This window comes from Paramormyrops kingsleyae, chromosome 25, assembly GCF_048594095.1.
Source record: "Paramormyrops kingsleyae isolate MSU_618 chromosome 25, PKINGS_0.4, whole genome shotgun sequence".
Taxonomy (NCBI): domain Eukaryota; kingdom Metazoa; phylum Chordata; class Actinopteri; order Osteoglossiformes; family Mormyridae; genus Paramormyrops; species Paramormyrops kingsleyae.
The window spans coordinates 20,873,922-21,147,826 of NC_132821.1; the positions used below are offsets into that span (position 1 = coordinate 20,873,922).

The following is a 273,905-nucleotide window of genomic DNA, read 5'->3' on the forward strand; positions in this document are numbered from 1 at the left end:
TTTGGTTTCCTTGAACTGTACAGCACGTAGTCTGTTATTGCATTGTTTTTTATCTCTTATTAATGAAGTTCCAAAAACTGAGGCATGGTCTTCGATTTGGATAATATAGTATCCTCATTAGTATACCTACATTACCCAGAAGGCATTGTATGTGCCGGGAAGTGACGAACACGTTCAGCATTAGCTTCGAGTAAATATCGTTATGCCGGGTGTATTAATGTGTCAGTCCAAAAAAAAAAAACCTAAAGCAGTACAGATAAAAACCCATCTTCGCTTTAACATTTCGTTTCAAAATCAGACGTGTCCCACAATAACAGGAAGTGACATGGTAGAAACGCGCCAGTCATCTGTGCACACTGTTATCGTGGAAAATTGACGTCATGATAACAACTAATTACTAATCTCACAGATATACCCTGCAGATGTAGCCAATGAATAAACTACAGTCGACTGTTCGGGGAGAAGACTTAGTTTAATCCGGTGTTCATCGTAGCACGATGCTTTACCATACTGGTTTCCACGAGCAGTTAGGCTCTATAATGGACAAGTTAGCCAAGGCGGCTATGACCGAAATTTGCAGGCTTGTCGATGACGGTTATGCAGTGTTACGGCTGGAGATATCTCAAAAGCAGAAAGAAAATGAAGACTTGAAGGGCAAATTAAAGATGTTAGAGCTGGTACTTGCACAAGAATATAGGGAGACAAGTGGGACAAGCCGGGTCGATGCAATAAACAGCTGTTCTAACTCTGATGTCCAGGATCGCGACAAATTACAGGGTACGGGGTCGATTGAGATGTTTTCGTTTTGCATTTTATTGTTTTCGCTGATTGATATGTTTCCTTGCCTTCTCTCTATCTGTAAAACTGTCTGATACTGAAGTTCCCCAATTTCCCTGCGCTGTCCCAGGGGCTAATTTTCCCAACAAAGCCAGAGACCTTGACATGCAGTTGGGTGTGGGTGTGTGGAGAGATGGAGTGTGCACCGCTACCGACCGCTCCTTACAACCTGCACTAAGCGTGTCCCAGGTATGAGGTCACCGAGGCCCGGACCTTGGTAATTTTTTATGAGTTAAAAATAAAATTTGAAGCTAAATATTCACCTGAATAAAAATCATGCTGACCAGGATTAATTTTTTAGCTAATTACTTTTTAAAAATAAACCGCTTATCAGGGGACGGTAACAATAATGTGATTGACGAGACCCACCCTCGGGTCCCGAACCTCACTATTTTTCAAAACTTGATTGTACGCCGTAGTTTGTGACGATGATTGTTATGCTTGATCCCGTGTGTAAGTTTGATGTTTTATGTAAAGATTATTTTTGGTTTGTTTGTAAATATTTAAAAAATGCTTGACACTGTGTACATGCCGTACACTAACACACATTGTTATGGTTTCATGTGTAGGGTTTTACTCTATCTAGGGCTGTATCCTAAGTTTGTCATATTCCAGGTGTTATTTAATTATTAGACGGTATACATTTGGACTTGTATAGTTCCATCTTAATTGTTTACCACAAAACTCTCTTCCAGTGTGTAGCTGTAAATGAGAGAAAGCCAGAATCTCTGTTTATCAAGGAGGAAGATGCTGAAGAGGAATTTGGAAGCAGAGTTCAAGATGTGGATATCAACGTCAGTGACCAAAGTATGTGAAGCGTGCAAAAAACACTTGTAACTTGAATAAATATTTGGGTATTGCTGAAATGGTCGTTGTTGGTCGGTTTTAATGTGTTCAGATTAGTGTCAGTCCAGGGGTCTGTTTCACAAAACAGGATTTCTTCCTCAGCCAGATACATTTAACCCAGACTACCCATAAATCTGATAATGTAAGTGAGCACATTTTAACTGAGGTACCTTAAATCTGGCAAGTTATCCGGCTAAGCAAGAAATACTGCTTTGTGAAACAGGCCCCAGGTTTAGATTTTGACAGCCCAATTTGTTTGCTCAAGTTCCCGGTCACATCCTTGCCAAATATGATTTATATTTTGCTGTTGCATTGCCAATCTTATATCAGACATTTGCAGATGCAGTATATTTGTTGTAATGTGTGTTGTATTTTTTAATCCCCCTCTTCAGGAACAGAGCAGGTGCTTCTGGATTGTGAGAAAGCTGCTCTTATTTTGGACAAGGAAAGTCTTTCTCTGCCCCAGGGGATCACTTATGATTTTTGGGAGAGCAGTGCATTGGAAACTGATCTAAAAACAGAGAAAGAGAGTAGAAACCAACGATCCCAGCATGCAATATCTGAACACAATCTACAAACAGTGAACAATATGAACTCTGAATACATTATGTATGAGACTCCCAATCAGTCAAGGTCTTTTTGTCAAAATAAAGGAGAAATGGACACTGAACACACTACCTATAGCTGTAAAATAAAGAACTTGTCTGTTCAGCCAGAGCTACAGTGTACTCTGCCTACAGAGAAAAGTTCTGATAATTGTTTCCCTCGTTTTGGATCTCTAGATGAAAAACACAAAGTTATTCAAACCAACTCATTGTCTTTCAGTAGGGAGTATGAAGTGTGTTCAGCATGGAAGAAAGACACAGAGGTGGGAGTGGTTCACGTGCAACACAAGCATGATGGTGAAAATGGGCAAAGAAAGGGCACTGAGGCAGGCAGTGTCACCAAGAGCTGTTTGATGGATGCACAAATGACAGCTGTAGCATTTTCAACAGCTCCTAGATCGTATGCCGCAGATGTTGACATGTTTATACCTGGTTATAAATGTTTTACTGCATCAGAAAGTGTGAAGACGAATGCCAGATTTGGAACACGAAAGAAAAGGTTTGTATGCAAATATTGTGGGAAGAGTTGTACTCGTTCAACTGGTCTAAAAATACATCAGAGAGTTCATACTGGAGAAAAACCATTTAGCTGTACATACTGTGACAAAAGGTTTTCAGATGCAAGTAATCTTAGGAAACATCAAAGATTTCACAGTGGAGAAAGGCCGTTTATTTGCGTCCATTGTGGAAAGAAATTCAATCAATCCTCCAATCTTAAAACACATTTGAAAGTTTATCATGATTCTTGAGGACCCATTTTGAAATCATATATTGTTACATATAAATATTAGAATTTACTAGCAAATGTGTATTGTACTAATATCTGTGAACATGCCCCAATGTTTTGTACTGTATAACCTTGATTTAATAAAATATTGTTACAAATATTATACTACATGTGTCGTATAATATACTATATGTGAGACCTTCATTTTTTGTTTCTATAAATCTGAAAGTGACATCTTTCTATTTAACAAAATGTGTAAAAAAAAACTTCTGAGATGATGATTCCAGGAACTGAATTGGAATTTATTATGCATTCTCAATTCACATCATGAATGGACCCTGACACTGGTGTCCACATACTTTTGGCCATATGGTGCACATACCAATTTGGATAAATAGATACTTACATTCTAATTCTTGTTATTTTAACTATATTGGGTGCATTAATTTAACCCAAGATTTCTGGATAAAACAGAAAACAAGATTTTGATGTATAGCACTAGATAAGAGTTTGAATACATTTGCAGGAAACTAGGTTTTTTTTCATAATTGACAATGTTTTGCTACATATATGTTTTGTGACTACTTGCAAATACATTATAATATAAAGCAAAACACAAGTTATAATCCAGATGAATCGACGTGCCTTTGAAGTATACCATTATAGCCATACAATTTTGAATAGGATAAGAGATGACAGCTTTATTATCATTACACTGCAGTACAATGAAATTCTGCTGACATCTCTTCTTGTGCAGCAATTTTTAAACATTGATTTATGACAAAACAGTAAATTGGGTATTTCCAAAATAAAGTCCAGACAATCATATTTCCATTACGACAGCTACCCCTCAAACTTCTAGCATTTATTTATAATTATGAAAAACAATACAGATAACACTTTAAATGAACCCATTGAATAAGTAACATTTTTAGCACTGTTTGATAGCAGTGTGTGGCTCAGCTTGCTAGGATATAGTGTCTGTGATGGAAGGTTGATAGTTCAAATCCCAGGGTTAGCAGAGTGATTCATGATTGGGCCCCTGAGCGAGGCCTTTAACCCCTAATTGCTCCTGAAACTGGCTGGGCCTGTTTCTCAGAAATGCATGTTGCTTTGGCAACATGCATTTCTGGTAAATTGAAGAGAGAGAGAGAAAAAAACAATTTTTAAATGTCCATGCTCCGGAATACACAGTCAGGTATAAGCCTTTTATAACAGCATAGCTAGTAAACAGCAGAGGTCAGACTACGTCGCTTTGTCGGACCGGAAGTTGATGTGTTGTTATTGTAGTTCCCCAGGAAGTGACGAGCGGGCTCGCAGTTTTTTTGTTCCCCTCATGTCTGTAGGATATCGGTATCGGCATTACTAATTTCCGTCACTACTTTGTCCTAGTTTGTAGGATATCGTTATCATGTATTACTCTTAGCTTTAACGATTTCCGTTATTAATTCATCCTAGCTAATAAACAAAGCGTAACCTTCAAAAGACACTAAATTAGTCTTTTGTGCAGCCAATTATGACGTCCAATCGTACAGCTTTTCAGGAAAAGCTTGCCCTCATCATGGAAGAATTAGCAAACTCGGCTGTAGCAGAAATATGCAAACTTGTAGATGATGGCTATTCGGTTTTGTGCTTGGAAATCTCACAAAGGCAAAAAGAGAACGATGATCTGAAAATGAAAATAATGATGATGGAGCAGATGGGTGCGAAGAATCGTGCGGAAAGGGCATCTGTGAGGCTAGGGGACGCTCTTAATAACAGTACTAGTGAAGTCAAGGTTTTTGGTAAAGTTCGGGGGTTAACAGGTACGATTCTCTCCGTAGTACATATTGTTCATAAGTGATATTTGGTTAGCTGGAGGCTGTTGTCATGGCGTATGGCTTCACGCATCGCATCACGTATTTCTTGCTTATTTATTGTTCATGATTCTTAGCTTGCGCTGTTCTGTCTCATTGTGCAGCATATGTTCCAACCATACACCTGTGCACTCATCTGCAGCTGTGGTATAAGATTTTCACTCTGCTTCTCCGTGACAATAACACATGGCAATAAAACTTGAAACCGCATCTTCTGATAATATAAAATAGTACTGTTGTATTTTTTGTAGATATTCACCGCCTAATAATCGCTTTCATGTTTGCAGCATATGCTAATGATGGACGACTATCTCTGTGATTCTCTTTTTTTTCCCAGAACGTGGTTCTCCCAGTATAGCGATGCACTACGTGCCTCATCTGACATTAGCTGCGCGTGGAGATGAAGGGACACCTGCGCCGCCTCCACTGGCCGCATCGACACGAGCTGCTGTAAGGGGGGACAAGGTTAGCCAGCGCCTGCAATAGTCGCACACAAGCTGTTGTATAAAATATTTGCAACAATTATTTAGCTTAAGCTATGTAAGATGTTTCTGTATATAGAATAGAATAAGATGTGTTATTGCAGTGCAAATGCGTCGGGAACTTGTCTTTGCCTTAATTACATAGAATTTTATAGACACGTGGACTTGTGTAGTAAGTGATGCCAGTCTTCGTTGTACTGTTGCAGCATGCTGATGTGAAGCAAACAAAGTCTGAATGCCTGCCTATCAAAGAGGAGAAACTTGAGGAAGTCTTAGATAGCAGTGGGCAGGATGACCTGCAGAATACTAGCCAGCAGAGTAAGTAAAAGTGCAATTACAGCATAGCATGTAGAGTCTGTGTCCACAGTGTCTTTGAGGAATTTGCCATAGGAAAACATGATAAACACAGCATCCTTTCTGATCCTTTCTTTCTGCAGGAATCTATCAGTTTTAAAAGATTTACACTGTCTACTTCCTTGAAAGTAATATTCATTATTGATGAACAAACATAAGATCAGTTTTGTTATTCATGACTAGTTCCTACAGTAGTTCCTTTAGGATTCCCTTCAGTAGTTCACAAAAGTTTACAGAATTAACAGATATAGTAACAAATATAGAATCTGCTTGGGATAAAAGATGTCATGATTTATTAATGATGAACAAACATGAGATCAGCAGTATTTCATGTGTCATTCATTACTTATTCATTGAGTAGTTCTTCCAGTAGTACTGCTTGAGAAGGCCGAATGGTTAGGGAAGCGCACTTGTAATTGAAAGATTGCTGGTTTGAATCCCTGACCAGCAAGGTACCACTGAGGTATACTGAGCAAGTTACTGCTCCCAAGCACTGCTCCCCGGGTGCTGAATTAGTTGCCCCCTGCTATGTCACGATGTCACATATGGGTTAAATGCAGAGGACACATTTCGTTGTTGTGCACTGTGTACTGTGGTGTGTCAACAATGATCACTGATCATCTAATTCAAAATTCTAATAAAATGCATTACAACTCATTAATGATGAATGGACAAGAGTTCAGTATGTAACTAAGACTTAGTTTGTGGTTAATTGATACATAATAGTACTACATTAGTTGTGCCACCTCAAGTAAAGCGTTAGCAAGTAAGACCAGTGAATTGCAGTGTATAGCATGTTTTCCCTGTATCTCTAGTGGTCGGAGAGGTACTTGGGAGCCAGTTGATGGAAAACTTCAGAGGGGAGAATACGCCCACACAGGGGACAGAGAGCATCACTGAGTGGCAGCAGGGTGGGCAAATCATTCCAGAGACCACTGCCTCGGAGATGGAGGTGGTCCTCAAGTCAGAACCGGAGAAGGAGCTCCGATGCCAAGGATTTGAGCATAGGGAAGACGCACTGGGTCCTCATTGCTTGGCTCATTTGATGCACAAGATGCCCAGTCCAGTGACTGACGAAATGGAAGCAGAGGGCCGGCTATGCTTGGATGCTACAGCTGCACAGATCTCCTCAGTCCCGTCGGAATTTCAGCCCGTTCTGTCCTCCATAGGGTCACTGAGCACAAAACCTGATGCCGTTCCAATGAACTCTGTATCTCTTGAGTATGTGATGCACTCGACATGGAACAAAGAGACGGTTCACATGCAGCACAAGCAGTACAGCGAAAACAGGGAAGCAGACCTTCAGACAGGTAGTGTACCCAGCACAGGTCCTCAGGTGACACCTGCCTTATCATCCTATGTCCCAGAGATGAATGGAATTTTAACCAGTTATAAACATTTCACTGTACCAGAGACTGTGAAGTCTTGTGCAAAAGTTGGAGCAAAGAATAAGCTGTTCATGTGTAAATATTGTGGGAAGTGTTGCACTCGATCAGGCAATCTTAAAAGACACCAGAGGGTCCACACTGGGGAAAAGCCTTTTGGTTGCCCTCAGTGTGGGAAGAAATTCACACAGTCATGTAGCCTTAAGAGGCATCAAAGTATTCACACAGCAGAAAAGCAGAAAAGCTTTTTAAATGCACACAGTGTGGACAGAGGTTTTCTGATTTAAAGTCTTCAAAGTCCACCTGACAAGAAGTCCCCTTTGCAGTCTCCCTGTGTTTTTGAGATGTTATTGAACATGTTATCACATACAGCTTTATTTGCAGCTAATTAGTTTTAATCAATTCAATCAATGTAATAATGGCACTATTTGGTAACTAAATTTAAAATGTGTTGTTAAGATATGTTTCTTCATTTTTCACGTGGATTTGTAATGAGAATTTGGAATGTATTTTACAAAGGGCGCATATTTTTCGTGAGCAGCGGTCAAGGTAATGTACGAAGGATTTTGGAGTAAGCAGTGCAGAATAAACTACTCTGGAAAATGGGGATAATATGCGGACAATATAATATCGCTATTGTACGTCATTCAAGTTGAACAGAACCTTGTGATAAACGGTAGAAGACTAAATGAATTCACATGCCATGTTAAGGAATATTTCTTTCAATCAGTTTAAGTGTTTCAAAATTACGTACTATTTTTATAAAATGTGTGCTATCATGTTGATTTATTGGAGATTTTTCAGCGAACGTGAAAATTCCTGATTAAGCTATGGAGCACAGCCACTGATACGTCGCGCCGCTGAACACGAGCACCGCAACGTGCGCGTGCACGTGCAACCGCGCGGCCCCGCGCCACTTTTCTGGTGATTGCTACATTTGGGCCGAATGTAACTATCGGCGCTCATCTTATTAGAAAACCAATGTATGGGCGGACATGGTGAAAACAGCATCATTTAAAATACACTGATAAACCGAGACAAAAAGAAGGTGAAAAATGTCGGATATAGTGGGTTTTCACTCGCAGCTGGCCTCCATCATGGAGGTGTTGGCTAACGCGGCCGTGGCGGAGATCTGCAAGCTGGTGGACGATGGATACGCGCTGCTGCGCTGGGAAATGTCGCAAAGCCAAAAGGAGAACGAGCAGCTGAGGAGGAAATTACGGGTGATGGAGATGAAGATGTCGAAGGGATGCTCGGAGAGAGGGAGAGTCCCGTCCAGCCCAGGCGACAATGTTAGAGCCCTTCCATCTCCGCTAAAGCGTCTGCTTTCATACGGGCTAGAAAACCGAATCTTACTCTTAGACATGGACGTTCGTCCTAAAATAGGATTTATTTTTTGGCACACGTCAGTTTTTTCCCCCCGTTATTATTATCTGTGTAAAGTTAGTACGCCTGTCCGTGCTACTGCTGGTGGAAATTAGACTTCGACTTAATACTTGTTTGATCCGCAGCATTTGATTTCCGTAAATCTGGACATGGTTTCGTTAGACATTTTGTACGATCACAGTATTCATGAAAGCGAAAGCAGTTAATCTTCAGCGGCAGCAGCCATTTTACTCACTGCATGTTTCAGCGCTGCCAGCGATAACTGATGTGGTTTTGCTGTTCAGATTTATACAAATGTCAACTAAAGAAATGCATGTCAATGCATCGTTGTGCAGTGCTGAGACTAACTACTAATTTCTCAGCAGAAAGCAGAAAGCAATGAGACAGTTCTGGAAGCATCTCTTATTAGGAAGGAGCCGCGTAAAGAGGGGAGACAGCGGCCTCCACAGGAAAGTGAGTGAATAGAGTTTTCAGGTACTCTTCTGATTACCGTCTGTCACATGGTGACAGGTTCAGTTCTTTCCAATTCTGCTGGTGGGTTGTTTCTTATTGACTGAATTCTCAGTAGAGTCTAAGTAAAATGTCTAACTATGCAGTATCATTGCTCACAAACTAATTTGATATACCCTTCATACAGAAGCTGTGCAGTCCATTGCTGATGGTAATGAGAAGGCAGCCGCTTTGGACGAAGAGACTTCGCCCGGTAAAAGCACAGAGGAGCTTGCCGATGAGCACAGGAGCAGTCACGGTGCTTGGGAGGTCAGTGGATTGGAGACTGTCCTGAAGGCAGAGCCTGAGAAGGAGAGTGTAAAGCAGAGGCCCCTGCTTACAGGAACTGAGTGCAGGGCGGAGGGTGTGAGCGGCCTGGCCTGCGAGTTCACGGTGTGTCAGAGAGCCGGGCATCTGGGGAGCTGCTTCACCCCCGGGAGCTCTGGCCCGGAGCCCGGCGACAGCTCTTATGCTGCAGACATGGACTCGGAGGGCCTGTCGACACAGACTCTTCCTCCTGCAGAGACCAGTGGTGCCAGCAGCCTGTCCTCTCTAGGTGCTACTGATGTGAAGCCAGACATAATTGTTGATTCTTTAACAATTAAACTTGAGGGCGATATGCAGTCAGCATGGAACAAGGAGGCTACACTTGGGAAAGCTCACACACAACCTCAATTTTATAGAGAAGATGGGGAGCAAGAAGGAATTCAGCCAGAAATTGTGGCCAGTATGTACCCAGCACATAATCAGACGGTAGAGAACACAATTTCTGAATGTGACGAGCCAGACAGGAGTGAATATGCAGCATTCTTGATGTCAGACACCCCTGAGAGCCAGCACAGTCTCGGTACAGCTGAGAGAGGGTTTATTTGCAGATTTTGTGGGATGAGTTTCTCTCGTCTAAAGAAGTTTGAAGAACACCAAAGAGGCCACACCGGTGAGAAGCCATTTAGCTGCGTACACTGTGGCAAGCAGTTCTCCCAGTCATGTAACCTTAAAATGCACCAAAGCATTCACACGGGCAAGAGACAGTTTCCATGTGTGCAGTGTGGGAAGAGTTTCATGTCTTCAAGGGACCTTAAAGTTCACCAGAACGTTCATACTGGGGAGCGGCCTTTCTGCTGTGTGATGTGTGGCAGGAGTTTCTCTCACCCAAGTAATCTCAAAAGGCATCAGAGGCGATGTAGCCCCAGGAAGTGCTCACCATATCCACTGAGTAACAGGACTGCCTTAAAGCGCGATCTGGAAATCCCTCTGAAATAGCGACAAAGCACCGGGGACCATTTGCCTCATACTGCCTTATTCCCTTTCTGTCTTTCCTTTAAAATTCAGTATGTATTGTTGTAAAACAATTGTTGATTTTATTTTACATTTGATTTTTAGTGTAGTGTGTATATATAGTAGATATTTGGTGCAGCTGGCTGAATTGCCTGTAAGGGACAAGTTGTAATTATTTATTAAAAATTAGGTTTTAATCCTCAGTTCTACATGGTAGAAGAATGGTGGCAGTTGAAAGTGTGTCGAGCTGTAAAGCTGTAAAATACTTCAGGTTGCATTGTTGTGCTGAAGTCTGCACCGAATGAACTTTGTGGGGATGTATTTCTTCCAGCTGAGCGTGACTTGTGTGTTTTTCTTGAGAAGCGCTAAAAGGATAAGATGACAGGTGGTGTTTATCATGAGCATGTCGGGTGTAACTCGACATTCAGGTACAGTGTTTATCTGACTGCAGTAGTTCACAGGCGCCGATTCCCCAAATCTGCTGTATGAAAAACATGTGTCACCCCTGTATTAAGTTTTATTTTTCTTCAGGAAGGAAATACCCATCAGGTAAATTTTAAATAATAATTTACATTTTCTTCTGTATTTCTCTTACAGATATACAAAACACACACTTGGCCTATGTTCATGCTTTTGAATCATGTTTACTGTATGTAAATAATTTGTTGCATCCTTAAATTAGATAATATACTCTTGAAGAGACTTCAGCAAAATCATATCTGTAAAATATGTAAGCACATTGGGTTTCTTTCAATGTGGGCAGCTGCAAAACAAATGGCTCAATGTATCTACATAAAAAAATAAAATGTTTCTTTAATCTGTCCTGTTGAAATGTTCGTGGTTATTTCTAAAACGGATTCATAATTTTATGTAATTAAACATATTTTGTTTTGGGTTGAAAGAGTTTAACTGAAATGAAATGTCTAATTTTACAAATACATATTGTAGTTAGCGATGATTATTAGATCATTTGAGTTACTTGGAACTGTTTGAGTTCTACCTATTAAAGCCGACTCGGCTTGATTAGCATTGTAGTGTTAGTGTGATATTTCCAGAACATGACTTTCAAACATCAGATGGCAGTTTTTCCCTGATGATCCTGTGCCCTTGACTGTTGAAAATATGGGCCATATGCAAATCTGTTCACCCCATTCTTCTGTTACAGTCGGGAGACAAGGAGAAAACGGAACCCGAATCAACACATGTCAAAAAGGAAAGGCTTGAGAAGGAAGTGTGGAACAGATCACCAAGAAGAATGAAGATGACTGAGGAGGGTGAGTGGAGAGGATGAAAGCTCCAGGGAAGATGTTATCAATTGGCTTTGTGTTTTCTAAGGAATATTGTTTGATATTAGACATTAAGTCTGAAATGGTATACTTGTTGCAAGGAAGACATTTCAATCCACTTGCCCAAATATTCCAGCATGTTGGGGAGTTCCTCCAGACCAGACCAGTGTTCCTTGAAGATGTTAATTATTTTTTACTGGATTTCTCTGGATGACTGTCCTAATATTGAAATACACTGTGCGCAGAATTATAAGGCAATTACTAACACTATTTCTTGCATTATTAGGCAATTGCTAGACTATTACTAGCACTTCACTGTTTTGTTGTTTTCCCCAACTGTCTGTAAGGTACTTTTTTGACCCATTTTAAGAGTAATAATAATTTTCTTAATAATTATACACAGGGAAGTATCTACAGTTTCCCGTTTTACTCCAAACAGAAGGTTCAGATGAAATTTTGTACATGCTGTATTTTTTAAGCAGTGCATTCTTAACTGGAGATTAATCTGGACTGAAATTATTGGTCAGACGAGAAGATACAAAAAAAAATACACACTAGCCTAATAATTCTGCAGAGGATGCATGGTGATGTCTTATTCCCAATGATGTTGGTGATCTTCTCTGAAGGAGCTGATTATGCAGCTGTCCTTGCTGTGGGTGACTCCGCAGTGCTGGATGTGGATCCCAGGATTAAACGCAGTGTTTGGGAGCCCAGCGGACTTCAGGCAGCCCTTAACAACCAAACAGAGAAAGGAAATAAAAACCCAAACTTTCAACGCAGCGAATCTGTGCAGAAGGCACATATTCTGAACACTTTTGGCTCCCAGTATGAAATGTATGAAAGAGATGGCCGGCGGAGAACTTACTTTACACAGGTGATTGATGACATGGAGACAGATAATCCATCTTACTTATATGCACCGGAGGTAAACTCTGACAGCCTCTCGCAGGACATTGGAAATCTTCAGCAAACTGCTATAAGCTCTTTGCCCACTTTAGAACCTGATGCATGGAAGCCAGAGGTTGTACTGATTCACTCAACAGCAGTAAAGACGGAGGTAGGCATATGTTCTGCTTGGGACGAGGAAGACGCGCCAGGAACAGTGCACACAGGTTGCAGACAAGTAGAAGACAAAAACACTGCGCTTCAGTCCCAAAGTATCATGTCCAGAGCAGATGCCCTACAAGAAAGAGAGAGTGAAGCAGGAGCAAAATGTGCCACAGACACACCTGAATTTGTGTCGAATCAGAGAGGTTTTACCATCTCTGAAAGCACTGAATCTCACTCCAGAGAGGACACAAGAGATGAACCATTTTTTACTACCTTTTTTCGAAACAGCTTCTGTGTTTCGAAAGAGACTGAAGTTCGGAGAAGTCGCACAGGAGAGAAGCCTTTTGTTTGTGCACAGTGTGGGAAACGATTCACTCATTCTGCCCATCTGAAAAGACACCAGCGAGTGCACACCGGGGAAAAACCCTACAGCTGTACGCAGTGTGATAAGCGCTTCTCTCACCAGCATCAGCTGAAAATGCACCAGCGGGTCCACACTGGAGAGAGACCCTTTAACTGTGTACATTGTGGAAAGCGCTTTACGCAGTCGAGTCATATTAAGAAACACATGAGTGTTCATATGGGGCAGAAACTTTAAAGCTTCATTACATGTGGAGAGCACTTGTAATTGGCAGTCTCATTACCATTGGTATGTTCACACAGAAAGGTAACTTGTGTCAAAAATCCAAATGCAGTTTTTAGACGAGGCTTAGTTCAATATCAGCCATAAAAACATTAGCAGGAAGCCTGCGTCCTGAGTTCCGGGGGGGGGGGGGGGGGCAATGTTTTTATTAAAAATCATTTTGATTTAACAGGTAGAGGCAGTTGGCGAGGTCACACCCTCACAAAAGTGATGTCATCTTAAACCCCTACATATCCTCTTTAAGGAACAACAGGATTTCATAGAGTGGCCAGGAGAATATGATAGATGAGCAAAAACAGTCTTCTCTGCAGAGGACATAAATTAATGGCTGGGTCTCAGGAAGATATGTATTATAATCTTATTTTCTATATGATCAGTCTGGCCAGTTGTCACCATGCCTGTTTCTTTGTATCCTATTTTTTTCAATTGTTGGTAAAACCTTAGCCTTGAAATCAAAGTTCTGAGATATTTGTGTGGTTTTGCAATCTATAATTTGAGAAATAAAATCCAATTGTGTCATACATGGCTGCTTCTGTATTTCTTGTGTCTGGGAATGTTTGTGAACGCACAGCAGAGATAGGTGTGATTTCTTATTTAAGAAGATGCTCATGTTAGCTGGTCCATACAGTTGACCTCTATGTGATTTCTGCAACGTAAGTAAACCTCACATTTGAATTACCAGCTGATTTAGAATTTCTGAATCTTTGAATCAAAATGTAAATGCATTTGTCTTTGACATGCAGCCTACTTGTATAAATGATGTGCAGCTGGGATCCTTGTTTCCCGATTGTCTGTCCATCTTTCAGCCAATTATCCTGGCCACAGACACGGTCTGATTGACTAATTTATTAGGGCTGAACTTGTTTTAAATTGGGTGCCATTAAATGTAAAACAAACCAACAAGAATATTGTGTGACCTGTTATGTGGCCTGAGTTGAATGAATGGAGAGAGGTCAGGAGCATGCAATGAATACCTCTGGATGGATGGATGGTTAAGACTGAATTTTCATAACTTAAGGTACTGATGAATACCATAGGTCTGATACTGCAGATTGCTGTAGTGAGCACACAGTACAGACCAGCACTGACAGATTGCATGCTGCTGCCCTGAGTCACGGACCACCTTGTCAACAGTGTCCAGAACCAATGTAGCAGAACACCACACTTTCCAGTGGAATCTTCTTGTCTTTTATCATTTGTAGAGTATGTCTTCCTGTATTTGGATTTTATTCCGTGGATGCAAAGTGTGTGTTTGGTTTAAATCTTCTCAAACTTATGCTTACAGAAAAGAATAAGGACTTTTAACCTGACTTAATGTATTTTTTAAAAAGAATTTCACTACACAGTATACCCTGCACCATTTTATTTTAAATTATTGTTAATGTAAACGTATTAAATGGAAAAAGCATAACTTCTATTTCCCTTGTTTGAAAAAACAAGATATTTCGGAAGACAGTTTGGGTTCGCTTTAATAACATCTTCACCCATAGATCCTCCCGTCTATCTTGCGGTACCCGGTAGAAAAAGCTCTTCATGCGGAAGATGGCTTCTGACCTCCGCGGAGACAGGTGGCGCCAGCACTCCGGTTTCGCTGTTTTAAGAGCAGGAAGAAGCGAAAGCGAGTATGTGCGATGACGGCTAAGTGAATCGTGTTTGTTTTTGTCCATAATTTAATATCATATAACCATTTCCTCGCAGCGTTTGGAAGCGACGTTGAGCTGCCTGTAACGATGTCGAGCCGCAGCGCCTTTCACACGCAGCTTGCTTCCATCATGGAGGTGCTGGCCAACGCGGCCGTGGCGGAGATCTGCCGGCTAGTGGACGATGGTTACGCGGAGTTACGCCTGGAGATGTGCCGGTGTAAGACGGAGAACCGGGAGCTGAGGAGGCGGCTGCAAATGGCTGGCTGCGGGGCGGCAAGCGGAGTGGACCCGACCCCGGCAGGTCGGCGGCGGCTAAGATGCGCCAGTGATCGGCTCACAATAATGATAATATTAATAATAAATAATACTATTCGCACTAGGAGTATTTAAATAAATTCGTTATGTATTTGAACCCAGCGCTATGGTGGCTGACAGCTGATAATGAAATGACACTAATTGTCACTTCGGTTTTCTTCATTTGGACGTAGACGAAGAGGCGGTATTAAGGGAACAACTGGATTTTAGCTTCACGGAAGATCCGCAGGCTGCCGACGGGGCCGGGACGAGCCCTGTCCGGCCCATCCTCATCGTAGACCAGGTCAGTGCAGTCGCATTGACTGTGTATCACCATTCATAACTAGGGTTGCAAAATTCCGGGAAATTGTAAAGTTTCCATGGGAATATATGGGAATTAATTGGAAATGAGCAACATTAGACATTAGCCTATAACAGGGAACTTCAATGTAACTGAAAAAAACATGTTGACTAATAGGGATATTATTGTGTAGCCAAGTGCTTGTGAGAAATTTTGTGTGCAAAACGCCAGTGTCTGCATCAAAACACACTGCTTATAAGTCATATTCTATGTTGTATTATTCATATAGTTTGCTTTCTTTGCCTTATCTGACAGCTCGCATGGAGATCCACAGAGTTCAGTCTTTCCAAAATTCCCCAGCTTAACTTCCTGTGGAAAGTTTCTGGAAGGTTTCCAAAAATTTTCCGCCCTTTTGTAACCCTACTTCCCATGGAAATTTACTGGAAATTTTCCGCCCTTTTGCGACCCTATTCATAAGTAGTATTGCTACTCAGATATCTGTACATACTTTTTAAGAAAGTGTATTAAATGCAGAGCTAAAACTAACCAGTTGCTCTTTCTTGTCGTACAGGAAGACACATCAGACTTGTCCAAAATCAAAAAGGAGATGCTGGAAGAGGACTTGCCAAAATCCATAAATATTTGTGGCCAAAGTAATTTCTGTTAGTATTGTTTAGCTTACTGTGTATCATCCTGCCTTCCACCACTTTCATTCAGGACCCAGCTAAGAATATGTGCTACCCTGCACATTCCCCAATGCTGCTTGTATCCCTGGTTGTCTGCCTGTTATATGTCTACATGTTATTCCTGTTTCTGCCTCTGTTTTACTGATGCACAAAAAACTTTTGCAGCTGACGAAAGGCAAAAACATCCTGTTTCTTCTGAATATGTCTTTATTTAATTGCCCCACCCCCACCGCCAGATTTCCTTGTCCCACCCTGGCACCAGGGCTGATTTTTGGTCTTGGTTGCATGAATAATTCTATGTTTAACTGTATATGGCTTCAGTTTGGATTTTATATATAATTGCTAATATATAATCTTATCACTTTACTTTCCTTACTTGATAGTGTGTTGGTGAGACTCGTGTTACAGTCCATGTTTTATTTGTGTCTGTCCCCTAGGCATGGAGGGACCAGAAACGGATGTTGGTGAATCACTCACCGATTTAGACAGCTGTGCCTCCACCACGCGGGGCACAGAAGTGTTCGGAGACCTGGATGGGACCGGAGCCATGGAGGTCAGTGGACTGGAGGCTGGCCTCATGGACCAGACACTCCAGCATTTGAGCTGGGGTGAGGGTGTGAGCGGCCTGGCCTGCGAGTTCACGGTGTGTCAGAGAGCCGGGCACCTGGGGAGCTGCTTCACCCCCGGGAGCTCTGGCCCTGAGCCTGGCGACGGCTCTAATGCTGCAGACATGGACTCGGAGAGCCTGTCGACACAGACTGTTCCTCCTATAGAGACCAGTGGTACCAGTAGCCTGTCCCCTCTAAGTGCTCCAGAGTTCACTCCAGAAGCTGTAAAGACTGACTTGGCACTTATTAAAAAGGAAGATGAGAGTTTGGGCGATTCCCAATATGCCCCACAAAGGAGAGACGATGAAAGCAAGGATAGGGAGGGAGTCCTGCTGGGGGACCCCGGCCCAGACCAGAGACACCTTCCCGTATTGCAACGATTTAATGGCCACCACAAATTTAGCACAGGAAAGAAAAGACTCGGTAGCAAATTTTGTTGGAAAGATTTCAAATGTCAAGGACATCTTGAAAGAGGTGACAGAGCTCATAAAGGAGAAAAGTCTTTTTCCAGCAGGAATTATGGGAAATTGTTCACTCATTGCTCTGCTTTAAACGTGCAGGCGGGTTCGCACGCAAGAGAGGGACCATCCAGCTGTACCCAGTGTGGCAAGAGTTTCATGTCTTCGATGAAGCTTAAGAAACATCAGAGTACTCACAAGAGAGAGAGACCCTTTGCGTGCTTGTTGTGTGGGAAGTGTTTTGTTTGTCCGAGTCAGCTTAAGGTTCATCAGTATGTCCATACAGGAGAGAAGCCATTTGGCTGCTTGCTCTGTGGGCGGAGCTTCTCTCACCCAAGCAACCTTAAAAGACACCAGAAACATTACCACAGAGATTACACGCTTTAAAGTCATACTACGTGTTAATGCTTCAGTTAAAATCTCAACTGTACTGTGTGAGTTTTTGTCTCTCTAAATGTTTTGATTGTAAATCACATAATGTTAAAGTGTGTTTTTCTATGCATAGTCTGCATGCATTTATTATGTGAATAGTTAAATAAATCTGTTTAAATGTGTCACCTGCCAGGATATTTGGTTTCATAAGAGTGCAGTTCCCACAGCTCTCTGTATGGGCGCTTAATGGAAGCAAAGTAGTGATAAGTCGGTCATACATAACCAACCCAGCGTTTTTGCTTTCTTTTTATAATATATACAGTCGTCTTCTGCCATGTTCTGTGCATTTGATTAACAGTAAATTTATTGGGGATTTTCATGATTTTCTACAGAACTGCTACCTAATTCTGAATGATCACTTTTAGTTTTGGTCCAGTGAAGGAAGATGTTTTCATACAGCAGTCCATGGATTCCACACTAAAGCCATTGTGATTAACATTATGCATTCTGTTAATGAGACATAATGTAGTAATTTTATCTTAGCGTTAATTTTAAGCTTCTTCTGATAAAGGTGATTGATTTTTTTCCAGTCGTGGTGCTTGTGGCTGCCTGGATGACGCTGCGTCCGTGATGGTTAGTATTTTTGTCCCTCTTTTTAGCTCGCACACATGGAGCTGAGTGGCCCTGGGTTGCCGGTGATTAAGAAGGAGGCAGCTGCTGAAGCCATGGGGGACGCAGGACTTGGTGAAGCAGGGCGGCTCGCTCAGGACAGTAAGTACAGTCGGACGCTTGCCGGCCTTCTGAGCCCTGACAGGCACCCGTACGTAACGGCGCATTACGCGACGACAAATGGGGAAAGCCTGTGTGAGCTAATGCTAACTAGCCACGTGGTGTAAGTGTGTCACCGCGCGGCTTGTATTGTCACCACGATACTTACATAGTGTTTAACGCCCAGGAGACGTGCAGCTTGACGCTGAAAAGACGACAGCTACACTCAAACAGACTCATCTTGCATGTGTGGAAAACGCAGAAGATCGAGCTCAGCGCCAAAGAGCCATGTGCACCTTTAAGGACGATCTCAAAGCTGAGGCTGTGCTCAGTGTTGCCCCCGTGAGGCAAGGAGAAGGTCATGCACCCTGGGGAGGAAGCACCCACAGGGACCAGGAGGACTATCTGGACTGTACAAGAAACTGTGAAACAGCATCTGGCATCACCCAAGGTGGGACAGAGGAATCCAGCTCTGAGTTGCATGTGATTTCTGTTATCACAGAGCACACAAGCAGCCATTTGGAGGGGATTAAGGCGGACATGTCGTTCCCATCACATGCCGACCTTGCGATGAGGCCGAACACTGCTGATTCTTCAGATATATCCGATGGAAGCTTTAGTCTGCCCAGAAATGTTATGATTCTCCCCAGGTCTTGCACACAGAGGCCGTGCCTTCACACAAACTGTGAGCATGCTATCGGCTCTCCCGAAATCTCTGAAGTACCCCGGAGTAGCACGGGAAGGAGACCGTTTTGCTGCGCCCAGTGTGGGAAGCGCTTCATGCAGTCATGCCACCTCAAGGCGCACGAGAGGGTGCACACAGGGGAGCGACCCTTCAGCTGCACACAGTGCGGGAAACAGTTCTCACAGCTGGGTCATATTAAACGGCATCAGAGAATTCACACAGGGGAGAAACCATTTCGGTGCTCACTGTGTGGGAAGCAGTTTACAAGAATGGCCAATCTTAAACTACATCAGAATGTTCACAGCAGAGAAGGACCAGATCCAAACATCATTTAGCTGAACATTATATAATTGGAATTCCATTGTAATAAATCCCACCCCCAGTTTGAATGAACAACTAGAAGATGGACAAGTGTGCATGTAAAATACAAACATTTATGAAATTCACCATGTATGCGAAGACCCTATTATCCTAAACAAATTTTGATATTACTGGAATTTCCACCCAGAATATTAATAAAAGGCCATTTTAATGGCAATAACTCCTCTCTCACTACATATGTGTGTTATATATATATATATATTTGGTGATATAATGTAAGCAGTGTCTTCCAGCATATTATATGGGGAACTTATTGGGAGAAGTACAGTAAAAAAAACATGCTGCTCTTATTAATGTAAAAATTGTGGACAGAAGTCCAAGTAACACTTGAATCTGATGACATTTTATTAGACATTTTTTTAAACATTTCTTGATAGATTTGCTCTTGGTGTCATAAGCAGTGATTGTTGATGATGAATGCCTTTTAAATGGATGTGCTTGAAATTTGCAATTCCAAATATTTATACAGCTACTTACATTCACCAGGTTTCAAACTGTTGGAAATGGAAGGCGACGAAAGGGATTGCAGTGCGAACAGTCACTTTGGGAACAGGCTCAGTGACCGTGACGCTGTTGGGCTCAAAGCAGAGCCTGCGAGACAGGCTGCAAGTCACAATCTCCTATACAGAGCATCCCGGCAAAGAGCAGAGGTTTTGAACAGAGGGGGCTCTGGCCGTCCACTGATTGGCAGGAACCTTCATTGTGGACCTTTTGCTACGCAACAGGCCAGCAATGCCATGACTGAGAGGGCAGGGCATGCAGCTGGAGATCTGGCCTCTGGAAGCCCCCAGTTCATCAAGTGCTCACAAATGAAGGGATCCCACACTGCCAGCGAAAGTTTCACCCCATCAAGCATTGCTGGAAAGTCCAGCAGAGGCAGTTTGAAAAAGAGGCACTTTCTGTGTATGTTTTGTGGAAAGGATTTTGCCTATAGAAATGTCCTTAAGACACACCTGAGAATTCACACAGGTGAAAAACCATTTAGCTGTTTGCATTGCGGGAAGAAATTTGCTGGTTCGAGCAATCTGAAAAAACACCAAAATGTTCATACTGGAGAAAAACCATTCAGCTGCCTGCAGTGTGGGAAGAGCTTTTCTGATTCAAGCACCTGTAAGAGGCACCAGAGTGTCCACACTGGAAACAAACCATTCAGCTGCCTGCAGTGTGGAAAGTGCTTTACTCGTTTATGCTACCTTAAAAAGCACCTCAAGCAAATTCATCTGATGCATGTGCCATTCGTAGTGGAGACAGGTTGAGACGAAGTGAAGCTCTGAAGGATGCAGATTCAGTTTTACTGCAGTATTTGTCAGCAAAATTCTGAAGTTAAATTGTTCTAATAAAATAGATACGCAGAGTAGAATTTATTTATACTTTTGTTCCAATTGATATACAAGTGAGGATCAGAGAGTGGGCTCAGCCGGCGTCCCTGAAATGACTGGGGATGAGGGTCTTGCTCAGGTACCAACAGTGACATCACTCTGAAGACCATGAGATTTGAACCAGCAACCTTTTGAGTCCTAATCTACAGAGCCACACACCAACATTTGTAGAAGTCTTGAATTACATTATTATTATTATCACACACTTATTAACCTGCCATTTATAGTGTTGGTTATAGATCTCATAATTTCGAAAATGATTAAAATAGTAAACTCAAATTTTAATTCGACTCAGTTCATTTTTTCTAAAACACACTTGACATAGCTGTACTGTTGTACTTTACGTATAAGTATTAGGTAGTCCTTCCACAAATCTATCACGGGGGGAGGGGTTACGTATAATGTAAAACCATGTATAATGTCAAAATATAAAGCATACAACGAAAAATACCTCCAAATTCTAAGAATAAGGGATAAGTATCTTAACTTGACTATGAGCCCTATACACCAAGTCCGATGGCAGGGATGCGCTTGGTTTTCGGATATTTACGGTAGTTCGTGTAGGTCGATCCGTCCCAGGCTTCACGCCGGTATTGGGTGCATGTATCTGTACACAGACTTAATAAGAAGACGGCGCAACTCGGGCAGGAACGCGCCGCTTTAAAGTGGTTTTATTCAAATTCCTGAGCCGAAGAAACAGTGTCGCGGGTGTACACGGTGAGACGCGCTGCTCGGGTTCCCGCAGCCACCATGTCGGGCTGCGACCGTTTTTACGCGCAGCTCGGCTCCATCATGGAGGAGCTAGCCAACGCGGCCGTGGCGGAGATCTGCAAGCTGGTGGACGATGGATACACGGTGCTGCGCTTCGAAATATCACGCAGCCAGAAGGAGAATGAGGAGCTGAGGACGAAGCTGCGGCTGATGGAGATACAGGCGTCACTGGAGCGCAGCAAGACGCCGGGAGCTCTGGAGGAAGCAGTTGAGGCAGCTCCGAGGGGCAGAGAGCCTGCAAATGGTCATAGAGGTAAGATCGGCGCTGTCGGATGTCAGCGAATCGGTAATGCATTGCGCTACCCTAAATCATTCGCTGACCTGCTTTCAGAACAACAGCCATCTACAGAAGATGTCCCAGGTCTGGAGGTCAATGGAGATCCCGTAATGACAGCGGGGGAGGATGTTCGAGTGCAGCCACTTATATTGACGGAGGTCAGCTTAGCAAACTTTGTCGGGACGCTACTATTTACACATGGTTGTTTTATGTTTTATGCTGCTAAATTATTTCATTTTTCATACGTACACACTGTGGTATGTATATAAACCATTGTAATAGTATTACATCTATTTTAATAAGTATATCCTCCACTTTTGTTCGATTTATACAGGACATGTGTGTGTAGTAATCATGGATAAATTTCTCCAAAATACTTTTTTTACTCCCCTATAATAAATGTGTATTTATTGGCTTCAGTCATGAATAGTTTGCCATCGCCCCCACAGTAAAGACTCCACCCCCCTATCCATTCATCTCTAACTATGTCTGGTGTGATGAGTGACTAGTCAGTATACCAGTAGAGACTTTTTTGATGAGTTAACCAGAATGTGAACTACTTATTTGCCTTTCCCTGTAAAGACTGGCTATTGGTAGATAATAAGTTCTCTTTGGCTATAACTATGTTAGATACTCTTTTTTTTTTTTTGCAATATACAGTCTTGTGTCAATTTCCGTTCGTGTTTGGGACCGGGCCAACCGGACGCAAGTCAATTTGAGTGCATCTCTGTATTTTACCTGTTCATTGCATATACATTACTGTATCCATACTGTATTACAAGTTAGATATGGATAGTTGGTCATTACACGACTGGCAGCGCTGCCCATTCTCCTGCACATGTTACACTAAGCGATACACCCGCTACTATGTCCTACTATGTCCACTTTCAGGTATCTCTCCATCAGTGTGTATTATTTACTGTGGGACAATCGTTTTGCATTAAAGACATCGCTACTCACCGTAACTGTCCAAATCACATGCTATTAAATGCTGTTGTATGCTACTGAACTTTAGCTATCTCTTTAATTTAATTTCAGTTTCAATTTAATTCTACCTGCTTTTTCATTTTATGTTAACCGTTTTGCAGCACCATTTAATATCTTGTTTTGCATGGAAAAAATTATAATTTTTTGATCCTTACTTTGTACGTGTTTCTCTGTCATGGGAGCAGGGTTAATCAAATATTATTCAATGACTGGCAAAAAAAATTATTTAACAATTCTGCCTGAAATGTCCGACCTTAATTCCTTTTATTATTTTCTTGAATCAGATCAGCACTAGCTTCATTAAAAACCAGTTGCTCTTTCTGCTAGTTTGAGAATGAATCAAGGCTTTCAGGCAGGTTGTCCACCTCATTCTCTTTCACAGTCAGTAAACCTGGAAGTCGGGGAGCATAAGATACTTCAGATCAAGGAAGAGGGAGCTGAGGGGGACGCGGCCGACGCTCAGACAGGGCTGAAGAGCAGGAAGGAGGGTATGCAGAGTGCATGTATGCAGAGCGCATTTACGCAGAATGCATGATGGCAGAGCACGTGTGTGTAGCATGTGTGTAGAGTGCATGTGTGTTGCATGCGTGTTTTCACAGTTTGTGTTTTTAGAGTGCATGTGTGTAGCATGCATATGTGCACAGTATGTGTGTAGTGTGTGTGTGTGAACAGTGTGTGTGTGTGTGTGTGTAGCATGCGTATGTGTAGAGTGTGTGTATGTAGAGTGCGTGTGTGCACAGTGTATCTGTAGAGTGCGTGTGTCTAGCATGCATGTGTGTAGCATGCATGTATGTAGCATGTGTGGAGTACATGTATATGTAGTGTGTGTATGTAATGTATGTATATGTAGCATGAATGTGTAGAGTACATGTGTGTAGCATGCATGTGTATCACGCATGTATGTACTGTGTATAGTCATTCTGCCTGTGTGTCATGCAGCTACTTTCAATATTATCAAAGGTTCATAAATGGAAGTACACTCACCTAAAGGATTATTAGGAACACCTGTTCAATTTCTCATTAATGCAATTATCTAATCAACCAATCACATGGCAGTTGCTTCAATGCATTTAGGGGTGTGGTCCTTGTCAAGATAATCTCCTGAACTCCAAACTGAATGTCAGAATGGGAAAGAAAGGTGATTTAAGCAATTTTGAGCGTGGCATGGTTGTTGGTGCCAGACAGGCCGGTCTGAGTATTTCACAATCTGCTCAGTTACTGGGATTTTCACGCACAACCATTTCTAGGGTTTACAAAGAATGGTGTGCAAAGGGAAAAACATCCAGTATGCGGCAGTCCTGTGGGCGAAAATGCCTTGTTGATGCTAGAGGTCAGAGGGGAATGGGCCGACTGATTCAAGCTGATAGAAAAGCAACTTTGACTGAAATAACCACTCGTTACAACCGAGGTATGCAGCAAAGCATTTGTGAAGCCACAACACGCACAACCTTGAGGCGGATGGGCTACAACAGCAGAAGACCCCACCGGGTACCACTCATCTCCACTACAAATAGGAAAAAGAGGCTACAATTTGCACGAGCTCACCAAAATTGGACAGTTGAAGACTGGAAAAATGTTGCCTGGTCTGATGAGTCTCGATTTCTGTTGAGACATTCAAATGGTAGAGTCAGAATTTGGCATAAACAGAATGAGAACATGGATCCATCATGCCTTGTTACCACTGTGCAGGCTGGTGGTGGTGGTGTAATGGTGTGGGGGATGTTTTCTTGGCACACTTTAGGCCCCTTAGTGCCAATTGGGCATCGTTTAAATGCCACGGCCTACCTGGGCATTGTTTCTGACCATGTCCATCCCATTATGACCACCATGTACCCATACTCTGATGGCTACTTCCAGCAGGATAATGCACCATGTCACAAAGCTCGAATCATTTCAAATTGGTTTCTTGAACATGACAATGAGTTCACTGTACTAAAATGGCCCCCGCAGTCACCAGATCTCAACCCAATAGAGCATCTTTGGGATGTGGTGGAACGGGAGCTTCGTGCCCTGGATGTGCATCCCACAAATCTCCATCAACTGCAAGATGCTATCCTATCAATATGGGCCAACATTTCTAAAGAATGCTTTCAGCACCTTGTTGAATCAATGCCACGTAGAATTAAGGCAGTTCTGAAGGCGAAAGGGGGTCAAACACCGTATTAGTATGGTGTTCCTAATAATCCTTTAGGTGAGTGTATGTTCTGCAGGCTGGGCAGCTGATGATATTTGTTGATTTTTTTCTTCCCTCCAGGTCATATAAAGTCAGGGACAGATTCTGTAGATGGATTTACACTTTCAAAAAATAAACAGAACAGGAGCCAGCACACATTTCACGACTGCGCTGGATCAGAGGTTATCCTTAAGGAAGATCCGGAAATGGAGGCTTTGAACCAGGGGTTTGAACATCATGGATGTGAACAAAGTGTAGGAGGCATAGACAGCTTTGACCCTGATTATTTGATGCATGAGAAATTACATCAGCGGAAGTTTGTGTTGCAAGAAAAAACTGATCTAGATGTTGCTGATCCATTTTGCTCATTTGTTACTGATGCTGGATCAGAGAAGCTGTCATTCCACTCAAAGCTGCTGCCAGTTTCCATCACTCTGCAAGACGTAGGAGACGATGTCTCTTCTTTCAAGTCATCCCAGGGGAAGCCAACTGTACTGAGTGACTCGGTACCAGTGAGGGACTGTGAGATGAGCTCTGAGGTGAACAGAAGGACCACCAGAGGAAAAGTTACGAAACATAATGGACTTCAGACTGATGACAATGGCAGTGATGTTAATCCTTTCGATACACTGTCAGAAAACATGAAGCCCCATTATGGAGTTAACTTGAGGGAGAAAAGGTTCTTCTGTAAATACTGTGGTATGGGATTCAGTTTTCACAATAAGTTGGAAATGCATGAGAGGCGTCACACCGGTGAGAAGCCCTTCAGCTGCCTGCTCTGTGATAAGCGCTTCCGGCAGCCGAGTTATCTGAAAGTGCACCAGAGGGTTCACACCGGCGAGAAGCCCTTCCGGTGCCAGCACTGTGGGAAGTGTTTCGGGCAGTCAGGTTACCTTAATGTACACCAGCGAATCCACACTGGCGAGAAGCCGTTCAGCTGCACACAGTGTGGCAAAAGCTTTACTCGCTCCAATCATCTTAAAAGACACCAGAGTGTTCATACTGGAGAAAAATCACTTAAATTTGCATCATAGGGATGCCTTGTTAGTTTCATACAACATATAGTGAATGTACTGCATAGATTTCAGTTGGCTATGTTTCTCCCATTAAACTCTCTGAGATAGAAGAGAGCATGGGATATGTTCTGGTTTAATTTGCTCTTTTTAATCGCACTTGCTGAGTGTGGTGCGTAATTCTTAAAATGTGTATGAAAAATTCTCTCTTTAGCATAACTATAAAAAGGGATTGCTCAGCAAAGATGGCCTCAGAAATTGTGCCAGTGTAGTTGTAGGGCAACATCACTTAAGACAGAGCTCCGCCTTCTAGCCTGACACGCCGCCATGTATGCCAACCTTCTGTCCATCCATCCATCCATCTGTCTGTCTGTCTTCCAGTCGCAAGGAAGGTGGTAACCTTGGTTCCAAATGAAAATTGAATTAATTACCCTGGATTAAACTGTTAGTGAAAAAACAACAGCACAGTATTTTAGACACTGCATTTTAGTTGTCATGCCGATAAAAAAAATTGTGAAATTCAACCACATTCTGTTTTGTTTGTTTTATAATTCATTGAATAAGTACCATTATTACAAGTGTAAGTTCATGTTTTATACATGTTTAAACAGGTAGTGATTAAGTAAGCAGTCAGTGAGAGCAACATTTTAACCCTGTTAGTGTAAGCCAAGTTATGAGTCATAATCACCCGCCTATTTGTTAAAAGTTATTAAAAATATTTTTTTATACCTGAGGGCATCTTTAATAAGAAATTAACGGATTTACAGGTTCCAGTCTAGAGTGACATATTTATTGTAAAATATTGCTTTGTTGGCAAATGCTTTGTTATTACATATATCCATGTAAAGTATGTCACAATTAGTTCACATCAGTCTTTATGAAAAGGTCATTTATTTGATTGATTGAATATAAGAAATCCTACTCAAGCATTTGGAAGATGGATTGGTGTGTGTGTGTGTGTGTGTGTGTGTGTGTGTTTCTCACTGTTTTTGTGGTTACGTATGTGTTTTATTGACTACTCGTACACTTATATTTGTTTAAAAAATGTGTATACATACTAATGAGAATATTGTGTGTTATTTAATAATTAAAAGCATTTAAACCTGCAACATATATATGTGGTATAATTTAGCGAGCAAATTGGTAGTGAATGTGGTAACGGACCCATTTTATTTGCGCTTAATTTCCTGTATTTACGGTAGCATGTTAACCTCCCTGTCAGATGTCTGGCTGTAAGCCATAGTCGTATTCTAGTAGCTTGCTGGTCTGTTACGTTGTAGGGGCTAATGTAAAGTCTTTTAGCTTATTCCGGATAAATCATTTGCCCTGTAATTATAAATATTCTTCTTGGCGATTGGGCAGTCGTTGCGAACGGTCAGGTATGCTGTACGCCACGCCGAGCCCCGCCGCAATCCGCGCACAGCTGGCCTCCGTCATGGAGGCGTTGGCCAGCGCCGCCGTGGCTGACATCTACAAAGTAGTCGAGGAGAGCTGCGTTACCCTGCGCCTGGAAATAACACGCAGCCAGAAGGAGAACGCCGTCCTCAGGAGCAAAATGCAAACGCTGGAGCTGCACATCGCCCAGCTGACGGCGCAAAGGGCCGTTGAGGCGGACGGCGGTGCGGGAGCCCCCCGTATGCACGGCAGCAACAAAGGCAAGATGCACCGCTGCAATACATACATCCCTGCAGGATGCAGTACCTTCACAGGCAGGTGTCCGTGCATTTACAGACGAGACCGAGTTATTTGCTAACAAACAGATGTTCCGTTTTTGTGTTTCGCATATAGACTGTTTTTCAAATGAAGCGCAAGTTACACACAGCAGTCTGCAAACGGACGGAAGGCTGGACGGGGAAGACGCTTCAGTGCCGCCGGACACCATACAGGACGAGGTCTGTTTGTCCGTCCATCCTTCATAAGAATCAGTTCATCAAACGTAGGATCGCCCTTCCCTTTCCCAGGCAGCACAATGGGACACCCGGAGGATGAAAACGAGCTGATAGTGTGGGCACCATGAGCTGCTGCTATGTATCTATAGTTTACATATACTACTTAAAATATTGACATCACTGATATGAAAGTACCATTCGATTTCCGTCAGGTGCCTAGGATTATGGGATTTTATTAGATGTTTTGGTGTTTACAAACTTAAACCATAAAATGAGTTATCTTTTTTACACTACTATAGTGGTTAGTACTGTTGCCTCACATTCCTGGGCCTAGATTCAAGTCTCCTCCATAGCTCTGTGTGTGTGTGTGTGTTCTCCCCATGTCCTCGTGGGGTTTCACCCCACAGTCCAAAAATATAATCTGAGTTATCATATTGCCTGTAGGTGTGAATGGTGGTAGGGTTGCAAAGGGCTGGAAAATTTTCAGAATTTTGGAAAATTTGGGGATTTTGGAAATATTCGAATTTGGAATCTTTCCATGGGAATTATATCTGTGTGGAAGATATGAGTAGATACAGTCATGGAAAAAATTGAGACCACAGCAAAATTTTAGTTTCACTCTTTTCTCAATGTATGGATGTGCAACTGTGAATTTTATACACACTGCTGAAATACATTAAAGGAACACTTTTTAATCAGAATATAGCATCAAGTCAGTTAAACTTCTTGGATATTCATCTGATCAGTTAAGTAGCAGATGGGGGTTGTTAATCAGTTTCAGCTACTTTGGTGTTAATAAAATTAACAACAGGTGCACCAGAGGGACAACAATGAGATGACCCCTAAAACAGGAATGGTTTAACAGGTGCAGACCACTGACATTTTTCCCTCCTCATCTTTTCTGACTGTTTTTTCACTAGTTCTGGATTTGGCTATGATCAGTGTCACTGGTAGCATGAGGTGATACCTGCACCCTACAGAGGTTGCACAGGTAGTCCAACTCCTCCAGGATGGTGCATCAATACGTGCCATTGCCAGAAGGTTTGCTGTGTTTCCCAGCACAGTCTCAAGGTCATGGAGGAGATTCCATGAGACAGGCAGTAACTCTCGGAGAGCTGGACAGGGCCATAGAAGGTCCTTAACCCATCAGCAGGACTGGTATCTGCTCCTTTGTGCAAGAAGGAACAGGATGAGCACTGCCAGAGCCCTACAACATGACCTCGGGCGGGCCACTGGTGTGAATGTCTCTGACCAAACAATCAGAAACAGACTTCATGAGGGTGGCCTGATGGTCTGGGGAGGCATGTCCATGGAGGGACGCACAGATCTCTACAGGCTAGACAACGGCACCTTGACTGCCATTAGGTATTGGGATGAAATCCTTGGACCCATTGTCAGACCCTACACTGGTGCAGTGGGTCCTGGGTTCCTCCTGGTGCACGACAATGCCCGGCCTTGTGGCGAGAGTATGCAGGCAGTTCCTGGAAGAAGAAGGAATTGATACCACACTTGCCTGATCTAAATCCAATAGAACACCTCTGGATCATTATGTTTCGGTCCATCCGACACCACCAAGTTGCATCTCAGACTGTCCAGGAACTCAGTGATGCCCTGGTCCAGATTTGGGAGGAGATCCCCCAGGACACCTCCACTCCAATATGGAGTGGTCTCTTAATTTTTTACGAGGATGTATGTTAGACATTGCTTATCAGTGGACTTTTGTTATGAAACCAATAAATTTGCAACATTTTTACAGAATTAAGCAAGCGTCCCAAGACTTTGTAATTGTAAGTGTAATTATTTCCTATTTTCTGGGGGGTGAATCTTTTAAATGTGTTTTATTAATGTTCCCTTTTGAAGTGTCCAAAAGAGGTTAGAGAAAGTCCCACACAAATAAATATCAAAGAGGAGAGAACTGAAGAGGATTTTGGAAGCATTCATTCCCAAGGGCTGGTGATCTCTGGTCAAAGTAAGTAGCAGTAATACAAGCATTTGGTCTTTTGTAGTGAATTGTTCTCACTGTATCTTTCTGCTTCCTTTTCATAGGACATGAGGAATTGATTAGTAACTGTGAACAAGGATCTGTTGGGAAAAGAGATGTAATTTCTGAGGGAGACATGGAGGATCCTCGTGAACAGCAGCCCATGCACAGCGACTGGGAGCTCGGAGCATTGGAAGGTGGCAGCAAAAAAAATAACGATGGTATTAAGCACAGATTCCAACAACCAAGAGCTAATGATGAGGTGGAAAGGTGCAGCACACTGGACTGCATACAAGACCGTGTGTATATGCTAGATAACACACACAGTCAGCCTGGGCATTTACACTCCCCAGAGGACAATGGGGCACAGGCTGAATCATCTTGCTCTTTCACTTCAGAAGGAGATTCCAAAACATTCTCAGGTGCCACTGAGCCGCAGGCTGCTTATGGTTCGGCTGGTTTTTCAGATCCCACTTTGTCCTTCTTGGGTCCAATTGACTGGAACTCTGCAATTACATCAATTGACCCCGGACATGTTAAAATAGATTTTCAGATACATTCTCTGTGGAACGAAGAAACTGTCATAGGAAGAGTTCATCCTCAACAGTGTAATGCGGAGAGACAGGACGCTTCAGTAGAAAATGTAACCGGCATGTGTACTCCGCAAGCCCAAATCGCAGTCAGCGAAAAAACGGCAGAGTTACAATCCAAACCCTCATGTATGAAAAAAAATGTCACTCCTAAAACTGGAAAGACAGACTTTAGGGTTGGCAGAAAAGAAAAGCGGTTTTCATGCACATATTATGAGAATAATTTCAGCCAATCAAAAGATTTAGAAACATACCAGTCACCTCACACAACAGAAAAACCATTTAGTTGTGTACAGTGTGGAAAGCGCTTTCTTCATATACGAGATCTGAAAGGACATCAGCGAGTTCACACTGGTGAGAAGCCATTTAGCTGTAGCCAGTGCGAGAAGCGATTTTCCTACCTTCACCAACTTAAAACACATCAGCGAGTCCATACAGGTGAAAAGCCGTTCAGTTGTGCTCAGTGCGGGAAACGCTTTTCTCAGTCAAGTCATATAAAACGGCATCAGAGTGTCCACACGGGGGAGAAGCGCTTCAGTTGTACACTTTGTGGAAAAAGGTTTTCTCAGTCTTGCAGCCTTAAAGTACATCAAATTGTTCACACAGGTGAAAGGCCATTTAGTTGTACACGTTGTGGGAAAACATTTTCCATCTTGGGTAATCTTATAAGACACCAGAACGTCCATATTGGAAAGTAACAGATTTTCAAATTGGAACAATCATTTTATATATATATATATACACACACACATGCACATTTGCCAAGGATATAAGGCATATGGTATGCTATTGGCAGAAGGTTTGGAGAATGCCCAATCCAAATGCTTAGTCTCCATTATTTTAATATGGTTTACACTTAACGGCTACTGAATATTAAAACTACCTCGATTATTTTTTACTTTTTTTTTATCAATTACATATTATATGTGTATATAAATTGAGTAATGTTACACAGTTAAAGTATTTTTCATTATTGCTAGTAGACAGTATTTACTTCATGGATAACTTGCTTAAGAAAGTACAATTTCATGCACAGTATAAGTGTTATTTAAGGACCTGATTAATGGATATTTAGACTTCTCTAATGTGTAACCGCGAATAGGAGTTGGGGGTATTGTATAATACCGTCGTCAAACAGGTGACCATATAACGTTAATTAGCATTACTGTGTAATGTTTATGACTGTGTATGATCCTTATTATGAGTATTTACTATTACAGGATATGTTCTCTGACAATAAAGGTTATGACTGAGAATACGAATACATTTTTCATGTTTTTGCTATAAAAAGAAGTTGGCTCAGGAAACTTCTCGTTATTGAAAACTCACGGTATTCTCCGTTTGACAAAAGGTTTCATTTCTATTCGTTTTCTGGTTTCTAGTAATTACGTCTCATAGTTAGACGTTTCCTTTTCTCCAAAGGGGGAAAAAACAATGAAATGTGTAATTAGTGCGACCTTTATACAAAAACACAAGTAGATATTTATGACCACGAGACCGGAACCCCGTGCGGCACCGGCTACGCACTTCCGCCTGGCTTCGCGAACCCGGAAGTACAGGCCGGAAAGACACCGCTGCGTTTTACGATAGCTTGCAAATGTAGTAGGTAACGGCATTCACAAATTATTTATTTATTTTATTTGATTAAATAAGCCGCTTGTAATTATAGGGTAACACAATTATAACGCACCTCTAATAGATCGTTATAAAGAGATTCGTTGTCCGAGTAGTTAAAATGTCAAGTTGTGTTGCTTTCCACACACAAGTAGCCTCCATCATGGAGGTGTTAGCTAACGCAGCCGTGGCAGAGATCTGCAAGCTGATGGACGACGGATACGCGCTATTACGCATGGAAATGTCCCAAAGCCAGAAGGAGAACGAGCAGCTGAGGAGGAAGTTGGAGAATCTGGAGTTGCAGGTCGCGCGAGGTTGTGGTGCGCGGCGACAAGCCCCGCGAGGTGAGCCGGGGTCCCGCGCCGTGTCCACGCGCAGCTGGAGCGTGCAGGTCACTCTGCACGATTGCACCTGCAAAGGGAAACGTGCTGAGTAAAGCTTAATTTCTGTGTCAAATTAAGTGCTGGGAAGCATCGTGTTCTGCCTTTGAATGTCAAAGAGAAAGTTTTAAAGATGAGAAACTTTTCTTCTGGTGTGTGTGAAAGAGGGATATCACACACTAACTTTTTTTTTTTTTCCAGAGAAGGGCAACTTTTTACCTGAAGAAAGTGTTTTCAGCAGTCACATGGACCTCAGTCAAGATTCTTCAATGCAGTCAGCTGTAGGAAGGGATGTGGTCAGTTTGTGTCTATCTGCTTTTTGTTTTCACTGGTGAATTTTAAAATGGTTTAAGTCTGTCTGCCATTTTAATAAATACCGTAACTGAATAAGGCATTTTATTGACATTATAGTATGAAGGAAGCACACAAGCAAGAATTTTATTGCATTATATATACATTACTAAAATTGAGAAACTTCTTTAAACGTTTAAAGGCAACTGGAGCTCATTACAATAACTTTATCAGCCAGCAGACTCTGTTGAGGTTATTCCTGAGCCTGGCCTGATTAAAGAGGAGACCTCTGAAGAAGAAGACTTTGGAAGCCACAGTCCAAAGGAGGGCATGGTGATCACTGCGGAGCGTAAGTCGATTTGATCAAAGTATTTGTGGTATGTTACCTCATGTATGCACCCTAAGAATAATGAACTCTGTTATATCAGTGTGCATGTTTAAATTGATTACTATTGAATTACTGTAAATCAGCTGCAAGCTTCCTCTCTTAAATGTTTTTTTTTTGTCTTAAGAATGCTTGGATTTGGGAGCTGATGCTGGAGAAAGGAGAGCCACTTTGGATGAAGAGACTTCGCCCGGTAAAAGCACAGAGGAGCTTGCCGATGAGCACAGGAGCAGTCACGGTGCTTGGGAGGTCAGTGGATTGGAGACTGTCCTGAAGGCAGAGCCTGAGAAGGAGAGTGTAAAGCAGAGGCCCCTGCTTACAGGAACCGAGTGCAGGGCGGAGGGTGTGAGCGGCCTGGCCTGCGAGTTCACGGTGTGTCAGAGAGCCGGGCACTTAAAGGCTTGTTATGTCCACAGAGAAATCGAGGCAGGTCATCCAGCTGATTTGTTTGTCACAGAAACTGATTTGAAAAGCCCGTCTGAGTCCGAGCTGCAGCCTGCTGCTGTTACAGAGGCCAGTGTCAGTGAGCATCGACCATGTTTAAAATCTCCTGGATGGAAATCGGGCAGTGAAGTTGAGTCTCTGCAGATTAAAGAAGAACTTCACTTGCATTTATGGGACAGAGAAACAGTGGTACATCGCAGGCAGCATAGAGATGACAGGGAGAGAATGGAGGTATGGAAGGAAAGTTGTAATATCTCACCACCAAATCCTCAAATGATATGTAAAGAGAGCCTAGTGGTCTCAAAACACGCAGTGTCAGATCGATGTATTCCTGTGAGTTCTGCTACTTCAAGAAGTGAAAACCAGTGCAAAGCTAGTTCCAGAGAGAGGCGCTTCTTATGTGCCTTTTGTGGGAAGGGTTTCAGCTGCCCCAAGAAGGTTGAGATTCACCAAAGGGTTCACACTGGCGAGAAACCGTTCAGCTGCACACAGTGCCGAAAGCGATTTGCGCAGTCAGGGAACCTGAAAAGACACCAGAGAGTTCATACAGGAGAGAAGCCATTCAGTTGCTTGCAGTGTGACAAGCGCTTCTCTCATCTGCACCAGCTGAAAATGCACCAGCGGGTCCACACTGGAGAGAGACCCTTTATTTGCATGCAGTGTGGTAAAAGATTTGGAGAGAAAAGTTACCTTAAAGTACACCAACAGAAAAACCACATGATGGTTTACAGTGTTAAATAAGAGGGGAGATTTGTTTTTCACTTATTTTGGAGAAACGAGCAACGTATTGAATTAGGAATTACATTTACTAATTTACAAGAATGTAACATTAGACTCATTTTCCTATCCTGATGCATAGAAGTGTTTCCCCTACACCAACACTTCGGACTTGCAGTGATGCATATGCTCAGTTTGCAAAGGAAAGTTTTTGGGAGCTGTGATATGATTGCAAGCTGATCCAGGTGGCTCTTACAAAAAGAGGTATTTTTCATATTTCCATTTTAATCGCATTGACTGTTGACTTGTGTTGCAGCATTAATTAACTTGCACTTCAAGTTTCATCTGATGTATCGTATCGATGCTTTTGTAATATTATCAAGTCTCTAGTAACCTTAGGTATTTTTCTGTTTTAGGAAATCTTGCTGGTATGCTTAAATGTCATAAAAGCACTAAGTCTTCACATTTTCCATGGTGGTCACTTGGTTCTTCTACAACCAAGTGATACTGATTTACAGATTTAATCTAGTTGAAAAACTCTCAGTTGAGCCAGTGTTTGAAGTAATCCCATGTAAATATGTAATCAAAGCCCATTGGTGCATGTCCTGGAAAAATAAATCCTATTAGTCTGATGTCCTTGTATTGCTAAAATAATTGTAATGTTTCAAAAATGCTGTATTTACATTTGTTGATATGTAATAAAAATGATTTTCTTGTGCCTAACTGTTGTTTGATTTTAAATGTCTCACTGGTTAGTGTTACTGCTGGTGATCATCTGCTCGCTTGATACCTGCAATCTTTTATAGTAAAACTAGGACTCCACCAGTTTCCAGAATCCTTATCATGATTCTCTAACTTTGCTGGTGTAGTTAATAATGTGCAATACAAATGCTTATCTGTTGAAAAATGTTGCAATATTTATACAATTTCTCACCAAGAAATCAGGTAATTTTCTTTTTTTTTTCTTCTGTGATGTTGCATAAATGTGTGGTTGATCCAACTTCCATACACATACTGTCACCCAAAATCAAACTAAATGGGTTTGCACACAGTGTAGCTGTGCGTTTCAGTCAATATTTTAAAAAAATAAATAAATAAAGTGTCGTCGTTCATTAAAACCCAAGTGATTCCATGGCTGTTGAATTATGTTTGATTGGGTTAATGTCATACTTATTAAGTTTTTTTCTTATTGATACTGAAGCAGTGTGCTTCCCTGATCATAACTTCCAAGTTTTTCTGTTCCAGCTGCCTCACATGGAGGAGAGAAGAGCATCATCCGCTCTTATCAAAGAGGAGAGGCTTGATGGGGCTCCTGGAGGGAGTTCTCCCCCGGAAATGCTGAGGATGGATGAAGGAAGTAGGTACAAAACTGCCAAAGACATGCCTGCACATGCATGCTTACAGCAATACCAGCAATTTGCTCATGGCAAATGCAGGAAAAACTGGCCTAAGATGTCAGAGCTGCTCTGTATAAGTGCATCACCTGTGTTTGTTTAAATTGGCAATTCCATTCCCAACCTCTTCCTCCAGGAGAACTGGATTTCACCATCAGCTGTGCTGAGAGATCGGCAGGGAAGCCATCTATAGTGCCTGGGAAGGGCCCGGCGGAGGGCAATGAGCCAGAGGGGCCAGAATGCGATGCGTGGGACCCGCGCACATGGGATGGGGCCCCACAGGCTCAGACAGAGCGGGGGAGGCTGACACAGGCGCGAGCCGTGATGCAGGGTCAACTGCTCCCTGATCACCACCTGTTCAATGTGTCTGGACATCAAAGATGCGATGATGCGGCACAGCCGACGCAAGCAGGAAGCTCGGATCAGCAGCTTGTTCCTGCCACTGAGGAGCGTGCCAGCCTGGGCCCATCCTCAAGGCCCCGCAGCTGGAGAGTCGACATGCTACTGCTGCACGCTGATCAGAGACCCCCCCACATGCAGCATGCAGCTAAAGGCGTTGCAGACGAGGCAGAGTCCAAAACCCCAAACGCCGACGAGTGTATCACTTCGGCGACAGACTGTCTCCCTCCCCACAGGGATAAGACTCATTGCAGGGTGACTACAAAAGAGAAACGCTTCTTTTGTGCATTTTGTGGGAAGGGATTCAATTTCCCAAAACAAGTTGAAATACACCAGAGAGTCCATACAGGTGAGAAACCGTTCAGCTGCACTCAGTGTCGAAAGCAATTTTCTCATTCTGGTAACCTTAAGCGCCATCAGCGAGTCCACACGGGGGAGAAGCCCTTCAGCTGCACGCAATGTGACAAGCGCTTCTCGCACCTGCACCAGCTGAAGATGCACCAGCGGGTTCACAGCGGAGAGAGACCCTTTAGCTGTACGTACTGTGGCAAACGATACGCAGAGAGAAGTTACCTAAGAATCCACCAGCAGAGGAACCATATGGCCATATTTGGTACAAGGTGAACTCCATTCACCTGCAAGCGTTAACTTAGATTGAATCTGTACCAGCAGATTAGGTCATTTTTAATGTCACCTAGTGTATTTATGTGGAAAAAAAATATATAAGGGTAAAGAACAGTTGTTGTGTTGCAATATTATAAGTATAGTAGGTGGTATACTATTATACAACTATTAACTCCACTGGGAAATGTGCTTTAGTGTACCTGTCCTTGCATTACTGTATTCCCTGGAGAGTAGATGTTACATGATAAAGAGCGGACAGGCTAATGCAAAGAGCTCTTAATGTAACAAGGAAAATACCTGGCTCAGAAAAGGTACTTACATGAAATGGTACCTTGGGAATACATTCTTCAGTTTTTACATTATTAATAAAATATAGATCATACAAAACATTTTGCTGTTGGTGGACCTGAAATACTTCAAATACAAACAAAAATCAAACCTATACCAAATATTTTTTCTAATCACAAGCTATTGATTTTACCCTCTACGTCAGGGTTATTCAACTCAAGGTCCGAGCACTGCTGGTTTTCCAGCCTTCCTTTACCTGTCAGTCAGGTGTGAAGCCTCTGACCAATCAGAATCAGTGATTATTAAACAACTACCTGGGAGAACTGAAAACACGGCCTGGATTTGGAATCGAGGTCCAGAGTTGAAGAACCCTGCTCTATGTTTTTTCTAGTGTTTCTGGAACATTTGAAAATTTAGGTAAGTACACTACACATTTGATCTGACATTTTACAAGGGTGTCAATGAAAAATAACTGATCGTTCAGTATCACCTGCAGTGGTAATATACGGGACAAACAAATTAGAGATTTTGGATTCCCAACCCAGACTAATTGAAATATGCCACCCCCTGGGGAGACCATGTAATCCATGTCTTCCCAGACACAATGAGCTAGAAGCTAGAACAGGGTTTGTAAACTAACATTTCAACTAAAAAGAGCTGGATTTCATTTAAGCACTGAGTTCTTGCTGTGTGCTGATGGTCAGTCTCCTATGACTGTGTCATTAATGTTAATGTAAAACAGTTGGATGAGTTTCAATTAAGGAAATAAACCAGTCAACGCACAAGAAGAACTGAACTATTTAGCCAAGCACAGGAACATTTCTGTTTTAAAGCGGTTTATAAAACCTGAAGAAGCTCATCGTGTCCCCCCCCCCCCCCAACATGGATTAGATGGTCATCCTACCTGCCCCCCCCTCACGACAGCCCCTGGGACAAGACTTGCATATGTGTCCTAGAAAACCCACAGAACTTGGTTCACTACTGATTAAAGACTTGCTTTTAGAAAATTGTAAATAGTTAATATGATACACAACATCAGGAAGACGGGACCAGCCACACACATTTCGGTGTGCCACTGAGGGATTATCATGTACTTAATCTCAACTGCAATGGAAAATTTCCAGGTAAAGGCAATTTTAAGTGTTTTAACGCAGGACAAGACATACAATGGCTGCAACTCTGCATCGGGAATCACGGCATGTGACCATAAAGCTTCCTTGGTTTCAGTTTTTTTCACTATTTTTGGTAGGCTAATAGTTAACTGTGGTTTAAACTGAATTCCACCCATTTTCGGGAGGGGGCCGACTCCAAAATCTACTTAGAGGGAGCTCACCGCCCACCCCCAGGCCGGCAAAGTTTACTGACATAAGGTGCCCCTTTTCGTAACAATTTACTATCACATCCCCTCCTCAGGTCGGCAAATTCTTCCGAACTCCGCACCTGCCGCTATGCAGTACAGGATCTCCGCGAACCTGGAATCTCTTCCTGGAAATATGGGCACATGGTTTAAAATTGTCATGTCCATGGGCGTAACCACACTTTTTTTTAGGGGGGGGGGTCATGTCCCCCCAAGACTGAGACAACCTCAATATAGTATACAGTAGAAAATTATACATTTTCTTCTTTTTATGAACCCTCTCAACCCTCTCGCTTGTTAAAGAAAATAGAAGTGTCACCCCTCTCAATTCTACGCTTGGTTGCGCCCAGCACGACTGTCTATGCCGTTCCATTTGCCTCGGAGGTCGGAACTCGGAACTAGGACTGTCATCTCACACGAGTTAAACGATTTCCATATAAGTCGGAAAGCCATTTAGCAAAACCAGGGAACCAACGCAAAATTTCCTGGGTGTTGTGTCCCTATCAGACGTCATACTATCGCTTAGAGCGCATGCGTAGAACAGAATTACGTAATGTTTGTAGCTAGCCCATAAAATCAGCATACCGCTACAAAAAATTTCGACGGAAGGTCAGGAATTGCACAGAATATTGGACAGAAAGTAAACAATTATGCTTTCCTGTTGTGTTACGTGTAGCTATAGTTATGACTACGTGCAAGTAGCATAATTCATACTGCTTCTCGATCCGTTAATTATTAACTGTAGTTGTAGATCTAACTAGGCCTGTGTACAAGTAGCATAATTTACAGTGTTTCTCCAACGTGAGCTGGTACATAAATTAAACCCACCGTTGAAAAAATATTCTAGCATTCTGTCAAACACATTCTTTTAGTTTTAGTTTATTGCGTTGTCTGTTTCTGTTCATTTGCTGTCAGTTCGTAATATTACGGATGACACTTGACGGGATACAAATATACAGGGTTTCCGCGGGTCATTAATAAGTCTAAATTTCAATAATCTGAATTTTAGGCCTTAAAATAACTTAAATACGACTTTCACAGGTATTAAAATTTGATCGGATTATTAAGTCAGCGTTCCAGTGGGATCCGTGGTTTCAATTATCTGTAGTTTATCGCACTCTGGAAAAAAGTTTTTAAATTACAGAACGGTCCATAAATTCATTAATAAATCGGGACGCAATTTTTATCTGAAGTAGCGTCTGTATTTGTTCATAATTTGCATTTAAGTAGTAATTGAGTTATTATTAAGTATATGTGCCCCCTCAAGTAAAATGTTACCATATTCCGAATAAATAAAAGACAACTGCTGGAACAGTGAGTACTGGAAGGAAGCAAGCTCCGTTACAAATGTGCTACAGCAGGGGTGCCCAGTCCTGCTCCTGGAGAGCTACCACCCTACAGAGCTTAGGTGCAGCCCTAATTTAACACACCTGATACAGATAATCAGGCCCTCAGTATGAGAACCATCTTAACTTCAACACAGCTGACTCTAATACTAAGGTACTACTGAAGTGCCTGATTATCTGTTACCCTCATTTAACACACCTGATTCAACTCCTTGTGCTAATTACCACACAGCTCTTGAGCTGAATCATCTTTGGTGGAAGGGGGAAAGAACTAAGCTACACAGGGCTCCGGCCCTCCAGGACTGGAGTTTGAGACCCCTTAGTTGTAATTGAATGTTTAACTTAAAATGCTACTTTTAATCAGTTATTTTGTTTCAATTTGTTGTATATCTCTCATTTTTGCAGCCATGGAAAAAAAGTGGGAGGAAATTTTCAATTACCTTTCTAAGGGGTTATACTCAGTGGGACTAGATAAAGGACAGAGGCAAACCCTCAGAAAATACTCGTCAAAATTCAGCATTCATGGTCAGTATTTAACAAAAGATAGAGATAGTAGCTTAATTATGGTAATAATGATCACATTAATATGTTAATATTTGAATTAATTTAATAGATGGGAAACTCTTTTTTGGTGGTACAAATCAACGAAGAGTAATAAAAACGAAAGAGGAGGCAATGAATCTTTTTAAAGAATTTCATGCCTCACCAATTGGGGGCCACGCTGGTGTAATAAAAACACGAACTGCCATGTGCTCAAGATTCTACTGGTATGGCATGACTACAGACGTTGCGAAATGGGTACGTAGTTGTTGAAGTATAATATTGAGCAGAGATGTACACGACTGTATATGAAACTTAACACTCATTTTTTTAAGGTGTCTGAATGTGACCAATGTCAAAGAGTTGGACCTCCGTTGACTGCAGTGAAATCAATGGACTGCATCAAGGTCATCATTGCCATTGACATGTTGTAATGCACAGTATTATATTAATCCACTGCAGTACTTGATCAGTTCAGTCCAATATCACTGTATTTTATCGATAGGTATCTGCAGTTTGGGAGCTGATTGGAATTGACCTTTCTGGTCCACTCCCAAAAACGTCCACTGGCTTTCAGTATATTTTAATGGCAACTGACTATTTTTCGAAGTGGGTGGAGGCCTTCCCTCAAAAAACAAAGTCTGCAGTGGAAGTAGCAAAGAACCTATGCGCACTTATTTACAGACTTGGATGTCCTCAGCGCATATTATCAGACCAAGGACAGGAGTTTGTAAATCAGGTGAGTTGTACTGTAAGCATTTTGTGGTGGTTCTGTGGCTCAACTTGATGCAAAATGTAATAACTGTAATGTCCTGGATTTCTTGCATTGAGATTAATGACAAACTCTGCAAACTACTGTCCATTGAGAGGAGTATAATTGCTGCCTACCATCCACAAACAAATGTGCTCGATGAGACGACTAATGATGACCTCAAACGGTAAGCCTGTAGTATGTTTAAATGTTCTTCCCAGATTTGCTATTGGGGATGGAACTGTCTGTTTGAGTTGTTTACTTGGTAACTAATCTTTTTATTGAATGATTTTTAGCCATATCTTGTGCTATTTATGTTGTTTGATATAGTTGCCCACCATCCGAGTTTATGTTGAATTTCTGTAATCAGGTTTGAGTCTTAACAAATCTCTGTAGTTGAAAGTGGAACTTTGTGACAGTGTTTTTTTTAGACATGTATATAATGTTGCTCAGGTTTTCTGTATTATTAATGCAAACATAATAAATATTATTTTTCTTAGAGCACTTAAAGAGCTGGTGAATCAGCAACAGAATCACTGGGACCTATGCCTCGATGCAACTTTGTTTTCACTGCGATCTAAAATACACACCACGACAAAATTCTCCCCATTTAAGTTAATGTATGGAAGACAGGCTAGATTTCCCTCAAAAGTGCCTGTTAAAATGCTGGTAAGTCTTTTGTTTGGCTGGCTGTTTCCATTTCTCTCATGATTTCATAAATGATATCCCATTCATTAAATCCTGGGGATTGTATTTCAGTACCTTTTATAAGCATGTATGTAACATTGTGTAATGTTGGATGCTGTATATTGCACAAATATCTTTAACAAATATTTCTAATGTAGCTGTCTATAATAAAAGTCCCTGAATATTATAGTTCCTTTTGTATAGGACAAACAAAAAGCTCAAGGCAGTACAAGAATAATGGTTAAGGAAAATTTTACTCGGTCACAACAAAGAATGATGAAGCATTTGCAAAGACTCCAAAAAAGAACAGAAATCTCGAGTTCAAAGAGGGAGGCAGATTACACTTAACAATATGTTTTCAGGTACCTTCTTGGAAGACAGCAATGTTAAAAACATTACAGGGTGACTGCTTAAAAATAAAGCACAACATCAGCAACTTGTTCTGATAATGAAATGTAAGCTATCAGAACATGAAACTGCGATTAAAAACTATAGGTATTTTATTCTGATTGTGCAAATTTCATTATTAGGACACGGTACGTGCATTTGCAGACTCCAGACCCGTTTATATAGGTTAATGCTCGGATTGGGATTGGGAAATCTGATTGTGGATCAGCATAGGAGCTTGCTGGTCCTAATATGCTTTCATTTGCAACTCTGCCTTGCGACCCTTTCAGAACTTGCTACAACCCAAATTTGTGTCGCTACCCAGGGGTTAAGAAGTCGAATAAATATAACTAACAATACAAGCATAATATCAAAATTAAAATGATTATCAAGGCCAGTCATTGATCTTCTGGTTATGAATTTCTATGATGTGTAACAGTTCATTGGAAAAATATCTTTATTATTTATAATATATGTAGTTTTCGTAAAGGCTATTTTCATTGGATGGTGAGGCTCTGCTTCCTCTGACTGCACGTCCATTTGTGCGCCTTAGCGCGTCTTTATTTGTGCATTTACGTTAACATGCAGTCAGCGTTTTCGGGTACTTATGGTAGGGTGCCGTCCGCCAGTGCAGACCTGTAGACTGGAAACTAGCACTGATGTGATGTGAGTGCGCGGCAAAAGGCGCCGGCATTTTACTTCGCTGTAGCGCCTCCGTGGGATTCTGAGGGGGTGACGCTTAGGGAAGGAGCGGCATCTCAGCAGCACCGTATCGGTGGGTACAACCAGATTCGGGCAGCCGGGCACCATGGACCGTGCGGCGCTTCACTCGCAGCTGGCCTCCATCATGGAGGTGTTGGCTAACGCGGCCGTGGCGGAGATCTGCAAGCTGGTGGACGATGGATACGCACTGCTGCGCCTCCAGGTGACCCAGGCGCAGAGGGAGAACCGGGCCCTCAAGCGGAGGATCCAGCTGCTGGAACCCGGGCCGACGAGGGAGCCGGGCTGCGCTGGCTGCTGCTCAGGAAACGCGGCAGTCAGTAAGTTTACTTCGTTAAAGGGGCCGCTTCTGTGGCGTTTAATTAATTAGTCTAAAAATCGCGCGCGTATGCTCTCGCGAGCAGGAAACCCATCCCCTTCCCGCGCTCGCGTCTGCACTGCACTCGACAGGTTGAATTTTGAGACTTTGGAGGCGGGAAAAGTGGCTGATTTCTCCAGTTCGCTGATTGGTCACTTTGAATACTGTAATTGGCTGTTTTGTTTGGAAGAAGATGATGATGATGATGATGATCACTGATCAGTAGATGAGTTTAATGCTCTGTCATTTTTCCGGTTATCAAGTTGAGTGTGTGCCCCGCAGCCGGCAGAAGCGGGGAAGAGGAGACGTAGAGGATGTTGCGCCGCTGCCATGCAGCATGAAGCAGGTTGGATGGCATTCTTTTTTTCCTCCAAAGCAGTTCAGCACAGACCACGCCCCCCAGCTGGCTGAACAGTGGCTGATCCAGACTAGCTCTAATGTATCTGGCGGAAAACTGGGATTCGGCCCTAATCTTAAGCTGTACAGCTATCCTCATCACACCCAGCGTCTCTTTCTGAAGGATGTTGTTTTTCCCATATATAAAGAGATCAAGACTAGAATTACTAATGAAACCTGAATATATTTATTTAACAAACCTTATATAATTCTGACATTGTAATGTCACTGAAGGCTAATGTCAATTTGCCTTTATTGTCTATGGTGAAGGGGGTGAGTATGATTCGGGGGGGGGGGACAATTTAAATACAAAGGTCTGTTTATTGAGGAGATGAATGAATCCAAATTAAACACTGGGGGGTTACACACACCCCTGCTTTCTATGCCCCTGCTGATCATTTCTTGTTCTTCACACTGTGAAAAGCCACATCTGTCTAAAACCCTGCTGCTAGTTCTATTTCCCACATAAACGCTACAGTTCACATCAGCACGTGCAGCGTGTCAGAGATGCATGGTGTAGTTCGTCAGGGTTGCCAGATGTGGTTTACGCTTAAGTTGGGTGCGGTGAACTGGTTTGGGGGGGAAAACAAATATGCAATCGGATGGGGCCTCGGCTGGGGCTGTTTATTCCGTATTCGTGAAAGTAACGCTGAGACTCCGTGTGAAAAAGATTCAGTCACTGCTAAGAGAGCAAGTAGGGTGAGGCTTAGTCTGTCTGATGCTCCTTATTCCTAGATTTATTTGTGTTTCTCAAACAAGTCCTCGGGGACCTCATGTGGTCCATGTTTTTGCTCCATCCCAACTATCAGGGAATTGGGAGAGAACAAAAACGTGGACCGTCCGGGGGTTCCCGAGGACTGGTTTGAAAAACACTGCTCTAGAAAAACTGTTTGAAGTGTTTGTCTGCATCCTGATTTGTAATACAATCAGCTCTCCCTGTGTTCCTCTGGTTGTCTCCCACAGTCCAACGTGTGTGTGTGTGTGTGTGTGTGTGTTTGCAGGTGAAACCCAATTCTGTATGTTCGCCAATGATCTACGTACTTACTGTTGTATGCACAAGAATTTCCCTTGATAATGTTGATCTTCATCTTAATGTCTGGCACCTGTTCCGTGCCTAGCATAGGTCCATGCCCTGTCCTGAACAAGCACTTGGAGTTTGGATCGAAGGTTATATGTAACTTTAAACATGGGGAGAGTTATGGGGTCGATTTGGTCAGAGGTCTGACGAGTATTCCTTATTTCAGTCAGCCGACATGGAGGAGGACGCAGGACCTGAATCGCTGCTCATCAAGGAGGAGAGACTTGAGGAGGATCTGGAGCGAGCCAGTCTGCATGGAGATCTGGACTTGAAGACAGAAAGTAACGATGGATACGCGCTGGGAATTAACCCTCTGGGGACAAGGGGTATGGAACACGCTTTCACTGACTGGGGTATAATCACACATTTCTTTAAGTATCATACACTTAATTAATGGCAAATTATTTCTAATATATTTGTTTTGTCATTACACTCAATTTTAATGTATATTGTAAATATGTCAGATTTATGTTAAGTTTGTAACTCATGTCACTATTTCTGGTCTCCTTCCATTGAGCATGAGCCATTGACACCTGGTCATGTCCCCCCCCCCCCTTTTATGGCGCTGATGGGGATGTATCTGGATCACGTTTCACCGTTGCGTTGTTCATCAAATTACCATGCGAATGTGATTTGAATACGCGTGAATGCGGCTATTTAGAATGTGAATAGCGATCTTCAAGGTGAGGGCGATACTACACAACCCCGATGAGGGTAAAACAAACAAAGGTGACATTCTTTACTTTTTTGCTGATTTTAACCTAATTTTAAAAACTTTAATACTTCCGGCAATGGACGTTTTGAAAAGACAGATTACGGATTTAGTCAGCATTTTTTTTCATGATTCTACAAAAAGATTTCAGCGAAATATAAACTGAAATAGACCTGAAAAATACACTGCATGGCCGACGATGCACTCCACTCCTGAGAGTTAATGGAAAGTTTGATTTGGTTAAGTAGGCATGAAACAATATAATGTTGAATATATCTGTAAGAGGCAGTAATGTGGCTATTCTACTTCATTAATGGTGCACAAAAGCATTGCTGTGTTGTCTCTAACTGCCCTAATGTTGTGGTTTCTTAACTGTTAACAATTTGCCACCAGTGTGAAGGTTGGACCTGCAGGGATTATATGCAGTGCTATAATAATTTGGCTCTTGCATCATCTGCAGAGGTCACAGTGGGGGCAGCTGTTCGCAACCTGGACCCGGTCATAAACACGGCTTCTCCAAAGGCTTCGAAAGGCCACGAGGAGTTTACTGAGCACCATGGGAGCCACCGCTGTCTTTCGGAGGTCAGTGGATTGGAAACGGTCCTTAAGGCAGAGCCAGAGAGAGCCAGTGGGAGAAAAGTGCTCCAGCATTCAGCCTCTGAACAGAGCACAGGAAGACTGGCCAGTCTCTACTGTGATTACACTGCATACAGCAGACGTGGCCACCTGAGGACGTTCTTTGCACATGGGGTCGATGAGACAGATGCAGATGATCCTTCGTGCTCTTATGCCACAGAAATGGACTCTGAGGGCTTGTCGTTTCACTCAGAGCTGCAGCATATTTCAGCAGCAGAAGACGCAGGTGACAGTGTCTCTGTCGGCTCTGCGGACATGAAGCCAGAGCTTGTGATGGTAGACTCACTGCCCGAGGACACGAAGGCCGACGTGTGCTCAGCATGGGACGGTGACGCGCTCCCTGTGGCAGCGGCATTCGCAGCGCGTAGTCATGACAAAGGAGAGGGACATGGGGACAGGAAGGAGAGAGAGAGGGTGTTCAACGTTTGTCTCCCACAGGTCCCAATGACTTCTGTTGCTCCTGTCCCCCTGCCACCTAACCAGTCACGTCCCACTGCCCCTCTTCCATATTCCGGCCCCCTGCATCAGTACCACTGGCCTGCAAGCACTGCAGGACAGGCAATGGATAAAGGGAGATCTGTAGCTCCATACACAGACGCTCCACATGCAGCATGCTCAAGGATATCTGTACCAAGGCAAATTATACATCAGCCTGCAGTTTCTGCCCCTCATCCAGTTTCTCTTACAACTCCCACTCCTGTCCAAAGCTCCATCTTCATGGTGGTAACACCTCAAATCCCTGCTGCTGTCCCTATTGCTCCTGTAGGCCCTACTGCACCTGCCAAGAGAGCCTACAGACGAACAGTTGGGAGTAATCGGTGTAGTAAGTGCAATGAGCCTCGGCACAAAGACAATGGTCACAGTCAATATTACGGATACATATACTGTCCTCATAATGCCGACATGTCACTTCAGCAGTGGAAGGAGGACATGCGTAGGAAGAGGGCTGAGAGAAAAAAGTTTGTCATTTAGTCATTAATTTTTCATGTAAAAAGTGTTCAATTTATTACGTGTTTGTGTGTTTGAGTCTGTGTGTAAATGTTTTTGTAGTGGATGTGTGAAGCTTGCGGTGGTTTAAACTGAGTGGGTGAGAATTATTAATATTGTATGTGTTTATAATTTTTCAAAAATAAAGTTTAATATCATGTCCGTCATCTCACTTGGCTTATTTTAATCAAGCTATAAATGTATAACATGCAAAATATTGCTCAATATTGTTATTTTTGCAACCAGTTATACAACATTATATCCATGTAAAGTGCTTTGGGATGACTTGTGAAAGTCGCTATATTTAAAAATAAATTAAATTATAAATTACTCTTTTGGAAATGCAAAAGTTATCAGAGTAAACAGCATTATATTCAAGAGAATTATGGTATTTCAACTGTATTTAAATAAGTGGTCGTTTTAAAATCTGATTGGATCATTGCTTTAATTCAGTAATTTCATAATATGCTATACATATTATATCAATATTTTACTCTGATTTTAGTTGTCCATGTGATAATATAATTTTCGTAAAATCAAAAAAAAAAAACAGTCCCAGTGACACTATTAAAATGTCTAATTCATTACACTATAAAAGGTACAGGTATCTCTTTTAGCAAAATTTGAGGTTTAGTTCAAAATGTTCCAAGCGGGACCTTCGGATCCCTGCTTCCCCCGTCAAAAACAAGCAAAGCGTAATTTTTCTGTTTCACGAAAAATGGCACCATGTTGTAAGCAATGAACCAACAACGCTTTCTCATTTCTTTTTCTCATTCCCCAATCTTTCCTTCATTGTTTTCTTCCCATTATTTCCGCCTTCTTCCCTCCTTTAAACAGACTATTGTTATCCCACCTGTTATGGAAAAACTGAACTGTTCGGATATCATCTGGCCGGAATACGCCTGCAAAAGCTTTCCGGCAGTGTAGACCACAAAGCGTGGGGTCTTTATTCGGGTATTTACGTTACAGTCAGAGTTTTCGGGTATTTATGGTAGGGTGCCGTCCACCAGCGCCGCCCTGCAGACCGGAAACTAGCGCTGATGTGATGAGAGCGCGCGACAAAAGGCGCCGGCATTTTAATCCGCTGTAGCGCCTCCGTGGGACTCTGAGGGGGTGACGCTTAGGGAAGGAGCGGCATCTCAGCAGCACCGTATCGGTGGGTACAACCAGATTCGGGCAGCCGGGCACCATGGACCGTGCGGCGCTTCACTCGCAGCTGGCCTCCGTCATGGAGGTGTTGGCTAACGCGGCCGTGGCGGAGATCTGCAAGCTGGTGGACGATGGATACGCGCTACTGCGCCTCCAGGTGACCCAGGCGCAGAGGGAGAACCGGGCCCTCAAGCGGAGGATCCAGCTGCTGGAACCCGGGCCGGCGAGGGAGCCGGGCTCCGCTGGCAGCTGTTCAGGAGACGCGGCAGTCGGTAAGTTTGCTTCGCTAAAGGGGGCGCTTCCTGGGTGAGCTCCGGTCCGCAGCGGCCCGGTTGACAAACCGTTTTTCCGGTTATCAAGTTCAGCTTGTGCCTTTCCACCCAGAGAGCCGCGAAGGGCGGCCCTTCGGCCGGCAGAAGCGGGGAAGAGGAGACTCCGAGGACGGGGGCCTGCCGCCGTGCAACATGGAGCAGGTCGGATGGGGCCTCGGCTGGGGCTGTTTATTCCGTCTTAGTGAAAGTAACGGTGTGACTCCGTGTGAAAAAGATTCAGTCACTGCTAAGAGAGCAAGTAGGGTGAGGCTTAGTCTGTCTGATGCTCCTTATTCCTAGATTTATTTGTGTTTCTCAACCAAGTCCTTGGGGACCTCAAGTGGTCCATGTTTTTGCTCCATCCCAACTCTCAGGGAATTGGGAGAGAACAAAAACGTGGACCGTCCAGGAGTCCCCAAGGACTGGTTTGAAAAACGCTGCTCTAGAGGAACTGTTGGAAATGTTTGTATTACAAAGCAGGATGCAGACAAAGAGCTTTGTCTCCTCCCACCGCAGGACTTAGAATCCCACCTCTGCCCTGTGGGGCCCTGTGGCTGTGTGCAGTTTGCACACTCTCTCTGTGTTCCTCTGGTTTTGTCCCACAGTCCAAATACATGCAGCTGGCTGAACGTGTGTGTGTGTGTAATTGTTTGCGGGTGAAACTCAATTCTGTATGTTCGCCAATGATCTATGTACTTACTGTTGTATGCACAAGAATTTCCCTTGATAATGTTGATCTTCATCTTAATGTCTGGCACCTGTTCCGTGCCTAGCATAGGTCCATGCCCTGTCCTGAACAAGCACTTGGAGTTTGGATCGAAGGTTATATGTAACTTTAAACATGGGGAGAGTTATGGGGTCGATTTGGTCAGAGGTCTGACGAGTACTCCTTATTTCAGTCAGCCGACATGGAGGAGGATGCAGGACCTGAATCGCTGCTCATCAAGGAGGAGAGACTTGAGGAGGATCTGGAGCGAGCCAGTCTGCATGGAGATCTGGACCTGAGAGCAGAAAGTAAGGGTGCGCTGGGAATTAATGGAGAGATTGATTTGGTTAAGGAGGCATGAAACAATATAATGTTGAATACATCTGTAAGATGTGCACAGAAGCATTGGGGCTTTGTCTCTAACTGCCCTAATGTTTTGGTTTCTTAACTAACAATTTGCCGCCAGTGTGAAGGTTGGACCTGCAGGGATTATCTGCAGTGCTATAATAATTTGGCTCTTGCATCATCTGCAGAGGTCACAGTGGGGGCGGCTGTTCGCAACCTGGACCCGGTCATAAACACGGCTTCTCCAAAGGCTTCGAAAGGCCACGAGGAGTTTACTGAGCACCATGGGAGCCACCGCTGTCTTTCGGAGGTCAGTGGATTGGAAACTGTCCTTAAAGCAGAGCCAGAGAGAGCCAGTGGGAGAAAAGTGCTCCAGCATTCAGCCTCTGAACAGAGCACAGGAAGACTGGCCAGTCTCTACTGTGATTACACTGCATACAGCAGACGTGGCCACCTGAGGACGTTCTTTGCACATGGGGTCGATGAGACAGATGCAGATGATCCTTCGTGCTCTTATGCCACAGAAATGGACTCTGAGGGCTTGTCGTTTCACTCAGAGCTGCAGCATATTTCAGCAGCAGAAGACGCGGGTGACAGTGTCTCTGTCGGCTCTGCGGACATGAAGCCAGAGCTTGTGATGGTAGACTCAGTGCCCGAGGACGCGGAGGCCGACGTGTGCTCAGCATGGGATGGTGACGCGCTCCCTGCAGCAGCGGTGTACGCAGCACGTAGTCATGACAAAGGAGAGGGACGCGGGGACAGGAAGCAGAGAGAGAGTGTGTTCGACACGTGTCCACCACGGGTCCCAATGACTGTGAGCGAGAGCGTGGGAGAGTCCAGATCAGATGCCATAGATATGAATGGATTCCTTCCCTGTGAGGCCAGTCTAATCACACCCAAAGACATTAAAACCCAAAGCAGGATGGGTGCAAGAGAGAAGCTGTTTGTTTGCACAATTTGTGGAAAAGCTTTTAATCGGCCAAAAAAGGTGGAGATCCACCTGAGAGTTCACACTGGGGAGAAGCCATTTAGATGCACACTTTGTGGGAAATGGTTTGCCGAGTCGGGTAACCTGAAAAAACATCAGAGGGTTCACACAGGAGAGAAGCCGTTTAGCTGTGCACACTGTGGGAGAAGGTTTGCATGGATACGTAATCTCAAAACACACCAGCAAAGGAACCACATGTAGTCAAAGTCTGCTTTATTAGATAAATATACAGTACCGGTCAAAAGTTTGGACACATCAGGCTGCCTACAAAGGAGAGTGATAAGGTTGCATCACATGACCTGGCTCCCTGACCTGTACCTAGTATAGATGGTTGTTGAGGAGTTTGACCAGATAGTGGAGGAAATGCAGCCAATGAGTGCTCAGCAAATATGTGAGACCTCCTTCAGGACAGCTGGAAAAGCATCCCAGGAGGCCGCCTCATGGAACTGGCGTAGAGGAGGCTGGAGGGTCAGGCAGTCCCTGGGGCAATTGAGCTTAAGGGCTTTTCTTAGGGCGCAATGGTGGCATCACTCTGTGGACCAAGGGATTTGAACCAGCAACCTGGTTCAATTGTGATTCAATTGTTTTTTTTTTTTTTGTTTTTTTTTTTTTGGTCACTGCATAATTCCATATATTATAGTTTTGATGTCTATACTTGCTGTATAGTGTAGGGAATAGTCTGAAAACACCTTTCTATGGGTTGGGTGTCCAAACTTTTGCACCAAATCTGTATCATGATTTAATATCAGAAGGAGTCATGCCAAATCACCTTTGGCTTAAATGGATATGGATGTCTATGGTCATATACATTTTGTCACATTCATTTTTTTGTGACCTTAACTATTACAGGCCATTTTATAATTAAATGCAGTTTTATTGTACATAAGTTGATGGCAAGGATCTCTGCCATGGACCTGTTCTCAAAACATCTTAATCTTCAGCCTTTATGTACATGTTGCTGTTTGTGCACTGTAATTGAAGTTTGTTGAATTTTAATAAAAAAAGAATGCCTTGTGACAGATTGAATTGTTTAATTGTGACAAGCTTCTTTGGTCCATCTTCACAGATTGTACTCTTTCTTGTACCAGCTCAGGAATAGTAAAGGAAGGTCATACATTTCTATGTCAAATTCTCCTTAAGGCCTATGGTTGTATTCTGAGAATATTGGTTTGGTAATTTAAAAATTTATAAAAATTCTCTTGAATGAAGATGGTTTCCCATGATCATGGAAATTTAAGATTTAAATATGCTCTACTTCTTAAATCATTTGTCTGAAGTGTTAAAAATGTCGATTTTTGACTCAACTTTTAGCAGGAATTGCTAGCAGAATCTTCAAAACTATTTCATTTTCAGTGTTTTTAATCTTTTATTTGTGTGTTTTATATTTAATTTTTTATTGCACTGATCTACTTAATAGCATTCTTTATAAAGCCTGTATTGGAAAAACAAGCAATGATTGCAATCAAAGGTGTAAGCAGTTGTTTTTTTTAAATGTCCCACAATACTTATAGAAAGGGTTATGGAAATGTTGATGGTTTCAAGTTTTCAAGCTCTTCAGTGTTTTGGGTCATGTAAACTGTCAGTTCCGCAAGTAACAGAAGATCTCCACATCCTAAAACGCAAGTGTCCATGTAATGACTCTGAGATCCATCAAACATTTTAATGCCATCGTCATGATTCATTGATCATTCATTTGCAGTCAGATTATCATCTACCACATTTTGGTAACAAGGCTGTTTATGGTGCTTGTAATGTATTGAGACATGTGAAAGACTGGGAAATTAACATGTTTCCTTTTTCCATCAACAGTCAGAAGACATGAAAATGACAGGCTCTGAAGCACTACTCGTCAAAGAAGAGAGACTTCATCGTTATATGAGAGGTACTTGTCCATTTTGGAGGGCAAATGGTCAAAAATGAAAGTAAGCCTCAGATTAGAATCATTAAATCCCAGATTAGGATCAGTAAATCTCATGTTAGGTCATATTGGGTATTTGTAGGAAAAACTCCAGTACCAGTGTATTGATGCATGCACAAATTTGCCTTTATTTCAGAGACTTTCTGTTAAAATCTCTAGATGCAAGAGCAGCCTCACATCTACAGGGTTGTTGGTTTAGTTACCAATCTCGTTTATATAGGTTTCTTCCATTGTCCTGCTCAGGCAAAAAAATGCACCATAAACTTACAACTGTGTGTACATTGCCCATAGTATGTAAGTGTGTCCCCTACAATAATCTGACATCAAGTGTAAATATGATCGGCAATGAAAGATGTCAGTTGATCAGAGGGCACACACACAGCTTGGGGCAGGATTCAAACCCACAACCTCTGTGAGTTGTGCCCACTATGTTGGCATACTATTTAATAGCAGAGGATGTGTGATGTTCTATACACAAGGTATTGAGTGATGTGCAGCTAATGGTTACCTGATTAGTTTATTACAAAGTGTTTACTTCTAACCCTTCCCCTAGGACTTGAGGCAGAAGGTGTGAATTGTGGCAAGAGAACATCCGGTGAAGATGCATGTGTGCTAGCAGAGGGTGCTGAACCGCCTGAGGATGAACAAAGAACAATATATGACTGTCTAGAAATGAGACTGAAACAAGAAGAGAAGTCACTGTCGTTCACTGGAAGAGGGGGCACTGAAACTTTACAAATGGCCATACCAGGCCCACTCCATGAATACATCATCAGAAAAAAGCAAATATGTACTTTGTGTGGAAAAGGTTTCCAAAGTCCAAAAAATCTTGAAAGGCACTTCAGAATTCACACGGGAGAGAAGCCATTTAGTTGCACAATATGTGGGAAGCGGTTCTCCCAGTGTAGTAATATGAAGAGACACATGAATACGCACACAGGCGCGAGACCATTTGGTTGTACGATTTGTGGAGCGAGATTTTCCTATGGAAGTAACCTTAATTATCACCGGAGACAAGTGCACAATCTGAAATGAGGACTTTCTTCTGAGAACCGTGTGCATTGCAGTTTATATGGAGGTGTCTGTGTCCTCGTGTTATATCCTGCAGACTAAGTGCTGGGTTTGTGTTGCTTTGTTTTCCGTAATTGTACGTTACCCTAGTGGACTGAGGGTTGTCTCCAGCTGCGTCTGACATTTGCATGTTCCCTCCTGTTTGTCCTGCTTTCACACTCGGTGTTGCCGTCATAAATGACTGTGAAAATGCCGCCCAATTGTGGTGTTTATTTGACCTTTGCTCAGAGGTTCTTGTTTCAGTGAGAACTTGGTATGTTCACCAGCAGTTTACAATCTGCACTTTAATTTACACATGGTGATTTTTGTGTTACATGTTTACATGTATTGCAAAATTCCCTTGCTACTGTGTACATGACTGACTAAAACTCAGTAGATCTGTTTTACAATGATGAAATTAGTTCAAGATATCATTGTTATGCAGTCATGGTACAGGAAAACCTTTAAATGAAAAGTTTTTGGCCTACAGTGTGTTTTCAGTGTGTGTCTCACACAAATACTAAGAAAAGTTGTTTTAATATACTGCCGTGAAATGTTTTGCAGATGTTCTCGCTAATTTTTTACGACAGATAAAAATGTATTTCGTTCATAAACAACATTGAGTAAGGAGGGAAAAGCAAACTCTTTCCCTGACCGGGAATCGAACCCGGGCCGCGGCGGTGAGAGCGCCGAATCCTAACCACTAGACCACCAGGGAATTGGTCTAAGGGGGTTGTCATTACGTAATTAACCATGCATTCGTGGACTAAAAGTTTTTAGCTAATTATTATTTGGTTGTATACGGTTTTGATGTTACATGAAAAGTAATTCAATCTTCGTTCGTGAAGCGGGGATGTCGACGATAACGTTTGCCAAGTCTGCGGGGAGGTTTTCTATTATCGCGTTATGTGGAAGAACAGAAAAACAGAAAGAAGAACAATTGTTTTCGAGTACATAGTATGTATTTCCAGTTTTACTGAAAAGCGCATTGTGCATACAGTGTGTTTTTTTTGGCAGAAAATGAACCGGGCAAATATTTAGTGACTAAAACTGAATCGCCCAACGTGGGGCTCGAACCCACGACCCTGAGATTAAGAGTCTCATGCTCTACCGACTGAGCTAGCCGGGCTAGTTATTTTAACGGTTGTATATCTGGTTGTATTATAATAATAAACATCAATATTTTGCAAATGATAAGTTTATAGTTTGATTAAAATAAGCCAAACAAGATAACGGACATAGAATTAACATTTATATTTGAAAAATTATGAAAGCACGCACAATATTAATAAACAGTTAATTTCACCCTCTCCACTAAAACCAATTCAGTCTTCACACATACACTACAAAAACATTTACAGACACACACAACCACATGAAATAAATTAAAAATTATTTACATGGAAAAATTTATGACTACATAACATAATGACTACATTAATAACTTTTTTCTCTCCTCGCAAGCTTGTCCTCCATCCACTGCTGAAGTGCCATGCCGGCATTATTTTTTTGCAAATAAATTAAGCTATCTTGCCTTGAATTTGGTAGTAAATTCACACGGAACCATGTGACCCCAGGGGAGCTGTAAACCGATCGTCCGCTCCTTCCGTGTCCCCAACAAAAAAGTTATGTTGTATGTTTGCCCTAGATCTGACAAAGTGTCTTGCCAGCCTCCTCTGACTCTTGTGCTCCTTCATGAGCTTCCATGCACTGGTGTGACCTCCTCATCCTCTGGCCCCTTGGCCCCCTTCACTCCTTCATCAGCTTTCATGCCCCGGTGTGACCTCCTCATCCTCCGGCCCCTTCACTCCATCAGCTTCCATGCCCCGGTGTGACCTCCTCATCCTCCGGCCCTTCACTCCTTCATCAGCTTCCATGCCCCGGTGTGACCTCCTCATCCTCCGGCCCCTTCACTCCATCAGCTTCCATGCCCCGGTGTGACCTCCTCATCCTCCGGCCCCTTCACTCCATCAGCTTCCATGCCCCGGTGTGACCTCCTCATCCTCCGGCCCCTTCACTCCATCAGCTTCCATGCCCCGGTGTGACCTCCTCATCCTCCGGCCCCTTCACTCCATCAGCTTCCATGCCCCGGTGTGACCTCCTCATCCTTTGCCTCAATGTGCAAGGCAGGCAGTTCACCAGAAAAAGAAAAGCTGACAGAACAAACAGCAAGAGGACCACAGCAACTCCCATCTCAGACTCACTCTCTCCCATTCCTGCCCCAGAGGAAGAGTAAACGCCACTCTGCTCATGGTTTGCAGGTAAAACTTCTTGCTCCCTCTCAATTTTCAAGCTACCATTATAGCCATTATAATGCTGTGAAGAGTTGTCTCCCAAAGCATTAGAAAAGTCCTTGTCAAATTCCAAAAGCACTTCAGATATTCCCACCATGGTTGAATCCGGGTCCTCACTCTCCATTGGTCGGAATCTGGAGTCCAAAGTCACCCTAAGCCAAGCGGAGCCCCCAGCCAAGCTTCTCATTGCAGTACCTTCCCTTAGGTCCAGCATCTGCCTCTCAGTTGCAGTGGATGTTGGCTGACAAGTCGAAACTAGGAGCTCTGCCTTTAAGAGTGGGCCTTCGCCGTTGCCCCGAGCTACAACCCGATGGGATTGAGCCGCTATCAATGTGACCACAGATTCAGAGAGAGCGGACAGGCGCAGGGAGGAGGGCGCGTCGGCAAAGGCGGCGAGCGGTGCAGCAGTGCGGTCGCTGAAGTGAAGCCAAACACTGAGCGAAGCTTCCTGAGGGAGCAAAGAAGGGCAGTTTGCGGAATGAGAGGAAATGAGGTGAAAACCAATTCAGCTTTAGTCCAAAATTATTCATTTATAGCTTTGTGACGCTGGGATGAAATTGGTGATGTATACTATGCGGCGCACCTGGCCATGGCGGTACAGTGTACTGTGTGCTCTCACCACTGCGCTGACTATGGAGGCATGGCCAGGGTTCTCATACACAGACAGGCCAAGCCCCCCCACCACCTGCACAGAAAGGTCCCCAGGGATCACGCTGTCGTCCGTCACAGTGACATCACAGCTCGCCAGCACACCATCCCACTGGCGTGAAATGACCTTCAGTCAGGAAACCATTTGAAGGTCAAGCAGTGAATGATACCAGCATTATCAAAGCCTTAATGCAGGAAAACGAAGGTCTGGGTCGTGACTGTCCTGCCTCTGACTACAGCACCATCATGGCAGAGAAAGAGAGAGGCCATTATGTGAGTAATGAAGCAATGGTCACTATTTGGGACTTTCAGATCATGTGACAAGGCAGATGTCATGCTGTGCAACTGGATGCATCCACACTATATTGCCAAAAGTATTGGGACACCTGGCTTTACACGCACATGAACTTTAATGACATCCCATTCTTAATTCATAGGCTTTAATATGGAGTTGGTCCACCCTTTGCAGCAATAACAGCTTCAACTCTTCTGGGAAGACTGTCCACAAGGTTTAGGAGCGTGTTTATTTGAATTTTTCACCATTTTTCCAGGTGAGCATTTGTGAGTTCAGGCGCTGATGTTTAATATTTAATATTTGGTATATTTCATTAAATGGATGAGTATGACAAGCTTTTACAATGTATTTATAATATTAAAATATAATCTACTTTTATGCTCTTTATAATAATTTGATATTTTACAACACTTAACCTGCAGTGATGTGACTCCAGGCTGTAGACCAATCAGATTATGCTGTAGATCAAGGCAAGCCACCTGTGGATCTCGCACTTTCAGCCAGTCACCAACCAGTTCAGTCACGTCCATAAACCAGTCTGGCGACCCCAGCATGTAGGTCAGATGACCTGTGTTAACCACAGCCTTGGCAGCAAACTGAGCCAAAACCTGGACTGTAGACCTCTGGTAGATGGGAGCGCACCTATGCAGAAAAACAATGTGGATTTATTACAGCATATTACAGACAGTGTGCATGCACTGCATGTTACATTACTGTATAAAATAGACAGTCTGGGTGCACTGCATGTTACATTACAGCACATAGCAGACAGTGTGCATGCACTGCATGTTACATTACTGTATAAAATAGACAGTCTGGGTGCACTGCATGTTACATTACAGCACATAGCAGACAGTGTGGATGCACTGCGTGTTACATTACTGTATACACCAGACTGTGGATGCACTGCATTGCATTACAGCATATTACAAACAGTGTTGAGGCACTGCATGTTACTGCATGTAGCAGACAGTTTGGATGCACTGTGTGTTACATTACAGCATATAACAGACAGTATAAATGCACTGCATGTCACATTACTTCATACAGCAGACAGTGTGGACTCACTACATGTTACATTACTACATACAGCAGACCATGGACAGCAGGAGGACAATCACCCCATGGCAGTATAGGAACTCCACCCCTCGATGGCACTGAGTACTGGGTCCGACAGTGAAATGAGGAGTGGAATAACAGGAGCCCACACTGTCAGACAGAGGGCCCCAGTCAAAGTGCCCAGGAAGAACTTGACCTCCACACAAACGTTTCCCACTCCTGATTCACTTCCATCAACAAAGATGGCTGAACAGTTAGCTGACACCTACCGAGTGGAGAGTGCATGTTTAGGGTTAATGGAACAAGTTTTGTAAAAACAAGGCGAGCAAGACCTGAAAAATTATATTGTAGTTGAATCAGAATAATTACTGCTTTAGGGTCTACTGAGCTACAACCTACCAATCCAGTGGTTTTTCTGTTTTCTTTCAAGCTTCCTAAATATATATTTTGCACAACTGCACACTTGCCTTAACAATGTTGTCATTAGTGGAATGACATGTTACAGCAGCGGTGATATCAGACGCATCTCCATCTCTTGACACGGCCAGGACAGTGATAGGAAGTGAGACGGGTTGGCTGCTCAGAATTGCAGTGTTAATGATTGTGCGGCTCTGCAAAACAGGTGCAAACAAAACTACTAAGAATTAAGACGAGTTTTCATTTTTGACAGATTACCAGACAAAATGCCTAAATTACATTAACTTAGTAGATACTTTTATTCAAAGCAATATACGTTTTGAAAAAACAGGGTCAGCCACTCCCTGGAGCAAATAGGGCCTTTATTAAGGACCCACAATGACATCTCAATCTACCAACCCCAGGATTTGTACCAGCGACCTTCTGATCACAAGCACAGCATCCCAATCTGCTAAGCTACCCACTGCATCAGAGATAACTGTCAAGGTATACCTGGTGCAATTAAGACACACCAGAACATGATGCCAAGTAACATCAACATGCCCAAAAATCTTGTTCTGATGCGTATTAATACAAGAAAAAAAAATTAAGCCTATTACCTTAGATATTGGAGCAATACCTACAATTTCCCAGTCACTGAAGAAGAATGTGCTCACCACTGCCCTATGTGGTGACAAGGGGTAACTGCGGCCAGAGTACTCCACCCACCAGTGAGCAGTGACTGACATGACAACACCAAAGTGCTTGCGCAAGCCCTCCACAGAAAGACAGGCCACTTGTTGATGAACTGTAGGACTGCAAAAGCCAGATTTGACAGAATGACTTATTACACTATAAACCATATAACTCATACACTATTTATTAGCAACCGTGTAAGTCAAATGCCTTTTGTGGCAACACAAACTCTGTTGTTTGAGTCACATGTTTTTTGACACACCTGTAACTGCCTCTGCGTCTGTTCAGTTTATGACAAATTATTGAGACAGTGTCATGTGAGGGAGCTGCATTCATCTCCAGAGTAATAGCCCAAAGGTCAGAAGTCAGAGCCTGTTGTGCCCTCAGAGATAAAAGCCCTTTCTTCACTTTCATCCTGACAAAAGGTCAAAGTGCAGTATGAAGCAGATTCGAAGGCATATCTAAGCATATTTAAGAAATGTTACATAGTACACTTACTGTACCTTATAATCACTAAATCTCCAGTGAAATTTGACATCAGGCTAATGGAAACTTGGACTTGCTGACTGCCATGTACCGGGCCTTTCTGGTAGCCAATCAGAACATTGGGATCCAGCCTTAGCTCCTCCTCTGCTCCATTTGAGCATCTTAAGTGCTCTCTTGTCAGGTTCCTCACCCAGGCCTTGCCTCCCACGGCCAGTGCGCCAAGGTAATACAGCCTTTTCTGAGACGGCTCCCATTTCTCCTTCAAGCATGCAGGGCTCTGCTTAAAGTCTGAAACTGACCCAGGGGAGGAGCAGTACAGCTGAATGTGAGGTACAGTGCGGCTGGCGTGCTCCCGGAGCCGTTTACCGCGGTATCTTTGTCTGTGCAGTTGCTTTGATTTGTGGGACTGTCTCGGGTATGATGAAGCACTCTGACCCATTTCAATCCAGCCCTGTGGCAGCTTCAGGGTCACCATGCAAAATCCCCCCAGAGGCTGTTGAATAAAGAGAAGTTTATTCAAACAACACTGAGCTTTTTTAGCAGGCCAAGCAAAGCCTCATCTACAGAGGCCCAGGCCCTACCTGAGTTAAACATGTGGCTCTTTGTTCCTCTGTCTCTTTAAAAGCATGAAGTGTGACACAGTGCCCCCTACTGGCCTGTCCTTGCCAGTGAAAAAGTGCCCGCACCTTGAAGGTCACTCCCTTTTCACCATCCCAGTCTCTCTCCACAGTGTTAGAAAGAAGCGAGGCAGAGAAAGGTGGCATATCAGGAGAAGGTGAGGGACTGGAAATGAGCTGAGGGACAGAGAGCAAGACATGAGGCCAAAGGACCATGATCGACTGAATGCTACTAGACATTAACACTGTACTGATAAAGGGTTAATACAGTACAACACTGGTACAGTGACTGAACACTACTGAACATTAACATTGTACTGAGACTGTTATAGTCATGATCGAGCAATCCCGCTAGCAGTCAAAGCTAGGCTAGCAATATTAGCTGAAGGTGGATAATAACCTTCTGTAGTGTTCAAAATTGCTGTTGATTAATAGCACCCCCCCCCCCCCCCGCAAAAAAAAAAAAAGTGAACTGAACCATGGCTCAAAAATTGAAGTCTGAAACAGACCATGGATTTAAACAGCCGCATTTAAAGAATGGACAAAATTAGATGCTGTAACAGGGGTGCTTTTCCATTAGCAACTACCAAGGTCCACTGCTCCCAGTAAAATTTGCTGGGGGTTGGTTCCTTGAGCCGGATCGAGTGCGTGGTCCGGATTAAATTGTGTTTCAGTTCGAATGCAGACCAGAGTCTACCACGTGAACTCCCCCCCCCCACCCTGTGTTATACTTTTACATCAAAAATAAAATTTCTGCATGGAGCAAATTCTTCACATTATTTTGACAATACATACAACTCTGCATATTACTTCAGCACCGGTGAGTGACTAAGATGTACATTTACCTTTGTGACAGAGTAAGAACCATATGAAGCCTGGACCTTAACTTGGGCAGGGGCTTCCGCAGGCGGAGCCAGGAGAAATGACTGGCTGAAGGTGAAGGGACTCGAGTTGGAGAAGATCACTCCCAGGTTAGCCTGTGAGAGAGGGAGAGCTCGCCAAGGAGGGAGGATGCGTATCTGGGCGGGCAGGAAAGGGGGCGGCAGAGCTTGGGCAAAGGCTGTGTTTGGGTTGGGGGGGGGGGGCAGGCGTACAACCCCAGGGGCCAGAAAAATTAGGGAAATCATTTGTGACAATGACACAGGTATTGCTGAACAACTAAGTTATCATCTACATTTAAGTGCTACTTGAAAATAAGATGAAATATTATGTTTAAATGTCATCATGTTTGATGTGCAAGTGCTAAATATATAAACCAATGTAGAAAAGCACCTTCTGGATGCTTGATGCTCTTCTGAACTGCACACTCACCGGCTGAGAGGAAAGACAGGACTGTCATTATCTTCACCGCTTTTCCAGTCCGGCTCATCGCGCCTTTAATGTGCTTTGATGCTGTCATGTGGTCAAAGAACAGGACGTTTGAACTGGTCCTCAAATGGTATTGCAGCGTTTAGCTTCAGATTGGTGTTAAGGGCGAAAGCATACTGGTGACAAGCTGATGTACTTTTGACCAAAAGGTGTCCTACGGAGAACAGGTTCCCAACTCTCAATCCTTGAACTGGTACTGGTCTGTGGCCAGTATCCACCAAGCTGTGGGATGCTGTGGATTTTGCAGAGGGGCGAGTTAATTTACAAAAAAATAAACTGTACTTATTTTTTTTACAATCCCTCACATTTGCATAATAATAATAATAATAATAAATGACAGGCACTTTGAAGGCAAAAGACATCATTATATCTTTGATCACGTTCACTTAAATTGCATTAATCTTGATACCCCAACGGGAGAATAATATGATTTTAAAAGAATTTAATTTCTATATTGAACACACAGCTATGAAATCGTTTTGATGGTATTGTGGCATGACTGTACAGGCCATTAATCGCAATTTAGAAATGTAATCGTTTGACCGCCCTATTAACAATCTTTGCTCAACAGCAGGGCACGATTGCATTTCTAAATGGAATTGGCAGACAGAGATTTATGAAATGAGGAGCTATGCCTTTACTTGAAGGGTCTGATTTTAAAGAAAATGACTGAGAACACATGATTTAAACTAATTAGCGTGAAAGTATTTGGGGGGGCACCTATATCACTTATAGGATTTACCAATGTCCATAACATTTTTTTTTTATTAATAATGATGTGGCTTCTTTTCTACTCTGCTCCTGCATTTAACAATAGACAGAAAACAGTGCCTCAGGATTCAAATACGTCAAATTGTCTTGGCCTAATGAAATTCAAATTATTTGCGGTAACTAACCCACCCTCTCTGTTCATATAAGAACATTAAATGAAACCGAAGGGGAAAAAATGGAATCAATTAAAAAAAAATTTAAAAACTGAAACGTACTGTGAAGACAAAACAAAAAGATGATTCAAAACAATTTAATACCACTAAATAGTTAATGTAATATTAAATTATTACATTTAATGTTAACTTATGGTTCAAAGCTATGTACAAGTGATGCAAATGTCACATTACAAACATACGTGATGTCGAGGAATCGTATAGGTGTAAGTGCAGCTAGGCTGAGCTTCCGATGAATGTCCAGGTACGAGTGTATGCAGTACTGGAGCTGGAGCTACACAAACATAAATGATTAATATTACATACCAATAATAGCTGGTATTAAAAAAAATGAATACTTTTTCACGTACTAAAAGAATACACTCACCTAGTGCTGAACCAACTTTTTAAAAAAATACTCAGTGGTTATTTATATGTGATTGTCCCTATCATCTTCCCTTCACCTGGACATCCCCCTCTGCTTTCTCCGCTTTGAACACAGGGATTTCCTCATTCCGCACGGAGAGTGATCCCGCCTCCAGCCCTCCTGCTCCATCCGAAATCTCTGTGTTCCTACAGCATGTCCGTTAGTGAGCAGCTGCTTTGTCAGGTAATCAATATATTCTGTTTCCTCAATGTTTCTTCCTCCTCCACCCGCTGTTCATATTTCGTGAGCTTGACACAGAGATCTGGCAGTCACCCCGATAGCACTTCATCCCCCTCCTTCACATGTTGTGTGAAAAGTACAAATCGGGCACATTTTCCTAGTGAAGTATTCATCGATGCCGGCTGTGACTTGGGAAGATACTGTAGGGGGTTCAGAGAGTTGTCACAATGTGAACTGAAATCTCTGATTTATCCCTGCCTCCACAACACAGTTCTGATACCCATAACAGGCCACCACAAGGAGCTTAGGAACACTGTCCTCGAAACGGCAGCTTACTGTCAATCTGGGGCATTACATTTCATAGCTGTGTGCCACCTTGCTCTTGTCTCATCTTCCTCTCCCTCCTCTCATCACAGCTAGCTGCCCTGGCACTACCATGTGTGCTGCTAACACACACTCTCCATACACGCTGTTTTGTGTTTTCCTGTTTACAGAGCCCCTGGTATGTGGAGCCAGCTTCAGCTTCTCTGCTCAGCCTCTCAGTCTCTGAATTCCCTGCAATTGCTCTCGCACTGTTAGTTAATCCGCACTAGCAATGGCCTGTCCCTGATGGTACATATTTCGTTGTGGGGACTTAATTCCTAAGCTTGACCTCATAAACAGCACGGGAACAAATACACACAGATGTCCACCTTAATGTCGATGTTTTGTATATCAGATACAGGCTCTCTATCAAAAAGTTTGGCTGCTCTTAAACTGCAAAACAATCAGACTTAGTGTATCAGCACAGTAGAGCACTAACAGATTCACTCCTGTTTTGTCATTTATCATGATCTGTGCGCCTGTGTTTGTCACTGAATTGTGCAGGCAGGCTTGTTTCATTTGTACTGTTGTTATGTATTATCACCTCTCCCCCCAAAAAAATGAAAGATGAGAAAAAAAAGACTGTAATGGAATTGTGCATAAATATAGGTAAAGCGATCGAAATAACAGGAAGTCAGCAGGATACAGTACAGGAATACAGTACAGGAAGCCACATGTAAGCACTACTCCTTCACACCTCACTACTCCTTCATGCACTGCTCCTTCATGCCACACTACTCCTTCATGCCTCACTACTCCTTCATGCAGTACTCCTTCATGCCTCACTACTCTTTTATACTGCACTACTCCTTCATGTCTCACTACTCATTCATGCTTTACTACTCCTTCATGCCTCGCTACTCCTTCATGCACCTCCCTCAGAGACTCTGTGATGTTCTGATGTTCTTAAGGGTTCATTTCACTGCTGTTTTTTATGAGGGAAATATCTTAGAAAATCATCTTATTTATTTTCTGACAAATTCTATTCCAATCAAAGATTTATTGAAGAAGAAACAACATTACAGAACACAATCACAGAACGCAATACAAAGAATAATACACAATATACCCTGAAGCATTATACAACCATTAAGAATGACATGGATGTTGCACCAAGGAAGAAAGTGATAAGGACCGGAATTTAGCTGCATGAGACACAGAGTGCTATTTTGCTTTGAGGAAGCACTATTATTCACCCTCAAATGTTCAAATCCTGAAAAATCTAAAGAAAATCCAGACCCAACACAGAACAGGGATTTCATCAGGGGATTGAAACAAGTGGTATCATACACAAATCTTAACTTCCGTAAAAGCCAGGTTCAGAGGGTTGCACCATGGATGCCTGTAGCCACATTATGTGTTTTTGTGAGTGTAAGTCTCATCAAGGCATGACTGCCGCTGCTGTGCATTGTCACTGGGATGCACTGCAGCCTGCGCTCTGTGAAAAGACACTGAGAGGGACAAAGAACGAGAGAGTGAGAGGTGTGGAAAGAATGACAAGAGATAGCATGAAAGACAGATGGAGAGACATGGGGTAACTATTCCATGGTGTCTGGAAAAAAAAACTCCAAAATTAGTAGATAAACAATGAGTCACTGGTTCCCCTCCAGCTCAGTGACACTATGACTCACCGCTTTGACTCTGCATGGGTCCAATCCATCTGTCCTTCCTGCGGTCGGACACTGTTGAGGAGGGGAGCACTTAGGTATGCCAAACAAAACAATGCCACACATTTATAGTCAGGCACATTTTAGGTACCTACTTCTCTTCACGATGGCCTTGTAGGCCCTCGGTCCAAAGGCCAGGAGCAGCAGGACGCAGAGCAGCACTGTGGATATCTTGAATGCTGCCAGCTCAGGGCCAGCTGAAGACAGAGAGAACACAGGGCACCATCATATTGATTTTAATAGAGGAACCTTATAAGGTTGCTCAACACAGTGCTTTCAACTTCACAAGCAAACTTATATTGAACAACTAACTAAACTGGTCCGTTCCACAGACTTGCCTTGGCACTGTCGAACAGGGCAGGTAGTGTTGATCACAGGATGAGATGGAGGTGAGGAAGTGGAGGATGACGCTGCCTCTGTGGTCAGGTTTGCAGTTATATTCGTCACTGGAGAAGCGTCTGTCCTTGTCACTGAAACATAGTGAGGGATGATGCAAGAATAATGACATATTATAACATTAACAGTGAGCTTTAGTTGCTGTTCTACATCATTTTCAATAAAATGTATAGTAACGTTTTACATTAAGTGCACCTTCGTAATGCATTCATAATGCATTCATAGAACATTCATAAGCAGCATGCAAGTACACCATAACATCCTAACATCCCTTACCAGCTTTAATATACATTAAAAACAAACATTACATGATTATACAATTATAATGTTTGTTATTAATGTATATTACAGCTGTTAAGGGATGTTAAGGTATACATACATGATGTTTATGAATGTTTTATGAATACTTAATGAACACATTATGAAGGTGTACTGAACGTTTTATGAATGCAATATAAATAAATGCATTATTAAGGTGCAGTTCATGTAAAGCGTTACCAAATGTATTTTATAACAGCAGATTTTCACAGCAGAGAAACTTCAGTCAAGAAAAACATAGATAAAGAGTATGGCTACTCATATCAAATCATCAGTAACAAAAGTTTGTTCCCTATATCTAAAAGGATCACAAAAGTAGCCTTCAACATTCAGGTTGCATCCTCCAATATGCTAAACTGCTAACTGAGCCGACTAACATCATTACCTTCACTAATCATAAATTGTCAGTGAAAAACAAGTTAGCTTGCAGTGGTGAAGGTTCCACTTATTGTTAGCTCAACCAGATATATTCCTGGACTAACAATGTCCTCTGACATGAATAAAATAGGTTTTTATTTTTCAAGAGATTTTGACTCACCGACAGCCAGCAGGAACACAGTCAGAAGAGAGACAGCCATTTTGTCCATTACAGAAAAAGCTGAAAGATTTATTATTAATATTTAGTTTAAAATCTATGTACACATGAGTGTATGTGTGTGAGTGTGTGAATATATGTGGACTATCAAGGTCGCAGTACTTTGTCTATCTGTGTTTCTTTTCGATAATTTTGACGGTCAACGGGGAGAGACTTGCAAGTTTCTGGTTAATTAATTTTTAAATTTGGCAAAGGAGAATAGTAAAAATTCTCTAATGAGATGATAATTAAAATGAAAATTAAAACGCATTATTTGGTCTCATAATGATCATTACAAAAATGAGAATGTCATGCTAAGCAAATAAGAGGATTTGAGTGGGAAACACTCCTTGTTACTGTCACTGCCATTATACTTTGGTCAGTATTACATGGAGAGTAAGTCATTATGTAGAATACTACATGCTCAACATACAAAAAGAAAGTCCGATCTTTTCTTACCCTCCAAACAGAATCTCAGAAAGGGAAAAGGAGACGGTTTGGGAAACCATGTGAACAGAACTGAAGCTGCAGGAAACACAGAGACGTGTAAAACTTTCTCTTCCTCTCCCTCCCCCTGTCTGTGCCTACAGCAAAGCTTCCGTACATCAAAGCGTGTTACAGAAACATTTTAAAATAGTAAGTAGAGAAATGAGTAAGTTGGTAGGAGTAAGTAGAAAACAAGAGAGCCAATCAGAAGCTGGGATCCACTAATTCGTCAGATTGATGTTTCTTAAACCTGTCAAAGTCATAATACTGTACTGTAATAATACTATACCACTAACCTGCCTGTGTCAGTGCGCTCAGCCCCTGTATCTACACTATACTGTAATAATACTGTAACCTGAACCCACCTGTGTCAGTGCACTCTACCCCTGTATCTACACTGTACTGTAATAATACTGTACCACTAACCTGCCTGTGTCAGTGCGCTCAGCCCCTGTATCTACACTATACTGTAATAATACTGTAACCTGAACCCACCTGTGTCAGTGCACTCTGCCCCTGTATCTACACTGTACTGTAATAATACTGCATCCCTAATCCGCCTGTATCACAGTGCGCTCAGCCTCTCTATCTACACTGTACTGTGATAATACTGTAACCCTAACCCAACTGTATGAGTGCGCTCAGCCCCTGTATCTACACTATACTGTAATAATACTGTAACCCTAACCCGCCTGTATCACAGTGCACTCAGCCCCTGTATCTATACTGTACTGTGATAATACTGTAACCCTAACCCGCCTGTGTCAGTGCGCTCAGCTGCTGTACCTACACTGTACTAATACTATACCACTAACCTGCCTGTGTCAGTGCGCCCAGCCCCTGTATCTACACTATACTGTAATAATACTGTAACACTAACCCACCTGTGTCAGTGCGCCCAGCCCCTGTATCTACACTATACTGTAATAATACTGTAACACTAACCCACCTGTGTCAGTGCGCTCAGCCCCTGTATCTACACTATACTGTAATAATACTGTAACACTAACCCACCTGTGTCAGTGCGCTCAGCCCCTGTATCTACACTATACTGTAATAATACTGTAACACTAACCCACCTGTGTCAGTGCGCTCAGCCCCTGTATCTACACTATACTGTAATAATACTGTAACACTAACCCACCTGTGTCAGTGCGCTCAGCCCCTGTATCTACACTATACTGTAATAATACTGTAACACTAACCCACCTGTGTCAGTGCGCTCAGCCCCTGTATCTACACTATACTGTAATAATATTTCCTACCTCTTATGATCACTGTCATTGTTCCCTCACATCTTACTCCTTGTTCTCCACACAGATACTAATATCTTTCATTCCTGAACGTCTCCACACTTTTTCTTATTGTCTTTGTTCTATTAAACAGCAAACCACAGGTGATTTTTTTAATTCTTCGGAATCGCCTCTCATCCCCTTTCCATGTTTTGCTGCCGCCAGTTCTACGTCTGACCCTAAATGTTCATCTGCAAACATCAATTAATGTGCTTGCACAGTATTTCATTTATGACAAAACTACTCCGCATCTGCAATCACTTTTTAAACCAGCCACTCTCTAACAGTGAAGTACCTGTATGTTACAAAATAACCTTGTGATGGACTGGCATCCAGTCTAGGGTGTTCCCAGCCTTGTGATCTGTGCTACCTGGGATAGAACCCAGGTTCACCTAGACCCTATACTGCATTGGAAGAAGGATGGACATACTGCAAGCTGGAATTTGTGCAGGTTTTGTCAGAGTAATGCCAGTGTTTTATTTTAGTCATGCTTTGGTTATTTGTTTTATTATCAATACCACCTACTATTTAAAGGAATTGGTCTGTTGAATAATGTGCTGTCGCATTAAGACACAAACATATGATATGATGGGAAAGTGAATAGGAAAAGAGATACTTTGAGTATCTTTATATGAGTCTGGTCACTCCACAACAAAGCAGTAAAAATAAGCAAATAAATAACAAGCACCTGGGCAAAATAAATTGCCCATCCTGTTTTAAGAGTGCAACAGGTGGCTAAAACAGTCAGGCTGGCTGCATGTCATTTGCTGGGCTCACCATACGCTTCCACAGGCACGGACCGCCCACTCCCGAATGGGGTCAGGAACAGGTTTGTGATGTTCAGATGGTGAAAAGAACGTGAAGATGATGTAAAAATACAGCCCACATAGGCCTATGTCTTAAAATACAACAGAGGCATCTAGGATCCTATTACCAAGCATCATCCAAAGCATATGCGGAGAGAATGTCATGGATCCGCAGTGTCGCCTGCATGCTGACTTTGCACTACAAGGACGTATTACAACCAGTGTGACAAGAAACGGGATTTTATGTTAATACAGACTGAGAGGATGGGTTTAAAAAACCTCAAGTAGCGGCTGCATGATATTGAAAAAAATAATGCAATATTTGAGATTTTGCTATTAATATTGTGATATTTATAAAACAAAAAAGGTGATGAAATTTATCCAAAATAAATTAGGAATGCATGCAGAGCTCACGCAAAAGGAGCGGCAGTAAAGTTTAAACTATTTCTTAAAGTTTAAAAAGTTTAAACTATTTTTTTTTTTTTTTTAAACATATACTCCATTACCTTAAAGAAATCATTAAAATTGCAAGGCTTTGCTAAGTTTTGTTCCCTGTGAGAGTGGAAATGATTTACCATAACTTATTGTCTTAACCCAGCTAACTATCATAATCTTTGCGATTTGAAAATTGCATGTGTATAACATGCAATATCAATATTAATATTGCGCAACTCTTACAAGAATGATTGTGATTGATGTGCTGTGCATGCAGAGCCTGCATGTCACTCACTAGCAACAAACTCCATGCAACTAAAAACCCTTAAATTGGAGTAAAATATATCATGTAAGTTATGGAAACTGTGAGTTTTCAGTTTGTACTAAGCGGCAAAATAGTTATAGCATGACATGTTTAATTCGCCTTACTTCACTTTGAACATCCTGCGATTATTGTGCATGCTCACATTACGATGACGATAGTGAAACAATATATATCGTGCAGCCCAAGTCACAAGTGTACAGAATACATGCACAGGATCAAATTCAATTGAACCATTCAACTTTCAGATCTTTCTTGACATAAAAGCACAGGTGTCCTAACTATGACCACTGATTTCTATCGGGGATGTGTGTGCTCTTGCATACCAGCTTTGCACATCCCCAACTTTATAAGAATATTCACTTTCTCTGTGTATGTGAGGCATGATCACCAAGTACAGCAAGGCTGGTGGCTGGCAGGTTGTGCACAAATAAAAGATTAACCTCAGCAAATAAGTGAGAGAAAGCAGTGAGAACATGCAGGCTGACAGGTGACTGCTTCAGTGTTTAATATCCACACAAACTGAACAGGTTACAGTCACTAGCAGATCAAGATTCAACTTATTTCTCATTAGGAAGTGGTAATGCCATCTAAACGTCAAACACCATCTTAGCACCCTGACACATCAAAAATCAAATCAAATTCCTTCCACATGGATTCAAGATTAAACAACATCTTTAACATTTCCCTTCATTTAGATCATTTTCATACAAATTACTGATAGTCTCATATTTTATACAAAGTTCAATGGTGCTTTAATGAGGTTGTAATGTGAGGAGATGAAGAAAAAAATCCCAAGAAACCCAGCGAGATCAGGAGGAGAAACAGAGGAGAGAAAGGCAGGGTAACAGACGGGACAGGGGATGGGAAAAGGGGCCAGGGTGGGCAGCTGGATGGTGGGGCGGACGGCAGGGAATAGGGCTGGGGCGGACAGCGAGGGCAACAGGCGTGACGGGGGGCAGACAGCGAGGGCAACAGGCGTACAGTGAGCTTAGGAAGGATTATCTTGGGAAACGTTCATTGGTAAAGTGCAGAGAGAGCTGACATGCTCCGACACGCCCCAATACAGCCTGATACGCCCCGACACGCTCCGGCACACCGTGGCACATCCTCACTGTGCACCGGCCACTTCTATCACTGTCGAGCTGCAGTGTTTGAAAACGGGTGTTGGGGCACATAACGCCGGGCTGTTAGCGGGGGGAGGGGGTGCAGAAGATACGCTAACAAACCTACAGCGGACCTCAAAGGCAGCGGCACTCGGCAGCGTCCCCTGGGTCACGCTCAACAACCACGACGACTAACAGAACCTCCCCTACTGCCAAAAACCCGGATCCGGACTGCGAGCCGAGCCGCGGAAAAAAAAACCCAGAGAGACGCATACGGGAGCAGGACCTTGTGCAGAGCAGCGGACTTATGAGTAGGGCTGGGGGACAAAGCCGGACCTGCCCATGGGGGGCTGGGGGGGAGCTAAACTCGGCCCGGCCGGGTAATCATACCTAGGAAACTGGTAGGGAGCAGGGTACTGGGGCTGGGGAGCACCGTACTGGCCAAACTGGGGAGCTGGCGAGGCAGGGAATGCAGGATGCGTTGGGTAAGGGCAGGACGAGAGCCCGAAAGGGGGAAGAGCTGGGCCCTGGCCGGGGTAGGAGGGGAATTGTGCTACTGGATTCGTTGGGCCTGTAGGTGCAACTGCAACCTGTGAGTTTGGAGGAGCGCCGGGGTAAGGAGTGTAAAGCAGGGCAGGGCCCGCCTGCGCCGGGGGCCCGCTGGGAAAGCTGCTGCCACTCCCATTTGAGGCAGCAACATCACTGTGCTGCTGAGGCGGGGGCTGCCATGGTGACGGGACCCCAGGTGCCCCCTCCGGCTTGGCGCACGGCTGTGATGTCATCAGCCCGGGACCAGGGCCTGTCAGCTCACTGCTTCCCTCCCGCTTCGGGCGTAGGAGCTCCTGCAGCTTCTCGATTCGCACCCGACGCCTGTGGGCCAGTGAACGGAGCGAGAGGAAGCGATCCAGGAAGGACTCCAGGGAGAGAGAGCCACTGAGGAAGTCATCAGCCAGAGCCTAGGGGAGGGGCCAGCACACTCAATTAGCATATTAAAGGTGCTCTTAAAGAGACAGGCCTCCATTACCTAGAGACGGATGCACACCACTAGAATGTGATGCACTTCAGATAACACAGAGATATGTGTGAATGGTCGGAGCTTCCTCTTGCTTTCTTGCTGCTACATACCACCCTTTGTTTATTATGCACAGTACAGGTTGACACTTGTCTGACTCACCTCTGATTCAGTCTCAGTGCTGGCGCCCTCTGTCTGCAGCTGGAGGAAGAGTCCCTCGGGAGACACCTGTCCTGCTATTTGATCTGTGGGTGGGGGGCAGGGATTGTTTTAAAAATAATACCACCACCTCCCTATAGGATCCCAATAACAGGCTAATTTTGCTGCAATTTTCTAAGATGTTTTCAACCAGACACCTACAATTCTAATATCTTTAAGTGGCTTGCCGAGTGTCCTAGTCGCCCCCCCCCTCCCCCCAGCCACCCATGGCAGCCACACCTCTGTGAGCGCAGTGCTGCTGGTATGTGGCCCTCACGCGCTCCAGCTCTGCATAGCGCTCCACCAGCCGCAGCCTGCCCTGCTGCAGCTGGGGCTTCAGCTCCAAGTTCTGCTCGGCCAGGCTGCGGTTTGAGGCCAGTGCCATCTCCCTCTCCAGCTGGGCATTTTGCACCTGGGCAGGACAACAGCATGTTCACACACACACAGATTTGCAATTATATCTTGGGGACTCTCCATTCATCTCTATGTTGAAAACTCATAAGTAACCAAACAAAACATGAGACTTTTGGCATTTTTAGTTTTTTGATTGCATTCAAAGATCTTTGTGGGGACCTGAGAAATGGTCCCCACAACGTCAAAATAAGAGGTTTTTATTAAATGTTCCCCACAATGTAAACATAATCTGCATGCATGGACCTGACCGTCCAGCGTCACACAGCTCCTAAGCCTGACTAGTAAAATGTGTCATAATTATAGACAAACACTAACTGAAATCTCAAACAGATGCAATTTTTATGTCTTTTGAGCACACTGAGCACACATCAACAGTGCAGGGTATAAAACGCAACTGAAACTTTGACTTTAATCACCTGCAGATCGCCCCTTTATCAGTAATCACCTGCACCAAATGTTTCCTGTAGTTATATATCTACACAAAAATGAGAATTAACTTGCACAGCCCTCTTCAGGTCATGCCAAAGCATCTCGATAGGGTTAAAGAAAGTGCCCGTATTTATAAAGCTTCTCAGAATCACTCCCAGGAATTGCACTAAACATCTCACTATGATAACAATTTATCCTACTTCAGAGTAGGACCTGAGAAGCTGCTATGAAGTGTCCCTTAGCCTCAAACTGATAATAAAAATGACGTGTTGTAGGTTTCTGATATTGCTGCTAAACTACTGGCATACAGAGAAAGTACAAGAAAAAACTGTGATGCACAAAATCTACTGTTATTTCTAATAAGGAAAATAATAATAATAAAATAAAAACAATAATAATTATAATGTCAATGTAGAGCAGTGTTTCTCAACCCAGTCCTCAGGGATCCCAGACAGTCCATATTTTTGTTTTCTCCCGGCTCCCAACACACCCATATCAGGTATTCTGAGTTCTTGATTGGTTGGAAGCTGGGAAGGAGAAAAAATGTGGACTGTTTGGGGTCCCTGAGGACTGGTTTAGGAAACACTGATGTAGAGTATAAAGAAATACGGAAAAACAAGGGTCATTGCTTGCTTTTGCTGAACGATATTACAGCTGGAAAACTAAATTTAAAACTGTGTAACAGATCTTGAAACGTAGCTAGAATGTAAATTAGCCTGCCATCCAGGACATTCCATCGTCTTTGTTAATTTTGTCTGCTCATCATTGAAGACAATATGACAAACATACCATCCATTGAAAAGAGAACCAGGACTCCAATAAACTGAAACAAGTCTGGTACATTATCATCACTCAAAGAATATCACTTCCTGTTTTTACTGATGTCACTTCCTGTTTCCCTGCTTTCAGGAATACCTCCCTGGTGTTCTCACTTGAAGATGTATTTAGAGATTATTAATTATAACTGATTATTAATAATTCCATTGTGCCCATTCACTACCAGTGATGGTAAGTGAGCGACAGACGATTTCCCAGATTTCTGTATGGGCACATTTTAATTAATATTTCAATGCTTGCAAGTGCACTTCACATTCAATAGCTGTCTCACAGTCACTGGTGGTGAATGTACGAAGTGTGATTATTAATAAATATTTAGAAAAATATATAACCTGAAAGTTAAATGGTTTATATTGTCCCCCACAGTCTAATGCTTAAAGCACACTTTACTGGAAATATCTGTGTCATCTGTGTTTTATACTTATTAATCCATTAAATCTATCCTTTGTACTTTGAACTGAAATAGTGCAGTTATTAATAACACAAAGGTACTGCGAGATCTCACAAAAAGACTTTTTTCTTCCAGTAATTTTTTTTTTCTTTGCGATGGTAACAAATACTCTTCAATTCCTGTCAAACGACACCTTTTCTCCATTCCCAGAATGTGTGATCCTTTGACTTTAATCACCTGCAGATCCCCCCTTTATCAGTAATCACCTGCACCAAATGTTTCCTGTAGTTATACATCTACACAAAAATGAGGATTAACTCAAGCTCTCCTAAATCCTGGCAGAGTTAAAAATGCTTTTCGAGGATAAGAGCATTAATAAAATGCTTGACCCTAAAAACAAGAGCAAAATTGTGTCACTCTGAGACTTTTGGGCCACTTATAACAATCTTCCTACTCTGAGACGCTTTATAAATATGGACACAGGACTCTGAACCTTATTTTTTTTAACCATTCTTCAGTTGATTTAGCTGTGTGCTTTGGGTCACTGTCTCGGTGGATCACTCAACGTCTCTTAGGCTTGAGGTCATGGACTGCTGCCCCTACATTCTGCTGTAAAATATTTTGATACACCTTTGAAGTCCTTGTTCCCTCAATGATCGCATGGTGTCCAGGCCCTGAGGCAGCAAAGCAGCCCCAAACCACGCTGTTCCCCCTCCACCATGTGTCACACTCTCAATGAGGTTTTGATGTTGGTGTGCAGTGCCAAACATGCTTTTATCCTCCAAACATAGTGTTGCACATTTGGGCTAAGAAGTTCCACTTTTGTCTCATCGGTCTATAAAACATTTTCCCGGAAGTGTTGTGGAACATCCAAGCATTCTTGGTCACTTGAGACAGGCCGCAATGCCATTTTTCCACAGCAGGGGTTTCTTTTATGATATCCTTCCATGAATACCATTCTTGTGCAGTGTTGTTCTAATAGTGTACACTGGAACAAAGGTTTTTGCAGTTTGTAGAGTCTTCTGTATGTCTTCTGCAGTTACCCTTGGGTCCTTTCTCATCTCTTGCAGTATTGCCCATTGTAGTCTTGAAGTGATCTTAACAGGCATAGCCCACTCCTAGGGAGACTAGCAACAGTCCTGATTTTTCTCCATTTGCAGTGTATGCAGGTCTCTGACACTCCCTAATTAGATTACTAATTACAGGACGTATTGGCTGAAGAGTCCTCACACCTGGGTTTGAAAAAGCTGACCTAAAGGTTAGCCCAGAAACCTGCAAACACACCGACCCTTTGCAGATAAGATTGCCCACCCCTGACTTAGAGGTTCACTTATGTTTTCTAGCCTGCACTGCACTGTGTGTATTTCCTCAATATGCTCAATAAAGTATAAAAAGACATTAAAAGTGCACTGTTTGTGTGTTATTAGATTAGTTAGATTGTGTTAGTCTATATTTATGACTTAGATGAAGAGACCGCATTATATTAGCAATCAATGCACAAATCCGGGTAATTGCAAAGGATTCACATACTTTTTCTTGCAACTGTGTACTGAAATTTGTACTGAATTAAGATAAACAAAGACGACCATAAAAAATCAGCCTCATCTTACACTCAAAATGAGATAAATCTAACTGTAAATTCAGGTATAATTTTTCAAGAGATGAACTGACTAAAAATTACTGTGAAAGCAGCTCCCTCCCTGAAGATTGCTGCTATTAGGGCAATAATTAAGGATTTTAAAATGGCTGCAGCTGGGATGTTCCTACCCAGAAGCAAATGCCTCTCATGCACAGTGAACTGGACAATTCTAGACAGCTATGGATTTGTAGAAACTGACTACATCCTTGTTCACAAATCTCTAAATCTACCATTACCAACAGAATGCATCTGCCGACATCCACCATACGCATCAGTACCTACAGATTAATAAAACTCGCAACAAATCTTGACTGAGTCTGGGTTCTGTTGTCAGAAAAGAATGAAACAGCTTTCTGGCAGCAAATGGCAGAAGTGCTTTGGAGTAAAACGTGCCACAATCGAGCAGAAAGGCAGCTGACGTCACTGTGTTGCAGACCGGTAATGCTGTGGGGCTGTTTTTCCGCACTGGAAGCAAACACACCTGGCAAATAGCTGGAGATCTCAGTTCAGCATCTGGCTGACATAATGCTGACTATGAAAAACACTTCGCAAAAACTAAAGTGAACTTGGTCCAGTATTTTTCATTAATTTAACTGTAAATCTAAATCCGAGTTAAATTGTGAGGACAGGTATTATGTAAATTAGTGTAAGGTGACCCAAACAAATCAGGACCTCAGTCTTTCCCGGGTTTTACAAAACCTGACGCTCCAAACAACTGACAGGTGACCATGGTTCTATAAAATATTTGGAGTAAAGTTCTTAATTTTAACAGGGCCTTTGTGTTAAATGCCATTTTTTTCTTTCAATAATTAGCACTCATTTGTGATATTATCCGTAACTTTCTTAAATGTGTCTTGGGAATAAAGTTTTTTTTAAAAACTGAATAGAAATTCTGTCCATTTTACTGTCACTGGTTATATATGCAACTAAAGCCATTTGAACGACTGAATCACATTAAAAGATTTCAGAATGTCTGCAGATAAGAGTGCCCAATAACAGTGCCCATTACACACAACAAAGCCCCCTATAATGTTTTTTTACAGTGGGTACCTCATCGGACTCCAAAGCCAGTGACTGGACCCGGTCTGCATCATCCAGTAAATCCTGCAGCTCTGCCTGGCTAAGGTGCTGAAGCTTTTCCATCAACCTGAATCAGGGACACACATGAGCTGCGATGAGTATATTTACACAGACAACTGATCACTGACCTATAAAGTAAAAATTCAAGCTCAGAATAAAACTCTCACACTAACAACAAATCGCTGATTAAACTACTATATTATTTATAATTATGGCCGTAATAGTGATGTAACAGAAAAATAAAATACAGGAGGCAGAGTGCATTCAACACAAATTATACATTTACAACCAGGATCCATTATTAGGAGCCGAGGAAGCTACTTACCGGCGCTGGGAAAGACACAGCAGGCTGCGGCGGCCCCGCTTTCACAGGGCGGACTTTCTGAACTGCCTATGCCGGGACAGAAATGGTCATCGTGGGGATATGGTTAGGGCTCTGATGATAGATTTGATGTTATCATGATATGTTTAGGGTTAAGGTTATGGTGAAAGATCTGGGATTATAAAGACACATTTAGGATTATGATGATATATTTAGGGTTATGGTTGTGATGAAGATTTAGAGTTATGACAATTGACTTAGGATAGTGCTTATAGATTCAGGGTTACGATGATAGATTTTTAATTACGATGAGAACGGTAGTTTTATACAGCCGACCGGAAAGGTTGGTACCGGAGCGAAACAATACTCACGTTGGGCTATCAAATCAGACACGCTGAATGTGGGTCCACATTGACTGACATTCACGGGAATGACCGAGCGGTCCTGCTAAGAGATAGAACCGAGCCGAAAACGGTCCAAACAAAGAGAAAGTGTCTGTCCGAAATGCGGCGTTAGCCGAACAGCTAGCGCTCCGACGGGATACACAAAGCAGGCGCCGGCTAACTTTACAGGGCTCACCGAGCGGATCAACACCGGCTCTCCACGCTGCTACCCGTCGACGACTAAGTCATAACCAACCCAGGAAAACACAGCTTGCAACCTCAGTTGCGCTTCGGTTCCGTCAAGCTGTTCCTCGTTTTCCGAAAAGTTTCACTTGAGACTGACAGAAACCAGCGGCCATTTTGGGTGAACCAATTACCTAGAGGTGCGGGGGTGTGCTTGCTCTCTATGAAACCCCGCCGATATTGATATTAAAACACAATTAAACTACATAAGTGCCATGGAATTCTTTGCTGTACATATAATATAATAAGCCCTAAAATGTTGGTTACACTGTAGTATAATCGGTTTCGAGTTAAAGCAATGGTACGGTCTGCAGTGCCACCGGTTTAAGGGGAAACCCCATGCACGTGATTGGTACGTTACGCAAACACGGGTGTGATAGGGATTTGTCACATAAAGGTAAATAATAACCCGACAAAAACGTGAAATATATACAAAAAGATTCAACGAAAGTTGAAGGGATTGCCAAGATACGGTCACTTCCATGTATAATTCCACGCAAAAGGAATATCATGATGTTGTACATTAATTTTGAATTACAAGAAAACTTCTCGACAGTTTTTAGTAACAGTTAACAAACATTTTCAATAATGACTACCAGTTTTAGGAACAATATATTTATGTTTTAATCTTACACATGATATAACAAACATACAACCTAATAAATGAAAATATAGGTCAGAAGACATGATAAATTGTATAAAAAGTTTGATACAAGAAAAAAAAACACTAAACGGGATACAGTTCACAGTTGAGATCCTATAAACAGGATTATGGCAAACATAAATCATATTATAGGGTACTAAATAAAACCATAGCAAAATCATACAAGAGAAAATGTCTACAGGTTCTCACTCATTTTGGAACAGAAGATTATTTGGATCTAGATCAAATACTAAGTAGACTTACAACATCTGTCAACTTTTTAAATAAACTGACAATGTTGATCTTTGATATTTGATAATAATGTTGCTGCTCTACATTTTTATGTACAAGTTCTGATTATACAGTTCTGGAAAAATTGAGACCATTCTAAATGGAAAAAAAAAAATCTGCATTTTTAAACTCTGGTTTAATCCCGGTTCTGCTGGCAAAGGGTTACACTGTGCCTGACACTGAAAATTTTACTGCGGCCTCTTAATTTTTTCCAGAGCTGCATATACACGTTTGTCAGACAGTGTTGTGCTAATCCATGAATCCATAATTTAATGGGACTGATTATTTTTCAGGCCTTTCAGTGCAGAAAATGAAAGGAGAGTGTGAAGCACAAGAGCCACCAGATCATAAAAAAAGAGCAGGGTTGCGATACCTGTAAAGAAATCCTGGAATGAGAGGGAGACAGCAGTTACAGACTGGAATGGTGTAGTGCAGATGCTGATAGACACATTACAGACTGGAATGGTGTAGTGCAGATGCTGATAGACACATTACAGACTGGAATGGTGTAGTGCAGATGTTGACAAACACGTTACATACTGGAATGGTGTAGTGCAGATGCTGACAGACACATTACATACTGGAATGGTGTAGTGCAGATGCTGATAGACACATTACAGACTGGAATGGTGTAGTAGTGCAGATGCTGATAGACACATTACATACTGGAATGGTGTAGTGCAGATGCTGACAGACACATTACAGACTGGAATGGTGTAGTGCAGATGCTGATAGACACATTACAGACTGGAATGGTGTAGTGCAGATGCTGACAGACACATTACAGACTGGAATGGTGTAGTGCAGATGCTGACAAACACGTTACATACTGGAATGGTGTAGTGCAGATGCTGACAGACACGTTACATACTGGAATGGTGTAGTGCAGATGCTGACAGACACATTACATACTGGAATGGTGTAGTAGTGCAGATGCTGATAGACACATTACATACTGGAATGGTGTAGTGCAGATGCTGACAGACACATTACAGACTGGAATGGTGTAGTAGTGCAGATGCTGATAGACACATTACATACTGGAATGGTGTAGTGCAGATGCTGACAGACACATTACATACTGGAATGGTGTAGTGCAGATGCTGACAGACACATTACATACTGGAATGGTGTAGTGCAGATGCTGACAGACACATTACATACTGGAATGGTGTAGTGCAGATGCTGACAGACATATTACAGACTGGAATGGTGTAGTGCAGATGCTGACAGACACATTACATACTGGAATGGTGTAGTGCAGATGTTGACAGACACATTACATACTGGAATGGTGTAGTGCAGATGTTGACAAACACGTTACATACTGGAATGGTGTAGTGCAGATGCTGACAGACACATTACAGACTGGAATGGTGTAGTGCAGATGCTGACAGACACATTACATACTGGAATGGTGTAGTGCAGATGCTGACAAACATATTACAGACTGCAATGGTGTAGTGCAGATGCTGACAGACACATTACAGACTGGAATGGTGTAGTAGTGCAGATGCTGACAAACACGTTACAGACTGGAATGGTGTAGTAGTGCAGATGCTGATAGACACATTACATACTGGAATGGTGTAGTGCAGATGCTGACAGACACATTACATACTGGAATGGTGTAGTGCAGATGCTGACAGACACATTACATACTGGAATGGTGTAGTGCAGATGCTGACAAACATATTACAGACTGGAATGGTGTAGTGCAGATGCTGACAGACACATTACATACTGGAATGGTGTAGTGCAGATGCTGACAGACACATTACAGACTGGAATGGTGTAGTGCAGATGCTGACAGACACATTACATACTGGAATGGTGTAGTGAAGATGCTGACAAACATATTACAGACTGCAATGGTGTAGTGCAGATGCTGACAGACACATTACAGACTGGAATGGTGTAGTAGTGCAGATGCTGACAAACACGTTACAGACTGGAATGGTGTAGTAGTGCAGATGCTGATAGACACATTACATACTGGAATGGTGTAGTGCAGATGCTGACAGACACATTACATACTGGAATGGTGTAGTGCAGATGCTGACAGACACATTACATACTGGAATGGTGTAGTGCAGATGCTGATAGACACATTACAGACTGGAATGGTGTAGTGCAGATGCTGACAGACACATTACATACTGGAATGGTGTAGTGCAGATCCTGACAGACACATTACATACTGGAATGGTGTACTGCAGATGCTGATAGACACATTACATACTGGAATGGTGTAGTAGTGCAGATGCTGATAGACACATTACATACTGGAATGGTGTAGTAGTGCAGATGCTGACAAACACGTTACATACTGGAATGGTGTAGTGCAGATGCTGACAGACACGTTACATACTGGAATGGTGTAGTAGTGCAGATGCTGATAGACACATTACATACTGGAATGGTGTAGTAGTGCAGATGCTGACAGACACATTACAGACTGGAATGGTGTAGTAGTGCAGATGCTGATAGACACATTACATACTGGAATGGTGTAGTAGTGCAGATGCTGATAGACACATTACAGACTGGAATGGTGTAGTAGTGCAGATGCTGAGAGACACATTACAGACTGGAATGGTGTAGTGCAGATGCTGAGAGACACATTACAGACTGGAATGGTGTAGTAGTGCAGATGCTGACAGACACATTACAGACTGGAATGGTGTAGTGCAGATGCTGACAGACACATTACAGACTGGAATGGTGTAGTGCAGATGCTGACAGACACATTACAGACTGGAATGTTGTAGTGCAGATGCTGACAGACACATTACATACTGGAATGGTGTAGTGCAGATGCTGACAGACACATTACATACTGGAATGGTGTAGTGCAGATGCTGACAGACACATTACAGACTGGAATGGTGTAGTGCAGATGCTGACAGACACATTACATACTGGAATGGTGTAGTGCAGATGCTGACAAACATATTACAGACTGCAATGGTGTAGTGCAGATGCTGACAGACACATTACAGACTGGAATGGTGTAGTAGTGCAGATGCTGACAAACACGTTACAGACTGGAATGGTGTAGTAGTGCAGATGCTGATAGACACATTACATACTGGAATGGTGTAGTGCAGATGCTGATAGACACATTACATACTGGAATGGTGTAGTAGTGCAGATGCTGATAGACACATTACATACTGGAATGGTGTAGTAGTGCAGATGCTGACAGACACATTACAGACTGGAATGGTGTAGTAGTGCAGATGTTGATAGACACATTACAGACTGGAATGGTGTAGTAGTGCAGATGCTGATAGACACATTACAGACTGGAATGGTGTAGTAGTGCAGATGCTGATAGACACATTACAGACTGGAATGGTGTAGTAGTGCAGATGCTGATAGACACATTACAGACTGGAATGGTGTAGTAGTGCAGATGCTGATAGACACATTACAGACCAAAAGTGCTCAGACTTTCAGGTGTTAGTCAGTAGGCCATTAGACTGCAGGACTCCGCCTGGGTTTGCTGTGAAAACCCCTGGTTTGGAGTCCTACAGCCACATGGCACTGCAGGAGCACGAAGTACTGCGGATCTGCAACGGTGTAAAGAGCGATTGGGCAGCATGCAGTGAAACGGCGAGCACTCACATGCAGTATCTCGTGCGGACACTGTTTGGCTCCATAATATTCATCAAGATCTGTGAAATGGCAGTTCTTCTTGGGGGGCAGATATGCCAGGGATGGGCCGTAGACACAGATGGCGCTCAATGCCCCGATTACACCAGCCACGTTAGTATATGCACAGCTCTTCAACTGAGAGGAACAATTACATTGGGGGGGGGGGGGGGGGTGGTTAGTGATGCAAACTGCTTCCTTTAAAAAGGCCTTTCAACAATGAGCCTATATTTTACAATGCGCTTAAATTCAAGAGTTAGGAAATTATTGTAAGTATTGTCATTATGTTTATTTTTACTGTATAAAACTGACAGCTGAATAATTCAACATAGAATGTACTTACTAGTGATTTATTGGGGGATTTTTCACAGGCAACCGTACAAGATCCAGCTGTCACAAACTGAAAAGAAATACATGGTCTTTCTCTTAGGGAACTATATACATGCATCTACAAATCAAGTTAAGCATCTGGTTAAGCCTCAGCAGGAGTGTGAAACCTTGAAACGTATACCCTGACTACGAATATGAAGCAATACTGTCAGTCACTGATAGTATCGATTACTCATCAGACATTATTTAATAAATAATGATAACATAAATAAAATATTTTTTTGGTTACAGTACCATACAGCCAACACACAGGGGAAGGAGATAGAACATGGGCAGGCTGACGTCTAAGTAATAGAGCGGCACAGCCAGAAGTACATGGAACAGCCCCAGCAACACCGCCCCCACCTGGAGAAATGGTGAAAACGCCTCGTCAAGGGCGCGAAGACGATGAAGAAAATAACGCACAATATTCAGCAGTAGTTTTTTCACTATACCTTTTGTTCACCGTTATCAGCACCCATTCTAAATGTATATTCGTAAATTAAAGCTTTTCGTTAATCTTTATTACTATTATAATTATATGTGAATGTCTTGTCATTCCCCTGTCAAATGAAGCTTGATTACTTATAAAACAGACTCAAATATGGTAGTGGTAACAAAAACTTAATTCTCCTACAAAAACTTTCTTCATTATTTTATATAGCCTAAGGGTTTTTTTCCAGTGTGCGAAATACCCGGGGGGGGGGGGGGGGGAGTTCCATCTCCCTATTGTTCCGCAATACTGATCTTTTGCTTTTTTATTTTATTTATTTATCCTTTATTTTACCAGGATGGTTCCTTTGAGATACAATATCTCTTCTTCCAGTAAGTCCTGGTCAAGATGGCAGACAAAAGTTTCATATACATACCTACAGAGATGATTAATATGAACACAGACTAAAACACATACAAATACTCAAACTAATACATACTGTAGAATAAAATTAATTTATACGAAACAATGACACTGTTCTTTAAGTTAAGAGTTTAAGAGATTTTTAAACACATTCAGAGAAGGCAAGGAGTTTAAATTCAAAATATTTTGTAATGTGTTCCACTCATGTGGTACATAACAACAAAAGGCGGGTTTCCTGAGTTCTGTGCGAGTGGTGGGAAGCTGAAGGAGAAGTTTAACTGATGAACGGGTACTGTATGTATTTTTGAGGCTTTCAGGGGGTCTCATGGGTTAATCGGGGGTGTCGGACCCCCCCGTATTTCGCACACTTTTTTTCCACCCAAAAGAAGTATTTTATATTGGATAAACATGAAAATGGATTGGTTATGTATGAAAACATGACGTAACACGGGAGCACGCGGGTACAGTTCAGATGGCCGTGGCCATGACCGCTTACCGCTATGGCCTCCGTGTCCCAGAACAGAAACGGCTGGTACAGCTTCGGAGACGCCGTCCCTATGTTCTCTAAGTGGGGAGACACCATCCTGCAAGAAAAAGGCTTTCTTGACCTAATAGACGGTTCTGTCTTGGATGATGTTCACCCAAATAAACCAAACACCCTGTAAGATTAATAAACGTTCTACCAATGACAGTGAGAGCAATAAAATGGCGTTTACTTTGTTGGATAACTGAAATAAAATCGATAATTTGTTATAAGTAACCACTATTATTTTGTAAGCAAGGAGGCTCCCCTCACCATTTTCTAATCTGATTAAAAGATTATTTGGAGAATAAAATGTACAATTCATGGTCTGTTTTGTATAATATTTCCCACGACCACAATGTTGCTTTTTTGTATTTTTCGCCATGTAACAGCATTTAGCAGAAGTGTGAAATATATAGTCTGATGTTATATTTTTATGCACCTCATATGAACTCCTAACATAAGTATATAATACAAACCGCATAATCTGAAATGAATAACAACATGACCAGCAATCTGGACTAAGCGGGATATTAACTTGCCTCAAGATGAGCTCGGGCGCTCAGCCGGGGGGAGGAGAGCTTTATCCGGAGCGGGATTGGAGGTTTGCGGGACTTAGGGGAACGATCTAGTGGGCAATTTGCGGCCAAAGAGGGTTGTGGGGAGGCTTTACTGCTGTCAGTACAACCAAGATTGGGGGGAAATCGTGGAAAAGTGATTACTATCCAAACACAGCGCTAGTAAGTGTGTCCCACCTCTGGACCTAACTGAAGGCATGTTACACAAAAATAATTTTCGTTCACATTACATAACTGATAAATGGCAATTCTGTCTCCTGTTCAAAGTTTACCGTAGAGCATAAAAAACTCTTTAACTTTCGTACCATTGTGAATTCGTAGCAGTATTGGCGAAATAGTTTTACCTTCTCTAAAACTGACACGATAACTAAATGATGTTTGTCGGAAATTAACAAATGAATTATGTTGCATCGCATTCTAACACAGTCCGGTTTTAACATATTTGATCATTTAATGCAAATGCATTCGAGGTGCATATTAAACACAACGGCTGACCAACCTGTATGAGCAGAAAGAGTCGGTCCCTTCGGCTGCGGCGGATCATGAAAAAGGCAGACAGAGGCGAGCTGCTCGGTACAGTACGTGCCCCTTTTGTTGTGTTACCCCAGAGAAAGGGGAGGGGATGGATGGGGATGGGGATGGGCCGCAAAACACTGGCCAGAGCAGAGTTGCGAAACTGATCACATTTCATGCGAGCCGACATCAACCCACTGGGTCTTTTTTTGCGGGATCCGTAAGAAGAAGCTGAGGTTTTTTTGCGTTGTTGGGCCAGAAAGCTCAGGTACGCCTTTTTCTTTATTTCGCGTCTCTCGGCTTTATGTACGTCATTTAGACCTAATTTAATTGTTGTTTGACTTTTTTCTTAACATCATCTCGCTACCATAGTTTCTTTTAGATCTCGCCAGTCGCAACTTCTTTATGAAACGACTGTGATAAATAGATTATTTGTTAGTAAGTCTTGTAAGAAACATTTGTTTTTTTTTAATGATTTATGGCTGCGTAAACATCCACACTAAACCGCACTCGTACCGTAAACAGTTACATGTTTACATTATGTAAGGAAATATTAATGCATAAATGAACCTCTAAATATAACTTTAAAAATCAGTAATAAGCTCAACCCCTTAACAGTTAGTGAGTGTCCCTGCTTCCTCCTCTCTCCGACGTAAGAAGCAATGGATGTTACGGTGTCCAGGAACCTGTCGGTGACGGTGACGGACCACAGCGCGGACAAGCTGCGGGAGAGGCAGCAGAAGCTCAGGGACCGGCTCCAGAAAGTGGAATCCAAAGTCCTTGGGGTAAGCCATCACTCCAGTCACCGTCTCTGGCCGATTTGTTACTTATTTGTATCCTGCTAGTCAGGGTTGTGGTTAGAGATGAACGGATTGGGTGCTGAATCTTTACTGGAGGGCGATGGCAAACATATATAATATAAAAAGCTATTCATATCTTAAGCCAATAAATACACATTTATTTGGGGAGGCTAAAAAACATTTGTATAAAGCCCCTTTAAAATAGGCCTAAGGGCACCCTTGTTTGACTGAACGAGTAAGCATTCAGATGCACTTGTTTCAGAAGGCTAGTAAAACCTCTTGGATCTGAAGTGATTACAGAAAATGCTGTTACTTTTCTATATAACGGAAAACCAAAGGTGCAGACTGATAATGTGAGTTGGGTAATGAGTGATGTGATTGCATAGGCCTGCTTCTTGCTGCTCTGCTGTAGGCCTCCCAGGTGATGCTGGGCTTTGGGTAATGAGTGATGTGATTGCATAGGCCTGCTTCTTGCTGCTCTGCTGTAGGCCTCCCATGTGATGCTGGGCTTTGGGTAATGAGTGATGTGATTGCATAGGCCCGCCTCTTGCTGCTCTGCTGTAGGCCTCCCATGTGATGCTGGGCTTTGGGTAATGAGTGATGTTATTGCATAGGCCCGCTTCTTGCTGCTCTGCTGTAGGCCTCCCATGTGATGCTGGGCTTTGGGTAATGAGTGATGTGATTGCATAGGCCTGCCTCTTGCTGCTCTGCTGTAGGCCTGCCATGTGATGCTGGGCTTTGGGTAATGAGTGATGTGATTGCATAGGCCTGCCTCTTGCTGCTCTGCTGTAGGCCTCCCAGGTGATGCTGGGCTTTGGGTAATGAGTGATGTGATTGCATAGGCCTGCTTCTTGCTGCTCTGCTGTAGGCCTCCCATGTGATGCTGGGCTTTGGGTAATGAGTGATGTGATTGCATAGGCCTGCCTCTTGCTGCTCTGCTGTAGGCCTCCCAGGTGATGCTGGGCTTTGGGTAATGAGTGATGTGATTGTATAGGCCTGCCTCTTGCTGCTCTGCTGTAGGCCTCCTAGGTGATGCTGGGCTTTGGGTAATGAGCGATGTGATTGCATAGGCCTGCCTCTTGCTGCTCTGCTGTAGGCCTCCCAGGTGATGCTGGGCTTTGGGTAATGAGTGATGTGATTGCATAGGCCTGCCTCATGCTGCTCTGCTGTAGGTCTCCCAGGTGATGCTGGGCGTCATGGTCATCAGCTACTCCCTCCCTCTGCACCTCACTGAATACACAGAGGTCATGACCTTCGGTGTGCCTTGGTGGAGCGCCATTGTGGTAACAACTGACACGTCACTTCTGGCTAACACCATCTTCTGGTCGTTGGTTGATTTCAGATAGGTGCGAATGTCTAATGCATCAAGATTTCAAGCAATTGGAGGTTTTTACTACTAATACCACTATGATATCTATCTCAAGGTCTTTCTGGCTACTTTACAAAGCAAATTATTCAGCCAATAATAATCCAGTGTGACCCCACCAGGAAAACAGAAGGATGGGTTCATTATCCAGCAACACTCTTGCATGTTAGTGTCCATGCACTTCTCAGACATTACTGAACAAAAACACACCCATACTGCACAACAGATCCATCGTCTCAGGGTTCTAATATAATGTAGCCGCAATGATTAATTAACTCATACTAATACAATTACAACATAAGTAAGTTGTCATGTGATGTTTGCCTAAACTAAACTTTAAACTGTTAACAAACATTTGTGAGTCATTCAATATCAATACATATGGAGACATTTATTTTGCTTATTCCTGTGCTGCAGTTCATTGTGGCTGGAGCAGTTGCCATAGAAACCGGAAAGCTGGCCAGTATGAACTCGGTGAGTTCAGTGATGTTTTTGCTGAGGAAGCCATGTGTTCTGCCTCCACAAAGCACTGTTCTGATGTCTCTGGCTTCCCTTTTCATTTCCCTAGCTCCGAGTCTGCTTGCTAGTGACCCTGGTGGCCGTACTGACATCCACCCTTGCCCTCATTTTCTACTCCATCGACCTCCATAACAACCAAGACACAGACTGTGCCATCAACAGCTCAGCAGCCCCGTGTGGGCCGCAGCATTATGCCAAAGTGGGTTCATTTCCTGTGTCTGTGCCGTCTCTGCATCATGTCTGCAACGCGTCTGCACTGTGTCTGCGCCATGTCTGTACTGCATCTGCACTATATGTCTGCACTTCATCTGCTCTGTGTTGTGCCATTTCCACCTCCTCCTGCTCTTCTCTCTCTTTGCATAATATGTCTGCACTACATTGTGCTGTATCTGTGCTGGCTGCACTGTCTGCACTGTGTCTGCACATGTCCTTGTCCTGCTTTGCTGTTTCTTTGGATAATGCATCTGCGCTGCACTATGTTGTATCTGTGCTGTCTGCGCTGTCTGCATGGTGTCTGGGCATGTCCTCCTCCACCTCCTACTCTTCCCTTTCTTTGGATAATATGTCTGTGCTGCTCTGTGCTGTGTCTGTGCTGTCTGCACTGTCTGCATTGTGTCTGTGTATGTCCTTCTCCTGCTTTGTTGTTTCTTTGGATAATGCATCTGTGCTGCACTGTGTTGTGTCTGTCCTTCTCCTCCTGCTCCTCCTCTTGCTCTTCTCTCTCTCTGGAAAATGTCAGCTCCTCTTCCCGGCAGGACCACACACTGTGTTGCTTTCAGCTTGATGAACCTCTGTGTATCTTTTCTCCCCAGGCCTTCAGCAGAGGCGTGAAGTCCTGCCTTCTTGTTTTCACCATCATTCAGGCTGTTATTTCATCCACTCTTTCATTCTTTCTGTACAAGGAGAGACACACTTCCACTGAGTATGCGGTGAGAGAATGTGACAGACAGGAATGTGGTCTGCTGCTTATTTCCCTGGATAACCCAATAATTTATGAAACCCTTAGACTAAAACAGCTTGTATTTTTTTTAAAAGCCGAGCCTGTTTGCTCAACATTTTCCACAACCATTTAGTAGGCAAATGCCCACTATTTACTATAAATTTGAGAATGCAGATAATCTGACATGCTCCTTTCCCTAAAATAGCCTGTGGTTACCCATGTCTTCCTCTCTTGCAGTCTCTCATGGAGAATACTCCGTCCACCCTTATCCACAGCGCACCTTCCGACTTCAACTGAGGAAAGCTGTATGCGTGGACTGTATCCATCAAAATATCCAAACATCTTCAAATTCAGTATAGTTAATGTAATAAAACTTTACAATGTTTTCATTTATACTTATTTTTTGTAAAAACATACGTATTTTTAACGTAATACAAGTCGTAAAGATTACACCATATCTGTTCCGTCTCTTTCCATGACACTCTTGTTTGATTTTGTCAAAGCACAGATAAGTAGTGTTCAGTTCTTTTGTCTATCCCCCCATTTTGCCCCGTCTGTGTGACAGCCGCTCCTCTGCAGAGTTACTGTAATGGTACATTCCGGCCTCTGCAGCTGCCTTTGAACCCTCGCCCCTCCCCCGATTCCTCCACTGAGTTTTGCCTGTTTCCTGTTTCCTTACAATCATCTCATTCACAGGCAGAGATGATGAATTTTTCGCATGGATTCCAGAATTCCGCAGCTGACTCTCTTTCAGCTTCACCTCATCCTTTATCATTTCCTGCCCCACAACACATTCATAGTCCAACTCCTTTGTCCCTCAGTCTTTTAAAACTGCTTGTATGGGTGTGTGTGTGTGGGGGGTTGCACCCTTTGCCAGGCAGCATAATTCTGGCATAAAAATTCATTTAGCAGTTTTATGGCCTGTATACAGAACAGAACATGTTATCTCTCTGTTGCAGTCTAAACCAACATTATGGTCACAGTTCTGGAGTTTTGCTGGCTGAAGAAAGTGGGAAGGAATCAGAGAGGTATACATGCCATATAGCTATGCTGTGTGTTCAACAAAATAGAATTAAATAGAATATACAATATATACACTATATATATGATGTTCAGTGGTAATGGAATTACTATCACATACCGTTAGAAACACAGAAAAAAACACATGTGACATGCATAGAGTTTGTCAGAAAGTGCTGACTAAGCTTAGGTGGGAGCAGACCAGCCTCCAATACAGGTGCACTAGCGTCCGCCTGCATTTATAGTTGTGCGTTATACCGAAAGCGGATTACAGGAAGAGCATTTAAGAAAAGCCATCTGAAAAACAAATACCTCTAAAAAGGTATTTACAAAAATGTTGGTTAAATAATTAAGAAGTATAATGACAGTTGAGAATAATGATAACTATGTGTACCTATGTAATTTTTATTTACCAATCCCGATGGGTTTTGCTGAGAGAGAGCTATTCTAGACAGCTAAGTTGTTTTTGATTGGCTGTGAGCTCGACATATCAGAAGTACTGTTTCAGTCCCAATGACATCATTAGTGCCTCTCACATTAAAAGGGCACTCGATGAATAAGGAAATGCTTATTCTTTTCTTGTGTTTGACTCCCTGCTCTGCTCTGGCTAATGTTCACCCAGTTAAACCAATTAAAGAAATAACAAAATAAAGAGCAGGAATAACTGCATACTTATGTATGAGGTTAATAAATAACCTTACATGGAAGTTTGGGGGTAGATGTGGCTTCTTCTTCCACTATGATTCTCAGGTCAACAATGATCCTGTGGCAATGTGATGCTGTCTTTCAACATGGCCCAAGCAAGCTTTTGTGTACGTTACACACATGTAGAACAGGTTTCTACAGTGTAAGTGCCTGAAAAACGCAATGAGACGCCCACAGGAGGTGAATCATGCTGAATCTATGGAGTCAATGACAATAACATGGGCTCGGAACTGTGTTAGTACCATGGAGAGCTGAACTGAGGGAAGGGAATTACGGCCCACAGATCTTCCACATTTCATTATCCCCAAGTTGCACAATTGCTGCACAGATGTTGCGTAACAACAAGTCCCTGAATTTTATGCGTACAAACAAACCAGGTCCAGAGTTCAAGCGTTCAAATGCAGAAAGCTGCACTCTCTCATTCAGATACTGGTGGTTTGTAGGTGGACTTTATTTTAGTAGATTTTTATAAATGTTGGCTGAGGAAAGAATGCTAAAGGAAAAAGCCATTTATTAAGGGGATCACTGAGACAATCCTGGGCAACAACAGCACAGTTTTAGCTGGACTCAGGGAGAGAGTCCAGAGCTCAGAGCAGATGACCAACCCACACATTCATGTATCCGTGGTAACGCTGAAACCAGACAGGTGCCCCAAGCGGACGTGGCCTGGAAGGGGGCCTATTACAGAATTATGTTGGTCAGCATGATGCATGAGTTCATTAAAATTATATCTTTTTTATTCAAAGATCTACCAGTATTCTAAGTCAGCTAGCTTTAGTATAAACACGCACAAATCATAGCAAATGGTTTTCAGATGGCGCAGCAGGATAACGCGTTTTTGATGACAAAAACTAAATAACGTGGAAAATGTAATACCACGCATTGCCAGGAGAGGGCAGCAGAGCGGCTGTATCGTGAAAACAGTTCTGGAGTCTTTTTTACTCTTTCCACTGTCTATGGGTGGAAATTGTGCAAGCAATTTTTTCTTCTGCACACTTTCTCGTACTATATGTGTTATTTTTTAAATAGCATTTTTCATTTATATTCATGGAACAATTCTGTGCTTGTGACCGGCATAGGCTTAGGTCAGGTGACCACGGTCTATTAAGAATATGCTCTGTTCCTGTCAGCTGCTGGGAAGCAGGAGGAAGATGATTGTAAGTCTCGTCTGTCATTATGTTACAGATAGAATATATTCAGTTAGCAATTCAGACTAATGAAGTTTTTGGAAAACTCATGTTATATACCTTGTTCAAGGGGTAATATTTGTTTCCTGGAAATCAAATCTGAACATTTAAATCTTTCGTTATCACAAGCTCTGGTGAATACGCTGAGCTGTAGCCTTTGCCATTGCAATTATGGCAAGAAATCAATTCCTTCTGGAGCTACGGACACAGGTCCTCAGCACATCAATGCTCGTTCATGGTGAGCTGTGCCTATTGTGATGACGTGGCTTCAGAACCCAGGTGGACATCTCATGGCCCCATCTACCTGCAGGTTATTTCTGAGCTGAGTCATGTGGCTCCCTGTCCTTTGTGTGCTGTTTGTACGTCTCCGTGCAGGTTGCCATGGAAGCATTGCTTCACACTGTAGAGGTTGGCGCATTCAGGTTCTCAGATGTTAGCTTTCAGAATATAGAATTTAAATATATTGTTTTTGTTGAATATATGTGTCATTCATGTTCTTCATCTCTACCTTAGTGCCATTGTCGTTCAAAGTAAGTTTGCTGTTCACCAGCTTGTTGGTTTCTTAAGGTCACAGCTGAGGATATGGATGAGCGGGATGTTCAAGAAAGGACAGAAGAAGAGGTGTGCCAGGGAAAGAGTGACTGCAGACTATTCCAATTTCCTCAGTAAAACCAAAACAAAACAAAAATACTAGAGACATTTTTTGATTTTGAACAGAAAAGAGGACCATGTAGGTTCAGCTTTCACTGAACTTCTGGTTTTAGAACTTCAGTTAGGTCCAGTAGCTAATGCTAGCTGTCCTGTTCCTGCCTAGAATAAGAGTCAAGGCGTAACACCTGAGGAGCAAACATAACTATCTCAGTTAGTTTATGTAGCTATTCCTCAAATGCAGGCAGGTCAAAACAATGAACCTCAGATTCTGCTGCATTAACTGGCAGCTGGTGTTAAAGGACAACTGAGCTCTCTAATGTGGATCACATGCTGGTTTCCTGGGAATAAGGAAAAAGTCTTGGATCCTGCAGGGGGAGCTGGTCATGCAGAAATACCATAACAATTTTTAAACCAGAGGAATGTACACTATGTTCTCCTATAATGTGTTTTGAAAAAGTGAATTCGCGTTTATGCATGATTTCGTCTCAGCACGTGATGCCAGAAAATACCCAGGTAAACCGATCAATGTCTGCTTTTAAGAAATAGATAAATGCATACATTTCTTAATGATCACTTTATATTAACTTTGACTATTTCATATTTTTCTATAAAATGTATCCACACTTTAAATTCAAACTATAATGTTAGCGTGGGAAAAATCGTTATAAATCCCAGTGCCGGTAAGACAGACGTGAGCTGAAACATTCTCTAGCACAAAATCTCCTACTTAGATTCAGACCCATGGGTCCACTGTCAAAGCTGTGGATCCAAAACAATCTCCAACCATGAAATGACAAGCAATCCAGTAAAAGTGTATGTCATAATAGATATTTCTTAAGATGGGGCTTTATCCCAAGAAACCCACTGCAAATTGGAAATATGTGAATATGAACAGGATATGAATCATTTGAGTATTTAGTAGACGTAATGAGCTTGGAAAAAATGGTTTAACACAGACACTGTTCAATACATTGTACGTTTACGTATGTTTACGCTGGCAATCGCCACAGAGACTGGAAGCGTGGCAGTGTGGATGCAGCTATTGCCCAGTGCCAGTAGAAAGTGTCGCACAGCATATCGCTAGCCCAGAAACAGATCACAATTCAACGATGACTACTCAAGGTGCTTCGCTATCGCACCATCTAAAGCAAGGAGCATCTGTATTCAAAATGAGACTTTCAAATAAGTAGATGCAGTGAACCACAGAGACCGCCTAAATTCATTTCCGTAAAAGCCCGCCAGAGTCAACATTTTTTTTTTATTATTTATTTTGTTCTTTTCTTGGAAAAAAACAAACAAAATTGAAAAATTTTTCAGAAAATAATTATTGTACTGCTACAAGTATTTTTGTCATCATATGGGCCAACAGAAGAAATGTACACAAAAGTATATATATTTCCCGTTAAGATTAAGGACAGAGCAAGAAGACACAAAGAAAAAAAAAATGTAACAAGTAGGTAACTTCTAGGGCCTGCATGAGAGACTGGGCCATGACGGAGGGAGAAGAGTTTATAATAAAGGGAACCAAAGGAGCTCTAAAAAGAAGCAGTGTCAGTTTGTGTACAAAAACCAAGAAGCTGAGGCATACAGCTCAGCTGGGCCAGCGGAGCACTGCAGACTCTGCTCAGACTCCTGGCCGGGGCTTGGGCGGCACACTGCCCCCCCCACCCCTTCTCACGGCTTGGCCCGCGTTTCAGCTGCGGTGCCCGCCCACGCCCCATCGCTAAACCCGTCCCATTCTGCTGCAAGCACCCACGTGCCTAGTGTCTGCTGATTCACTCCGACACTGACAGGCAAGCGAGCCACTGCCCACCCGTCTTCCCAAAACGGCCATCTCTCTAACTCCACTCACCCCCCACCCACTACCCCGGCCTATACGCAGCAGCGACAGACAGCATCCCTGCTCAGGTCCCTCAGAATCTCCTCTGGATGAGTACGGCCTGCCCGGAGGGTCCACAGAGCGCCCTAGGATATCCGCTGGATGAGCTTGTCCTCAGTCAGGCAGAAGAGCGCATTGATGGAGAGCTCCGAGATGAAGGCTTCGCAGGCACGCCGCGTCACGCCCTTACAGCCACGCAGGTCGAGCAGCGTCAGCCCGGACACACGCTTCAGGTACAGCAGACAGGCGTCCGTCAGCTTATTGCAGCCTGGGGGTGGAGAGACGGGGTTAGGCTTCACAGGGTCAGCGTGGGAGCCCACGACAGGCAGAGGCAGGGCAACACACCAGCCAGGTTCATCTCGACGAGCGTGTTACGGGTGGACGAGCCCACGGCCGTCAGCAGGTTGACGGACTGGTCGGTGATGCAGTGGCAATGCGACAGGTCAAGGCGCGCCAGCAAGGGCATGTGGCGAATGAGGAGGCGCAGGGTGGAGTCACTGATCTCCAACCCCGCCAGGCGAAACGTCAGCATGTTCCTCAGCTTGCTGCGGTTATCGCAGCCTGCAGGGGGAGCCACAGGACAGCAAAAAAAGGTCTCATTTTATTTTACTAAAATGACTGACAATGTTAGACTTCTCTTCTCTACTCTGGAATACTTGAAATTTGAATTTAACATACAGCATTTGAATCCAGTGACTTGGATGCACTCAAAGCCCAGACAAACCTGGTGGGGTGACAAGGTCACGGATCTGCGAGTCCTTAACCCCCTGCGCCCAGCGCAAGTCCAGGGTACGGAGAAGGGGGCAGCTGGGAGAGCTCAGGGCAGAGATCGAGGACCAGGAGCAGCCCGACAGCAGCAGGTCTTTCAGGCCTGAGGAAGAGGCACACAGGACATGCAGAGCTTCCTCCCTTCCCTGGGCTTGGTGCACGGCTCGCCCCTAGCCCCCACCACGCAGGGCACCTTAATATTATATCCGCAGCAATATCTCTTATGTGAATGTGAGAATGAAACAAACTGCAGTCAATGTCCTCACCCGGCAGGCGGTTGATGAGCCAAGTGAGCTGCTTCTTCGAGATGGAGGTCCAGGACAGGTCCAGCGCGACAGGCTGCCGCTTGGTGATGCCTGCCAGGGCCTGGGGGCTAATGGAGCGGCTGCGGCTCAGGTCAATGCGGGTCCACAGGCGCTTGTCACAGCTCCTGGGGACATAGCAAGACCAAATATTCAACATCAGGTGTACCTCCCATACCTACAGCTTCATGCCCTCTGACAGCACAGTAAGTACATCTTAAACAAATGGGACCATGTACCCTTCCTCAACACGCATCCACGTGGCATGTACCCTTCCTCAACACGCATCCACGTGGCATGTACCCTTCCTCAACACGCATCCACGTGGCATGTACCCTTCCACCGGGGTCCAGATGCCGGTGTTTCGGTACCATACGGACATTTACTTACACCCAGTTTGGTAAGCAGTTTAGTAGTAAAATATTAATGAGATGCATATTGTGACACCCGAAAGTTAGTGATCTATATAAATTCAGCATATCCTTAAGTTTAATAAACGTGTCAGATTTTAAACTACAAAATGTACCACCATCATCTTTTTACCTCATTTATCCACAATATCTCCTCTTTCAAAAGATGTTGTAGCTGTTGAACTGTTTTTTTCTTCACTGCCACTTCAGTGCTTATTGCTTCCACGATTTACTAAAACAATAGCATGTGCATGGTGCATTGTTAACTGAATTTAATAAACATAAGGATATGCCGAATTTATACAGACTCCTGACTTTTGGGCATCGCAATACACATCTCGTTATCTTAGGCACACTACTAATCTGCTTACCAAATTGTGGGTGCAAGTAAATATTCGTAAAGTACCGAAAAGCTGGCGTTCGGACAAATGTTTCACGCATCTAAAATCATCTAAAGCCCTGGTGGTTATTGCGCACGCACCACATAATCGCAAAGTGATTGCGACAGCCCTACGTACACCCTTTCTCACCACGCACCCATGTTTCCTTAAAATGCATGCACACTGCTTGCGTTCCACCCTTTGAGCGCCGCCCCGGGATGCTCTTGTGCCACTTACCACTTGTACCAGCTTTTGCAGACAGTCATGCAGACACACAGCTCTGCACGGGTCAGATAGCGGAAGACGGACACCCACACCTCCTTCTCACAGCCGGGCTCGTTACCCACGTCCTTAAAGGAGGGCAAGGACAGCAGGGAGGGTGGGGAACAGGAGGTGGTGGGGGGCGGAGGAGTAGGTGAGGCTGAGGATCGGGAAGAGGAGGAGGTGGAGGCCTCGTCCCCATCCAAGGCGTGGGCCTCTGCGTGGTTGCGCCCTTGAGAGCGTGGGTGTCGCCCTCCACCAGGGGTCCCGCCTCCACGGCCCAGCATGAGCCCGTTGCCCGCGGTGCCATTCTTCTGCCGCAACCGCTGCAGCGACTTACGCTGCACGTAACCCTGGCTGCTGGGTGGGGCCCTGGGGGACACTGCCGCCTCCAGCTTGGGGACAATAGCGCCAGGGTCACGCTTGGCTTTGGGTGGCCGCTGTAGCGTCACTGTCAAGTAGGAGCCATTCAGCAGGTCGTCATTCAGGTCTGACACGAGCAGCACAGGGGGTTCGGGCTCTGAGTCTGACTGGTTTGCTTCATCTTCATCCACGTCCTCATCCACTGCATCTTGCCCTCCCATGCCATCCATGCCACAGTCCTCGCTGTCCCTGTCGTCGTCATCCTCATCCTCCTCTGCCTGACTGCAGCGTCTGTGTGACCGCTTCCTCTTGTCTAGGGGTCCATCTTCGCTCTCCTCCTCCTCCTCTTCCTCCTCCTCTTCGTCTACATCACGGTCATCGCTGTCACTCTCACTGTCCTCATCCTCCGTATCGCCACGCCGACGCTGGCCACGTCCCGCTCCCCGTGGCCAAGGGCGTCCCCCTCGCTGCCTGCGCCCGTCACGCACACCCATGCCACGCCGCATCCTAAGAGAAGCACCACCACTGTTGCGACCCACACGGGAGGCGGAGCCTCTCCACAGGCCCCGCCTACCCGGCCCAACACCCCGTAGGGAGGAGTGGTGCAAACGCGACGTAGAGCCGCCCCGGGCATGCAAGGCCAGCTTCCTGCTGCTGCCAAGCCCTCCCCCACTATCATCATCATCGTCGTCGTCGTCGTCATCATCATCATCATCATCGCTGGCTGAGTCCTCATCTTTGTGACTCCCACGGCGACAAAGGAGTTTAGATGAGCGGGAGTCGAGGGCAGAGGACTTGCGCTTCTGGGATCACAGCAAAGCCCAAGTTAAAAACTGAACACGCCAGCCGGTGAGCTTAACAGCAGGAGGCATAACGGCACTCTTACCAGCTGCAGAACTTTATTTCTCTCCAACTTTATCTATGAACACAAAAGGGGGAAAAGAAATTAACACCCCAAATCAGCCAGAAGTCTAAAACCAGTCAAGATAATCCTCTCAGCTGGTTCAGGCGACCACTCATGCATGTTATAGTTAGGTTATGAGAGAGGGAGAGGCCTCACCCGCTTTCTGAGACGGAGCTCCAGGGCTCCGGCACGCTTCCTGTTTTGGTGGTGCAGAAGCAGCCTGTGGGAGGAAGAGGGTGCAATAGAGAGCGCAGAGAGGGGCCGCCCAGGGCGCCTGCCCCTTCCCCGGCCACCCCCACCCTCGTCGACAGCAGCGCCCCCTATCCCCTTCTTGTTGGAGCGCTTCTCTGACGCAGGTGCAGCTGGGGAAAGAGAGCCTACAGACGCAACGCTGTCATCGTCACTGCCGGAGGACTGGGGGTGGGGGGGGGAAGCGTGTTAGGAGAGTAGGATCATAGGCACATTCTCAAAGACAAACATATATCCTCGTATAACATACATGTATATACAAGGATATAAATGAATCACAGAGACTAAAAAGTGACAGGTCCTACCTCAGACTCTGAGTCTTTGCCCACAGCACACTTAGGACACTCCCAGCAACTGGGCAGATCCTTGTTGACGACACCCTCGCCCGGCACCTGTATACAAAGCATTTTTTACACCACAATTCCTCTCCAAAAAGCATGATGGCACAAAAAGAGTGAAAGTGGGCTGTGGTGTGTCACCTTCAGGCACCCGGGGTGAGCGATCTGGGCACAGTTGGAGCACTCCATGAGTGTGAGGGAAAATGGCGTGTCTTCGCCAGCCTCCTGACTGCCCTCCCCACACACCTCACACACTGCAGATAAGGGCAGGCCGGGCTGAGAGAGAGAAAAACCAAGTGACACTCACGTACATGGTCGCCACGCACACGAGCAGACATGCGCCGGCAGACGCAGTTAGACACACACACAAATACAGACACACTCACAGCTAGGCATTGGCGCAGCACGCAGGTCTGTTTCAGTTTGCCTGGTCCCCCAAACTTCTTCATGTCCCTGCAGAAGTTGCAGTCCCCGCACTCGGAGCGCAGGCATGCCTCACAACGTTTGCAGCGCACACGGCGCCGGCGCAGAACCGACATGGAGGACGGGGGCTTGACAGGCCGCGGGGGGGCGAGCGTCGATGAAAGGCGAGGTCGGCCCACCACCGGAGGGGGTGGAGGGGGCTGGTACCAGGATGGCTGGGGAAGGAGAACACCACGAAAAGCCAATGAGCGCCTGTGTACCGCTTATGGATTGAATGTCGTTTTAATGTGAGTGACGGCTCACCCTCTTGGGCCACCTGACGATGGGCTTTCCAGTGTAGGACAGTTTGGGGTTGTCACTGGCATGTTCCTGGAGCAAAGTCTGAGAAAGACAGCAGGGATAAGGAATAGGAGTAAAAAGGGAGCAGCTTGGGCTGCAGCACAGTGCCATGAGCTCAAGTGGTCTCTTATACCTTGATGTCATGCAGCAGTGCAGGGGCATTGTGGATTCCAGCCGGGACACACTTCTTATGGGAAGGGAGAGACTCCAGCTTCCCCAGAAGGCTCCAGAGCCCCTCAAGCTCAAAGGGAGCGAGGTGAACTTTGGTGCCAGGCTTGAGGGGTGTGTGAAAAGACTCATCTTCCTCCTCCTCCTCCTCCTCCTCCTCATCTTTGATGTGACCATTAAGAGTTTCGTCTTGGGATGATGGATCTTGCTTCAGGCCTGAGAATAAAATTGCGAGTTGTACATATAGGTGGATGCATTCTTCATGAAGTGGGTACAAAATGTAATGTAGTTGTGCAGAGAATGGGGAGAATGGGCCATTGATAAATGAGAGAGGCTTTGAAAGGAAGGGGCGGGGGACAGACCTATGCCCAGCGAGTGCTTCTGGAATTCAGGCGTGAGGTGCGACGTGTTGGTCAGACTATACAGGTAGCGCTCCAGCACGTACCAGCACATTTCATAGTAAAAGGGGTAGCGGAACTTGGCAGGAACCTGCGGGGCGTGAGAGTGATGTCAGGCCCGGCACATAACCCCATACAGAACCCAGCCAGACAGACTGAATCAGGATACCGCCCCAGGCATTTCTCAGAGCTGCCAGTCACACACCCACCCGTGTACGGTCCTCGATGCCGTAGATATGCAGCTGCATGGGGACGTTGAAACTATGCAAGAAGTTGCCCCCGAACACCAAGGTGTCGACTGGTGTATACACAGCATGGATCCAGCCTGGCACAGAGGAACAGCCATACACCCGAGCTTAGCATCACTGCAGGGCCACACACATTCAAACTAAGCTGTGCAGAAAACAAAGTAAAGAAAACTCCTTCTGTCACTTGTAGTACATGCTGAAAAGATGTTACTTTTTAACTGTGGCTTTGCTGGGTCATTTATGTTGTACGGCAGCCAGATCAAGAATGGCCACTTCCTAAGACATGCCTGTGGAGACAACCATACCAGAGGGGATGAGGAAGGTATAGCCCTGCTTGAGCTCGATCCTCTGGCAGTCGGTTGCCTTGTCACCCAGGAAGATATCACCTTGTTTCCCTGACAACACCCAGTTCTCATACAAGTCCAGATTCTGGGGAGTAGGTGGGATCAGCCAAAACACCTGAGGAAGGGAAAAAGGCATCCAAAATGAGCAGAGTAAGCTTCCTGCGCTACCACCCTCCAACTACAGGGGGCTGTCTGCGGCACCAAGGCCTGCTCTCACCTTGCCCCCACGCAGTATGTGGTACCACACGGAGGTGCCTCCGAAGTCGATGTGGAAGTCTGTGTAGCAGCCCTGCACGCTCATGAGGCAGTACCTGAGGGGAGGACACAGCACTGGTCACAGGTTAAGTGCTAGGGGAGCTGCAATGTCACCAGACACACAGAGAGGAGGGCAGGGTAGGGGAAGAGCAGAGCTGGAAAGGGGCACTCACTTCTGCACTTTGGGGTACTGCATGTCAATGATAGCATTGGTGGAGTCTCTCTGACGCTCCTTCAGGTGACGGGGCCACATGTTGTCCACCCAGTCGATCATGTCCACCTGCAGAGGGTGAATATGCTGCAGTCATTCAACCAGCAGTGGCCTTTCCCTCCGGGGGAGGCGGTGTGGCCGACACTCACAGACTTGGGCCTCTTGACGAGGTTCTCCAGCTTGGTGTGGCTGAACTCCAGGCTGATGACGTTGTAGAGCTTCTCCCTGTGGGCCGGCGGGGTCTCATAGTAGCGGCGCCACTGGGCCATGGACATCTCGATGCCCTTCTGTGTGGTCACGTCCATCACGTCGATCAATCGCCGACTGCCTGCAGAAGGAGCAGAGCAGCCACCAATCACAAGGGAGCAAAAGGAAATGTTCCAATAAAAGCCATGATGACAGGACAAGAGCAGAAGCCAGTCGGAAAGGTGCAAAAGAAATCCTCAAGTAAGAGAATCCAAGACGAGTGCTCCTACCTACAAACACCTTGACGTCATTGACACTGAAATCCGAATCTGGCATCCTGTAAGGGCCAGAACAGGGATTAATGTTACTTTGAATCCATTATCATAAAATAGTTACACAATAATGTTAATAAACAACATAAACAATTACTGTGACAAATGCTTTGTTAAAATATATTAATATATACAACAGCATAATAATTTCTTTAAAAAGCCTGCATAATAAGTTTAAAGGTCATACTTGATTCCTAGTCCATCAGGCCTTTCAAAAATGATGGGGTCCCTCAGTCCCTCTCTCTGGATGTATTCATACGTGAAGTCTGTGGGAATACACATGTAATATGACTTTCCATAGGTAAAGGAGGCAAAAATGGCCAAGCCTAAAACTGTATTAATGTCATTGTCAATGTTTAAAGAATTTCCTGGCTCACCATTCATTAATAATCATTTAGAGTGAATGTTTTACTTCTACAGAGGGGTAACAGAATGGGTGTTATAGTACCAGTAGTCCTGATTTAAATCAATCTTTGAAGAAAATGTTGGTTTATGTGATCTATTCACATTAGAGCTATGTGTATCAAAGGCACTCCAACAATCATTTCTACATTTCTATTTAGATCCACAGAATAATTAGGAATTTCAGTAAACCTTTCCCCTCCATTCTTTTGACCAAATTAGAGCTGAATCGATCGCTCTGCAATTTCTCTTCCAAGTCAAAAGTCCTCTTCCCCTCGATCTCATCATCTGAGATGCCGTCATCTTGGTAACGCCGTCTTGTGCCTGACCGCTGAGAACAAAAACATTAGCCTATGTGAACATGAAACAAATATGACAAGTGGCTATACCTCAAACTATTTAAATCGATAATCCTGTAGTTTAAACACACAAGTACATAACTTTAAGCCAAGATGAAGGCTACGTTGCGTCTGAAATCACATTATACTGAGGCTGCACATTATAATCAAAGGGAAACCCCAGAAAATACTAAATCTTTCAAATCATTGGAGACAGTACAGTAAATTCAAGCTCTCCGATGAACTTGTTCAAAGAACAAGATGGGGTAGCCTAGAATCATGACCAAAAGGCTACGTAACATATCTACGAGATGGGAGCCACTTTGATAGTCAATGAAACAGACTCCGTAAAAATCCAGCTACTCATGTCATTTAAAATGGGCTACAAGGTTTGTTCTATGCAAGCTATAGCAAATGCAGCGAGCAGAACCCTGCCATCAGCAGAGCAGGAGAGGGTGAAGCTAAGGAAATGGGAGCTCAGGCTATGAGCCCAGGAGGACCATGACATACCTGATAATCAAACATTTAGTTCTCTTCTACATGCACGAATTCAGATACTTTTTCCACAAAATACAACTCCCTCTATCAGCACTGGACATGTTGAGACAGCGAGACTAACAAAGGTTTTGGGTTTGCCTCATACCTCAGGGCAATAGATTCAGAACAATCCCCACACACCAGAACATAAAGGTACGCCTTCATAAGCATGGTCCCACCCACTATTCCATTTCCTTCATATATTCATGTCTCTCTGCTACTTTTCATATTATGGCTCTTTACAAACATGCACATTCAGAGCAGCAGATGATAATGCACCAGCATTAAACTTCAGCATAAAAGCAGGCAAGCATAACATTCTATTTTTCATGCTCATTCTCAGCCGAGTTTCCCAATACTCAGAGAACAATGACACTGATTACAGGAAAAAATGACTCACCAACTGGCTACAGTGGTTCTCCTAAACCTTGCAAAACAGCAATTTTTGAGTGCACTGCTAATCAACACCTTTTTATCCATGAGATATTCTGCATTTTTGGTGATATGACAGCACTCTCTTCTCCCATCCACAGCTGAACAAACCATGCTAGTAGATAGCTTGTTAAAGTATCCAACCTGGCTAAAACAATGACTACAAGAGTAAGGAAGAACCCTTCCTTGGTTTAAAACAAACTGATTTTAAATATCCCTAAACATGCGCATCAGTCCACCTCAGTGCACAATGCAAGAAAAAGCGACAACACACCAGGAAGGACTGGCGTGGGAAAGCCATCCCACACGGAAAGCCGTTTGAAGGACAGTACATAGCATAGTGGACCTACAAAACAGAGCTAGACCAAAGATGTAGGATCCCAAAAGACACAGACAAATACGCCATTTCCTCTTATCTGCATCTACCAATCACTGCAGTTATATGCTGCATCTTTAGGAAGCTGCGATTATAATAGTGCTACAAGAAGCGAAGGTCATTCCTTTTAAACAGTTACAATACTAAGCCACAATTACAACAATAATAAAATGAAGACCCACATGCTAACAAAGCAAATATCAGTGAAAACTGCCATTCGCTGTGCTGTAATGTCAGCTGTTTAAAGGTCAAACAGAGACACCAGCGGCAGCCTGTCCCTGCAGCCCTGCAGAGACACTACACACCTCGCACCTTCAGTGTCACCATTCCTTTTTTCCTCTTCATCACTCTCTCACTGCCAACGGCTGTCACTTCTTCCCCATCCTCCATCATCGGCTCTCTGAGAAAAGCCTGTTGTCTCTCCTTGAGCATCCCTTTCCTCTGCAGTGTCCCCTCCCTGCCAGCTTGCTCACTCCCCCCCCCTCCCCCCCCCCTACACTCTATTTCCGCACCTCCGCTCACATGGCTAGCATCTCGCACAGCCTCTCGGGTTACATGCCTGTCTGCCTTCGCTTCCCTTCACTGTACTTAAGTATCTGCAATCAGCCCCCTCTCCAGCACAGACAGGGTTTCTCTTTCTCTCTCTGAGCCACCCCCACCCTGTCCATGTTATTATCTAAGTCAATTCCCTTCTCATCCAGTGGAGGAGGATGTTTAGTCACCATCAACTCCAACTGAAACTGCAAATTACAATAAGAACATCATCTTGCATGTTCTCTTAACTGATATATAATACTACTACTAGTAGTGCTAATAATAATAATAATAATAATAATAATAATAATAATAATAATGTTTGGCGTTACTGGCATGCAAGAGCTGGAACATCAGTGGTCAGTGGAAACATTCCCTCTGGCATGTGCCCATCAATGCTCAGCATAACAAACACAAAGGGGAAACCACTGCAATTTTCTAAACTATTTGTTTATTTTATACAGCAATTAAGAAAAACAGCCAGCAAATTTTTCAGCAACAATGCCATTCACAGCCACAATCACCCTAATGAATCCCGTGCCTTTCATCTCACTCCCTGCAGCCGATTGTGTGCTAAATGCAAGGAAGCTGCCTTGCAGACGAATCAGTAAAAACACAGATGTTTATATATAAAAAAGTTGTATACCTGCATTTTAATTGTTACGTAAAAGTACTTTTCCTCATCTTTCACATGGTAAGCTAACCCAGGCACCACCTAATGATCACTGGTGGATATTCATGTCACTGGTGGATATTCATGTATTCAACCACAAAAACTACAGACAAGGATGTTGTCACACTAGTGACATCACTACTATAATAATTGGGCGCCTTGAAAATTACAATTTTGTAAACGCTGCCTGGAAATGATTTGTATTTGTGACAATTTACTAGGGGCGTAACTCTTACTATACAAACTTATCTTTGTATTAACTGTCCGTGCAATGACGTTTTGAGAATCTGGCACTGTGATCGCATTAAGAGTTGGGAGTAGAAATAGTATCGCGATGTATAAATATAACGCCGCATTATAACAACGTTCACCCGCAAATAATAAAACAAAGTTCAAGTTACACATCACATTTGAAATAACCAACCCAATATAAAGCATTCAGCTAGATCGACTCCTAAAACTTCAGTACAACACGGACTAGCGCACAAACTAGGCGCCGTATAAAGCAGGGCAGTAACGTGGGCCTAGCATCACGAAACCCTGCTCTGTTCTGCAATAAATTCCTTCCGACTGTCACATGTCAAGTCGGCATGGAAACACAGGCTTCTCCGATGCAACCACGGCCAACCACTGATGCAGGTAGCCACACACATTTCTGCAGTAAGTGTTGGCATGGCGATAGACTCTCCGGAGCGTCTATCGCCATGCCAACACGTCCCGGAGAAACACGAAGTGATGCGGCCGCCTGGATGCCGGGCATGATATACTTTGACAGCTACTAGAAAGCAAGGCCAACACCAGGTTCAACGGCGAATCTGTTCTGTACTCAGGACGAAACTGAAATAAAGTTAAATATACATTCCAAGAGGCGTTAGTTGACTTACCAGGCGCTTGCTATAGCGGGGACGCGCGTCATCCATTATGAGACGATGAGTGCGAGCAGTAAGTCAGCTAAGTTATGTCCACGGCCAGGATCCAATCTGCTTTTGTGGGAAGCTCCAACTGGCTAGCTACTTTCTGCCACAGTACGGACGCCTCCCGACAACTTCTGGTATATGCGTGTGAAGCAAGATAAATACCTAATAAGAAAGTAACTAAACAAAAAAGATAGCGCGGGCGTCAGCCTGCTAACCGGCTAGCTGACTACTAACCGACGCTAACGCACATACTCGCACCTAGCACCTGATGCCTGTAGGACAGCTCAAAATTCACTTTACAATATAAAGTTCGTAACAAAATAATGGGATAACATGCAAATGTAGCTTATTTACACACAATGGTACCCTTGTTAGCTAGTTAGCTATCCTAACCAGCTAGCAAGCTAGCTACCCCGCGCTAAAAGGAATCATTGCAAAAACCAAAACAAAACGGCACTGAGAAAATAAAAGAGCTAGCTGGCTCTGGTGGCCGTTTGCGCAGCCGGGCTCTGCTAATCGCTCAGTAAAAAATGTGTAAATTTCACAGCGCTCGGCCCTGGCTCGCGTTGGGCCCTCGCTGTGCCGGTTCCCAGAGCTGGGGAGCTGTCCTTCCCCGCGCGCTCCAAATCACGAGCGACGGCTCGCTCCAGTCCGCGAGTCCAAGTTTAAAATTCAACGGCAAACACGGTATTCCGGAGTAACTTTCCGCCCTTTTAGTCGAATACCTTCTGCCATCTGGGGCCGTAACTGTCATGGGAATGACCCGTAAAACCGCGTTTTACGTAAACCCATGTAGCTTTCCCTCAGACTATGCAACTCCAGTGTTAAAAAGAGATGTTCTTGGCGTTATTATCCGATAAAGTTAATGTGCTCCCCTACTCGCCGCCATTTTCACACCGTCACAAATACGCCGCTGATCTCCATTAAAGACCCGCCCCTTACTGCAATATGCCCCAATTGCTAACGGTAATAGATCCGCCGGATATATTTTAATTGGTCAGTAGCAAACCCAGTCTAACAAAGAGAGGGCTGAGGGGCATTGGTAAAACGGGGTCAGCAGTGAAGCCAATCAAATGCCGTGTAGTAGTCTTGTGCATATACCTTTTCCGGCTGGCTGAAATGTCTAGAACGTCATATTTGCCGAGTACGTATAAGAGCTTCAGCCGTTGGATATGATAAATATTCACGAGCTCATCACCAATCGCGTTGTAGATTTAAGGCCGCTTGGAGGTTTTCGCGATTAGAGGCACAAGGCGTTTTGAACTGTCAGTCCCTGTGATCAAGCCATCTGGAGCTCTTAATTTAGGGTAATGGTGACAGTGTAGTGCTGAATGTCTGAAAGCTAACAAACGAGGGAAGAATTGGATGCAGGGATACCAGCTCGCTCGCATCTGGCGTGACACTCACGCTTTCTGACTCTCACGCTCACCTAAGCAATCTTACGGCAAATCTACATTATTCTATTATAAACCTAAAATTAGTTATATCAGAAGCGTTCGGGTAGTTTGCAGACCCTACAAACTATTTTCAACTAAATAAAGCTGTTAAATATATGTAAATGTGTGTGCAGGCGTCTCTCGAACTGAAAATCTCAGCTAACCAAAGTTGGCAATCCTGTCCAAGGATGTATGTTGTCGTAGGTATGGAGGTTAGCGAGAACTTTTTAAATAATTAATGGAAAAACGTTACAGGTTGATAAGCAATTGAATTGACACATACATTTCACTTTTTTATTTGAAGTACAACAAAAAGAAACTAAAGAAAGTGACTGCTATTCGTTCTGTAGGATAAAGAAGCAGTAATATATAGTTATTGTGACACCACTATAAACAAAATATCCGTGAAGCTTTAACACAAGAAAAAGACTGAAATGTGGTCTCGTTAAAGTGTCTTCATATTAATCGATGTATGGGTGGGTTCATAAGAACTAGCGCCATCTGCCTGCCCCCATGTGCCTTATTAATAGACCACACACATTTCTTCGTAGTGGATATGGCAAAAATATCTCTTTATATCTGCATACTTTTATCGAAACTATTTCCTTGATGACGTTATTATATCCTGAGCTACTTTGCTTAAAACATTATATGTTGATTATATCTGCAGTAATCAAAACACTTTCTGGTTTTCAAATTTCAGTTTAACATCACACAACACATATCTTCCTGCTCCAAGCACTGAACCACTTTGGAGGAAGGAGTCAAAAGGGTGACTAAGCAAAAGAGAGAGATAGAGGAAACATAAGACATTTTGAACAGTAGATTTAAGAAATACTGATTGGCAGCAATCACAGGAGTCTCTCCAAGTGATTTTAGAACAGTTTCTCAGTGATCTGTTAACTCTTTAAAGCCAGTTTGTTTTTGGGAGGCATCTATCAAGTACCTAAAAGAAAATAATTGAAACACTTTAGTTTGGATATTTAACATTTCAAGTCATAGTACAATGAAAAACACGTAATGGTGCGGCAATGGCCAGCATTCCTTACCTACTGTTTTCTAAGTGATGAAACTGTACAGAACAGAACTGAGGATGATAACAAGAACCACACAGCACAGCATGATCATCATCTTCTTCTGCAAATGGACAGGGAAGGACGGAAGATGCACAGAATGTTATTGATCCCTAGTGGGAAATTCGAAATAAATGAATAAACACATTCAATAATAAAATAGAAGGAAAGCATCCAGTGGGATGAAAACTCAAGGCTGACAGATTAAAGGTTCCTGCACGTACCCTGCGGGCCTCAGCCTGGAACTTGGCTGCCTTTTTTGTGTCCGCCACCCCCCGCTCCACAAAGCCCACTGACTGGTCCATGTTGCTCTCGATCCTGTCGATCATGCCACCCTTAGCAAGTGTGGGTGAGAAAGTTGCAGAGAGAATTGCAGATGAAGAAAACAGATGTGGGGATGAAGATGGTGAGTTAGATAGATAGTAGGGGACTGGAAGAAAGTAGGTACAGAAGAAGGAATAGATACTGATGGGTGAGCATCAATCCAGACAGGTTGTGTCGCCCCAGTGTGTAGAACAACGCCATTCACAAGACAAGCACACTGTGCCCAGCCTATGCTGCTGAATATCAAGCACCAAGGATTAATACAGTACCTTAGAGCCTTCTCTCCAAAATACCCCATACCTGGCACACTGCTGATTTCATGCACTTTGCTTTATCCAATCTTATCCACTCCCAGCTTGGAGACATGGCCTCATTTATTCACTATTATACCCTGGAATAAACAGATTACTTAACGTGACACACTGACAAGTGAACAACGCTTAGTGCTCTGATAAATAGGACAGTAGTGCCACAAAACCAAAGCATTTAATGAAGAAAGACTTACCACACTGCCACATTTACCTCCGGAAGCAGTGAGCAAAGGAAATCCCAGTGGTTACTCCTGTTCTTACCAGGGAAATGATGTTCTCAAGCTCAATGAAGAGCGAATACTGACAGAGCTAAATAAAGAATGTAAGGGCCCTAAGACGGCCCCACCGGGGCCCCTGCTTACACATTCCACCCGATGGCCTTTCCAGTTTCTGTGAGGGAAACAGACATTTACCTGGTTCTCCACCAGCATGGCGATGTCCACAAACATGTCATGCAGCTCCTTGATGCTGCTCTCCAGCCGCACTATGTCCTTGTGTCGGGCTTCGATCTCACTCAGTGCTTGCTGTGATATCCCCGAGCTTACGATCTGCAGACACGCAGGCCCTGTCAGTGAGTCATGTGAACTGACACACAAATGCACAGGCCTATACAGCGAAGGCAAATGACTGCTATGGTTCAAACACAGACTGCTCAGTAAGAAAGAGTACTTCACCCCAGCTGTGAAAACAGCTGCATTTCCACCTTCCAGCATTTGCTCCAGCTCATCATCTGTTGTGGATTTGCCAGCTATGTCAGAACAGGAGAATGGATTCATGCAGACAGGACACCACTATCATCATTTAAAACAGAGTCAATACAGCACAGACATTCTTTCAGAGTAAAAAAAACAAAGAGTTCATTCAGCTCTACATTCAGCCTGGAATGTGTTAATATAGGTCAGACATTTGCTTGCAGTATGTCTTCCTAAATAATTTATCGAATAATGATTCTGGTAGAAATGTAGGGATATGTATAATATTTTGTGTAAATTAGATGCTTAAGCAAATGTGTAATACTTCAGTGAACAAAACAAATCTTTGACTGACTATACACACTTGATTCACACATAATCATTTACACATTCACAGAAAGATACATGCTTACATTTCTGTGCTTTTGGTGATACTTGTTTTAATCCAACTCCTGATTCCTAAACGTAAACTACTCAAAAAAAGTTGCTTAAATTGTTTTGTTAGGATATCTGGGTAAATTTCTCAAAATATGTCCCCGCAAAGCAGACTCTGTACATATACAGTGGTACCTCGGAACTCAAACTTAATTTGTTCATAACTCTGGATCGAATCCTAAAAAGTTTGAGTTGTGATCGAATTTTCCCCATAAGAAATAATGGAAAACCAATTAATTGGTTCCCGGCCAAAAAAATTACACCTAAATATCTTTTTTTTTAGCATTTAAACACAAAATGAACCAGATAAAACAAGAAGAGCATATACTGTACTAAACACATCTATCCATAAATCTACATTTATCAAAACAGTAATTTGTAAAGTAAGAAAATAAATGTATAAAGTTAAAAAAGATTGTCCGCTCCACCTGTGTGCCACGCCCCCTCGTTAACCCCATGTGGAATCGCTGTGTGATCAGCTGTTTCTAGTTCTCGTCATTAGTCCTCTGTATTTAGTCCGTGTTTCAGTTTGTTTCCCCAGTCCGGTCATTGTATTGTCCGTCTGCGTTTTGCCTGCCTTACCTGTAATTAAACCCCGTATTCCCCGATACCCTGACGTCTGCGCCTTTGTCTCCGTTCTGTCCCCTATCGGCAGGACAATAATATTATAATATAATGTATTAATGGTTTATTATTAATATTAAAAGAATTAATAAGAAATCTTTATTTTTAAATGTATTTTATTATATAATAATAATTACTGTTACTGTCCATCATTGTCTAAATGTATTTTTACTGTCTAAACATATGTATTCGACTAGTGTAAACATGCATGATGCTATCACAGTGAATGCGAGGCTGAGACTGAAGCGTTACACTTTGTTTCCGCTGAGAGACGTGCCGCGTGACTCATTTCCCCGCGCATACAAGTTATCTTAGGTCAGCATTCACGGTTTGAATTCTGAGATTCAAAACGAGCTCTAGGTAATTTTTTTTTCAAACTGGTTGGTTCGACTTTTAAGAAATTCGAGTTCTAATGAGGTACCACTGTACATCCATACACACTACACACATAAATGACTCACTGATCTCCAGCTGCCTCTGGATCCGTCCTTTGCTCCTCTCCCTGAAGTCGACCTGCGCCTCATTGTACTTGGTCATCACCTCCACAAACTTCCTCGACAGAACTGCATGCTAAGAGAGCGGAAGCAGAAGCCTTATTCTGCAGCAAATTCTGGGTGACACAGTCAGCTGAGGCATAAATGGTAATGAAGTGTTATACCTGAGACTTGCGTATCCGCAGGTCAGCTGACACTCGCTCCCCAGGGGATTCTAGATTTTGCTCAATACCTGTCATGTTATATCAACACACACCAGAGCCAATTAGTACAACCAGACAGCCATTGCAGCAGAAACTGCAAGTCAACACATACTTAACACACATCACAGAGGAACACAAAGACTCATAACATATATGTACTGACTCTTCAGTTTGTTGCGAGCATTATTGGCCATTTTCTTGATATCATTGGTGACTGCCTCCAAGTCATCTTGGGTTTCTGTAAAGAAAGACTGTACTCACATGAAAATCAAAAAACAATGAGAAGGGAAAGACAACGAGGAGGGCTTCAGAGAGTCACAGACAAGAGAAAAGTGAAGAGATTCCACAAACAGATTTAGAGAAGACAGTAAATATATAGCAGGAGGCGGCTGGATCTACTCTGATCCGACGTCGGTGCAGAAAGAATGATGGAGTAAAGCTTCTTGACTTCGGTCACATTCTCGTCTATCTTGTCAATGTTGCTTCTGATCTCCTCAATCTCAGAGATGGAATGAGAAAATATGATCAGCAAGACTGGGCCCCACTGCAGGAGAAATGACTGACAAACACTGACTCACGAGAACACCTGACATACTATAGCACAGGCACAGTGGAGTGTACCGGTGCACTGCCCAGGGAGGCCTTCAGCACAGATGGTGAGTTACCTGAGAGAAGAACTCATCCATAAAGGCGGCGTTGTCCACAGCCACCTCAGTCTCAACTGTATCATCGGCGTCGAGTGTCTGAGTGGAGATGCCCAACACAAAGGATCCATGTCACACACAAGCATGGAGTCCAGATTATTCCTGTGAGCATGGGCTTCATTTATACATACTTGTAGATGCTTTTATTTAATGTACATAAACTGGGTTTTATGTTCTTGAGAACACTAGAGTCCCATCCTGCAACACCTATTGTACTCCAGCATCGCAGCATCTCTGCCTCCCTTCATGTCCTGATAAATGTTAGCCTTTTAGCTGGAAGTTTCTCCCTCAGGCTTTGAGCCCACAACAGAAAGTCCTTGCTTAACTTTATCCTTAACAACTTTATTCTTAACATCAGCAGGCTCACCAATGAGAAAAGACAGTGTGGCACCAAAGCAGTGATAAGACCAAGTATTACACTGCATTTCATTTTAACCTTTTTTACAGCAGCCACTGGAAACGCCCACACTGCTCTCATCAGAGCATCATCTCAGAAATGGTCCAGGGTGTAGATGGTGTATAGTTAAGGCTGTTAAGGCACAATTACTGTGCACATTAAAGCCATGCAGTGCATCCAAAGTTACAGATGTCCTGGGTCCCGTGACATGACAGACAGAAAGAATGACCCTACTGACCAAGTGGATGTAAAGTGCAGCTCTGTACATATGGACATTACATTCTCATATAAAGCATGTTTTTGAAATGCACATTTGCTCCAATGCTCCAAACCAGTAAGGGCATCAGTTCACCACGTGTTACCCTACAAGTGTTTATTTTGCTATTCTTCTACATTTAACTTTCAAAAGTTAAAAAAGAATGGTCATTTGACACCCCAAAACTTGTCTAAATGTCCTGGCTCAAAAAAGCCAAGCAGCAAATGCAAAAAGAAAGCTTTCAGTATTGAAGAAAAGCCTATTATTATAGCACTTTATTTATGGAACTGTGCCATCGTTTTTTACTGGTTCATGTCTTGTGTGTGTGTGTGTGTATGTGTGTGCGTGCGTGTGTTACTTAAGAAGTTTTGAGCTTTTTGACCATAACCCCATTTTACTAAAATCCCCGTTGTTTCTGTATCGCTAATTTGCTTAAGACGAAGTTATTCAGTATTCACTATCCCGTTATAGGAGACCATACTGTATATGTATCTAAAACTATGCTCAATCGACTTGTGCCGCACTGTCCAAAGTGTGTCTTTGAAGAGATTCCCTGCAGCCAACTGTATGTACAGAGGACCACTTTACCAGTGGCCCCTTCAGGCTGGATAATAGTTAAGTCTAAATCTCCCAATAATACCATGAACAAGCCTCCCCACCCCCAGCTCTCAGGCTTAATACTCTTTTCTTGAGACGACAAAGAGGTGATTTAAACAGATGGCTATTTGGCCCGGATTGCGCTTACGAGTCTTTACCGAGTTGTCTGGTCATTTTGGGTATAAACAGCTGGCATGGATATGATAATCAGCGCGATTATTTTTTTGTGCGCTGCATACGAGTAATTTCTATTCTTAGGCGATGGGATTCGCCATTATGTTCCTGAACATGGATGTTGCCTACCAAGAGGACGGCAATAAAGCAGACTGTGATTACAGCACCTACGGATAACACAAGCACGTCTCACTATTCTTTTAAAATCGAAAGACGGGAAAAAAATCTCCTTTAGATTTGTCCACCGTGGAATTCACCCCAGCAGCGGGCGATATGAACAGTGGGGGCCACAGGAAGCGATGACACGGACACCAGGTGACAGCAGCAATACGGCCCGGGTCGCTCTTTACACGGTGCGCTCTCCGACATCCTTCATATGAAAACCAGTGACGGCTTACAATACCTAGATTCCTGAATCCCGGCTTTTAAAAAGTTTATAAAACTTTCTGACGCAACATAAACGCATTTCCTCTAAAGTACTAGTCCGTATGAAGAGAATAATCTTGCTTTACACTGGTGGCTACTGTTATCAATATAATTTAAATAAATTACTACTTTGGTCAGAAGTATTAGTGCCAGTTTATCCTGCCATTTGTATTTTTCTACTTCTTTCTTATTGATCTGAAACGTTATTTGACTTCCAAAGGTATTTTAAGCATATAAACACTACACTTACCGCTTTCAGTTGTTCCAGTCGATCTTTCATTTTTAAAGTCAACTGTAACAATTTTTAATTTTATTAAAATACCACCGCAGTGAAAAAAAATACAAGCCCCAATTTAAAACTTGGTTGTTGCTTAAGTCCCGAAACTGTTGTTACCATTCGGTTTACAATAATACTGCCAAAAGTTAATTGCAATCAGTTGTCTTATCAATACATTCACTGCTGTTTTAACGCCGTTTAAAACGCATTGAAAACACACAATATGGCTGCTGCTTTCCGAACCCGTAGTTTTGCTAAACCTATCCTCTCAAGAGGGATTACAGCGACAGTTGTGTGCAGTGACGCTAATCTCTGGCCCTATGTAATCATATTGTAAAGCCCCAACCATGACATGCGCGCATGCTCGGCATCCCCCCCTTCACCAGCAGCGTCTGTCTGGGCAGTGTGGGCTGTAAAGACCCCCGGGCCCAGAGGATAAGGTGCAGGGTGGTAGTGGTCACCCACCTAATCCGCCTGCAAGCGGTCTTAACAGTGGTGAGGCACCCAGCGTGTAGAGAGCTGAGTTAATATCTGGGCTTCTGCAGCCAGAACAGTGCATTTTTATTAGAAATTTGAGATGGATATTAAACGTTCGGGTGGTCATGTTAGGGGACATGCTCAGCATGAAATAGGTGCTGCACAGAAAACTAAAACACGTGAAATTGATTGGCAGTTCAAGCCAGTAGCATTAAGCCATTGATGGCCCACTGCAAGCTGCTTGGCAGAGGGCATACTATTGTTTCAAGTGTTACATATTAGTAACATTTCTGTTCCAGCTAGTGTTTTTCAGCACATATATATTGTATGTCTGATTTAACAGAAACGTGAGCATCCCCAATGGCCCATAAGGAACCCGAGGGCAGTTTCCCAGGCAACCAGCTGCTGGCACCGTGGATCTCTGCCTCGCGGCCCAGAGCAGCCTGGGATACCCAGAGCGTGTCCTGCAGCAGCTCCCCTGAGGTGCAAACTCGCCTCCTTCACACACGTCCATAGTGAAAGGAAAGACCTGCAGGCGGCTGCCTGGCCAAACCATTCCAGCTGGAGCCATAATCTGCCTATCAAAGTTATCACTTGTGTTGTAGCATAGCACACTTAATAAAATATGCAATAAGAACACTGGTATGAGAATAAACCCCATAAGAGCACTGTGAGTCATTTAATGCAGATTACAGTGACAGACTAAAGCCGCATGTAATTTGTGCAAATACATCGAGCTACAAGAACCTGCTTAGGAATGTGTTCTGTGAAAGGCATCACAGAAGTTCATCAAGCCCCATCAGCTGGCTGTTTGGACATAAGCATGTCTCCTTACTACTACTACTACTACTACTACTACTACTACTACTACTACAACACACGTTAAACTCAAAACCACAAACTGCATCTGGGCGTTTGTGCCAAAAAGTACAAACCTCTTAAAACATTCATTTTTTAATGAAAGTCAAGACAAAAGACCATATTCAGACAGATTTAATTCAGACACTAAGTGCGTCCATTCAGCTTCTGTATTTCAGTAAACTGATACTGAGTCCTTTGTTCCAAATGTGTGTCCATCTCACAATGCATCACACGTGCACATAGCATCTCTTCAACAGGACATCATACGTTCAAAAACAAATAGTAAACAAAAAAAACAATCGGCAATGGGGTTGTACAGTAAAAGGTTAAAGGTCAACCACAGAATCTGTGGTCACTCCTGCCACATAGAGGTTGCGAGGTCACAGGTTAGAGGTCGTCATCTTCATCTGGGAGCGCTGTTTCAGATGCCACCTATTGGGATTAGAGGAATTTGATTTGGGAGGTCTCCACATCTCATCGACACACACCGTCTTTGGTACATTAAAGCCCTCTGCAGCCATGTCACCTGAAAACGCCTTACCTTGAGATCGTGCTCGTACTGTGCAGCGAGTGAGGGGTCCATGGCCACCTCGGGGGGGGCAAGCGCCGGCATGGCAACAAACTCCAAGTTTGGGTCACCAATCAGCTTCCTGGCCAGCCACAGGAAGGGCTTCTCGAAGTTGTAGTTACTCTTGGCGGAGATGTCATAGTACTAGGAAATTGAATAGGAATGTCAGGAAGTGATGCCATGTTCAAGGACACCAAAGCTGAGCAACAAGCAGCTATACCAATGAGAAGGTAGAACAAAACAACTAGATCATGCTCTTGGCTTGCTTTGGGGCATGCCTTTTACCTTTCTGAACAGATAGCACCATCTACTGGGGTCAAAAAATACCGCAAATGGTTCAAAAAGTGTTTTTGCCATCACTAAAGAGGGACAACCACCATGAGAAATGGAGTTTACTACCTGTAGGTTCTTCTTGCGGTGGAAGACGATGCTCTTGGCCTTGACCTTCCTGTCCTTAATGTCCACCTTGTTTCCGCAAAGTACGATGGGAATGTTCTCACAGACACGCACCAGGTCACGGTGCCAGTTGGGCACATTCTTGTAGGTGACCCGTGAAGTCACATCGAACATGATGATGGCACACTGAGCTGAGGGAGGGAGGGTATGGGGCAGGAGGTGTCAGCAAAACACGAGACAGACCCAAAGGAAGTGCAAAAACTGAACACCCAAAGCAGAACCAACACATAGCAAATAAGAGGCTAGCACACCCTGTATATAGTAGCCATCTCTGAGGCCTCCAAACTTCTCCTGCCCAGCTGTGTCCCAAACGTTGAACTTGATAGCCCCTCGGTTGGTGTGGAAGACCAGGGGATGTACCTCCACACCCAAGGTGGCTGCAGAAAACAAAGGTTTGTTAGGAAGCCAGAAATGCCATCTTGAATTTAACATTAAAATTCTAGTATTATCAGGCATTATTTATTATATCTAGTCTCATGTGTGGTTTTACTGTATCTATAGGTTCAGACTGGGCCCATACGCAACCATGTCCAGACAAGACAAGGTGGCAAACCACTGTAATGTAAAGCTTAGCTTGACCGGCAGCCATTTGGTAAAGCTGCTTCCCACCCAGCTACTTATTTTCTAAACAACTGCACTCCATCCTCCCAGAGAATGGTAAGTGTCCTTCTGTAAGCTGCTCCTGATCATCCTCTCCGATGTTGTTTTCACTAAGCATACATGGCAACACTGCTCACTACAGACCCACTCCACTATTTTAAACAAACCCATTCAACAGGAACAATGGCGATTCAACACATCACAATAACTAGGTTTCCCAATCCGGTCCTAGGGACCAACAGACGGTCCACGTTTTTGCTCCGTCCCAGCTCCCTGCGAGACAGTCCACATAGCTGGGAGGGAGCAAAAGCATGTACCGTCTGGGAGTCCCCGAAGATCAGTTTCAGAAACACTTAACTAGGAAAAGTGGGTGGGACTGGGCATAGACAAGCCATAGGTTACAGCACCAGGGAGAATATAACAGCCTTCATTTCTCACCCACATATTTCTTCTCAAACTCTCCCGTTAAATGTCTTTTCACAAAGGTGGTCTTCCCTGTGCCTCCATCACCAACCAGCACCAGCTAGGAGAGAGGCGAAGGTCACACACATAAGTCTTCTTAATCACACACACGTCCCCGTTCTTAAAACTACTGATGAGGCATTAATCCTTCAAAATTACAGAACAAGCTTGATCCCACTTGCACTGCAATTAAAGCTAGTAAAACCAAACAGAGAAAATTGATGTTATGCAAAGAGTGGATGAAACTCAAACACTGACCATAATTTTAGGTGAGAGGAGTTCATTTAGAAGGGAGTGATTGGCCTTCTATTTCATAATTTAAATATGAAATTTGTACTGGGGCATAATTACTACTGCAATACCTAACCCAAACAGGCCAGACATATTCCAGCAGGTAAAGATACCATCGTCATGAAGATCACGGGTCCACTCTGGCCCGCAAGAAACAGCTGTGACATTGGCTGAAACGCACCTTAAACTGGACCTGAGGTTCTCCTTCCGCCATATCTGACCTGTGGGTCTGGATCTGAGGATGTGCTGCTGATCGGAGGCAGAAGGACGGATAGGGAAGGAAGGATGGAGAGAGGGAGGGAGTTAATCATGAAGTGCATGGACGGGAGGCTCGCAGCGCACGATCGCCACAGACCGTGAGTGAGAGGGATGGGGAGGGCGGCATGGGCACGCCGGGGCCGGCCCCGGACCCTGCGGCCAGCTGCTTATTCTAGTAACTTCCACCTACACGTGCAGTGAATTTAGCCGCTCATAGCCCGCGTAGCCAGAACACGGCACAGGGGTTCCAACCAAACGACGCCCGGCGCGGTTTAACGGTAAAGCCCGGGAGACGGGACGATTCATCCGGGAAGCGCTTCGTGTTTATAGGCGCGGAAGCGCTCCGCTCGCCGCCGCCGCAGTAACGCACCTTGCAGGCAGCGCTCCCCGGACGGCTCCTTGCAGGGTTAGGTGGGCAAGGAGCGGCGCCCCGGGCTGCAGGGAGGAAGCCATGCGGACATGTTCGGGAGTACGCAGCCAGGGTCGGCTCTAGTGCGCAGGGCAGCTCGCTAACTCGGAACAAGCGCGAAACTTTTCACGGTCGTATATACGGATCTCAACGCGATTCGCTTTCCCGGTAGCAGAAGGCTGTAAAAGCTGTAAACGGCACATATTGCTAATTAACTCCAGTGCTTCAAGTAAAATGTGTAAATAAGAGCGCTGCAGACATACCCGGTGCTGAGACGAATGGGGAAAAGAGTAAATGGCGCCGCCCAAAGCAGCTTCACGGCGGCTTTGTGACGCAGCCCGCCCTCGTCACATGATCGGTGGCCTGGCGCGCCGCGCGCCCCGCTCATAACTTACGCGGACGGGCCCATTCTGTTTCATGCTTTTAACTATGGTGTAGTCTGGGAAACGCACCACTGTTTACATGCGTTTTTACTCAGTCATTTATTAGGCTAATGACGGAGGGTTGTGCAAATCATACAGACTCGTACGCAGTTTGCCAAGTTGGGAAACTTGGGGAAAAAAATAAAATGTTTGATCGAATGAAATTAGCTGTCTACATTTGTGGTTTGTGGCCTCAACGCCGCTGAACTGGAACTACGTGTCTGGCGGCCTTAAATGGCGCTGATTCGTCTCGAGAACTAGTTCATACAGTAGAACTGGACTTTAGGATACACTGAGACAGATAACTGACAAAGTAGTGATATATACAGACAACGCTGAGGTGTTATGGAGTCTGAAATTGCTTTGTTTCACATCGGTCTGCTTTTGTTGTACTGATTTTAGCTATATTTTTATACACAGATGTACAGTTATCAAATCCCATCATATAGTCTATATTTTAAAAAGAATATTTGTCATTTGTTAAAACTTTAAAATGTATGAGAAGCAAAAATAGTGTTAAACTCATTGAGTGTATTGAAAAGTACAACTTTTAGCTTTAAGTAGCATCACCCCTGGATTATGTGGTATTCATATACTTTTTTATTATGTAAATGTGTACATTTGTGTATATGCATATACATCTACATTCTGCAGTGGTTGTAATACATTTTGTTTAAACTGGTAAAAAAAAGTACTGTTGCAGCCTCCGAACAAGCAGGCATCTATGTAAGATTATAAGCACAAAAATTCAATTGGCAATTCAATATTCAATCAGAGCATGCATTTGTCATTTCAATATTTATTCTGAGCATGTAATTTGAAAATACATTTTGCAATCGGCAGTTCAATGTGCAAAGTGCTTATGCAATCCTTAATTAATTTCAAAATATTTTGAATAATAAATAGAATAACAAGGCACTGAATTGCATTTCGTATTGCCATGGGATTTTTGCCTCTTTATTCAAATACAATGGCGTCCCCGGCAATTGCATTGCATGTTGGGGGGAAAACTCAATTTGCAATTCCCAACTGTCAGACCGCTCATCAAGGCGGACCTTCACTAACAACGTCACTTACTTGTTTAGGGCCTCACCAGCATTCAACGGATTTGTTCGTTTAGAGCGTAATGGTGACAGAAGAGCCTGTAGCAAATATTTGTGCCTTAGCAGGTGACATGGAAAACAATCAGGTATCAGCAATAGATGTGTTTGATAGGTTGCTTTTGCTCTTACAGAGGGTAGAGGAACTTTCCATCTTAACTGGACTTGACACGGGAAGGGGGCAAACTAATCTAAGCAGTCAGTGAGGCGCAGAGTGGGGAGACCCGTCATCGAGATACCTGTGGTGGCCATTGAGGGGAGACCCGCCATCGAGATACCTGTGGTGGCCATTGAGGATATTTGTGCTACTAAAAACTGAATATGAATTGTGTATACTTCACAAATAACCAAGGCATGTAAAAGATGCAAGAGCCTTAACAAAGCAGTCAGTTCATCGAAAAGTTAAAATAAATGCATTTTTACTCATGTGCTGTGGTCTGGGTTTATTTTCTTGTAGTTCCATATTGTCTAGATAACATGAGCCATGAATTCATCAACAGCAATTATTATCCTACTAGTCAAATTGCTTTTTATATAGAAATTCTCAGGTAGATCCAATTACATGACATCTGTTTTGTTCAGCCTCTGAGATACGGCTAATGTGGCTGAGCATCAGCAACACAGGTATGTCACTACTATCATGGACAGAGCTTCAACAGCACATTTTTATTTCTAACTGTTCATTTAGTGTCACCAGTTGGTCACAGTGTGGTGTGGGGTCACGGATTTTGTTCCTGTGCATTTCAAAATTGTCATTGCATCGAAAATACACCTGTTCTCATCTATCATACACTATGAAAACATAGGTGTGTGTGTGTGTGTGTGGTGGGGTGGTGCACAACACATGCACAGGGATACAGTGTACTTGTTATCATTCACTGGACACATTTGTCAGAGCACAGTCCTGCAACAACTTTGACTAAGAATGTCACAGTCGCACATGGAGCCATAATGTATTTATGTGTAAGACCTTACTGCAGCTTGGTGGGCTAAGCTTCTGTGCCTGTTAATCGGAAATTGCAGGATCGAGCCCCAGCCTCTGCAGAATAATCACATATACGAGCCCTTGAGCAATGGCCTTAACCCCCCAGCTCCAGGGGTGCTGGACACTGACCTTACACTGTGACCCCCTCCAAAGCTTGCTCTGACCTGTATGATTGGAATGCTTCTCATTGCTTACCCTAAGTACTTGTGCAAACATTATCATTTTAGTGATTCAATGGTTTTTCTACTACAACACCTTGATGACCGTAATACTAGCTAATTCCAGCTGGTCTGTGCAATGCTGACAAAATTCAAAACCTTCACAGCAGTGTCACACTGTGGAACACAAAGCTTTAATTCCTTCTTCAGCAATTCCACGAACCTTCACAATTAATCTCTGTAGATTTCGCCGAATGCTGCGTTTCCAGAGCACTGGTGAGACACATTGATGGCTACAGGTATTATGACATCACAGACACTATTACAGCTGTACAATACGACGATAAGAACACTGCAGTATTAGCCTGCCAGGCTCAGCATCAAATAATCTGTATATAATGTACGTCTCCACACTCAAGATATAAAACAGTTTAAGAATTTATTGATTTTTAATGGGTCGGTCTGTAACTCAGTGCTATCTGTCGGCCAGTATGAAGGCATGGGCTGATGTATCTGTGGAAGTGCAGCCACCATCAGCAAGCAGACTGGCCAGTCCGTCCACAGAGTCTCGGTTGCCTCTGGTGGGTGAAGCAGGCGCTTTATCTGTACAGGTAGTCAGCCTGTATGTTAGCCGCAATCTCCGCCTCCCACTTGTCTCCATTGTTGAGAAGCTTTTCCTTGTTGTACAGCAGCTCCTCATGGGTTTCTGTGGAGAACTCAAAGTTGGGGCCCTGGGAAAAGACATCGGATGACTTTCAGCCAAGTGTTTTAGTCACACGCAAATCACAGAAAAGAGCATGAAATGAGCAGTAGTGCCCGCTGGCCCCTGCTAGTGACGATTGCCGGTTAGCACCTCCACGATAGCGTCTACAGGACAGGCCTCCTGGCAGAAGCCGCAGTAGATGCACTTGGTCATGTCGATGTCGTAACGGGTGGTCCGCCGGCTGCCGTCGGCACGGGGCTCTGCCTCAATGGTGATGGCCTGGAAGAGGGAGGACGCTGTAGCTCAATTATGGGCCAATGCAAAGCAGAAAGGGGTCTCAGCTCTTTGTGGCACAAAAGTTACATCAAGAGCAAAATCAAGAGACTGGAAAAAAAAATCAACCACTGAAGAGCAGAGCTATTACATGACGGGCAACATTTTTTTCATATTTCAGAAAATGCTTGGGCAGGGTAGAGCTTGACGGCATGGATTCACCTGGGCAGGACAGATGGCCTCACAGAGCTTACAGGCAATGCAGCGCTCCTCCCCAGATGGGTACCTGCGCAGAGCATGTTCCCCGCGGAAACGGGGGGAGAGGGGACCCTTCTCAAATGGATAGTTGATGGTGGCTGGCTCCCTGAACAGGTAACTCATGGTCATCCCCAAACCTGAAGGAAGAGGAGGTTCTGGTACCTGTCACTGCAGAAACAGCGTTGAATCTGGAACTGATGTGTTTTGTTATTTTTTTTTGTATTCAAGTTCTTGTTGATCAATTCTCCATGAGCACTATACAGCTACACGTGTTCTGTTCCACCATAATATGATTATTGAGCTGAATATTTTATAGCAAGCATGCGGCTTTACACCTCCTGCCTCTGTGTGTGTGTAAATTTGCTTCTTAGCATCCCACAGGACAAAAACATGCAGACAGATGACTGATGTTTGAATGTACTGGCACCCTGTCCAGGGGCTCCCCTGCCCTGTGCTTCTCGGGAAAGGCATCCAGGTCACCGCAAAACTGATGATGGATGGATGGGCAGGCAGTATGACTCAATGTGGTTAATGTGGATGTGGCACACAGTTAGCTCTGTCAAGCGTAGCAGTGTGCTAAAGCTCACCCCTGAAGAGTTCAGTCCACAGTAGGGTCTGGGCAGCCCGGTCAGTGATAGACTTCATATCTGTGGGCAGCTCCTGGGCATTCACATACTCTGTGTGTGTGGGTGTGCAGGGGGGGGGGGGGGTAAGAATTAGTTATTGAACACCACAGAGCACACTGTCGAAAACACTACAGTCTGGAGCTGGGCAACAAAGCATTTCATTGCAAGTATTGTAGTGTACTACTGTATTACTGTGCATGTGACAAATAAAACTTTGAGACATCATTCTGGTGTACAAGGAAGAGATATTAACCAAAGGAAGGGACAGAACGTTCTTTGCAATTAACTGGAAGACAAGACCTGGGCAGCCACCTTCAGCATGTGCAGATTAATAAAGTCTGAACAGGAGCAGAGAACCTGTTTCTAACAAAATGAGCAGGAAGTGGAATCGAAGCCAAAGACAGGCCAGCACATGCTTCAATAAAGCAGCATGATGCACAGAGCGTCCATAAAGCTGTATACATAAAGGAACTCAATCAGACAAACAACAGCTAAATTAGGCAGACAGTTTTGTGAACTCAGTCTGGGATAGTTAATAAATGTATACGTCATATACATATACACCCTGCCATGTGAGGCTGAGAATCTGAGCCAGATTCATTCATATACAGCCTTGACAGACCTCTCCGCGCTAGACACTCCCGCAGTAATCTGAATGCGACACTTACTGTATCCCCCTTTTGGGACGCTGACGCTGAACGGACGCACTACAGTGGAGCAGGCCGAGAAATTCCCTGGTCAGAATGAAGACGTGGTACAGGTTAAGGCTGTAGCAGTGATCTTTGTCACATGACTACAGTAAACACTGAAGCCCCATAAGAACCTCCCCCGCCACCAAGGCAAGAGACTGATGGGCTTCCAGAGCAGATACGCAGGTTTATGCAGGTCCTACCTGGCCTGGAAATGGAGTACAGTAGGCGCAGTGCTGAAGACATCACGGCCTGGGTCTGTTAGAAAGACAGACGTCGGGGGGGTGGGCAGATCGAGGTGACAGTCATCTCACCATTTCACTGACTACGATACACTATTACTCTGTTTCTCAGCAAGTACTTTAATCCAACCCAACTTTGGTCAGCTGGCTGGAGTGAGATACTCAATTCGAGACAAGTCTGCACACTCATTTACATGCATGTAATGGTTTTACTAGCTTTAAATGGTCCGTATATTTTACAAACAACTCCAACGCTTTTCACGTAGCTAGTTTTATGTTTATAATGGAATAATATAGATTTGCTGTAAGATTTCTTGCGTGAGCGTTAGAGTCTGAAAGCGTGAGTGTCACGGCAGACGCGTTAAGAGTTGGCAACCTTGGAGGACAGGTAAAGCTTTGCATTCACATCTGCAATTACTACGGTGAAGCCACTTAATTAAGAAACTGCTATTGGTAGCGTCTCCTGAAAATACCATGCAAATTAATTCAGGCTTATTCAGAAAGTAAAGCATTTTCAGATGTTGTCACATGAACATCCCCGTCTTTACTGCACTGGTCTGGAACACGGCGACGCAGTGGCTGTATGATTCCTCAAGGACTTTCAATGACAGCGTGCTGAACGGTAAACGTAAACCGCTCGGAAACTGTCAAACCAAAACTATGGAAGACAACAATGAATAATGTATTATTTAATAAACAACATGAAGCTAAGTATGTTTCAAACTTACGATGTTCTCTCTACTCGCCCTTCTCAGTCTGGAAACCGACCGACACCGGAAACGTTGGATCAGAGCGCCGGAAGTGTGGCACATGGGCGACAGGGAGGACCTCCGCGCCATTTTGAATGTGTCCACTATGGAGGCACGCCCATTGAGGTTGTGATTATTTGTGTACAAGCCTGATAATCTTTGTTTAAGCCAGGGGTAGGCAAGTCCTGGGGGGTATTCCAGAAAGCGGGTTCAGCGCGGAATGCAGAGTTAAAAGTGTGAACTAATTCTGAATGAGTCCTTTAGTCTAGAATGTCTTAAACCACGTACAAGGAGCACGCCTTGGTCAGGAACACTTTTGTTCTGTAGCACAAGTTAGCATGGTGATGTATCCTGCTAAGAAGAAAATCAGTGTCATGATATGGAAAAGCCAGAGTTACTGCTATTTATTCTCAAAGTTCTGGCTTAGCAAGGAATCCTCTTTCATGATATAGGCCCCTGGTTTAGGCATACGCCATGGCACCAGTCAGTAGTGACGTGTCTGATGTCTTGTTTGCATTTGCTGAGTAGGACACAATTAATTAATCTGTTCAAGTGTGTATAATCAATTCCAACTTGCAATCCCCACAGGAGAGAAACATACACAATTATTTTTCACATGTCCTTTAAAAATTAATCTCAAAAGTTGTCTATTGTGTACCTGCCTTAGCAGTTTCCATTTGCTGTAGCCCGTTTAAGCTTATTCATTCATTAATCATAACCATGCATAGACAAGTAGGATATGCTCTTAAACAAAACTAGAGAGTATTAATTAGAAAGGTCGATGGCGGTGACGTCAGTTGCTTTGATATTATAAGTAACCACGACATCTGCCTTCGTGATGTGTGGACAGAACTGCAATATTTCTGGCTGAAGACCCGTGGAGTGTTATGATTATCGTGGTTTTTCTTCACAAAGACGAATAAAGTGAGTTACATTGTTAGTATAAGCAATGAAGATGACACAGATATATATTGGAATTGTTTGTCCTTAAGGATTTTAAGGTATATATGCCATTGCACTTTCTAGCTTCATTATTGTTGATGTGCTCGATATATTTTAAAATACAAATTATGTAATTGATTGGGTTTTGTGTTAATGATGGTAATTTGGAAAGTCTAATATACCTCTTTATATGAATAATGCATATACTTTGCTATAAGCTTTCCTTCTCTTTCAGTGAATTTGTCGGCAAACATCTCAGACCTGGAACTGACGTGGGAGTTCATTGCGAAGAAGTCCATACTAGCGGCAGTTCTTGGTGTGGAAATGATTCTTGGTATTGCAGGGAATACCCTGATCCTGTTCACCAAAATTAAGGTAGAGGTCACTTCTTCATCATTGACTTTTTCAAGCTTTATCCATGTATATTTAATTTAAGAATGAGTATTGCATTTTTTTTTTTTTTTTAGTAGATTTGCTTATGTATCAGGAGCTTGTGGGGTGTGTGAATAAGCTGATGCATTGAGCCAGATTATTTAATATTACATTTAGGACATTTGACACAAAAGTCCACAAAGTAATGTTCAAGATAAAATATTGTCACAGCTGACTTTTTAAATGCCACCCGTCCTGATTCTAGAACTGGGAAAGGCTGATTGGTCCAGAACACCTGTATGACATTTTAAGGACTGTGTCCTGATTAAATGGAAATCAGGAAAAGTCGCCTTTTCTTAGAAATGCAGCTTTGCAGACATATAAGTAGATGGTCTGCGGATGGGGCTGCCCACCTGCCCAGAGGCTCTTGTTTGAACCATCTCAGGCAAAGTGACTTTTACCCATTAACTCCCCCGCTACCAGTCACGGTAACTACCTTTCAAAATGCCCCCGCAAACCCTCTCACTCACTCCCCGCTAATGCCCCCATTAATACCCTCACTCACCCCGTACCTCCCCTGCTAAACCCTCACTTACTTCCCCACTAACCTCCTCACTGAACCCCTGCTAACTCCCATTGCTAACTTACACTGCTAGCTCCCTCACTAACTCCTTCTCTCTGTCACCCCTCTCTGTCAGGGAAAGGGTCAGTAGTGGGTACCCGTGGTCAGCCTGTCACTTTCCCCCTACTAATCCCCTCACTGACCCCCCATGACCTCCCACTGCTAATGCCCTCACTAATCCCCTCACTGACTCCCCATAACCTCCCACTGCTAATGCCTCTGCTAACCCCATCATTGACCCCCTGCTAACTCCCATTGCTAATACCCCCATTAACCCCCTTACTCAATCCCCTGCTAACTCCCATTACTAATACCCTCCGTTAACCCCCTTACTCACTCCTCTGCTAACTCCCATTACTAAAACTGCTAGCTCCTTTGCTAACTCCCTCTCTCTGTCGTCCCTCGCTCACAGGGAAGGGGTCAGTTTAAGAGCCAGTACTGGGTCTCTGTGGTCAGTCTGTCACTCTCTGACCTTGGCTGCTCCCTGTTCGTCATCTCCAGTTCCCTGCTGGCCGTGCTGATTAATGGTCAGAGGTCACCATGGTGTGAGGTCGTCTGTCTCCTTAAATTCGCTTTCATCACTTCCTCTCTTGGCAGCTTGGGTATACCGATTCGCACATAATTATCATTTTCTAGTGAAATACTAGTATAATTGTGAGTAACTGTAGTAGAAGGTCACTGCAATTTTTGACAGTACTTGTGACAATCTTCTCCCTTGCATCTCAGCGGTCTTGTGCATGCAGCAAGCACTGGACTTGGCCTGCAGAGGAAGACATCTGTCCATAGCTGTAGGAGCAGGCTGCCTGATTTCTTGGCTCACTGGGATGCTATTTGGCACTGTACCTGTGGCATTTAAATGGATCAGGTAAAGTCAAGAGATGCCCATTGATGAGGTATCTGTTTCAGCTGAGTCTGTTTAGCAGGTACTCACTGTGAAAGATAAGAACCTTGGATGTGAAGTATGGATTCAAAAACCTGTGGCAGATAATGAATTTTTTATTAATTTTACAGACTCAGTATGTAACAAGTCTGTAAAAAAAAATTATGCATACATCTAATTTTATATAGTTATATAGTTCCCCGCAACCCTGAATAGGATAAGTGGTTACAGAAAATGGGTGGATGCATGGATAATTGCATAGTTTGAATAAAGATCCTAAAAATGTAGTCGAGAGCAGCCATAGTGGAAATAATTAATGTCATAGATCACTAAAAACAGCCGGGGGGGTCGGTTGCTGGCCAATTCCATAAGTTTAATGTTTCCAGTTTTTCAGCTATAAATAGACCACATGAAAATCAGGGGTCATTAAAAAAAAATGAATATACAGGTTATTTTTAGAAAGTAATTTCCCCTTCGGAAATCCTGGGGTTGGGAACCCCTATCCAAAAGCACCAGGGATGTTTGAAAAGTTCCGCAGTTTAGGGAAATAATGTGACATATGGGAATAATTAGTAGCCGTCTGTTTCCTCTTCACATCAGATATGACCCCGCAGAGATGCTCTGTGCTGTCTTCTGGGAGAACAATTACTCTGCCATGCTGGCCTACATCCTGTGCGCATTCTGCATCTGCATCTTTCCCCCTTTCCTGCTGGTGGTGCTCGGCTCAGTCCTGACCTCTGCTGGCTGGATTAGGAATGGGAGCAGGTGCATTTACCCAGTGCATTGTACAATAATTACTAGCAGTTTGTCACTTTTTATAATCTTCTGGGGATATAAAGGTAATTCGGACAAATATCCTACTTCCCTCTCTCCTCATAGGGACCCAGATGATCTCTCCTCTGTTACTCCTCTGCTGGTGTCATTTTATCTGCTCTGCTACACACCCTTTGCGGTTTCAGAGGTTAGAGATTGTTTTCTATTACACTCTTCACAGTAATGTATTTCCTTGCCACTATCTAAAATTAGGGACAGCGCTATAATTACTTGTGTCAGAAACAGTATTAATAAACCGCATAATGGAAGGGACTGTAGTTAACAGGCATGAAGATAAAACTACAACCAGTCGTCTGCTTTGAAGCATTAATAAATAAGATGTCTTTCAGTGTTGTAGAATTGATAAAATGATTTCAAAAACTATTTTGCCTATGTAATTTCAGCTGGTTCTGTTGGGAAGGCTGGACCAATCGCCAGCACCTGATTGGCTGCGCACGCTGTCATCTGTGACGGCTTACCTGGATTGTGGGATAAACCCTTTCATTTACTGCACCAATCAGGACTTCCGTGTGGCAATGATGGGTCTCCTGTGGACCAACCGCAAGGCCCCATCCGAGCCTGTGCTGACAGCGGTGGCAAAGCTAGACTTATAAGCTCGGACTTTGAATGAAAAATAGTCCAGTTACTGCTAAATAAATGCTACCAGGTGCAAGGATGTGAGCCTGTGTGATTTTTTTTTAACAGAAATCAGACAGTAAATTAACAAAAAAGATGAAGCTACAAGGTATGTAGGTACACCAACATGTTACAGTAAAGTCGTAAATGTAAAGAAAATGGATTTTAAAGTATAGTAAACCTTATCCAGAATTAGGGTGACCAGATAATCCATGTCAGGGAGGACACTCTGAGCTAGGACAGGAATTGTAAATTACCATTTCAATTAAACGGACTTGGATTTCACTTGAGCACCGAGTTCTTGCTGTGTGTTGATTGGTCAGTCTCCTATAAGCATGCATGTGTCACTAATGCTAATGTGAAACAGCTGGATGAGTCTTTCACTCAAGGAAACAAACCAGTCAAAGCACAAGAAGAGCTGAACTCTTTAGCCGAGCACAGGAGCCTTTTAATTTGGAAGTAGTTTGTAAAACCCGAAGTAGCTCAAAGTGTCCTCCTTGACATGGATTATCTGGTCACCCTATCCAGAATGTACCCGCTAAACTGAACATCATCAGCTAAAAGTCGTTTTAAATTGTTACTATTTACACAAGTCCCATGTATCAAATGTATATATTTTTATTTTTTTTTACGTTAGAACGAAGAAGCGAACAATGAGCCAGTCCATGCCAGAAACTCATTTGTACGGACGCCGGCAGGGAATTTTCAGTCCCTTTGGTCGTCCGTTTTCTGTGCAATTCGCGTCAGGCGTGTGAGGAAACAGAAGCTGTAGTGGAACTGCAAAATGTCACACACCTTGGACCAGAAGTGTCCGGTAAAATACCGAAACGCCAGAAAGCGCGAAAGGGGCAGATCCAAAAGCTTGAGCACAACGAAGCCGCAGCAAGACAGCAGAGCCAGGATCAGGTACCGCAGGGACGCGGTGTCTCCGTGCATCCGCTGGAGCTCAAACCCTCGGACGGCGGCCAGAGCGACATGACAGGCGAGCGCTGCCTCGAAGCCATGATCGTGAAGCAGCGCCAGAGCATAACTGGCCAGAGAGCATAACACCACAGTCAGCGTGTAGCGCCCACGCCATCCGTGCGTGATGAAGCGGCACCACACGGAAACCCAGGCGAAGATGGGCAGCGTGACCCACTGGTCCAAAACAGCGGCCAGCCGATTCAGGGTGGCCAGGCGGACCCACTGCATGGGGCCGTACGCTATGGCCATCAGAGCGAACACGTCTTTAATGTAAGCGGATTTTCCGCTTTCTTCGCGAGTCGTACGCCGAAGAAGCCAGTACATGCCCATAATTATATATCCCAGGTTGACCAGAGAGTTCAAAGGCATCGCCAAGAATGCGGGCAGCCGCTCCACTCTCCTCTCTGCATAGTGATCGTACGTCACGTCCACCAAAACACTGTCGAAAACACCACATGCAGCTACAGCTAAGCACAAGCAGAAGGAAGTGAACACGTGTCTTAAAGCTGTCCTCATTGTCTCTCACGGTGGAAACACATTAAACCTAAGCTGCGAACATGCCTCATAAAGTTTTCTTGTTTAGGGAAACCACCAATTTCCGGGAAAGGCGGCCATCTGTGTCATGACGTTTCAAATAGTAGCCATTTCATTGGATTGTCCCTAAGACGTCAACAGGTTTATTTTGCTGTGGTTGCACGCTTTGACGGCCCGGGGTCAGGGACAAAGAGGCGTATTTAGATTATTATGAAAGCCACCCCTGCATTTCTGCCAGGTGCCCTTCTGGACTAAGTACGATTATGAAACATAACTGGGACCTCTTATATAAAACGTTTATAGATTTCACATAAGTGCTGCCTACACATCTCTTAATTAAAATGAACTTGCAAAATAAAAAATCATTATTCATACTAATAACTAATTAATTAGTAATTAGATGCGAATGCTTTCAGTTATTTTCAGTAAATAGCTTCATGGATAGTGCAAAGCGCAATTAGTAAAAACATTATTTCAAACTTTCGTATAGTATCACTACTTGACCGCTTGATGTCGCCAGTTTCCAGGGTTGATGACCCATCCAAGTTTAGTCATTTAATATCAATTTGTCATAACATACATGCAAGTACATATGACAGCGGGCAAAGCTGTGTGGAGTGATTAGTAGCTTCTTAGACGCTCTCCTCTACATACCTTCAGGACCCCTTCATCTATTACTAGGAAAAGCAGAGGCTCATATCCCAATGGATAAAGGCTAAGTGTCAGGAACAGCCCCTGCCCTGCTCCCTTGTGTTATGTCAGTTCCCTGTTTGGCCAACAGGTGTCGCTGACCATCCATTTTGCTGTTAGCTCCTTATGCTTCTCCTGTTAACCTGGCCACTGCATGGCTTAATGGGCTGAATGGGTGGTTATGTTATCCAGGCTTCTCCTTCTGTCATGGGTTTGTGGCTCAACTAGTTATAATTTAACATTTATGTTTCTTTGTATTTTCTTGGTTTATTATATATTTGTGTTTTTCTATTACAGTTCCTTGTCATTGCTTCCCGTTATTTCCCGTTTGTAGTATTGGCCTGTTACCTTTGTTATTTTAGTCTCTCCTGGTGTTTGATCCTTTGTCCAGTGATTGCCCTGACCTGTGCTCCTTTGTTATTAGTGCTTGTTATTGCCCATACATGTCTCTTGTTTTTCTTTGTTGTGTATGTGTTTAAGTGCTTGCCCCAGTTCCTCTCGTCAGCCGGTCATTGAGTTTAACTGCAATTTGCCATGTTTGTTCTTGTGCTGCTCCCTGTTTTAGTTCCTGTGTTTCTTTCTATTATACCTGCCTGTGATTTAGACCCCTTGTGGTTTCCTTTGTTTCTTGTTTTGCTTCACTTAAAATAAAGTCCCTTTCATTTGAGCCATAGTGTGAATTATCCCTTCATCCTGCCCCATTCCCATCCATAAGTATGGGACATATAATACTGACACTTCAGCGCTCGCCTCGTTAAAGTGAAGCCAAGCAACTTGAAGCTGGGAGTTGGAGCTTGCTTTGTTTATCCGTTTCACATAACCGATGACGTCCATTTCCTCCTGAGGTGTCAGAAGTTTCAAATCCTGTTGGCTCTTCAAAACTTTTATAAAAGATGAATCCTTTGGGTTTCCATTCCCTTGTTGTAAATCGCTTTGGATAAAAGCATCCATCAAATGAATAAATGTAAATGATTATATCATATTATCATATTATTTATCATTATTGTACTGGCCAGGTGTGCATTGCCCCAAACATTTGTCCTACAACAATAACACATCCTCAATGAGCTAAATATCGTCATTGCCCCCATGAGATGTGCAGCTACACCCCAAGGCACCAACACTTCATTCTTTCTCTCCTCAGTTCCCCATCTTCCCAGTTTAACAAATCCCCTCTAAACCCCAACAATTGAAAACAGTGGCATGTATTGCAGCACCTAATTGACAACAATTTAACAATTAATGACATCATCCCAGATTCAGCACAATCATTTATTGTAAATACTGATCGTAAGTACAATATTTTATTGTGAATACTAATGACTGAAAATACATACAAGTAAACTAAAAAAACATAGTGTTTCAGAAGATTATATTTAGCATGACACAATCAGACCCTGCTGTCATACTGGCCACATTATTCATTCGATGAAAACGCATGGAGACTTCATTCTCAGATTGCTCGAAGCATTGCCAAAATCCACTAAGGGTCTCTCTATGTTGAAAAAAAGATTTGAAGACATTCTGGCACTTTATGGGGAACGCCCGGAAGCTTCATGCTGCTTCATCGGTCCATCACTAATAAAAGGCTAACACAGAATTTACTTCAGGAGTTACATCTGTCACCAGCTTGTTGGAAGGAGCTTGAGTCCCAGGAAATGAAGCCCCAGAGAAACCCTCAGAGAAACTCAGAACAGGAGAAGCAGAACAGAATGGATGGTTGGGTGAAAGTTAAGTATTTCATACAATTATATTAAATGGTTTAATAAGCACAGAGTGTGGGGGGGGGGGGGTATCCTGCAAAATTAGGGGGTTCCCCACCTTTCGATGATCGTGTGAAGCTTTTCATACGGGTGGGGGGTTGGTAATAGAACTTGTCATCTGGGGGGTAGGGGGGAATGTTCAGCAAGCCATAAGTAGACATAACCAACAAGGGTCTTTAAAAAAAGGTGTTGCTTGAAAATGTATAGTTAAGTTTTGGAAATTAACCAACTGCTGCCCAAAATTCCCAGTGTTCCATGGTCTGGTGTGCAAGATGATAGGTGGAGAGAGAGGGATGAAAAGAGACCGGTTGCCTAGCTTGTCTATCCTGTTTGTCAGCCTTTCTCTGCCAGGCAGTGAGATTTATCAGGCTAACAGCCATTTACTCAGGGCTGTCTTTAAGCTTGCAGATTCGCAAAGTGTGGCAGATTCCCAGAAAAGAAGAAACATAGAATACATGAGGAAGAGTAAAGTCTACTAATGCTGAGAGGCATCATAAGGACTGAGAGGCTCACCGTATGTCCTTAGCTTCTGCGTCTCTCCCCCGTCTTTCTCCAAGTGTCTACGAGAGATCTCACCATGGAAGATGAGTCTCTCCTCGGGGATTTGCCCAATCACAGCAAGATTACAGGCTGCAGAGAGGAAACAGACATATCACTCTCTGGTGCTCTTCTACCTTTGGGTGTTGGAGTCAGTCAGAGCCATGGGGAGTTATTTTATGTGGACCCAAAAGAAGAGGATCCCAAGAGGAGCAGTGAATCAGTGGAGTCTACTTCTGAAAATGCAGCTTCGGGGAACCCTGATGTCATTCTGAAATGGAGGAGACATATTCTGCCACCTCCCATGGTTTACCTCAACCATCTAAAAGAGCCCTTGAATGCTTTGGGTCTTTGTGATTCATTGAATTCGACCCAGAATGTGCTGGATAGTGTGGAGGGAGGCAATGGTGCAGAGGATGATGGAACCCCTACTGGAGAAGGGACCAGCCAGTGTGCCGTGGCCCCTGAAGAGCCCCAGCAGGGGGCATCTTGCTCCTCAGTGATGGCTGCAGACTCGCATGACGGCATGATGCATGATTTTCACGTTAAGTTGTTGTGCCGTGAGGAACCTGCTCAAGCTAGCCTTGCAGCCATGGTGTCCAGTTTCAGTGATTTGGGGTTGCCCTTGGAATCTGATACCCACCTCCCCGCGGAGGTCTCCAATGAACCCATCTCCCCAGAAATAACCATCGAAGCTCCAAGCCTGAGTGACCAGCTGCTCTCTCATACTACAGAAAACATCCTTGGAGGTTCTAGCCAGAGCCTGGAATTTGAGAGAAATTTGAGAAAGCCAGATGAAATGAATATGTCTACAACAAGCTTGTCAGCCTCCGGACATTATGACTCCCCAAGAATGCTGCAGGACAATGGAAGCTCTGAGTCGACATATGCGGGGAACAGTTCTGGGGTCCAAGGTCCAAATGCTGTACCTTGTAGTGCCAATAGGGGTGAGGAAGAAGCAGATGGAAAAAAGACTAACAAGAGGAGAAGTAGTCGAATAAAGAAATTTGCAGGGAAAATCAAGCAAAAATTGAGAGAAAGTCGCATTGGCTCAAGAAGAAAGGAGAACAAGGAGGAGCAGCTGGAGATATGTGAGAAAAACGGAGAAACTCAGCTGGCTGCCCAGAAACAGGACCATGGCGTGAGTCATGCTGGTCTAGCTCATAATGTAACATGGAGACACTTTACTTCAGGCGACACAAATAATGTAGTATTATACTATCACTTATATACTAATAAACCACAAACTAAGTCTTAGTTACATACTGATCTCAAGTTAATTCAGTATTAATGAATCGTGACGGATGTTTCATGTCAAGCAGTCACTATATTTTTTTTGCTATATGTTAATTCTATAAACCTTTGTGAACTACTGAAGGAACAAGTCGTGAATAACAAGTTAAATGCTGAGTTCATGTTTCTTCATCATTATTGAATCGTGACACATCTTTTCTCTCAAGCAGCTGCTATATTTGTTCATGATTTGTAATTCAGTGGTAACTGAGTTATCAGTATTTGTGCCCTGCCAAGTAATGTTACCCATAACATATATACACATTTACCTTTAATGGGGACTCTATCATTCATTTGTTCTCATATGATTTTGTAAAATTTTAACTGTGTTTGGTAGAGCAGGAAATACTTTTAATGTGTGTGTGTGTTTTTAATTAGGCTCTCCAGCATCCAAATCAGCAGCCAATTATGAAGGATGATTATAACAAAGGTGTAGCCACTGGAAATCAGATGGAGGAGAAGGCTGACTTAGGCCAGATCACGTCCATTCAGCCGAGGCATCGTGGGGACTCGGAAGGGTAGGTATAACCTGACAGTTTAGGATTTACAGGCTCAGAATGTCTTTGTCTACATGACCTGTGAAAGTTCCCACAGAGCCGCCCGCTAGCCCCTCGTACCCATGCACGGTTCTGCCCTCTCCGGCTAGTCAGCCGTGACATTCCTGCCATGGTTGCCATAGCGCCGTGGTTGTGTCACAGCCGTTCACATGTTTCCTCATGGCTGTCATTCCTGAGGCATTTTCCGATGGAGCGGAGAGTCTGTATGTGGCTCCATTTCTGTTCGCTTAGATCCTGTGCATTTCAAGGCTCTTCACATTTGTGCTTTGAGTATTTTTCCCCTGTTAAGCAGAACTGTGGCTTTACCCTGAATGTGCACAGGATAATATGGAGTTGTTGAGATGGGAGCCATTGAAAACGTAAACGCTATGCAGATGTGTTTCACTAAACAAAACACCGGCTACTAGCTCCCAGTGGCCACACACAGTCTTCATGTCACTGTCAAATGGACCTAATGTAGAAGATAGGGTGGGTAATTTGCTGCTACACATGTTCATGGTCAATCACAGAACCTCTCAGAAGAGACTGCAATGTAAATCTGATGACATCTATGAGACCTTGGAGTCATATATGGTGCAGCAGGAGGTGGAACAAGAACAAGAGGAGATGACTGCTGACTTTTCATGTATAAAGGTACAAGCAGCTGTAGAGGTTTCTGTTTAATGCGGAACTGCCCGTATAACATGGGCACCATGGCATGCAGGTTTTTTTCCTGTTTCCTCATATTTCTGAGAATAATGTCTTTCCTTTATGGTAAGCGTGTCATCTTCTTCTGTCCTGTTCCTCTTAGTCAGAGCAGGTTCTGGATCATTCCGCTGTGATAAGTCATCACCACCTGAACAGGCAGCTGAGTCTCAAGTCCCAAAATGATCACGAGAGGGATCAGGGGCAGGGGAAGGCACAGGATGAGGGCACCAGGATGCCTCACGATTCTGCAGGTACTGGACATAATTGACTAAAATTCATATATGACATAACAGACCTCCTCACCCTGCTCTGCTGTGCGTTATAGTGAGTGTGGTAACAGACCTCCCCACCATGCTCTGCTGTGTATTATAGTGAGCGTGGTAACAGACCTCCCCACCATGCTCTACTGTGTGTTATAGTGAGTGTGGTAACAGACCTCCCCACCATGCTCTGCTGTGTGTTATAGTGAGCATGGTAACAGACCTCCCCACCATGCTCTACTGTGTGTTATAGTGAGTGTTGTAACATACCACCCACCCTGCTCTATTGTGTGTTATAGTGAGTGTGGTAACAGACCTCCCCACCATGCTCTATTGTGTGTTATAGTGAGCGTGGTAACAGACCTCCCCACCATGCTCTACTGTGTGTTATAGTGAGTGTGTTAACAGACCACCCCAAAATGCTCTGCTATGTGTTATAGTGAGTGTGTTAACAGACCACCCCACCATGCTCTGCTATGTGTTATAGTGAGTGTGGTAACAGACCACCCACCCTGCTCTGCTGTGTGCTATAGTAAGTGTAGTAACAGACCACCCCACTATGCTCTGCTATGTGTTATAGTGAGTGTGGTAACAGACCACCCACCCTGCTCTGCTGTGTGCTATAGTAAGTGTGGTAACAGACCACCCACCCTGCTCTGCTGTGTGTTATAGTGAGTGTGGTAACAGGCCTCCCCACCCTGCTCCTGCACCCCAACCCCTGACCCCAGGGTAACCCTGCCCTGCGGTTTGTTACAGTTACCTCCTGTCCTCACATTACCTCCCCCCCCCATCCCCCAGAGTCGCAGGCAGCCCCGGATCCAAGTGCTGTGGGACTGGGAGGAGCTGACTTTGGTCGCGTGCACCGGATTCCACGCTTCGGCATCTTCAAATCACCCCCTCCTCCCTCCGCCTGTCCAGTGCCCCCCCGCTCACACAGAGCTTAGTCCAGTCCCCCATAACGGTGCAGGTGCATCCATAGATACCATACCTCCTGGAGGTGGGTGTCCTCTTATTGGTTAAGGGGTCTGAACCCTCTTCTCAGTGTGAGTCTCAGCTTTATGGGGAACATATTATGTTGAACAAATAAAGGCCTCATCTGGTCACCTCTAAAGAACCAGGACTTATGAAGAAGATAGCAGAAATACTATAGGCCAATACAACAGAGCCTTCACTGTATCATGTGACCTAGCAGGAGCTTGTGCCTCTTCAGTTTTTGCCGTAAATGGTCATAGAACTACTAAAGTTATTAAAGTAGCTATGAACAACTTCTGCACTTTACTGACATCCCTTCCCCTTGCCATAATGGGACAGGGTGATTGCCTGCGTTGTGCAGCTTTGTGTAGCCTTGCATGCCTCCTATTGTCTGTGGAGTAGTTTGACTCTAACTGGGTAAACAGTAATTGAAAAAGTGTGTGAATGTTGGCTCCATCTTGTGGTCAAATTGTAATATAACACAACTCATTTTCTCATTACAGTTTCCATAAGCAGCGTCTGTTTTCACTAATTTTATACAATATAAAGGACTTCTTTGCTCCGCAGCATGAAGCTTATGTCTCATATCACATTCGTTTAAATGCACAAATATTGAAAACCGTACATGCGTGCAAACACAGGCATCCCTTACTGTCACACAATAACAGAAGGACCATAAGTTATTGGTTATTATTACGTTTATTTAAACTTTCACAAAGCCTGCAATTTTACTCTTTCATACATTTTATTTCTGTCAGGCCTGTAAAGATCAGCGCTGCATGTCTCATAGGAAGAGCTCTGAACAGGAGATGATGTTGGAGCACATTTCCTATCCATTATAATGCTAAAGACTTTTAGAGTCTTAAAGCACTTATGTAAGTCGCTCTGGCTAAGGGCGTCTGCCAAATGCTGTAAATGTAAATGTAAATGTAAAGTCACTCTCCTCTTTATTTCCATCTCATTGATGGTTATGCTGTTGCATGTTCACTGTATTGGTTGGATTCTTCTAAAACAATGGAAGTATTTTAAACAGGTCAGACTACACTTTATTCGTATGAAGAATTTTGACCCTCAATACAGTCTTTAGTCTGTTAAAACTAATAACAGAGTAACATGCAACAAGATGGAATGACTTTTAGTAGGTAATATCTGATTTTTATTTGTTACATTCTGGTATCTGTTTATTTCCTCTAAGAGAGGTATATGAGAGATTAATTTTGTTTCAGTCAAAAAAGAATAGATTAAACAGGTCATTGGACAATGTAAATTTTCACTATATGTTTTTAAAAAAAAATCCAGTACCTCCAGGGCTCTGTGATGCTGCTCTGTATCTCTTTCGCTCTACAATTGTGTCCTTGGTCCCTACTGCCCATAAGAGAAACCCCAGGACTCATTGGACCACTTCTCATCTTGTTTGACAGACAGCTGGTCACAGCTGCTGCGGTGCAGCCCGTTACTCTGGGAGATGCTGGACATTATCTGGGTGTCTGACACCTGAACAGAACCAAAGAGACACTTTAGGAAAAGTGCAGCACCATCCAGCTGAATATTTACAGACAAACAGGCAACATAGCGTCTCATTGGCTGAAAGTCCAGATACGGGAAAAAACATTGACTGCTGTGTTACCTCTTCAAATTTCTTGGCTTTGTATTGCTCCGCCCCCTTCAGGAAGTTCAGAAGGATGATGTCGCAAAGAACTGTTCCCTGCAGCCAATCATGATGGAGGTGAAGACAGAAGAGTAATATATGAAATATGTATTAGACAAAATAACTAGTACTGATCCAGTGTTCACTGTTATGTTATTGTATGGAGGCCCTCTGTATGCTTCAGTAACTGGCAAATCTCACCACTCCCACAGAGGTAAATGCTGCAACCATGTTGATGATAGTTGGGATCATGTTGAACTTCCCAGCCTACGAATAAAACAAAGATTCACAGGTGTACAAAAATCCTCAACAAAATTCACAGCATCCTACATAAGACAATATTACTAGAGCAAGGGACCTCCTACATCATGATACAAGGCTGTTCTTAAACACTATCTGTAGTAGGTGCTCATGGGATGTGTAGTCCCACAGAAACTCACGTTGCCATTGACCAGCACATCAAAGCGGATGGCGTAGGCCTTGAGCAGTGTACGGTACTCAGTCCCATTGTCCATCTTGTAGTACTTAGCATACCTGATACCAAAGGAATCAGGAGAGGTTAATGGGGTATTTTTTGATCCCATTAGATGGTGCTTTTGAATGACTTTGGAACCTGCTTTGAACCCGTTTTTGCACAGACAGCACCATCTGGTGGAGTCAAAAAACACTGAAAATGTTTCACATCACTAACCTTAGGTAATGGTGCAGCTGCTTCTCCAGCAAGAATAGACCTAGTATTCAAAAAATAAGCTTAGTGTTCATTACCTAAAATTGTACCCAGGAGACACGCTGGTTTTCTCAGAAACGGCATCTAGTCGTGTGAAGGAGTAGGAGGGGTTGCAGTTGTCCTCTGACTTGTCCAGGTCACACTGCCATCCGATCTTTATCCCTATCACTCCTCCCTGTGCAGACCAGCAAAGAAAAAAGATTTTAGAATAAACATGAAAACAAAATGTATGCTGTTTTTAACAAAACAGGCTAGATGTGAAGGCTGCTGGCTCTAGCCTTCATATGTTAATGCAGATGTAACATGGAGCCATCGTTATCCTAAGCAGAGGACTCCTAACCAAGCTGAGGAACGTGGTCTCACCTTATGGGCCAAAGTGGTGAAGTTCTGGTGAGCAAAGCGGATGACGTCTCCCACCCGGAAGATGGGGCAGTAGGTGTCGTTGACAGGGTGAAAGTTGCACTTTTTGATGTAGTCGCTGGTGATGGTGGGCAGGAAGTTACCCCTGGGGTGGGGGATGGAGGGGGGGGGGGAAAGGGCTTTGTAACAGGGTGTGCTGCTGTGTCACTTCTTATCACTTCTGTGATGTGTCACTCCCGAAGAGTGTGATAAGCATTAAAGAGCCTGAACACAGAACTCTGGGCTCATACTGACTTTGTGAAGTTAAAAAGTGGGAAGCGAATGCTGTTCTTGATGAAGATGGTGAAATTCTCCACTTCCATCATGGGTTGGCTGAGAGGGAACAGACAGTATAGTCATAGGTAATACAGTATAGTACAAATACAGTGACTGAACACTACTGTACATTAACACAGTACTGAGGGAGAGGGTTCATACAGTACAAATACAGTGACTGAACACTACTGTACATTAACACTGTACTGAGGGAGAGGGTTCATACAGTACAAATACAGTGACTGAACACTACTGTACATTAACACTGTACTGAGGGAGAGGGTTCATACAGTACAGATACAGTGACTGGACACTATTGTACATTAACACGGTACTGAGAGAGGGTTAATACAGTACAGATACAGTGACTGGACACTATTGTACATTAACACAGTACTGAGAGAGGGTTAATACAGTACAGTGTAGGTACAGTGACAGAGCACTTGGTTATATTAACATCACAATGAAAGAGAAGCTCACATTTTAACATAGTCAATCTCAGCTGGGCACCATCCTGTTATCTCACAGGTGTTTAGTGAGCTGTTGAAACTGACACACCTGCCTGTCATCACACCTGCAAGAGATGTTACATTTAACTGTTTTCGTCTGAGCAGTTGTGCTTCAATAAAATGTGGTGGATCTTTTCCAAAGCAAAGGCAGAGGGGTGTAACGGACCATTCCCTCCAGGCTTGTTGGTTAAGGCCTTGCAGTCGCTGTCATTTCCGCAGGCGTACTTAATCTCACTCTGGAAAAAGGAGGATGAAGCGAAGAAGCCATGACAGAACACAGAAAATGTTGTCAAATGGGTAAATATCACTATTTCAGCAGGCTAAGCAGCTACACAGTTCTGCACTGAGAAAACAATCTGTAGACATGCATCCTTCTACAGTGGCTCAGGTCAGGACATCAGTTGCAGATGGAATAAAGCTAGAGTGACTAAAGATGGAACGGTTGCAACAAGGGCCAATGCGAGTAACTCTGACTGCAGTGCTGACCTCTGGACAGAAGCCCTGGACTTGATTCTCAGTGGTAATGAGCTTGGTGATGATACAGAACACAGAGGCACCCTGACAGAAGCACAAAGACAAGTACATGAGACAATGAAGCCGACTTCCTCAGTTGTGGATATGATATGAGCTGCTCATGCAGTGCAGTAGTAAAAGTCAGGGTCACTGACCTGAGTGGGGATGACGTAATCGGCCACATCCATGACTCTGTTATTATACACACCGAAACCCTTGACTTTGGTCATGACGGAGGATTCTATGGCAGAGTCCCACACCTGGTATGCCTTCTCATGCAGGAACACCCAGCTGGGGGACATTGAGAAAGCCAGAGAATCAGAGTGCATGCGTGCGGCTCCTTAGAAGAACCATCACTCTCGGTAATAAGGAAAAGACCAGCGCTACTTCTCAGGGGTATAAATACTGAAACCATTTGTGGTTTCATATTGCTGGCATTAAGCATGAATGCTGTTAATGTTACTGTTGAACAAGTTAAATGAGGAGCAGATTGTAAAACTGGATTAGTGCTAATATTTGAGAAGACGCTTTAGATTTACTGAGATTTACAGTGTAACCATCATCTGTACCAATGAGTTCTGTCTGGAACATGCATCACGCCCTGTCCCTGCTGGTACCAATCCAGTAAAGTACAGAATGATTATTTGTACCAATGAGTTCCGTCTGGAATATGCATCACACCCTGTCCCTGCTGGTACCAATCCAGTAAAGTACAGAATGATTATTTGTACCAATGAGTTCCGTCTGGAACATGCATCACACCCTGTCCCTGCTGGTACCGATCCAGTAAAGTACAGAATGATTATTTGTACCAATGAGTTCCATCTGGAACATGCATCATACCCTGTCCCTGCTGGTACTGATCCAGTAAAGTACAGAATGATTATTTGTACCAATGAGTTCTGTCTGGAACATGCATCACACCCTGTCCCTGCTGGTACCGATCCAGTAAAGTACAGAATGATTATTTGTACCAATGAGTTCCGTCTGGAATATGCATCACACCCTGTCCCTGCTGGTACCGATCCAGTAAAGTACAGAATGATTATTTGTAACAATGAGTTCTGTCTGGAACATGCATCACACCCGGTCCCCGTGGTACTGACCCGATAAAATAAGTAATAATGAGAAGCTGGACGACCCGGTTAATGATGCCAATGGTCCAGCTCTTCACCACCACTGACTTTGTGGTTTCGTAGGTGAAGAAGTCTGTGATGCAGCCCATCATCTGGACTCTGTGCTGTGCTGCCCGACACACCGGAGATTCTGCAGCGGGATCCTGAGTCTCTGCACGTGAAGTTTCAGTCGACGTCTCTAAGATTCAGCAGCTTTCTTTTAATGCCCCGGCTGAGTCTCTCTGCATGCACTCTGTCATCTTCTGGAAAAAAACTGATACTTTCCACGTATTGATTCTCCCAGGTCCTTTAGTTTATTTGATGTTTTCACAATCTTGCATCTTGAGCCTGGTAATCCACGCCTTTCTTTGTCCCAGATGTTTCTTTGCAGCTTTTAGTCTCATCACTCACCCCCTCTCTCCCCTGCTCTCATTCCCCCCCCCCCCCACACACACTCACATACAAACACATTCAGACACACCCACACAAACATGCACTCACCCATTCCTGCTGGGCTTGAAATGCATACACCCCCACCCATTTACCACAGTCATGATCCTGGGGGGTTGGAGGGGACAAATTACAGGCAATTTAGATACATCAGTCAGAGTAGCTACAGGACAGACCCAAACACACAGGTCCTGCCTTGTACATAATCAATTAATGCAAAAAAAATATTTTTAAAAGAATTGTTCTGTTTACTTATTATGTCATATATTTATGTTTACCTTCAATACATTTTAATGGTCAAATGCAGGCTGGTCTAGTGCTGTTACGTACTGTATGTCAATACAAAAGAGCAATTTGAAAGTGCTTTATTTTTTTGTTCTTCACTTTCCGCTGTCACAATGTTTCCACTATTTAGAGGCCAGTGAGTGGATCCTGCTGTTTATCATCATACATCCCAGAGAAACAGAGAGAAGAGCAGTCTCTGTAATGGTGCTGCCCATGACGATGAGGATCATAACCAAGATAGTCTAGCGTTTCTGTATCTCTGTAATGAGATTTCTAGGTAACAAGAGGCCCAAAGCAAGACACCATATGGGAACGAGGAAATGGACTTACATAAATGAAAATTCTTCACAGAGACAATCCGATTACATGAAAATTGAACTTAGTGATGAAAGGATCATGATCAGATTATTTTAAATGGATATGAGACAAAACTGGTGAGTATTGGAAGTGAAAGGGAACTGTTTCAAAAGTGTCCTTGAAGAGTAGCGGGCTTCGTAAAGGACAACAGAAAGCGAGCACCAGAACTAGGGAGCTACTCTAAGCTGGAGATTAGCAATGTTCCAGCCCATGAGAGATGGCTATTCCACCCTGGTTGTGGAGATCTATCCATCAATTTTCTGTCCTGTGCAGGGTTACGGGGGTCTGGAGCCGATCCCAGAAGCTATGGGCGCAAAGCAGGGAATAACCCAGGATGGGGTACCAACCCACTGCAGGACACACACACCATGCACACCTATGTACAATTTGGTAACCCCGGTTCACCTTTGGACATTTTTTGGACTGTGGGGGGAAACCAGAATACCTGGAGAAAACCCTATGATGATACGAAGAGAAATCTTAATAATAGTTTGTGCGTTTTTTTTTTTTTTATAAACCATATGATCAAGGACTTCAAACACACAGGAGTCTCTAACACAAAACATGCAAGTGCTAAATAACGAAGGCAAAGCAGTAGCCAAGCCACAGAGAATAACCACTAATCCACGATGAAGAGGTGGGAAAGGTGACAAAGTACAGTAACATGGATATTAAATGTCAAGAGATGATTGATAAAACGTAGAAAACAGCATTGAAAGCCAGTGTTAATGCATCCTGAGAGCACTACTGCAGATGACCGCCTGATGCTATTAGTGTAATTCAGTAAAAGGCACATATTCCCAGCCAACATGGCTAAACACTTTAAAACTTCCTTTTCAAAGACTCCTAAATTGGCTGTGTCTACTCTGGAGATATGAAGCCGTCTGAATATGCATGCTTTGCCCTTTGTGTGTGTTCCAAGTTAGCCCTCTTCCTGTTTCTCCTTCACTTACAAACCACGAATAATACACCACACCACCCCAACTGGCCAATCGATGACCTGGAGCCCAGCTCAAGCTCCCCATGTGCACAGAAATCAATGGCTTCTGCCAGCTGTGACAAGACAAGCATCCTGCCTCCAATTTTACAAGCATAATGCACTGAGGCACAGGAAGCCACAGTGAATCACTATTAGGGTTTTTCTCTATTGTTTTGGAGCATTTCTCACATGACAGTTAACATTTACAAAACAACAACAAGTGTAATCCCCACACCATGATGTCACTTCATTTCTCATTGCTTAATGCAAATTTCCAAATGTTTTAGTACATATATGCAAATAGTTTGCTACAGTTGTCATGATTTGGCAGAATTTTCAGTTGCTTTACTTTTGTTGGTCAAAATAGATTATGTAGATTATGTAGTTTCCCATTGTAATAATTTTAGATCCAAAACTATATATGTATGTGATAATCATTTTAGCCACCACACGCAAAACCTTTAACCAAGCTTTCAAAATGATTTAAAAATATATTCCATAAATTACAGTGATATGGCATTGTTGTGTTTTTGGTTCCCACAGTACATGATTTTGTTGTCCTTGTATTGCCATTTTGCTGTTTTTGTGTTATACAGTTTTGTTTGCTACTGTATTTTGAAGAAGTTACATGTGTATGTGAGTGCTTTCTCATGCCAGTGAACTTTACATAATGTAATGTAATGCCTTGCAATGTTGAAACTGGTGTCTGTCATATGGATAAGTATGCAAATGTAAATAGACACAGTACAATAGCAACCAAAACACCACACTGCACTGTATAACACAACAACACCAAAATACAAGAACAACAAAATGAAAACAAAATCATGTGCTGTGGGAACCAAAAACACAACAATGCCGTATCACTGCAATTTATGGAATATGGTTTAAATCATTTTGAGCACCTGGTAACTGTTTGTATGTGGTGGCTAACACAATGATCACTTACCTATATAGTTTTCTGTATGAAAATACTACACTGGGAAACCACATAATCTATTTTTATCAACAAGACTAAAGCAACTGAAAATTGTACCAAATGATGATAATTTTACATAACCATTGAAGTAAAACATTTGGCACTTTGATTGAAGCAATGAAAAACAATGTTCTGCTCTGCATAAGTGACATTAAGGTTTGGGGGTTACACTTGTTGTTTTGCAAATGTTAATTGTCATTTGAGAAATGCTCCAAAGCAGTTGAGAAATGAAATGAAATGAAATAAGGGCCACAACTGTGGACCATGCATTTCATCGTGGCCTTACAATGGCCGAAGTTGGTCGAAGGGAGCAGCTGAATGTTGGGAGAACAACTGTGTCCTAAATCATTCAAACGTTTCACTGAGACAACAGGTATGTAATCCAACAATGTGCACTGTCCTGTAAGACTGTATATTCACTGCAATGCTTCATGTTACAGTATTCCACTTGCATTTTTAGTTTACAGAAAATATACTTTATACAGTTCAATACTGTACATATACTGTTGCACACACATACATGTATGCATACATACAGTGTGTGTGTGTGTGTGTGTGTGTGTATATATATATATATATATACTGTATATATATATACATATATACCACTCATCTCCACTACAAATAGGAAAAAGAGGCTACAATTTGCACGAGCTCACCAAAATTGGACAGTTGAAGACTGGAAAAATGTTGCCTGGTCTGATGAGTCTCGATTTCTGTTGAGACATTCAAATGGTAGAGTCAGAATTTGGCGTAAACAGAATGAGAACATGGATCCATCATGCCTTGTTACCACTGTGCAGGCTGGTGGTGGTGGTGTAATGGTGTGGGGGATGTTTTCTTGGCACACTTTAAGCTCCTTAGTGCCAATTGGACATCGTTTAAATGCCACGGCCTACCTGAGCATTGTTTCTGACCATGTCCATCCCTTTATGACCACCATGTACCCATCCTCTGATGGCTACTTCCAGCAGGATAATGCACCATGTCACAAAGCTCGAATCATTTCAAATTGGTTTCTTGAACATGACAATGAGTTCACTGTACTAAAATGGCCCCCACAGTCACCAGATCTCAACCCAATAGAGCATCTTTGGGATGTGGTGGAACGGGAGCTTCGTGCCCTGGATGTGCATCCCACAAATCTCCATCAACTGCAAGATGCTATCCTATCAATATGGGCCAACATTTCTAAAGAATGCTTTCAGCACCTTGTTGAATCAATGCCACGTAGAATTAAGGCAGTTCTGAAGGTGAAAGCGGGTCAAACACCGTATTAGTATGGTGTTCCTAATAATCCTTTAGGTGAGTGTATATGTGTGTGGCAATACAGAAAAAGTACAACCTATTGCATTTTTAATCACTGTCCTCAAAGACTTGGCCATAGTTCTTCATGACCAGGATGGAAGAGCCATAGTTTACACCGGAAAAATACTTATAGAGTGAATTGTTATAAACATATTGACCATCTTGTTCGTGAACAATGTCACAAGGACTTGTCACTCTAATGGCACTGGCAAGTCCATTGACATAAATATTTATTTTTGCGGGACAAACTAAGGCTTTTGAGAAAGTTGCAGCCTTTTGCAGGTAATCCATCATGTGGTGCTGTCTGTATGAATTGTTTTGATAAATTCACTTACTGTTTTGTAAACTTTAAGGATGATTCGAGAAATGTACCAAAGAGACTAAGGAAAAACTGTAACAGAAATAAACATTATTATTCTGTATAAACGGTACATAAACCATCATCGAAAAAGAACCTAATGGGCCTTTAAGAAGGGCGTGGTCCGACAACGTCACGCCGCAGTCACTTCCGCGTGAAGTCGGTTCCGGTTCGTTTCGGTTCGTGCAGAATCGCGGAGAGGCCCGAGCGACCCGAAGGTGCGGCGGAGCTCCGGTTTTGTTTTCCATTTAATAACGCACACCTGCCGACGCCGCTGCAACCGATGTTATTGCAGTTGGCTGTGAATTCGTATATGCTACTTAATGCGGTTATTTGCTATTAATACCTCGTAAATAAACAAAAAAAAACCTGCAACGTAAAACCAAAACAAAACCGGAAAGCAAATTGCGCCCCGCTTTGATTTACAAACAGCTAATAAAAAACATATATAAAGGGCGATTGGAGTGATTTATCGCGTTCTAGCAAACATTTGTTCGAGTTAATGTACATATTGTCTATTTTAATATATGAATATTATTCCATCGGTGTCCGTGTTTTTGTCCACAGCCATGTCTCCAAAACGCAGACTGATTACCGACTCTTTCAAAGTGGTGAAGAGAACGAGGACGTCCGATAAAAGAGGAAAATCCCCAGTCCCAGAGCAGGGTTTGTACTTGTAGGGTGTCTGCGTGGGTTTGTGGCGAATGGTTGCTCTGGGTGAGGATTTTATGTGAAATGGTTCAGCCTTTGTCCCCGGACACTGAATTGTCTACCTCCTTCTGTGAACATCCAGAGGCGGAGCCCGACCCCTTGACACCGCGAGAAAAGGACCTGCTCCAACTAAGGAAGTTTGACCTCGACTGGCGCTATGGACCATGCACAGGTACTGTTGAACCATTAGATTTCTCATTGTAAACCCAACCTTCGTTTCATCCTCTCATTATGGGTCTTTTTTTTCAAACTGGTTGGTTCGACTTTTAAGAAATTCGAGTTCTAATGAGTTCGAGAACTGAGGTACCACTGTATTGCATTATAGGAGAACTTGCTGTACACATCACTGTGCTGTTTTCCTGTATGTTACTGTCTGTGTAGTTTCTTTAGTCATATCCCTGGATATATCGGTACAGTGCCATGACAGAATTGAGGACCGAGATCCTTTCTTCTGTACAAAGGCTTCAAGCTTGTCCCTTTGTCCATGCTCTGAGCATCAGCTTAGCTGGATATGCGTCACTGCACCCAGTACAGTGCCTGATGGCAGTAGATAGGCAGGGTCCCCAGCAGCACCGGGGAGGAATGAGCCAGTGAGCAAAGGTGCTCTTAGCCATACTATTGTTCAGTGGTTGCTTTGTTAGAAAATAGTGTTATAATAATATAAATGCAATATGCTAATATACAAGCATCATATAAAACACTGGATTCCAACAAGCCAGACTCAGATTGTTGAGTCTGATGTTTATATGCGCTGGTCTTGGGTGCAGTAATTCTCCTGTCATCCCCAGGGATCAGCCGTATCCAGCGTTGGGAGAGGGCTCAGCTGCATGGTCTAACCCCCCCAGCGGACGTACGGGAGCTGCTGCTGAAGGGCGATGATGATCCAGACTATTCCCACTGGTATGGAGCGCAACAACACTGACAAACACACACTGCAGCCAGATCATGTTAAAAACACCGAGCTGCTAACTGATACTGGCCACCGCCCAAGGCCTCCGAACACGCGCCAGCGGGCAGGACATGGACTCATAACCAAAAGTCTTACCTGACGGGATCTGGCACATTCTGTTAAGACAAAACGCTGTTGATCTCTGGGGGATCCCATATGGGGTCACAACCTTGCCGTCAATAGCACCACACTGAGCTAACCGCCCAAGCGCACCCTGCATATTGCATGCAAACTGTATTTTTTTTTATTATATTTTCAATATTTTATTTGGTATCCGACACTGAAATTAAAAAATTGTTAAAGTAAAAAATCCTTTTTGAGAATTTGGGTTAGCAAGTTATGCTTCTGTTGATGAGTAAGAGTATAAAATGGCTTGATACCATGATAAGCTATATGCTTTTAGATTAGAATGTTTTGGTATCATGCTTTTTTCCCTTTATCTGACCTGTTTGCTTTATCTTTCAGCCTGTGGCGGGATTACCCACTCTGAAGAAACACGGACAATAGTGCCACCTCAGGAGGCTTTAAAATGTAACATTCAACCTGTAATGCTACTTTTTATAAACTTTTTTTATTCTTGGGTATTTTCTCGTGTGTCATTTATGCACTCATAAATTATAAAAACCATGTCTTAAGTGTACCTGTCAGTGAGAATGGTGTAATCAGTACATGATAGATGCAGGAGGCGAACGTTACCTCTGTAATGAAAGAGAGCATTTTAAACTGAAAACGTAGAGATTGATCTCTAGCCTATCCATGATTAAGTTGCTTTATCTGGATGCTGAAGAGTTGCACAACTTCACCAGGGTTTGGATGGGGTGTGCATGAGGACAGATCTGTTCATCCCATAATGTGGCTGTCAGGGATGATGCTTTCATGAGTCAATAGTAACAGGTAACAAGGCCAGTGGGATTAATCTTTATCCAGTAAGTGTAAAGGAGCTCAATCTTTAAGCTATTTAGGGTGTATATGCATGCTGAAATATGTAACATAGCAGACATTAACGATGCAGGCTGCCAGCGAAATGACTGGCTGCTCTTTCTGCGTAATGTAGCTGTCATCACATCGCCCTGCACTCTCCAGTACACAGCTCAGATTCCCTCACTGACATCCAGCTTCTTTTAATTAATTAACCTATTTTACAAATTTAAAACCTAATTTTATGAATACCCGAGAGAGGCAGAAATACAGTGTGACAGAAGGAGTGTGTTGCAGATACATTACATGGCCGTAAAGATTCTCAGGAAGGAGCAGTGAGTTATATACCTGGGAACTGCAGAACATTAAAGAGTGTAATACAGTAAGTTACAGAGACTGAACACCATGATAACACAGACAGGGTTAATACAGTATAGATAATGACTGAACAATACTGTACATTAACACTGCACTGAGACACATTACAGTACAGACTTAGTGACTGAATATTACTGTACTGAGATGGTTAATACATTACAGATTTAGTAACTGAACATGTACATTAACACTACTGATGTGGTTAATAGAAAGTATACATAAAGTGACTGAACATTACAGTACATTAAGACTACGGAGACGGTTAATTCAGTGCAAATTAAGTGACTGAACACGATTTTTCATTAACATTGCACTGAGGATTAATATACAGTATACATTTAGTGATTGAACACTACTGTGCATTAACACTATTGAGACAGGGTTAATATACAGTGACTAAATACTGTATTGGGACAGAGGGTTAATGTATAGTGTACATGCAATGACAACACTACTGTACATTAACACTACTAAGAGGGTTAAAACAGTACAGATATAGTGACTTAACACTACTGAGATGGTGAATACAGTACAGTTAGTGACTGAGCACTATTGTACTGTACTGAGACAGGGTTAATATAAAGTACAGATGTAGTGACTGAACACTACATTAACAGTACTGAGATGCACTGGTGGATACAGTGCAGTATAGTTCCAATGACTAAACACTATTGTACTTTAACACTGTACTGAGAAAGATGGTCAATATAGTACAATATAAATTAAGTGATTACATTGCATGTACACTGTACAGGACCAGTTAAAAGTTGCATGACAGTTGAAAGTGCTTGAAACTGTAATTTTCTATGGTTTGAACTATAAATCTATCAATAGGTGTAGTAGTCAATGTTATGGATTAGTTTCAAATTGAAATCCTTGGCTCTAGCCTGGGTGTTTCTAAGATGCAGAGAGGCTGAATGCACGAGTGTTGTTCCCTCTGCCAACCATGAAGGGGGCAGTGTGGTGGTTCTGGGCTACTATGCTGGGGACCCTTTAGTGGATGATCTTTTCCAAATCCATGGCAATCTCAGCCAGCATGGTTTCTAGCGCATTACATCAAAGCGAGATAAGGACCCAAAGCAGAGTCACTCTCAGGAGAAGGGAAGTGAACCAAAACTCAGAGGAATGGCCCAACCTGCCTCGCCCTCCAGGCCGCGACCCCACTGGGCTGAAGAGTCAAAGCCAGGCAGCCCACCAGCCTGCTCATCTCTAGAAAGTGCTGCAGAAGAACCAGGATGCCCTGACGGCTGCTTTCAATCTCAGATCCTGCTACGCAGCTCCTTGTGTCTTCCACACTGTAGTGTTTTTTTTATTTGAAGAATTTACAGAAAAACATATGATACAAACCATTATGAGAAAACCTAGTTTCCAGCAAGCATGCGTACACTACTGACTGGCTCTGTATGTGACATACGTATGGCAGAGAGATAGTTAATAGCTGGGGGTGTACAATTTAAATTAGACCCAGATTTAATGGGATAATTATGGATTTTTAAACTGGGTCGAATCTAGCATATCAAGTCCCTCTGAAACTGGAGTGAGAAAAATCCACCAGCCCCCATCGCAGTCTTCAAGAGCACAGTAGGACATTTTGAGCTTGCCTGTCACATTCCACTTGTGAACATAATCTTTCCCACAGTTTTTCTGTGATGGAATTGTCGGCTGTCTGTCATGTGGTGTGCATTTTTTTAAAGGCTTGTTTTATTTAAATGATATGTGTCATCGTGACATAATATTGAGCCTAAATCTCGCGGGAGCTGTGTGTTGTGTGCCACAAATTACACGCACAAAAATACCGTTTGCTGAGATGGAATTGCGCCACTAGCTACCTCTGAATTTCTCTGTGCTCTTCAGCTCACTTAGCCTATCCTCCGGTTTTAGGTGACGCCTTCTTAAACATGAAAAAATCTCTGCATTTCGCTTGGCTCACAATATATCGAGCTTTTGGATGTTTCTTCTACATTGGAATTGGTCAAATGAAATGTCAATCTATTGATATTTCATATGGTTTGCTGAAATCTATGTCTATCCGCTGAATAAAGAGCGCCGCACAGCCCGCCGATTGGCCAGCCGTAGATTAGAGCCGCCAACACAGATGGCTCCTTTCTGCAGTAGGGGGCGGGACTCCTGTCAAATATGTCGTTTATTGGCAAATTCACTCGCTAAATGAAGGAACAGGCTTCTCATCTGCCCAATCGGGGCTCTGGCTTTCTGAGCCCGGAGTCCCACGTTAGAAATGTCATTCCGTTATCTGGCATTAAAAAAGCAACAGTAACGCAGATAGAATAGAGCTGGGGGAGAAGTGGAAGCGTATCTTGGCCGTAATAAACAACAGCGGCAGATAAAAGCCATTATCGGGCCTTCATTCCGTCTGAAGTTACCAAATGAAGCAATAACGGTGATTTTTACCTTCGTATATATCTTTCATATGACATGTAGCTTTTTGTGATAAGTAGCTAATGGTTTTCATCAATTTATTTACTATATATAGTAATTATATATATATAATTTAGAGATTGATTGCTGTTTTATTTTTTATTGAAAAGTGCTGTAGGCTACTTATTGATTAACGAATAAACGGGATACCTACTGAAGTGGTAAGTACTGTATCATCATCATCATCATCATTTTTGTTTAGATTGAAAGCTCGTTGTCGCCCCATTATTTGGCAAAGTAACCGCACAATTCGCAGTGTTCAGATGCCCAAATAGTACTTATTCCAGATTTAATGCTCAGTAATACTGTCAGCCTGTGGCTAGATATTAATTCTGATTATGTCCTAAAATCAAAAGTGAGTAATGGCATTTACGATCAAAATGCATATAAAATACCTATGAATAAAGTGGAGCCTAGGGTGATACAAATAAACCGTAATTAACTTATTAGTTAGCCTAGTAATTTTATTACGACTAGCTAGGCGGAAGGCTTGGATTCTGCGCTTTACCTCCGACTTCCATTATAAGCATTCGAGTTCAGTCGCAATTTCTCCCGCTTATAATCACGCTGTTAGGCAAACTGCACCATCATTTAGGCGCGGGTGCAGGTGAATAATTCATTTCGCCTGAGCGGAAAGTTTGACCGCCCGTCTCTGCTAACCCTAACCCCGGCTCTGCCCTTTTCCCATCTTCCATTCACTGCGCTTCCCCTCGGCCCCGCCGCCCAGGGATGGACAATGCCCATACGAAGACAGTGGAGGAGGTACTGGGGTACTTCGGGGTGAACGAGTCCACTGGGCTGAGCAGCGAACAGCTCCGGAAGGCCCGGGAGAGATGGGGACCCAATGGTAAGTCCCGCTCTTCACGGCCGGATCCTGACGATTATAGCGGCCAGGGACTGACTGGCATCTAGGTTAGTCAGGAATATGGAGCATAGTCTCATTAAACTGTTGACATTTTGTAGAATTGCTATCTGGTGTTTAACTTTTATCCTCTCGGTTATTGACTGGCCTAGAAAAGGGGGCTCAGCATTCTTATTGCCAGACCCCAGCATCGTTTAAAATCGCATCAGTTACAATTCCCCTGCTTCACCGGCGTGTTTAGGTGGCGCTCTTTCGCACTCATTAACTTTCCATTAGTGACCTTGATTATTTAAACCATGTTTTAAACCAAGATACAAAAATGTGAAATGTTCTGTGGTTCGTTGAATATGACTGCCTGTATATATTATTGAGATTTTGATGATGATCAGATCGCATTTTAGGAGCCGTTCATGCAGAAATCCAGATCATTTTAAAGTATTCACAAAGTTTTTCTTGCATCCATAAAACCAATCACAAAAGACGACAATGCAGTCTTAATCTTAACTCTATGGCAATGACAGTAATTTATAAAAAAAATCGAATGCGACATGATATAATAAAAGAGCAGCTTGCTGACTTTACAACTTGTGTTTCTCTCTCTCTGCTAATCGAATGGCTTCTGATGGGAAGAGTTACCAGCTGAAGAAGGTGAGATGACGGCCTCCTCCTCTGTGTTCATGCTGTGTCACACAGTACATCAGCTACTGCTCCACATGCCATTTACATGGCCGTCTTCCATAACCACTGCAGTACAAAGTCACAGTGTGCATGGAACCTGTGCCAAGAAATATAATAGAGCAGTGATAGATTATTCATCCTTGTAGAGAAATTGAGCAGTTTCCCTGTGTCCATGAGACACACAGACACATGTACAGGTGTGCACAGGTTTTGGGGTCACAGTGTCCGGCCGGCCAGTGGGAGATGGTGGGATGCTATATGAGCACAGGGCAAGCATTTAGCGGGCATGTCGCTCTCACCAGAAAGCGATCTTTAAACATCATGCTCCCCCTTGCCTGCTGCCTACAGGGAAGTCCCTGTGGGAACTTGTTCTGGAGCAGTTTGAGGACCTGCTGGTGCGGATTCTCCTCCTGGCAGCCTGCATTTCCTTCGTAAGAATCGTCTATACCGAGGCTGCAGACACATCAAGTTACAGAGAGGACACTGAGGGTGGTGCTGTAATATGCACACTACCCAATATTTCACAAAGATATATGCCCATACCCTGTACCCCCATGCAGCGACATAGACAACTGCACAATACTCTCCTGTAGTAACACATACTCTATAATCTCTACTGCATTATTCTGGCATTCCATACTAACAATCTTGGGAACTTACACTGTATTTCTACTTCCACGTTGTTCTCTTTTCATCACTGTTTGTCTCCCAGACTCTGGCGTGGTTTGAGGAGGGAGAGGGCACCATCACAGCCTTTGTGGAGCCCTTCGTTATCCTCCTCATCCTTATCGCCAATGCCATTGTAGGAGTGTGGCAGGTATTATTTTTGGGTCTGGTGTACAAAGTGTATATGTGTCTGCTGTCAGGTGGCCACAGTATGCTGGATTTTGCTATATTTTATGTATATTTGCATGCACTTGTGTGGCCTGTGGGGTGTTCAACTTGATGTTTATGTTTGTGTTCATGGATATAGAGTAACAATTGTGGAATAACAGAGTAACTGGTATATTATAGCAGGTGTTCTGTAACAGGTGTGTAATAACATATGCGCTGTTACAGGTTTCCAGTAACAGATGTGTAGAAACAGGTCTGCAGTAACAGCTCTGCAGTGACAGGTGTGTAGAAACAGGTGTGCAGTGACAGGTGTGTAGAAACAGGTGTTCCATAATAGGTATCCAGTGACAGGTGTGCGTTAACGTGTGTAGAAACAGGTGTGCAGTAACAGGTGTGCAGTGACGGGTGTACAGTAATAAGTCTACAGTGAATGGTGTACGTTAACATGATTGTAGAAACAGGTGTAGTGACAGGTGTGAATTATCAGGCATGCGGAAACAGGTGTGCAGTGATAGGCACGCAGTGACAGGTGTGCATTATCAGGCATGCAGCAACAGGTGTGCAGTGACAGGTGTCCTGTAATAGATCTGCAGTGACGTGTGTAGAAACAGGTGTGCAGTAACAGAGGTACAGTGATAGGTGTGCAGCAACTGATGTGTAGAAACAGGTGCGCAGTGACAGGTGTCCTGTAATAGTCCTGTAATAGCTCTGCAGTATCAGGTGTGCGGTGACAGGTGTGTAGAAACAGGTGTGCAGTAGCAAGTGCGTAGTAAGAGGTGTACAGTGACAGGTGTCCTATAACAGATCTGCAGTGACAGGTGTGCAATAACAGATAGGTGTGCAGTGACAGGTGTGCATTAACAGGCATGTAGTAACAAGTGTAGTGAAAAGTGTGCTACGTCCTCAGGAGCGGAACGCCGAGAATGCAATTGAGGCGCTAAAGGAGTATGAGCCAGAGATGGGGAAGGTGTACCGGCAGGACAGGAAGAGCGTGCAGAGGGTTCGAGCGAGAGACATTGTGCCTGGGGACATCGTGGAGGTGGCAGGTAGGAAGCACGAGTTTCCTGTTCACAGCCTCACTGCTCATGTACTCCTCAAACTGATCACAAAACATAGGTATGGTTAAGTGGTTTTCTGAGCATTTTAATTTAATGTAAGTAATCAATAGACAGCAGCCTTTCCCCTGCTTATAATGAATAGTTACGAGCAGACTTGTGTGCTGTGTTTTACAGACGTTGACATTGGTAACTTAATTCATCAATTAAATTCCCTAAAGTTGGTGACAAGGTACCAGCTGACATCCGTCTGACCTCAATCCGCTCCACCACTCTTCGAGTGGACCAGTCCATTTTGACGGGGGAGTCCGTGTCTGTCCTCAAACACACCGATCCTGTGCCTGACCCTCGTGCTGTCAACCAGGACAAGAAGAACATGCTATTCTCTGTGAGTGTAGCAGCACCATCCCCTGCTCTCAGGTGCTTCTCAGTGAGTCCTACACAGTCATGTAAGAGCGCTTCAGAATTGGTACGAAGCAACCACTGGAGTTGGGTTTCAGTGCAGCCTAGTGGTGTCGATCATTTACAGACATGTTTGTGTGGCTGAACCGGGGAGGCGGAGAGGTTCAGTTACGCTGGGCCGGGGGCGAAGGGTCAGTTGTGCAGGGAGGAGAAGAGTCGGCTGTGCCAATGTGGAGGGAGTGTAAGGTCAGCCACGCTGGGGGGTGTAGGGTCAGCCACACTGCGAGTGTGTAGGTTCAGCCATACTGGGGGGCAGCCGTACTGGGTATTATGTCAACCATGCTGACAGTGTGAAGGGTTGTCAGGGTGCCGGGGGTGTAGGGTCGGCCATAGTTTGGAGGGGGGTTGAAGGGTCAGCCATGTTAGAGGTGCGGGGTCAGCCACATTGGGGAGGTGAAGGGTCATTCTTGCTGGGGAGGCGGTAGGGTGTGTTATGCCGGACGGGGGTGACTATGTTCCTGCCTGTCCCTAGGGGACCAACATTGCGGCGGGGCGGGCCATGGGAGTGGTGGTGGCCACAGGGGCGCAGACGGAAATCGGGAAGATCCGGGACGAGATGGCGGCCACCGACCCCGAACGCACGCCCCTACAGCAGAAGCTGGACCAGTTTGGGGAGCAGCTGTCCAAGGTGGGTTGGGGAGCAGGGCGTGTAGACCTCCCATCTCCAGTCTCCATGTGAGCCTGAAATGTCCGTGTGTCTCCTGGTAAGGTGATCATGCTGATCTGCGTGGCCGTCTGGGGAATCAACGTGGGCCACTTCAGTGACCCTGTTCATGGTGGCAGCTGGCTGCGGGGCGCTGTCTACTACTTCAAGATTGCCGTGGCACTGGCCGTGGCTGCCATCCCTGAGGGTAGGTGGGGTGGCAAGGCAGTGAGACCGCCATCCCTAAGGGTAGACAAGGCAGGGGGGCAGTTAAGCCACCATCCCTGAGGATAGGCAGTTAGCTATGCTACTGTCAGCTACAGCTAATTGGCAGGTAAATTAAATGCACTGTCCCCCCTCAAATACTTGCAGGCCTGCCTGCTGTCATCACCACCTGCTTGGCACTGGGGACGCGCCGCATGGCCCGTAAGAACGCCATCGTTCGCAGCCTGCCCTCCGTGGAAACGCTAGGCTGCACCTCCGTCATCTGCTCTGACAAGACGGGCACCCTCACCACCAATCAGATGTCCGTGTGCCGGGTGAGGCCCCGCCCACCACAACCGTGCAGTGTGATGTGATGAGGTCCCATTGCGGATTCTTCCTTAACCCTACTAATGCAGGTCAGGAGATGTTTGGCGGTGGAGAACGGCTGGATGGTATTGTAACCCCTTCTTCTGCTCAGTGACTATGGTCAGAGTGCTGCAATAGGAGTACGGGCAGCACTCGGGTTGGGAACTAACACCCCCTCCTGGCTGTGTTTGGTGCCCCTTTAACACCTGGCTGTCTCCTATGCATAGATGTTTGTGCTGGACAGTGTGTCGGAGGATCAGTGCTCCCTCAACGAGTTCACGGTGACTGGATCTACTTATGCCCCGCTGGGGGAAGTGTGAGTGCCGTGTGACCCCCAACAAGCCACTGGAACCCCATTCACCTCCTTTCCCCATGCTGCGCGGCGCCCCCTGTTGGTCCGCTCCTCATCCTCCTCCTACCTGTGTGCTCCTGATGCCCGTCTCCTCTACCGCAGGTATAAGGATGGCGTCCCCTTGCGATGCAGCCAGTACGAAGGGCTGGTGGAGATGGCTACCATCTGCGCCCTGTGCAACGACTCCTCCCTGGACTACAACGAGGGGAGTGAAGCTGCACAGGGGCACGGGGTTAAAGGTCACTGTATTAGGGTCATGGGATAAAAAGGGGTTAAAGGTCACTGTAATAGTGTCTCAGGGTTAAAGGTCATTATTATTGTCACGGGGCTAAAGGTCACTGTAATAGTGTCACAGGGTTAAAGGCCATTATTATTGTCACGGGGTTAAAGGTTACTACATTAGGGTCATGGGATTAAAGGTTACTGTATTAGCACTATGGGGCTAAAGGTCACTGTATTAAGGTCACAGGTTAAAGGTCACTGCATTGGCATCATGAGGTTAAAGATCACTATTAGGGTCATGGGGTTAAAGGTTACTGTTGAAAATTCACTGGGTTGACTGACGGGTGACTGGTGTTTATGGGTTGATGGGGCCCTTTCCAACTCCGCTTTACCTCTGGAGTCCTGTGGGTCGTAATATGTCTTTGTCCTGTTCTGCAGACGAAGGGTGTGTATGAGAAGGTGGGTGAGGCCACAGAGACCGCCCTCTGCTGCCTGGTGGAGAAGATGAATGTGTTTGACACAGAGCTGCAAGGCCTTTCCCCCTCAGAGAGAGCCACAGCCTGCTGCTCAGTAAGGCTTCCCAGTGAGCCGCCCCCTCTTTTGTCGTAAAAGCAGTGCTATTCAAACTGTTTTTAACATTTGTCCTAATCTCCCCCAATACACACACATACATTCCAGATATGTGTCGTCATATTTTCTGTATCTACTTGTTTTAGGTGTTGCCGGCACTTTCACGCTGCCAGTTCTTTTTTCTGGAACCGGATCCTTTTTTTTTCTTACTGGTACCCACCCTGCAATTCCTTTGTGCCCCACAGTTTGAATACCTCTGTCTTACAGCCTCGGCTCATGCTAGATTGTCTGCACTGAGTGGAGCAGCTACAGACTGTTTCCCTACAGACCGCATGCCTACACACTACAAGTCTACAAACTGCATGGTTAAAACCTACACATCCACAGACAGCACGCCTACAGACCCGAAGCCTACAGACTGCATATTTACAAACTGCATCCCTACAGGCTACATATCCACAGACTGCACGCCTACAGACTCAAGGCCTACAGGCTGCATGTCTATAGGCCACATATCCACAGACTGCATGCCTACAGACAGTAAGCCTACAGACTGCATATCCACAGACTTCACGCCTACAGACTGCTGCCATCCGCATCGTCACTGACGACATCTCTTCTCACCATCCGTTAAGCTCCTCCTTATCTCCTCCTCTCTTCCCCTGCCCTTCTGCAGATCATCAAGCAACTGCTGAAGAAGGAGCTGACCCTTGAGTTCTCCAGGGACAGAAAGTCCATGTCTGTTTTTTGTTCCCCCAACAAGCCTATCAGGTCCACAACCGGGGCCAAAATGTTTGTCAAGGTTAGAAGGCCATTAGCGCCACCATTTGCCTCACACATTCCTGTGATTGCCTAGCTAACATGCTGCAATGTTTACTTAACTCATTTATTGTTTTATCTTAATTTATGTGTCACTGTCTCTTTGTTGGTATTCAGTGACACCCTCGTTTGTGGGTCTGTCTGCTTCTCGCAATGTGATTCATTTCTGTTTATTCTTCCATGTGCCTAGGGGGCGCCAGAGAGCATATTGGAACGCTGCCGCTGGCTACGGGTGGGTGGGGGCTCACGAGCCCCCATGTCCCCTTCCCAGAGGGAGCAGCTGCTGGGGAAGGTGCGCGAGTGGGGTTCTGGGCGCGATACCCTGCGCTGCTTGGCCATGGCGACCCGCGACTCGCCTCCAGACCTGCGGCTGCTCAGCTTAGAGAACTCAGCCAGCTTCACTGATTACGAGGTAATAAGTTATTCTTTTGTTTGTGTATTATTGTTTGATGAAATGATGAATCATAGTGACTCTATCATCGTATAACTGTGTGTGTTATGAAGTTGATGTCTTCCTGGAGCAGAGGCCCCCTGCCATACAGAGACGGCCTCCCAGACGTTTCACATTTCCCCTTCTTGCTGTACCCAGAGACCTGCAGTGTCTTGCTGCACACCCATTTAATGGCCTATAATGTCACCTGTCGAGCCCACAGTGACCCAGCGATGACACTCTCTCTTTGCTCCAGTCCGATTTGACCTTTGTGGGCTGTGTTGGGATGCTCGACCCGCCCAGGAAGGAGGTTCTGGGAGCAGTCCGAATGTGCAGGCAGGCTGGCATCCGAGTCATCATGATCACGGGTTGGTGTGAAGTCCCTGCTAAATATGGACTGTCTTGACCTTCGCTGTGTTCATTAGTGATCCGTCTGCATGTCCAGCTGGTTGTGAGTTTGAAGCCCTTAGCCCTGATTGCTCCAGGGGTGCTAGATGCTTGCTGACCAAATTCCCTTCTTTTGACACTCGTACATCTCTTCAGAGAAAACAACTACTAAATAAATGCAACTGTAATCCGGTATCACTGTGCCAGTGTCCTAGGGGTTGACCCCATCCAGCAATCAGTGTCCTAGGGGTTGATTCCATCCAGTGTTCAGTGTCCTAGGGGTTGATTCCATCCAGCAATCAGTGTCCTAGGGGTTGATTCCATCCAGCAATCAGTGTCCTAGGGGTTGATTCCATCCAGTGTTCAGTGTCCTAGGGGTTGATTGCATCCAGCGATCAGTGTCCTAGGGGTTGACCCCGTCTAGCAATAAGTGTCCTAGGGGTTGATTCCATCCAGTGTTCAGTGTCCTAGGGGTTTACTGCATTCAGTGATTAGTGTCATAGAGGTTGACCCCATTCAGTGATCAGTGTCTTAGGGGTTGATTCTGTCCATATGGTTGCAGGTGACAACAAGGGCACAGCCCTGTCCATCTGTCGGCGTGTGGGCATCATCACGGAACAGGAAGAGGAGGAGGGCCAGGGCGGGCAGTTTGGGGGGGGGCTGACGGGCCGTGAGTTTGATGAGCTGCCCCCCCACCTGCAGAGGCAGGCGTGCCGCACAGCGCGGTGCTTTGCCCGTGTGGAGCCTGCGCACAAGAGCCGCATTGTGGAGTACCTGCAGAGTCTGAGCGATATCACTGCCATGGTGAGGGCCGGGTTCATGCCGCCTAAAGAGACATTAGCAGATATGGTTGGGTGGAAGAGTTTTCCTGCATTTCTGCTGTTTCCTCTTTCCTTCTCTGTCTCCTTCCTCCCTGCTCTTGGTTACTCCTTTATATTTCTTTCGCCTTCTTTTTATTCCCTGCTCTTTGTTTCTTCTCTCTCCATCTCTACCCTCTTCCCTTCCATCCTCTTCTCCTTCACCCCTTCATCCTTTCTCTCCTTTGCTGCTCACTACCTCTCTCCCCTGCTCGCCCCTCCCCTGTCTCCATTCCTCCTCTCTCCTCTATCTCCGTTCCTCATCTCCACCGCTCCTCCCTTCCCATCTCCATTCATCCTCTCACTCCTGCTCGCCCCTCCCCTATCTCCGTTCCTCATCTCCCCTACTCCTCCCTCCCTCCCCTCTCCTTCCCTTTCTTGCTCTCAGACCGGAGATGGGGTGAACGATGCCCCCGCCTTGAAGAAGGCCGAAATCGGCATCGCCATGGGCTCAGGCACAGCTGTGGCCAAGTCCGCCTCTGAGATGATCTTGGCTGATGACAACTTCTCCACCATCGTGGCCGCCATCGAAGAGGGCCGAGCCATCTACAACAACATGAAGCAGTTCATCCGCTATCTCATCTCCTCCAACATCGGGGAGGTGGTCTGGTGAGGTGACAGCTGAAACCTCCAGGGTGCCTCCAGCTGAAGAAGTCATTCCCAGGCACTGATTGGCCAGCCTTGCTGGAGATGTGCTACTGGTAAGATGGTGCTCTGCTCCTTATCACCCATTGTAGCATCTTCCTGACGGCTGCACTGGGAATGCCAGAGGCACTGATCCCTGTGCAGCTGCTCTGGGTGAACCTGGTGACAGACGGCTTCCCTGCCACTGCTCTGGGCTTCAACCCCCCTGACCTGGACATCATGTCTCGCCCCCCTCGTTCCCCGAAGGAGCCACTCATCTCTGGCTGGCTCTTCTGCAGATATCTCATCATCGGCTGTAAGTTTCCCTTCGGCGATAGTGAATCATCCACCTTCGTCTTACTGCTTATGTGCAGGTTTGTGTTGGGGCTCAGTGCCATCAGGAGCTCCCCACCGAGCAAGGCCAGCCTACCTTCTAATGGCACCACGTTTTCTCTTAGTGTCCTCGTCCTTCTTTGTCATGATAATATAAAGGGAAGCCCCGATCGGCCTTGCTCTCTGCCCCTCCAGGTTACGTGGGGGCAGCCACAGTGGGGGCCGCAGCCTGGTGGTTTATGGCAGCTCACGATGGACCCAAGCTCACCTACTACCAGCTGGTACCTGCAGCATGACCCTGCATCTGTGCCTCCATGCGTTTGTGCCTCAGTGTGTCTGTCCCTCCGTGTATCTCTGCCTCTGTGTGTCTGTGTCTCTGTACCTCTGTGCTTCTGTGTTTCTGCACCTCTGTGCATTTGTGCCTTCATGCATCTGTGCCTCTGTGTGTCTGCCTCCATGCCTCCATGTGTCTATGCATTTGTGCCTCTCTGCATCTGTGCCTCCATGCATCTGTGCCTCCATGTGTCTGCCTCCATGCATCCATGCATTTTGCCCATGTGTGTTTATGCCTCTGTGTGTCTGTATTTCCGTCTGTCTGCGCCTCTGTGTGTCTCTGCCCCTATGCGTCTGTGCCTCTGTGTGTCTGTGCCTCCGTTCATCTATGCTGTTACCCTGCAGCTCAGTGTAGCCTTGCCTTTTCTCTCGACAGTCCCACTTCCTGCAGTGCAGCGAGAATCGCAGCGAGTTTGAGGGGGTTCAGTGTTCGGTCTTCGAGTCTCCGTACCCTATGACCATGGCCCTGTCTGTGCTCGTCACCATAGAAATGTGTAACGCCCTTAACAGGTATGCCCTCTAGCACATGTGTCACGTACCTGGGCACTGTGGCCACACAGCTGAGCTAACATCTTTCCCAACATTCCATTGGCCACAGTCTGTCTGAGAACCAGTCTTTGCTGAAGATGCCCCCTTGGTCCAACCCGTGGCTGGTGGGGGCGATCTGCCTCTCCATGGCTCTGCATTTCCTCATACTGTATGTGGACCCTCTTCCCGTGAGTACATATACCTATGTTACTGTATAATAAGTCGACAATGACCAAAGGATCCATTCTCATTCTTGGGTGTGTGGGGGTTAGTTAGACCTTTCCTCCTGAAAGTTTAAAGAGATAATCAAGCAGAGGCCTTCGCCCATCCAGGTGGTCTTCCAGATCCGCCCTCTATCCTGGTCCCAGTGGGTGACTGTGCTAAAGATGTCGCTGCCAGTCATCCTGATGGATGAGGCCCTCAAGTTTCTGGCCAGGCATTACGCCCAGCCGCCCGGTGACTTCCAGCTGGAGGAGGATGACCAGGGGCCACAGGGGCCCAGCCAGGAGGAGACACTCCAAGACCGCCTGGTCACGGCGCTCCGCCGGGCCTGCAAAGGCGTGTCCTGGCCTTTTGTCCTTGTCTCCACACCTTTGCTGGTATGGATTTACAGCTTGGACTCTGACATCACCAACATCTTCTGGACATAGAAAGAAAAAGAGGGAAGGGTGAGTGAGGGACGGAGAAAAGTGTAGGTACTGGAGCAAGGGGCAGAGAGCTGTGTGTAGAGCGCCCCCTGTATGTCTGTCACGGTGTTGTCAGTTGTTCATGAACATCAACAGATTTTCAGATGTTCTTTTCTTAGTCAAATATACAGAAAGATGCATTATGTATTGAGAAGACATTCACAGCGCTCATTTGTGAAATAGAAGTAGCTTTTATGTTTTAAATTTTCGCTGAGTTGTGACCTGAGAAACAGGTGCTAAAAAACAAGCTTAATAGCATAGGAAAATTTACCAGGGAAATACCAGACAGAAACTAACAAATAGACACCTATTATTGCAGGGTCCACTCCACAGGTCAGGACAATCATAGAAATATTGTCCCATTATTTCATTGTTTTGTATTTCGCAAAAGCTTTGTTTGCACCCAGATATGGCTTTGAAAGTGAATTTTCAGCCTGTCATTGATGCACTACATTCGCCGTTATCGTTGGTGGGTTTTTTTATTTCATATTTTGTCTTTTTGCACCTTTTGCTGCAGCGAGGGAGTCTCTATTTTCTGTCCTGTTGAATGTTCTCCACTCGAAGCATATTACCGTAGGAAACCATCAGAGAGATAGAGAAGCATCAAACTTATAATTCCATTAGATACCAGCCCCTATTGTGATGTCACATACATCATTCCATTAAAACCCAGCCCCTATTGTGACATCACGCATATCATTTCTTTAGAAACTCTTTGTGTAATATTACAAAAAAGCTTATTTCTTTGAATGACCCATCACTGCACTGCCATCCTTGCAGTCTTCATGATATGGGACTCCGTCTCAGCATGTCCATTTCCATGACCAAACAACTGAAATTGTTATCCAGCTGTGTGTGGGTCATTGGCTTCTGGCAGTACTGTAGCTTTCAGACCCAACATGGTCCAGGAGACACATCAGACCTCAGAACTGGAGAAGGCAATGATGTCAGTGGAAGCCGCTGTGAATGCAGACTCTCCCTCTGTCACCTTCGTTCACCTCCATTTCACAAAACACGTCACCTTCATTTTTGGAATTCATTTCCATTTTTTATTTTGAAACTGAACAAAGAGAATAATTTTTGTAGGTTTCTCTTACCAATCTTATCATAATTGTTTGAGTGAATATCAATAAAAACACTATGCCAGGTGTTTCTGATGTCTTAATTTCGGTTCTTCATTTCTGATTTTAAATATCACATTAATTCAAGTTGATCCAAATATCTCTGGTATTTGTACCATGTCAAGTGAATGAATTTAACATTCATATGTTAGGTCAAAAGTTCAATACACATTTCAGAACAGCAGGTAAATTTTCTAACAATCAGGATGGACTGAAAGTGAGCTTGTTAATTTTTGAATAATATGCAGTCAGTTTTAGGTCTGGTGAATATGCGAGTTAAATATGTGAGAGTGGTGTAAAGGAATGGGGAAGGATAGGAAAAGGGGGACAGTGTGACAGTACAGAGAAGCGTAGGAGAAAGGACAGTGTAATGGTACACAGCATGGGGGAATGGAGGCAGTGTAATGTATGGAGAAGTACACGGGACTGACATGGTACAGAAGATGGGAGAAAGGGACAGTGTAAGAGTACAGTGAAAGATGACAAAGGACTGCAATGGTACAGTGAAGGACAGGGACAGTGTACAGTACAGTGAAGTACAGGAGGGCAGGGACAGTGTACAGTACAGTGAAGGACAGGGACAGTGTACAGTACAGTGAAGTACAGGAGGGCAGGGACAGTGTACAGTACAGTGAAGTACAGGAGGGCAGGGACAGTATACAGTACAGTGAAGGACAGGGACAGTGTACAGTACAGTGAAGTACAGGAGGGCAGGGACAGTGTACAGTACAGTGAAGTACAGGAGGGCAGGGACAGTGTACAGTACAGTGAAGTACAGGAGAAGGGGTGCATTGTAATTGTACAGAAGATGGGAGAAGGTAGGCAGTGTATTGGTACAGTAGAGGTCATGGGAAAGGCGGTTGTGGAACAATACGGAGTACTGGGAAATTGGACAGTGTAATGGTACTGAGAACGGGAAGTAGACAGTATTGGGCTGCCGCGATTAGTCGACGTAGTCGATGACATCGACGCTGAAAATGCGTCATCAATATTTTAAGTCGAATTATCGTTTTTTAAAATTATTTTGCTGAAATTACCATTATGATTTCCAAAACGCTTCAGTTAATTATAACAACTGTTTTCCTTTAATATCACTACGTAGTTATGGGAGTAGTTCAAATTATCACAAAATAAAAAGGTGGTTTTTAAACTGCAAAGTTAGATGAAATACTTCAGGAGCATGAGCACTACGGACGAACGTATGAAACGAAAATGCACAGGCGCTATTTTGAACAATGGACTGACGGAATAGGCAAAAGCATCGTAAGTGTTGTCTGTTTGTGTTTGTCAAATTACCATTAGTGCGGAGAGCTTTTAATATCTTTTGTCCTTATATACCTACTAAATACACTTATTATTAAAGCCATAAAGTTGTCTGCCTGCTGCCTTAGAATCTCCATTGAATAAGTGTTTGAGAAAATGTTTAGGCTAAAATCTGGGCTTATTCTGCGTGGATTGACGGTGCCAGTGTGTGCGTTCCTGCGCATTGGACTTATGGTACAGACGACAAAAGAAGGAGGGCAGTGAAATTGTACAGTATAGGACTGTCATGAACTCAGACGGACTTGGCGGTAGGCCGAGGCATGATGCAGGCAGAAATGGTGGACGACCCACTGACGGCTTCATGGGACAACAGAAGGGTTTATTAAATGAACTAAAAAACACTAACAAAAACAAAGGAGCAAATGGGGATAAACAAAGACTAATGACAAAAAAGGGGCAGGTAAGCACACAGACTTCACAAGCATACAACAATAAATGAACCACTAACGAACTAAACAGATGCAGGGACTTAAAGGGGTACAGAGGGGTAACAAGTCTAACAAGGGGCAGGTGAGAAAACAGGTAACAGGTGAAACTAATTAACTCAGGGAACTAAACAGGGAAACTAAGAACTAACCAAGAAACAGGAAAAACAGAATCTAACACTGGGAGTAACAAAAACCAATAAAACACAACTAAGGCTCAAAAGAAGAAACCAAAACTGAATACAAAAATCACCAAAAAAAAACTCTTACAAATCAAACGCTAGGGAACGAAATACAAAAACAGAGGGGGAGGGATTCAAACACACAACAGAGGGGTTCATAGACAACCACATGCTCAATGAGTTGAGCCATGCGGCCAACAAGGAGCAGGTGAAAACACAAAGACCGACAACAAAAGGGACGGGATGACCAGCAACACCTGCTGGCCAAACGGAGAAGGGACACAAAGTGGAACAGGAGCTGACCTTGACAGGGACAGGAGAAAGGGGACAGTATAATGTTACAGAAGACAGGAGAAAGGGACCACAGATCACAGACATCCAGCTGAACGTGTGCAGGAGTTCCACACTTCAGTGGCCACAGGTGGGGAGGACCTGGAGCTCCAGGATCCAGGAGTGTAACAGATAGGACATCAGCTGCTGGCGATGCCACAGGGTGGCGCCAGGGCTGGGCAGGATTTCTGCCCGACAGCTGCATTTGGGCTTAGATGAGCTTCCCTCTCGGTGCACCACCTGAGGAAGAGGGTGGCACAGTTAGAGCGCCCCCATGAGCACAGCACTGGGAGCATCTGGGAAGCTGCACCCCACCTGTTTCCAGAGGTGGTCAGCGAGGGACACTGCGGACAGGAGGACATCGGTGGACACGTGCTCCTTCATACACTCTGGGATCTCACAGATCTTCATGAGGACATCCTGCAGATATAAAGTAACAGCAAACGAGCATGAACATAGTTTGTTCCTGAACACTACTGTACATTAACACTGTACTGAGAATTAGGGTTAATACAGTACAGTATAAATACAGTGACTGAACATTAACACTGTAATGAGAGGGTTCATACAGTACAATACAGATACAGTAACTGCCACTAGTTTACATTGACACCATATTAAGCGATTGACATTACAATAGATTTACCATGCCCTTGAGTGTTAACAATGCTCTAATAACACAGGAATTGTTCTGTACTTACAAGGTGTCTTCTGTCATGTATCGGTGGCGTGGAATCAACCTGAAGAGGTAAGACACACAAGGGGAGTTCATTAACAATGCAAAGAAATACATACAGTATATATGATTTGCTTTTTTTTGTGTTAATTATTAGGGCCCAAAAGCTCTTTACACCTAGTAGTTCAGTATATACTGAGCTTACGCATCATAACCCCAAGCATCCACACCTGTACAGCCAGCTTGCTCCTCTCCTCCAACAGCTTTGACTGCAGTATCTCCTTCAGTCTCAGGGTGTCTCTGTCCCTCTCAGCACAGGGGGGTGGCATGCAGCCTATCGCTGTCAGCCACAGCAGCCACAAAAGAATAGCTCTTTGCCCATAATGCACTGCAAAAACATGAATTTTTTGAGTGTGCTAAGGTTCAGCAAAAGGGACAAATTCCAGAAAAAGCCAGACGGACAGTGAGTACACAAGGAGGAATCCTTCTATCATTGTCAGAAGGATCGTAAATCATGTCACACATGGCCTGCAAAGACAGGACTGAGTGCAAAGTGTCACCTGAGGCTCATGGTTCTTACTTGTTCCAGTGACCGCACTTTCTGAGTGTTCCTCTGACTCTTGCCTGGACTAGATGGTTCGTCGTTTGGACTTTTTGCGACTCCTTTAGACTCTGGGAAACCCAATGTAGACTTATCCTCTAGGCTCTGTGACTTCTCATCTGGACTATGAGTCTTCACTCGCTCTTTGACTCCTGGTTCGGACTCCTTGGATGGACCCAGTGATTCATCTACGGTGTGCCAGTTCGAGCTCCTGTGCTCCCGCTTGCTGTGCTCTTCAAAAGGACCATGTTGAGCTGAGCCCTACATTCTGTATATATAGTTACCTGGAGGTCCCTGTGGGTGATGGGGCTCTTTCCCTCCTATTTATGACTTGACGTCTTCTCAGAAAAGCCTCGGTGACTACCCAACATTCTGTAGAATTCATGCTGCTGGGAGACGGGAAAAGAAACGGTAATATGACCACCCCCGTTGCCTTCTGGAGTTTCCTCCACCCTCTGCCCTCTGGGTCATTGAATCATTTTATGGTCTCAATGGGCCAGCTTTGACATTGTTGAGGACACAGTGAAGAACCTTCTGGATGTTTATCGGCAGGGTTGCTAATTTTGGTCAGCTGGCCGGCGTGAGATTTTCAATCCAAGACAAGTCTGCAGACACACGTACACCCATTTACATGTAACAGTTCCGTGGTTCACCTTGTGAATTGCTTGTAGGGTTTGCAAACTACTGCCAACGCTTGTGATGTAGCTGATCTTAGGTTTATAATGGAAAAATATAGATTTGCTGTAAGATTTCTTGCATGACCGTGAGAGTCTAAAAGTGCGTGTCACACCAAATGTGTGAGAGTTGGCCATCTTGTTTGTCAGTGCTTTACTATCTCATATAAATCCAGAGCCGATCTTGTAGGAGAACACCTGACATTAATCAAAGGCATCATTATAAAGTAATGAGAACAATATAAACGATTCCTCACAAGAGGAAGGGGCTAAGAAGCCAGAAACATTAAAACACTCTCATTACAGCAACAAAACACTATTGCCTGCAGAGCGCATTCATTATTTCCTTTAAAATGGATAGCTGTGGTTCTGGATGTTGGCTGACATGTTTAAAGCCGTGCTGTATCGCCTGGTAAAATATCACTCGTGAAAAGTGGCCTTTCCTACTGCGAATGTCCATGCCCAGATTAAAGGGACAAAGCTAACGTGGCTGCTGACCTCATACGCTGAGACATTTTCCCTCAGATGCCATCCCAATGACCTTTATTCCTCTCCTTCACTATCTTCTGATGATGATGCTAAATATACACTGTTGTGAGGGGCCATCTATTGAATAAATTGTTTTATAAATCAACTGACCAGTTTTTCATGACCGACTGGAAATGCAATTTCTTCATGTTTTAATAATGACAAACACATCAATCATCTTGTAAAAGTTATTCCATGGAATGGACAGCACTATGAAGTTTAATTCCCTGTCAATCTCTGACTGGAAGAATACGGACTTATGTGGAATCACGGATGTAAGCGTGGGGGCAACACATATAACGGTAAATGTGAATGGGGTGAGAGGAATGTGACAAAGCCGAGATTTGCTCTCAAAACACTGTAACTGCATAATTTGTTTCTGTAGTATAGCCCAAAGCAAAGCAAATCAAATCAAATAAAAAACTTTATTTGTCCCCAAGGGGCAATTTGAGGCACGTAGAGCAGTGTTGTATAGACACAAGAGCATTCCTCCATGCTGACCCCGCCTCCCAGGAATCTGGCCCAGACTCCCCGTCAATCAAGTTCCAGCATTTTCCATACAGCGGGGCCAGGGAGCTCTTAGGAAGCAGTTGGATTTCATTCCTCTGTGATTCAGTTCCGTGGTTCACTCCTGTGTCAGCTTCCTGAGGCTGAGGTTTCACGCACGGTTCTGCCATACATGGCTTTATCCACAGTATGACTGAACGTATTTAGGCCTACAGAAACTTATGAGGACAGTACTGTACGGTATAAACGGTATAAATTTGGCCAACGATTTATTTTGATTATACCACCCTACCGCAGAAATTTCCGTAATCAAGTCACGTCAAATAATAAATTATGTATTATTTATATGAAAATTAATTATATGATTATTGCTGCACCTGGCAGCAGAGTCCTACACGGGTCTGATTTTGACAAACCGCACCCGCCCGTACCCGTCATACTTAAACCCGTATCCGAACCGTTATCCGTCAGAAATGAAATAAAATTCCGCACCCGATCCGACCCGCTTTAAATAAATACCGACACCCGACCCGCACCCGAATGAAAATCAGTCAGATAGCCAAAATTAAAGACAAAAATTTATTGGCACAACAAACGACAAGGCATAGCCAAATGTAAATGTTGCTTAATAACAGCCTAATAATAAGCAAAACAAACGGTAGTAGCTTACCTCCAAACTCAAATAATGTTTGATATTGCCATGCCCGCACATAGCCTTACCAGCTTACAATCAAATGTGTTAAAACTAATATTATATAAAATGTACATTAGGCTACCCTGCACATTATTAGGTTTTATAGGCTACCTACATGCACTGTCCATTTTCCTTTGATTACCCGATTGGAATTCCTACGCGAAGGCGAAGACTAGTATTTGGTGCGATGCTTTATATTACAGTGTAAAGAAAGGATATCGTCTACATTTAATGGCCTCAGCTGACTCCTTCCCAGCAAACAGCAAGTCGTCCTTAGGTCGTCCTTAGGACGTCCTCTTTTGGTCCGGATCTTGTCCTCAAAGGACGTCCTTAGGACATCCTGATGGAAAGTTTTTTTTACGTCCTTAGGATGACTTTTAAGGACGTCCTAAGGACGTCTAGAGGACCAGTTATGGACCTTTTAAGGACATTTTCAGGACCAGTTATGGACATTCCGAGAACATATTATGGACTTTCCGGGAACATTTTAAGGACATATTGTGTGAACATATTATGGGCATTAAGCCCACGTAAATCCCCTTTTCAAAATAATTAATATTTGACATTTTACCAGTAATACTAGGGACATAAACAAGGGACAGCCTGAGGATGTCCTTTGGAGGGCCAGCTCAATGTCCTTTATTGGGTACATTCTTAGGATGACCATGTTACTGACATGCTGCTGTGGCCAACAGGTTACCCCATACTGTGGTCTGTGTGGATCCCAATGTCTCAGTGCAGTGATGGGGACACTGTACCGTAAAGTGTTGCCGTCCTTCAGATAGACATAAAACCGAGGTCCTGACTGTCCCAGGTTATAAAAGATCCCTGGGCATCTTTCCAAACAGTAGGGTTGGTACCCTGATGTTCTGGCTAAAATTGCCCACTGTTGCCTTATCAAATCTTACCTAAGGTGGCTTATCAAATCTGGCCTCCTAATCATCCCCTTTATCTAACTGGTAAATTCTCTCCTGCTCCTTCACCACCTTAGCTACTGTGTGGTGAGCGTAATGGGGCAGAACGGCTGATGTCACATCATCCAGGTGGGTGCTACACAGTGGAGGTGGCTGAAGTGGCTCCCTATTGCATCTATAAAGCACTTTGGGTGTCTATAGTTCTATATAATGTAACTTTCATTCATTCTTTCATGAAAAGTAATGACATCCTTCAAAAACAATTCATTATGACAGCTTGCTGGAATAGCATTTAAATAGATATAATTTTGTCTTAAGTATTTCTCTGTTTATTAATGTTCCATTAGGTTGTCCAGAGGACAGCCACAGGATATCCTTCAGCTTTGACCTTCTTTGAATTTTTTTTTAAAAATTCGTTGAAATATATATTTTTATTGTAAGAACATTAGAAATTTTCTTTAAGTTTCTAATTTAACAAATGCCATTAAGAAAAATACAACATAAATATTAAGACAACACATTTTAAAGGTCATCTTGTGAACATTTCATTCTGAGTCATCAGTATCGATGGCCGGATATTGCTTCCTTACTTCAGAACCTGTGCCCTGTAACAAAAGCATTTATGGAATGTTTGATCCCAATCCATTGATTACGTCATTACTGCTAAATTAATTAAAACTGTCAGCAGGAATTGACAGGACAGGAATTTTAAATGTTGATTTAATCGGTTTAATACCAATGACACTAAAAAATAATGTAGGATTACGCCTAAATGTGTTTCAACCCATCGTATTTTATCACTTTATACACGTTAATATGATACTTAGAGGATTTTATTAAAGTTTTATGCACAAAGAAGAGTGTCGCGTCTTACCCGTGACAGTGCTTTGAACTGCGCGTGAGGGTGAGCGAGGGAGCGCGAGCCGCAAAAAGCGTCTCCATGGCATCAAGTACAAAAACGCAGCTGGCCTAAGTTTGAATCTGACTGCAATTCACTAGCATGTAGCATGCAATTCACTCGACAGCCATGCATATCCAGTCAGTTTTTATATATTTATAAATACTGTTCCTGCGGGCTGTCTTAATAAATTGTTTCTGAAAGATTTCTTTATTTTTCATAGTGGCACAGAAGAACGGGCTTCACTCCTATAGTTCTATAATTGTTAGAGAGCTAGACCACAAAAAAAAAAGAATAAATCAAGTTAATAAACCGTTACATAAAACCGTGCGACCACTTTTTGTTACTATATTTTTCATAGTAACACGGAATTCACTCCTGGATGACACATCCGGCTCATAAGAAATCTCGCTCACTTGCGGCGCTGGCTGCCAGAGTGGCGAGAGTAGATCTCGCAATATGAGCAATATTGGGAAACAAACGCTCATGCACTCTCCCCCAAGACGTCAAAAGAATTGTTTTCGTTATCTGAAATAACCCCGAAATTCTCCCAAACGTCGGACTTGATTTTAGTGGAGTTATTGGCCACAACTTTAAACTCTACATTTGCTAGTTTTCTTTTCAACTCCTCAGCATCCATTTCATTTTCGAACAACTGCAGGAGAATGCATGCGTTTTTTTAAAATGAAAGTGGGAGAGATTTCCGGGAATGCGCGTGCAGGCATAAACTGATATGGATTTTACGTTTTATCATCTTGAATGCAGGGATTTTTTGTGTGTCACTAAAATATAGCCCTAGGGTATTATTTGTTTTGAAAACCGAAATTCGGACACGCGCTCTCCAGCGTCCGACCCGACCCGATTCCGTATCCGCCACAGAATATTTTTCACTCGTTTCATCAAATTTGCGGGTCACCCGTCGGGTACCCGAACCCGTGCAGGACTCTGCCTGGCAGTACCTTTATGGGAGAGAGGGTCATACTAATATAGATGGAGTTATGACACTAGTTTAATTGTATTAGTTTTGTAGCTTTTGGTTCTGTGTCTTGTTTTCTGCTTACTGTGACATCCGCCACACAGACTGACAGGCAAACAGATGCGTGGAGCCGGTAATACTGGCAAACGGGGTTTATTGAGGACAGACGAGCAAACACGGCAGACAACATCAATGACCGATCTAGGAAACAGAGGAAGACGCGGACTGATATACACAAGATTAGCCGAAATAACAGGACACAGGTGATCACAATCGGGAATTCACATGAGGTAAATGAGGGGGCGTGGTACACACGAGGATCGTATGAGCCGGGCGTGACACTTACTTACATTTTACAAAACCAACCTGTGTTTTAATATAAGATAAAACCAGAGAAGTTACTTGAAATGTTTTGATATTTTTTCTATAATTGCAGATCTGCACGATGAATATTCTACGTTCATGACTACTTTGAAATGTGTTAACAGTTTATTATACAACTTCCTGCTGCAATGCCTTTGTTATGGACATATGTTACCAGTTACATTGAAATTTACAGATCAAATCATATATCGCAATATATACCGTCTATGGTTCAAATTATACCGCAATATGAATTTTATGCCACATCGCACAGCCCTAGAACAGAGGCAGGAACCCTCTTAATAATGGACCTTGATCTTTCCCAATACCAACACCTGCAATCCGAAAAGCAGACAAACCAAAAAGTCAGTATGAATAAAAAATTTATGTAGCCTATTCATTAAAAAAAAAAAATTAAAAATTTAATTTAAGTGATTATGAAAGTGTGGATACCTGATCCCATTTGAATAAAGAAAAAATATGAATCACAAAACACATATTATGGTAAAGAGAAAACAGTCAGAGTATGTCTCCTGAAGAGTAGAGACACCCTATAAGAAGATCCACAAGGCTGAAAACGTGATATTGGAGGGCAAATGAGGCCAACCCTGCATGTGCAGCAGTGCATTGGGATGTTTGGATGGTGTCAGGATGGAGAGGCAAGTTTTGGACCACTAATGGTGTCAGGATAGAGAGGCGAGTTTGGGACCTCTAACGGTGTCAAGATGGCGAGGCGAGTTTGGGACCTCTAACGGTGTCAGGATGGAGAGGCGAGTTTGGGACCTCTAATGGTGTCAGGATGGAGAGGCGAGTTTGGGACCTATAACGGTGTCAAGATGGCGAGGCGAGTTTGGGACCTATAATGGTGTCAGGATAGAGAGGCAAGTTTTGGACCTCTAATGGTGTCAGGATAGAGAGGCGAGTTTGGGACCTCTAATGGTGTCAGGATAGAGAGGCAAGTTTTGGACCTCTAATGGTGTCAGGATGGAGAGGCGAGTTTGGGACCTATAACAGTGTCAGGATAGAGAGGCGAGTTTGGGACCTCTAACGGTGTCAGGATGGAGAGGCGAGTTTGGGACCTCTAATGGTGTCAGGATGGAGAGGCGAGTTTGGGACCTCTAATGGTGTCAGGATGGAGAGGCAAGTTTGGGACCACTAATGGTGTCAGGATAGAGAGGCGAGTTTGGGACCTATAATGGTGTCTGGATAGAGAGGCGAGTTTGGGACCTATAATGGTGTCAGGATGGAGAGGCGAGTTTGGGACCTATAATGGTGTCAGGATGGAGAGGCGAGTTTGGGACCTATAATGGTGTCAGGATGGAGAGGCGAGTTTGGGACCTATAATGGTGTCTGGATAGAGAGGCGAGTTTGGGACCTATAATGGTGTCAGGATGGAGAGGCGAGTTTGGGACCTCTAATGGTGTCAAGATGGCGAGGCGAGTTTGGGACCTCTAATGGTGTCAGGATGGAGAGGCGAGTTTGGGACCTCTAATGGTGTCAGGATGGAGAGGCGAGTTTGGGACCTATAATGGTGTCAGGATAGAGGCGAGTTTGGGACCTCTAATGGTGTCTGGATAGAGAGGCGAGTTTGGGACCTCTAATGGTGTCAGGATGGAGAGGCGAGTTTGGGACCTATAATGGTGTCTGGATAGAGAGGCGAGTTTGGGACCTCTAACGGTGTCAGGATGGAGAGGCGAGTTTGGGACCTCTAATGGTGTCAGGATGGAGAGGCGAGTTTGGGACCTATAATGGTGTCAGGATGGAGAGGCGAGTTTGGGACCTATAATGGTGTCAGGATGGAGAGGCGAGTTTGGGACCTATAATGGTGTCAGGATGGAGAGGCGAGTTTGGGACCTATAATGGTGTCTGGATAGAGAGGCGAGTTTGGGACCTATAATGGTGTCAAGATGGCGAGGCGAGTTTGGGACCTCTAATGGTGTCAGGATAGAGAGGCGAGTTTGGGACCTATAATGGTGTCAGGATGGAGAGGCGAGTTTGGGACCTATAATGGTGTCAGGATGGAGAGGCGAGTTTGGGACCTATAATGGTGTCTGGATAGAGAGGCGAGTTTGGGACCTATAATGGTGTCAGGATGGAGAGGCGAGTTTGGGACCTATAATGGTGTCAGGATGGAGAGGCGAGTTTGGGACCTCTAATGGTGTCAAGATGGCGAGGCGAGTTTGGGACCTCTAACGGTGTCAGGATGGAGAGGCGAGTTTGGGACCTCTAATGGTGTCAGGATGGAGAGGCGAGTTTGGGACCTATAATGGTGTCAGGATGGAGAGGCGAGTTTGGGACCTATAATGGTGTCAGGATGGAGAGGCGAGTTTGGGACCTATAATGGTGTCAGGATGGAGAGGCGAGTTTGGGACCTCTAATGGTGTCTGGATAGAGAGGCGAGTTTGGGACCTATAATGGTGTCAGGATGGAGAGGCGAGTTTGGGACCTCTAATGGTGTCTGGATAGAGAGGCGAGTTTGGGACCTATAATGGTGTCAGGATGGAGAGGCGAGTTTGGGACCTCTAATGGTGTCTGGATAGAGAGGCGAGTTTGGGACCTCTAATGGTGTCAGGATAGAGAGGCGAGTTTGGGATCTCTAATGGTGTCAGGATAGAGAGGCGAGTTTGGGACCTCTAATGGTGTCAGGATGGAGAGGCGAGTTTGGGACCTCTAATGGTGTCAGGATGGAGAGGCGAGTTTGGGACCTATAATGGTGTCAGGATAGAGGCGAGTTTGGGACCTCTAATGGTGTCTGGATAGAGAGGCGAGTTTGGGACCTATAACGGTGTCAGGATGGAGAGGCGAGTTTGGGACCTCTAACGGTGTCAGGATGGAGAGGCGAGTTTGGGACCTCTAACGGTGTCAGGATAGAGAGGCGAGTTTGGGACCTCTAATGGTGTCAGGATGGAGAGGCGAGTTTGGGACCTCTAACGGTGTCAGGATAGAGAGGCGAGTTTGGGACCTCTAATGGTGTCAGGATGGAGAGGCGAGTTTGGGACCTCTAACGGTGTCAGGATGGAGAGGCGAGTTTGGGACCTCTAATGGTGTCAGGATGGAGAGGCGAGTTTGGGACCTCTAACGGTGTCAGGATAGAGAGGCGAGTTTGGGACCTCTAATGGTGTCAGGATGGAGAGGCGAGTTTGGGACCTCTAACGGTGTCAGGATGGAGAGGCGAGTTTGGGACCTCTAATGGTGTCAGGATGGAGAGGCGAGTTTGGGACCTCTAACGGTGTCAGGATGGAGAGGCGAGTTTGGGACCTCAAACGGTGTCAGGATGGAGAGGCGAGTTTGGGACCTATAATGGTGTCAGGATGGAGAGGCGAGTTTGGGATCTTTGGTGGAGTCAGGAGAGGTGAGACCATCCCCAGGAAATGGTCCAAATAACCGTCACCCAAATATCCCACCATGTAAACTGTAATTTCTATGTCTTTATATCAAAATACTGCATAAATCTATGCCTTTCTGGCTTGTAAGCAGGGCAGCTCAATCCAACATAGGCTAGGGTGCCATCTTATGAGGGGTGCCAAATTAGCAGACCGTGAATTGGCATTGCCAAATTGCCCATATGCACCCTCTATGGCAGTGTTTCTTAAACTTTTTCTGTCATTGCCCACTTTGGAGGTATGGAAGGGTTGTAAGCCCCACCTGTCCCAAATCGTCCCCAACAAAATTGTAATAAACTGGGCTTTAAGTTTAACTGTTCAAATTTATTGAAATAACATTACATTTTAAAACCGTAACTTCATATAACAGCATTAAAATCTTTCACACATGGAACCTAAATAAAACATCTAATAAAAGTACAAATTTTTTTTATTAACTGAGGTAGATTTTATCATTCGACTTTCCTGTTGACGATATTCCGAGAGTTTTCTTTGGAAGAAGTCAAGCGGTTTATTCATGTGTTTGGGATGTTTTGTCTCTAAATGCCGTCTTAATTTGTTGGGTCTCATGCTGTCTGCAGCTAAAGTTTTGAGACACAGAACACATACAGGTCTCTCATCTGCCCCCACCACACCAGCTGTAAATCCAAGAGCAAGATATGCCTCATCATATTTTCTTTTTGGTTGGCCTTTTTGATGATTAGGTCTACTGTCTGTCTTGGTTTTCTCTGCCGGCGCCGAATCTCCAGTTTTCTTTTCGTTCCGTGTAACAAACCTATCCATTTTAATTATACCTGCAACTGTGTACCGCCTCTCCACATTTAATTATTCCGCTTCAATTACTCCGACGTAAAATCACTGTCGTAAAGTACTGTGGTTCCACGTGACATTTTCAATGCCATTCGTTCGCTGATGTTGTTTTTTTTGTTGTTTGGATTACGTTTAAATGTGTCTTTGTTTTGTTTTGGGTGTATGGTAATTAAATAAATGAATTAATAGATTTAATAACACAAATGAAAAAAATAAATGAATAAACAAAAAAGTCCCCCTGTATTTGGCGCCTCACTTGTCACGTCTCTGTTCCCCACCAGAGGGGCGCGCCCCACACTTTAAGAAACATTGCTCTATGGGGTTATTCCCTGTCCTGATTCTGGGGAAGGCTCTGGACCCCTCCGATCCTGCATTTGGACAAACAGGTATGGATAGAAAAATCTTTGCTCATATTGTTCTCCACTTAGCGTATCAACACTGACACAATAAAAAGTATTGCAAAGTTCCCCGTTATGGGCAGGCTGGTCACCTCTGGCTGCTTGATGCAAACCGACTGGCATACTCAGCCTAGCTGGGGATGGTATGGCAGGGGACAGGGGGCTTCCCCCTTCTGCCCTGTTCCTCTGAGGTGTCGCAGTTCCCCAGTAAGGCGCCAGCTGGTCACAGTGGAGGACAACTTTGCACCCCCGGGAAGGCAGCTGCACCCTATACACAACTTCCCCCACCCTCTCCAGGACCAGACACGGCCCCACCAAGTGGGTATCCAGCTTAGGGCACCTGCCCTTCTTCCTGGTCGGGCTGTAAACCCAGACCAGCTCCCCTGCTGTGAAGTGACACCTCTGGGCAAGGAGGTCGTAATTCCATTTTTGCCACAGCCCAGCACTCAGCAGCTGTCCCCTGGCATACTCGTAAGCTGTATCTAAGTGATCCTGGAGCAATCTGGCATACTCAGGCCCAACAGGGGCAGATGCAGCATCTGACGGGTCCTGATCTCTCAGCCTAGCATTAGGAGGGCTGGTGCACAGGAGGTTGAGCTCTGGACCGCAGAGCGGAAAGCCATCAAGACCAGAGGTAAGTATGCATCCTAGTCCAGCTGATGGGAGGATGTTAACCTGGACAATTGCTCAAAATTCCGCCCTTGATCACTGTGGATGGACCCGGGGACCCCAAACCTGCTGAACACCCCCTCAACCAGGGGCCACAGTCTCAGCCTCCTGGTCTGGCAAAGCATAAGCCTCTGGCCATTTGGTAAAGTAGTTCATGGCTGTCAGTATAAGGCGGTTCCCCTGTGTTGTGCGTGGGAACAGCCCCATTACATCAACCCCCACCCACTGCATGGGTGCTGGAGTTTGGCCCTGGATCGCCCTTGTGGTCCTTCACATGCCACACAGTGGTCACAACGCCTGCAAAAATCCTCCACATCCCTCCTCAGCTGCCCCCAGTAAAAGCCCTGACGCATGCACCGGAGGGTTTTTGACACGCCGAAGTGCCCAGACCCCACAGAGCCATGCAGAGCCTTGAGCACCTCCTCCTGCATCCCGTCAGGCACCAGGACCTGCCATCTCTTCTCCCCTGTCGCTGGCTCCACCCAGGCCCGCTGCAGGACCCCATCTTGTAGGCGTAGTGTGTTGAATTTTGCCCATTGCCCCTTGATGACCAGGGAGAGGGCTGCCACCTCTTCCAATGATGGCCGCCCCTGTGTGCTCACCCATAGCATAACAAGTTGCAGGGCTGGGTCACATCACTGCTTCTAAGCCTACTCAGGAACCCCCACCCCCTGTAGTTCTGCTCACAATACTTGCACACTTGCGCACTGCATGGGCACTGAAACAATGTGTCAGCGTTGCCAATTTGATCCCCTGCACGTTGGACCACTGTGAACTCATAGCTCTGTAGTTCCTCCAGCCAATGAGCCACCTGCCCTTCTGGCTCTTTGAAGGACATTAGCCATTGCAGGGAGGCATTGCCAGAGCGCAGGGTGAAGTGCCGACCACTCGTGTAATACCTGAAATGCCTGATGGCAGAGACTGCAGCCAACAGTTCCCAATGGGTGACACAATACCTCCGTTCTGCTTTACTCAGTGCCTTGCTTTAAAAGGCCACCATCCGCTCTCCATCTGGCCACCTCTGGGACAGAACCGCCCCCACCCTCACCCCCTCCCCGCTCGCATAAGTGTCCAGTATCAAAGGCAAGTCAGGGTCAGGGGGCGCCAGGATGGGTGAGCTAGTCAGGGCTTCCTGTAGAGCTTAAACAGCTGCCTGGCAATTTGCCGTCCAGACAAAGTGACGGTCTTTTTGCAGCAGCTTGTACAAGGGGGCTACAATGCAGGAAAACCCTCATACAAACTTCCTATAATAGGAAGTTAAGCCTAAAAAACTTTTCAGCGCTCTCTGATCAGCCGCCTGGAGGATCGCTGGCTGGGATCCCGAGGAGTTTTGCTGTGTGGTGGGTGCAGCAACGCACTGCACCAGCACATGCTCCCCAACCTGATCTGACCTCTCTGATCTACAGGTGTGGGCCACTCGTGTATGGGGTGCACCTCGTCCTCTGCAGTGCCCACCCTCTCACAGCCTATCCTATGGCCCAGGAAGGTCAGTTCCCTGCTCAGGAGCCTGCACTTGTCAGGGTGTAGCTTCAGCCCTGCTGCCCTGATCATCTCCAGCACCTACTGCAAAGCGATGACTGCTGAGGAGAAGGAGTTCCCATGCACCAGTATGTCATCCAGGAAAACGAGACATGTCTGCCGCAGGGCCCCTTCCAACATTTGTTCCATCAAACGCTCAAAGGTGGCTGGTGCATTACATAGGCCAAAGCAACGAATCCTGAACTGCCACAACCTCTTGCTAGTGCAGAACACAATCTTAGGTCTAGCTTCAGGGGACAGAGGGACTTGCCAGTAGCTGCTCTTCATGTCCAGGGATGAAAACCAAGAAGAGCCAGCTACCCGCTCAAGGCATTTATCCACATGTGGGAGAGGGTAAAAGTCTTTCTTTGTTACCCCATTGAGCTTCCTGTAATCAACACAGAAGCGCCACCCTCCCCCCCTCTTAGGGACCATGACCACTGGAGATGCCAAGGGGCTCTCAGAAGGCTCTATTATGCCAGCACTTAACATCTTCACTAGAGCCTGCTCTGCAGCTTCCAGACGGCCCAGCAGAAGGCAGCGTGGACACTGCCGTATGGGAGCAGCATCCCGGATCTATACTGTGTTGCACCAGGGAAGTCTACCCCAACTCGTCGTCATCGTATGCAAAACATTCCTGGAATTCCAGCAGCAACTGCCACTGATGTTCCTGCTGCTACTCATCCAGGTCGCTGGCACTCCTGTGCCGGATTTCCCGCAGACCCGCCTCTTTGTCCAGCAAAGGGTCCGGTCTGCCCTGTCCATCCAGTACCCGGCTTGGAATGCACACTTGGATAGTAGGAGCCTCAGTAGCAGGTATGGGTCCCTTTATGTGGCTATGCCGGGTCCCCTCTGGGTTCTCAGCCTCCTGACAACAGGTAGGTTGTGTGAGACATGCCAGGGGCTGCTGCTGAGGTGTACCATGTGGGCTGGTTTGGCAGGGTTGCTGACATGCCTTCGGGTTGACTGCCTAGGGTCCCCCTGCCACTTCACTGGCTTGTGGCCCACCTGGTGGCTTCATCTTCACCACATAGCCACTGTTGAAACTCAATGTAGCATTCACCAGGTCCAACTGACAGCCCTGATCCCTCAAATCCCAGAATGCATGCATTGTGCACCTCAGCTACCCAAACCAGGTGCTGAACGTTGTTGCCCCCAACTGCTAACCTCAGCAGTCCCCTCCCTCTCATCGGCGCTAGCTCACTAGTCACTGTGCGGAGCTGGACTGCTGTGCCCTCTAGCTGCAAGCCTTCTATTACCACCTCTGGCTGGACCACAGTGACTGCAGATCCCGTGTCTACCAGGGCAGTGCACAGAACCCCTTCGATGCAAACTGGGATGTGGCAGAAGTCTGACACCAAGGGCCGCCCCACCACAACCACTCCATGCTCACCTCCCCTATTGCTCCAATTGAGCAGGGCAGCCCGCATAGGTGATGAGTGGGACACGGGTGTGGGGACCTGCAGCATCCCGCCTACTGCAACCTTTTCCCAATGGTTTAACTTGTGGTAACAAACTAGTGCCTGCTGTTGCCTGGCCGGAGGCAGGGTTAACCCCCATATTATCTCCGTGATCTCCTCTACCCAGGCAGGCTTCTGCACCACCTCTCCACACTCCCCGGCTACCCTAACTGCAGGTGGCAAGTCAGTACCCTGCAGTGCTGCCCCCCACTGCCATCTCCCTCTCTATTGCTAACTCCTGGGCATCAGACAGGGTCCATGGGCGAGCCAGCTGCATGTGGACACGCAGATCCGCCAGAGAGAGCGCCCTGACAAACTGGTCGCGGGCTAGCTCACTCTGCACATCTGGCAGCATGTGTGTGTAAGCTTGCCTGGCTAGTGCCATCTCCATACAGAGGCAAAACCCGGCTTGCTCGCAATGGCAGTTTCACTTCTGACATCACTGTAAAGATCACTGTATGGGAATGAGGAGGCAAGTGGCCGAAAACGAACTTTATTTAGCTGTTGTGGGCCAGAGCCACTATATCCCAACAGCTAGTCGTAGAACAGTCCTGACACGGTACCCCTTTTTCCTGGGATCCTTCACTTCCCCTTCCCGCCTCCTCTCACTCTGTCACACAATTCCTAAACACCATACAGTATTACTATGCATAAACAGCAAACAATCTTTCTTTCTCTACTCCTATTGTTTTTGCCTTTATTCTGGCATCTGTGGCAGTCTGCTGTGCAGTGTCAGCCGTAAAGCTCACCTAGAGCACCACACCAGCCTCGACCAGCCCTGCTTCTAATTTACATCTCCTCATGAATCCTTTGTGCTATTAACTGGCAGTAGATACCTTAAGTATCTGGTAGATGCATCGGTGTATCGACATAGCACGAAACATTACTAGATAATTACGGAACTGGCGTCAGCGGAAAACAGTTAGCGGGCGAAAGTGAAAATGCCGCATCATGCCACCAGGGGGAGCATCGCGCCAGGCTTCCCGGGTGGGTGCTGACCAATGTGCGCGCAGTGCTGGCGTGGTATCAGTGAATAAAAGCATTCAACTTTTAGAAATCAAACCGCAGACAGAAAGTTTTGGACTGATTGCCGGGGCGTTTCTAGCTATTGAAAAAAAGTTTTTCCGGGTGCTTTACTTTTTTTTGAAGGAATACTAGCATCGCGGGTAAAATACTCGGGGCTATAGCCCTGAGTGATCGGATCTAACGACGCCCTTGACTGACTGTTTAAAAAGTGCTGACTTACGATAGCCTAATTAGCGAGGATACAGTTCTGCAAATCAATCTGTGCTTGTTTGGGACAGGGGCGTATTAAACCGGGGGGCGTGTGTGCCCTCCCCAATATTTCATTTGGCTTCGTTCATCCCTTCCATAAACAGACCATTATACTTAAATTACTAAGTATAAAGTATAAACTCTTTCTCGTCTTCCAAGTTTGTCCTTATGGTGATTATGCGCACATGGTCTCCTGCTCGAAGCTGGTTTACTGAACAGATTGGGTTTCGGCGGGATTGCGTTTAAATGGCCTGGTCAGCTTGGACAGATCGGGTCTCACCTCCTTAGATAATAAAAGTGTTCCTTGGTACGGGAAGCAGCGGGGCGATGGGGGCGCTGTAGACGGACGGCTTTTTGACAGCTGCGGGGAAAAGTACGGTCTCAAAAGTTATGGGTGAGGGTGCAAAAAAAACGACGAGCCATTTATAGACAGAGGAGCACAGAAGAGGGAGGGAGGGAAGGAGGGAGGTCTAGAGGGAAATATAGACCGGGGTGGAAACGGGATTGTACGCGCCTTCAGTGCAAGTCGCACCGGATTTATACTAAATTCATCGCGAAAAGTTGCTCAGAGCATAGTCGAGGTTTGTTTCATTCATGTATAAAGTATAATGTAAAGCCGAAAACAGAAGTAATCAAAATAATTTTTGAACTTGAAGAAGAGGAAGAAAAGTTCCACCATATCACACGGTTTTACTTTTGAGCACATTACGTTTGAAGTAAGTTTTCGCCAGCTTTGATCGGGAACATATATTTGGAGAGACGCTGTTTGGTTAATATGCAGAAAAGAAACGGTGCCAGGCGCCTCTTCACACGTGGCGTCGGACCTCTGTCCCGCTCAGGGTTTGCTGGCAAAGGTCTCTTTATTCTGTTTGTCTGTATGCTTGGGAAAATGCTGCAGATGATCATTTTGTTTTTATTTTAACTTGGTATGCTGTGAAAGTTCGGGTTTTATCTGTCACGCGAGAAATACTTTTGTGACGGACGGGTGGCATGCATGACAGTGGGGACATGGGCCTGTGATGCTCATGTGCTAATAAAATACATGCACCTTAGTATTTCCTGTAGGTTTCATATAGCCACATATTTTTGTATCTACACTGTACAGTTCTGTGTTAATCCTCTGTCTGTACGGTATTAATGTACAGTAGTGTTCAGTCACTGTATCTATACTGTGCTGTATTAGCCATCTCTATCAGTACAGTTTTAATGTACAGTAGTGTTCAGTTACTGTATCTGTACTGTGTTGTATTAACCCTCTCTCTTAGTATGGTATTCATGTGACTCTTCTCTCTCTCTGTCAGTGCTATGGCGCCCTCTTTGTCCCAGGCCTACAGTAGGCGCTACTGGATGGCAGTGACAGCGGTGCTGGAGAACCTGCTCTTCTCTGCAGTGCTGCTTGGCTGGGGCTCCCTGCTCATCATGCTGAAAAATGAGGGATTCTACTCCCACCTGTGTTCGAGTATGTTCTGTCACCTTGCTGACACACATGAGAGAAGGTGTTCAGTGACAGTCAACAAATGGCAAATGGTCCCAGAGCCACCTTAACATGTCTGCTTTATAACAACTTTACAATGAATTCCCGGCTTCTATAATGAAGAAATGGGTACCTGTTGACAGAATGCTAAATTCTTGCAGTGCCAGGTCCCAGGATAATGTCCAAATCCCAGTGCCAGGTACTAGTGTCATGTTCCAGCGTAATATGCAGGTTCCAGCACAATGTCCAGGTACCAGTATAATGTCCTGGTCCCAATGTCTGAATCCAGCATAATATCCAGGTTCCAGCATAATGTCCTGGTTCCAACAGAATGTCCAGTTCCCAGTGCCATGTTCCAGTATAATGTCCAGCTCCCAGTGTCTGATTATAGCATAATATCCAGGTGCAGTATAATGTCCAGGTGCCAGCGTCCAGTTCCAGCTCCAAAGCGCAGCTTCTGGTCTCCTGCTTTCAGCACTACAGTAAATGCCTGCTTTCTGACTGCTTTGATGACTAGTTTTTGCTAGGATTTGCATTTCAGATAACTTTTCTTCCTTGTCTCGGGCCAAACACCAGCCTCAGCCAACCTGTGCCCTGTGCTCCGTTAGGAGGTGGAGGTTAGCCTTAGGCCTCCTGCCACCCTCTCACACACGGCTCACCTTTGCATCTCCACCGCACATAGAGAATGGCACGCTGAGTGCTAACGGCACTGCTAGTGCAGAAGAGCAGCACTCGGCGTGGCTCAGCTGTGTGGAGCAGGAGGAGATACTGAACCTGGGCTTTACCATCGGCTCCTTCCTGCTAAGCGCCGCCACGCTGCCGTTGGGCGTGCTGATGGACCGATTCGGGCCGCGTCCCCTGCGGCTGCTGGGCAGGTGAGGTACGCCTGCAAATGTCCGCCGGGTCTCACTGGCTGTGAATCCTCCCCGCTCCTGCTTGTCCTCTTCGCGATTCCTCCTGGCTTGTTGTTATAGGTGTGGCTAACTGGTCACCAGTAGGATTATTAGACTCATTTTACTGAGGTTCGCTGAGCCCTGGCCCTCCGTCCCTCAGCTCCTGTTTTGCCTTCTCCTGTGCCATGATTGCTGTGGCGGCGTATAATCCTCCGGGTGAGTGATTCCAGTTTGCCTTCCCTTCACTGTGTCTATGTAACCCCATCTGTAGCTGATCTTCACAGTCCTGTGTCTGTACTCAACGCACCCCTGTCACTCAGTCTGTAGTTCACTGTTCTGGTCAGTTAAGCGGCATTATTCTCTTTACAGTGCTGTCAGCTCTGATCTTCATTGCTGTTTCCTTTAATGGCTTTGGAGGAATCTGCCTCACCTTTACATCCCTCACGGTGAGACATGCCTACATTCTTCCTTTCTGGGATGAGTGGGCCAAGTCCCTGGGAAGTAGGAGGATGGGGACACAGATCCCGGGGAAGTGTGAGGGCAGGGATGTGGGCCCCTGGAAAGGGTGAGGATGTGGTTGCGGTGCCCTGGGGAGTGTGATGACAGGGACGTTCTTGTGGAGTGTGTGGATGAGGATGTGGGCCTGTTCGTCATGGGAGGCTCTGGGGTGTGCTTGTGCTTGGGGTCACTGCCTCAGCAACAGCTGTGAGTGAGAACGTCACTGTGTTACAGCCCCTTAGCAGCACGTGGATCTGCACCAATCAAGGGCCATGGCCTTGGCACACACCCTCCACTCGACTCACTCCTGCCCAATCACAGGCCGTGTCCTTGGCACACACCCCACACTTCTGCCCAATCACAAGGACACACCCGTACTGAGAACAGGCAGGCACTCAGCTGACCACTAGAATGTTCTGCTCATTTTTCTGCTCACTGTTTATTGTCCTCCCTTGACCTCCAGAAGGGGTTCTCCACAGGCAGGTGGGGGGGTATATTTATGGGTAACAGGAGGGTGAGCAATGGCAGGCAGCTGAGAGGTTACATGTGGACGGTGTGTCACAGTGGCTGGTTGCCATGGTCCTTCCCTGTGTGACTGAGCACTGCTGCCTGGTGTGAACCTTCCATAGACCCCAAAGTGAAGAAATTGTGCGGCTTCACACATGGCCCAACGTGCAAAACTAACCTGACGGGAGGACCAGGAAGGCAAGGGCTCACTGTGTTCAGTAGTGATGTTTGTTGACTTTCACTAGTTATTGTATGTATGCTTGTGGTTTGTCAGAATTCGTGGGTTTTTGTTTGGCCACCCGCCTCTTGAGGATTGACCACAAGTTCTCAACAGGATTAAGGTCTGGGGAGTTTCCTGGCTATTGGCCCAAAACGTCGATGTTTTGTTCCCCGAGCCACTTAGTTATCACTTTTGCCTTATGGCACGGTGCTCCATCATGCTGGGAAAGGCAGCGTTCATCATCAGACTGTTCTTGGATGGTTGGGAGAAGTTGTTCCCAGACGATATTTTGGTACCATTCTTTATTCATGGCTGTGTTCTTAGGCAAAATTGTGAGTGAGCCCAATCCCTTGGCTGAGAAGCAACCCCACACATGAATGGTCTCAGTATGCTTTACTGTTGGCATGACACAGGACTGATGGTAGCATTCACCTTTTCTTCTCTGGACAGTCTTTCATGCACTCACACCTGCTTGATGCCATTACTGAGCAAGCTCTGCACTGGTGGTGCCCCGATCCCACAGCTGAAAAAACTTTAGGAGACAGTACTGGCACTTGCTGGACTTTCTTGTGTGCCATGAAGACCTTGTCACAACAATTGAACCTCTCTCCTTGAAGGTCTCGATGATTTGATAAATGGTTGATTGAGGTGCAATCTTACTAGCAGCAACATCCTTGCCTGTGAAGCCTGTGCAAGGCAATGATGACGTTTCCTTGCAGGTAACCATGGTTCACAGAGGAAGAACAATGATTTCAAGCACCACCCTCCTTTTAAAGCATCCAGTCTGCTATTGTAACTCAGTCAGCATGACAGAGTGATCTCCAGCCTTGTCCTCCTCAACACTCTCACCTGTGTTAACGAGAGAATCACTGAAATGATGTCAGCAGGTCCTTTTGTGGCAGGGCTGAAATGCAGTGGAAATGGGTTTTTTGCAATTAAGTTCATTTTCATGGCAAAGAGGGACTTTGCAAATTAATTGCAATTCATCTGATTACTCTTCATAATATTCTTCAGTATATGCAAATCGCCATCATAAAAACTGAGGCAGCAGACTGAAAATTTATATTTCTGTCATTCTCAAAACTTTTGGCCATGATTGTATACAGGATTCAATGATGACAACAGATTGGGTTCCATAGTGATAACAGACTGTGCTCATTTGTGACAGCAGACTGTGTTCACTGGCAATGACAGACTTTGTTCAGTGGTGACACCAGACTGTGTTCGGTGATGACTGCAGAATGTGTTCTGTGATTTTGGCAGACTGGGTTCATTGGTGATTCCAGGCTGGGTTCTGTGGTGACAGTAGACTGTGTTCAGTGGTGACGTGAGACTGTATTCTGTGGTAATGTGAGACTGTGTTCAGTGGTAAAAGCAGACTATGTTTAGTGATGGTGCAACTGTGTTCAGTGGTGACTTCAGGCTGGATTCTATGGTGACAGCAGACTGTGTTCAGTGATGACTGCAGGCTATGTTCAGTGATGACGTCAGACTGTTTAGTGGTGATTCCAAGCTGGGTTCTGTGGTGACCTCAGACTGTGTTCAGTGGTGACGCCAGATTCAGTGTTCTGTTCTGGTGGCAGAAACACCATAAGTTGTGAATGTAAACTCCTTCATACCACTGAAATATCTTTTTTTCTGATAACCAGGGTGAACTTGTTAGTGTTTTGCAGGTTGTGGGACTGGGAAGTATGGACCAGGACTTGATACCTGGAGATTGTAAAATACTGTTTGTCCCTGGCAGGCCGGCAGCCGACCCTGGGGAATGTTTACATTTCTACCTTGTGCTGTACTTCGGGCTGAGCGCACTCTGTTTCTTCCTCCTTCTGTCTGTTTATAAAACATTGCACACCATCTCTTTTCACATTTACTCAGTCGAATCCTTAGACTTTCAAATGTTGCCCATAAACCAAGGTGACACTGCGTAGTGACACTCCATGTCATTGTGAAATTCTCATAACTTGCGTTAGTTTTGCTGTCAGCATGCTCACTTGAGGGGCAAGATTTCGGGAGACAGCTGGATTGTGTTCTGCAGTAGGAAGCTCCCTGTGCTGTCTGGTGATTGGCTGCAGAGCCCTGATGAAACGGGGCCTTGTGGTGATGCAAGCTGCACAGTGATACGAGTGTCCCCTGCTGCCCTCTGCTGGTCTTAAATAGATTGGATGACCAGTCAGTATGTCTGTATTCTGGGTTGACTTGTTGACTCGTGAGAGTTATGAAAGGTTTGGTCTGAAAATAGTTTTTTGCATATTTGTATCTAATTTGTTACTTTTTCACATTAATATGGGGAGGTTCACTGGCTGGCATTGTGACCTCACATGTGTAGGGCTGTAGGTAGGACTAGCACCTCTTTGTTCCAGGTATGGTGTTCCTGGTGTTTCCTAAGAGAGAATGCATGCGTCTGTGTGAGAGCCTTTGCTCTGTGACTGTCGGGCACCAAATATCCCTGCTGTCTTTTCCTTCTAAAAAAAAAAAAAAACACTTGAGACATCCCTCGGCCCCTGAGACCCTCCCCTACTGGTGTCCCTGAGACCCCCCTCCCCCCCACTGCTGGTGTCCCTGAGCTCCTTCCTTTACTGCTTCACCTCCCTCATCTGATCACGTTTACTTTATTTAGTCGTCACTTGTAAATACAGACTGTATATAAAATAATGTTTGTTTATATAGATTTGTATTCCATTGTGGGCCTGTATTACAAAGCTGGATTTCTTGCTGAACTGAATAGGTTGTTTGATTTACGGTACCCCAGTTTGAATGTGTTATCTGGATAAGCAAGAAATCCTGCTTCGTGATAGAAGCCCATTATCTCTCCTTCTCTTTTAGTTACCAAACATGTTTGGGAACATTCGTTCCACCATCCTGTCCCTCATGATTGGCTCCTATGCCTCGTCTGCTGTCACCTTCCCAGGCATCAAGGTAGCTGACCTCTCACACCTCCACCGCTGACTCCCTGCTTTCATCGGGCTAAGCCCCGCCCCTCGTCAGGCAGCCTGACATCCGCGTGGTGATGCTTCCTTTCTGCTGACCGCTGTACTGAGCAGCTTCAGCATGATAAAAAGTCACATGTTTTGTTATTTGTCATAAGCAAGATGGTACAAAGCACCTTTAAAAAGCAGAAAAACGCCTTAGCTGATATTGGCGAAACTAAAGAGTAAACTCAGTATCCCTAAAGGGGTGCCAATGATGATGATGATGATGATGATGATGATGAAGGCATATCAATGGCCTTCCAGCGAAAAAGCCTGCAGCAGCAGTGCTCATATCCTCAGCTAATTATGGAGACCAACTCTTTCTCTCTCTCTCTCTCTCTCTCTCTCTCTTTGTGCCACACTGTCTAAGCTGATCTATGATGTGGGTGTGTCCTTCCGGGTAATCATGTGGACTTGGGCAGGGTTGGCTTGCTTCGTCTTCCTCAACTGCTTCCTGAATTGGCCTGTGGAGTCATTCCCGGACCCGGAGGAAGCCACATACACGTCAGTCAACCCCACTGTGATGTTTCCTTAAGCTGCCATCACATCGCATGGAAGAACAGACACAATAACGGCAGTGTGTGCCTCCGTGAAGAGAATGCTGTAGAGTCATTGCCGCTAGACCAGCCACAACTGCCTCTGCACATGCTGTAGGGCAAGGTCCCCCAAAATCCAGTCCTGGAGGTTCAGAATCCAGCACAGTTTGCAAATTTCCCTGCTCAAACACACCTACTAACCCCAGTATTTAGTTGAATGAGATATGTCTGAGCAGGCAAATCTGCAGACTGTGTTGGATTCTGGCCGTCCAAAACGGGACTTGGGGACCATTGCTGTAGTGCCACACGTTTGCTGTTGCAGAGTCGATGAGCTGAAGCACAGTGCTCTGTCTCCATTGCCGACACACTGGCCCCTCGTGTGCCCCCCCCCCCGGCAGGAAGCACATCAAGCTGAAGGGCCTGGCTCTGGACCACAAAGTGACCGGTGAGCGCTTCCACAGCCATGTGATGGTGGTCGGCCAGCGGCTCAGCCAGAAACACCGGGAGCTGGACCACTCCACAGAGAGGCTGCAGGGCGGCAGCAGGCCCGGTGAGAGCATAGAACCCGAGACGCCAGCAGGGACGCGAAGGGAAGGGAAGCATTCTAACCCTAAAGTGAACCATGCCCCCCCCCAAACAGTGCAAAGCACTGTCCCATTTCGCAGGTCGGTCTGCTCCCCCATCTTCCTGTGGAGTCTCATCACCATGGCGATGACCCAACTACGCATTATATTTTTTATGGGGGCCATGAACAAGATGCTGGAGTTCCTGGTGACCCACGGCAGCAGTGAGTGTCCCCCCCCCCGTCACACAGCCCCCCCATTATACTGCCCCCCCGTCACACAGCCCCCCCGTCACACTGCCCCCCCGTCACACAGCCCCCCCGTCACACAGCCCCCCCGTCATACTGCCCCCCCGTCACACAGCCCCCCCGTCACACAGCCCCCCCGTCATACTGTCCCTCTGTCACACAGCCCCCCCATTATACTGCCCCTCTGTCACACAGCCCCCCCGTCATACTGCCCCCCCGTCACACAGCCCCCCCATTATACTGCCCCATCATACTACCCCCCGTCATACTGCCCCCCCATCACACAGCCCCCCCATTATACTGTCCCACTCGATACTGCCTCATCATACTACCCCCCGTCATACTGCCCCTCTGTCACACAGCCCCCCCGTCATACTGCCCCTCTGTCACACAGCCCCCCCATTATACTGCCCCATCATACTACCCCCCGTCATACTGCCCCCCCATCACACAGCCCCCCCATTATACTGTCCCACTCGATACTGCCCCATCATACTACCCCCCGTCATACTGCCCCTCTGTCACACAGCCCCCCCGTCATACTGCCCCTCTGTCACACAGCCCCCCCATTATACTGTCCCACTCGATACTGCCCCATCATACTACCCCCCGTCATACTGTCCCTCTGTCACACAGCCCCCCCATTATACTGTCCCACTTGATACTGCCCCATCATACTACCCCCCAGTCATACTGCCCTCTTGTGATACTGCCCCCCCAGTCATACTGGCCTCTGTCATACTCTCCCCTTCATCATACTGCCCCTCGTCATACTTGCCCCCTTGTGATGCCCTTGTCTCGGGTTGCGTTGCTCTCTATTCCTGACTCATGACTCCTGTGTTCCAGCCTCGGAGGACCTGTTGCAGGAAGCTGAAAATCAAGGTGAGGTCTCTGTCACCATGGGAACGGCCCTCGCCCTCCTCGCTTCGCTGCGCTATTCCGCCGTGCTTCGGCTGTTCTGTGCGGTTCTGTGTGGCTGGATGTGCAGGTCGGCGACAGCACGGTGATCATTTCCGGTTTGTCCTTTCGTGTGTCCGCACGTGTGTGTCTGTCTGCTCTAGGGGCGGAAGCGGCTGCATTTTAGGCCGTGACCTTGAACTGCAGGTGTCTTTAAGGTATTGCTGTGCCGGCTTTGGCTGTGACGACCCGCATTCTACCTTACATGTTTACAGGCCCCCTGTTCCGGCTGAGGGGCCCGCAGCTGCTATGGCGCGTGCTGGCATACAAGCACCATCAGGGTGTGATGCCCCTGCCTCATGTCCCCTGTCTCCCCTGCCCCCAACAGTGAGCTTCTACTCCTCCCTGTTTGGCACCCTGCAGCTGCTCTGCCTGCTCACATGCCCGCTTATCGGCTACATCATGGACTGGAGGATGCAGGAATGTGACAGCCAGGCGACTCTGAGCGATTCTGATGGAGGGAAGCAGTGAGTCACATCTGGGGTCTGGGCATGTGGGGGGGAGTCCAGGCGTGCGGAAAGGGGGAGGTTTGGCTGTGTGTGGGGGGTGTAATTTGTGGTTTTACTCCACCTTTCAGCCTCCCAGCACCTCCTAAAAGGGACAGAAAGATCCAGAAACTGACCAACGCCATCAGAGCATTTATTTTTACCAACGTGCTGCTGGTCACCTTTGGGGTCATCTCTCTCGTCGATAACCTGCCCTTACAGGTGAGCATGTATTATTATTATTATTATTATTATTATTATTATTATTATAGTAATAATACTTTCCAAGTACGTATCTTTTGCCACTGTGATGGACTGAGACAGATGCCTCCCCCCCTTCCCCCTCCTCTCTCCCTTCTCCCCATCCTCACTCCCCCATCCCCTCTTCTTTCCCCTCCTCCATCCCCTAATCCCCTGCTTCAAGGTTGTCGCCTTTGTCCTCCACACCATGGTCAGGGGCTTCATTCACTCCTGCTGTGGCGGTCTGTATGCAGCTGTGTAAGTGCAGCCGTTGGGTTGGGTCGTACAGATGAGGCCGCGCGAGAGTCGGGCCGTAAAGAGGAGGCCGCGCGAGAGACGGGCCGTACAGAGGAGGCCGCGCGAGAGTCTGGCCGTACAGAGGAGGCCGCGCGAGAGACGGGCCGTACAGATGAGGCCGCGCGAGAGTCTGGCCGTACAGAGGAGGCCGCGCGAGAGTCGGGCCGTAAAGAGGAGGCCGCGCGAGAGACGGGCCGTACAGAACAGGCCGTGCGAGAGACGGGCCGTACAGAACAGGCCGCGCGAGAGACGGGCCGTACAGAACAGGCCGCGCGAGAGACGGGCCGTACAGATGAGGCCGCGCGAGAGACGGGCCGTAAAGAGGAGGCCGCGCGAGAGACGGGCCGTACAGATGAGGCCGCGCGAGAGACGGGCCGTACAGAACAGGCCGCGCGAGAGACGGGCCGTACAGATGAGGCCGCGCGAGAGACGGGCCGTAAAGAGGAGGCCGCGCGAGAGACGGGCCGTACAGAGGAGGCCGCGCGAGAGACGGGCCGTACAGAGGAGGCCGCGCGAGAGACGGGCCGTACAGAGGAGGCCGCGCGAGAGACGGGCCGTACAGAGGAGGCCGCGCGAGAGACGGGCCGTACAGAACAGGCCGCGCGAGAGACGGGCCGTACAGAACAGGCCGCGCGAGAGACGGGCCGTACAGATGAGGCCGCGCGAGAGACGGGCCGTACAGATGAGGCCGCGCGAGAGACGGGCCGTAAAGAGGAGGCCGCGCGAGAGACGGGCCGTAAAGAGGAGGCCGCGCGAGAGACGGGCCGTAAAGAGGAGGCCGCGCGAGAGACGGGCCGTAAAGAGGAGGCCGCGCGAGAGACGGGCCGTACAGATGAGGCCGCGCGAGAGTCGGGCCGTAAAGAGGAGGCCGCGCGAGAGACGGGCCGTACAGATGAGGCCGCGCGAGAGTCGGGCCGTAAAGAGGAGGCCGCGCGAGAGACGGGCCGTACAGAGGAGGCCGCGCGAGAGACGGGCCGTACAGATGAGGCCGCGCGAGAGACGGGCCGTAAAGAGGAGGCCGCGCGAGAGACGGGCCGTAAAGAGGAGGCCGCGCGAGAGACGGGCCGTACAGATGAGGCCGCGCGAGAGACGGGCCGTACAGATGAGGCCGCGCGAGAGACGGGCCGTAAAGAGGAGGCCGCGCGAGAGACGGACCGTACAGATGAGGCCGCGCGAAAGTCGGGCCGTAGAGAGGGCGCCGCGCGACAGTCGGGCCGTACAGATGAGGCCGCGCGAGAGACGGGCCCTAGAGAAGAGGCCGCGCGACAGTCGGGCTGTACAGATGAGGCCGCGCGAGAGACGGGCCATACAGAACAGGCCGCGCGAGAGACGGGCCGTACAGATGAGGCCGCGCGAGAGATGGGGCGTACAGATGAGGCCGTGTGAGAGACGGCTCGTGAGGGGCAGGGCGTATAGGGGAGGGCATATGGGAAGGGAGTATGAGGGGAACGCATAAGGGATGGGGCCTCTGGGGGAGGGCATGAGGGGCAGGACATATGGGTGGCCACATGAGGCATGAGCTGTATGGGGTGGGGGTATGGGGGGTGGCGGGTGTTAGGGTCCAGGCACTACCTGCTAGAGTTGAGCCGGATACTCGGCTGAAACGAGTATCCGGTACGGATAAAGCACTTTTGACGAGTACGAGTATCATACGAGTAATACAAGTCAATATCTGTGCTCGGATTGAATAAAAATTCTCATTGGGTAGCTGACTGTGCGTTCTGTGATAGACTAGTCACAGCGCCCCTCCCCTACACATATACAGATTTATTGTGTTGCTGTGTCCCGCTCTGCTCACTCACACACAGAACACTGAGAAGAGAAGAGAACAGCGCTCTCTCTCTCTCTGTCGCTCCCTCAGTCACTCAGGAGCGCGGGTTTTTTTCCGTTAACGTTTAGGGTTTCTTCAGCTTCAGGTTTGTTTGTAGAATGCGACTCGCGTCTCTGCCTGTCGGAGTTTTTTTTTTCTTTTTTAAACCGTCAGCTGGCTCTAGCCAGTTTTTTTTTACTTCACGCACTGAGTGTCTGACACTTTCTTGCTGTATTTTATAAAAAAAAATAAAGGTAGTTGTGGTATAATTAATATTACAAATTAAGCTACACACACAAACACACACACACACTCCCCCCCCTCTCTCTTTCTCTCTCTCTCTGTCTCTCTCTTACTCACTCACTCACACACACTCACACATACCTGGTGTGGAAATAAAAAAAATAAAAAAGAACCAAAAAAAAAGAAATCACACTGATCATAAAAAAATTAAAAGTTAAAAAAAGAAAGTTATGTTGAGATGAAAACTCTTGTTCATTACATTTTACTTCATAATTGCAACCGCATGTGTTGTATTCATTGTTGCAAATCTTGTTCTGTATATAGTTTGTTTGTTATCGTGATCAAAACCACTGATCTGAAGCTCAATGCTGATGCTGTCATGTAAATAGTTTTCTAATCAGCAATAAATATAACAATTTCTGATCAACCCATATCAATTGCATGCTTAAAATAACATACCGGTTAAAGCCCCACCCATTTAAAGACAACCCGACCCACTTCCAGGTCAAACCCCGCCCACTTCCGGGTTAGGCCCCGCCCACTCCGAGTACAGATACAGATACAGATAATTCATATGGTTAACAGATACGGATACAGATACAGATAATGCTGTACTCGCTCATCCCTACTACCTGCACTGTATAAGTCTGTCTTCAATTCTCAGGTATCCATCGAACCACTTCGGCACCTTGACGGGGCTGCAGTCCATGATCAGCGCTGTCTTCGCTCTTACTCAGCAACCCCTGTTCATTGTCATGTTGGGACCTCTGCAGGGCGACCCATACTGGGTGAGAACAGAAGTGAAACTGAAAGTCACAGCTGCAGAAATGTTCATGGTCACTGTCATAGTTCTGTGATCTTAGTCATAATCATGGTTACTGCCAATAATTCTGTGACCTTGATAATAGTCATGGTCACTGTCATAGTTCTGTGATCTTGGTCATAATCATGGTCACTGTTATGGTTCTGTGATCTTGGTTATAATCATGGTGATTGTGATGGTTCTGTGATCTTGGTCATAATCATGGTCGCTGTCATGGTTATGTGATCTTGGTCATAATCTTGGTGACGGTTCTGTGATCTTGGTCATAATCATGGTGACTGTGATGGTTCTGTGATCTTGGTCATAATCATGGTGACTGTGATCTTGGTCGTAAACATGGTCACTATCACAGTTCTGTGACCTCGGTTATAGTAGTGCATATGGTCATTATTCTTTTTCATTAGTGGATGGTCCTGAAATGAACTGGCTTTGGACATGTCTGTGAACATGTATCGTTCTCACACGCTGTACCCTAACAGATCAACCTATTAACCAGCAGCATCATCACATTTTCTGTCCTCCTACCCCCAGATCAACGTGGCCATGCTGATCTTCTCGCTGACTGGCTTCTTGCTGCCTGCATATCTGTTCAACCACTGCAGACATCTTGTCCTGGAGAAGCAGCAACGAGAAGCAGTGAACCAGTCTGTGGCAGCTGACAAACAGGCCAACGGTCACCTTGTTCAGCAGGCTTAGGACCTGAGGGGCACGTTTAGTGACTTCATCTACAGTAACAAGTCTTTTATTACAAAAACAATGTTTTGATTGTTGTATATGTTGGCAACTGCACCAGTACTAATGCATTAGTCTAAAAAGCCAAACCAAAGGAATCTCAGGGGCTGTTACCCTGGGGCTTTTATATAAGTGTTACAAAACATGAGTGCTGGCTGAATGGGGATTAGCATCATTATAAGTGTGCTGTGTGTTGCCTACATGTACCGGTTTTGCTTTACTTATGAGGACCAAGGGACTTCATGAGGCAGCAAATCCTGACATGACACACTTTGTGAGGACTGGAGGCCGGTCCTCACATGACAAAAGTCTTGTATTTTGATTGGTTAGTTATGGTCAAGGTTAAGTTTGGATAGGGATTAAGATTGTCATTGATGGGATTAGGGTTATGCCCATACAAATGAATGGATGGATGGTCCCTACAAAGATATGAATACAAACGTGTGTGTGTGTGTGTACTTGTTTAAAGATGCATGTTTTCTTAGCTTCAGTATTTACTATGTGAAGCATGTACACAAAAATTTATTACAGATAGTCCCTAGGCTACAAACAAGATCCGGTCCCTAAATCTGCCTTTAAGTCAAATTTGTCGGTAAATTGGAAAAATAATGATATAGTATATAATAATTATTATAAATAAAAGTAACTACTCACAGTACTGTACTGTACCTTGAGGCGACAAACCACTGAAGCCTCGCAATGTTTTCATGTGCGTCACAAAGATGTATGTGCATTTGTTATTGCGAACCATTCTATTTAACCCAATTTTGTAATATTTTAGACTTTATAACAGCCCGTTCATAAGTACGAGTTGTCCATGAGTTGGACGTTCTTAACCCAGGGACTGCCGGTACTGCATCACTGACTGTGACGTCTGATAAAGAGCCAAAGTGTGTCAGGGAGCCCTGACAGCCACACACTGATCAAACGGCGGAGCTCTATGCAGCCGCTTTAGCCACCGCAGACTGTCAGCCTGCAAGAGTGCTGCCACCTTTGGATCAACATGGTTTAAATTACATTCCAGCCCATAATAACTGTGGTAAACGAAAGGCTAAATTCAAGTTGAGAATGACATTTGGGAGATCAGTCTATCATTAAATCAACAATGAACATCAGGCTCAGTGCGCCTCTCCTACACTGACTGTTCACTGGGACAAAGGCTGCTAGCAATTTGTGACTGCAATCCCAGAGTTCACTGGGGCAACAGGTGCTGGCAAATTGCGTGCCTTTTGGTATAATGAGCATTTGTACATAAGTGCTTTTGATAGTTTAACACTAATTACAAATTGATATGAGGAAACCTAAAAGTTATGGTAAGGTAAGCAATTCGACTCTTTCAGTGTGGTGCTCATATTCTGGATTAATCAGAGTAATTTCAGGATTTATGGGATGGCTTGCTCACTCGCTCTGCTCTGTCATGGGTTGGCTCACAAGTTCAAACTGATTGACACGCCTGGTTTAATGTGTGTTTTGCTGTGCAAGCCCATGAACACTATCAGAGTGCTGCAAGATACAATAAAATAAATGCAATGCTATAATCTTGGATCTGTGCCAATTATGCAACTTCCCCAATTTATGTCCTCCTCTTCTAGGACAGGAAAGCCTTGGGATGTACACGCACTGATCTGAAGACAGCTTCTGACATGGTTTTAGAAAAGAATCCATGCTACAGTATGAGATTCAGCACCTGACAGAATGTAAAGCAGTAACAGCACAGGTCTATTTACAACAAAGAGGACACAACACATTAAAATAGAAAAGAGCACAGCCGTTTAATTAACAAAATTTATTAAAGTAAAGCTGTGTGTGGACTCGCGGTCTCTGCCGCACCCAGTCCGAAAATGACTTGAACTTCAAGTCCTTCCTGCTTCGGTGCATCTGCACAGTTATTCAGTGTCTCCAACAGTTCCTTCTGCTTCACAGAGTTAAAACAAAAAGAAAAGGGAATTGCCTGGGCAAAAGACAGATGCAGACGTGTGTGTGAAGACGGACATCCACTCTGCAGCCAGGCCTCAGTTTGGAAGGGCAAGGCTGAAGGGCCAGGGGCTCCCAAAGGCCTCCACCTTGCCACCGGTCCCAGGGATGGAGAGCTGGTCTGATGCACCACCCCCCACCCCCCTTCAATTCTACCTCAAGCTGCTGCTGCTGCTGGGCTGGGAGCTGGCCAGGCCGGGGTGGTCTGGGCTGTGCCGGTTCTGGGAGGAGCAGAGGAGTTAAACTGGCTTAATCAAACACACACACACACACACACACACACACACACACATATATACAGGGTACTCATCTCGCATGTGTCACAAACCCCATAAGCACATACACATGCAGAACTGAATAGGCACAAAGGATCACCATCAACAGGTAAAAAGTGTACTTTATGGTTATCAATTAAATACCAACGTCACGCCCCTGCTGCCCACCTTCTTTTTCTTTTTATCCTTCTTCTTCTTTTTGCGATCGGGATCATCGTCTCGCTTCTTCTTCTTCTTCTTATGGTCCGAGTCCGACGGGGTTTCTGTCCGAAATCAGGGTGCCAAGGTTAGGCTGGCTGAAAGCTCACTGTGCACGTAGGTAACACACAGCACACTTACAATGATGCTAATCCCCATCTCGTGAGACATGCTGGCATGCAACACAGCAGCGCTCACTCCGTACCTGGGGGCAGCGGGTCCTGGGGCCGGTGGTGCCGGTGCTTGTGCTTGCTCTTCTTCTTGGGGGGCTGGATGTGCATCAGTCTGTACTGCTCTGGCAACTGTGGACACAGAGGAACACCGTCACACAGGCCATGTTCCCCCGCACCCGAGTGTCACGCGTGCAGAGCCGTGAGAGGGGTAGGACAGGACGGGGACACAGTACCGGCCCAGTGTGCAGCCGAAAGCCTGTCAGCATGGCCCCCGTCAGGGGGTTGAAAGAGTTTCCACAGACAGGGGGCTTCTCTATCAGTGAGCGGAGAGAGCTGCCGTCCTGGGAGCCTAGGGTATCAATCATGCCTGAGGGGAGCAGAGGTCACATAATCCGGAGGTTAGTAATCCTTCCTCTGGCGTTCAGTTAACCTCCGAGCACCCTGTACATCTCAGCAGGAAGCATCACCTGGCAGCTCAGGCAGGAAGTTGCTCAGCTTCTCCTTGACCTTCTTGCCGCAGAACTTGTTGTAGGCGTGTTCTAGGCTGTAGTGTGTGATCAGGTTGGTGTTGCCCGTCAGCTCGTTGCCCACTGGAGCAGAACACAGGGTATCCCTTTACGACTATTCACCCTTACGCGGCTACCTTAGGGCAGCCCAGTTCAACACACAGACATTCCGATTAGTTTTGCCGAATTGTACTGAGATATATATATATACACACACACACATCAATAGTTTATATATATAAACTGAGGCTTAAAGTTTACTGAATGGACATACACATAGCTCACGGACCGAGAACGATGGATGAAAAGCAGAGCATGCGCATCGCCAGAGTAATTAGCGTCTTAGCCCGATTAATGTGGACCACAGCTATAAATGGCCGTGTAACCCTCACCTTGCGATATTTAAAATCACACCTTGCATTTTTTTAGACATACACACGCGCTATTCTTGAATTACCGGGTAGTTCTCTGAGTAAATAGAACGGCTCGTTCATCGCCCCGAGTTTCCGTAGAGTAGGCCCGTCATCCCCGAGCTGGTGTGGAAGCTGTACGGCCATGGAGACCTGGCTTTGAGGTGGTGGCGGAGGAGGCTTCCCCGGAGCGAAGCCCAGCGTCGATGAGCCAGTGGGAACCTGCGCGTCATTTTGGGCGTACAGAGACGAAAATATTTCCGTCATATCTGTCTGAATTAACTGCGTATATAAATAATAAATTAGAACACTTTTACGACTAACAAACAACGTCAAGCTTCTGTTTTTGTTGCCCGTAGCGTTACGGCTTACGTACCATCAGTTCTCTTTGGATACCGTAATAAACCTATTTAACAGGGTTAGAAAGCGTTCTGAAAGCAATCTCTTTATTTGAAGAACCGAAGCAACTATTTCTATCAACAGATCTATTCGCAAATGCGGTTAAACTCATTTTGCGATTACGAGCGATCGCACAAAAAGCGACTTTATTGAGACAGTGATAACATATTCTAAAACTGTTTTCCCCATTTAGACCAACTCTATAACGTCAATTACGGTAAATAAACCCCTGTTACCTTCACAACTTACTTGACTCTTCCCACAAAACCAATCATGGCTCACAATATGACCAGAACCCTCCCCTCGACCAATCATATTTTAGGTAGGAGGTTCGTCCCTGCTGCCCTATTACTTTCCGACTTAAAAATGACTTGGGATCAGTGTATCTGCTTCCAGTCCCAGTCATAATCATTGTAAAAATTACGGGTACACTGATACAAAGATAGTGGCCTCCGTACTCAAAGAAATCCCTTTAAAAAGAGTACGGGCATTTCCTCGCATAGAAGAACGGGACGCAGCGCAGGCTTCAGCATTGCAGCCTGTTGTATCTGCATAGCCGAGGCGGTTTTATAGAAGATGGCGCTGCTGACCCCCCTGTTCGCATTTCTCTACCACCTGCCGCAGGTGTATAAGTGGCTGCTGAAGCCCTATTATGTGGCTTCGATCTTCCTAGCGGTCGCCTTCCTTCTGGTCCGCAAGAGCCCCGGCATTTGCGAGCATCTCCCCACACAGCGGGAGGACGGCAACTCCTGCGACTTCGACTGGGTGTGTATCGCGCGTGGAAAGGGCTAGAAGACGGCGAGATGATGCAGGGTCATGGGCTAAGTGTGGATGGCGTCTTAATGGGTTTGCCACTTCTGTCGCCAGTAAGACAAAAGCGCTTGCGAAATTAATGCAATGTAAATGCACTGTGAGGTATGAGGCTGCGTATATGGGCCTTGCGATGTCACCCAGCATCTGCGGCTCCTGCTGCTCAGGATAAGCGGTGCCGACATGCATGTGTCACGCTAACCTGTTGCGTGTGCTGCCCCGCAGAGAGAGGTGGAGATCCTGATGTTTCTCAGTGCCATCGTCATGATGAAGAACAGGAGAGCCAGTGAGTGTTTACGGGCCTCTGCTGCTTCTGTGTAACGCCATCCTGCGTACGGAGTAATTATATGCTCGTTGGACACGTTCTCCTTTGCTGGGTTATTAGAGGATTTGCCCGAGCCTGTCACCTTCCACACAAAGCACCAACAGTATTATGTTGACATGGGCCAAACACAGCAGTGCTTGTAGCTGACTGCAGTTCTGTGGTTTTGTTAATTTTGTCTGTTTCTTTACCATCCGTTACATGACATGACAGATTTGAACATTAGAATCCTGAACTCAAAAACCAAATTTTTGTCTTTGAGACTGACTCTGGTTTATTAGTGTACATGGCTCATTTCATACTAGCTAATTAATGGTGGTGGCTTAATGGTTAGGGAAGCACACTTGTAATTGAAAGATTGCTGGTTTGAATCCCCGACCAGCAAGGCACCACTGAGGTACCCCGAGTGAGGTACTGCCCCCTGCTATGTCACGACGTCACATATAGGTTAAATGCAGAGGACACATTTTGTTGTTGTGTGTTGTGGTGTGTCAACAATGACCACTGATCACTAAATTCTAATGTCAGAGGAATAATTTATTTTGTACAACATTATAGTGGTGTTATTCCAGTTTTTTGTCTGTGGCAGCAGTCAGCACCTACAGTGGTGACCACATTGGTGGCTGTGCCTTGCCAAGGCCAGGTTCTGCATACACACACAGTCGTGCTTATTTACAGTCAGCTGTAACTATCAGCTTGTCTTGTCTGCTAAAGACAATTTCAGCAGTTTGGTCTTGGCCAGCTGTTGTGGCATTTGTTCACAGTTTCAGTTCACTTTGCCCCCCCCCCCCCAACCTCCCCATTTCAGTAACTGTAGAGCAGCACGTGGGGAACATCATCCTCTTCTCCAAGGTGGCCAATGTGATCCTCTTCTTCCGGCTGGACATTCGAATGGGCCTCCTCTACCTCACGCTCTGCATCGGTAAGAAGGACGGGTCGTGAACCTAACCCTACCTCATGCTCTGCATTAGTAGGAAGGGCGGATCCTGACCCTAACCCTACCCCATACTCTGCATCGGTAAGAAGGATGGGCCTTGCCGTGTGATGTCATTCAGCGGCGGTATCAGTTTTATGGCAGTGGAAAAGCAGCACCTTGAAGTACCATACTTTTGGTACTTATCTGAAATACAGTACGTGGTGCAGCAGGGAGTAAAAGACCAGTGTCCCTGCCCCCCCCACCCCCACCCCCACTCCCACACCCACACACACTCTAACTACTTTGCTCTCCATCCCAGTGTTCATGATGACCTGCAAACCGCCAATCTACATGGGCCCAGAATACATCAAGTACTTCAGTGATAAGACCATAGACGTGAGTGTCCCAGCGGTACTGATCCACACGGGAGCCTCACTCCCGAGGTTCTGACACGATAGCAGAGCATGCAAAGAGTCTTCCAAAGCAGTGTCTCCTGTGTCTGTCGTAGGAGGAGCTTGACAGGGACACTCGTGTCACATGGATCGTGGAGTTCTTTGCCAACTGGTCTCCTGAATGTCAGTCCTTTGCCTCCGTCTACGCTGACCTCTCTCTCAAGTAAAGCTCATCGCCGCACATGCATGTGAACGCACACGCACGCATGTTCATGGGGTCACGGGAGATCACACGCATGTAACCTTCTGCTTCACAGGTACAACTGCGCTGGCCTGAAGTTCGGGAAGGTGGATGTGGGGAGATACGGAGAGGTCTCTAAGAAGTAGGTCCCCTCTGTCTATCTCCATCTGTTTAGTGTGTTTTTCAGATCACCATTCTGCTGAAGTTGTATATCAACCATCACCACTCTATCATTGCCCTTGTCTGTATGCTATAACCATTCCTCTGGCCCCTCCAGGTACAAGGTGAGCACCTCCCCCCTGTCTAAGCAGCTTCCCTCACTGCTGCTGTTCCAGGGAGGCAAAGAGCTTATGCGGCGTCCCCAGGTGGACAAGAAGGGCCGTGCAGTTTCCTGGAGTTTTACGGAGGTGAGGACTGTGTGCTGATCCAGGGTCTCAGAACATGCAGTTTGAAGGTATCAATCACAGACACTATGATGCAGCTGTGCTTTAAGGGTTTTGAAGGGTAGGTGCCGTCATATCCGGACACGAGGCTCATGCCAATGACTCCTCTGCTTTATCTTCAGGAGAACATCATTCGCGAGTTCAACTTGAATGAGCTGTACCAGGTGTCCAAGAAGCTGTCCAAGGGGAAAGCGGAGAAGGTGGCTGAGCTGAAGTTCCCAGCCGTGCCTGAGGAGGGCGAGCTGGAGGCAGAGCCAAACGGTCAGGATGTGGTGCCAGAGACCAAGAAGGACAAGTAGAACAATGTCAGACACCACATTTCATTATGCATCAGTCCTGTTGCAACAAACTATTAGATGGGATTATGCAAAAAAAAAAAAAAATAGCAGTGACTCAGATGGAGGGAAGATGGACCTCAGGAGAGATGGTGGGAAGTGGAGATGATGGTCGAGATTATTATGATTATTTTTTTAAATTGTATGTCTTTATATCAGTGCTTTAAATTGCAGATCAATTGACTGCATACGTCTATGTAATGATCTCCAGCATGCTAGCTACTCTTGATTTTACTACTGATATTTAAATGTTTCCCTTTCTCAGCCAACCCAAATCAGTGATTCTTGGGGTTTTTTTTTGGAATCTGTTACTGTAGCCAAAAGTGACACTGAGGTAACAAACCCAAAGCAGAATGGATATGAGGAACTGCTCACACAGAATAACCATCCTGATTCACGCTCAGGTTGTAATAGCAGGTGCTAGTTCCCTGTGAAAATGTAATGCCGGTCGGGGTCTGAGTTTGAGGACCTTTCTGATCCGAGGCACGTCGGGGTCCGGAGGCCCTCTCTGATCCGAGGCACGTCGGGGTCCGGAGGCCCTCTCTGATCCGAGGCACATCAGGGTCGGGGTTCGGAGATCCCCCTCTGATCTGAGGCATGTTGGAGTCCAAGGGCCGGAGGCCCTCTCTGATCCAAGGCACGTCAGGGTCGGGGTTCGGAGATCCCCCTCTGATCCGAGGCACGTCGGGGTCCAAGGGCCGGAGGCCCTCTCTGATCCAAGGCACGTCAGGGTCGGGGTTCGGAGATCCCCCTCTGATCTGAGGCACGTCGGGGTCCAAGGGCCGGAGGCCCTCTCTGATCCAAGGCACCGTTTAGCCCAAATAAGCTGCTTCACTTGAGCACATCATACTGCTGTGGGTTTACTGCTATCAGGTTCACAGCCCATGAGCGACCATCACTTTGTCCCCCTCTCCCCCAGGCCGTGGCCCCATCTTGCAATCCTATGGAAACACACCATATTTTTGTTGGGCAAGTTGTTTTACCATTAAATTTGCTTAGTCTCAATCCAAGGTCATGATGTGTGTAGAGATTTCTCAATTTATTCTGGAGGGGGGATTGGGATCCACGAGCATCTGTCATGTTGGTTGTGTGTTAAATGCTGTATCGTTGGTTGATTTGGACTCACCTGGGGAAGGCTTGGTTCTGGCAGAGGAAGGCCATACATTAAGGACAGCAACTGCACATTTACTACAAGCATGACCAAGCTGAGCAGCAGCCCATGTCTGTCAGATATGCTGCTGTACATCATCAGGGGTGAGGGGGGGGGTGGTGATCCTGTGCCTCACGTTACTCCCCGTACCGCCATATTGGGTTTTATGATGAAAGGAAAGTCAGAGTAACAGTTTTGGGGCTCGGGGGGTTAGGCTGCTGCTTAGAATCTCACAATAATGATGGATCAGCACCCCCATTTTACATCAGGCAAATTTAAAACAATTTTAAACCAAGGGCTTTCAAAATGTTTTACAAACAGTTTATTATCATTGGTCAGCCATACTGACAGACATACACACAGCCAATCACACTCACATATGCACAATACACACAAGCCCCGCCTTTCCTGTTATTTCTGCATAGGCATTGGCTGGTCACAACTGCTGTCACATTCTAGCCTTCTGACATCACAATGTCACACAGTGCAATTTTAAAAGTTTAAACACTTTCCTCTGACTGGATTGATGAGACATTAAATTTCATAACATTCCAATATAAACCAGATCATCATTTTGAAAGATGTAAATCTTCCTTCTGGGTCCCAGTCCAACAATGATTGGATTGGTTCTCATATACAATGCCACAGTCACATAATTGGCCAGCCTTTGTGTGGAAGGTGACCTAATGACTTAACTGATAAACTGACATTATAAACATCCAGAAATATACAGCAATTCAAAACAAGGTGTCATTCCTCAGTGACTATATCAGAAAACCCTCAAGAAGCAACTGCACGCTAGCATTTTGAAGGGAGAATCAGCCATCCATGCTCTGCCAGGGCCCGTGAAGGTGGCAGGCCATGCAGGGCCTCGGTCTTCGCTTTCGGCGAGAGCCGAGACAGGCAGGAGGTCCAGCTGGCTGCACGAAGACTGTCCCGTCCAGATAGCCACCCTTCAGCCTCTCGCTTTTATTAAACCCACGATATAAATTGATAAAAATGTAAAAATAAATAATTCAAATAAAAACGAACGCCGGCGCCCGACAGCTGCATGGGCAAGCGGGAGCCGCCTGTCAGTCGGCAAACGCGGCCCCGCGGACAGGAGGGAGCGAGCGCCTGGTCGGGCCGGGCTGCGGCGGCGGCTAGCGGTCAAAATCCAAATGGGTAGAAACAATGTGCATCACTCTGTGGGCTTCACCTTCCATTCCTGGGTGTTTCGATACGGTTCCTGCTGTCACAGCAAGAGCGAGCCAGCAGGGGCCACACTGTGACGAGTGACACGGCACCCCAGGCTTCAGTCACGGCTGCAGAACACGTCCATGCGCCTGCCCGCACCCAGTTGAGTGGCGTACTGGCCCACAGCAGACCGCCATCCCTCGCTAAATCGGCCCCCCGTCAAACCGAGATCTCATAGGTGGTCCCACCGACGCCTGTGACTTTCTTCACGCCAACTCCCTGCTTGTGGGTGGGGCTGTGCAGAGAGGATGTGCTGTGATTGGCTGGGCCTGGCCGAGTGGTAAGAGGGGCCGGGGTCCCCATGTGCGAGGGAGAGGATGGGGAGGATGCCGAATGATGTGGTGAGGGCGGAGGGCCCGTTTTTGGCTGCCCGTTTGAGCGGCTGTAGGACTTCATCTGAATCTCATCCCTGAAAGGGAAGGGAGAGAACGTGGGGTTACAGAGAGAGAGGGCTAGCGATGCCACCCAGGGCACCAGCTACGAATGAGGGAAGGAAACTGCGAGCCAGCAGCTAAGAGCCAGGAACAGGAGAACATTGCCGACTGCACGGCAAGCCCACGAACCCTACGCTGGGCCTGGCTCTACATGCTGCTCATTATCTTGCATTAGTCCATCTGTCCATTTGACCATCCGCCTCCACCAGTCCCACACCGTGTGGGCTTATCTAGCGTTTCCCGGCATTCTAGTGCACTTTATTCATTCTCTATGTGCTTAACGATCAGTTTGGCCACCATGCATCGTCATGGAAACTCCCAGTCACATGACGCTAAGTAAGTTCCACCTTACACGCACAGAAAGGGAGGCGATGCCGACAGGAGGGGGCAGTAGAAAGCTGCAGGGCCGTACTCACTTTGGGGCCTGGATGGCTGCCCCCGCCGAGGCCTTCCTCACCAGCCGGCTCTGCATCTCCGCTGCCGCCGCGCTCGAGTACGACAGAGACTTGCCCAGCGGGGGCCGGTGCGGAAGGGGGCCTGGAGACACGGTCCCCTGAGGGGAATCCGGCGAGCCCAGAGAGCGCGCCCAGGCTACTGGGTGCGAGTCTGCCAGCACAGGCGCCCGTGAGAAGCGCAGGGGCCGAGCGTGGTGCTGGGGGTGCCGCTGGGGGTCCCTGTCCACCGGGGTGGGGGGTGGGCTCACACCGTGCAAGTAGGCCTTGCGGGGGGAGGACAGCAGGGCGACCGAGGCCTGGTGCAGCCCGGGGTCGCGCTGCTGGGCCAGCTGCGCGGACAAGAAGGGTGAGCTGTAGCCCAGTACAGGAGGGTGGTGGGCGTGCGGGAGGGGGCGGGCGTGCGGGGGGACACGGGGCCGGCCCGGGGACAGCGCGGGGCCTGCTGCTTCAAAGTCGGGGCTCCCCGATGGCGTCAGCAGGCTGTCATAGGAAAGGCTGCCACTGCGTGGAGTCTGGTTGGCCAAGCTCTGGTAGCTGGTAGAACAGGCGCCCTCTGGTGGTGGCGGGCCGAGAACGCCGTGGCCGGCGTGAGCAGAGCGCACGCTGGAGGAGCGCGATCCCGCCACCGACAGCACCGTGGGGTCCGAAAAGGACGGGAAGGAGCGGCCACCCAGGGAGTAGCCAAGGATAGCACCCCCAGAAGCGGTGGGCCCCGGGGCCTCAGCATTGGGCTCCCTGGGACCTGGTTGCCCATGGCAGCCATCCAAGCTGGGCTCAGAGCGGTAGGCGGCCTGCTGGCTGGACTCCAGGAGGGACGACGACTCCTTCAGGCTGTCGCCCCGACTCATCTGGCAGGGGAGTGACAGAAGGGTCAGTCAGCTGGAGGCGGGGGGGCGGGGGGGTGTCGTCAAGTGAAATAAATGAAGCGGAGGCAGCGAGTGAACACAAGCAAGTCAGTCATGGCGATGACAAAGGTGGGCATTAGCCACCAGGGGGCGGACCTGAGCCACAGAAGGGAAGCTCGTCAAGGAATTCTTCAAGGGGCCCGACTGACCCCAGCACACACACACACAGCCACAGTGAGTAGCCTGAGCCACTCAGCAAAGGCGTGCCGATGCAGCAGGGCTGATGCTGCAACAGGGGGAGCTGTGTGGCCTGCTCTCTCACACACACACACACACACACACACACACACACACACACACACACACACACACACACACACACACACAAGCGAAGCGGGTCACAGCACACAGAGCAAACAGAGGCCAACTTACTCATGTGGATGGACTGACAGCAACTGAGCCAATGGGTGAAAAAGAAAATATGATGAGCCATGCAATTAAATCACAACACAGAGGATGCACGGTGAGGAGGGGACGGCGCTCAGCTGGTCTCAGGTGGCAGGGCGCCCACCGCTGGGGGGGGGCTCACCTTGCTGGAGTAGGATTGGCTGAGGGGGGTGTGGCTCTTGCTGGGGCTGTTGTATGCCGCCCGGTACTTGTACATGGTGGGCGTGGGCGGGGTCTTGTTCAGCAGAGAGCTCTCTGGAATCAGGCAGATGCAGCAGAGAGTATTCATTCACCTGCCTGCCGACACCGGCACTCACAAGGGGGGGGGGGGGGCAATACTAACCCTCAGAGGCAGCTAGAGAGAGCTGGCCCCGGGCCAAGCCGGGGTATCTCAACTCTGGCTTGGGAGGGGGGGGCGGCTCGGCGTCGGCTGACTGGCTCTCCATCTCCAGGCTGCTCTTTGACTGGGGGGGGGGGGGACATTGACAGACAGGGATAGTACAGTGCGGCACGATGTCTGGGGACGCCAAGACTCGCTACAGACAGAGTCAGTATGGCTCAAGACGGGGTCCGGGGATGTCGAGGCTCGCTAAGGATGGGGCTGCTATGGAAAGAGCTGGCACGGCTCGGCACAAGGTCCGGGAGCGCCGAGGCTCACTATGGACAGGGCAGGTACAGCTCAGCATGAGGTCCGGGAACACAGAAGCTCGAAACAGTACAGAACAGCCTACCCGGTGCAGGTCTCCCTGGATGCCGTTGTCTAAGACCTTGGCTACCAACTGGGCCTCTGACAGTGGGGGTCTGAGGAAGGGAGGCTGAACAGCCACAGTCTGAAGCCTCCTCCTCCGGCCCATGTACCTAGGAACAGGACCAGAACACACCTGTGAGGACACCTACTGCAGTAGCATGCAGTGATTATGCTGTGACTAGCAGATAGCCAATGTGTACACACACACACACAGATTAGGAATCTATATCTCCGTGGAGACTCCATTTTATTCTCTGGGCATAATCAGGGATGGACATAACTGGTAAGCAAGTATGCATTCCCCTTTAAAAATGATACATGCGACATTCGACTGTGGTGACAGTGTAAATGCGTACTTAAGTGGATTTGCACTGATATGAAAAGAAAATAATGCATTTTAGTAGTGCAAATGCACATAAGCATTTGTGATTTTACAAACAATCGATTGTCGCACGTATCGTTTTTAAAGGTGAATGCATACTTGCGTACCAGTTATGTCCACCCCGGGGCGTAATCCTATTTCCAACATTAACCTCATCCCTAACCTTAACAACAAGTAACCAAACAAATACAAGACCTCTGGCATTTTCACAGATGTTTATAAAATCCCCATGTGGTGACTGAAAACATGTCCCCACAACATCAAAATAACAGTTTTTTTTTTTATGGTCTGCACAATGTAAACATATATATGACACAGACAGGCATGCAGACAAGCAGGCAGACAGACAGACGTAAATCAGAAAGCATAAGAGGGCTGGACCTGGGCGCCTGTGAGCTGCACAACACGTGGGAGACGTTTCTCCAGCAGCCGTCCGTGAAAGGGTTCACGCCACCACGAAATTTCCCTGTCACCTGTAAGGGAACACGGGGACGTCACTGCAGCACCGAGCTACTCAGCTTACAAAATGCAGCGACACTGACGTCACCAGGAACAAACATTAATTACACAAGTGTGTGTGAGATGTTGGTCATGGGGAGGTCATTCTGAAAGAACACAGCTGGTTTTTAAACATCTGCCAACACAATCACTGGGGCAGCGATAATGTTGTTCCGCATGGCAGACAGCAAATACCTAGCGCAGGGGTGCCCAACTCCAGTCCTGGGGGGCCAGAGCCCTGCACATCTGAGGTTTCCCCTCATTTAAACACACCTGGTTCAACTTCTTGTGCTAATTACCACACAGCTCTTGAGCTGAATCATTTATGGTGGAACAGAGAAAGAACTAAACTACACAGGGTTCCGCCCCCCCCCCCCAGGACTGGAGTTGGGCCTCCCTGACCTAGCAGAAAGATGCCCAGGGCCTATCAGAGGTGCTCTCTAATCACCAGGAATCATAAGCATCACATACCGCAGCTGGAATCAGCACTGAGATCCACACACTGATAAAGTGCCAAAACTGCACCGGCAGACTTACCTGCTCATTGGTGGTTCTCCCTCGGGCTACCAGCACAATATGGAAACCAGTGAGACCTGCTACTGGGATGAAGAAGAGACCAGCCACACACATAACGGCCATACTGAGAGGGGAAAGTCAAGGAGTAAAAACCAGTTTATGTGGAGACACACGACACAATGATAACCCAACGCACATACAAGGAGACAGACGGAGACAGAGAGGACAGAGTGAAGCAGAGAGAGAGGCAGACCGAGGAAGGCAGAGACAAAGAGGAGCAGACAGATGGCAGACAGAGACAAAGAGGAGCAGACAGATGGCAGACATAGAGAGATAGAAGCAGAAACAGAAGCAGAAACAGAAGCAGACATTTTGAGAGAGGTAGATGGAGAGCGAGAGAGGCAAACAGAAAGAAAGAGTGAAGCAGACAGAGGAGCACAGCAACACAGAGAGGCAGAGACAGAGAGAGAGGCAGAGACAGAGAGAGAGGCAGAGACAGAGAGAGAGGCAGAGACAGAGAGAGAGGCAGAGACAGAGAGAGAGGCAGAGACAGAGAGAGAGGCAGAGACAGAGAGAGAGGCAGAGACAGAGAGAGAGGCAGGATACGTGACAGCAGCATGCAGGCGGTCCAACTGCTGCGTGTGGTGCAGGATGAAGAGCAGTCCGAAACCGAAGACGCCCATGATGTGGGCCGTCAGCGACAGCAGGAACAGGAAGAAGTAGCGGTAGTTGCGCCTGCCTATGCAGTTGTTAACCCAGGGGCAGTGGTGGTCGAAGTCCTGGGGGGGCAGAGGGGATGAGGTCAGACCGGCTGCAGTGCAGACGCATGCACACATAGACGTCGCCTCCCACAGGGACCCCGCCCTGCTCACCTCCACGCAGTTGTCGCACACAGAGCAGTGGGAGCAGCGTGGCGGCCGGTAGAAGCGGCAGGTGGAGCACCACTTCATGCGCACCTGGATCCCCCGGATCTCCACCGTCTTGTACAGCGGAGCACGAAAGTCGTCCTCTTTGTCCTCGTCTTCCTCAGCTGGAAGGAGGACACGCGTGTTCATCGCAGTCATGGCCAGAAAACAAAACACAAATACGGAACCATCGTCATGGACTAAAGGTTCCACTGCTGGGCAACTTTCTGGGGAAACTTGGGATGGGCACCTGACCCCACCCCCAAAAAAACAAAAGAAGAAAGCCACTGTGCTTTTCCACAGATACCTCTGGGAAAGATGCCCGGGTCCATGAAGGTGGCCATGCAGAAGTTTGCCAGGACGAAGAGGAAGATGACCCCATTGTAGACTGGCACAGCCATGGAGATGTACTCTGCCAGCCAAGGGCACCTGGGGAGGGACAACGGGGGCCATGAACGGGCGGACGGGTGGAGGAGCGGAGGGCTCCACCCCTGAGCTGTTGCCCTGCACAGCTGCCCATTTCCATGTCGTACTCACGTGAAGCAGAAGAAGAGCGTGGTGGAGCCCACCAGGAAGGCGGTGGCGGCGGCGACGGGCACATAGCGGCTGGGCCGGAGAGTGCGGCCCGGGGAGGAGGATGGGGGCGATGAAGAGGGGCCAGCGGCACCCCCACCCTTGCTGACCGCGGGCATCACACGCTTTCTTTCGGGTGAAGGGTCGGAGGGGGTGAAAACGAGCTCAAGGGCAGGAACAAGGAACAAGGCCAGCAAGTGGCAGACAGAGTGGAGGAAAGCTTCAGGGAAGAGCTTCACCCTCCGGGCCACATGCACTCTGCCTGGACATCGAAATATTTAACCAACCTCAGGTCCATCCTTAATCGTAATGAATAAAAATAACCAGAGAGCAGGAAGGTGCAACTGTGCACTCATGCAAACCAGACAGAAGCTCCTGAACACCTTCTGAGTAACTAAACGAAGTACACAGAAGGGAACAGGCACACTAGCAGAGGCTCCCTGAGAACGTCACCCTCTGGGGCTCGATAGGGGCACAGCTGGGGGTGCCTTCCGCACCATCCCGTCAAGCAGACAGCTCAGCCTCTCCTACACAGAGCTGCCTAATGCCCCAGGAAAGGCCCACGCAGAGAGGAACTGGAGAAGCCACACGGCCATCACTCAGAACCATTAAGGAACCGAAGTCAGAAACATGAGGTCATGGGGTCCAGTCCCACAAGGACACTTACACTGGTGCCCTTAAACCACCTTCTTGGCCATGGAGCAGCACAGCTGTGTATTAGAAAATGATAAACTACCAAAAGCACTCTGATGAATCATGTAAAAGTCACAACAAGATCATCATTTACTGGTTGCTTGGATGGTTAGAAGGTCTAAGCCTGGAATAAGTACAGCAGCTTAAAAGACGTCAGATTACACCCTGGACCTGAGACCTGAGGCTGAACACAGGCAGATTAACATAAGCCATGAAGAACAGCAAGGTGGGGGGGGGGGTCGGACCCCAGAGAGGGAACAGGGGGTGAGATGGACTGTAATCCTGGAGGAGATGGACACTCGGTGCGCTGCGCGATTTCAGTCAAACAGCAAAGCACCACTGAAGGCTCAGGCACGTATCCGGGTCGGGGGGGGGGTCAAGCCTCTCCTTACTGATCCAGCCTTCAGCTTCCAGACAAAACTCACAGGCCCAGTCTCTCTAAAAAGAAGTGAGCGGGAGCTGGGCAGCAGCGTGCTGGGGACACGGCACACTCCATGCTTCCCCAAAGAGACGGACTGCCCCTTCCACGGCGGCGACACAGGCCTCCCCCCAATCGGCAGTGGAGGACAGGAGGACGGCGGAGCCCGGGCAGGAGCTGCTGGTCAGGTAATACGCAGGAATGCGGGCATCCCTCCTTGCACAGCCAGAGGCTTCTGCTGGGGTCTCAGGGCAGCAGCAGCTCCTAAAACGAGAGAGGGGGTACTTTCCTTACCGAAAATCAACCAACGGAGGCAAAACAGATGAACAATATCGTCCTATTCCAGTGAATAAGAATACTGACGCTCTGTCAATATTCTGCGTGAGTGTTAGGTAGAATTTAAGTATAGTCCGCCTTCTATTAACATTTTGAAACACAAAAAGAGCACGGGCAGGCCAAATATGCCCATTCTCAGAGATGTTCCCACTCCAGCTAAACACATTTGACTTAATGCTTGACATTTACTTAAGTGCTTCTGCTCCACAGAACAACTGCCCTCATGCGCAGGAAGCGGCACCTGCAGCTCATAAAGTAACAGGAAACGGAACCTGTCCCGCTTTTCCCTCCAGCTCCGAGCACAGCGGAGCCATGCACACAGCACTCTGCCCCCTGCTGCCCCCTGCTGGTCGCAGCTGGTCATCACCGCATCAGGACTGCCAACTCTGCTCAGCTGTCTGGCCTGAGATCTTCAATCCGAAACAAGTCTGCACACATATGTGAATGCATTTACATGTAGGTAAGAGTTTTATTGCCTTGTAAATAGACTGTAGGGCTTGCAAACTACCCCAATGCTTTTGATGTAGCTAATTTTAGGTTTATAATGGAATAATACATATTTGCCGTAAGATTTCTTGCGTGAGCATGACAGTCTGAAAGCGTGACCGTCACGCCAGATGCATGCGAGTTGGCAGCCCTGCATGACTATTACCGCCGTTATTTTTCATCTGCAGACAGGAAGAACCCTACAGGAATGTAAGCTGTAACCTTTGAAGTGTTAGATAAAACATCCAGTACTCACTAAAATATAGACATCTCTTCACAAAAAGGATAGAGGCAAAGCCTCAAGATGAATTCAAGTAAACAGCAGATTTTAAATGAAATTAAAATATTCAAACGAAACACCCAAGCGAGACATGCTGACCACCAAAGGAAACGGCGTGTCAGGGAGGCCAGCTGGCTGGTCAGCAAGACCAGCTTCCTGACACTCAGTGTGTTCTGTACACCAGCAGGCTGTGATGATCACCCAGAGCTCAGAGATCTCTGCAGTACCCCTGTCTGGAGCCACAGCGTGAATTCACCAGACCGGCACAAACTTCACCACCATTTGTTTCCTACATCTGCACCACTCTTTTACTGGTTTGCTGGATGTTAGTGAGTGGCAGACTAAATCAAATCAAAGTTTATCAAAAAGCACAACAGAGGAAGATGCAGGCAATGTTGGGCATTTGATTAATGAACTGAACTGATCTGATCTGGTCTGGTCTGGTCTGTCTCTTGCCTGCATCCGACAAATGAGGAAAATGATGCAGACTACAGCCAACTGCAGACTAAAACATGAGCTTGTGAGGCTGGGAACATGAGCATGTTTCTCCAGGACAGCAGAACAGACTCAAAATACTGAATAGTAGCAGATAGCTGTGTGAAAGTAGGAAGGCTAACATGCACGTTCCTGATAACTGAATACTGTGTGGCAGCTTTCTATAACACCATAACTGGCGACGATGGACCACATCACAGCTCCAAGGATGTGCCCTCTGGTTAAAGCACTGGATAACACTGAGGGCTGCACATGCACATGAGGCAGAGCTGACAGCCACGATGCACCAGGCTGGCCATCAGAGAAGCAGGCCGCTTTTAGCAGGGGGTCCGAAGCACGAGGCTGCGCTAGCGGAGCACCCCGCGCGCACTGTGCATATCCCACTTTCCCAGGTTAAAGGGAAGGTTAATGCCGTCTTTCACTGAATGCATCGATGCAAACTTGCTTCAGTCTGTCGGGCACAGCAGGCGGCAAAATTCCATGCCACGGCAGCCAAATGAAGCAGCGGCACAGCGACCCTAAGCCAAGCCGCAGCTTCGCCATTAAAAAGCGTCAAGCTGCCCAATCCGCCGATCTGCACACAGCACATACTGACATGCAAGCCCTGCAGCCCCGATCAACTCTGTATCCCTCATTAATTTCATAAAGCCCCGTGTCGCTCCCCGGTCCGCCGCTAAGCAGAGCCCGTCCCTGTCGCTATGTGTCCAGCTGACGTACGCTTTAAGGACGGTCCGGCGCTCCGGCACTTTCCCTGGCGGCTCCATGCCGCCGCGAAAACCTCGCGACACACATTTCGGATCGTTTAAACGTGAAGCCCCTCACCCGTTAAGCCTGACAGGACCACACCCGGCGCAGGCCCCGGAAAATCCCCGGACTTTCCTGCTCACGAGCAAAGGCCAGGCCGCGACTGCAGAAGGGCCGCGACGTGTCCGATGGGCCTCGGGCGGGGACGGCAGGTCCGGAGCTCAGCCCTCACTCCCGGGCCTCCGGGAGAGCCGCAGATAGCCAGAAACGCCCCCCGCGCCCAGATAGGCGCCCTAGAATCACTATCAGTCGGTATCGCGCTGGTCAGCGGAAGCCGAGCAGCAGCCTAGAGAAAGCGCAGGGCACCGGTCTGACCGGAGTCGTCAGTGCAGCCCGGTAGCGCAGACGCATTAGCAAAGACGAGCATGATGAAGTAAACGCGTGCAGCACACTGCCCCCGCATCGGACACTGAAGACCAGCATGCACGGCAAACCTACAGAGCACAGTACACGCACAGTGACATGAACACTAACCTATACACCAACAGCGCAGAGTAACCTGTATACTAACCTCTACAGGAACCGCACACAATAACCAGTACACTAACATGCATACTAAATGTGTACGGTAACCTCAACACTAACCTTGGTACTAAATGGGCACCGTAACCTGAACACTCATCTAACCGTGCACGGTAAGACAGACACGAAGCTGTATACTAACCCGCCTAGCCGCATATCCACCTGCATACACGCAGACAGTCCCCGCAGGGCGCTTCTCACCGGAATGCACAAAAACACAAACCGAATGCGCCAGGCGCGTGGATAGCCGTTTCATTTCTACGTTATCGCCACAGGAGACACGTGAGAGCACTAAAGCGTATCGGTCTCGCCAATAACCCCGATCAATGAATGTCCCGGCCATAAAGTACCTCATCAAAGCCCAAGGGCCTCAAACCGTGAAAGCACCGCTGTAAGCGAAAGCCGACACCCTAGTCGGGCACCCGACCCACAGAGCCCTGGAAGTCGTGACCCCGCCCCTTTACGCTCATTGGTCAGCAAAGTTGCCACTCAAAAGAACAACGAGACACACGTGTCGATGGGCGGGACGTCATGATACTGTTTGAAATACAAAACGTAGAATAAGCGGTGAATGACGAGAAGTCGTACACATGGGCGCAAATCAAAACCAGCTAATACAATCCCCTGGACCCGCTTAAATGGGTGGAGACCTCAACCCCCATAATGCTCAACCCAAAGTTATGCCCTTGGTCGTACCTACTGCAGATTCATGGAATATACACAGAACTCTGTAAGCAGGTCTTAGCAGGGGCAAAATGGAAAGTATCAGCATTATATTTCGAGTTTTTTAAGCTTGAGGGAACGATGGACAGCAAGATTAGGTCCCAGTGCGAGGAATAGAAATGGACCATTACAGTAATTTATCTGATTAACCAGCAATCCCCCATGAAAGTTGCAACAAATTAAAAATGCTTCAAACAGATAAGAAAAATCAGTAATGGACATGGTAAGAGCAAACCACAGGACCTCCTGTTTACAGACTGTGGATGCACTCTGGAAAAAGAAAATCAAAATACAGTGGAAAAAGTCAGAACCTGGGGACTGAAGAAGCGGTGGAAAAGGGCCTACAAACCACTAAACTGGGAGGCAGAGCCAGCGCAACCTTTTCAGGGGGTCCAGGAAAAGCTTTACTTAGGAGGCCCCACCAGATGATCATTTTATTTTCACCACTACGCAGGTAATTCAGGCACCTGTCTATTGTGCCTTTAGTTAGAATTGACCTTACCGGGAGCTCTTCCTCACCATGGCAGCGGACCCACACTGGATGTGTGTGCGTTAAGGGTTTGGTAGCTCTCCCTCACCATGGCAGCAAACAAGCACTGTATGCGTGTGCGTTAGGGGTGTGGGAGCTCTCTCTCACCATGGCAGTGGACCGGTACTGGATGCATGCGCGTTAGGGGTGTGGGAGCTCTGCCTCACCATGGCAGCGGAATGGCACTGGATGCATGTGCTTTGGAGGTGTGCAGCCTCCCTTCAGCGTAAACCTGTTCATAAACTGTTAATATTACACTGGATGCGTGTGCAATTGGGGTGTGCGAGCTCTCCCTAACCATGGCAGCGGACGGGCACTGGATGCGTGTGCGGTTGGGGTTTGGGAGCTCTGCCTCACCATGGCAGCGGACCGGCACTGGATGCGAGTGCGGTTGGGGTGTGGGAGCTCTGCCTCACCATGGCAGCGGACCGGCACTGGATGCATGTGCGTTAGGGGTGTGGGAGCTCTCCCTCACCATGGCAGCAAACAAGCACTGTATACGTGTGCGTTAGGGGTGTGGGAGCTCTCTCTCACCATGGCAGTGGACCGGTACTGGATGCGTGTGCGTTAGGGGTGTGGGAGCTCTCCCTCACCATGGCAGCGGACCGGCACTGGATGCGTGTGCGGTTGGGGTGTGGGAGCTCTCCCTCACCATGGCAGCGGACGACCGCTAGATGCGTGTGTGTTAGGGGTGTGGGAGCTTTCCCTCACCATGGCAGCGGACGGGCACTGGATGCGTGTGCGGTTGGGGTGTGGGAGCTTTCCCTCACGATGGCAGCGGACCCACACTGGATGCGTGTGTGTTAGGGGTGTGGGAGCTCTCCCTCACGATGGCAGCGGACCCACACTGGATGCGTGTGTGTTAGGGGTGTGGGAGCTCTCCCTCACGATGGCAGCGGACCGGCACTGGATGCGTGTGCGGTTGGCGTGTGGGAGTCACCATGGCAGTGGACCGGCACTGGATGCGAGTGTGGTTGGGGTGTGGGAGCTCTGCCTCACGATGGCAGCGGACCGGCACTGGATGCGATTGCGGTTGGGGTGTGGGAGTCACCATGGCAGTGGACCGGCACTGGATGCGAGTGCGGTTGGGGTGTGGGAACTCTGCCTCACCATAGCAGCGGGATGGCACTGGATGCGTGTGCTTTGGAAGTGTGCAGCCTCCCTTTAGCACTAACCTGTTCATAAACTGTTAATATTACAACGTTTCACTGCTGAACAGTCTCGTCCTCGTCCATGATAATTCATGTCAAACCTCACAAACCAGCAGCACCCTTAACCGTAACCGAACGGCAGCTCAAGACCCGTCCAATGCCCTATTAAATAGCGCTAACCCCCGGGTTCAGGGTCCTGCAGTCCGTCCACAATCATTCTGCCCTCTAGGGAGACCCCCAATAACAGCAACACTAATAGCAACAAAACATGAGGACCAAGGGGTTTAAAGACACATCATGATGATTCACATATTACGGGGATGGATCAATTGCATCATTTTGTAACATTAGACTCCAATGTTAGATTCTGGGGGGCATAAATCTCTTTAAAGATGAAGATACGCCTACTTCCAGGTCATGAACTCTCAGCAGCCGGCACACAAATTTCTGAGAAGGGTCTGGTTGCAGACCTTACCTGTAAGTAAACCTCCTCTCTCAGTAAATCTCGCCTGAGGGTAAGGAAATTATGAAAATGACATATATGTAATAGAAGGAGATATTGGCTATGTCCGAATTCAGGGGCTGCATCCTTCTAAGGCTGCATTTGAAGACCGAATGGGTCACAGCAGCGCAACAAGGTTGTCCCATTTCAAAAGCTTGTTGAAATGCAGTCTAGAAATGCATCCTTCTTTTGCTGAATCGTGAAGGATCCACTCAATGGATCCTTCACAGCCCAACATATGCCAAGATTTATTGTGCAAAGGTAAAGTGGATGTGTCCTGCCCCTACAAGATTAACCGTGCTAAAGGTGTGCTCTTTTCAGTAGAGAAAATGGGATGCAATGCTATAAAGGGTACTTCTAAGTAGCAAGAAAACATGATGAAGTTCCGAAATAGCTGTCCTTCCAGTGGATAGAATGTGATGCAGTGCGGTATAGTGTGTCAGTCCATGTGTGATAATGTGAGGAATTGTCCTAATGGATGCCCCTCCAGTGGATAGAATGTGATGCAGTGCTGTATAGTGTGCCTGTCCATGCGTGGGAATGTGAGGAATTGTCCTAGTGGATGCCCCTCCAGTGGACAGAATGTGATGCAGTGCGGTATAGTGTGTCAGTCCATGTGTGATAATGTGAGGAATTGTCCTAATGGATGCCCCTCCAGTGGACAGAATGGGATGCAGTGCTGTATAGTGTGTCAGTCCATGTGTGATAATGTGAGGAATTGTGTGTGTTTGTGTGTGTGTGTGTGTGTGTGTGTTCTGATTATTGTAAACCATTGTGCACAAAAGCAAGCTCTCTCTTATGTCTGTGAAGGGTGAAGAATTGCCAGCTCGTTCTTCTGTTTATGGGAAAGTAAGAATCTGTAGTGCAGTGTTGATGCTTTGCTACTTTTTCTTTAAGTAAAAACACTTTTTAAGGTGTAGGCCTATGAGCAAGCCTTTAGTATTAAGTAATATTCACCTCCAGACTGCCTTCACCATCACCCTTCTCTCACATCATATTGCACTCCCCGCTGGGTCAGACTGTCACCGCGATTACTGCTGCTGTGCTGCACCTGGGCCAGCACCACCCTCACCACGCCATGCCACATCACCAACATACCGAAACACAGCGCAGTGTGTCCCAACAGGAGGGTCCCGGGCCAGGCCAGGTGTGCACCTCCCTCATCACTCTTCATCACATCACCAACATACCGAAACACAACACAGAGTGCCCTGACGAGAGGGTCCCAGGCCTGGCTGCACCTCCCTCAACATGCCACGTCACATCACTAACATACTGAAACACAGCGCAAAAGTGTCACAACAGGAGGGTCCCGGGCCTGACCTGCACCTCCCTTAGCACATCTCGTCACATCACCAAAATACCGAAACACAGCGCAAAGTGTCACAACGGGAGGGTTCCGAGTCTGACCTGCTCTTCCCTCAGCACATCTCGTCACATCACCAGCATAGCAAAACACAGCGCAGAGTGCCACGACTGGAGGGTCCCAGGCCTGATCTGCACCTCCCTCAGCACATCTCGTCACATCACCAACGTACCAAAACACAGCGCAGAGTGCCACGACTGGAGGGTCCCAGGCCTGACCTGCCCCTTCCTCATCACACCTTGTGACATTACCAACATACCAAAACACTGGAACTCGGCATGGCAGATCTCACCTCCCCATGGAAACTCAAGAGCTTCACTCAGTTGTACACAGATTCACTCTAAGGAGAAGAGGTCCCCCGAGGAAGGATCTGGTGCAAGAGCTGCAGAGTTGGGTGTGGAGTCCAGTCATTTTGTCACATCTCTAAGGAGGGAAGACCCAGATACACCCAGAGGTGGAATTGTCAGAGGTTTATTGTCAATCTGAAACCTAACAGATACCAAGAAACAGAAACTAAAGGACCTTGAGGAGTCAGACAGAAGAAAGACCAGGGCTAGCAGGGATCGGGAACACAGCAACAGGCAGAGGAATCACTAGCTACAACATAGAGGATGAAATTACATCATCGTTTTTATGACCCATTCAAACACAAATTACAAAATACAATTTGGAATTTCAAATTTTAAATACATTTATCAGAAATACTGCACGTCCCTGCTAATAGTACCACCAACATTGCATGTACAATGTAAACTTTTAAACATAATAACGAAACATCCCCAGCTTGAGGCGTTGATAATGACAGTAAGTAATGACAAATGTCCACAAGAGGGCGTTATCGTCATTTACTTTTGCGATAGAGAATATGCTAATTTAGCGTATTTATTATGCAGTTGCGTAAAACGCACTTAGGTCGTTACTGACTTAAAATTTTTTGGACATCCTGTTCGCAAAAGTGTCACAACAGGAGGGTCCCGGGCCTGACCTGCACCTCCCTTAGCACATCTCGTCACATCACCAAAATACCGAAACACAGCGCAAAGTGTCACAACGGGAGGGTTCCGAGTCTGACCTGCTCTTCCCTCAGCACATCTCGTCACATCACCAGCATAGCAAAACACAGCGCAGAGTGCCACGACTGGAGGGTCCCAGGCCTGATCTGCACCTCCCTCAGCACATCTCGTCACATCACCAACGTACCAAAACACAGCGCAGAGTGCCACGACTGGAGGGTCCCAGGCCTGACCTGCCCCTTCCTCATCACACCTTGTGACATTACCAACATACCAAAACACTGGAACTCGGCATGGCAGATCTCACCTCCCCATGGAAACTCAAGAGCTTCACTCAGTTGTACACAGATTCACTCTAAGGAGAAGAGGTCCCCCGAGGAAGGATCTGGTGCAAGAGCTGCAGAGTTGGGTGTGGAGTCCAGTCATTTTGTCACATCTCTAAGGAGGGAAGACCCAGATACACCCAGAGGTGGAATTGTCAGAGGTTTATTGTCAATCTGAAACCTAACAGATACCAAGAAACAGAAACTAAAGGACCTTGAGGAGTCAGACAGAAGAAAGACCAGGGCTAGCAGGGATCGGGAACACAGCAACAGGCAGAGGAATCACTAGCTACAACATAGAGGATGAAATTACATCATCGTTTTTATGACCCATTCAAACACAAATTACAAAATACAATTTGGAATTTCAAATTTTAAATACATTTATCAGAAATACTGCACGTCCCTGCTAATAGTACCACCAACATTGCATGTACAATGTAAACTTTTAAACATAATAACGAAACATCCCCAGCTTGAGGCGTTGATAATGACAGTAAGTAATGACAAATGTCCACAAGAGGGCGTTATCGTCATTTACTTTTGCGATAGAGAATATGCTAATTTAGCGTATTTATTATGCAGTTGCGTAAAACGCACTTAGGTCGTTACTGACTTAAAATTTTTTGGACATCCTGTTTGCTCCTAGGTACTTAGCTCACGGTTTTATTCTCGTTAACACCTGTTGATACACCCGATCCTTATTTGTGCGGGGTGCATGGACTGATGTAATTATTTAAGCAAATTAAAACAGAACACATTTTGTTTTTACCGTTTTAGTTTAGAGGAAGATGTGATTCACTGGGTGGGGCAAACTTCCAGATGAATATTTAGCAACTTGGGTGATTGATATTTTACTGGACAGGCTTTTTAAGTTCAGGTAGACGAGTGGGACTGGTAATTCAGAGTTTGGTGCTGATGGACTGGAGTGTCTGTGAGGCGGGGACACGAAGGCTTTGTCACAATGCATATGGTGTCTATTTATGGGCAAGAGCTAAATTTAAAGTTTCATTCCCATTATATGCCGTTCTCAGGGGGCGAAATGCAGTTAAAATTAGAGTAAAAGTGGAACAGAAGTGAGATGTTGAAGTTGCAGAGATAAGCGCTCCGGCAGCAAGGATGAAAAGGCAGAAAAAGAGAATAAAATAAAGAACTATGATATATGAAAGAAAGAAAGAAAAGTCTTAATTTATAAACTGACCAATGACTTGTCAGACGTTTCGAGCTGCACGTGCTGGAAGCGGGGGCATAGCGACTGTTTTTTTATATTAACATTAAATATGTATAATTCGCGATAATTTTTCGTGATCGGGTTGGCCGAATCCCTCGGGAGACTTTGTATGATCGTCGTTTATCGAAAATGGGAACTTGACACACTGCCTATAGTCTCCCTTACTTTGACTAATTGCTTTTTCCCCCCCCCCCTACTTCTCCTGGGGGGTGCTGCCGGGAGACCTCAATCTATCAAGATGTCCAGCCTCTAGCAATGACATCCGTGCATCCAGCTCGCCGGCGTCCGTGCATCCAGCTCGCCGCTCTGCCTGTGTCATCTTCCTTATATGACCCGCTCCCTGCCTTCTGGTTGCCTGGCGATTGGAGGGAGCGTTGGCACCGGCTTGCCATCTCCCCCTGCTCACCGTTTGTGTCTCAGACTTAACTGTATTTAATTCTCCCTGCCGGCCCCTGGAGGATGGGCTCCCCCATTGAGTGTGGTCCCTCCCAAGGTTTCTTCCTTCTAGGGAGTTTTTCCTTGCCACTGTCGCCCATGGCTTACTCACTGGGGGCTTTGGGTGGGGATTCTGTAAAGCGCTTTGAGACAATGTAATGTTGTGATAATGCGCTATACAAAAATAAATTTGTTGTTGTTGTTGAAGAGGGGCACTATCATTCGTTCATACGAAATCTATCCCCGCACGTGCCCGAAACTGTGCGTACTTAAGAGAAAAATATTTTCTATTCTATTGTTTTTTTAAACTCAGACGAATCGATATAAATGCTTATAGAGAGAACTGATGTACACACAGTAATAGAAAGATATGGTCTTACTGTACATACATGAATATAACACCATACCTTGAATGTAATACCCATCAAACCAAGCACAGTAACATCAGCACGGGCACTGACACACGCAGACAGAGCAATGCTTCACGGCCCTCTGGCAGCTCGTCGGCAAGTATTAATAGCTCGCGCAGATCCGGTGAGGGGGGCAGAGACTCCCAGATGGAAGAGCGCCCCCACAGCCGCGCGCTTACCTCATCAGCATGACGCGCTGGGACGCCAGGCTCATTTACGCACACACAGGTGGAACAAGCACCGAGATTATACACTCATATAAGGTCACATATCCCACTACTCTATATGTACAGTGAGAGGTGAGGTGGGTATTTATTGATTGATTTACGGATTATTATTGATTTTAAAGTCTGATTCAGTAAGCATGCAACTTTTTACTTTCCCATATTTATTAGTTCCATGAAATTATCTTAATTATGAGAGTTGCAAGGCAAGTTTATTTATATAGCACAATTTATACAAGGCAATTCAAAGTGCTTTAGAGGGGCATATGAATACACAGGGACTGTAAAATAACAGAGCAGAAATTCAGGGCTTTGAAAATGTACTGGCCTCTGTGTGCTGACTGTGGCCTGAGTGATATATCATTACAGGAAAGAAAGGAGAGTGACCTGCCTGTCTATGTTCTGTTGGGAATAGACTGTCTCACACACTGGCTGTGAGTGACCTGCCTGTCTCTGTTCTGTTGGGAATAGACTGTCTCACACACTGGCTGTGAGTGACCTGTCTGTCTATGTTCTGTTGGGAATAGACTGTCTCACATACTGGCTGTGTGACCTGCCTGTATCTGTTCTATTGGGAATAGACTGTCTCACACACTGACTGTGTGACCTGCCTGTATCTGTTCTCTTGAAAGTAGACTGTCTCACACACTAACTGTGTGACCTGCCTGTATCTGTTCTCTTGAAAGTAGACTGTCTCACACACTGACTGTGTGACCTGCCTGTCTCTGTTCTATTGGGAATAGACTGTCTCACACACTGGCTGTGAGTGACCTGTCTGTCTATGTTCTGTTGGGAATAGACTGTCTCACACACTGGCTGTGAGTGACCTGTCTGTCTATGTTCTGTTGGGAATAGACTGTCTCACATACTGGCTGTGTGACCTGCCTGTATCTGTTCTATTGGGAATAGACTGTCTCACACACTGACTGTGTGACCTGCCTGTATCTGTTCTCTTGAAAGTAGACTGTCTCACACACTGACTGTGTGACCTGCCTGTATCTGTTCTCTTGAAAGTAGACTGTCTCACACACTGACTGTGTGACCTGCCTGTCTCTGTTCTATTGGGAATAGACTGTCTCACACACTGGCTGTGAGTGACCTGTCTGTCTATGTTCTGTTGGGAATAGACTGTCTCACACACTGGCTGTGAGTGACCTGCCTGTCTCTGTTCTATTGGGAATAGACTGTCTCACACACTGGCTGTGAGTGACCTGCCTGTCTATGTTCTGTTGGGAATAGACTGTCTCACACACTGGCTGTGAGTGACCTGCCTGTCTCTGTTCTGTTGGGAATAGACTGTCTCACACACTGGCTGTGAGTGACCTGTCTGTCTATGTTCTGTTGGGAATAGACTGTCTCACACACTGGCTGTGAGTGACCTGCCTGTCTCTGTTCTGTTGGGAATAGACTGTCTCACACACTGGCTGTGAGTGACCTGTCTGTCTATGTTCTGTTGGGAATAGACTGTCTCACACACTGACTGTGTGACCTGCCTGTCTCTGTTCTATTGGGAATAGACTGTCTCACACACTGGCCTCAGGTTGCCAGCAGGGTGTAGGTGTTGACTGGTTGCTTGTGAGTGTGACGTGTCCTCCATGCTGACCGGGGACAGCTTTTCAATGATGTCATGTCCTAATTTCTTCTATTTTTATTGATGAAAGCCAAGGATTTTCTTTGGTAGTTTCACTGCAGTGTTTTGTATGTGATGTGAAAACTGACCCTATGCAGGCCAAAGAGGTCAGGATAGTGAGTCATGCTAAATGCACACAAAGCAACAGGACTGCAATACAGCACGCAGTCATGTACAAGGAGACCACAATCAGCTTGTGAATTCGGGTACTTCACATCTCCTCTACCTCTCTTCTCTTACTTTGCCTCTCCTCACTTACTTTACATCTCCTCTCCCTCTCTTCTCTTATGCCATTTCTCCTCTCTTACTCCATATCTCCTCTCCCTCTCCTCTCTTACTTTGCCTCTCCTCACTTCACATCTCCTCTCCCTCTCTTGTTCCACATCTCCTCTCACTCTCCTCTCTTACTCAATTTCTCTTCTCCTTCTATTCTTTTACTCTGCCTCTCCACCCCTGCTCCTCTCTTACTCCCCATTTTCTCTCCCTTTACCTCTCTGTATGTGCCTCCAAGGTGAACAGGAGTCTTGCCCACCCTCTCATTCATGCTATATAGAAATTGTCTGTATTTTGGTGCGCAGATGTACAGAGTGAATTTCAGTGTGAAAATGATTAGGAACAAAACGCATATGTGCCTGTCATGCTGATGTCTTTATTGCACGTGTCTTTTGAATATGCGTGTATGGATGTGCTCAGTATGTAAGTGTGAGGTTGCATCTGTGACTGTGCATAACCATGTAGGACCATGCGTGTCTGTGACTTTATGTGATGGTGTGTGTGTGTGTGTGTGTGTGCAAGCACCTGTGAAAACGTGCTGTTGTATTGGTTATTGCATGTGTATGCTTTTGTAAGTTTGCAGTGACGATAATGGATACAAAAATATGAATTTCCAACTCTCTCCGTTGTCACGCACACCTCCCTGTGGGTGCACCCACCCCCATTTCCCCACTTTAAACAGATGGCCTGGGAAATGTATCTCTGGCCCTCAGTCTCACTTTCCATGCTTTCTTTTGCAAATAAAGGCTTCATTTGGATTCAGTGCGTCAGTTAAAGAACCAAACGTCATTCGCACGTACACGTACGTGCTCCTAAACACAGACGCACATGCACATGCATGCACAACAAAAGCACCCGAACGGGGTCCGACAGACAATCGGCGTCACGCGGGACTGGGACAGGAAGCTGTGCTGAACTGAAAAAGAGAGACAAAGACAGACGTGGAGGAATGAAAGAGGCACAATGCGGAGCTGACAGGACTGGAGTGGAGTGGGTGTATCTGATGGAGCGCGTGTCCATCATGCCGCTGGCGGCTGAGCGCGCTGGCTGAGGGAGTGGGGAGTGGCTGGGACGCATGGAAGCACGTCAGTACCACACGCTGGGTGGAGGAAGTGACAGCCAGCGCCGCCATATGTGGCAATGGGAAATGGGGAAGGGGGGGGGATGGCACTGGGGGTAGCACAAGTATGCGGGGAGAGAAAGGGGGGGACATTGGGGGGTGGCATGGGGGCCACGGGGGGGGGGGGGGGGCAGGTTGGAGGGGCGGCTGGGGCAGTGGGACAGTTACACCTGAACAGCTGGGTCTGGCCAAGTGGCTGCAGAGGCATGTCTGTCACCCCTCTGTGTCCCCTGTGTCTGTCACCCCCCCTCTGTGTCCCCTGTGTCTGTCACCCCCTCTGTGTCCCCTGTGTCTGTCACCCCTCTGTGTCCCCTATGTCTGTCACCCCCTCTGTGTCCCCTGTGTCTGTCACCCCTCTGTGTCCCCTGTGTCTGTCACCCCCTCTGTGTCCCCTGTGTCTGTCACCCCTCTGTGTCCCCTGTGTCTGTCACCCCCTCTGTGTCCCCTGTGTCTGTCACCCCCTCTGTGTCCCCTGTGTCTGTCACCCCTCTGTGTCCCCTATGTCTGTCACCCCCTCTGTGTCCCCTGTGTCTGTCACCCCTCTGTGTCCCCTGTGTCTGTCACCCCTCTGTGTCCCCTATGTCTGTCACCCCCTCTGTGTCCCCTGTGTCTGTCACCCCTCTGTGTCCCCTGTGTCTGTCTGCTCTCTCTGGTGTGAATCTCCCATCTGCGTCCCCTATATGTGTCTCTCATCTGTATTTCCCCTCTATGTGTCCGCTGTCCGCGTCCCATGTGTGGGTCCTCTGTTTACATTCCCTGTGCTTGTCCCCTGTCTGAGCCTGTTTGTGTTGCCTGACTATGTCCCCTGTCTACTTCCTTTGTGGGTAAAAGGGAATTTTTCTTAAATGACACATGGCAGACTCATGACTTCCAGCAGGACGGCTGTGACAGTCCCTCCCTCATGTCCTCGGATGGAGTGACTCACATGCAGCTCCCACTCATCTAATAGTGTTTTCTCATTGGTGCTCGTCCAGCCTAAAGGTGCAGGCTGGTCTCTGTATGGCTGAGAACACACTTCACATCATCATGGAGGCAGTATCCAATTCCGGCTGCAATAGGAATGCACTCCATTCAGACGTCCCGGCACACCGGTTTCACAGGTTCCTGGTCCTGAAAAAATTATGTTCATATACTCATACAGCACATTCTGTTTATGGGCTGCATTGTGTTTGAAGGAGTGTGGATGTGGAGCTTTCTGTTGTACCCTTGGGTGATATCCTGTGCCTAATTTTTCCAGTGAAACTTCCATCTGAGTAAAAGGGTGTAACTGTGCTTTGGATGCAAGTACTAAACATGAAGTATGTGTTCTGTGATGCACTGGCGTCCAAGCTAGGGAGCCCCCTGGTGGTATGTCACTCCCTTCCACAGACTCTGGAACCCCTGTGATGGGGGGGGGGGAATGCTAGCCAGCCCATCGCAGACAATTTAGGGACAGGGTTGAGCCTAACTTCAGGTTACCTGGGTACAGGAGGGAATGGTCTGGCCCAGCCAATCACAAGCTTGGCCCATACCCAGGGTAGGCGAATACCAGCCAATCAGATTTTCTTTTTGTTATCGTAAATCGGAAGGAAGCTAAATATGGGAGGGAGAGGAGCTGGCACTTTGTGAGTAATTAGTTGTGTAAGTTGGCAGCACTTAATAGGGCAGATAAGTGTCAGATGGGGAGATGTGCAATGAACGGGGGCAGCTCTCAAAGCTTCCTGTAGCTGTGAGGTGACAGAGAGTGCTGCTGAGCCTGCTCCTCTTCTGCCTTTCCGCCATATCCGAGTTTCTGAGTGGATTCTATGGGACTTTTTAGTCACTGACAAGTAAGCAGGGCCAGTCCCGCGATTCCACAGAAGAGCAGGCGACTGCCTAGGGCGCCATCTTCTGGTGGGTACTGGCTTAGCAAGCCTTGAATTCCACAGGGGCACCACAGGACGGTCCGACAGAACGTGAAATTGGCACCCACCTCCTTGCACCCTCAGCTATGCCAGCAGACCTGGCAATTAATCGCACATACAATAAAAAAAATTGTTGATTAATACATTGTATTTATTTATTAGTCTGTGTGTTGAGGGGTTGGTACCCCGTCCTGGGTTTTTCCCTGCCATGAGGCCATAGCCGACGGAATAGGCTCCAGACCCCCCGCAACCCTGAATAGGACAAACGGGCACAGAAAATAGATAAATAGATAGACTGTATGTTCAGTATAGAAATTTAATTATGTTACTCTTACTGTTCTCCCACTGTGGCATCAAACTGAAATCAAAGTTATTATTAAAGAAATAATAATGTTTTGACTTCAAGATTAACTATGACATGGTAATTCATTAACGTTGACTGTCCTAGTTATTTAATTTATTCTTACAGTTTGTTTGCCTATATTGTGAGAGAGATGTGCTTAATTGTGTGCTTCCTTTCTTTATTATTGTTGATGTTATTGTTCTTAATATTTAATTTATTATATAATAATTATGTTTATTATTATGTTATTTATTCTTTATTATATTAATCAAGTACAGCCTTTATTTGTTTGCTCCTATCATTTGTGTATGTCTTGGCGTGGGGTAACCCCCCCAAGGGGGCTATTTGGACTTTCACCGGCCCTCCCTGTAATAATGTAAATAAATTATACATCTAGTTATTTATTTCTAAATGAAGAGAAGATTTTTTTGTTTTAAATCAGAGCTCTATTATCAAAAGCTAGTGCTCATCAATAATTATCAGAGGGAAAGTCTTTTTGAGACCTGTGTGTTTTAAGTTTCTACTTCAAGAAAAGGAAATGCAGGAAAATCTTGGCATGAGAAGTGTGGGAGGGCATGTTTTCTTTCTTTTTTTTCTTAGGATGCATTTCACAGATTGAAAGGAAGACCCACACAAGGCAGCTTTTGGAAATACAAAGGTGACATTTATTCTCTTTCTTGAAACCTTTAACAATCCTTTCAACAATAATATGTCTCACAAAATTAAAAAAAATTCGTAAACATACACTTAGACCGATTCACAAGCATTAAATGTAGAGTTAAAGTCATTCCAGCTGGCACACACTCATAGACACACACACAGGCACACACACACACACACACACACACACATTCACAGAGTAAAAAGCAGTCACACTGGCTTCTCCGGCATGCATGCATGTTTCTCTGATCCTCACATCCTGCTTTGACTTCTTTCTTCTCTCTCTCTCTCTTTCTCTCTCTCTCTCTCTCTCTCTCTCTCTCTATCTATCTCCCTCTCTCTCTCTCTTTTTTTCCCTCTCGCTCTATCTGTCTCCCTCTCTCTCTGACGGATCATCTGGCCATCTGCTATGCTCTGGGGGAGTCCAGCTGGGTAACCTCAGGGCTACAACTGTCCCCAGCAGGGGGGCCGTACCTGTTGAGCTGTCCCCAGACACTCCCCTGTCTTCACGGACTCGGCAGGAGGTGGCTCCCTGTGTCGGCGCCACTCGGCGGGCTGTCCGGCATGCCCACTGCTCCGATGGCAGCCATCTCACAGGGCACATCTCAACCAAGCTCAGTGGCAGCGGTTTGCAAAGCCAAGGCCCATGATGCTTGTCTGTCTAACTCTCCTTCTGTCTCTCTGCCTCTTTGCCCATGGATCTGTATGCCTGTATCTTCCTGTCTGTATGTATACCTCTCCGTCTGTCTTTTTGTCTGCCTTTTTCCATCCATGTGTCTGTCTGTCTGCCTGAATCTACCTCCCTCTCTGTCTGTCTGTTCAGCCTGCTGGGCTTGAGCCCAGTCCTTCCTATTCCAGTCCAGTCTGACTGCCCCAGTTGTAAGAGCTCCCCCCGCTGGAAGGTGAAAGTAAGGTGAGGGGATATGAGCAGGCTGGATAGGATGGAAATCCCATTTTTTTTCAGATGTTGGGAAGCCTTGTCACCCAAAGTAAGAATCACTGCTGAAAAAGACACAGACAGACTGCAGCAAAAGGACTGCAGCTGTCACGACCCTGTGACCCTGCTGGTGTGTCCTCACGCTCTGAAGGCACTGGCGGTCCTGAGAGACAGGACCTGTCCGCTCACCACTCTGCCACGCCGGCCGCCGCACGCCTCCTGTTAGCTCCCATGTCCTGCCTGTGATCCCCATGGCTGACTGGTCCCACTGTCATCTGGCCCAAATTCGCTTGTTAAAAGTGAATGGAGCATCTGTCTGGCAACATCTTACCTCGCCGACTTTAAAACTGTTTACAGCCAAAACTGAGAGCGGCGGCGGTGGAAGGCGTCTGCTAATGGAGCGGGAGCTACAGTTTCTCACACTGATATCACCGTGCGTGCCAGCAGCGACAGTGAGGACAACAGTGAGGCCATCACTGCCCCCTGCTGCCAGCGAGAGGCATCTGCAGCCATATTTATGCATGCTGCACTGAAAACTATTTTAAGTAAATAGTAAGAGTAGAAAAAAATCGTAGTGCTGTGGTAGTTTAAGTAGCAGCAGTAGGATTTAAAGTTGACCAAAGTAGAAGTAGCTGTAACAGTGTAAGCGATGGCTCAATAGTACCTGCAGTACAATGACAGCAGCACCACAGGTGCCATTACACTGGACTGTCAGTAGAAAACTGAAATATCAGAAACCGTAATTTTTTTTGCTTACAGCCCTGGCTGTTCTGAGCAGCCATTCTGTTCCTGTTTTGTGCTTTAGCAAGAGCAGCAGCGGCTGAATGTATTTTCCCACTGTCCCTCCTGTATCCACAGAATCCCACAGTTCTTTCCAGTATGGCGCCTCCTAAAGGATTGGAGGTCCAGGAAAGTCAACTGAAAGGAACCAAGATACGGGTGTTTGGGGGCAGTGAAGGAAAAAGGGGGGTTTTCAAATCTGCAGGACGAAGGGGACCGGTGAGCAGTCAGCCAAAGAGCATGTGCATGAAGAGAGTGACGGCACAGAGGTGAAGGACGGTAAGGAAAGGGGTGGCGGAGGAAGAGGAGGAGGGCGAGGAGGGGAAGTCGAAACTGGGAGGACACTCGAGCTCAAAGCAGCGCATGGAGGTGGCGGCTGCGTCCTCGTTGCCATAATTGGCCCAGTACTCCTCGGGGTCCAGCTTGGGCAGTGCGGCCTCCTCCTCCGCGAACTCGTACTTGGCGGAGGAGACAGCACTGTTGGACCCGGGGGAGTCATGGGGTTTGCCCGCGTGGAAGGGGAACGCCTTGATGGTCTCGGAGCTCTTCTCGAATACGCCCTTGGAGGACGCTGCAGGCTTGTGCTTGGAGAACCACCAGCGGGTCTTAGTGCTGAAAGTGGTGGTGGTGGTCCCGGCCAGGGAGCCTGGATCTGGCAGTGGGCAGAGGGCGAAGTCCATCTCACGCAGGAAGCGCAGGTCCACGCCACGGCGGGGTGTCGGCGACGAGCACATCAGCTCTGAGCTGGAGACCCGGGACCCGCGGAAGAACTCCCAGAGCTGCCGGGCTTCGCAGCCACAGGACCACGGGTTGCCATTGAGCCGCAGGAATTGGACAGCGCCGGCGTCCCGCAGGACTTGGCCTGGAAGCTCTGCCAGCGAGTTGTTGAAGAGGAAGAGCATAGTGAGGCGGCCCAGGTCGCGGAACGCCCGGCGGTGTACCTGCTTGATACGGTTGTCGTGCAGCAGCAGCCGGTCCAGGTTGACCAGGCCACGGAAGGCGTGCTCCGAGATGGTGCGGATGCGGTTCCCGTGCAGGAACAGCTGGTTAAGGTTGACGAGGTCAGAGAAGAGGTCATCCTGCAGGAAGTGCAGCTGGTTCTCCTGTAGGTAGAGGAACTGCAGGCTGTAGAGCTTGTGGAACAGGTCATGGGGCAGGGCAGCCAGCCGGCAGCGGTGCATGTGCAGGCTCTGCAGGCGCTCAAGCCCCCGGAAGGCCCCGCCCTCCAGACGGCGCAGGGTCGGGTTGTCCCCCAAGTCCAGCTCCTCCAGCTCGCGCAGGTCACTGAAGGCTCCAGCCTCGATCCAGGTGATGTTGTTGGAGAAGAGCCAGAGGACCTGGGGAAACATGCCTGGTTAGTGTGGGAACTCCCTCGGCATCTGTAAGCATTCTCACTTTAGGAATACGTGTGGAATCTTCACATTTTTATTACAATAATTTCAATAAAAAGCAAAACAAACATCCTCATTCACACTCGAGTTGTGAGCCAAAGGGCCTCCAATTGTAGCTCACACCCTCTCTTTCACACACACACAAACATAAGACACGTGTCACACACGCACCTGCGTCCCAAAGCCAAAGGAGTCGACACGCAGCTCGGTGATCTGGTTGTTCTGCAGGAAAACGCGCTGAGAGCTGTATGGCATGCCAGACGGCACCAGCGTGAAGTTCTGAGCCTGGCAGCTGACCGTCATGGGGGAGGGGTAGCAGACGCAGAGGCGCGGGCATGCCGTAGCTGGGCTGGAGCTCAGCAGGAGCAGCCAAAGCACCAGGCACATTGCAGCGCCACCTGGAGGAGAAGGGACCACATGGCGGCCGAGGCTGTGTAAAACACCTACTTTGACACTTAATTTTTTTATGCGTAAAACTGCTGAGCATTACAGGTGTCGGTCACAGAACACCTTCTTGGATTTAAGTACAGAGTGTCTTCGATGGGTGTTTCAGGGCCAACTTGGCGAGATTATTCTGAGCCCCCGATATCCAGCAGAAAGCACATTTTGTCAACTCATTTATATTAAAACATTATAGTAGCACAGAGTATGTGGCTGCTAGTTCACGTCTGTTTCACAAATAATTAACATAATTAAACTAGTTAAAATAACTGTAATGTCACGAAACTGCGCGCAACCAGAGGTAATTCTATTTTTTATTTTCACTTGCTTCTTGCGCTCCCTGCGCCCTAGGCGATCGCATATGTCGCCTACAGGGCCGGCCAGCCCTGAGGTATTTCGTTTGACCACCAGGAGCTGTCCGCCGCACTGGTGCTGAAATGCGTCGCTGAAACGCAAAGTGATTTACGCGGAAAGGCCATGAATTACAGCGGGCATCCTGTGAGAGCATGCCGTCGAAACGCGCTTCTACTTTACGGTGACCCCATGCATTACAAGCAGCTTCACAGCTCCGGCCCTTAAGAGCCGACAAAGTGGCACAGGCATCAGTGACATGTCCGCCTCCTGATTGCGGTGCCAAGCCAGACAGACCCATGCACAGATTTTAATGCCCGAGAGATGAAATACCTGCTACTCCAAAATGTTTGTTCGTAAAACTGACTCAAGTTAAATGTAGTACGAGTGACATTTTCACGGACGATCATCAGAATCTGCAGTTAGGCTACTTAGAAATTTCCAATGTATTCTGCAAAGCCTAAAATCCATCAATTATAAAAGAAACAAGCAAAAAGGGAAAAAAGCAATACCAAGTATTTAAAGTACAACCTATAAAATTCTTAGTTCCAGATAAGAAACACTGAGACCGTTATCATGCAGAGAGCGCCGGGGCATCCCGGGCAGACTCACCCCCGTAGCGGCCGCTGTAGCCCGTGCGGTAAATTTCAGCCGAAAAGCTTTCCATCTCGAACCAAAGCCGGGAGCGAGTTAGCCTGTTCTGGCGAGTCACTGCCTGCTATCTCCGCCGGAGCTCTGGTTTGCGAGTCGGTGTCGCTTGTGGCGAAGCGATGGAGAGAGTGCCGAGTTAGAGCTCCGGTGCCGAATTTATAGGCAGCCGGGGGGCGCCTACGGCAGTGGGCAGCGCCGGGATCTCTCTGCGTAAGCAGCGGGGTCACGGCGTGGCGCGGGCGGGGGAGCGCCGAGGAAGCCGCTTCTCACATGGCCGTTTACGGTGACAAGCCGTAGATGGGCAATGATGCATGAAAGAGAGGATGGTGGGGGTCGGCACGGCGCCCGGCGGTGACGGAGCGCCGAGGAGGAGCAAAGCGAGGCGGCGGCATGTCCATGTCGGGTTTTGGCGTCGGAACAAAACCTTCAGTGATGTAAGAAAAAAGACAAGAAGACGGTAAGTTAAAGGGTAATTAGGGACGAAAGAAAGGAAACTCCGCCAAGTACAAATTAGGAACTAAAATAAAACTTTTGCTATAGTATTAATATTTTGGTGTGATGATTTATCTAAAATGAGCTAATAAAGGTTACTGCATAAGAATGATTTTGCCTTTGTTTTTTGTCATTGAAGTAATAATGATACAGTCTTGAAGTAATAAATGAACACACAAACCAATAAAACACAGTATGGGAAGTGGACAATACCTGAGTAATATCTCAGGACCAATGTGCAAGATGAACATGAACAGAAGTGAGTTCCTGGGAGATGAACATGAACAGCAGTGAGTTCCTGGGAGATGAACATGAACAGCAGTGAGTTCCTGGGAGATGAACATGAACAGCAGTGAGTTCCTGGGAGCATTGTTCTGGCTGGGATGATTACAGAAGAAAGCATAGGAAGCCCAGCTGAAACGTGACTGCAGTCGGGAATTAGCCATGGATGCTGGATGCCGACGGTACGGCCACGTGCTTGTGCAGTTTGTGTCTCCTAGAGGGAGTCTCCATGGAGGCGGCGGGGGTGCGGGCAGCTGAGACGTGTCCTGAAATGCGGGGGCTGGTGAGCTCACACCCTGGACTTGTGCCCTTCTCGGCTGGAGTCTCCTATCAGCTTCTTCTCAGAGCTGCCGTTGGACAGACATGTCAGAATAAACATTTCTGCCATTTACACATGTTCTGTATGCAAGTGTGTTGGAGTGAACTGGGAAATGTGTACATCTAAACAAGGGTGTAACTTTGGTTTGAACATTGGGGCGGGGGGGTTGAGGTCAACATCCATTTAAGGGGAGACATAATCATTGAGGGGGTTGTATTAGTCTATTTTGATTATTGGGGGGGAGCTACCCCTGAACTGCCCCAAGCTGAGTCTGTATCACCCCTGAAGTGCCCCATGCTGAGGGTGTATCACTGTACAACTGCCCCATGATGAGAGTATATCACCCCCGAACCCCCATGCTGAGGGTGTATCACTCCACAACTGCCCCATGATGAGAGTGTATCACCCCTGAACTCCTCCATGCTGAGGATGTGTCACTCCACAACTGCCCTGAGCTGAGTGTGTATCACTCCTGAACTACCCCATGCTGAGGGTGTATCACCCCTGAACTGCCCTGCGCTGAGGATATATCACCCCTGAACTGGCCCACGATGATGGCGTATCACTCCACAACTGCCCGAGCTGAGTATGTATCACCCCTGAACTACCCCGTGCTGAGGGTGTATCACCCCTGAACTGCCCCGCACTGAGGATGTATCACCCCTGAACTGGCCCACGATGATGGCGTATCACTCCACAACTGCCCGAGCTGAGTATGTATCACCACTGAACTACCCCGTGCTGAGGGTGTATCACCCCTGAACTGCCCCGTGCTGAGGGTGTATCACTCCACAATTGCCCTGAGATGAGTGTGTATCACTCCTGAACTGCCCAGTGCTGAGGATGTATCACCCCTGAACTGCCCCGCACTGAGGATGTATCACCCCTGAAGTGCCTCATGCTGTGGGTGTATCACCTGTGAATTGCCCCTAAGGATATATCACTTCTGAGGAGCCCAGGCTGGAACTGTATCATCCCAAAACTTGGTCCCTCTCAGTTCTTCACTCTGCATTTACAGTTAGTGCTTCTCTCTGAAAGCTCACATTACATCATCTGCTATTGCACTCTGGAGGCATCGGCCCACTTCCCTCTCCATCATTTACTCTTTCTCTGTCTAACTCTCTCCATAAATTCATCTTTTGGTTGCACACTCATTATTTCTCGTAATAGAAGATTAACTTCATCCAAGATCCATTCTTTTTGCTCATTGTCAGAGTGGTTTTACTGTGGTTTCCTGTGGTTTCCTGTGGCTGTAACAGTAAACCAGCCTCTGAACTCATTGTAATTAGGGTTATGAGAGTAATGTGGACTGACATCATAGAGCGAGAGGAATCACAGTTTGCTGTCAGTCATTGCCTGCTTTCAGCCAGAAGGAATCCAGAATAACTGATAAATAGTTGAATCGAACGTCAGTGAATCAGATCTTCAAAGGCTGGGAGCCTTATTTCTTCTATTGCTAGAAAGGGAATTATGTTGTTTTGGAAAAACTTTCATTATTTATTAAAACCAACCAGTCAGTCAAGCTGTGTAAAATGCTTGGAATGAGCCAAGAATTACAGTTTGAAACACTAAAGAATGAAGTCATTGAATTCAAGCCACGGTCCTCTGCCCAGATACATGTTGAGAGTGTGGGAGGCAAGTTAACACTGCGCATACAGCCAGATCACTAACATGCATATAATACATCAAACTGCAGGGAATGACGTGCAGTCTCCCTCAGTGCAGTCTTAATGTAATGTAAGGTTCAGTCACTGTATCTGTACTATATTATATTAACACTTTATCTCAGTGCAATGCTAATGTTCAGTAGTTTACTCACTGTATCCGTACTGTATTAACTCTCAGTCTCTATATATTGTTAATGTTGTGTAGTGTTTATTTTATCTATACTGTATTAACCCTCTCTCTCAGTAGAGTATAAATATAGAATAGTGTTCAGTCATATTTGTATTTATACTGTACTGTATTTAGTAGTGCAGTTTCAATGTACAATAGTGTTCAGTCACTGTATCTATGCTATACTGACTTAATCCTGCCTCTCAGTACAGTCTCAATGTAAAGTGGTGTTCAGTCACTATATCTGTACTGCAATAACACTTTCTCTCAGTAGAGGATTAATGTACAATAGTGTTCAGTCACAGTATCTATACTGTACCGTATAAACCTTACCACTGTAGTGTTCACGTACAGTACTGTTCAGTCACTAAGTCTGCCCTGTAATAATACTTTCTGCCAGTACAGCGTAAATGTGCCTCTCTTCCTTCTTATGACGCCGCTCTCCTCCAGTCTGTAAGATAATGAGCATTACCTTCTCCTTATTTCTCCCAGCACCTCCGTTTGGCTGCCCAGGAGACCATGTGTGAGCTCCTCACTCTGCTCTAACAGGCACTACCTTTGCTTTCTTCCCTCCGGAATGGGTGTAAATGTTCGGTGCAAGTCCACTTCCTTCAAACCATCAGCCCTGACTTAGTTACTTTCTCCATCCTTTTATCTTTATTTTTGGAGCTCATTTGTTCAATAAGGTCTTTATTTTTAAATAGTGAGATTCAAGCTTAGATCACGGATGACGCAGACGGGAGACACACCCCCCCAGCTTTTCACGGAGGGCTGAGAGGGAACCACAAAGAAATAGGCGTGTGTCTGTTTCTTAGGCGTGCTACTCGCTCTCTTTCTTTCTCTCTTCCTTGTCGTCATTGTTCTGGTTATCTGTGCCTGTACTTTGATTTTTCATTTTCAAAAATGATTGGCAAACTAATCTCTTGTTGGAAATTAACATAAAAAATGAATTAAGCTTCACTTGCAGCCGGAGCAGTTTCAATCACGTTCGGCCACGTGAGCAGCCTCCTGGGGACGGGCTTGGAGTCATGCCCCCCCCCCCCCCCCCCAAGGATACACTCTCTTATTGTAATTTTTTTTTAATGAAGGTGTTCACCCAAAAACAAATTAGCCTGGTCTCTCCCAGGGGTTTGGCCATGGATTGTCTGCTTAACCAATGCCCCCTCCAATGTTACCCCCCCTTCAGATTTGTTCTGCCGTGGGGGAGGAAAACTGGCTCTTCAGCCCCGGAGGTACATTAACGTGCAGAAGCATCAGATGATGGTGTGAATATAAGAGCCATAACAGTATGAGGGGCTTCATTACTCCCCCTGAACGCATTACTGCTCACTGTAATATAGAACGTCACTGGTGGCAGTTACATGATCAGACCCCTGACTACCGGAGTGACTCACGCAGATCCTCGGGGCCTGAGGGCGTGGTGACCAGCCCTCATGACCGTGACATCAGAGCTAAGGCGCGATGCAGGGCTTTCCTTCATTGCTCCCTGACCACTCACTTACCCACGCTGGGAGATACCATCTGAATATTACATCATCTGGATGTGACCAGCACCCTCTAGAACGTGACCGTAGGCATCTCACAGCTCCAGGATGTGACCATAATCGTCTCATGGCCCCAGGATGCGAACACAATCGTCTCACAGCGCCAGGATGTAACCATAATAATCTCACTGCCCCAGGATGTGACCATAATCGTCTCATGGCCCCAGGATGTAACCACAATCATCGTAGCACCAGGAGCCAAGGACAGTTTGGTTATACACTAAGGATATGCGAAAATGTCACCTGTCCCTAGAATATGACCACAGCTATCACATTTACATCAGGATGTGTCAATCTCCTTAGACCGTGTCAGCTTAGAACTCCAGATCATGTCTATGAATGTAACTGTCTCACAGCCTTCCTTTGAAAAAGGGACAGTACTGGTGAATTCATTGAGGAGCACAGAAATCTGATAACAAAGCGCGTGTTTCTTTGCATGTGCGCCTGTGAGAGTGTGGGTGTGTGCATAAGTGTGAGTGTTACACTGGGTACACGTGCCACTGTGTTCATGCGTGTGTCTTGGCGTGTAGGCGCCTGCGTGGGAGTGTGTGTCCATCCCTGCAGCTGTGTGGAGGTTGCGTAATGTGAAGCCACTCTCTGCATTTATCAAGATGAGCGAGTGGGAGAGCAGAGGTGTGAGACAGACAGGGGCTCCTGGTACCCGTCCATACATCCAGCATGTTATCAAGGGCCACAGCCAATAATTGGCTGGGGGGCGGGGGAGTTCCTTGTAACTCTGCTTGAGTGTAGTGATTTGAATGGTCAGTGAATTGTGCAGTTCAGGCCTCAGCAACACTGACTGAGTGTAAAAGGGCACAGTATAGTTCAGATGTAGATAGCTGTATGTGTGGTGTTTTGTGGTATTGCACTTAAAGCAAATTAATATAACTTAGAGGCTTTTGGTGGCCTCTGGTGGCCCAGAGGTGGAAAAGCAAGCAAGAATCGGATTGGACTTGGAAAGCAGAGCTTACAAAGACGTACGTGAATACATCAGTGCTCAGGATACAGGGGACGACGGTCAGCCTAAAGATCCTCCCACAAACAGCCTCTTTACCTTATAAGGAATCATTTGATGTATTTTGGCTCCACTCCAGTTGTAAGAGTCGCAAGCTATTATTGAAGATGGCCATCTTCATAAGCATCATTCTTTTTTTTACAAACATGTCAGATAGCAGGTTAAATCACCAATTTTCTTTATTAAAAATCCCAGGGAATACAGCATAACTCTACAGGGATCGCTGGATATCTCTCCATCTGAGCTGGATATCAGGTAAAAGGAAGACAGGCAAATAACAGGGAAAAATCAGAAGCAGAGAACAGAGAAAAATTGATGTTGAGAGAGCAAGAGGGAGCTGGAGAAGGAGGATCTCCTGGCATCCATCTCCTGCCATCTGCCACTGCGGATGTGCCGACTGCAAATTCATCATGACCACCCCCTTCTGGCAGCTGCACACAAATACTATATATGGTTGGATGACTTCCTCTTCACTGCAGCCAACCTCCCCAAGCACCTTTCACTCGCTCTACGTCTCATTTTTCTCTCCCTTTGTCCTGGGTTGGGAATAATACCCCATTGCCTTGCTGCCCGTCCAACAGGTGGCGCTCACTTCTTCGCCATGATGTAGGCGCCGAAGGGGTGGAACTGCATGTCGCGAATGCGGCGGACCGACTGCATCCGGGGGTACCGGGCGCCAAACTCGTTGAAGTGCCTGAAGTCACCTTTCTCCAACAGGTACTGGCTGCCACGGTAACCTGGGAATTCATACCCGACCCAGCTGTGATCAGGGGAAAAAGACATAGGGTGAGAGGGGACCTGTGCAGCATGGCACTGGAGATTTAGGGTAGAGGTTTCAGTTTGAACCCAATTGTGTTGTGCTTGTGAAGGACATTAGATGCGATTAATAGGTGTATCTCACTTGTATCTAACTTGAATGTAGTTTATAGGAGAGAGTGTGCTGTATTCCTGGTTTTGCTGTTAAAGGGGGCATTAAAAGGAGTATCGTATGCATCACAACCCAACACTCACGTGCCACAGCCCACAGAGATGCTGCCCACGCGGTCGGTGAAGCCATAAGCGAACAGGCTGGGCACGTCGTCATCCAGGATCTCCATCTTACGGCCCTTGAAATGTCCCACCTCAAAAAGGCAGATCTTGTGCTTCTCTGTGTCCTGAGGAAGAATTAGGATTCGACAATTAGAGGAAATACACACTGCACACAGATATAATAAAATGTATAAATAAAGATTAATTTGTTTAAGCTGAATTCATATATTAATCCAGGAAGAAACAACAGTATATGTAAATAAGTTGTGAAGGAATTAATGAGTGAGTGAGTGAGTGAGTGAGAATGAGTGCATGATGGAATGAATGGGTGAATGAATGTGGGAATGAGCGAGTGAGTGAGAGAATAAGTAACTGAGGGAATGAGTGACTGAGTGAGTGTTAGCTGGTACCATCCTGATGGGTCTGAAGGACATGAGAAACTCGTTCCTGTAGCTGTTGCTCCAGCAGTCCCAGCGAGGGTACTCCCCTTTCTCCAGGACGTACATCTCCCCACAGAAGTTCATCTGTTCGTAGCCCACGAAGCTGTGGAGCAGTCAGTAAGCCGGTGAATCTCCTCGCTCTGCTCCCTTGGCGCGGGCGGCAGCGCCAGCGGCGTCACTTACGGGCCACAGTGGACGCGGAGGGAGCGCACGCGGTCAAAGCCGGCCTGGCACACGCTCATGCACTCGCCCGTAATCTCCATACACCTGCCCTGGAAGTTCTCCTGGTCAAAAATGCACATCTACGGGAAAAGAGAAAACGAGCAGCTTTACTCACAAAAGGACAACACATGATGCCTTTGAAGCAGATAAGCAAGCTCCCGAGCTCCCCCTAGTGATGCAATGCTGCATTGCTTCAGAATAAGTTTAGGACACCATACCATTAATAAGGGCGACCATTTCATCCTTGCCAGGGGGGACATTATAAGATAGGACAGGGTTTGTAAGCTACCATTTCAATTAAAAAGTCCTGGATTTCATTTTAGCCATGTGCTGACTGTTCAGTCTCCTACAATCATGCATATTTTGATAGTTAATATATTTTATCCATCTTCAGAAACTGCTTAATCCCAACTGGGGTCACTGGAGCCTATCCAAGGAACAATGGGCACAGGTGGGAACCAGCCCTGGGCGGTTGCCAACACACCACACACACAACTACAGGGCCAATTCAGACTCACCAATCAACCTATCCTGCATACTTTGGGATCATGGGAGGAAACCAGAGCCCCTGGTGAAAACCCACACAAACACAGCAAGTGTGTGCAAATCCCACACAAAAAGGACCCGGGACCGAACCCGGGACCGAACCCAGGACCTTCTCGCTGGCAGGCAGCAGCGCTAACCACTGTGCCACCACAATACATTTAACCTTCATGTAATTTATAACATTTAATACTTAAATTATCGTTACATATTTCATTATTATTACTATTCAATATTACTATCATTATAATTCATCATTATATAATTATTATACTACCCAAATACTAATCTAGTGTTTTTACTTTTCTGTATATGCCTTTGCTAAACTTTGAATGTTCTTTGCAATGTCCTTTTTTGTTATGTCTTGTAAAAGTACCACAATGGCAAATTACTCGTATTGAAACATACTTGACTAATAATACAATAAAAATTATTCTGCCAGTAATGTTGTTGGATGAGTCTTTTGATCAATGAAACAAACCAATAAAAGCACAAGAAGAATTGAACTAGTTAGCTAAGCACATGAGTCTTTCAGTTTTAAAGTGGTGTGTAAATCCTGAAGTAGGTCAAAGTGTCTCCCCAGACATTAGGTGGTCACCCTACCATCAGCCTATGCGGCTTTGCTCCAGCCATGGATAGAACAGCCACTTACTGCAAACACCCAGGTGAGGTTTCACTGAAGAAATCTATCACAGGGCTGGAAAACATGTTCTCAGCTTGTGATTGTTCATACTGGACACCTTGGATACTTTCTGTCCAAAATAGACTGTATTCAGCATACAAGGAAATCTCGGCTGAATGTCAATATGTGTACTTGACCGTACTTGTGTTCTCTTGCCCCCTTCTACGTCATCTTCTATTGCCAAAGAATAGTTCCAATACTCAAGAACAGAAGTACAGAGGACAGTAAAAATCCCCGGATGCTGGTCTTGCTCCGCCCCAAATATCAAGGATACATCAGTTGCGTCCTTATCCGAATGAGACCTATCCCATGATCCACTGCGCCCAAAGTTCGTTTTTCGAAGGCAAGTTAGCAAGACCGATCTTGCCAAGACCGCAAGTACAGTCTTTGCGTTCTTGGTATTGAGATTCACCCCTCATATATGATTGAGAGTCTGTATCGGTGCCATAAAAATATGTGCTTAAGAGACTATATCTATCCCATGAAAAAAAGTTACATTCCCAGCCCCCAGCACTAAAAAGGCTACAGACAGACTACCTGGTTGGGCTAACCCGGCTTGCGCTAACCAGGCCACACTTTGCAGTTGCTGTAGGTGCAAATCTGGTGAGCATGTGAAACAGCTGAGAGTCAAGCCCACACCTTGTAGGGTATCATCATGTCCATGTCAGAGTTATGGGGAGGCTTCCCATCCGACTGGGAGGAGCCCTTGGAAGATTTCTCAGTGCTGGATGACATGATGCCTGAGGGGGAAGATAGAAAGAGCGTAATCGATTACTTTACCGCGCTGAAAGCAAATGGCAGGAATCTTTAATGAGCCTGATGTTCTACAATGACTGAAGCTACTTCCATCACCTCCTGTTTTTTGTATGGCCAGCCTGGTTGTGTGTCAATTGAGTTATCTGCCTGCTCCGTCTCCACCTACCTTCTATGTTTCCCTCAGTCAGGATGCGCCGTTCCCCCTCATGGCCCTCCCTTTTATCCCCCGACGCACGGTGGGGGATTATCAGCAGAGAAACAAACCTGCTGAGCTCACAGCAGATGAAGAATGAAATCCCTCCATCATCAAAGTGCAGGGAGAGGGAGGGTGAGGTAGAGAGCAACGGGAGTGAAGAAAGAAATGTACGCATACATTTCCTGTGACTTTTTAGCTTTTATTTCTCACTATTAGCTATATGTCATGATTTGGACCGAGAGCATGCACATGTGCATGGTGATAGAAAGCCAAGTAAACAAATGCTTTGGACACTTTTAAACCCACCTAAGACTTCTGCTGCTTTGAGTGTGACTGTTCTGGGGAGCTTGGTGTCAGATCACAGAGGCCTATAGAGGTCTCTCATTGGGTCACATGTATTAATCTACAGCCTTAAGTACGTGTGGTCCTGCCAAATGAGCAGATATGAAGTAACATGGTTACGGGGCCTTTCTGTGGAAATTTAAGGGCCAAACTGGCAGCTAAACAGGCCAGTGTCTTGATTTTGCTAGTTAACGAAATGTCTGCCGATATCTGCATGTTATTAGTTGACCTACAGTTCCCTGGGTCAGAGGTGATGGCAGTGGGACTTTTATGGGATGGTGTCCTCCTTTCTCTTGCCCTCTGTATTTTGCAATCTTGCCAGGCCTTATTTCAAAGGGTATTTTCTCCTTTGTAAAGTTTCCAAATTGTACTCAAGAGCTGAATGGACCCATGTGCGTCTGTTGGCGCCTCAAGCTGCGTGCGCCTCACACCCACAGCCAACAGTAACACGCCATACGGCAGACAGTGCTGACGTCTACGGATGCACGCAGCGCTGTTTCTGTGTCCATTCACGGCCCCCCCTCCCCCGCATGCGTGCATTTCACAGGGTGTATGGCGCCTCTGAAACTCGTCGTCTGCTGACTCAGCGGAGCAGGCTGAAAGAGGCGAGTCACGCGGTCACAAGGACACACGTCACGTCTTACAAACACTCTGGCCCTCGCTTGAGGCAGCAACAGCAGTGACATGAAGCTCCCAAGCCCCTCAGAGCTGCATTCCAAAGTAGGGTGAACATCAGAGGAACCACAATCCTCCACTTCACTGATCCTAAATGGGGCTGGGATTTAATGAAGCAAAAAGAATATCTGAAATCTAGTCTGATGCAATTAATAAATGACTACAGTACTGGTAAAAAACACAAAAACATGTTTAACGTATGTCAGCAGACCAAACAGGTAAAGCCTGATACTGTGCCGCGAGACTCTCCTTGGGGTGAATGACGTCATGTTCATTGTGAGTGCCACACCTGTTACATAGCCTATAAATGAGGTGGAATATAATTATGCAAATTATAAAAAAACAAAAAAACAGTGTTACTGTGCCAATAATTTTGAAACAAAAAACCACATGTGGTGGTCGATTTCCTTCCCCGTAAATGCCCAAACGTGATAATAATCAAAAGTACGGCCTCCAACGAAACGGGCTATGCAACATACTGCAGTTAGCAGGTGTCATTCACTATACAACCATTAGGTGGCTGCTCACATTTCTCCATAAAATAACAAGGATTTATTTATATACGTCTTTAGACTTAGGTCTTCATCTGGTATAAAGACAATTCACACCGAAACGTTTATTCGGTCTGTTATCATAACTTTATTACAGATTAACTGCAAACTTAAAAAAATTGTACAGAAACCCAAGGAACTTTATATTCAGTAGAAAATTCAGTAAGTGCAAAATAGAAGGTGGTCAATTACTACGTTACACATCATAACAGAAATGCATCTCAGCTTACTCGTGGGGTGCTCCATAAATACAGACATATACTGTACACACCGCAGCGAGCGACAGTCCCTTATTGCCAATTAGTATGCCACGTTCACAGACACCTCCCTGCTATACCGTCTAACAGCAATTCTCCAAAAAGCACCCCACTCTTGCCTGGTATTTTTATTTCCCGTATAGTACAAGCAGCAGACCGGGGTGGGAATTCGTAGAAAAAATTGAGAAATCAGTCGCGGAGAGGAATCCATTGGTCCCGGGCGCAGCCCACGGCCGTCCGCCTCCTCAGGAGCTCATCTTCCTCATCAGCTCATCGTCCTGCACCGACATGTCTGTCAGCTTGCGGCCCAGCCGCTCGTGCAGCTCCATGTACTTGGCCACGCAGCGATCCAGACACACGGCTTCACCCTTGGACAAGTCAGCCTCCTTGTAGTGGGGCGGCACACACTTCTTATGGCAGGCATTGATCATGCTGGTATCGGGTAACAGTAATGTTGATTAGAGGTGGTCTGCTGCTGAAATGCTGCTTCACATCCACATTATACAGCCTGACCTGCGAGTAGTTTGCAGGATCTAAACACCTTGAGCTACTTTCGTTACTCTTTTTTTAAATTAAGACGTTTGTGTACTCCAAACGAACTGTCCCTGTTCACTCAACATCTTCTGTAGTCATTTTAACATTAGTTATCGCGGAAAAACGGAAACATCAAAATTACTTTAGACCTCCATTGAAATTTAATAGCCTTTCGAGCGTAATCCCCAACTGCCACCACGCTTTACAACCGAATTAAAGAAGGTGAAGGAAGATAGTACTGTAGTTAGTAAAGAGGACGCCGTTTGTTACCGGTTAAACATATCGGCCATCATTTCCACCTCGAGCTCGCCCGCCAGCTGATACGCCTTCATGGGATCCATAACTGAAAATCCGAGATGAGCAGTTAGAGAAAAAACACGCGCGTCCCCCGAAGCTGAAGTACGACAAATCTTCCGCTCATATTTAAGTTTCAAGTTCAAAAACCCATTCGTCTAAGCAATACGTGTAAATAGCGACACATGGCGGTCATTCGTGTTTCTCCGTTTACAGCAAATGCGAAAGTTCCGAAAACGTTTTGAATACTTTCAAAATCAAACTCCGTGTCGGCTGACTAATTGTAGTTATAATAGTGGATTATTCAAATGAACATAATAAGCAAAAAATGTTTACACACATAATCTTGCACGAGGGACAGCCTCAGCTGGTTGGTGGTTATTTCATCTTTCAAAGTAATACTTCATATGCATGAAAGATGTTAGAAAAAAGGGAATAACTAATCACGTCATGCTGGGTTTTGACTTATAGCAGGAGCCAGATGTAAGTCAGTCACTGGCTACAGTCTGCAGTCTTACCATTGGTACATGAAACTACCATGACACCAATCATTACTACTGTATCCAAGGTAACTGAATACATCACCCATATATTCAAGAGAAAGCTGCTGTAGCGTGACCATATCCACTGAAAATCAGTTCTACTAACGGGATGATTGCAAAAAAATATGCGGAATACAGCCCTTTTCCATCCTGCCCATTAAGCATTTGGTGCCCGCAGGTTGTATTTTCTTACGTTAAAAGAAGTTATGCTGCTTTTCCTAGAAAGTTATGGTGACTGACAAACCGTACTCACTGGGAGATTTGTTACCAAGAGGAAAATGGGCGCAGGAGTGAGTACAGTTTAGGTGATCACATCTATCTCCTGGTCGTCCTCCGATGACTCTCTGGGACTGATGTCCACCTGCATGGTTACCGGTAGCTGGTTCAGCAAAACGGCAGGGGGACTGGAGAAATCTATAATATCGATTTCCTCATCTTCAAGTACTGGTTTTGTGAATGTGCACAGAATCTGATCTTCCATTGGGTACTCATCTACTCCTCCTGAATCACAGCCATTCTCCCCATCTCTCATTTCAATCACTTCTATATCAACCTCCTCCTGTCCTTCCTCTTTTTGTTTACTTGTATCCGTCCCCTTTTTTGAATTTCTCTTTTCGAATCTACTTTCAATCACTTCATTAACCTCCTCTTGTCCTTCCTCTATTTGTTTTGTGTCCATCCCATTTTCTGAGCTTTTTTCAGACCCACTCTCAATCACTTCTACACAGGATTTCTGATAAATCCTGAATGACTTCTCTTCTCCCTGTTCTCTAGTTTCTAGTCTATACTTGACTCTTCCCTTTCCTCCTGCTTCAGCCTCTTCTATTATCTCCTCACATCTTACTTCCTTTTCCTTTATTTTTGTAGTTTGATTGATTCCTCCCATTTCAGTTCTTTCTATTTCAGAAACTCCAGTTAGTTTGTTGTTAGTCATCCCAGCTTCCATAGCATCTACCTCTCCTGCTACATCTTTGGTGTCAAGGCCATTGCCTGTTCCTACCGATTGCAAAATGTGATTGCGACAAGCTTTCATCAATCCTTTATTTTTATTAAGGCATTTTCTCTCACCAGTCTTCAACCTCTCTGTCTTCGTCAAACACGTGCCAACTTTCTTTAATACTTTTCTAGGCTGAATTCCATTTGTATTCTTAAGTTCAGTTTTTCTTTCTCCTTCCCATAAGGTTTTGTCATCATGTCCAACTTTGACTGTATTATCTCCTGACCTTAAATCTCCCAGCTCATCTCCAACAACCATGTTAATCTCCCCCATTCCTCCCTTCCTGCCCAGAGTATCACACCCCTCCTCCGGTTCAGTGTGCAGACCCAAGTTCTGGTTTTCTGCTAAAATTACTGCCAATTCCCTTTGGCTTCTTGGTTCTGGACAATCGGATCTTACACTTTTGCTGGAACATGTCACCTGTGAGCCTTGCATAGGAGAGAGTTTCCATGATGGAAGCAGGCAGACATTTGACCTGCCCTTCCTCAAATGTCCCACCATAGCCCTATCTTGCGTTGTCTCTATCAGACTCTCCTTTACTCTTTTACAGTCCCTCTCAGATGGGTTGACTTTTTCTACTGTCTTACACTTGCATTTGTCACCTGTTTTTTGGTATAATCTTCTTGAGTCCCCGGTGGCCTTATAGCACTCCCTTGTCTTACTGTCTGTTTGGATTTTGGAAACATACGTAAGATGTCTATTGGGACTTTGCCTGGGAAGTCTTCTGACTGCAGAAAGACCCCCGACACCTCCAGAGGATTTCACTGGCATCTTAATTTCAGTGATTATCAGTTTCTCTGTAATACTCATAGGACTGAATATGTAATCATCTACTTTCGTTTTTTTGTGTCTCAAAACTTCACACTGCTTCTGTTTTTCCGCCTTTCTCTTTACACAAGAATCTCTTCTTGTCTCAGTATTTATTTCTTTTTCTCTTTTTCCATATCTGTCCATTTCTCTATGCCACATATTCAAGTTAGGCATGTCATTTGGTGCAGAAAGTTTAAAATCATTGGTCTGATGGAGGGATGTAAACATCTGTGGAAGCAGTTTTGCCTGATGGGAGGCAAAAGCTGTCAAGCCTTGTTCTTTTGGTCTGTGAAAGTCATTTACCATTAAAGGACATACATTAGGGGGTCTGCTAATGTTACCATCAGCACTCTGCCAATCACAGGATGACGTCCTCTTAAATGGCTCACCTAGCAATATGTTATTCCAGAATCCATGTGAAATATTCACATTACTTCTACACCAATTCAAAAGTGTTGCATCTCTGAGTTCAGATACTTCACTGTCCTGTTCTCGTTCTCTATCTTGGATAGCATCAATTCCTTCTCCAGGACTTTGGAAAGATTTCTCCAGGCATTGATTAGGGAATTCATTTTTAGATGACTGCATCAGGCATTCATAAATGCCAGCAAGGCCCTGCAAAGGCTCCCTGAGAATTGCATTGTGAAGTTGACTGGATGGGCCTGTTGTCTGAGATTGCTCTGGTGTTTCATGAGAAAAGTGCGAGGAACTAGGGTCTTGAAGCATCTTATAGTGTTCTTCAGCAATGAATACATTAAGATTTAATGTACTTTCTAAAAGACTCACCGCTGGGACCGTTGGCTCTTCAGGATCAGTTTTGTCCCCAGAAATTGCTCTTAAGGACAGGGAATGGGACGGAATCTGCATTGTATGGACTTGCCTGAAAACCTTGGGTGCACAAGCCACCACATTGTTGAGCACTTTGTTAGTCTGCTTGACTGGCCCAGTAAAGTTGCAAATCTCGCTGCTTTGGCCTCTTGGGGTGCTGCAGTGGAGCCCCGTAGCAAGAACAGGTGTTGGCATGGATTGGAGATTCCCATCCTGTACTCTGTCTACAGTTATTTGTGAGCAGGCCAGAGTCAGGGCAAGGTGGGGTTCAGAGGTTCGAGCCAGAGAGCTGCAGGTCTGGGATGCAGTCATGTTGTCCGTATTGTCCATGCAACAGACAAAAGGGAGATTGTGTGGAGGGAGAATGTGGGAGGGAGTGTGAAGGGCATCAGCTTGAAGGAAAGAAACAGAGGAGCATTAATATATCAGTGCAACATGAGCTCCACAGATCAACATGAACACCTACACATAAAACGGAGAACTTCATGTTCATTTTCATGAACACCTGATTTTATTCCCAAGTTCAGCAAATTTACGCCTCTTCTGTACTTATGACTGTACACAGACTTATAAGGACCAAAAATGATCTATGACTGCACCAACTGGTCTTTATAGATTAAAAGTTCAGCATACTTAAATTTGTCGATGCAAGTGATTTACCCAGACATTGAATGTTTGCAATAATACCGCTCACCTGTTCCCATGCTGTGCTGGGGCCTTGGGACCATCACCACACCTGAAATGGTGCCACCAGCAGAAGAGGCTCCCATGCTGACCTCTGGCATCCAGTGAGTGGGCAGACCTGCACTTGGAGGACTCCTGTTCTGTGGCCGGTGAGGCTGACACCTGCACGCATGTGCACTGTTAGGCTTTTCAGGCGCAGAGGAGAGCACACCGAGTCCCACAGTGACATCCTCAGACACACAGAGTGAAGATGCATGCAGGCGGGATGGACTGGGATGGGGACGCTGTGCCTGCAGAGAGGGGAAATCAGGGGTGAAGAATGGGAGGAGAGCCTGGTGTGGGGGAGGGGGACAATTAAAAAGATTCTAAATTTCGGCATTTTACAGGAACCCACATGCAGTGGTCGGCACAGATAACCCCTAATACACTAATTCCAAAGTTTCTTAAAATTAATAATGTTAAACCAATTAAACCACTGAAAATTTAGCGCTAATGATGACCATTAACTGTTATATGAATCTAGCTTTGGTTTGGTTTAACACTTAGAGTGTTAAAATTTAACTTGTTTAACACTGAAGTCCCATCTGTCAGACTACAGCGATTACCAGGGGATATTTAGGACTTTTCCTAATTAAATATCTTTGGATTCTGTAGTGTCTCTGAAATAAATCTGCATTGAAATTGTGTCTGTGATATTCCATTTGCTTCATATAAGCATTTTTGTTGAATTTCTTGCTCAGCTGAATAGCTTGTTGGATTTAAGGTAGTCTGAGCTAAATGTAAGTGAATGAAGATAAAGTCCATTTAAACTAGGGTTCCTTAAATCCAAGAAGTTATCCAGCTAATAAAGAAATCCAGCTTCGTGACACAGGCCCCTGTTCTCCGCTTGGTTCAGGGTACCCCAGTTTTAATGGACTTTATCTTCGTTCACTCTAGCCCAGACTGCCTTATATCTGATAAGTTATTGACAAATCACGTCTTTTTACACGCGTTTACACGTAGTCAGACAACGTGCCAGATAGACTGTTACAGATATGCTCACAGGCAGGAACAAATATGTATGACTAACATTTACTAACATTTTTGACCATCAAACTTTATGAGCTTTACCTGTGAAAAAATGTTAGCAGAACAAAATTTAGCAGATGTTAATTGGTCTGTTAATGGTTTTCAAAGTTAGTGGAAATGCTAATCCACTAATAAAAAAAGTTAGCTTCACTAACTGGTGGTTAGCGGATTAGTGGAACCCGGCCTACCACTGCCCCCATGAGGTGATGTTTACTACTCAACCAGTAGATCACCCACTGACATCTGCAGAGTAGTGGAATGGGACACAACCCAGCTAATTTAACACATCCACACTTACCCCCGCAGACACCATGCTGAATGCATACTGTACATCTAACAACACTTCAACCGCAATATATTATTGACTTAATGATGAACATGTTTTCGTCTTATTCCGAAAAATAAGTTTCCAAATGATTTAGGATACATTGTTATTAAAAACTCAGCTTGCAGTCAAACAACAGTATCCTTTATTCCATTCTAAGGGCGGTTTTCCACCACACCAAGTACCGTACTTTTGGTACTTTCACTTAACCATTGACTTCTACACATACACACGCAGTACTTACTGTGCAAAAGTCTTAGGCAGGCAAAGAAAATGATGTTTAGATTATCCTCGTGTTGGTGTAAAACTATATTATGCCTGTCAAAGTGTGTCAGCTTAGCCATTTCAGAACCTCTGCTAAAATCATCCCAGTATTTGCAGCGACCGTCCAGTACAGCCATGTATTTTTTTGACTCGGCCACTAGCTCACCCCATACAGCTAGTCAATCTGTCACTGACTTTTTAAACCCATTTTAAATAAACAGCTTTAAACATTTCTTTGGACTGCCTAAGACTTTTGCACAGTACTGTATATAGTGATGTGGTCGGAAGAAAAGATACAACAAAAAGATCAGGATGGCGTGACAAATTTAAAAAGTATTTTGTTTAATACACTAAGATGTGTATATACTAGGATCCTAACAATGTGATTTTGTTATAATAGATGTTGGAGTATTTATAGAACAAAAAAGGAGTTTGTAAATTTCTCTCACAAACCCATCTTCAAGTGATTTAAACATCAAGGATGAAAATGATTATGATTGTCGCAGAAAATGCATGCAGCGCTCGTACAAAAGCAGTAGAGATAAGCATTAAGCTAATTTTTAAAGATATATTAGATAATATATAAAGGGAATCATAATTAAAAAGCTAGGCATTGTTTTTTTCTAAAACAGAGAAAAAATATTTTAGTGAAACTTTAACCCCCTGCGCTATAATGTCCATACAGAACTGAAAGAAAGAAGCAGTCTGATTTTAATATAACTGACTAGCGATGTATGAATTGCTTGTGCACAACATGCGATTTTATTATTAGTTTTGCACGTTGTCCAGCCCTATAATATACTACAGCCATTTTTCGAATTCAATACAAATTACCCCGCCTTGCATTGTGATGTCATTTGGCACCAGTACCAGGTTTTATGGCAGTGGAAAACCAACACCTTGAAGTACCGTACTTTTGGTACTTTCTCTAAGTACCAAAAGTACGGTACCTGGTGTGGTGGAAAAGCACCCTAATGGATTTCACAGGTTTCCTGCTTGGGTCCTCTGGTTCCACCCACCATGTTGACAGCACTGCTGTTCACCACAGCTTGACTTTCTTGTAGGTCTGACTGCCAACTCCAATGGCCTGCTTTTACCATTGGACACCGTGGCCTGGGTTTGATGGTGACATCTTGCTCCCTCGTGCTCACAATCTCCCAGAGCTCTGCTCTGGACTGACGCCGCAGTTTGATTTTAGAGATCTGTCTTCCTCTCACTCGTATATTGTTTCTAGTCCCCACCAAGTGTCCTCCTCTTCTTTTCCTCCCAACCATAGTCTTTTCATCACCTGCTTCTTCTCTCTGCTCTATTGTTTCCAGCTTTGCAATATCCCTGGCTTCCATCTTGTCCACTTCCCCATCTTTGTTCCTACTACATATATCATTCCTTGTGATGGAGACTTTAGCCTGGGAAATGAACAAAGGAACAGTAGCGACATCTTCACTGAGGGTCATGGTGGAGGCTTCAGCCCGGGATAGACCTAATGGAGCAGCAGTGACATCATCACTTAGGGTCATGGTGGAGGCTTCAGCAGAGGTGATATTCTCCAGGATGTGCTCAGACAGTCCGCCTTTCACCACCCGATGTCTCTCTGTGACTTGTATTGTCCTGCTCAATGCCACTGTTCCTCCATTCCTGCTCACATCTCCTGATCCTCTTCCCCAACCTCTCTCCTTCAAGGTGTCCACATCCCCCTTGGTTCTGCTTACAGGCTCTTCCTCTCTGCACATCTTTTTCATATGCTGTGCCCATCCATCTCCACCCACCTCCACACCTTCCTTGCCTGTTCCATTCACCTCCACTAGGTTCTCAATGCCCAGCCAACTGGCTACAGCCAGCACCTCCTCCTGCTCCAGCTCCCCCTCACCCTGCAGCTCGCCGGAGTACAACAGACCCACCAGCTTCAGCAAGGTCTGGGCCCTTATGCTCTGAAGCTGAAGCAGGCGCCCCTGTCCAGATGTGAGGACTCGGGCAGCAGAGAGCGTCCTGGCAAGCTGAGGACTGAAAGCAGCCAGGACACAGCTATGGACAGGTATGGAAACACCTAGAGAAGGTGGGAGAACAATTTAGGTGACTTATTTAAGCAGCAGCTGCACAGAACAGGCAGAAGCAGCCTTACCGTCAGCCTGCAGCATGGTGTCACAGAACAGGCTAGCATGCTCCTGCTGGCGCTGGAGCTCCCGCAGGAGCCGCTGCTCGAAACCGCACAACCATCGCCTCCACATTGGCCTTCTGCTGTAGGGGGCAGGAGCAACACTCTGCCGCCATCAGCCAGTATGGCTGAAGGCACTTTCTAAATGAATGGAAGTAAACATCTTTTGCAGCAAAACACATTCATTAAATGCATTGACGTGCTATAATATAATATTAATAAAAAAAACTGATGACAAAAATGATACAGGCAGGTTAAGCAAACACCGAAGATGCTATAAGTATTACCAGGTTATTTGTCAGGTATATATGTCTTCTGTTGTGATTTCAATTAAGAAAAAATATCTAGCAACAACAGATCAAGGTGTAAACATGTCTATCCGTGTGTCTGTGTTTGTCTGTGTCTCCTTTTGTTTGTGTGTATGTGTCTGTCTGTCTGAGGCCCTGTATTTACTCAGACAATCAGATCGCAAGTGGACAGCGCTAAATACAAATGTAAACAACCATTAAGATGCATTGTGATCCGATCACTCAAACACTTGCAGAGCTGGTCTGGGATGCATCTGGCCACATATCTTTTGTAGTGTAAACGATAATGCATCCTGATTTGTCCTCGACAAGGATAAGAATTAAGATTTTTGTTTTCTTAGCTGGCCCATGCTAGACAAATCTGGCTTTGTCTGGTGACAGAGACTTACGTAATATCTGTGTGCAGGGCCATTTGACCATCTAGCAGAAGTGACGCAGGCAGTAATGAAATCTGCACACAAGTGGTCAGCTGGACACCTTGGAGACGCATAATAGATCCTTGGAGACGCATGACAGACACAGGTTTAATTGCCGATGTGTCTTGGCTGTTCATTTGTGATCCAATTGCCCAAAATGCATTTTAAAACCAAGTGTAACCAGGGCTTGTCTGTCTGTCTGATTGTGTGTATCAACTACCTTTCACTTTTGGTAAGGTAACTGGCCCTAGCAGCAGGATCAGCACTCACTTTTTCCTTACTTAAAAGTGGTATCTATTAGGGAAAAGAGGCTCTGTTGTATTGTATTAATTGTGACATAGCAGAAACATAACACATTTTATTTACAGATGTACATTTTAATCTTTGAGTAACATTTCTCCTATCACTGATTTATTGGGCTTTTTAATTTGTCTTTTAAAACTACTATTCATGATTAACACCCACTTCATTCTGATACATCATGAAATCACATACATATATTACATTATATATTGCATAAAATTATAAGCAGAATGGAGTAAAAATATGCATTAGCGATAAACATTTGTACAACACCAAGGTCGTGCAACATAATCATTTTATCCTAGCTTTATAGTGCTTTGATGATAATGTTGGGGATAAATCACTTTTTCCAAAAACATAACGCTGAATACTTGAAAGTAGTTCCACATAGTTAGTTCATAATACATCTATAACCAGCATCATAAACTACTGATATTTGACAAAATTGGCCTCTAACAGAAAAGCTTGTAATAGGAGTTAAATGGTGTAACCGATTATAGCATTTGACATTTCAAATTAAAATCAAATTTGACAGGCATTATCATGGATACCTATGTAACCACAGGGCCATGGCTTGAATGTTTCAAACATAATTTTTAAAGTAAATATTCATTTTCAGAATTATGATGAATTGCCCATGCTTTCCTGGGGACATACCATCTCACATGCAAATTTAAGCACACCTAAACATACCCTAAAAATGTCAAACTATCTGATATTTTAAAGAGTGTTATTAACCTTGACATACACCAATTAGGGCCAAATATTTTCTCAAAATTTATTAAAACCAGACACTTTAGACTAGGTCCACAAAAAACAATGCATGTAGGTAATTTATGTTCATTTTCAAATTTTAACAGCTTTAAATTGAACTAAACCATATGGACACTGAAATTAGCGTCACGTCATTGACCCATAAACCCACAAACATACGATAGTGGTGAGATTGCGGTTAGAATTCATTCTTAGTTGATTTTATTAAAAGGTTTAGTGAAACTGCAAAGCAACAAACCAAACCAAAAGTTTACCTGGAATCGAAAACTTGCTCTTATTTCATACCTTGTTTCCTTCACGTTGTACACAGCAGGTTCGCCACTCACAGTCCCGCGTTAGCCAGAGTGCGCGTGCCCGCGCCGTGTCTGTAGCGCAGGGAGATCCGCTCGCCAGTCCTATACGATGAAGCCGGTTCCGTGACTTAAAGTGGCCATAAAATAAAAGGAACCCGCGCGCCCTTCCTCGTTATTCCCGCCAGTTCTGCCTTGATGGTCTCGAATACATCGCTCACAAACGGTCTTCTGACTTGGCAGGGGTCAACACCATGGCAAATTCCGACGTACATTTCTATAAAAATACAATATTTACCATGGACATGGTACTTAAAAACGTAGTCTACATAGTTTTTTTTCTCATTCAAAACATTTGTCCTCGAACACAGACGAGTCTTGCCACGCGCGAATGGGTTGACGATTCCTGTGTACGGACACTGGCTGTCGTTCAGCTTGTTAACACCTTCCAGACTGCAAAGGTTAGCTGTGAAAAATCCATTAATAAATGTACAGTCAGTCATTGCTGTGCAGAGACTTTTCGGTGACGGGTGTTCGACCGGGAGGGGGCAATCGTCGGTGTTCGTATGGACACTAGGAACCTCAAAAGTCGGATATTTGCAATGGTTCGAGCAAAAGAGGCAGGTGTTCAGGGACCCACAGCCCCGCACTCAGTGAAGTTTTTGTTCCTAATTTAATATGCAGGGGCAATTTCACCCCCTGCTGGTCAGATGAAAATACAATCTGAACACACTGAGTTCATTAAAATTAAATGATATAGTAAAATTATATTTGAAAATGTGGATCGTGTTAATCATCTCAATGTCAATTTATTAATTTTTTTAATTAATTATCATAAATCTGGATAAAGAAATCGGTAATCTCTGTGTTCCGTCATGGCATTTTGCCAGAATGTGCGATAGTTTTAGCGGATTGACTGGTTAACTGCCTGCGGCACTCACCTTTTCAGCTATATGACTACTTTAGACATAGGTTTTAGGATTTGCATTTGGTTTGAGTGTTGCACAGTTGAGGCACTGTTTATTACATTGCTATGTTGCATACATGTGTAGCTCATTTTGGTGTAACTTGTAATGAACAAGTGGTTGGACTCCCTCGCCTTACATCCCTTTGGAGAAAAGCCTATTTGCCTATAGTAGGAGATATGCTCCAGACCAACTAAAATGTTCAAATTTAAATTCAATTTTAATGTATGATAAAATATACATTCCTAATCCTGTATTTCAGTTTATTTTTTGTTAGAGAAGGAGCATGCACTGATTACAGTGCATTGCCACAGCCACCACACAACAAACCATGAGAACCTGAGTGCAGCCATGTAGCAGGTGATACCTCAGCACCACACTAGTCCAAATGGACCAGTGTGAGGTTTTTCCAGTGCCTGGAGTGCCAATCCTGCCACCAACCCCCAAGCTTTTCCCTATAAGTCAGTGGACCTCCTTATATGGCTGGATGTAGATTAACATCATACCCAGGACAAGGCAATTGCAGATGAAGGGCCTTGCTCAAGGGCCCAATGTAGTAGAATTACACTGGGCATTCATGGGATTTGAACCAGCAACCTTCTAGTTGCTGGCACAGATCCCTAGCCTCAGAGCCACCACTCAACCTTTGTTACAGATCAATAATTAGAAAAGACACTGAAATTAGGAATACATTTCAAAAATACATGTTTTATTCTTCCCATTACAATTCCTCCTCTTTGGCACTTGATGTTGATAGTTGAAGTGGCATCTCTCGACACTAGCACTATGTACAGGAGGTTGAACGTGAATTCCCAGTGCCAATGATTGCAAAGAACCAGTCACTGTTGTCTGAAAATATTTTATTTAAAAAAGTATTGCTAGTTACACCTTTCATTAAAAAAACAGAAACACGTTTAAGGTTCAAGCAAAGAGACGATGATCCCAAGGTATAGTATTGAGAATTGACATTGACCAATGTTTTTAAAAAAGGAATCTATTTTCTTCTTATAGAAATTAATGCTAAATGTACTTTAAATGCATATCAGTTTACTTACCACTCCCAAAATGGTTCCCAAATCATAATCCCAAAAATATAATATAAAAACACAATATTTAAATTGGAACAATGAAAAACACTTACTGTCTGTATGTGTTTAATACAGTGTTTCTCAACCCGGTTCTCAGAGACCCACAGAGGGTCCACATTTTTGCTCCCTCCCAGCTCCCTGCCACACAGTCCACATTTCTGCTAAGTCCGAGGACCGGAGTGGGAAACAGCTTTGGCTGCCATCACGCTGACATCTGTAACCAGCTACTTTGGCTACGATGTAGAGTTGCAATGAAACGCTCATTTCTATAAAGTGACTTTTAAACCACAAGAGAAAGCAGCTATGGTTAGCAGGAGAGTGTAGGCAGTATGCAAACACGCTGCACGGCCGGGGCATCAGCCCAGCTGTTCGATATAACATGACCTGCAGGGGGTGCTATTGATTAACTCATTTATGTGATATTCTGTTGGAATTCCTCTGCGTAATGACAAAATATTTACTCCCCAATAATAAAGTTCTCATCTTATTTACAGAAATTTGTGAGGATTACCAAGGAAGCAGACTAATAAAAGCTTTTAATGGCTTTGTGCGCAGGCGCTATGTGGCCCTGTTATAAACGGCCAGCTGTCTGGCTGCACCGCCCCTCACACGCCACGCTACAGGTACCGTACCACAGGGGACTCGTGCCCAGCCTGCAGGCCATCACATTAACTGTCAAAGCGCAGAAATCACACGCCGTCATACTGACCAAGTACACCAGCCCTACATAAATAGATACATTATTAATCTAATCTGTACAGTAGAAACCATTAAGCATCATCTATTAAGCATGATCCAAACACATTTTTTTTTACTGAAAACTAATCCAATGTACATTTATAAATCAAGAGCTATTTTTCTTCTTTTGGAAAAAGCTGCTCGTTAAGACTAAAGGCGCAGTGGGATGTGAGCATGAGGAATTTGGGGCTGGCGGGTTTGCATCCGAGAGGCTCAGCGTGTAGGGATGGGATGGTCCCTCCTGTTCGTGCAGAGGGTCAGTCTGTGTGTGTGTGCTGATTTAGGGCGCGAGAGAAAGGAGACACCAAATGAGAACATGAAGTGAGGAACGGCTTTCTGAGTGCTGGCGCTCACGTCACAGGCACGGCACCCCATGCAGGAACACACGTACCATGCAGGGTCATGCATGAGGGGGGGGCATGGTGGGGGCTAACCATCATAGGAGTCAACCAGAGGCATGGGGCTTTTTGGGTCCTCTTGCAGCCCGCCCTGGGGACGGAGAGAGGGCGAGGAGGGGCGGGGCCAGGGGGAGGAAAAATGACAGGAGCTGGTTAGCAATCACAACCGTTGGACACTTCAGAAGGAGTGACCATTGCTCTCTGAGCCAAGTCACCCCTCAGCACGCTTCAAGGACGTAACCTGTAACCGAGGAAACTTTGTTATGCAGTCTGATTCACGCAAACGCTTGCCCTAGTTCTCACTGCCCTGGCTCAGCCCGGTCCAGTAATTTAAAGTTAAGTAGGCGGCGAGACTGTGTACGAATGAGGGCAGCACAGGGATTACGTACCTGGATGGCATCTTTGTCTAAAATGTCCATGGAGTCCATGGTGTTCCTACGTGCCCTGTCATCCAGGGTTGAATAACCCTCTGCAATAGAGAAAACAGCTGTGCATACAGACAGAAGGGCTGCAGTCATCCTGATATACACACGAGCAGCTAGTCATCATCAGAGTACACACACTCTGGAGACAGGACAGGGCAGCGGGCCCCAGGACAGGGCAGCGGGCCCCAGGACAGGGCAGCGGGCCCCAGGACAGGGCAGCGGGCCCCAGGAAAGGAGCCATGTACACAGACATGTCAAGGAGGACATGGAGTAGACTTACCAGGACCCAAGTCATCCAGTGGAATCATGTCTGCATCTCTCTCCTGCCGCTCACCTGAAAGGCACATGGTGGTGAGACATTAAAAGGACGAGGGCACAACTGGACCAGGAAATGAGCAGCACTTTCCTGGGGGAAGGTCAGTGGTTGCTCAGCGAATGGTACTGTGCTGTCTGCATTGTGAGCGGACTCTTTTTGGTAGCACAAATACTAGCGGCTTAGAGTCCACAGGGGGCGCCCTTCGTTGGTTACAGCTGCTGTCAGCAACACCCTATCAGAATGCTCACTCCTGTCGATGAGAGGGTGGGTGCTGTCGTCGTGGCCCCCATTGCTGCGCTTAGTGCCTGGAGGGTTGGGGTTCACCATGAAGTCGGTCTTCTTCCAGCCGTCCTTCTCTAGAGGGCGCCGTAGCTCCTTAAATCCCCACACAATCTGAAGAACCTGGCCTGCTCCACGAACCTCCCGCTCCGAACGGTTCCTGCCACAGAGAGACGGATCAGCACTTAAACTCCAGGGTAAGGCAGACAGGTGGATAGATAGGTAGGCAGATATACATACAGGCAGACCAATACAAACAGACAGGCACAGACAAGCAGGCAGACAGACAGAATACAGACAGAGACAAGCACAGAGAGACAGGCAGACAGATAGATGGATATACACAGACAGGCAGACAGACAGACAGAGAGAGAGTCTCCAGTGCCAAATGAAGGAGAAGCAGCCATGGTCTCACCCGTCCTTATTGATGAGCACGAGCCTCTCGATGCCTTGAGCAGCACGTAGGCTCTTGGCTGCCTCCACACCAGAGCTCATCACCTCAGCCAGCGTGCCAAGCACAGACACCACGGTGTCCTCTGACAGAGCCCGTGCCGGCTGCTGCTGCCCTCCAGCCGGCAGGTTTGCCACCAGGTTGGGCACGGCGTGCCTCCCTGCGGCAGCGAGAAGCCTGTTCAGTCACAGGCCAAGGCGCAAAATCGAGTGTGACTACTTTACACCTGCAGCCCACAGCCGGCACCTTGGATAGAGCAGCTCCGACGCTGTAGAGGCGCCAAGCCCTGCCCCTTCCCCACCATGTTCTCCACTCACACACACACACCTAACAGCTCCCTGTTCCTGGCATCCAAGGAGAGGTTCCTCATGGCCCCAGACATGGCCCTCACCACGCGGTCACTGCCATGACTCAGCAGCTCTGTCATGATGGGCAGCCCCTTCTCTAGCCTCACCATGGCACGTATGTACCGCCCGTACTGTAAGGAAGATACAGTGACTGAACACTACTGAGCATTATCACTGTGCTCAGAGAGTGTTAATACAGTACAACATAGATACAGTGTCGGAACAATACAATACACAGTACTGATAGACAGGGTTAATGCACCTCAGTATAGATAGAGTAACTGAACACTACTGAGCATTAACACTGTACTGAGAGGATAATACAGTACAGTACAGATAATGGCTGAACACTACAGTACATTAACACTACTGAGAGCGACTACAGTACACCGTGAGGGAGCACACTGAGCCGTCGGCATAGCAGACAGGGGGAAGCACTCACGGCCCAGCGACCTGCACACAGGTTCTGCAGAGCCCCGGCTGCAGCCTCCAGCACGGCGGGATTTTTGCTCTCCTTCAACAGCGGGATGTAGAGCCGCACGACCTCTGGCTGGAACAGCTGCTCATAGCCTGCGGAGTGGGGCAGCTGGGGTCACTTTCCAAAGCCAGGAGACGGGATTATCCGCCAAAGATCAGCCACGGAACCCATACCTTTGGCAGGGGTTGCTCTCTTGGGGAAGTCGATGACATCCTCAGCCGATTTCTCTGTATCCTTCCTGCCTGAGAGACGAGTCATACACATGAATACAGTTTCATGTATACGATGTTCAGTTAGCCGGCAGCGCACAGACCTCAGTTGCCTCGTTTCCAGCAACACAAGGCCGGAGCCGGTGCAGTTTTAAAACACTCTTAACACAGCGAGTAAGAATAAACTCATTTACATACACAGATGGGGGAGAAATATAGTCTTTAACGAGACAAAGGTGGATACAGGCAATAGAGAGAGAGCAACGGGTCATACTCAGAAAACTACGAGACTTTGGTCTCCTTAAAGGCTCATCTGTGTTTAATCAAAATAAATCCAAAAATGGAATTCATATGATCCTTTACGGCCAACAGGCAGGCAGAGACACTTTATTGATGCTGAAGGACATTTAGGAAATTACTCTCACTTCTGAAGTTACCAGCTTCGTGTTGATGGAAAGGAGGGAAGCATGGAAATGACGTTTGGTTAGCCATGTCCAATGGTGCCCAGTAATTAGTCCAGGTGTTAGCCAGTGTTTAGACAGCATGTCCCAAGCCACCCGGTCACAAAGGATGAGAAGAAAGGCTTACCTTTAGAAAACCACTCGTCTAACTTGGGAAAAGCGCAGTGGGGGCAGGTGCCGGAATAGGAGAGAATGGAGACAGGAATTTAGCATAAGCAGCAGCCCAACCACCAAAGCAGCAACTCAGCTGGAGGAGTCCAAGTGAACAACACGGGCACACCAACCCCAAGCAGGGCCCAGAACAATATCCAGGCAAACGGGGGCTTTAGGCCGGAGCACTGGGACCAGGCGGCGAATGCGATCCCACACGCCCGGGCCCCATGTAGACCAAGCACTGACCTTTGCCCTTCCGGGAACCGAAACAGCTGGCCTTTTGGGAGGAGCCTGGGGCACCTCCCTGCTGCATCGGCGCCACCTCCAGGTAGCGCTCATGCCCAGGAATTTCACGGTGGACTTGGTAGGAGAGATTCCTCAGCAGGCACACGCTGTTCTCTATGAGCTGGGGCGGGGCGGGGTGGGGGCATGTTAAATGCTGTTCGCACCCCCCCACACACATACACACACACCAACTGAGACATGGAAGCTTGACCAAACAAGACAATGAGGGAACAAGGACAAGAATGGGGACAGAAACAGATGAACGGACGGACAGACATTGTGTAAGGACAGGATTTGTGTAAGAACCTTGTTGTCCACATCTTTCCGGTCAATCTGGGATTGGACGATGTACATGAGCGCATCCACCAATCCTGTGCACTCTCTCAACTTGCGTCTGGCCTCGCTGCGCTCTGAGCTCACGTTCCTGAGAGAGAGGATGCCGTTGGTCAGAGGCGCTCCAGCTCCTGCTACTCCCTGACTGCTGCTCTCTACCCGCCTCCTCCCTGTCTGGACTGCACTGTTTCCTCACGCCGAGACCTCCTCCCGACTCCTGCGGCGGCATTAATGCGTGTGTCCGTACCTCAGGCAGCCCACGGTGTTGGTGAGCGCCGTCTCCCACTCCAGATGCCGCGGCTTGCAGTTCTCCTCTCTGCCACTGGCAGCAGCCTCACCCCCCCTCTCCCAGCCGGAGTGGGGAACGAGCACCTCATCAGAGAGCGCGTGCAGGGCATGGTCCACAATCTCCATCTTCACAGAATCGTGGGAGGACAGGTTCCACAGGGTGCCTGAGTGGAAATGGGGAAGCAGTGAGCTACACCACTGTGCCCGAGGTCTGAACCCGTGAGGGTCGCAGTCAGGCCGTGGTCAGAAATGCCAGTTAGGCAGTGGTTACCAGCAGCGATATCTGTTAGTCCGTGGTTACCGGTGATGGTGAACGAAACGGTGAGGGCTGTAGCTACTGGTGACGGTGTCGGTTAGGGACGCAGTCAGTGTCGACGGTTAATTAGTGGTTAACATGGATGGTTGGTCCATGATTATTGGTGATGGTAATAGTTAGGGGCATAGTCACCGGTAACAATGTTTGTTAATGCTGTAATTACCGGTGACATAGTTACCGGTGACGCTGTCTGTTATAGGGCCATAGTTACCGGTGACGCTGTCTGTTATAGGGCCACAGTCACCGGTGACGCTATCAGTTAGAGGGCCATAGTCACCGGTGACGCTGTCTGTTATAGGGCCATAGTCACCGGTGACGCTGTCTGTTATAGGGCCATAGTCACCGGTGACGCTGTCTGTTATAGGGCCATAGTCACCGGTGACGCTGTCTGTTATAGGGCCATAGTCACCGGTGACGCTGTCTGTTATAGGGCCACAGTCACCGGTGACGCTGTCTGTTATAGGGCCACAGTCACCGGTGACGCTATCTGTTATAGGGCCACAGTCACCGGTGACGCTGTCTGTTATAGGGCCATAGTCACCGGTGACGCTATCAGTTATAGAGCCATAGTCACCGGTGACGCTGTCTGTTATAGGGCCATAGTCACCGGTGACGCTATCAGTTATAGAGCCATAGTCACCGGTGACGCTATCAGTTATAGAGCCATAGTCACCGGTGACGCTGTCTGTTATAGGGCCATAGTTACCGGTGACGCTGTCTGTTATAGGGCCATAGTTACCGGTGACGCTATCAGTTAGAGGGCCATAGTCACCGGTGACGCTGTCTGTTATAGGGCCATAGTCACCGGTGACGCTGTCTGTTATAGGGCCATAGTCACCGGTGACGCTGTCTGTTATAGGGCCATAGTCACCGGTGACGCTGTCTGTTATAGGGCCACAGTCACCGGTGACGCTATCTGTTATAGGGCCACAGTCACCGGTGACGCTGTCTGTTATAGGGCCATAGTCACCGGTGACGCTATCAGTTATAGAGCCATAGTCACCGGTGACGCTATCAGTTATAGAACCATAGTCACCGGTGACGCTATCAGTTATAGAGCCACAGTCACCGGTGACGCTATCAGTTATAGAGCCATAGTCACCGGTGACGCTGTCTGTTATAGGGCCATAGTTACCGGTGACGCTGTCTGTTATAGGGCCATAGTTACCGGTGACGCTATCAGTTAGAGGGCCATAGTCACCGGTGACGCTATCAGTTAGAGGGCCATAGTCACCGGTGACGCTGTCTGTTATAGGGCCATAGTCACCGGTGACGCTGTCTGTTATAGGGCCACAGTCACCGGTGACGCTATCTGTTATAGGGCCACAGTCACCGGTGACGCTATCTGTTATAGGGCCACAGTCACCGGTGACGCTGTCTGTTATAGGGCCATAGTCACCGGTGACGCTATCAGTTATAGGGCCATAGTCACCGGTGACGCTGTCTGTTATAGGGCCATAGTCACCGGTGACGCTGTCTGTTAGAGGGCCATAGTCACCTGTGACGCTATCAGTTAGAGGGCCATAGTCACCGGTGACGCTGTCTGTTATAGGGCCATAGTCACCGGTGACGCTCTCTGTTATAGGGCCATAGTCACCGGTGACGCTCTCTGTTATAGGGCCATAGTCACCGGTGACGCTGTCTGTTAGAGGGCCATAGTCACCGGTGACGCTGTCTGTTATAGGGCCATAGTTACCGGTGACGCTGTCTGTTATAGGGCCATAGTTACCGGTGACGCTGTCTGTTAGAGGGCCATAGTTACCGGTGACGCTGTCTGTTATAGGGCCATAGTTACCGGTGACGCTGTCTGTTATAGGGCCATAGTTACCAGTGACGCTGTCTGTTATAGGGCCATAGTTACCGGTGACGCTGTCTGTTATAAGGCCATACTCAATGTCAACAGGTAAGCTTTGGTTACCGGTGACGATGGTGACGGTTAGGCCATGGTTACCGGTGATGGTGTGGCTCTGGTTATCAGTAATGGTCATGCAGTAGTTACCTGTGATGATGTCAGTGAGCTCCTGGTCTCTGATCTTCCTGAGCAGGCGCACCAAAGCCGGAACACCGTCACAGTTCTTGATGGCGATCTTATTGTCAGAGTCGCGGCCGTAAGAAATATTCTTTAGAGCTCCAGCTGCAGAGCAGTGCACTTCCCTGTTAGAGCTGTCCAGCATGGAGACCAGGGCTGGAATGCCCTTCAGCCGCCGTGTGTCCGATTTCACCTGCAGGCCAATCACAGGTGCAGCTTTGTGGTGAGCATCTCTACCATCCTTGCGGCGGTTTCTGATTCACTACAGGAAGCTACGGTTGCCATATTTTCTGCCAGAGTGAAAACGACTCCACTGGGAGCGAAGGTCTGGGCTCCCTCAGCAGTGCCGGCCGTTACCTTGTCGTTCTTGAAGGTGAGGTGCTGCAGGTAGGCTGCGGCGTTGCTGCGCACTGGGTCCAGCCGGTAGTTGAGCATGGCAATGACTTCTGGCAGCTCTGGCTGCCTCCAGCTTGTGGGCGGGGCTTTGCGTAGGGTGCTGTCAAGAGACGCCATGCTGCCCCTCTCACCCTGGGCCAGCGGTGCTCCTGCACCCCAGTAATACATGTCCCCATCTAGAACCTCGTAGCTCCTGAGAACAAGCACGCATGAAAGTCACTCTCCACACCTTATGGCTCATCCCAGCCCAGAGAGCCGGTATCCATAGGATAGACAATTCTATGATAGTCCCCAAGCCTTCTACTCACCCAACCCTGCGGGGGGTGCCCTTGCCCAGCCGGGGGGCAGTGCCGTAGTGGATGGGCGGCCCCATGCTATAATCAGGATCGTCGTAACCCAGGCTGCGCTGGTCATCCTCCAAGCCATAGGGTTCGGCCACAAATCTCTGCATGCCCGACAGCTCCATAGAACTGCCCACTCGTACCTGGGGCTGCGCCGCGTACGGGTCCAGCTGCTGCCGGCTCGGAACACGATAGGCCGGGTCCAACGTGCGGTACCCATCCATCGGCCTGGGGGAGGGGGGGGCGAGGGGAATCGCAACTCTCAGCATTTTAACTTGCTCTCATGTTTTTTTTGCATTTTCTCATTGACGAGCTTGGGCCTGTGGGCCAGTGCCTCTCACCTGTGGCGGGGGTCCATGTGCGACCCACGACTCAGGCTGGAGTAGGCGTCGGAGGCCGGGTTGTACTGGTAGTTGCGAGGCACAGTGGCGGTGGGGTATTCTCTGCCCGGGCCGCCTGCAGACCTGTACCCCCCGGGGTAGGGGCCCATCCCATCCAGGGACATGGCATCTGACAGCGACGGGATGACTGTACGCGTGGTGGCCTTATTCACCATCCTGTTCATCTGAAATAGGTGAAGGAGCTCAGACCGGGAAGCATATGGTCGGAAAATCACAGCGGGCCCATGAACAGATGTGTGTTACCGTAGGTTCAGCGCGGCGCATGGTCCCGTTCTCATCAGTCTCCACGGACACGATTGGGATGCTCTGCTGAGGCCCTTCTGTCATGATGACAGTGTCCTCAACGACGTGGCCAGGCTCAAACATCCTACAGGGCGGCACACCTGCTCTTACAGGAAATTCCCAGCACCTGTGCACGCACACCCACACACGCACACACCTGTACTCACATCTTAGGGACCATCCATTCATTTCTATCGGGGAAAATCCTAATCCCTACAATGACAATCTCAGTCGTGAATATTCCCACAATGTAATGTAGGGCTGGGCGACATCATATCGATATTGCATCACGCATGTGCACTAATCACCAGGGCTGCAGATGACAGGCGCAACATTTGGCCATGCGCCAGCTTTTCATTGAAATACGGACATTAATTTACGCCCATAATTTAAACAGTTTAGTTGTATGGCTAAAATATTAATGAGGCTTTGTATGACGTCCAAAAGTCATTATTAGTATAAATACGGCACAACCTTATGCTTAACAAATGTGTCAGACTTTGAACTGCAGAAAGTTCCACCACACCGCCGACGTCTTTTTACCTTGTTTATCCACAAGATCTCCTCTTTTAAAAGATGTCGTGGCTGCTCTTCTTCACCGCGACTTCAGTGCATGTTGAACTGAGGTATACCAAACTGTAGTATACCAAACCGTAGTATAGCAAAACAGTATTATGTGGGGTGCTCCGCTAATCGAAATTAAGAAACAAAGTTTATACAGATTACTAACTTTTGGGTATCACAAAACGCATCTCATTAATATTTAAGACATACTACTAATCCTCTTACCAAATTATGGGCGTAAATTAATGTCCGTATAGCACCGAAAAGATGGCGTCCGGCCAAATGCTTCGTCTGTCACCTGAAGCCCTGGTGATTTTTGCGCATGTGCAATATAATACCAATATGATATCGCCCAGCCCTAATGTAATGTATATCTGACCTACATAAACAAACACACACGCACACACACAATTGCACACAAATGTGCACACATAGACACACAGACAGACTCATATGCACATATAGACAGCCACACACACACACACACACACACACACACACACACACACACACACACACACACACACACACACACACACAGCCCACCTGTCCTGTTGGTGCTTCTCTTTTGGTTTCAGTCCCACTATCCCAGCATCACCAGGCACGTGCTGTCAGACCAGCAGAGGAAAGGCTGTAAGTTACACACTCAGAGCCCTTGATGCACCTGTCGACAGACAGACTGCATGCACATCACTGTTCAGGCACAGTAAAACATCTAGCCACATGGAGGCAAGTGTGAATAGGACTACTAAAGCCCGGCTCCCATGTTAGTTTATCACCAACATGCCAGAAACAGAACGATTAAGCTGGGAGGGACTTTCCTGACCACTGGTGGCACCCACACGCGACTGTAAACAAAGCCGCACTGCACGCATTCAGCACCCGTCTCCTGCACAGCTGAAGGACAAGCATGCGAGCACACAGCTTATCAGGTGACGTGTCAGCGGCTTCCTCACTGCGTGTGTCAGGGCCGGGGGGGCAGGACACAGAAAAATGCAGTGACAGTAAGCTGTCCTTTCATTCAGACAAATGACACAATCTCCCCCAAGGCCAGTGACAGTGACTCTGATCAACCCAAAAGATAAACTGTCTCCTCGCAAGAGAGGAATTCGCAGCAGTCCGCCAGCAGATCGAGAACAAAAAAAAATGTGTGCGAATGTGTGAGCGTGGGAGAAAAATGCATGCCTCACACACGCTCGTATAGGGCATTTGGCAGACTGGGGCGCCCGTGCTTTTGACAGCAATACTTTACATCCAGATCATGCTTGGATCCCGAGGTCAGTACCGACAGTGGTGTAGAAGAGGGCACTCTGGCCACAGGATGGCGCTGTTCTCTGGACTTCCTCAAAACACCTTAAAATAGCCAAGATCCAGTGAGACTGTTTCCACAGCAGACAGTCTCATAAGCCTTAAAATGTGAAAATAGGACAAGCCCCAAAAAAGAGGCCTTTTTATTACCATGTTTGGCCTGTGCATGACTTCTGCTGGATGGGAGGGGCTTCTAGCAGGAGCACTTTTCTTCCCCACCACGAATCCCCCGATTCCCCCCCAACACTTTTCCCCTCCCGCCTACATACCATCTACCGCCAAGCATGTCAATTCTTGTCAGAAATACACAAAAGTTCTTCACGGCATTGCTGGGAATCTCCTGTTCCCCCCTGTCACACGATCAGCCAACAAACACACCCATAAGCAAGGGAGATTTTCCCAGACAGACAGACAGAGACAGACAGAGACAGACAGACCGACCAGCAAGCAGGCAGTCAGCAGACAGACAGGCAAGCAGACAGACCAGCAGGCAGATAAGCAGCAGACAGACCGACCAGCAGGTAGACAGGCAGGAAGCAGACAGACCAACGAGCAGGCAGGCAGCAGACAGACAGACCGACCGACATATCGACAGACAGACCAACAGGCAGGCAAACAAGAAGCAGACAGACCGACAAGCAGGCAGGCAGCAGACAGACAGACCGACCGACATATCGACAGACAGACCAACAGACAGACAGGCAGGAAGCAGACAGACCGACAAGCAGGCAGGCAGCAGACAGACAGACCGACCGACATATCAACAGACAGACCAACAGGCAGGCAAACAGGAAGCAGACAGACCAACAAGCAGGCAGGCAGCAGACAGACAGACCGACCGACATATCGACAGACAGACCAACAGGCAGGCAAACAGGCAGGTAGAGAGATGGACAGACAGACATCCTCGTAGCTAGCTCAGCCTTGCAGGGCATTTCACTGGCTGCCACGAGCCCATTGCCTCATTAATAACTTAAGGGACTGAAGATAGTAGAGTGTAGGCGAAGGGAACTATACTGAATCCGAGCGGCTCATTGGCCCACACGACAGGCTGCACCAGCACGGTACGCCAGCACCGCTGCAGCTTAAATGCCTGCTCCTGTCAGCTCTCTGACCTTCACTGACCCCATTCTAGGAAACGGGTCACATGGTGTGGGGACCGCATCAGGGAGCAAAGGTACCCAGGCGCACGCGTGCAGAGTCACGCTAAAGAGTAACCGCGGGAGGAGCTCAGCCTGGGGACGGCTTATCGCCACTGCAGCCCGAGCGAAACGAGTAGCCACCCAAAGGTGAACACGCCTTTCCGAAAGACACGGGCCCACCAGCCAGGAGCAGGGAACGGCATGAACACTCCCCACGTACTTATCGGACTCTGATCTTACGCTCCGTATCTGCCGAGCACTCAAAGCACCCACATCCGCGTGACCAACCGTCAACTATGTGTGTGCGTGCTCAGGCATGCAGGGCCGGAGAGCGAGCTCCGAGACAGGAGGGCTGAGAACGCACCCCCCCTACCCCCCCCCCCCACCACAACCGGGCAGGAGCTCATCCCTCTCCCCAGAGATATTACGGGGAAAACGGACAGAGGAGGAAAGGGGCTGTAATCACACCCTGCCTTCCTGACGTTACAGAAAGAGGCCACTAGAAACATTAAGGTGACGTGTTTTAACCGAGCCCTGCAGTGGTGTGGCAGAACATACAGCACATGCTGCAGGAACACAGAGGAAATCGCATACAGCACAAACCCAGGTGGCTGCGTGGAGACTTAAGCCAAGCCAGAGTGGAGCGGTAAACAGGAGTGCCGCTGGTACGGCACTGAATGGCATGGGCTGCAGGCTGCGAGCGAATGATTAACCACAGAGGCCAGCAGCCTGGGCACAGCGAACACAGCACTGGGGAGGGTGCCGACTGAGCCAGCTGAGGACACACAGACGTACACAGAAAAGCGCTCACAAAAAGGCCGGCTAAACCAGTAGCTGCATGCCTGAGAGCGCTGCCCTTTGCTCTGGGATCTCCCTGCGCTTCCTGCTCTTGAATCTGGGCCAACAGCTCGCGGGGTGCTGTGCCGTGTGCCACGCTTGTAATGAAAAGGGAGAGCTACCTTTATAAAACAGTGGCGTTGGACTATGGACATTAGGAGGGGCTTTACGATAACACACAGAGCCAGACAACATATCACAGAGAAAGGCAGATTCGTTTCAATACATCCGATCAGGAATACGGAAACAAAGCTCAACTTTTCAAATTTCTGTCATTAAACCAGAGGCTTGAGTTAAGCGCATGACGAGAGGACGGCATCACCGATACCCTCTTTCCAGTCCAGACGGGCGCCGTCGCTGCGGGTGAAAGACGCCAGCCAGTCGCCTAATGGCTGTGGAGCTCTCTCACACAGACAAGCTGAACATAGGCCTTCAGCTCCGAAAGAAAAGCCACATGCCACACCTCAGGGAAACATGAAAATAGAGTGAGCGCATGCTTTGTTATTAAAGGAGGGAGCAGTCACAGCACGGAGTCCCCAGCTCCCCCCCCCGCGCAACTGTCCCACCCTGAGGCAGAGAGCACTACAGCCCACAGGGTCATCCCCACACCAGAACCCACACCAGAACCAGCAGGCCAATGGTGAAAGTGGAATAAATCATGTCAGAAACTCCCAGACATACGATACAAGATCGTACCACAAAAACTCATTAATACTGACATGCGACAAGCTACCAGGTTAGCGTTAGCAAGAAATCAAGGACTTATGCCGTTCTCTGAATACTACTGAGACAGTAAGCAGGGGGGACACCCCAGTACAGGAGATAGGAAGTGGAGGGGACCCCACCACAGTCTACGAAACAGGAAGCAAAGGGGATCTCTCCACTGCCCCCCCCCCCCATGGCAGGGAAAAGGAAGCAGAGGGGACCCCCCCTCCCCAGTGCAGAAAACAGGAAGCGGAAAAGACCCCCCAGTGCAGAAAACAGGAAGCGGAAAACACCCCCCCGCGCGCAAAAAACAGGAAGCGGAAAAGACCCCCAGTGCAGAAAACAGGAAGCGGAAAACACCCCCCCCGCGCGCAAAAAACAGGAAGCGGAAAAGACCCCCAGTGCAGAAAACAGGAAGCGGAAAAGGCACACCCCCCCCAGTGCAAGGGACAGGAAGGGGGGGGGGGATTGGGGAACCAGTGCAGAAGACAGGAAGCAGAGAGGACCTCCAGGGAGAGGAAGTGGGGGGGGGGGGGGGGACAGCAGTGCAAGGGAAAGGAAGGGAGGGACCCCAGTGCAAGGGGACAGGAAGTGGGGGGGGGGGGGGGCACAGTGCAACAGGACAGGAAGTTGGGGGGACCCCCCTACAGGAGACAACCAGAGAACAGCTGAGATTGACTGACATTACAGACCAAATGGGTATCTGTAGGTCAGCATGGCCTCAGAAGCACCCAGCACCAAGCTAACGGTATAAAGATGCCTGGTCCTGCGTCTGCTGCTTAACAGGCTGTGTAAAGTTTAAAGCATAATCACAGCGTGGACATGAAGCTCCTGATGGACGTATTAAAAATCTCAGAAAGGCCAGAGGCCTCCCAGCAGCATCTAACACAAATAAGGTACCTGTCTGAGGAAGCCTATGTAGCAGAAGCGCCCAGCCAGCCGGGAGATCTGCGTACCAGGGACGCAAAGAGTCTCTGAAGTCTTAAAAGGACACGCCGTAACTTTCCTCGCGATAACGGAGCCAGTGAAGCCGAGCCACGCAGGCCTGTGTCAGAGGTGCGGCGCACAGCAGGGCGGAGGTCGGCCGTCCCGAGCAGAGGATCTGGACCCTCCACACCCTCTAAGCCCGGTCACTACCCTTCGGTAACGTCGCCGAGCACTAAGTCACGGCAGGTAAATGCCACACCATCTCAAGCAACTATTTATTTCATTTGGATCAAAAAAACTATTTCGCTCACCTTGATCCCTGCTGCCCTCCTTCTTCCTGCTTTTCCTGCTGTTTCCTCCTCTGGCCGCAGCAAACGGAGCGCGGAGCGCGCACCTACAGGGAGGTGGCACAGGGGGCGGGGCCGCCGTATTACCCAGTCAATACGCGCACCTACCGAGGGTGGCGAAGCTACCGTATTACTCTGTCAATACGCGTAACTTAGTGTCTACGTACTTGTAAGTTTTTGCTTGGAAACCCATCGACATTTATTTATTTAGATGTCTGTTTATTTGTTTATTTTAACGTTTTAATAATTTGCGCACATTTATAACGTTAAAGCACACGATGCAAACCACATACGTAAATTACGCACTAACTTGACATCTATCGCTGAGGCTGGCCCTGTCACGAAATGCGGGACGAAGGACTAGAAGGCGAGCGTTGGGCAAAAAGGGGGTTTTGGGAGCAGGGAAACAAACGAGACCGAGAGGGGTCAAAACAAGAAGGCTAGTATAGGGAAGGACACATGCAGGCAAGAGGAGGAACGTGAATAACCGAACTAGGGGGTGACGAGACAAACACACATACAAGCACTTAAGAGGGACAACAAGAGTGGCTCATCAGGACCACGTTAGGAAGGAGGCAGGACGTAGCAGGCTCGTCCTAGGAATGGGAATTTCAGGCAGAATTACTAGTCGAATTTTGCCGACCATTATTCCAATAATATTCGATTAAGCCAGCTCCCACCACACAGAGTAACGTGTATGGAATGTGGATATATATATATACACTCACCTAAAGGATTATTAGGAACACCATACTAATACGGTGTTTGACCCCCTTTCGCCTTCAGAACTGCCTTAATTCTACGTGGCATTGATTCAACAAGGTGCTGAAAGTATTCTTCAGAAATGTTGGCCCATATTGATAGGATAGCATCTTGCAGTTGATGGAGATTTGTGGGATGCACATCCAGGGCACGAAGCTCCCGTT

The 273,905-nt window shown here is 45.9% G+C and overlaps 29 protein-coding genes, 2 long non-coding RNA genes and 2 other non-coding genes across 78 annotated transcripts; 14 read left to right on the top strand and 19 right to left on the bottom strand.

Annotated features, from left to right (window-relative positions):
• The first annotated feature begins 319 nt into the window (after positions 1-319).
• Positions 320-3,178, top strand: LOC111861064 (uncharacterized). The gene is made up of 4 exons (XM_023845372.2): positions 320-777; positions 908-1,026; positions 1,533-1,644; positions 2,076-3,178. Exons 1-4 carry the CDS (start codon positions 498-500, stop codon positions 3,035-3,037), a joined length of 1,473 nt encoding a protein of 490 aa, XP_023701140.1. The 5' UTR covers positions 320-497; the 3' UTR covers positions 3,038-3,178.
• A 1,162-nt stretch (positions 3,179-4,340) lies between these two features.
• LOC111861061 (uncharacterized) lies at positions 4,341-13,745 on the top strand. 13 transcript variants are annotated; one of them, XR_011985677.1, is made up of 7 exons: positions 4,341-4,820; positions 5,209-5,336; positions 5,560-5,671; positions 6,523-7,017; positions 8,844-8,931; positions 9,116-9,237; positions 10,843-11,066. XR_011985677.1 is itself a non-coding variant. In XM_072707317.1 (5 exons), exons 1-5 carry the CDS (start codon positions 4,532-4,534, stop codon positions 8,858-8,860), a joined length of 1,044 nt encoding a protein of 347 aa, XP_072563418.1. In that variant the 5' UTR covers positions 4,341-4,531; the 3' UTR covers positions 8,861-8,875. The 13 variants fall into 13 exon arrangements, 10 of the variants coding, with proteins under 10 accessions (XP_072563418.1, XP_023701143.2, XP_072563419.1 ...); XR_011985676.1 differs by having other exon boundaries at positions 9,116-11,066; XR_011985678.1 differs by lacking the exon at positions 5,560-5,671 and having other exon boundaries at positions 9,116-11,066.
• A 1,051-nt stretch (positions 13,746-14,796) lies between these two features.
• LOC111861043 (uncharacterized) lies at positions 14,797-26,804 on the top strand. The gene is made up of 11 exons (XM_072707094.1): positions 14,797-15,168; positions 15,356-15,465; positions 16,034-16,124; positions 16,586-16,701; positions 18,246-18,357; positions 18,542-18,805; positions 19,907-20,671; positions 21,488-21,823; positions 21,902-22,005; positions 23,217-23,322; positions 25,089-26,804. The coding sequence occupies exons 1-11, from the start codon at positions 14,955-14,957 to the stop codon at positions 26,039-26,041; spliced, it is 3,171 nt and encodes a 1,056-aa protein (XP_072563195.1). The 5' UTR covers positions 14,797-14,954; the 3' UTR covers positions 26,042-26,804.
• Positions 26,805-27,225: 421 nt separating this feature from the next.
• Positions 27,226-31,742, top strand: LOC111861058 (uncharacterized). 2 transcript variants are annotated; one of them, XM_023845357.2, is made up of 4 exons: positions 27,226-27,675; positions 27,809-27,912; positions 29,770-29,878; positions 29,956-31,742. In XM_023845357.2, exons 1-4 carry the CDS (start codon positions 27,402-27,404, stop codon positions 31,176-31,178), a joined length of 1,710 nt encoding a protein of 569 aa, XP_023701125.2. In that variant the 5' UTR covers positions 27,226-27,401; the 3' UTR covers positions 31,179-31,742. The 2 variants fall into 2 exon arrangements, with proteins under 2 accessions (XP_023701125.2, XP_023701126.1); XM_023845358.2 differs by having other exon boundaries at positions 28,830-30,097.
• A 260-nt stretch (positions 31,743-32,002) lies between these two features.
• On the top strand, positions 32,003-37,117 carry LOC111861063 (uncharacterized). Its single transcript, XM_023845371.2, has 6 exons — positions 32,003-32,438; positions 32,676-32,770; positions 33,000-33,114; positions 33,278-33,399; positions 35,557-35,668; positions 35,842-37,117. Exons 1-6 carry the CDS (start codon positions 32,216-32,218, stop codon positions 36,726-36,728), a joined length of 1,554 nt encoding a protein of 517 aa, XP_023701139.2. The 5' UTR covers positions 32,003-32,215; the 3' UTR covers positions 36,729-37,117.
• A 1,627-nt stretch (positions 37,118-38,744) lies between these two features.
• LOC111861057 (uncharacterized) lies at positions 38,745-47,133 on the top strand. 12 transcript variants are annotated; one of them, XM_023845354.2, is made up of 11 exons: positions 38,756-39,013; positions 40,125-40,244; positions 40,333-40,517; positions 40,595-40,666; positions 40,765-40,998; positions 41,091-41,197; positions 41,511-41,679; positions 42,874-43,124; positions 43,417-43,508; positions 44,803-44,989; positions 45,809-47,133. In XM_023845354.2, the coding sequence occupies exons 8-11, from the start codon at positions 42,893-42,895 to the stop codon at positions 46,954-46,956; spliced, it is 1,659 nt and encodes a 552-aa protein (XP_023701122.2). In that variant the 5' UTR covers positions 38,756-39,013; positions 40,125-40,244; positions 40,333-40,517; positions 40,595-40,666; positions 40,765-40,998; positions 41,091-41,197; positions 41,511-41,679; positions 42,874-42,892; the 3' UTR covers positions 46,957-47,133. The 12 variants fall into 12 exon arrangements, 11 of the variants coding, with proteins under 11 accessions (XP_023701122.2, XP_023701115.2, XP_023701116.2 ...); XM_023845347.2 differs by having other exon boundaries at positions 38,757-39,013; positions 43,010-43,124; XM_023845348.2 differs by having other exon boundaries at positions 38,757-38,982; positions 43,010-43,124.
• Positions 47,134-47,961: 828 nt separating this feature from the next.
• LOC111861065 (uncharacterized) lies at positions 47,962-51,491 on the top strand. The gene is made up of 4 exons (XM_023845373.2): positions 47,962-48,392; positions 48,505-48,593; positions 49,331-49,445; positions 49,671-51,491. Exons 1-4 carry the CDS (start codon positions 48,161-48,163, stop codon positions 50,669-50,671), a joined length of 1,437 nt encoding a protein of 478 aa, XP_023701141.1. The 5' UTR covers positions 47,962-48,160; the 3' UTR covers positions 50,672-51,491.
• A 2,593-nt stretch (positions 51,492-54,084) lies between these two features.
• trnae-cuc (transfer RNA glutamic acid (anticodon CUC)) lies at positions 54,085-54,156 on the bottom strand. The gene has a single exon. It is a non-coding gene; the product is annotated as a tRNA-Glu (tRNA).
• Positions 54,157-54,494: 338 nt separating this feature from the next.
• On the bottom strand, positions 54,495-54,567 carry trnak-cuu (transfer RNA lysine (anticodon CUU)). Its single transcript has one exon. It is a non-coding gene; the product is annotated as a tRNA-Lys (tRNA).
• A 111-nt stretch (positions 54,568-54,678) lies between these two features.
• On the bottom strand, positions 54,679-63,879 carry tmem132a (transmembrane protein 132A). Its single transcript, XM_072707299.1, has 12 exons — positions 62,424-63,879; positions 61,241-61,529; positions 60,775-60,989; positions 59,894-60,106; positions 59,330-59,805; positions 59,089-59,241; positions 58,751-58,946; positions 58,202-58,345; positions 57,797-57,999; positions 57,092-57,317; positions 56,316-56,507; positions 54,679-56,180 (listed from the first exon to the last, which is right to left on the bottom strand). The coding sequence occupies exons 2-12, from the start codon at positions 61,326-61,328 to the stop codon at positions 55,461-55,463; spliced, it is 2,826 nt and encodes a 941-aa protein (XP_072563400.1). The 5' UTR covers positions 61,329-61,529; positions 62,424-63,879; the 3' UTR covers positions 54,679-55,460.
• A 291-nt stretch (positions 63,880-64,170) lies between these two features.
• Positions 64,171-66,944, bottom strand: LOC111861081 (T-cell surface glycoprotein CD5-like). 2 transcript variants are annotated; one of them, XM_023845398.2, is made up of 6 exons: positions 66,605-66,944; positions 66,110-66,169; positions 65,196-65,327; positions 64,953-65,054; positions 64,822-64,872; positions 64,171-64,742 (listed from the first exon to the last, which is right to left on the bottom strand). In XM_023845398.2, exons 2-6 carry the CDS (start codon positions 66,156-66,158, stop codon positions 64,729-64,731), a joined length of 348 nt encoding a protein of 115 aa, XP_023701166.1. In that variant the 5' UTR covers positions 66,159-66,169; positions 66,605-66,944; the 3' UTR covers positions 64,171-64,728. The 2 variants fall into 2 exon arrangements, with proteins under 2 accessions (XP_023701166.1, XP_023701165.1); XM_023845397.2 differs by having other exon boundaries at positions 64,171-64,641; positions 66,605-66,941.
• Positions 66,945-69,970: 3,026 nt separating this feature from the next.
• On the bottom strand, positions 69,971-77,884 carry vps37c (VPS37C subunit of ESCRT-I). Of its 2 annotated transcripts, none has more exons than XM_023845382.2 (6): positions 77,286-77,884; positions 76,918-76,979; positions 76,563-76,659; positions 72,043-72,214; positions 71,767-71,849; positions 69,971-71,548 (listed from the first exon to the last, which is right to left on the bottom strand). In XM_023845382.2, exons 3-6 carry the CDS (start codon positions 76,653-76,655, stop codon positions 70,898-70,900), a joined length of 999 nt encoding a protein of 332 aa, XP_023701150.1. In that variant the 5' UTR covers positions 76,656-76,659; positions 76,918-76,979; positions 77,286-77,884; the 3' UTR covers positions 69,971-70,897. The 2 variants fall into 2 exon arrangements, with proteins under 2 accessions (XP_023701150.1, XP_023701149.1); XM_023845381.2 differs by having other exon boundaries at positions 76,918-76,983.
• A 7,198-nt stretch (positions 77,885-85,082) lies between these two features.
• Positions 85,083-90,322, top strand: tmem176 (transmembrane protein 176). Of its 4 annotated transcripts, XM_072707324.1 has the most exons (8): positions 85,085-85,238; positions 85,631-85,755; positions 86,943-87,053; positions 87,554-87,610; positions 87,705-87,854; positions 88,468-88,584; positions 88,833-88,913; positions 89,292-90,322. In XM_072707324.1, the coding sequence occupies exons 2-7, from the start codon at positions 85,633-85,635 to the stop codon at positions 88,890-88,892; spliced, it is 618 nt and encodes a 205-aa protein (XP_072563425.1). In that variant the 5' UTR covers positions 85,085-85,238; positions 85,631-85,632; the 3' UTR covers positions 88,893-88,913; positions 89,292-90,322. The 4 variants fall into 4 exon arrangements, with proteins under 4 accessions (XP_023701161.1, XP_072563425.1, XP_023701160.1 ...); XM_023845393.2 differs by having other exon boundaries at positions 85,083-85,238; positions 85,628-85,755; positions 88,833-90,322; XM_023845392.2 differs by having other exon boundaries at positions 88,833-90,322.
• Positions 90,323-93,397: 3,075 nt separating this feature from the next.
• Positions 93,398-106,090, bottom strand: kdm2aa (lysine (K)-specific demethylase 2Aa). 3 transcript variants are annotated; one of them, XM_023845330.2, is made up of 22 exons: positions 105,093-106,090; positions 101,511-101,649; positions 101,104-101,182; positions 100,875-100,921; positions 100,548-100,726; positions 100,361-100,467; positions 100,150-100,243; positions 99,894-100,047; positions 99,550-99,665; positions 99,305-99,431; positions 98,908-99,158; positions 98,739-98,816; positions 98,399-98,650; positions 98,154-98,288; positions 97,980-98,066; positions 97,582-97,839; positions 97,408-97,440; positions 96,135-97,324; positions 95,072-95,235; positions 94,762-94,908; positions 94,383-94,598; positions 93,398-94,305 (listed from the first exon to the last, which is right to left on the bottom strand). In XM_023845330.2, exons 1-22 carry the CDS (start codon positions 105,126-105,128, stop codon positions 94,124-94,126), a joined length of 4,071 nt encoding a protein of 1,356 aa, XP_023701098.2. In that variant the 5' UTR covers positions 105,129-106,090; the 3' UTR covers positions 93,398-94,123. The 3 variants fall into 3 exon arrangements, with proteins under 3 accessions (XP_023701098.2, XP_023701096.2, XP_023701099.2); XM_023845328.2 differs by lacking the exon at positions 105,093-106,090 and adding an exon at positions 103,314-103,463; XM_023845331.2 differs by lacking the exon at positions 105,093-106,090 and adding an exon at positions 103,307-103,462.
• Positions 106,091-106,841: 751 nt separating this feature from the next.
• Positions 106,842-113,863, bottom strand: stx3a (syntaxin 3a). Of its 4 annotated transcripts, none has more exons than XM_023845384.2 (11): positions 113,522-113,863; positions 111,383-111,460; positions 111,117-111,216; positions 110,881-110,955; positions 110,679-110,746; positions 110,482-110,590; positions 108,944-109,017; positions 108,683-108,817; positions 107,859-107,969; positions 107,611-107,698; positions 106,842-107,507 (listed from the first exon to the last, which is right to left on the bottom strand). In XM_023845384.2, exons 1-10 carry the CDS (start codon positions 113,549-113,551, stop codon positions 107,621-107,623), a joined length of 858 nt encoding a protein of 285 aa, XP_023701152.1. In that variant the 5' UTR covers positions 113,552-113,863; the 3' UTR covers positions 106,842-107,507; positions 107,611-107,620. The 4 variants fall into 4 exon arrangements, 1 of the variants encoding a protein (XP_023701152.1); XR_002842161.2 differs by lacking the exon at positions 106,842-107,507 and adding an exon at positions 108,259-108,349 and having other exon boundaries at positions 107,657-107,698; positions 107,859-107,952; positions 113,522-113,862; XR_002842160.2 differs by lacking the exon at positions 106,842-107,507 and adding an exon at positions 108,259-108,349 and having other exon boundaries at positions 107,674-107,698; positions 113,522-113,861.
• Positions 113,864-115,003: 1,140 nt separating this feature from the next.
• LOC111861077 (GTP-binding nuclear protein Ran) lies at positions 115,004-118,268 on the bottom strand. The gene is made up of 7 exons (XM_023845390.2): positions 118,194-118,268; positions 117,445-117,509; positions 116,949-117,033; positions 116,162-116,287; positions 115,854-116,041; positions 115,428-115,598; positions 115,004-115,318 (listed from the first exon to the last, which is right to left on the bottom strand). The coding sequence occupies exons 2-7, from the start codon at positions 117,475-117,477 to the stop codon at positions 115,274-115,276; spliced, it is 648 nt and encodes a 215-aa protein (XP_023701158.1). The 5' UTR covers positions 117,478-117,509; positions 118,194-118,268; the 3' UTR covers positions 115,004-115,273.
• Positions 118,269-120,767: 2,499 nt separating this feature from the next.
• Positions 120,768-124,244, bottom strand: ndufs8a (NADH:ubiquinone oxidoreductase core subunit S8a). The gene is made up of 7 exons (XM_023845386.2): positions 124,115-124,244; positions 123,348-123,402; positions 123,124-123,189; positions 122,417-122,506; positions 121,794-121,966; positions 121,449-121,577; positions 120,768-121,326 (listed from the first exon to the last, which is right to left on the bottom strand). Exons 1-7 carry the CDS (start codon positions 124,223-124,225, stop codon positions 121,195-121,197), a joined length of 756 nt encoding a protein of 251 aa, XP_023701154.1. The 5' UTR covers positions 124,226-124,244; the 3' UTR covers positions 120,768-121,194.
• Positions 124,245-124,948: 704 nt separating this feature from the next.
• On the top strand, positions 124,949-128,437 carry LOC111861044 (protein trapped in endoderm-1). The gene is made up of 7 exons (XM_023845312.2): positions 124,949-125,059; positions 125,313-125,452; positions 126,484-126,673; positions 126,798-126,936; positions 127,552-127,716; positions 127,831-127,912; positions 128,169-128,437. Coding segments are annotated over exons 1-7 (927 nt in total). The 5' UTR covers positions 124,949-125,058; the 3' UTR covers positions 128,379-128,437.
• A 75-nt stretch (positions 128,438-128,512) lies between these two features.
• Positions 128,513-129,974, bottom strand: tmem187 (transmembrane protein 187). Its single transcript, XM_023845385.2, has one exon. The coding sequence runs from the start codon at positions 129,877-129,879 to the stop codon at positions 129,106-129,108; it is 774 nt and encodes a 257-aa protein (XP_023701153.1). The 5' UTR covers positions 129,880-129,974; the 3' UTR covers positions 128,513-129,105.
• A 2,741-nt stretch (positions 129,975-132,715) lies between these two features.
• On the top strand, positions 132,716-137,092 carry LOC111861060 (uncharacterized). Its single transcript, XM_023845361.2, has 5 exons — positions 132,716-134,028; positions 134,559-134,698; positions 135,247-135,370; positions 135,528-135,675; positions 136,483-137,092. The coding sequence occupies exons 1-5, from the start codon at positions 132,928-132,930 to the stop codon at positions 136,626-136,628; spliced, it is 1,659 nt and encodes a 552-aa protein (XP_023701129.2). The 5' UTR covers positions 132,716-132,927; the 3' UTR covers positions 136,629-137,092.
• Positions 137,093-137,336: 244 nt separating this feature from the next.
• On the bottom strand, positions 137,337-142,261 carry p2rx3b (purinergic receptor P2X, ligand-gated ion channel, 3b). Its single transcript, XM_023845378.2, has 12 exons — positions 141,835-142,261; positions 140,884-141,019; positions 140,702-140,773; positions 140,382-140,451; positions 140,187-140,280; positions 139,686-139,763; positions 139,395-139,536; positions 139,070-139,206; positions 138,745-138,838; positions 138,506-138,571; positions 138,284-138,361; positions 137,337-138,150 (listed from the first exon to the last, which is right to left on the bottom strand). The coding sequence occupies exons 1-12, from the start codon at positions 141,954-141,956 to the stop codon at positions 138,019-138,021; spliced, it is 1,221 nt and encodes a 406-aa protein (XP_023701146.1). The 5' UTR covers positions 141,957-142,261; the 3' UTR covers positions 137,337-138,018.
• A 4,423-nt stretch (positions 142,262-146,684) lies between these two features.
• pold4 (DNA polymerase delta 4, accessory subunit) lies at positions 146,685-148,803 on the top strand. The gene is made up of 5 exons (XM_023845400.2): positions 146,685-146,777; positions 147,127-147,225; positions 147,353-147,442; positions 148,059-148,170; positions 148,685-148,803. The coding sequence occupies exons 2-5, from the start codon at positions 147,129-147,131 to the stop codon at positions 148,707-148,709; spliced, it is 324 nt and encodes a 107-aa protein (XP_023701168.1). The 5' UTR covers positions 146,685-146,777; positions 147,127-147,128; the 3' UTR covers positions 148,710-148,803.
• A 2,930-nt stretch (positions 148,804-151,733) lies between these two features.
• Positions 151,734-164,346, top strand: LOC111861055 (sarcoplasmic/endoplasmic reticulum calcium ATPase 2). 2 transcript variants are annotated; one of them, XM_072707294.1, is made up of 24 exons: positions 151,734-151,913; positions 152,062-152,112; positions 152,679-152,798; positions 153,444-153,461; positions 153,840-153,922; positions 154,204-154,308; positions 155,233-155,371; positions 155,602-155,768; positions 156,315-156,470; positions 156,552-156,693; positions 156,858-157,024; positions 157,283-157,371; positions 157,510-157,610; positions 158,066-158,199; positions 158,876-159,001; positions 159,209-159,430; positions 159,705-159,816; positions 160,398-160,639; positions 161,081-161,301; positions 161,430-161,632; positions 161,845-161,930; positions 162,359-162,492; positions 162,581-162,698; positions 162,843-164,346. In XM_072707294.1, exons 3-24 carry the CDS (start codon positions 152,681-152,683, stop codon positions 163,158-163,160), a joined length of 3,201 nt encoding a protein of 1,066 aa, XP_072563395.1. In that variant the 5' UTR covers positions 151,734-151,913; positions 152,062-152,112; positions 152,679-152,680; the 3' UTR covers positions 163,161-164,346. The 2 variants fall into 2 exon arrangements, with proteins under 2 accessions (XP_072563395.1, XP_072563396.1); XM_072707295.1 differs by lacking the exons at positions 151,734-151,913; positions 152,062-152,112; positions 152,679-152,798; positions 153,444-153,461; positions 153,840-153,922 and adding an exon at positions 154,551-154,606 and having other exon boundaries at positions 154,241-154,308.
• An 18,742-nt stretch (positions 164,347-183,088) lies between these two features.
• On the top strand, positions 183,089-197,954 carry slc43a1b (solute carrier family 43 member 1b). Of its 2 annotated transcripts, XM_023845359.2 has the most exons (15): positions 183,089-183,637; positions 184,223-184,380; positions 185,078-185,270; positions 185,449-185,504; positions 185,658-185,734; positions 189,337-189,429; positions 189,853-189,986; positions 190,417-190,568; positions 190,659-190,805; positions 191,676-191,711; positions 192,115-192,253; positions 192,364-192,493; positions 192,696-192,769; positions 195,526-195,649; positions 196,216-197,954. In XM_023845359.2, exons 2-15 carry the CDS (start codon positions 184,227-184,229, stop codon positions 196,378-196,380), a joined length of 1,674 nt encoding a protein of 557 aa, XP_023701127.1. In that variant the 5' UTR covers positions 183,089-183,637; positions 184,223-184,226; the 3' UTR covers positions 196,381-197,954. The 2 variants fall into 2 exon arrangements, with proteins under 2 accessions (XP_023701127.1, XP_023701128.1); XM_023845360.2 differs by lacking the exons at positions 183,089-183,637; positions 184,223-184,380 and having other exon boundaries at positions 185,155-185,275.
• LOC140582884 (uncharacterized) lies at positions 194,319-196,342 on the bottom strand. Its single transcript, XR_011985685.1, has 3 exons — positions 196,210-196,342; positions 195,494-195,645; positions 194,319-194,380 (listed from the first exon to the last, which is right to left on the bottom strand). It is a non-coding gene; the product is annotated as an uncharacterized lncRNA (long non-coding RNA).
• A 233-nt stretch (positions 197,955-198,187) lies between the features above and the next one.
• med19b (mediator complex subunit 19b) lies at positions 198,188-200,573 on the bottom strand. Of its 2 annotated transcripts, XM_023845389.2 has the most exons (7): positions 200,329-200,573; positions 200,000-200,174; positions 199,504-199,626; positions 199,270-199,403; positions 199,069-199,165; positions 198,834-198,928; positions 198,188-198,611 (listed from the first exon to the last, which is right to left on the bottom strand). In XM_023845389.2, the coding sequence occupies exons 1-7, from the start codon at positions 200,329-200,331 to the stop codon at positions 198,543-198,545; spliced, it is 696 nt and encodes a 231-aa protein (XP_023701157.1). In that variant the 5' UTR covers positions 200,332-200,573; the 3' UTR covers positions 198,188-198,542. The 2 variants fall into 2 exon arrangements, with proteins under 2 accessions (XP_023701157.1, XP_023701155.1); XM_023845387.2 differs by lacking the exon at positions 200,329-200,573 and having other exon boundaries at positions 200,000-200,322.
• A 110-nt stretch (positions 200,574-200,683) lies between these two features.
• On the top strand, positions 200,684-204,825 carry tmx2b (thioredoxin-related transmembrane protein 2b). The gene is made up of 8 exons (XM_023845383.2): positions 200,684-201,116; positions 201,387-201,447; positions 202,292-202,405; positions 202,719-202,795; positions 202,908-203,014; positions 203,109-203,174; positions 203,310-203,439; positions 203,598-204,825. Exons 1-8 carry the CDS (start codon positions 200,928-200,930, stop codon positions 203,772-203,774), a joined length of 921 nt encoding a protein of 306 aa, XP_023701151.1. The 5' UTR covers positions 200,684-200,927; the 3' UTR covers positions 203,775-204,825.
• Positions 204,826-205,267: 442 nt separating this feature from the next.
• On the bottom strand, positions 205,268-216,504 carry zdhhc5a (zDHHC palmitoyltransferase 5a). 3 transcript variants are annotated; one of them, XM_072707307.1, is made up of 12 exons: positions 216,384-216,504; positions 211,964-213,374; positions 211,734-211,855; positions 211,394-211,551; positions 211,128-211,300; positions 210,543-210,645; positions 209,889-209,980; positions 209,109-209,235; positions 208,721-208,841; positions 208,520-208,632; positions 207,047-207,933; positions 205,268-206,605 (listed from the first exon to the last, which is right to left on the bottom strand). In XM_072707307.1, exons 2-12 carry the CDS (start codon positions 212,116-212,118, stop codon positions 206,356-206,358), a joined length of 2,301 nt encoding a protein of 766 aa, XP_072563408.1. In that variant the 5' UTR covers positions 212,119-213,374; positions 216,384-216,504; the 3' UTR covers positions 205,268-206,355. The 3 variants fall into 3 exon arrangements, with proteins under 3 accessions (XP_072563408.1, XP_072563410.1, XP_072563409.1); XM_072707309.1 differs by lacking the exon at positions 216,384-216,504 and adding an exon at positions 216,176-216,377; XM_072707308.1 differs by lacking the exon at positions 216,384-216,504 and adding an exon at positions 215,530-216,109.
• Positions 216,505-229,831: 13,327 nt separating this feature from the next.
• Positions 229,832-234,712, bottom strand: rtn4rl2a (reticulon 4 receptor-like 2 a). Its single transcript, XM_023845374.2, has 3 exons — positions 234,362-234,712; positions 233,129-233,355; positions 229,832-232,903 (listed from the first exon to the last, which is right to left on the bottom strand). The coding sequence occupies exons 1-3, from the start codon at positions 234,414-234,416 to the stop codon at positions 231,794-231,796; spliced, it is 1,392 nt and encodes a 463-aa protein (XP_023701142.1). The 5' UTR covers positions 234,417-234,712; the 3' UTR covers positions 229,832-231,793.
• A 5,372-nt stretch (positions 234,713-240,084) lies between these two features.
• LOC111861079 (beta-crystallin B1-like) lies at positions 240,085-241,696 on the bottom strand. The gene is made up of 4 exons (XM_023845396.2): positions 241,541-241,696; positions 241,328-241,460; positions 240,900-241,042; positions 240,085-240,648 (listed from the first exon to the last, which is right to left on the bottom strand). The coding sequence occupies exons 1-4, from the start codon at positions 241,657-241,659 to the stop codon at positions 240,477-240,479; spliced, it is 567 nt and encodes a 188-aa protein (XP_023701164.1). The 5' UTR covers positions 241,660-241,696; the 3' UTR covers positions 240,085-240,476.
• Positions 241,697-245,388: 3,692 nt separating this feature from the next.
• On the bottom strand, positions 245,389-246,741 carry LOC111861083 (mitochondrial import inner membrane translocase subunit Tim10-like). Its single transcript, XM_023845401.2, has 2 exons — positions 246,386-246,741; positions 245,389-246,013 (listed from the first exon to the last, which is right to left on the bottom strand). Exons 1-2 carry the CDS (start codon positions 246,454-246,456, stop codon positions 245,827-245,829), a joined length of 258 nt encoding a protein of 85 aa, XP_023701169.1. The 5' UTR covers positions 246,457-246,741; the 3' UTR covers positions 245,389-245,826.
• A 1,807-nt stretch (positions 246,742-248,548) lies between these two features.
• LOC111861054 (uncharacterized) lies at positions 248,549-256,801 on the bottom strand. The gene is made up of 5 exons (XR_011985683.1): positions 256,166-256,801; positions 254,047-254,162; positions 252,947-253,971; positions 250,281-250,560; positions 248,549-249,978 (listed from the first exon to the last, which is right to left on the bottom strand). It is a non-coding gene; the product is annotated as an uncharacterized lncRNA (long non-coding RNA).
• Positions 256,802-257,978: 1,177 nt separating this feature from the next.
• Positions 257,979-273,039, bottom strand: LOC111861056 (catenin delta-1-like). Of its 7 annotated transcripts, none has more exons than XM_023845340.2 (20): positions 272,944-273,039; positions 268,260-268,321; positions 267,111-267,234; positions 266,808-267,031; positions 266,434-266,694; positions 266,087-266,318; positions 265,700-265,922; positions 263,344-263,548; positions 263,070-263,187; positions 262,725-262,884; positions 262,453-262,470; positions 261,829-261,897; positions 261,620-261,747; positions 261,158-261,308; positions 260,795-260,990; positions 260,349-260,539; positions 260,065-260,118; positions 259,749-259,828; positions 259,396-259,450; positions 257,979-259,236 (listed from the first exon to the last, which is right to left on the bottom strand). In XM_023845340.2, exons 3-20 carry the CDS (start codon positions 267,231-267,233, stop codon positions 259,175-259,177), a joined length of 2,550 nt encoding a protein of 849 aa, XP_023701108.2. In that variant the 5' UTR covers position 267,234; positions 268,260-268,321; positions 272,944-273,039; the 3' UTR covers positions 257,979-259,174. The 7 variants fall into 7 exon arrangements, with proteins under 7 accessions (XP_023701108.2, XP_023701114.2, XP_023701110.2 ...); XM_023845346.2 differs by having other exon boundaries at positions 259,353-259,450; XM_023845342.2 differs by having other exon boundaries at positions 267,111-267,276.
• Positions 273,040-273,905: the final 866 nt, after the last annotated feature.

Bases quoted from the DNA above. Each gene is read 5' to 3' on its own strand.
- LOC111861061 (XM_023845362.2), top strand. From the start codon at position 8,148: ATGTCGGATATAGTGGGTTTTCACTCGCAGCTGGCCTCCATCATGGAG. The intron at 8,385-8,840 runs GTTAGAGCCCTT...CTAATTTCTCAG, and splicing joins CGTCCAGCCCAGGCGACAAT to CAGAAAGCAGAAAGCAATGA. The intron at 11,520-12,157 runs GTGAGTGGAGAG...TCTTCTCTGAAG, and splicing joins AATGAAGATGACTGAGGAGG to GAGCTGATTATGCAGCTGTC.
- tmem187 (XM_023845385.2), bottom strand. From the start codon at position 129,879: ATGAGGACAGCTTTAAGACACGTGTTCACTTCCTTCTGCTTGTGCTTA.
- slc43a1b (XM_023845359.2), top strand. From the start codon at position 184,227: ATGGCGCCCTCTTTGTCCCAGGCCTACAGTAGGCGCTACTGGATGGCA. The intron at 189,987-190,416 runs GTCAGTCAACCC...CCCCCCCGGCAG, and splicing joins CCGGAGGAAGCCACATACAC to GAAGCACATCAAGCTGAAGG. The intron at 190,806-191,675 runs GTGAGTGTCCCC...CCTGTGTTCCAG, and splicing joins CCTGGTGACCCACGGCAGCA to CCTCGGAGGACCTGTTGCAG.
- LOC111861079 (XM_023845396.2), bottom strand. From the start codon at position 241,659: ATGTGCATTTTTGACCAGGAGAACTTCCAGGGCAGGTGTATGGAGATT. The intron at 241,043-241,327 runs GTACCAGCTAAC...ATTCTTCCTCAG, and splicing joins CCTTCAGACCCATCAGGATG to GACACAGAGAAGCACAAGAT. The intron at 240,649-240,899 runs GTGAGTGTTGGG...CCCTGATCACAG, and splicing joins ATCTCTGTGGGCTGTGGCAC to CTGGGTCGGGTATGAATTCC.
- LOC111861064 (XM_023845372.2), top strand. From the start codon at position 498: ATGCTTTACCATACTGGTTTCCACGAGCAGTTAGGCTCTATAATGGAC. The intron at 1,027-1,532 runs GTATGAGGTCAC...ACTCTCTTCCAG, and splicing joins CTGCACTAAGCGTGTCCCAG to TGTGTAGCTGTAAATGAGAG. The intron at 1,645-2,075 runs GTATGTGAAGCG...CCCCCTCTTCAG, and splicing joins TATCAACGTCAGTGACCAAA to GAACAGAGCAGGTGCTTCTG.
- tmx2b (XM_023845383.2), top strand. From the start codon at position 200,928: ATGGCGCTGCTGACCCCCCTGTTCGCATTTCTCTACCACCTGCCGCAG. The intron at 202,796-202,907 runs GTGAGTGTCCCA...TGTCTGTCGTAG, and splicing joins TCAGTGATAAGACCATAGAC to GAGGAGCTTGACAGGGACAC. The intron at 203,175-203,309 runs GTAGGTCCCCTC...TGGCCCCTCCAG, and splicing joins TACGGAGAGGTCTCTAAGAA to GTACAAGGTGAGCACCTCCC.
- LOC111861043 (XM_072707094.1), top strand. From the start codon at position 14,955: ATGTCGAGCCGCAGCGCCTTTCACACGCAGCTTGCTTCCATCATGGAG. The intron at 16,125-16,585 runs GTTAGTATTGTT...TCTGTCCCCTAG, and splicing joins TTGTGGCCAAAGTAATTTCT to GCATGGAGGGACCAGAAACG. The intron at 23,323-25,088 runs GTATGCAGAGTG...TCTTCCCTCCAG, and splicing joins GCTGAAGAGCAGGAAGGAGG to GTCATATAAAGTCAGGGACA.
- LOC111861077 (XM_023845390.2), bottom strand. From the start codon at position 117,477: ATGGCGGAAGGAGAACCTCAGGTCCAGTTTAAG. The intron at 117,034-117,444 runs GTGCGTTTCAGC...CCTCTCTCCTAG, and splicing joins AACCTCAGGTCCAGTTTAAG to CTGGTGCTGGTTGGTGATGG. The intron at 116,042-116,161 runs GTGTGCTAGCCT...TCCCTCCCTCAG, and splicing joins AGATGGCTACTATATACAGG to CTCAGTGTGCCATCATCATG.
- vps37c (XM_023845382.2), bottom strand. From the start codon at position 76,655: ATGGAAAAGCTTCAGCACCTTAGCCAGGCAGAGCTGCAGGATTTACTG. The intron at 71,850-72,042 runs GTGTGGCTGCCA...CCCCACCCACAG, and splicing joins GCAGCACTGCGCTCACAGAG to ATCAAATAGCAGGACAGGTG. The intron at 71,549-71,766 runs GTGAGTCAGACA...CCCCTCCCCTAG, and splicing joins GCACTGAGACTGAATCAGAG to GCTCTGGCTGATGACTTCCT.
- pold4 (XM_023845400.2), top strand. From the start codon at position 147,129: ATGTCTCCAAAACGCAGACTGATTACCGACTCTTTCAAAGTGGTGAAG. The intron at 147,226-147,352 runs GTTTGTACTTGT...GTGAACATCCAG, and splicing joins ATCCCCAGTCCCAGAGCAGG to AGGCGGAGCCCGACCCCTTG. The intron at 147,443-148,058 runs GTACTGTTGAAC...TGTCATCCCCAG, and splicing joins GCGCTATGGACCATGCACAG to GGATCAGCCGTATCCAGCGT.
- LOC111861055 (XM_072707294.1), top strand. From the start codon at position 152,681: ATGGACAATGCCCATACGAAGACAGTGGAGGAGGTACTGGGGTACTTC. The intron at 157,025-157,282 runs GTGAGGCCCCGC...TCCTATGCATAG, and splicing joins ATCAGATGTCCGTGTGCCGG to ATGTTTGTGCTGGACAGTGT. The intron at 157,372-157,509 runs GTGAGTGCCGTG...CCTCTACCGCAG, and splicing joins TATGCCCCGCTGGGGGAAGT to GTATAAGGATGGCGTCCCCT.
- rtn4rl2a (XM_023845374.2), bottom strand. From the start codon at position 234,416: ATGGAAAGCTTTTCGGCTGAAATTTACCGCACGGGCTACAGCGGCCGC. The intron at 233,356-234,361 runs GTGAGTCTGCCC...CTTCTCCTCCAG, and splicing joins CTACAGCGGCCGCTACGGGG to GTGGCGCTGCAATGTGCCTG. The intron at 232,904-233,128 runs GTGCGTGTGTGA...ATGTTTCCCCAG, and splicing joins CCTTTGGCTTTGGGACGCAG to GTCCTCTGGCTCTTCTCCAA.
- LOC111861083 (XM_023845401.2), bottom strand. From the start codon at position 246,456: ATGGATCCCATGAAGGCGTATCAGCTGGCGGGCGAGCTCGAGGTGGAA. The intron at 246,014-246,385 runs GTAACAAACGGC...ACCCGATACCAG, and splicing joins ATGGCCGATATGTTTAACCG to CATGATCAATGCCTGCCATA.
- LOC111861056 (XM_023845343.2), bottom strand. From the start codon at position 267,233: ATGTTTGAGCCTGGCCACGTCGTTGAGGACACTGTCATCATGACAGAA. The intron at 265,923-266,086 runs GTAACGGCCGGC...ATTGGCCTGCAG, and splicing joins TCACCTTCAAGAACGACAAG to GTGAAATCGGACACACGGCG. The intron at 259,829-260,064 runs GTAAGTCTACTC...TCTCTATTGCAG, and splicing joins ACTGGATGACTTGGGTCCTG to AGGGTTATTCAACCCTGGAT.
- ndufs8a (XM_023845386.2), bottom strand. From the start codon at position 124,225: ATGGCGCGGAGGTCCTCCCTGTCGCCCATGTGCCACACTTCCGGCGCT. The intron at 123,403-124,114 runs GTAAGTTTGAAA...TCTTTCTAACAG, and splicing joins GGGCGAGTAGAGAGAACATC to ACCCAGGCCGTGATGTCTTC. The intron at 121,967-122,416 runs GTGAGCTTTAGC...CTCTTCCTTCAG, and splicing joins GTGGACTGAACTCTTCAGGG to GTTTGGGGATGACCATGAGT.
- LOC111861065 (XM_023845373.2), top strand. From the start codon at position 48,161: ATGGACCGTGCGGCGCTTCACTCGCAGCTGGCCTCCGTCATGGAGGTG. The intron at 48,393-48,504 runs GTAAGTTTGCTT...CTTTCCACCCAG, and splicing joins TTCAGGAGACGCGGCAGTCG to AGAGCCGCGAAGGGCGGCCC. The intron at 49,446-49,670 runs GTAAGGGTGCGC...CATCATCTGCAG, and splicing joins TCTGGACCTGAGAGCAGAAA to AGGTCACAGTGGGGGCGGCT.
- LOC111861044 (XM_023845312.2), top strand. The intron at 126,674-126,797 runs GTATACCGATTC...CTTGCATCTCAG, and splicing joins TTCCTCTCTTGGCAGCTTGG to CGGTCTTGTGCATGCAGCAA. The intron at 127,913-128,168 runs GTTAGAGATTGT...ATGTAATTTCAG, and splicing joins CACCCTTTGCGGTTTCAGAG to CTGGTTCTGTTGGGAAGGCT.
- LOC111861081 (XM_023845397.2), bottom strand. From the start codon at position 66,158: ATGGACAAAATGGCTGTCTCTCTTCTGACTGTGTTCCTGCTGGCTGTC. The intron at 65,328-66,109 runs GTGAGTCAAAAT...ACTATGTTTCAG, and splicing joins TGTGTTCCTGCTGGCTGTCG to TGACAAGGACAGACGCTTCT. The intron at 65,055-65,195 runs GCAAGTCTGTGG...CTCTGTCTTCAG, and splicing joins CCCTGTTCGACAGTGCCAAG to CTGGCCCTGAGCTGGCAGCA.
- LOC111861058 (XM_023845357.2), top strand. From the start codon at position 27,402: ATGCTGTACGCCACGCCGAGCCCCGCCGCAATCCGCGCACAGCTGGCC. The intron at 27,913-29,769 runs GTCTGTTTGTCC...TCCCTTTTGAAG, and splicing joins CGGACACCATACAGGACGAG to TGTCCAAAAGAGGTTAGAGA. The intron at 29,879-29,955 runs GTAAGTAGCAGT...TCCTTTTCATAG, and splicing joins GCTGGTGATCTCTGGTCAAA to GACATGAGGAATTGATTAGT.
- tmem176 (XM_023845393.2), top strand. From the start codon at position 85,633: ATGGATGTTACGGTGTCCAGGAACCTGTCGGTGACGGTGACGGACCAC. The intron at 85,756-86,942 runs GTAAGCCATCAC...GCTCTGCTGTAG, and splicing joins TGGAATCCAAAGTCCTTGGG to GTCTCCCAGGTGATGCTGGG. The intron at 88,585-88,832 runs GTGAGAGAATGT...CCTCTCTTGCAG, and splicing joins ACACTTCCACTGAGTATGCG to TCTCTCATGGAGAATACTCC.
- stx3a (XM_023845384.2), bottom strand. From the start codon at position 113,551: ATGAAAGATCGACTGGAACAACTGAAAGCG. The intron at 111,461-113,521 runs GTAAGTGTAGTG...ATCTCCACTCAG, and splicing joins GACTGGAACAACTGAAAGCG to ACACTCGACGCCGATGATAC. The intron at 108,818-108,943 runs GTGAAGTACTCT...GCGTGTCTGCAG, and splicing joins CAGCTGTTTTCACAGCTGGG to ATCGTAAGCTCGGGGATATC.
- p2rx3b (XM_023845378.2), bottom strand. From the start codon at position 141,956: ATGATGGGCTGCATCACAGACTTCTTCACCTACGAAACCACAAAGTCA. The intron at 138,839-139,069 runs GTAATGAACACT...CTTTGGTATCAG, and splicing joins TCTCCTGGGTACAATTTTAG to GTATGCTAAGTACTACAAGA. The intron at 138,362-138,505 runs GTGAGATTTGCC...GATTGGCTGCAG, and splicing joins CATTTACCTCTGTGGGAGTG to GGAACAGTTCTTTGCGACAT.
- zdhhc5a (XM_072707307.1), bottom strand. From the start codon at position 212,118: ATGCCCGCGGTCAGCAAGGGTGGGGGTGCCGCTGGCCCCTCTTCATCG. The intron at 211,856-211,963 runs GTGAGTACGACA...GTCCCTCCCCAG, and splicing joins ACGCTCTTCTTCTGCTTCAC to GTGCCCTTGGCTGGCAGAGT. The intron at 207,934-208,519 runs GTGAGCCCCCCC...CTCCCCTGCCAG, and splicing joins GCCAATCCTACTCCAGCAAG to ATGAGTCGGGGCGACAGCCT.
- med19b (XM_023845387.2), bottom strand. From the start codon at position 200,219: ATGACGGAAATATTTTCGTCTCTGTACGCCCAAAATGACGCGCAGGTT. The intron at 199,166-199,269 runs GTACTGTGTCCC...CTGTGTCCACAG, and splicing joins TTCGGCTGCACACTGGGCCG to TTGCCAGAGCAGTACAGACT. The intron at 198,929-199,068 runs GTACGGAGTGAG...GATTTCGGACAG, and splicing joins CCAGGACCCGCTGCCCCCAG to AAACCCCGTCGGACTCGGAC.
- tmem132a (XM_072707299.1), bottom strand. From the start codon at position 61,328: ATGACAGCATCAAAGCACATTAAAGGCGCGATGAGCCGGACTGGAAAA. The intron at 59,806-59,893 runs GTAGGGCCTGGG...TTTATTCAACAG, and splicing joins GAGCCACATGTTTAACTCAG to CCTCTGGGGGGATTTTGCAT. The intron at 59,242-59,329 runs GTACAGTAAGTG...ACCTTTTGTCAG, and splicing joins GGAGATTTAGTGATTATAAG to GATGAAAGTGAAGAAAGGGC.
- LOC111861057 (XM_023845347.2), top strand. From the start codon at position 40,127: ATGGAAAAAAAGTGGGAGGAAATTTTCAATTACCTTTCTAAGGGGTTA. The intron at 40,245-40,332 runs GTCAGTATTTAA...TTAATTTAATAG, and splicing joins GTCAAAATTCAGCATTCATG to ATGGGAAACTCTTTTTTGGT. The intron at 43,125-43,416 runs GTAAGTTTACTT...GTCATTTTTCCG, and splicing joins CTCAGGAAACGCGGCAGTCA to GTTATCAAGTTGAGTGTGTG.
- kdm2aa (XM_023845328.2), bottom strand. From the start codon at position 103,433: ATGCTCAAGGAGAGACAACAGGCTTTTCTCAGAGAGCCGATGATGGAG. The intron at 100,922-101,103 runs GTATGACCTTTA...TGGCCCTTACAG, and splicing joins CCTGATGGACTAGGAATCAA to GATGCCAGATTCGGATTTCA. The intron at 98,817-98,907 runs GTATAAGAGACC...TGTCTTTCTCAG, and splicing joins CACTGCTGCATGACATCAAG to ACTTTGCTCCAGGAACATGC.
- LOC111861060 (XM_023845361.2), top strand. From the start codon at position 132,928: ATGGAAGATGAGTCTCTCCTCGGGGATTTGCCCAATCACAGCAAGATT. The intron at 134,699-135,246 runs GTAGGTATAACC...GGTCAATCACAG, and splicing joins CATCGTGGGGACTCGGAAGG to AACCTCTCAGAAGAGACTGC. The intron at 135,371-135,527 runs GTACAAGCAGCT...TGTTCCTCTTAG, and splicing joins CTGACTTTTCATGTATAAAG to TCAGAGCAGGTTCTGGATCA.
- LOC111861063 (XM_023845371.2), top strand. From the start codon at position 32,216: ATGTCAAGTTGTGTTGCTTTCCACACACAAGTAGCCTCCATCATGGAG. The intron at 32,439-32,675 runs GTGAGCCGGGGT...TTTTTTTTCCAG, and splicing joins GCGGCGACAAGCCCCGCGAG to AGAAGGGCAACTTTTTACCT. The intron at 33,115-33,277 runs GTAAGTCGATTT...TTTTGTCTTAAG, and splicing joins CATGGTGATCACTGCGGAGC to AATGCTTGGATTTGGGAGCT.